The 288358-nt window shown below is 40.3% G+C and overlaps 2 protein-coding genes across 16 annotated transcripts in view; one reads left to right on the plus strand and one right to left on the minus strand.

The window, feature by feature from the left end:
- Positions 1 to 1103, plus strand: part of ARHGAP26 (Rho GTPase activating protein 26) — a 424049-nt gene extending 422946 nt beyond the window's left edge. For all 5 annotated transcript variants that reach the window (XM_042986221.1, XM_042986218.1, XM_042986234.1 and 2 more), the window contains one exon: positions 1 to 1103. This exon is cut by the window's left edge and continues 4804 nt beyond it. The gene's annotated coding sequence lies outside the window, so the exon portion shown is untranslated.
- A 50150-nt stretch (positions 1104 to 51253) lies between these two features.
- On the minus strand, positions 51254 to 169558 carry NR3C1 (nuclear receptor subfamily 3 group C member 1). 11 transcript variants are annotated; one of them, XM_042986268.1, is made up of 10 exons: positions 167404 to 167483; positions 165911 to 166251; positions 163702 to 164916; positions 78975 to 79141; positions 74686 to 74802; positions 70055 to 70333; positions 68925 to 69069; positions 64918 to 65048; positions 55996 to 56153; positions 51254 to 55443 (listed from the first exon to the last, which is right to left on the minus strand). In XM_042986268.1, the coding sequence occupies exons 3-10, from the start codon at positions 164898 to 164900 to the stop codon at positions 55291 to 55293; spliced, it is 2349 nt and encodes a 782-aa protein (XP_042842202.1). In that variant the 5' UTR covers positions 164901 to 164916; positions 165911 to 166251; positions 167404 to 167483; the 3' UTR covers positions 51254 to 55290. The 11 variants fall into 11 exon arrangements, with proteins under 11 accessions (XP_042842202.1, XP_042842205.1, XP_042842228.1 ...); XM_042986271.1 differs by lacking the exon at positions 167404 to 167483 and adding an exon at positions 166646 to 166794; XM_042986294.1 differs by lacking the exons at positions 165911 to 166251; positions 167404 to 167483 and adding an exon at positions 169385 to 169558.
- Positions 169559 to 288358: the final 118800 nt, after the last annotated feature.

Raw genomic sequence — 288358 nt, forward strand, 5'->3', positions numbered from 1 at the left:
GCAAAAGTTTTCCAGGACACTACAAGACGGAAACATCTTTCAAGAAGGTGGAATACTGTAGGGAGCAAAGGCTTGGCACAGTCCCAATCCCATATAAGAAGAGCAGTTAGTAGTATATGAAAATTCTCTTGAGTGTAGTCAGAACCAGAGTATTGATAATCAAAATGTCAAATTTACCTGGAGCGGTCCCGGAGAGGTCAAGACATTGTACATCCCTTTCTACAAAGTTGTCCTGACAGACACCTACAGATAGCTACCGTGGGTATCCGAATGCCAGGGTCAACCTTATACCTGTGAAAAGAGGTTCCTCTGTTGATTCTAAAGCATCTGCATATTAGTATGTGTTTGTGTATGTAAAGCACACATCTACATAGGCAAAGATCCAGACTCTTCCATAAGCTGGCATTTGCTGAGCCTTTGGAGCCTTTAAGAGTTAGAAGTTGGGAGTTAGAGAAACGGCAGGCTGTTGACTATAAAAATGACAAAAGATGTAAATTAAGTGCCATTTTAAAACTTCGTATTTATCAAATGGTTACTATCCACAGCTATATCCCTTATTCACTTATTAAAAGTCGTGTTGAAAAACAGATCAAACTCGTAAACCTGTAGTCGCTAATACTAGGCTAGCGCTCACAAGCACTCTCAAAGACATTTTGTCCATATTTTGGAGAAGAAACTGTTTGCATGTTTAACTCATAATTTAGGCTACCTTTGAGTATACTGCAAAGTGCTGTGTGATACAATATCAATAAAGTACTTAAAAGTGGCACTTTAAAATTTTTTAAACCGTAAATAATGCACTGTTTTAAACTTCAGTTCAGTATTGAATATTGACTGCTGTGTAAAATCCAATTCTGTCATTAAAAAGTAATTTGTGACTAGACTAGAACTTGTTCCCTGTCATTAGTAATAATAGTCTTGCCATGTTGAGGCTTTTTGAAAAATGTGCTTTTGCATCACTAAGGCTATCTATAAAGACAATACGGTTCCTGTCGAGTGGCCTCTGAAACTTGGCTTTCTTTCATTTGCTTGGTTTATGTGACAATCCTTATGAAACGAGTGGAAGTATGATTTTTGAATTAAATGACTTTTCCATTTGGTGGCACGTTTGTTTCTGGAGTTTCTCATCAAATTTTGGCATGATACGTATTTTCGTGTTTCTTCAAGTAAGAGTGTGAAGACCTGCTCACAGGTCCCAGATCTGAGCTCCTGCGGTTTACTGGTAATAACTACAGTGCTGATTTTTGACCTGCTTTGGGGAGCTCTATTTCCTTTAGGAAAGGTCTAATGCTAGTGAACTTGAGGAGGAACTGTTAAGCATGTTAAACAAATTAAGCCCCAACAAGTCATCTTCCACTTAACATTTTTTAATTTTTATTAATTTATTTTGAGAGAGAGAGCCCAAGCAAGGGAGGGGCAGAGAGAGGAAGAGAAAGGGAGTCCCATGCCGGCTCTGCACTGCCTGTGCAGAGCCCGACGCGGGGCTCGAACTCACCAACCTGAGCCGAAACCAAGAGCCGGACGCTTAACAACTGAGCCACCCAGGTACCCCTCCACTTAATGTGTTCGACTGTGCCTCCTGTGGAAGACATAATTGTTTTTATTCTTCCTGAATTTGATTTTCTAATCACCTCTTTTGTGGAAGTTCATTAACACAATGTGGGCTAATCCAAGAGCCACCACACAGACAGTCCTACCACACAGCTGGGTGTGTCCCACAGGCTTGTAGAGCATTTGTTTAGAACTTGTAACATGTCCCAGGCCAGCTCCTATTACTGAGCCTTCTCATTCATCATGTCCCTACCAGACACATTCAGAGCTGCAGCCTGGGACCCAGCTTTACAACTGGCTCCCAGCTTCTGTGGGGAGAGCAGAGGGCTCACAAGGAGAGGGCAGGGGGAAGCTCTCCTAGTGCCTGGTTTTGAGGGGGTGTCCTCTTGGATGTGTGGGTCACACATGAGACGCCTTACACTGTGCTCATTTGTTACTTAAGAAGGCACTGACTTACCCCTGGGGACAGCACAGCTTTGCAGCACTGCCATCTCTGGGCTTACACCCGCCCTGGAAAATTCTCCAAGCATCTGAAGCCTCCTACATGCGTGAGGTCACACGACACCCAGGTGAGACCTTCTGAGTGGCACACGTGTGTCTGATGGCCATCATCGGGAACATGAGATGTATGTATCTGTGTTACCTGTGTCCTTGGCCTCTCCAACAGACTTTGCAATCACTTCACCCTTCGCGTCTTTCCCACAAAAGGTTTTTATTTTCACTTTGATTCTCAGAGCACAAACTGCATCACACCTTGTGGCTGGTTTGGTGTTTTTTTCACTTGTTAGCTCTGGCTGCATGGTTGGTTGTAAGAGCACCTTGGTCACAAAAGGGCTTGATGGACACTTGAAATGAGGTAAATGAAAGATTTGCTTAGACCCCAAACATGTCTGCTTTGTCAGGAATAAAATCCCGGCTTTAATTCCTTCTTTTCTCAATTCATTCAGTCTTCACACATCTCTCCTACCCAAATGTGTCAGTGTCACTGGCTTGCCCTGCTTTTAATAACACCAAGCTAAGCTGCAACTAATGATGCTGGGGTATGCAGGATCACCAGTTGGGCCTGTGTGGCAGCCGAGGGAGCCTCTCTCTAGCCAGTGGAGTAAGTGCTTAGTAAGTGAGTGAGGCTCCTGCATTGGGAGGGCTCAAATATCCGTGTGCTGGGAGGGGCTACATCCTTCACAGTGACCCCCCCCATCCCCACCCTGCACCCCCAGGCAGCAGCAGGCAGTGGAGGCCAAAGCAGGAAGTCTCTAATTAGAAATGATCAAAACCACGTCCCTCTCTATCCCACCGCGCTTAGCAAACCTGTCACACTATGCATCCCATCTCCCGTAATTGACCCCGTGAGGCTGGCCCCAGTCTCTGTTTGCTAAAACCCAGGTAGGTAATAAGCCTTCACAAGGCCAATCGGCAAATTAGTCAAGACTTGAATTCATTTGGGGCTTTAGGTACAAAATCATATTTTACCTTCCAAGTCTTGTGCCGACCCTAATACTAAAAATTTGTTTTTCTGACGCTGTGCCTCTATCTCCTCTTTGAAACTGTTTTCCTAAGTTAGCAGAAAGATGTTTTTTAAATGAACTTTTTCTGCCTTCTCTGAACCTTTCTCAGTGAAGAAGCTTGCCTCACCTTTATTAGATGCAATGCAGTCATGACAATAAAGGGTAGCCTGTCGGTTCCTACCTTTTCTCCTCTCACACCATTTTGCTCCTTCGTAGTACTTTCTGCCTATAAGCAACTCACTTTTCATCGTAAGATGTTTGGTGTCATCCTCCTCTTAGTAAACAGCTCAGCAGGGACAGAGACCAGGTCTTGCTCACCCATGTCTACCCAGGACCCAGCCCGGGGCCTGGCAGCTGGGCTGGTGACCAAGTGACAGCCTAAAAGCACTGCTTTCTACTCTAGTTCCTCCTCCCTATAGTGCTTGACAGTTCTTATTGAAAGAAAGAAGTTGGGTGTCATTAGACTTGGTTACTTGGACACAAGATGACTTGGTGACCTTTGGCAAGCTACTCTGTTTGCTCCTGTCCTGGGATTTAGGCTTGGTGGAGGGGGACTTCCCACCCTCCATTCAGGCGCACACAGCCACATTCTTTCCCAGCCCGCTCGCTGGTGCTCGGTACAAGAAGCCATCTGGATAACCAGCTGACCGAGAGCCAACGACCCTTCACTGTCATCTGAGTTGCTGCTGGGTGGTTTTATGAACTTCATACCAGGCTCAAGGCCTGCCTTCAAGCAAAGCCACATCAGAATCACCCCCACCCAAAAAGTATTCTAATCTGAAGACACTTCCAGGAAATTCCACACTGTCCCCTGGGAATTTGGTCTGACATTTAACACTCTCACTAAGGGAATTCTCTGTGTCTAACTGAAGTTTCCCATGATGCAGCTTATGTCCATTTCCTTTCCGTTTTTACTTAGAGTGGAGAACCACTGGCCTCATTTTTTCAGAGAAGTCACCCTCCATTTCTGTGCTTCCATTCAGCAAACACTTCTTGACCATCTCTTAGGTACCAGGAGCTACTAAGTCCAGGATATGTAAGACCTAACCTCTGTCCTCAAGGGACTCACAGTTGGTCTCAGTGACAGGCAAGTATAAGAGAAGTCACATTTGCCATGTGGTATTGCCACACCATGTGTGGAATGTAGTCCCGGGCTCCAAGGCAGAGTGGTCCTTTCTGTTTGGGAGAGAGGTACCAGAGAAAGCTTCACAGAGGAAGTCACGTTGGGGAGGGATCTGAAAAGGTGGAGAGGAGTTTGGCATCTAGTCCATTGGAGAAGTGTCCCATGCTCAAGGACAGCAAAGACCAAAGCATGAAGGGGAGAGAGAGAGAGAGCCAGAGGTGAGTTCAATGTGATTGAAGCCCGAGGAGATGGGAGACTACTGGAAAACTAGGCTTCACTGTCCACCCTCACCCACCCCCTGCGTTAGCCTCTGTTTTCTCCTGATGACCAACAGCATCACCTAATATGTGTTATTGTCTTACTAGGTACCGGACGCTATTCTACGTGCATTACCTCCCTGAATCCTCAAAATCTGTGAGTGAAGTACCATAATTACCCCCATCTCATAGATGAGGAAACTGAGGATGAGGGAGGTCACACAAGCCAGGGAGTGGTGGAGCTTTCAGCATATGTGTGCATTTAGAGTCCATATGCTCTTGATTTTTTAAAATTTCTTTATAGGTATACACACATGATTTTACATAAATGTGTCAGCATTTTTTTAATTGCATGGAAGCTTTTCCTTCTTTTTTTGTTTTTTTGTTTTTGTTTTTTTGCCTTGGTTCTCCCATCCCCTACCTAAGCATCTTCCCTTGTAACAACCAACATCAACAGCCTCATTAAGGCCTCTTCAGCAGCGAGCCCTTCAGAAAGGGCTCTGGCAACACATTCTCCTTCAAACACTCAGCTTTGGTTCTGCATTGGCCAGAATAAGAGCAGGATATGTTTTCATTAAAAACTTTCTTTTCTCCTAGGAACCCTTTTTCACTCATCTTGAGTGAATAGTTTCCCCATTTCTGGAGCTCTGTGCAGACACCCCTGGGTAGCCCCACGGACTCCAGCTGCAATCTTTGGCTGATCGCATCCTCCTTGAGGACACTGCAAGGAGGCAGCCCCTGCAGAAGACCCAGCCATGTTTTGTTGGCTGGAAATACATAGTGTGCACATTTTTTTAAAATTTAACAATTTGAAAGCAGTCCCTCTCCCCACCCTGATCCAGCTGCCGATGATAGACCTTTGGGCTCTTACAGGATTGCCAGGGAAATCCCATGAGCATGTGTCTTCTTGTGAGAGAGTCAGCGTTTCTAGCCTGATCTGCTAATGCTCAAAAATAGAGAATCTTCTTGACATTTTTACCCCCTCTTGAGCTTAATGCAATTTGAAAAAGAGACGAGACAGCAAGAGAAATCGAAGCAGACAACAGGTGAGTTCTCATGGGACACAGGCAGCACCTGACTTCCACTAAGGTCTACTCATAGAGGGGGGCATAGTGAGGGGCATGGTGCTGTTGTATGTCGAGATGATAGTGACTAAGTAAGTGTCATTTACGGAGCACTTCCATTGTACTCCTGGCTTTATAGGCATCATCTTATTAATCCTCGCATCAGCTCTGTGAAATAGGTGCTGTTGCTACCCTCTTCTGCAGATGAAGCAGTCAAGCATTAGACTGGGTAACTTGTTCAGAGTCACTGAGCTAATGAGTAACAGAGCAGAGACAACTGCAGCAGGCTGACCCCACAGCTTACATTCTTAACTCCCACGCTATTCCCAGTCAAGAAGGTGTCAGCAGCTCCTGCCCTCAGATGTCCTTAACTTCTCTCACCCCAGGGAGTGTTTTCTGTTTTTGCCCCTTTGGCATCCAATACCCCTTCTTTCCTGTGGGGACCATGGAGTTGGGTTCCATGAGTTTGGGTGGCCTGGCATCAACCCTTAATCCAGTGGTGAACTGGTGGCCCTGTTCTGGTCCATGAGATCATCAAATCCACCCAGCCAAAGTGATTGGTTGGTTAAGGAACGGGCACGGGGCCTGGTTAAGTCCACACCGCCAGGACTTTGTCCTGGGGCAAGGTATACAGGTCACAGCTGGGTCACACAGATATTTATAGTATCAGGGAAGCATGATAAGTACCATTCCCTGGCCCTCGGATGACATTTTAACATGAACTCTGTCTGCCACTCGTCTTTATGTGAGAGTCCTCATACTTATATGTTAAATATATGTTGAGATTTTAATAGTGTACCTCCTAGGAAAGTTGCTTTGGAGAACAAGCAGAAGATCTGAAATATTAATTGCAATATAAAATTGGCAAACACTGTTCTAATTTGACCAGTTCTGGAATGAGTTCACCAAGAGAAATCTTGATGCCAGAACTCAGCAAGAACAGCTTTTTTTTTCCCCCAGAGAGAGCGGTCACGTGAGTTAGGGAGGGGCAGAGAGAGAGAGAGAATCTTAAGCAGGCTCCATGCCCAGCACAGACCCCAAAACGGGGCTAGATTTTATGATCATGAGATCATGACCTGAGCCAAAATCAAGAGTCAGACACTTAACCAACTGAACCACCCAGGCGCCCCAAGCACAGCTTATTTTTTAAATTCTGACATCTGCTCTCTGTTCTGGACCAGAAGAAGCCGTGACTGGATCTCATGAGAACAAGAAGAGACCTCTGAACACTCTTCCAACCCTAGCTGATTCAAGTTGTTACTTGGCCCATCCCAATGGTGCATTAGTGTTTAGACATTTTACCCTAGGATTCTCATGAACGACCCCCCAGTCAGTTGTAATAATTAAAAAATGGCAATAAATCGTGCTTAACCATGAAGTAGAATTGGATGGTATAAAGTACTCCTCAGTTCAGAAAGATGTTCACTCGCCCCGGGGGGCCGCACCCAGACCTGTTCAACCATCCCACGAATGTGAGTCTGAGAAACTCCAGAGTCACGGAGTTCAGACCTCAGACCTTCACCTCCATTTGGGGTGGGGCTACATAGTTGGAGGCCCTGAAAGGGGGTGGGTGTATCTAATCAGAGTCAGACACCTTGCTGCTTCTCTTTCTCCAGGATGTGCACACAGGTTTCTTGTCTCAGGGACTTCCAGATAAAGTGATTCCAGATCTTACAGGACAACCTTCATAGGCAAAGAGAGCACTCTTGGTCCACAAAAGATGATGCATTCATTTACGTATAACATTCAAAAATGTTCAAGGTTTTTTTCTCCTCCAAATTTTGACCATGGCACACCCCCGATCAAAAAACTTCAGAAGCTCTCGTGGCCTAATACAAAAAAGCACCCTGGCATTCGCGGTGTTTCCCAGTATGGCCCCAGGATCTTTTCTCCAATGTTCCTTTATGCATCTGTTGCCCCAGAGGCCCCAGCTCTTGATCATCTACTGTTATGTCCACATCCAGGTGCTAGGGGGCTCTCTGCTTGTGCTTCTGAGGTTAACTCAGGTTCAAGTGCCCTTTGCTTTTCCCACCCCAAGATGAATAGCTGTTGAGTTTGCCTTTGGCTATCACTCCTTATTCTCCTTATTAGGATAACAGCACCTTATTTTTTCTCTGGGAAGCCACTCCTCCCCTGCCCTCATGTTCCACGGGTTTGAATGGTTTGGCATCAAGCCTACATCCAGTGGAGGAACTGTGACCCTGGCCAGACTAGATTATCATCAAATGCACCCAGCCTAAACAACTGGTTGATTCAGGAGTAAGCCAGGACCTAATTAAGTCCAAGGACAACCAATTTCTGCATTTCGTAGGCTGTTGTGATGAGATTCTTCTTTCTCCATCTGAAGCCATGGGGACTGTGGCCATCTCATCTCCTTAGAGGGGGAGTCTGACTTGGAACTGGGCAGCCCAAGTGTGCATCAAGAAAGACCAAGAAAAGCAACGTCCCATGTTGTAGGGCTAGATGCACTTGAGGTTTTCTGTTACATAAGCCAGTACATTCTCACTGTGCTCAAAACAGTTTGAGTTGAATTCTTTCACTCACAACTGAAGTTCTGAGTTCTAGATAAAGCTTCAGAGTGATTTCTTTGCATTCCTGTCTCCCACTTGATTATCTGATCCTTTCTCAGGAAGAAAGTGCCCTGGACTTGGAGTCAGAAGATCTGACATTAAATCTGGTTCTGCTGTTTCCCACCTTTGGGACCTTAAGGTAATCCTTATCTTCTCTGAGTATTAGTTTCTTCATCTTTAAAATGGATCTGAGAATGCATACCTTCTAAGGTTGTTTCCCTTCAATGAAATGACATTTTTTAATGTACTTGATAAAATTTATTGTCCTCAGAAATCATCTAGACACTTGTTAAATTGTTCCATAGCCATTACTGCATTAGGCTGACTAGTCCTGGGACAGCATCTTCTGGCCCTGGGCTTCTGTCCATCACCCCTGTGAAGGACATCTTTACATATCATGTATTTCTCCCCTCTTGCTTCTTCAGTCATGGCCATAAGAACTCCATGTGGGCAGACACCTAAGCCAAAGTTGTCATAATGCAGTGTCCTATGACTCAGCTTGTCTTAAACACATGATGTAGGCCAATCGGAATTTCGCCCCTGTGAATTTGACCTCCAAGGCTAGTTGCCCTTAGAGATGTGTACAGGAGAGGAGACATCCTGATGTCAAGCTGTGACCCGTGGCTGTGTTGTCCTGGGTACAGATTTAAAGACACCAGGACACCTGTCTTCAGAGGGAGAGGATCAGTGCAGGGAGAAAAGCTGCCTCAATCCTGAACAGGTTTTTATCTTCCTGCAGCACCTGGATGTACCTTATGCCATTATAGAATCCCACATGATCCCTACATCCTTGCAATGAACACATTGTGGTATTTGGATCAGTTTGCCTCTTTTCTCTTCCTGGCTACCAGTAAACCACCCCCCACCCCACCCCCCGCTTCGAACCATGATGGGTCCCAGCTGGCACTGGGCATGACCAGAGGTTCTGGCAGTTAAATGAGTAGGCCCCATGTCTCATGGTGATACAGAGTTTACAGCCACTGGGCTTTTACTCAGTCTGCAGCTCTTGGACCAGGAAACCCACTCAGATTTCTTCACAGCAGGAGAGAGGGTGGTGTGTGTACCCATTTCCCATTCCAGCAAGGGTTAGAAAGGATGGTTGAGAGCCTGGCATGAGCTGCTAATTCCACAGGCAAACTTAATGTCTTGTTATTGTTCGCATTTCCTATCACTTGTAAAACGCACACATAAAGCACTTGTATTTCGAGGAGAGCCCAAAAGAAACTGCGACTTTCTACCTCCTGTGCCCACTTGTTCCCTCCACCAGTGTTCCCTCCGTTGGCTTTCTCCTCGGGGCAAACCTGAGGCCCCCGGAAGGTCTGTGAAGAATCTCAAGCCCTCTGCCATATTGACTTTCTCAGACACTAAGGCTGCAGCGGACAAATCTTGAGCAGCAGAGGAGACAGGAATTTCCTCAGAGGTTTGGGCTGACCATCCAGCACCACCTTGTCCTTTCTCTTTGTCATCCTCGTCGTGCCCACCCCTCCCTGCACAAGCACCCACTAAAGCTCATGAAATCTTATGCTCAGGATTGTTGCTTGCTGCAGCCGGCTCTTCCCAGCTCACAGGAGCAATCATTAGACATACTGGAATCCTGTGAGCTGGCTGTTCAACTGCTGGTAGCTGGAAATGGGCCGTGATGGGAGCATTCACACCATGGAAATCTCCAAAGCTCCCAATCAGCCGGTCCCCTGAAGAGCTGGTAGTGAAACCTTGACTAGCACACCACTGCTTGGTCTCCTAAAAGGTGACATAGGTGATAGGTGACATCTGTATGTGGCTTCGCCTGCAGCCTAGACCGTCTTTCAGCCTGAGGAGGGATGACAAGCATAGAGCTAGGGAGAAGCGACCAATACCCCATGTGGAGTTAAGTCAGTAACTTCGCAGTGATTTTGGTTTGGGGATACAGTAACGGTTCCTAAGTGCAGGCATTGCTTTGTGAGTCAACAGCTGTTTTTGTTTATTTGCACTGGTTTTAGCCAGAGCCTGGAAAAGGGGTTGGTTCCCTACCCCCCTCAAAGATGCTTCTCAGAAGTTGGCTCATGGCTGCCAAGAACTATGTACAGATTGTGTACATCAGAATATCTGGTTCATTCCTTCTGCTGCCGGCTTCTTGCCAGAGGGAGGAGACAGGAGCCCACCCCAGGCTCATTCCTGAGGGCAGTGCAACTGGTGAATCCCACTTCCTGTGGTGACTGCTGAGGGCAAGAGGCAAGGCAAGGGTCAAGTGGCCCTGAGGCTGACATTGTTGCTTTGAAGCCAATATTGTCATGAGCGCAGGAACAAAGCTTGGCCAGAGGCCTTGGCTCATCCATTCCTACTTCAGAGAGCCTCAGGGACATCTGGGAAGTTTGTTAAATCCAAAGGATTCGGATTTGGTGAGTCTAGGGCCAGACTCTGTGTTTCTAATGGCCACCTGTACCATGGTCAACCCAAGCACAGTGATGGAAAAAACTTATATTATGCAGACGATCAACTAGAGGGTGACTGTATGATGAAAGATCTCACCACAGTTTTCCTTTAAATGCTGGAATGAATGCATTCAGTTTAAGAGATTCAATTTTCAGTCACTCAATTGCCATAAACCAAGAACAGCAGGGATTCTGATAAGATGTAAACCTCTAGGACTTCCCTGCTTTGGTGCTGGTTAGAATCAGGGTAGCTTTCGGCCACAACAAAAATTGTTATGAATATAGGGTGTTAGCAAAAAAAAAAAAAAAAAGAGAGAGAGAATGCCAGTGTCTCCTTTGACTACCTCTGTCCTAAATAGATTTGAACAAATGGCAAAAAGACTAGATGCTTAAGTATCCCTCTTGCAGAAGGAAAAACAGCATAAAGAGGCAATGTGGTCAATGAAAACCAAGATGGGATTACAAACAGGCCTTCGAATGCTCATGACAGCTTCTGTGACAGGGCACCTAACCTCTCTGAGCCTGTTTTCTCATCTTCAAATAGGAAGGGAGGAGATAACTCCTAACTCCTACATGGCAAAAACATCAGGATGAGTAGGAGGGAAATATATATACATGTATATGTACATGTATACCAGGCATGTGACACAGAAAGTTTGGAGACCCCACCGATTAAATGCTGGAATTCATTTCTCAGAGCTTCAACTGCTTTGTCTGCAAAATAGTGGTCATGATAATCCCCACTGCATAGAGTTGTTTTAAGAATTCAGTGAGTACCTGGAAAACATCTAGGACAGTTTGAGTATTGAAATACATACTGATAGTAAAGAATTCTAAAAACTGAATGAAGGAAGAATTCATGAGTCCATGCTGATATAAACAAATAAGGCATATAAGAAAGTTCTTTTTTGTAGTTGAAAGCCAAGTAAGAATTGTAGAAGGAATGGCAGAATTAGAATGTAACCATTTGGCAACCATAACAATAATATTTGAGTCAGCCGAGAATCATCAATGGATGATTCATCATAGAGCTTTTGTATAATCTCATTGTATCTTAGCACAAAATAGTGACTTTACATTGGAGGAACCCGGCAGACACTCCCTTTTACTGGGACTATTTGATAGCCTCTCCTTTCTATGAGGCATTAAGAAGAACTCATCATGTCTTCTGTGGAACTCCGAAAAAAGTGTGTAATCTGGATCTTGCCGTGAGAAAGACAAACCAAACTGAGGGGTGTTCTACAGAATAAGCTAGGCTGTTCCTTTCAACAATATCAATGTCATGAAATAGAAAGAAAGATTCAGGAACTACTCCAGATGTCCAGAGACATGTCGAGTGAATGCAACACCTAGCTGTGGATTTTCTTTAGCTGGAAAGGACAATCTTGGAACAATTGGCAAAATCTGAGTAAGGGCTATCGATTAAGTAACTATATCGCATCAATGTTAATATGATTTACATAATTGCAGTATGGTTGTGAGAAACAGAATTTTTAGGCAGGCTTTTAGGAAGTATACACAAATATTTAGGGATAAAGGGCATCAGATCTATGGCATCTTAAATGATACAGAAAAAACGATTGATAGATCATTGATAGATCAGGTTTAGAAAGCAAATACAGTAAATTGCTAACATTTGAGGTAACAGGGTGAATGGTGTCCAGAAATTGACTATTTTAGCAACCTTTCTGTAAGTCTGAATTATGTTTTTTAAAAAGGTGCCCAGCATGTAATAAATGATGAGTAGCTCTTACAGTTGTTATATCAGTTAACAATATTAATGGAACCCTGAATCTGTTTTGATGAGTTTAGAAGCCAAAAAGAAAATGTATACAACAGCAACATGAGGATTTGCTAGAAAGCACTTTCTGGTCTTACAGTACAAAATGTAACTGCCCACCCGCCTTCTGTGATTCACTTCGTTTCAGTTCCTCTTGGCAGTGGTGGTCTAAGGATCGGGGTCCATGTGCGGTCTTAGAGGAAATGTAGGCTTCACAAAGTGCATCCTGCATGAGGTAGAGGCCAGTGGAGTATTCTCTGAGACCATGTCTTAGGCTCATAACCCCGGAAGGGACTGCAGTGTCCCAGATGTTGGGTCTACCTTCCAGCCCCAGAGAACTCTGTAGAAAGCCATTTCAGGTTAAAGGTTTAGTCTTGGCCCCGTTTCTGTCCATTTGGAGACATAAATGTAAGATAGTGCTTTTAGCAGTACAAAGGGCCATAAAATACATCAATTTTACACATGTGCTGGGGAGCCTGTGGCTTTATGGTTAAGAGGGCAGCCTCTGGAGTCAGACAGACGGGTTCCAAATTCCAGATAAACCACTCACCAGATAGGCAATTTGGGGGCAGGTCAGTTAACCACTCTGCCCCCAATTTTCCTCATCCATAAAATGGGGATAATAACTGTAATACAGAACCAGACTCATAGGGATGGCATTCAGTAAATAAGAGAGTGCAAATGACAGAGGTTTTATGTCCAAGCAAATGAAAGCATCTTCAGGTGTAAAATAATGAAGTTATTATGAAATTATCTAGGGGCGCCTGGGTGGCTTAGTCGTTTAAGCATCCAACTCTTGATTTCAGCTCAGGTCATGATCTCACGGTTCATGAGACTGAGCCCCCATTTGGGCTCTGCTGACACCACAGAGCCTACTTGGGATTCTCTGTCTCCCTCTTTCTCTTTCTGCCCCTCCCCGGTTCTCTGTCTCTCCAAAGAAATGAATAATTTTTTTAAAAGAAATTATCTAGGGGTGCCTGGGTGGCTCAGTCAGTTGAGCGTCTGACTTCGGCTCAGGTCATGATCTCGTGAGTTCGAGCCCCGAGTGGGGCTCTGTGCTGACAGCTCAGAGCCTGGAGCCTGCTTCAGATTCTGTGTCTCCCTCTCACTCTCTGCCCCACCCCCACTCATGCTCTGTCTCTCTCTGTCTCAAAAACAAAAATAAATATTAAAAAACAAGAAATGATCCAGAATCGGAACAGTTCTGATAAGGTTTGCTGGAGCCTCTCTCCTCCTCCGTTAGCTCTCCTGGCCAGCCTATCTTATGATGATACCAGTCACCAGTAGTTTTCAGTGGTGATTTTCATGACGCCAGTAGGCCTTGGGGGCAGGGAGCTGCCTCCTCCCTTTCCTCTCCCACCTCACGCTTCCAGTTTGCTAGCTCAACCCGGGGCCCTTAAGACTTGTGTGATGGTGCAGGAATTCATCCCGCGTGAGCAGCTCACCTGGAAAACATGGTTGCAGAGGGAAGTGCTGTGGGAAGGCCCCGGAGGTGTGAAACGTGTTTTCCCTTCACCTTCTGCCAGGGGCACCGGCCTCTGCAAATCCTGACCCCCACTCAGAGTGAGGGGAAGAGAGCCGCCCCGCTGTGCGGACCATGAGACCACACCCAGGGTGTCAGAACGGCACTTCTCCACAGGACTGTGTCATCAGAAAGATATTCCAGCAGCTCTCTGTCCCAAGCTCCACACCCGTGTTTCTGACTGCCCTTTGGACCTCTCTAGTCAGATGACCCACAGGCATCTCAGACTCAGCCTTTCCTAAACAGTACCTCACCCCTACTGTCTCCCCTGTCTTTGGCGGGGGGGGGGGGGGATGGCATGAGCCAAGTCAGATACCTCACCGTCATTCTCCTCCAAACCCTACCAAATAGGAGGTCCTATCCATTCCACATGCCACGTCGCTCCCTCTGATCTTCCTCCTCATGCCCTCCCTGCTGACGCTCGGGCTTTGTGAGCTCGCAGGGGCGCTATGTCAGCAGCACCCTGGTTAGTCTCCCTTCACCACCTCCCCCATCCACTTCACTCTGCTTCACTCTTTAAGGGCAAGGTTACCTCTGAGGCAGGAAACAGGATTAATCTCCCACATGGTGAGAGCTTGGGTCAGCCTCCCAATGCCTCAGGAGTGGCACCTGCACCTGTTACCACACAATCCCTGCCCACCCCTCCAGATTCATCTTGCCCTGAACACCGTGCCCTTGAGCATCTCAAAGTGCTCACCGGTGCCCTGCCTGGTCCTAACTCCTTCCCTGGAGGGCCTTTGAGCAAGGTCTTGTCCTGGCAGGCACTGTCCTTTCTCCTCCTTTTCACACTGTAAGATTCCTACCTACCCTTCACATTCAGCTCAGACATCTCCCTGTCTGCTCCCTCTTCCAGACTCCCAGAGCATGTCTTCTGTGCCTTCATTATTATAACTTATGAGTCTGTCTTGTAGTTGTTTCTGTATTTACATGGTATGCTTTTCAAGATCCAGGGTTCTGTCCTGGTGATCTGTGCTGCCAGCACTGAACTTGGCCGTGGTGGAAAGGAATGGATATGATGTACCTGTAGTACCACAGAGTACCATTGTGCCTGGGAAGCATTGCCCTTTGCTAGAGCTTTATAATTTTGCCTAAGTACTTGAATGTTGATTCTATGAAAGGGGGAGTTCAAGGTTCCAAATTCACCTTTGTCTCAAATGTCTTTCAGTTGAACTTGTATTGTTTCTTCACCTGTTTTCCTGGTCCCCTGCCTTCTCAGCAGATCTCTGAAGGGAGTCTCTCTCTCTGTCTCTCTCTGTCTCTCTCTGTCTCTCTCTGTCTCTCTGTCTCTCTCTGTCTCTCTCTGTCTCTCTCTCTCTCTCTGTCTCTCACACACACACACACACACACACACACACACACACACACACACATTGTATTTTGGATTCACTGACTGGGGAAATATACTTCCCAATGGGATCAAAGAACTGATCTTGTTTAAAAGGCTTTACCTATTATCCTTCAGAGAGAAGATCCACTCAATAGAACAGTACGGTAAACAGTATAAAATACTGACATCTCAGGTGTGGATTTCCACACGTGGTCATGTTTTCTTATGATATTTAGAAGCAGGGTTAGGCTGACCCTGGCACTTACCAGCCTACGTTCTAATTTCTTCCACGTTGCGTATTGTTCCAAGTTTCTGATCATTTCTACTTTGGAAGGTGACCAAGATCCTGGCAGTGCCCACGGTCACACCAACTCTCTGTGCCTCCTCTGCCACGGGGGCTTAGACTGCCTCCTGGTAGCTGTGTTTTCTGGCAGGTGCGGCACATGCAGGGGTCAGACCCCACCGTTTGAGGAGATGGGAGCCTCCTGCACGGGATCTCATTTTTCTCCATCTGCACAGCCATTTGGGGCCTCAGGCTTCGTGACTCACACAGTGACTATCCATCTGCCCATTTACTTCAGAAAGGAAAAAGGATTTCTTTGCACACAGTTGGCCCAGATTCAGGCATGAGCTGAGTCATCATCACACATGATGGTGGGAGCCACCTGTCTGACCCTAGATTGTAGCAAAGCTCCATCATAATGGGGCTCCCTATTACATGAAGGTGAATATTACTTGCAAACTAACCCCTGCACCCCCAAACCAACCTGAAATCCCAACCATGGGTCAGAGATGGCAGACGCTTGTAATTCCTGCCCCTAGATTTCCTCCCTGCTCCTTGTGGACATTCTCATTGACTGATGAACTCTTCTGCACTGAGCCCAGTGGCATCATCATCCAAGACAGCACTCCCAGTGACGGACAGCCCCTCACAATCCATCAGACTTGGCACCAGACAGCGAAGCATACTGATACCTTAAGTTAGATCAGGAAGATGTGAATGTTTTCTGGATGAAGAGCAGAGTCTCTAGAAGGCTACTTTTATTTACCTGTATATATAGTTATTTTTTAAATGTTTATTTTTGAAAGAAGGAGAAAGAGCATGCATGTGAATGGGGGAGAGGCAGAGAGAGAGGGGGACAGAAGATCTGAAGCTGGCTCTGTGCTGACAGCAGAGAGCCTGATGCAGGGCTTGAACACACAGAATGTGAGATCATGACCTGAGCTGAAGTCGGATGCTCAACTGACTGAGCCACCCAGGCGCCCCTATATATATAGGGGCCCTTATATATATAAGTATATATTTTGGGAGTGTGGGGGAAGTGGGAAGAAGAAAGTATACACACACACACACACACACACACACACACCATTAGTTAATAGGGCTGTCAAAGTCTAGGAGTCTGGGATCAAAGGGTCAGCAGGGTGGTTTCTTTTGAAGGCTGTGAGGGACAGTATGTTCCATGCCTCTCTCCTGGCTTCTGGTGGCTTGCTGGCAATCTTTGGCATTCTGTCACTTTTAGAGGCATCACTCCAATGTCTGCCTTCTTGTCCACAAGGCGTTCTCCCTCTGTGCACATCTGTGTCCACAATTTCCCCTTGTTATATAAGGACACATCATATTTAATTAGGGCTCAACCTAATGACCTTATATTATCTTGATTAGCTCCATAAAGACCTTATTTCCAAGTAAGGTACCGGGGATTTAGGACTTCATATGAATTTGGGGATGACACACTTCACCTCTCATGTCACACAGGCATTCAAGTGTATTATCATTTTTCAGCAACTTTTTAAGCACAGTCTAAACATTCATCGGGATCTTTCTTAAAATTTTTTTAATGTTTTATTTATTTTTGAGACAGAGAGAGACAGAGCGTGAGCAGGGGAGGGGCAGAGAGAGAGCGAGACACAGAACCCAAAGCAGGCTCCAGGTTCTGAGCTGTCAGCACAGAGCCCAACGCAGGGCTGGAACTCACAAACCGCGAGATCATGAGCTGAGCTGAAGTTGGACGCTTAACCGACTGAGCCATCCAGGCGCCCCTGGATATTGATTTCTTAACTTGAATATTCTTGGGAATTTTTCTATATCAGTAAATACAGACATGCCTGTCTCAGTCGTCTTAATGGCTACTTAGAACGGCATCATATGGGTTATTTATTTAACTTGTCTCCTGGTGATGGACATTTAAGCTCCTTTCAATCTTTTGCTATTACAACAAATTTTCACTGGATGTCCTTGAACATGTGATTTCACACCTCAACTGCAAGTGTAGTTGCAACGGAGATCCTTAAACATGGACTTGCTTGTTCATAGGGTAAGTGCATTTTGATTTCATTATCTATGTAAACTGCTCTTAATTGCTGGAAGAAAGGGCAGAGGATTTAGTCTTTCAGTTTAGCTAATTGCCACCATGGATCCCTTTCAGGTTAAAATAAAGGACTTAAAAGAGCCTACAGAAGGAAGGAGGAGGATCTTTCTAAAATCGGTACTTGTGAAACACAATTTGAAATGACGCCCTTAGTCTGTGCCACCCAAAGTCACTTCTCTGCCTCTGCTGTAAGACTGTCTCCTCCCTCTGAGCACAAAGACTGGGGCTGGGTCCAGGGACTCCTGACCTGCCTGAGCCTCGAGCTCAGGATCCAGAGGAACACAGGCCGGGGCAATGAGGGGGCACTGGAGGGTGGTGGGCAGAGCCCCTTCACGTCCCCTGAAGACCAGGCCCAGTGTGGATGCAATGGACATTATTGTTCCTCCCTGATACCCTTCCTAGGGAATATCTGTTCAGCTGCTGTGAAATGCTCAACCTCCAGTTGGATTTTGGCCAGTAACCCTCCCCATTCCGGGTGGAGGGCTGTAACCCTCCTGGGGGTGTGAGGGCATCTGAAGTCAGTCACATAGATAACAGCATGGCACAATCTTGTAACATAACTGCCAGCTGGATACTTGGAAGCCTTCCCCTTTTGCTTACATGTGAAAGCCTGTCTTGTGGAGGTTAACTTGCCGTGGCCCATTCCTCATGGAGTCACAGGGCGTTAGCACTGTAAGGGAACACAGAAGCCTGGTCTTTAACCCTGGGGAAACTGACGCGCAAAGAAGTGAAGTGACTGACCCAAGTTTCTCTAAGCAGAAGCAGCAGAAAGTGGGTTATATATCCACCCACCCACCCAGACTTTCATGCACACAACCCATCCACACCTACCCGGCGTTACTGCTGTCATTAAGCAGACCCTACCCCTGCTATCTTAAGAGAGCATAGCCCTGGAGACAAGGCAGCCATGAACAAATGATTTGCATTCGTAAAGTGTACACAAATACAGAAGTTAAATGAACAGAAATGAAAGCTTTGAGGGCTGGGAAGGAGACCTTCATGGTGCCAGGAGGGTGTGGGCGTTGGAGACTGCTCCAAGGAGCTTTGGCCCAGAGAGGCTTCACGTATGAAGAACAGAGCTGCTGAGGGGCCTTGTCTCCCTCATTCTGTCAGAACCAGCAAAGCACAACAGAAGCATTTCTTCTCAGGCCACTCCAGACTTAAAACACGAAGGAGAAAATTGCCCCAGAAGTCAGCCTCCAACTGCAGAAGCCTGTGCTGGCCCAGGAATACAGAGTCTTCCAGGTTGTGTAAAGGATGATTTGCTGCAGAGGGCAGCTCTCCTGCCTCCCATCTGGGAAGGGAGTCAGAATACTTTGCTTCTATTGTTAAAAAAAAAAAAAAAAAAAAGAAAGAAAGAAAGCAGGTTTGTGTGGAGTTGGGGATACCAACCTGCAGAAAGCTGCTAAGCACTCAGGCCTAACCAGTGCTTCCCACCTGCAGAGGGGAGGCCTGCTGGCCTCCTCCCCAGCCGGGGCAAGGGCAGTGCTGGGGGAATTGTTCTCTGCGTTCTTCAGCCTGATCTTCCGCGGGCCCTGTTTTGTGCCAGGCATAATAATTTATGTCTTTCCGGTAAATTTAAATGTAGCTCAGAGCCATGAAAAGACGTTAGTACAGGTCCAAGACTTGGGATGTCTGAAGTTGAGGCCAAGCATTACTGCTGACCAGGTCAGTGATCCAGCGAGTACCCCTTAGGCCTTGGTTGCTGGTTAGGGTAATTGTGAAGATGTAGGACAGGAACTTTGCCAAGAGTAATCTGGCTTTCTGATAACTGCAGTCCATGGACACTAACAAGAGAACCAGCCTCCATTTCACTTGGACTCCACATGAGGCTATGAGCTCCATTTTACAGATGAAAAAAGTAAGGCACAGAGTTACTTGACCAAGCTTACAAAGCCTGTAACTCTGTTAAGAGCAGGGATGTGAACCCATATCTTTCAGATGCTGGACCTTGCTAGGTCCAAATGGCTCAACAGAAAAGAGATCTTAATAACAGTACTTTGCTCCATTCCTACCCACTCCTTATCATGCAAGGTAACTCATTTCAGTAGTTCATTGCCCAGCAAGACACAAGGAAGGGCATTGGAAGAAATAGAAAGAGTAGCCTTTCTGTTTGGTTTGCAACTAACCAAGGGTAAGAGTGACTAAGGGGAAAGATGTTTTGGGGGGATGGGAAATGCAGTGGGGATTTTATTGTTTTAAAAACAGTCATCTAATTTTGTGATCCAGGAGGGGTGAGTCTAGGGTCTAAGTCTTACCCTCATCAGCTTATGTGAAACGATAGCTGCTGGTGGTCCCCTAATTCAGAGACATCTGTGCACTGTCTTAGGAACAGTCCATGTAGCTTTTCAACCAAAAAAGCCCTTCTGGAAACACCCGATCTGAAGCTGGTACGTGCCAGTGTGAAGAGGCACCAGGCATTCTGCGAGGTTTCTCCTTCTCCAACCCAGCTGTTCGGTTGTGTTTGAGACAAGGACCTGGTCCAAGTGCCACTATCTGTCTGGATAAAAATAGATGAGTCCTTTCAGCTGATTGATGTGGCTGAATCCTTAAAACATGAAAGCAGTAGACGGAAAAAAAATTCCCCACCTATATCCACAGCCAGCAGATAGCGGAGGACGTGGCAACAGAAATGCACAGGCCCACTGAGGGTTTTTCTTTCATGTTGGTCATCCATTTCACAGTTCACCCAGGCACTCTGCTTCTTATTCTTCTTGCCTCTCTGGACCATTGCAAAGCAGCTCGTGGTCAAATTTATTCTCTTCTCCAAGTCTCAGTTCCTTATGGATACATGGATTGACTGGGATTGAGTCTCTCTGGGATCATATGGAGTCCAAAATCTATGGATGCTCTTCATCTCCTGTGTTTGCAGACTAAACCAAGGGGTGGAGAGTGGGGGGAGGGGGAGGGGGCAGTGGGAGCATTGTGCCCCGGGGCCCTGATATGGACATTGACGTGCACTGTCTCTAGGAAATTTAAAGGATAATAAAACCAACTAAAAACTGGTGTGCTTTTTTGTTATGATCTGGCACTTATACACAAAGTCCTGATAAAAAGCTCCTATCTGCAGGGTGGTTTGTGGTACTATCCTCTTCTTCCTATGCACCTGAGTGAGACTCTTGGCTGGTAGCGCTAGCAGCTCAATTCAGAAAAGGTTAAAAGAAGACTTTGTTGGCCTGCGTAAGTGAAAACACCAGGAGATACAATCACACCTTATAAATAAATAAACTTAAAAAAATTTTTTTAAGTATAATATATCCTTTATGTAACATATACACACACACAAGTCAACGCAAAGAGTTTTTAGAAACTGAACACACCCATGTTACCAGCACCCAGAATTGAGAAGTAGAACATTACCAACATCCCAGAAACCACCCCACCACCTTGCTCCTTCCAATCGCTACTGCTCCCCAAGAGTAACAGCATAGATTAGTTTTGCCTGTTTTCAAACTTTATGTAAATCATACACCGTTTTAAAAAACGTATGATCGCTTGTTATTTCAAGTGATGGCAAAAGCCTTGCTATTTTTTAAGCATTTTGTAAATATCCTTTTGATGGCTGCAGACTCCCAAATCAGGGAGGTACTGTAGTTTACTTAACCATTCCCCTCTTGCTGCAAATTAATATTTGCTAGACCCAGGGTTTTCCTGCTGGCTAGGCAGATCTGGAATCTACAGAGCAGGCTTAACATGTAGCTTTTGATGTCCCCAAAAGTTAACTACTAATGGCCTACCATTGACCGGAAGTCTTAATGACAGATAACAAAAAGAGTTGATTAACACATATATCGTAGGCTATCTATGTTATGTACCGTATTCTTGCAGTGAAGTTATCTAGAGAAAAGAAAATGTTATTAGGAAAATCAAAGGAAGAGAAAATACATTTACATACTGAACTGCATTTATGAGAAAAATCCATGTACAGAGCAGGCCACCAGGAAAGCAGGCTGGAAATCTCAGGCAGGAACTGTCGGTCCACGGGTGGAATTTGTTCAGAGAAGCTTCTGTTCTGGTCTGCAGGCTTTTCAAACAATTCAGTCAGGTACACACACCCCCACCTTCCCCAGCCATCTAGGATAGTTTCCTTAAAGCTAACTGGTTGTAGATCTTAATCGCATCTACAAAATGCCTTCACAGCAACACCTAGATTACTATTTGATTGAATAATAATGAGACTACAGCCTCCCCACGATGACACGTAAAACTGACCATCACAAGGACACACAATCGATCCGACAGGTTGTTTAATTAATTCAAAGGTCCATCCTTGTCTCCTCCTCTGCAGTTGTCACCTTTAGCGTTAATGAAATACATTTTCTTACTGTCGTCATCTGTTTCTGGAATCTCATTTGCCTGTTCATCCATCCTTCTGCCAGTACCACACTATCAATATATTTTTTGGTTTTGAGAGACAGAGCATGACAGCATAAGCCACACACAAGCTAGGAAGGAGCAGAGGGAGAGAGAGAGAGAGGGAGGGAGAGAATCTTAAGCAGGCTCCACGTCCAGCATGAGCCCGATATCGGGCTTGATCTCACAACCAGGAGATCATGATCTGAGCCAAAATCAAAAGTCAGACACTTAATCGACTGAGCCAGCCAGGTACCCCAAGTATAGCTTTTATAATAAGTCTACACATCTGAGAGAGCAAGTCCTTCCATATTATTTTCGAGTACAGTTGACCTTTGAACAAAATAGGTTTTAACTGCATGGGTCCACTTTTACATGGATTTTTTTTTCATAAATACAGTTCAGTATGTAAATGTATTTTCTCTTGCTTTGATTTTCCTAATAACATTTTCTTTTCTCTAGATAACTTCACTGCAAAAATACGGTACATAACATAGATAGCCTACGATATATGTGTTAATCAACTCTTTGTGTTATCTGTCGTTAAGGCTTCCGGTAAATGGTAGGCTATTAGTAGTAAAGTTTTGGGGAAGTCAAAAGTTATATGTTAAGTTTTAATTGCAGGGTAGGAGGAACCACTGCCACCTATGCCCCCACGTTGTTTAAGGGTCAACTGTGTCATATACAAATTATTTTTGAAGAACGATGTGCATCTTTTCAAGTATTCCATATTGAATTTTGAGACAAAATAAAACACCTCTGTGGTAATTTAGGCATCAGGCTAACTGATTTGCATGTGCTTCTTGGATTAAAACTTCTATTGTTATTATACATGTACTAGAAATTTTTTCCTTGGTCTTTTAAAAAACTGAGGTGTGCGCATCTTTGCAAATGTAAAATTACACAAGCAAGTATATACTTGTATATATACAAGCAAGTATACTACCATGGCTCATATGTACCTTAATTAAAGATTGGTTAAATTTGAGACAGGGTTAATCCCACTGCTCGGTGCATGCTGTCTGGACATTATATCTTGGAATGATATTCAGTGAAGTGATTAAAACTAGTCAGTTTTTCACAGTGGCAGTAATGTTATTATTGTAGTGTCAGTTTACATTTGAAATGCGTTGTCTCTGCTTTTTATATTAGTTACAAGAAATGGAAACCATAGGGTGGATATTCATTCCAATTCACTAAATTAGGGGTATTTTTAGGATTCAGTCTTTATTTTTTAAATTAAGATCCAGCTTCACATTATTTTGTTCTCTCTTAAGTTTCTGGGCCAGTGTAATAGAAGAGTAGCTTGAGATTGGTCAGCAAGCTGTTGAAGAAAAACTATTATCACTTCACACATATCTTTGTGTGTGTTGATTATTTTTGTTGAATTGGAACCTGAAGTTGATATGGAATAGAAGGTATCATCCCAAACTTACAAATGAAGATTTTTAAAATATGTTCATCCATTTTTGAGAAAGGGAGGGGGGGGCACCAGTGGGGAAGGGGCAGAGAGAGAGAGGGAGAGGGAAAGAATCCCAAGCAGGCTCCCTGCTGTCAGCGTAGAGCCCCATGTGAGGTTTAATCTCACCAACCTCGAGGTCATGACCTGAGCCAAAACCAGAGTCCCATGCTTAACCAACTGAGCCACCCAGGCGTCCCATGTGAAACAAATGTAAACTTGAACTGATTGTATGCTAATAAAATACTATGCAAGTAGTGTTAATTTTGTATTATATATGTGTGTGTGTGTGTGTGTGTGTGTGTGTGTGTGTGTGTGTGTATTTAAGACTTTACATGACTTCGAAAAAAAAGGGTCTGCTTGGGGCATCTGGGTGGCTCAGTCAGTTAGATGTCTGACTGTTGATCTCAGCTGAGGTCTTTATCTCAGGGTTGTGAGTTCAAGCCCCACATTGGGCTGCATGCTGGGTGTGAAGCCTACTTAAAAAAACTGGGTGGCTCAGTCGGTTGGGCGGCCGACTTCAGCTCAGGTCATGATCTCGCGGTCCGTGAGTTCGAGCCCCATGTCGGGTTCTGTGCTGACAGCTCAGAGCCTGGAGCCTGTTTTGGATTCTTTGTCTCCCTCTCTCTGACCCTCCCCCGTTCATGCTCTGTCTCTCTCTGTCTCAAAAATAAATAAACGTTAAAAAAATTTTTTTTTAAAATACAAATAAAAAAGGGATCTGCTCCTAAAAAACCTAGGTATCTTTTACACTAGTAAAACTATTACTTAAATGGATAAGATACCATATGAATTATTTCATTACTGTTTTTATTTTTTTATTTACTTAAAAACATTTTGAGTATAGTTGATACACAATATTATATTAGTTTCAGGTGTACAATTATATTTCCATTTTTAAACTGTAGAAGTAATGGCCAATCATTGTGGGAAAATTAGGAAATTGTAAGAAATTAAAACCTCCAGACATTCTGCCACTTAATAAAGAAATGCTATTAGCACCGTGGGGTATGTTTCCATATACACGTTTTGCACGTACTTGTGTGTGTCACATGGAAACAATACAACACAGTGTTAAAATCATGGGATCTAGAGACAGACTGTCTCAGCACTGCCACCTAACAGTTTTGTGATCTTGGGAGTGTTCGTTTTTCAATGCCTCATTATTCTAATCCATAAAATGGCAATAATAAAGGTACTTATTTCAGAGATTGTTGTAAGAATCAAATGCAAAGCACTCAGAATAATCCCCAGAGTGTAATAAATGCTAAATAAAACTTTGTGATTTTGTAGTATTTCAGTATATATATGCATAGACCTACTGTTTAAAAAATCTGTTCAAACAGACAGCCCAGAAATAAATCCATGCATTTATAGTCAATTGATCTTCCAGAAAAGTGCCAGAAACACACAATGAGGAAAGGATTGTGTCTCTAATAAGTGATGTTGGGGAAACTGGAGATCTACATGCAAAAGAAGGAAATTGGACCCTTATCTTATACCTTATACAAAAAGACAAAAACCAACTCAAAATGGATTAAAGAGTTCAATGTTAAGCCCTGAAGCTGAAGAAAACATAGGGAGAAAGCTCCTTGACATTACTCTTGGCAATGATTTTGTTTTTTTGGATATGGACCCAAAAGTACAAGCAGCAAAAGCAAAAATAGACAAATGGGACTGCATCAAACTACAAAGCTTCTGTACAGCAAAGGAAATAATCAACAGAAAGATAATCTACAGAATGGGAGAAAATCTTTGCAAACTTTGTATCTGATAAGGGGTTAATTTCTAAAATAGATAAGGAAGTCCCAGAACTCAATAGCAAAAAAAACTAATAGCCTGATTTGAAAATGAGCACGGACCTGAATAGACATTTCTCAAAAGAAGACACACAAACGGCTAACAAGTATATAAGAAGGTGCTGAACGTTGTTAAGGGCACATCGTTATCAGGGAAATGCAAGTCAAAACCACAATGAGATATTACCTTACATCCATTAGAACCGCTATTATAAAAAGTCAGAAGATAGCTGGCGTCGGTAGGAATGTGGAGAAAAGGGAACCCTCCCTCACGCACTGTTTGTGGAATGCACATTTGTACAGTTACTATGGAAAACAGCATGGAGGTTCCTCAAAACCTTAAAAATAGAACTACCATATGATCCAGCAATCCCACTTCTGGGTGTATATTCAAAGGAAATGAAATTACTATCAAGACATAATTTGCAGTCCTATGTTTATTGCAGGATTATTCACAACAGTTAAGATATGGAAACGAGCTAAGTGTTAACAATGGATGAATGCATAAAGAAAACGTAATATACATATACAATGGAATGTTATTCAGTCTTTTAAAAAGAAGGAAATTTTGTCATTTGTGACAACATGGATAAACATGGAGTACATTATGCTAAGTGAGATAAGCCAGACACAGAAAGACAAATACTGCATGATCTCATTTAAACGTGGAAACTAAAAAAGTCTGTTAGAGGCAGAAAGTAGAGGAAATGAGGAAATGTTGGTCAAAGGGTATAAGGTTTCAGAGATGCAGGATGAATAAATTCTGGAGATCTAAACAGTAAGGTGATTATTGGCAACATTGTATTATAGTTTGAAATTTACTAAGGTTACTTGAAGTTTACCAAGAGAATAAGTTTTATTCTCACACACACACAAAAAACAAACAAAAAACAAAAAAACCCACTGTGAGGTGATGGATGTGATAATTAGTTTGATTGTAGTAATCATTTCACAAAATATATGCATAATAAAACATATTGTATATCTTAAATATATATAGTTTTTACTGGTCAATTATACTTCAGTTAAGTAGGAAATATATATATATATAAAATTATATAAGTATATATACACACCAGGGTCATCTATAGGTTAGATTTTTCTCATTGGTTTTTTTAAAAATCAACTTTATTGAGGTATAACTTACATGCAATAGAATGTACCCATTTTAGGGACCCAGCTTGATGAGTTTTGAAAAAAATATATATATTCTTGTAACCACTACCACCACCACCACCCCAGTCAAGATATAGAGCATTTCCATCATCCCTGAAAATTCCCTCTTGCCTCACCCCACTTTCCACCACCCCGAATTCCTGGCCCCAGGAAACCACTCATCTGCTTTTTGTTAGTATAAATTAGTTTCCCTTTTATAAGATTTCAAATAAATGGAATTATATAGTATGTGTTTTTTGTGCCTGGATTCTTTCACTCAACAGGTTTTTGGGATTTGTCCCTGTTGTTGCATGTATCAGAGTTGATTCTTTTTATCACTAAGTAGTATTTCATTTTCTGAGTGTATTGCAGTTTGCTTATCCATTCAGTGTTATTTCGTTTCCAATTTTCGACTATGATGAATAAAAGCTACTATGAATATGTATGTGCCGCCTTTACGAGGGCATATCTTTTCATTTCTTTTGGGTAAATAGGTAGGTTTTGAACCCAGAACCCAGTAATAACTTGCTTCGTTGGGGGCTTCCAGGGAGGTACTGTCACAGAAGGGACCTGGTTCCAAAGTGGGCAGCCTCTACCTTAGACGGGAGCAGCCTGCCCACCTATGTCCTATTGGCTAATAAGAGGACTATTTGAACAGTTGTCTTTCCATTTGTTGAGCTGTACATTAATCAGAGAGCAGGTGCCCTTCCTCTTCTAATTTCATGGACAGTCCACACGAAGCTAAAGGTGATTCAGGATGGATTTATTATGAAGGATTATAAGGGCTAACATTCATTAAACATTCTGTTTGCTCATCATCTCAGGTATGTTTTATTATTGAGCCCTCAAAACAACACCGTGAGATGGGAGCTGCCATTTCTCCATTAGGCAGATGAGAAAACGGAGGCCTGGAGAGGTTAAGCAACTTATCCCAGGTTACCTACCCAGTAACTAGTAGAGACAGAATTTGAACACGGGTCAGTCTCAGTCCACATCCTATGCTCTTAACCCAAGTTACGCTCCATATAGTGTCTGACTCATATTACTAGCTTAGTCATATTATTGGTGGTCAATGCCTAATTGCCGATAGGTTTCCCATAAAGTCATTTTAGGTACATTGAGATGACTCTCTCTATTTGATTATGTGGAACCTAAATCAAAGGCAGCCTCACACCCCAAAGAAGAAAAAGCCCTCTAAAAAAGTGCACATATTCCATTATATTGTGGATTCAGCCATGCATTCGTTACTCCAGCCATCCCTTCACCGACTATTTATTTACCTAGCTCTTAGTGATAGACACTGTGATTGACTCTCCTGCCTTTCTTCCACCTGTAGAGTGGGCTTCTCCTCAGTCATGATTAGTGTGCTCTTCCTCCCCGCTTTCTGGTGGAGGGGTGGACCCTTTCACCCCAGTTTTTGAGTTCCTGCCCCAATGCGTCGGGCACCTGCCCCACCCTGGCAAAGCGCATGTTGAGCCACAGCTGGGTCTGCCCACTTTCAGCCCTTCTGGGAGCTCCCAGCACCCATCCCCCTGCTGGACTGTAGGCTCCCTGAATACAGGGACACACTCTCATGCATCTTCCCTTCCTTTGGACTCACCCAGCAGGATGCATGTGCTGAAAAATTGCTGGGGATGAAGGGCACCCTTCGGCAGTGTTCCGTGTGTGTACTTCCAAGGAGGAGGTTTACATTTTTGACTGGCTGCTCTCTGGGCTGGGTGTTTTATATGCGTAAACTATTTGCATCCTCGCAACAATCCTAAGAGCCAGCAGTGTGAGTCCATCTGTTAGTCACAAAGAGGGAAGCCTAGATGAGTTGCAGGAGCTCGCACAGCCTGTAAGTGGTGGAGGGGGGCAGGGGGAGGCCCTCCCTGTGAACACTGTGCGATTATAACAGGGTGTGGTAGTGCTCCTTACACAGCACCTTCGTTATCAGAAAGTGGGTGCCACAAGCCACAGGAATCCCACTCCGCTAGACGCACGGTCTGCGACTAAACAGCATTTGTCCTCTGCAGTCCTGCCTTGTGTTACTACTGTGTTTTTTGTTCTCGTGACAGTTAAGGTTGTAAACATATTTGCCCAGCTTGTCCATTGAGCCTGAGGACACCTGACTTCATCTCAGCCCTTTATCCTCGGGTGAAGAGTATAATCAGCCCCTTCCTGCAGGCGGCAGCTAATAAAGCATTTCATTTATCCCAGCTCATCCTTTGCCCAAGATGTTAGGGTGTCTATCATGTTGCTTTGTAGTTATTTAATTTGCTCTTGGAAGAGTGACTGTCGGCGGGAAATGCTTGAGAATGGAGCTTGTGAAATGTGTGTAAAAGTTCTCTCTCTATGCAACTCTTGAAGGTAGTCAGGCAAGATAGATAGGCAACACTGTCTTGAATTCCTGGTTTATGGTGGTGGAGGGTCAGTATTGCACATGGTGATTTTTTCAACATTAATTTAAGACATATTACTGGTAAAATGCTAATCATGGTGCTAAGCCCTGGGGATGGGTGACCAACCCACACATAGGCCTTCACTCAGAAGTGCATGCTACAAGTGTCATCCATAAAGAGCCCCTGCTGTCATCCTAGATTTTGAATTTTGGGTGTAAGTAGTAAAGAAACCATCTTTTTTCTTTAAAGATGGAATGCTGGAGGGGCTCCTGGCTGGCTCAGCCAGTTAAGCATCTGACTTTCGGCTCAGGTCACGATCTCATGGTTCACAGGTTCGAGCCCCGCGTCGGGCTCTGTGCTGACGGCTCCGAGCCTGGAGCCTGCTTCAGATTCTGTGTCTTCCTCTCTGTCTTCCCCTCCCCCGCCCACACGCTGTCTCTCTTTCTCTCAAAAATAAATAAACATTTTTAAAAAAAAAGATGGAATGCTGAAAACATTCTGAGTGAATTTTAGGGTTCTGGCTACTTGGCCCTTTGTTGGCTGTCATTGTAGTTAGAGTTTTACCTCTCCCCTGAAGTCAGCAGTTCTTTTCCAGACAATCGAGCATTCTTGGTAATATTAATTACTATTCTTGAAACAGATTTCTTCCCAACTACCCATAACTGACAGAGGAAATCAAGAGCCCTTTTAGGATCATATTTATTGCAGTGCCTTTTCCCATGTTGCAGACACAGAACAAAATCTCTTACACAATACCTCACTGTGTCAGGAAATCTACTATATTCTGGAAACATTTAATTCAAGGTAAAAATAATGTTGAGATTTTCTTCCTGTGGTGCTGAAGGCCCAAAGGGAGATCTGTCTCCAGCAAAGAGTACTTGAGAAAAATGTTTTCTCAGCTCTTTACTTAAATATATATTTTTTGATGAATTCTTGGGACACATCGATCCTAAAGGAGATTTCAACAGATCCAATCTTTCAACTGAATCCCTGGCAGCTTTGTTTTGTTGTTGTTGTTTTTCTTTAGAGAGAGAGAGAGAGAGCATGAGCAAGGGAGAGGGGCAGAGAGAGGGAGACATAGAATCCAAAGCAGGCTCCATGGTCAGCACAGAGACTGATGTGAGGCTCGATCCCATGACCCTGAGATCATGACCTGAGCTGAAGTTAAGAGTCAGACACTTAACTGACTGAGCCACCCAGGCACCCTGTGGCCACTTTGTTTTTGATAGGCAATGTCATATCACCTTTCTCATTCAGTTTGTGATGTCTCAGTCAGTGTATCTTTGACTCGTGGCCACAAGAAGGTGTGTAATTTGTGGTCTAACGTATTTAAGTAGGATACAGCTAAACTGTTCATGGCCCTCAGGTCACAAAGCTTGTGCCTTGGTTAATCACATGGATTGCTCTGTTCTGACATTCTGTATTTTTAAAAATTGAGATATAATTCAACCTTTCAAAGTGTGTAATTCAGTGGTTTGTAGTATAGTCACAAAATTGTGCAGCCATTACCACTGTCTAATTCCAGAACATATTCATCACCTGAAAAAAAGAGACTTTGTACCCATTAACACTCACTTCCCCATTCCCCCCTTCCCTCAGCCCCTGGCAACCACCAATCTACTTTCTGTCTCTATAGATTTATCTATTTCAGACATCTCTTCTAAATACAGTCATGTAATATGTCATCTGTTGTGACTGGCTTCCTTCACTTAGCATAATATTTTCAAGATTCATTCATGTTGTAGCATGTCATAGTACCTCCTTCCTTTTTGTAGGTGAATAATATTCCATTGTATGGATATACCACATTTTATCATCCAGCCATCAGTTGATGGACATTTGGGTTTTGTCTACCTTTTGGCTATTGTGAATACTGCAGCTATGAACATTCATGGACAAGTTTTTGTGTAACCATATTTTTTCTCTTCTCTTGGATATATGCCCAGGAGTGGTATTGCAGGGACATATGGTAATTCTGTGTTTAACTTGTTTTAACACTGTGTAAAACTCAACTGTTTTACACAGTGACTGCACCATTTCACATCCCCACCAGCAATGTATGGGGATACCAGTTACTCCAACATCCTTGCCAACGCTCTTTATTGTCTTTTTTATTTTAACAATCCTACTGGATGCTGATATACTGTATTTGGCTGGTGGAAAAGGACAGCCCCCATATTTTTGCTCTTTCAGGATTAGAGGCCCATTCAACACAAATTGAGTGTTTCAATCTAAATCTTTGTTTTATCTTTGACCTCCTGAAGGCTGCAATTAGAATAATTCTACTGTTGTATTTATTTATAGGTTAATCTTTGAGAATTCTTAATTATGGCTTGAGCTTTTGCCAGCTCTCAGTGGATTTTATTGAAAGTTCCAGCTATAGCTGTACAAGCTCATTATTTATGTAGAATTTAAAAATTATCTTTAATTCCTTGATTATATTCCCCTGCCCCAGATTGTGTTTAATGCCCCAGACTCCTGAATAATATTACTGAAAAACCTGCTAACCACAGATTTTCAAAGGCTTTCCTAAACTCATGCTGTGGTGGAGGTCTCTGTTCTACTTTGTGAGCCAGAAAAACAGGAATATTTTTCTACGTTCTTGACAAAATTTGAAGTGTACATGTAGCCTTGTTAACTAGGGACAATGCTGTTCAGCAGATGTCTAGAAAATACTCATCTTGCATAGTTGAAAATGTATGGCTGTCGATTAGCAAGTCCCATTTCCCCTTCCCCCTAACCCACAGCAGCCACTATTCCTCTCTCTGACTCTATAACTATTTGAGATATGTAAGTGGAATCATGCAATATTGGTGCTTCAATGATTGGCTTATTTCCTTTAGTCTAATATTCTCCAGGTTCACCTATATTATTACATATTGCAGAATTTCCTTTTTAAAGACTGAATAATATGCTGTTTTATGTATGTACCACAGTTTCTTTACCCATTCATGTCCTCATGGACACACTGGTTGTTTCCACACAGGCTATTGTGAGTTGTGCTGCTCTGAACATAGGAGTGAAGATACCTCTTCAAGATTCTTATTCCAATTCTTTTGAAAATATATCCAGTAGTGGGGTTGCTGGTTCATAGGGTATTTCTATTTTTAATTTTTTGAGGAACCTCCATAATGTTTTTTTACAGCAACTGTCCCATTTTGCATTCCTTCCAACACCATTCAAGGATTCTAATTTCTCAACATCCTCCCCAACATCTGTGGTCTTTTGACTTTTGGATGATAGCCACGCTGACAGGTATAATAGAATATCTAATTATGGGTTTTATTGTCATTTCCCTCATTACTGAAGCTAAGCATCTTTTCATATTCTTGTTGGCCATTTATCTATCTTCTTTGGAGAAATTCAAGTTGTTAGCCTTTTTTAAAAAAACTATTTAGGGGGCGCCTGGGTGGCTCAGTCGGTTAAGCGGCCAACTTCGGCTCAGGTCATGATCTCGCGGTCTGTGAGTTCGAGCCCCACATCGGGCTCTGTGCTGACAGCTCAGAGCCTGGAGCCTGTTTCAGATTCTGTGTCTCCCTCTCTCTCTGACCCTCCCCCGTTCATGCTCTGTCTCTCTCTGTCTCAAAAATAAATAAACGTTAAAAAAAAAAAACAATAAAAAACTATTTAGTTATAGGGGTTTTTTGTGTATTTCAGAAATTAACCCCTTCTGAGATAAATGGCTTACAAATATTTTCTCCCATTCTGTAGGTTGCCTTTTCACTCTGTTGATTGTTTCTTTTGCTGTGCAGAAGCTTTTTACTTAGACATAGTCACGCTTGAATATTTTTTGCTTTTATTGTGTGTGCTTTTGGTGTCATATCCATCAAAGAGTTGCCAAGACAATTATCATGAAGATTTCCCCTAAGTTTTCTTCTAGGAGTTTTACAGTTTTGGGCCTGTTGAAACATCTAATCCATTTTGAGTTGATTTTTGTGTAAGGTATGAGATAAAAATACAATTGCATTCTTTTGCATGTGGATATCGAATTTTCTTGTTGAAGAAAAGCCATCCTTTACCTGATGTATTTTCTTGGCACTCTTGTTTAAGATCAGTTGACCATGCACGTATGCATAATTTTATTTCTGGGCTCCTTATTCTGTATGTCTGTCTTTATGTCATTGCTATATTATATTAATGACTGTATCTTTGTAATTCAAGAATACCTCGTTTTGTTGCGCTTTGAAGTTAGGGTGTTTTGTTTGTGTTTTACAGATTGAAGGTTTGGTGAAACTGTGTTGAGCAAGTCTATCAATGCCGTTTTTCTAAAGGCATTTTGCTCAGTTCATGTCTTTCTGTCACATTTTGTAATTGTTACAGTATTTCAAACTTCCCATTATATTTCTTTTTTTATAATTAAAAAAAATTTTTTAATGTTTATTTTTGAGACACAGAGAGACAGAGCATGAGTGAGTGAGAGAGAGAGAGAGAGAGAGAGAGAGAGAGAGAGAGACAGAATCTGAAGCAGACTCCAGGCTCTGAGCTGTCCGCACAGAGCCCGACGTGGGGCTTGAACCCAGAAACGGTGAGATCATGACCTGAGCCGAAGTCAGACGCTCAACCGACTGAGCCACACAGGCGCTCCATACTTTTTCATTATTTTTCTTATGATCTGTGATCTTTAATATTATTATTGTAATTGCTTTGGGGCACCATCAACCATACAAGATGCTTGTATAAGATTGGCAAACTTAATTGATTAATGGCTTGCATGTCCTAATGGTTCTCCTTCCAACCATTACCCATCTCTCTCCCTCTTCTCCGGTCTCCCTCTTCTTGACACACAACAATATTGAAATTAGGCCAATGAATAATACTCTGGCGGCCTCTAAGTATTCAAGTGAAAGGAAAAGTTACACATCTCTCACTTTAGATCAAAAGCTAGAAATGATTAAGCTTAGAAAGACATGTGAAAAGCTGAGATAGCCTGAAAGCCAGGCCTGTTGTGCCAAACAGCCAAGGAATGCAAAGGAAAAGTTCTCGAAGGAAATGAAAGTGCTCCTGCAGTGAACACAAGAATGATAAGGAATTGAAACAGCTTTTTGTTGATATGGAGAAAAATAAAGTGGTCTGGAGAGATCAAATCAGTCATAACATTCCCTTAAGCCAAAGCCTAATCCAGAGCAAGGCCCTAACTCTCCTCAATTCTATGAAGGCTGAGAGATGTAAGGAGGCTGCAGAAGAAAAGTCTGAAGCTAGCAGATGTTGGTTCATCAGGTTTAAGGAACGAAACCAGCTCCGTAACAGGAAAGTGCAAGGTTGAAGCAGCAGGTGCTGATGGAGAACCTGTAGCAAGTTTCTGGAAGACCCAGCTGAGGAAATTAATGAAGGTGGCTACACCAAACAGCAGATTTTCAGTGTAGATGAAACAGCCTTCTAGTGAAAGAAGATGCCATCTATGACTTTTATAACTAGAGAGGACAGGTGTGCCTTCAAAGCATCAAGCTGACTTTCTTGGTAGGAGCTAATGCAGCTGGTGACTTTAGGTTGAAGCCAATGTTCCTTCACCAGTCTGAAAATCCCAGTAATGTTAAGAATGATAGGAAAGCTACTCTGCCTGTGGTCTGTATACCAATGACATCATATCTGGTTACAATATGGTTTACTGAATATCTTAAGCCCACTGTTGAAACCTGCTCAGAAAAAAACATTGCTTTCAAAATATTACCGTTCATTGACAGTGCACCCGGTCACCCAAGAGCTCTGATGAAGATATACAATGAGATTAATGTTGTTTTCAACATTAACACAATACCCATTCTATAGCCCATGAACTAAGGAGTCATTTTGACTTTGAAGTCCTGTTGTTGAAGAAAGACATTCCATAAGCCTGTATAGCTGCCATCAATAGTGATATTTTGGGTGGATCTAGGCAAAGTAAATGGAAAACCTTCTGGAAAGGATTCAGTATTCTATAAGCCATTGAGAACTTTCATGATTCACGGGAAGAGATCAAAATATCAACATTCACAGGAGTTTGGAATAAGTTGATTCCAACCCTCATAGATGACTTGGAGAGGTTCCAGACTTCATTGGAGGAAGTAACTGCAGATTTGGTCGAAATAGCAGGAGAACTAGAATGATGTGACTGATGAGCTGCTCTCTCATGGTAGAACTTTAACAGATAAGAACTTGCTTCTTATGGATGAGCAGAGAAAGTGGCTTCTTGAGGTGGAATATACTCCTGGTGAAGATGCTGTGAAATGTTGAAATGGCACCAAAGTATTTGGAATATTCTGTGAACTTAGTTGGTAAAGCAGTGGCAGGCTTTGAGAGGATTGCCTGCAATTTTGGAAGTGGGTAGAATGCTATCAAATGATATTGCATGCTACAGAGAAATCATTTGTGAAAAGAAGAGTCCATTGATGTAGCAGACCTATTGTTTTATTTTAAGGTGTTGCCACAGCCACTCCAGTCTTCAGCAGCTGCCACGATGGTTAGTCAGCAACCATCGTTGTAGAGATAAGACCCCCACCAGCAAAAAGATATGACTCGCTGATAGCTCTGATAATGGTTGGCATTTTTTGGCAATAATGTATTTTTATAGTGTGTACACTATATTTTTAGCTATAATGCCATTGCACATTTAGTAGACTACAGTATAAACATAAGTTTATATACACTGGGAAACCAAAAAACTAATTTGACTTGCTTTATTGCAGCGGTCTGGAATTGAATCCATATTTTTTTTTTTTGAATCAACAATATCTTTAAGGTATGCCTATATATTTTAAAATCAGGAAGTATGATGCCTCAGCTTTGTTCTTTGTTTAGATTGTTTGGGCTTTTTGGGGTCATTTATGTTTCCCTGTGAATTTTAGAATTGTTTTCTCTTCCTCCCTCCCTCCCTCCCTTCCTTCCTTGGCTCAATATCCTCAGTGAACATATTAAAAAAAACTTTTTTAACATTTATTCATTTTTGAGAGACAGAGACAGAGCACCAGCCATGGAGGGGCAGAGAGAGAGAGAGAGGGAGGCACAGAATCTGAAGCAGGCTCCAGGCCCTGAGCTGTCAGCACAGAACCCCATGTGGGGCTTGAACTCATAAACTGCAAGATCATGACCTGAGCTGAAGTCAGACACTCAACTGACTGAACTACCCAGGTGCCCGTATTTCTCCCTCTCCTTTTTTTTTTTAAGTTTATTTTTGAGAGAGAGACAGGGCATGAGAGCAGGGAGGGGCAGAGAGAGAGAGGGAGGCAGAGGATCTGAAGTGGGCTCTGTGTTGAAAGCAGAGAGCCCAACATGGGGTTCAAACTCATGAACTGTTAAGATAATGACCTGAGCTGAAGTCAGATGCTTAACTGAGCGAGCCACACCAGTGCTCCTGTTTTTTCTCTATTTCTATAAAGAAAAATTGCCATTGGCATTTTGATAGGGATTCCTTTGATCCATAGAGCATTTTGGGTTGGTATAGGCATTTTAACAGTATTTAGTCTTCTAATCCAGCAGTCTGCTTTTCTTTTTTTTTTTTTTCCAATTTCTTTGTAGTTTCCAGTGTACAAATTTTTCACCTCCATAGTTAAGTTGATTCCTAAGTATTTTATTATTTTTGCTACAATTTTAAATGGGATTATTAACCTAATTTCCTTTTCAGATTGTATATTATTAGGGAGTAGAAATGCAGTTGATTTTTGTATATTGATTTTGTGTCCTGCAACCTTACTGAATTTGCTTAGTCTGACAGGTTTTTTTTTGGTGGTGGAATCTTTAGGGTTTTCTATATACAAGATCATATCATCTGCAAATAATGGTAGTTTCACTTCCTTTTCAATTTGGACGGCTTTTATTTATTTTTCTTGCCTACTTGCTCTGGCTAGAACTTGTAATACTATAGTCCAATAGTAGGACTAGAAGTGACTAAAGTGAGTGTCCTTGACTTGTTCCTGATTTTAAAGGAAAAACTTTCAGTTTTTTCATCATTGAGTATGATGTTAGTTGTGGGATTTTTATATATGGACTTTATTATGTTAGAGTAACTTCCTTCTATTCCTAGCTTGTTGAGTGTTTTATCATGAAAGAGTGTTGAATTTTTGTCAAATGCACTTGTGGATAAGACTGTGTGATTTTTTTTTTTTATTCTGTTAATGTGGTATATTGCATTGGTTTTCATGTGGTTGAACCATCCTTGCATTCCAGGGATAAATCTACTTGGTCATAATGTATGATCCTTTTAGTGACCTATTCATTTTTTTAATATTTATTTATTTTTGAGAGAGAGACAGAGTGAGTGGGTAGGGCCAGAGAGAGCAGGAGACATAGAATCAAAAGCAGGCTCCGGGCTCTGAGCTGTCAGCATAGAGCCCAACGTGGATCTCAAACTCACAGACCTCGAGATCATGACCTGACCTGAAGTCGGACGCTTAACTGACTGAGACACCACAGTGCCCCTTAGTGATGTTTTGGATTTGATTTGCTAGTATTTTGTTGAGGATTTTTGCATTTGTATGCATCAAGGATATTGGCCTGTAGTTTTTGTGTTGTTCTGTTTCCCTTTCCTTGTGGTGTCTTTGGCTTTGATATCAGCATCCTGATGGCCTTATAGAATGAGTTTGGAATTATTTCCTATCCTTTATTTATTTATTTTTTAAAGTTTGAGAAGGATGGACTTCAATTGTTCTTAATGCTTTTAATTCTTCTTAAATTCTTCTTAAACGATTGATAGACTTTACATTCGAAGCCATCTGGTCCTGGGCTTTTCTTTGTCAGGAGGTTTTTGTTTGCTGATTTAGTCTCCAAACTAATTATAGTTCTGTTCAGATTTTCTATATCTTTATGATTTGGTTTTGGTAAGCTTCCAGGAATGTATCCATTTTTTTAGGTTGTCCAGTTTGATGGTTTATAATTGTTCAAAGTAATCTCAGATATTTTTAATATCTGTGACATGATTTGTCACGTCTTTTATTTCCGATTTTGAGTTTTCTCTTTTTTCTTAGCCTAGCTGAAGATTTATCATTTTTGTTTATGTTAAAAAAAATGGATTTTTTTTTATGTAAGAAATCTATGGATTTCTTACAAGGGATTTTTTCCATGAATTATTAGTGTTTGTGGAGGTATAGAGGAGGGTCCAGAGCTTTCTCTTCTGTCATCTTGCTGACTTCTTAAAAATAGTAATTTTTCTTTATTACTACAAAAATTTATATAGCCCTTTAACAGTTCACAAAAACTCTTTCATAAGGTGTTATCACATTATGGTGTTTACATTACCCCTGTGAAAACAGATTTAATTTTTTATATCTGGAAAGTATATGCCAAAAGATTAACAATTACCCAAGGTAATACAGCTAATGAGTAGCTCATATAGGCTTTATGATTTCACTTATTGATTTTTTTTCCTTTCACAATACTCTGTTTTAAATATAGCACGATGTTTTAACAAAAACAAATGATACTTATGATGTTCTTAACAGTTGTTTTTCCTACTGCTTTAGCGATAAGAAAAAAAAAGTATTTTATTGAATAAGAAGTTCTCGACAACGACTGCATTTACAAGTCTCTGACCCACCAAAGCATGCATCCACTTAGAGTGGAGTTAAGACCCTGGAGAATCAGAGCCAAATCAAGACATGGTACCTGTCCTTGAGGATATCTCAATTTAGGGAGTGTGAACAAGTGAACAGATTGTAACAACATGTGCTGAATGCTGTAAAGGAGGTGTGTGCTGAGGGAACAGGCTGCAAAGTCTTCCTAAGATGATATTTTATAGAAGAATCTGAGGAGAGAGGGCAGTTCAGGCAGAGGGAATTCTATGAGGCAGTTAGTACAGAGGCTTAGAGGAGATAGCAAGTAGAAATTTCAAGTGGTCTAGGTGATCTGATTTTTTTTAATGTTTATTTATTTATTTTGAGAGAGAGAGGGGGGTGGGGAGGAGTAGGGGGAGAGGGAGAGAGAGAATCCCAAGCAGGCTCCATGCTCAACATTCAGTCCAATGTGGGGCTTGATCCCATGATCCTATGATCATGACCTGATCTGAAATCAAGAGGCAGACGCTTAGCTGACTGAGCCACCCAGGGGCCTGTGGATGATGTGATGTTTCCGTGTGTTTCTATATATTGGGTTAAAAGTTTGTGTTGGAGAGAAAGAACAGAAAGTGGGCCTAAAGCAGAAGTTATGACTAATCTGAGAAGGGCCTTGCTTGACTTTGGGGTATTTTTTGCTTTTGTTACTCTTTAAGTTTTAATTTAAATTCCAATTAGTTAACATACAGTGTAATATTAGTTTCAGGAGTAGAATTCAGAGTGATTCATCACTTACATACAACAGCCGGTGCTCATTACAACAAGTTTAAAATTTATTCTATGGGGAAGCATCAGAAGCTTTTCAATGGGAGGCCTACGTGGCCAGATTTGGTTTAGGAAGATTATGTGGAAAGCAATGTGGAAGCTGGTTTGCAGTGCAGTGAGACAGGGAGATCCATTAGAAGATTTTTGCTGTAATTCATATGAGGCATAATTAGGGCCTGGATAGCAGTGTCACTGGGATTTAAAAAAAGGGTTTTTTTTTAATGTCTTTTTATTTTTGAGAGAGAATGAGACAGAACACAAGCATGGGAGGGGCAGAGTGAGGGAGACACAGAATCCGAAGCAGGCTCCAGGCTTCGAGCTGTCAGCACAGAGCCCTGCCGGGGGCTTGAACTCATGGACCGCAAGGTCATGACCTGGGCTGAAATTGGAGGCTTAACTGACTGAGCCACCTCAGCACCGCTAAAACAGGACTTTTGAAAAGGATTTCAAACCAGGTGTTTTAGTTAAAGAGAATATACGTATATTAGTGATGGTCATAGTTTCTAATCTGAGAACCTTTGTATGAACTCTTTTCCAGTTCCTAATGTTGTTTAAGAAATAATTTAAGTCTGTGTTTTATTTCCAGGGGCAGTTACATCTGATTCTATAAGTTGAAGGGTTTTTTTCTTGTTTTTAAACTTTATGTTTATTGAGGCCTCGTTTACGTACAGTAAAATTCACCCTAGTTAGCGTACAGGTGAGAGTTTTGACAGACTCACACCGTGATGTAAGTGTATGTCAGTGCCACAGCCATCAAGGTATCACTCCATAAAGTTCTCCCCTTTGTTGTGTGGTCATTTCCCTCTTCTTCCCAGCGCCTGGCGACCACTAATCTGATTTCTGTTGCTGTGGATTTGCCTTTACAGAATGCCCTATAAATGCAGTCATACTGTATGAAGTCTTTTGTGTTTGGTTTCTTTCCGTGCTTTTGAGATTCATCCAAGCTAGTGTATTTACTAATCGTTCATTCATTTTTATTGCTGAGTAGTAAGCCATTGTGTGACTTAACATGATTTATTTTTTCATTTATTGATGGACTTTTTTTATTGTGTCTAGTTTTTGACTTAACAGGTAAAGCTGCTATGAATGTTAATGTACAGATGAACGAATCTTTGGACATATACTTCTTTTCTTTGGGGTAAGTAGCTAGAAGTTGAATGTGTAGATCATATGGTAGGTATATATTTAACTTTTTAAGAAACTACTATTTTCCTTACTGTTTGTACTATTGTACATTCTCATCAGCAATGTACAAGAGTTCTAGTTCCTCCACATCCTCACCAACATTTGGTACAGTAAGTCTTTTTAATTTTCATATTCTACTAGGTGTGTAATATTATATTATTGTGGTTTATTTTATATTTCCGTAATACATATTGATGATCATCTTTTTATATGCCTATTTTCCATCTTTTTTTGGTGAAGCATTCATTCAAATATGTGGCATTTAAAAAATGCCTATTGTTGGGGCGCCTGGGTGGCGCAGTCGGTTAAGCATCCGACTTCAGCCAGGTCACGATCTCACGGTTCGTGAGTTCGAGCCCCGCGTCAGGCTCTGGGCTGATGGCTCGGAGCCTGGAGCCTGTTTCCGATTCTGTGTCTCCCTCTCTCTCTGCCCCTCCCCCGTTCATGCTCTGTCTCTCTCTGTCTCAAAAAAAAAAAAAAAAAAAAAAAAAAACGTTGAAAAATAAAAAATGCCTATTGTTGAGGTTTGAAGAGCTCTTTACATATATAAAAAATCGGTCTCTGTGTAAATGTGGGTTTATTTGACTGTCTAGTCTGTTCCAGTGGACTGTTTGTTTCTTTTTATGCCAGTGCCATGCTGTTGTGATGACTATAGTTTTATAATAATTTTTGGTATCAGGTGCATTTAGTCCTCTTTGTTTTTTTTTTTTATTTCATAGATTTTTTAAAATTATTTTAGGTCCTTTTCATTTATACATGATCTTAGAATGTGCTTGTAAATATCTGCAGAAACCTCCTGGGATTTTTATTGTGGTCACACTGAATCAGTGGGTCAATGAGAATTGATATCTTAAGGATATTAAGTCTTTTATCACACAGATATATCTCTATATGTTTTTAAGTATTCTTTAACTTTTATCAGCAATATTTTGTAGATTTCAGTGTATAGGTTTTTCGCATACTTTGGTTTGTCTCTTAAGTATTTAATTAATTGTTTGGATCTATTGGAAATGGTATCTTAAAGAACTATCAGTTTCTAATTGTTTGTTGCTGGTACCTAGAAATAAAATTAATTTTTGTATAGGGGTCTGGTATCCCAGGCATCAGAAAACTTTTTCTGTGAAGGACTAGGTAGCAAATATTTTAGGCTTTGCAGGCCATATGTCTCTGTCACAAGTACTCACCTCTGCCATTGCAGTACGACAGCAACATAGTTCGCCTATAAAATGAGTAAGTGTATGTATTTCAAAACATTTTATTTACAAAAACACGCAGTGGACTGAGTTTGGCCGTAAGTCGTGATTTGCTGACCCCTGTTGTATTCTGCAAACTTGCTAAGTTTGCTTATTAGTTCTTGTAGCTTTTTTTTACTTATTTTTACTTTTATTTTTATTTTTTTTAAATTGAAGTAGAGTTGACACACAATGTGACATTAGTTTGAGGTGTACAACATAATGATTCCCCAGTTTTATGTTCTGCTATATAGTTACTGCAAGTGTAGCTAACATCTGTCACCATAGGGCACTATTCCAGTCCCATAGACTATATTCTCTGTGCTTTTCATCCCAGTGACATATACGTTCTATAACTGAAAGCCTGTACCTCCCACTCCCTGTCACTCATTTTGCCCACCCCCCTCCCACTCTCCTACCCTCCGGTAACCACTAGTTAGCTCTCTGTATTTATGGGACTCTTTCTGATTTTTTGGTTTTGTTTTCATTTTTAAATTCCACAAAAAGTAAAATCATATACTGTTTGTCTGGTTTGTTTCACTTAGCATTATGCCCTCTAGATTCATCCGTGTTGTTGCAAATGGCAATTTTTCATTCTTTTTTTATGGCTGTGTAGTATTCCTCTGTGTGTGAACCACATCTTCTTTATCCATTCACTCTTAGTGGACGCTGGGGCTGCTTCCAAATCTCCATATGGCTTTCCACTTTTTTCTTTTTACTACAAGTGGCTGCACCAGTTTTGATTCTCACCAAAAGTGAAGGATTCTTTTTTCTCCGCATCCATGCCAGCAGTTATTTCTTGTCTTTTTGATAATAGCCATTCTGACAGGTGTGAAGTGACATCTCATTGTGGTTAACATTTGCATTTTTCTTCCGTTTTGTGATGTTGAGCATCTTTTCATGTGTACGGTCATCTGTATGTCTTCTTTGGGGACGTAGTGTTTTTTTTAATCCCCTGGTCATTTTTAATTGGATTATTATTATATTTTTTGGTGTTGAGTTGTCTAAGTTTTTTACATACTTTGGATATAAACCCCTTATTAGATTTATTATTTGTAAATATTTCCCCCCATTTAGTGGGCTGGATTTTTGTTTTGTTAATGGTTTCCCTTTGTTGTGAAAAAACTTTTTATTTTGATATATTCCCAATAGTTTATTTTGTTTGTTGCCCTTGCCTGCAGAAGCATCCATAGCAAATGTTGCTAGGACCAATATCAAAGACATTAGTACCTGTGTTTTCTTCTAAGACTTTTATGGTTTCAGGTCTCACATTTAGGTCTTTAATCCATTTTGAGTTTGTTTCATGCATGGTGCGAGAAAGTGTTCTAGTTTCATTCTCTTGCCTGTAGCTGTCCAGTTTTCCCATTTTCCCAGTACCATTTATTGAAGAGACTGTCTTTTCCCCATTGTATATTCTTGCCTCCTTTGTTGTAAATTAATTGATCATATAAACATGGTATTATTTCTGGGCTCTCTGTTTTGTTCCATTTATATTTGTGTCTATTTTTTGTGCCAGTACCATACTGTTTTGAACACGACAGCTTTGGAGTACATCCTGAAATCTGGAATTGTGACACTTGGAGCTTTGTGTCTCTCAAGAGTGCTTTCAAGAGTGCTATTCAGGGTCTTGTGTGGTCCACACAAATTTTAGGATTAGTTGTTCTAGTTCTGTGAAAAATACTGTTGACATTTTGATAAAGATTGAATTGAATCTGTAGATTGCTTTGGGTAGTATGGACATTTTAATAATAATCTTCCAGGCCACGTGTAGAGACTATCTGTCCATTTGTTTGCATCATCTTCAATTTCTTTCATCAGTGTTGGATAGTTTTCAGAGTCTTAAGTTTGTTTGTTCCTAGGTTTGTGGTGGTTGTTGTTGTTTTTGGTTCAGTTGTAAATAGAACTGTTTTCTTTGTTTCTGCTATGTGTCATTAGTGCCTAGAAATGCAACAGATTTATGTGTATTGATTACTTGTACTGCAACTTTAACTAAATTCATTGATTACTTTAATAGTACTTTGGTAGCATCTTTAGGATTTGTTATGCATAATAGGATGTCATCAGCAAATAGTGATAGTTGTTCTTTGTCCTTACTGATACGGATGCTTGTATTTCTGTTTCTTGTCTGATTGCTGTGGCTGGAGCTTTCAGTACTGTGTCAAATAAAAGCAGCAGGACTGGACATCCTTGTCTTGTTCCTGATCTTAGAGGGAAATCTCTCAGTTTTTCACCACTCTGTATGATGCTGTCATCTGTGGCCTTTATTGTGTTGAGGTACACTCTGTCTAACCCCACTTTGTTGAGTTTTTTTTTTTTTAATCATGAATGGGTGTTGAATTTTGTCAAATGCTTTTTCTGCATCTGATGAAATGATCATATATTTATCCCTCATTTTGTTAATGTGGTATATATCATTTTGAATGATTATTGACCCACTATAGGAATACTTTGAGGAGAATAGGAAGTAATTCTTCTATAAGTGTTTGATAGAATTCCCCTGTGGATCCATCTGGTCTTGGACTTTTGTTTTCTGGGAGTTGTTGGAGTATTGATTCAATTTTGTTCTAGTAATAAGTCTGTCCACATTTCCTATTCTTCCTTATTCTGCTTTGGAAGATTATATATTTCTAAGAATTTATGGATTGCTTCTAGGTTGCCCAATTTGTTGGAATATAATTTTTCATAGTAGTCTCTTGTAATTCTTTGTATTTCTGTGGTGTAGGTTGTTAATTCTCCTCTTTTATTTCTCATTTTATTTTGGCCCTTTCTTTTTTTATTGATGAATCTAGCTAATGGTTTATAAATTTTGTTTATCTTTTCAAAGAACCAGTTCTCTTTGTTTTAATGATCTTTTTTATTTAATTTTTTTGTAGCCTCTATTTCATTTATTTCCACTCTCGTCTTTATTATTTCTTGCTGTCTACCAACTATGGGTTTTGTTCTCATTTTTTCAGTTCCCTTAGGCGTAAGGTTATGTTGTTTGAGATTTTTGTTGGTTTCTTGAAGGAGGCCTGTTTGCCATAAATTTCCCTCGTAGAACTGATTTTGCTGCACCCCAAACATTTTGGACCATCTTGATTTTATTTTGATTTGTCTCCATGTATTTTTTTAATTTCCTCTTTGATATCCTCACTGGCCCATTCGTTGCTTAGTAGCCTGGTGTTTAGCCTCCATGTGTTTGTGATTTTTATTTTTTTCTTGTTATTTTTAGTTTCATACCATTGTGGTTGGAAAAGATAACTTGCTATAATTTCATTCTTCTTAAATTTATTGGGATTTATTTTGTGGCCCAACATGTCATCTGTCCTGGAGAATGTCCCATGTGTACTTTAGAAGAATGTATATTTTGTAGTTTGTGTATAGAATGTTCTGTATAGATCTGTTAAGTCTATTTGGTATAATATGCCACTTAAGGCAGTGTTTCCTTACAGACTTTCTGTCTGGATGTTCTATTCATTGACATGCTTTTTTAAAAAATGAAGACAATTACTTTCCGTACGTTGAAGCAATGGTCTTGTGTATGGTTATCCACTGTGTAGACTATGTGCCTGGTGACTTTGACTCTGCTGGGTGGCTGGAGCTTGGTTGGCATGGGCTGGGATTTCCAGGGTACTCTGTTATGGGGATGCGCTGTTGGGATGGCTGGAGCTGAAGTGGGTGTGGGCTGGCATGATTCCAGGGTTCTCCATGCAAGAGGCCTCCTGGCCAGACAGCTGAAGCTGAAGTGGGTACAAACAGGGACCCCAGAATTCTTTATGTAAGGGGCCCCTTAGTGGCTGGAGCCCAGGTGGGTTCAGGCTGGAGTGTTCTGTGCAAGGGATGCTCCGTGCAGGAGTGCTTCTGGTGAGTCATCCAGAGCTGAGGCAGGCATGTGCTGGGAGGTTCTGGGCACTCTGTGCTGGGGTGCCCTAGTAAGTCATCTGGGGGTGAAGTGGTATGGGCCTGGAATGATCCGGGGTGTGCTCTGTGCCTTATCATCTTGGTGACATGGCTGAAGCTATAATGAATGCTGACCAGGAGTGTCCTTGTGTACACCATGCTGGGGCTGCCTTGAGATAGCACGGGCTGGTATAGGCTAGTGGCCTCAGTCTCACTGAGGTGGCTGGCCAGCCGTGGTACCAGGCCTGTCCTCTGGTTTACACTATTAAGGTGGAGAGGGGGTGTAAACCATGGTGTTTGCCAGCGCCTCCCACTAGGAGAGAGTTCGAGCAGCATCCCTGACCTTTTGCAGGGTTCTGAGGCTGAATCTTTTATATTCTAGTTGCTCTTTTAGGCCGTGACTTTTTTTTTTCCTGTGCCCCAGAGTGTGCACATCTGCTCATGGTCCCTCTGTACTCTTTCTTTCCACTCTTTCTTTCCACTATGTCTCCATCACTCTGTCTCTCTTGCCAGTCTCTGTGTGGTTTATCTTTTATTGTACAGAAGCTGTTCAGTCAGCCCTCAATTATTCTTTAGGAAGAATTATTCTATAAATAGATGTCGATTTGGTGTGTCTGTGGAGGAGGTGAATTCAGGGTCTTCTTATGTCGCCATCTTGGACCCTCTTCTCTAGTAGCTTTTTAAAAATTAACTTATTGAGATGAAGTTAATATTACATAAAATTAACCATTCAAAAATAAATAATATGGTGGCATCCAGTATAGTCATGATGTTGTGCAACCACCAGTTCCCAAACATTTCCATAACCCCAAAGTAACACTCTTATCCACAAAGTAATTTCTCATTATCCCCTTTCCTCAGCCCCTGGAAACAGTCAATATATTTCCTGTATTTCTAGATTTATCTATAATAAGTATTTCATATAAATGGAGTCATACAGTTTGTGACATTTTGTGACTCCTTTTTTTCATTTAGCGTAATGTTTTGGAAGTTCATCCATGTCGTAGCATAAATTAGTACTTCATTCCTTTTTGTGGCTGAGTAATATCTCATCGCTTATATGTACTACAGCTTACTTATCCATTCATCCATTGATGGTCATATGGGTTGTTTCTACTATTATGGACGGTTCTGCTGTGATGAACATGTGTGTATTGCCTGAGGACCTGTTTTCATTTCTTTTGTGTAGATACCTAGGAAAGGTCTTAAGGTAATTCTGTACTGAACTTTTTTGAAGCCTAGTTGCATTTTTGTACATTCCACAAATTTTTTTGTGCATAGATGTCTATGAATAAAAATAGTTTTCTTTCTTTCTAATTTAAATGCTTTTTATTTCTTTCTTGTCTGATTGCATTGGGTAGAGCCTCCAGTGCAATGTTAAATGGAAATGGTAAGAGTGGGCATCCTTGTTTAGTTAGTAAAATTAGAAGGGAAATATTCAGTCTTTTCCCATTAAGTATGGTGCTAACAGAAAGTGTTTTCTAGATGCCCTTTATTATGTTGAGGAAGTTCCATTTTATTCTTATTTTGATGAGAGTTTGTTGGTTTTATTTTTCTTATTTATTTTGAGAGGGAGCACAAGTGGGGGTGGGGGGGGAGAGCAGAGAGAGGATGACAGAGGATCCCTAGCAGGCTCTGCACTGTCAGCACAGAGCCAAACACGTGGCTTAAGCTCACAAAATTGTGAGATCATGACCCAAGGGGAAATCAAGAGTCGAAAGCTCAACCGTCTGAGTCACCCGGGCACCCCAAGAGTCTGTTAGTTTTTAATTAGGAGTGTCTGTTGGGTGTTACGCTTTGTCTGCATCTGTTTGGATAATCATTTGGATTTTTAGCTTTCTACTATCATCAGTTATACTGGTTGATCTTGAAATGTGAATCCAACTGGTCGTGGTGTCATCCTTTTAATATATTGGTAGATTTTATTTGGTAAAGTTTTAGGTAGAAAATTGTATCTATGCTCATGAGGGATAGTCTGTAGTTTTCTTAAATGTGGGGTAGAAGAGTAACAGGCTGGTTGCCTTTTTCTGTCAGCCTCCTTACTGACCAGGAAACACTCTGGATAGAAGACCTCAATCTACACCTTCACCCTTCTCCTCTGGTCTTGACCGCCTTGGCAGCACTCTCCTGTTGGAAGTGGAAGACCCTTTCTGAAAGAATGGTCGCGTCTTCTGGGTCACAGCTGTCAGGGGCTGATAATTGGGAGCGTGTGGCATAATGAAAATGCAGGCCGGTATCCTAACAGTCTCTCCTTGCCCTGTGTGTGACCCTTCTTTATTAGCGATATGCGAGGTTATGTGCATTTCTGGTGTTCCCATCATTCATCATTCACTTTGACTTTTTCTGTACATTTTTGAGGAGAGCGTTAATAAATTCCCCTTTTAGATTTCCTTGAGGATTTAAAAACCAGCTACCATGTCTTGAGTGCTGATCGGACTGTAGGAATTGAGCTAAACACATTTAAGATTGTATCTCTGGGCGCCTGGGGGGCTTAGTTGGTTAAGTGTCTGACTCTTGATATTAGCTCAGGTCATGATCTCATGGTTTGTGGGTTCGAGCCCTGCAACGGGCTCTGTGCTGACAGTGCTGAGCCTGCTTGGGATTCTCTCTCTCTGCCCCTCCCCTTGCTCATGCTTTCTTTCTCAGATAAACATTACAACAAATGAATATGGTACCTCATTTACTTCTCTCTTCCTTCAAGATGTTATTCCATTTTTCACATGGACCTAGAGTGGCTCTACAACTTCCCCAAGGTCTCAGATTTAGTAAATTACAGAAGCAAAACTTGATCCCAGATTTGTCTTATTATAAAGTTGTAGCTACATACAGCATTTATGCCACACTTTCATTTGTATTTGAAATGAGCATGTGCGCGCTTTGAGTTCTATTTTTACTTGCTGTGTTCGCGATGTCTTTGCACATGGTGGCTATCTCAGGGTAAGTACAATGTATAATAAATTAAGTATTAGGGGGAAATCTATCATTATTAAATGAGTAACCCCTTGTTTGCACTGTTAACTTCAACTGATCCTTTAACACCCAGCACGGTGAAAACCTCTTCCGCTGGAAGATGAAAAAACTGCTGCATCTTGTCTTTATCCAAAGGACTTTGTATTGGCTTCTGATGGCAGTTGATGCATTTGCTTCTCTGCATCTTACATATTTAAACATATTTAACATATGCAGAGAGAGAATTTACATATCACAAAGTTTACTCACTTTTAGTGTGTAATCGATAATTTTTATTAAATTTACTGAGTTGTACAACCACCAGTATAATCCAGTGTTAGGACATTTCCATCTCCCCGTAAAGGGCCCCCGTGTCTATTGCCACTTAAGCCGTGTTGCCAACCCCAACCATAGGCAACCACTGATGTGCTTCTTGATCTGTGGATGTGCCTTTTCTGGATATCTCATAAATGACCTGTGGTCTTTTGTGTCTGACTTTTTACTCAGCATAATGGTCTTGAGGTTCACCCATGTTCTAGCATGCATGATGTCACTTTTTTATTGCTGTCTGGTACCCTATTGTATGGATATGCCGCAATTTGGTTATGTATTCGTCAGTTGATCAACATTGGGGTCTTTGGGCTTGGTTATTATGAATACTGCTATGAACATTTGCATGAAAGTCATCATGTGTTCCTTTTGAGCAGACACACGAATGGAATTGATGAGCCAGGTGGCTTTCACCTTTGACTCCCTGAGGGCAGAAACCTGCTCTTGAAGTTTTAGTATTTCCTTTGTGGTCTGTCTTCACATTGGCTCATCTAGCATGGCTGCCACATAGCAGGAAAGAAACTCATCAGAAGATAATTATGACACAGCCTTATCTTGTATGAACCTTTCTTTGCAATGCTAGTAAATGATCCTAATGGTTTTCGCTGGCCTAGATTCTTATTTGCAGCATAGCTGCACATGTACTGAGATGGTACTTTATAAGACACTGATGCATTGGGGCACCTGGGTGGCTCAGTGGGTTAAAATCTCCAACCTCAGCTCAGGTCATATTTCACGGTTCATGAGTTCCAGTCCCGCATCGGGCTCTCTGCTGACAGCACAGAGCCCACTTCAGATCTTCTGTCCCCCTCTTTCTGTTCCCCTGCCACACACACGCGTGTGCACACACACACTCTCTCTCAAAAATATTTAAAAGAATGAAAAAAAAAGACACATTATCGTAGGAAAGCTTATGGCTAATTTACACTGTGTACACGTTACTGATCTGCATCAGTCTTCATTTGTAAACAACTTTTTTCTTTGGTTTGAATGTAGTCTATATGTTCCACATCCCTTGAAGAAATGTTTGTTGATTTTCCTGTGGTTGTTGATGAGACAGATTCTTTGTTGTGTATTTGACAAACTAAGGGACAGTGTCATCTCTGGGCAGCCAGTGTTTTTTTTTTTTTTTTTTTTTACCATCAACATCCCCGGGGGATAGGACACATGTTTTTAAGAGAAGGAAATGTCATTGTTAAATGTTTAAGTCAAAATTGATATGGTAGCAAGAGGGATTAGATTAAAATGAGATCATGTCACAAGGCCTGACACATAATGCTCGGTATGGGTTCTTTTAATCTAGTTAGGAGCTTCATATTAATCATTTCTCCGTAGTGCTTAAGAGCATGAACCCTAGAGCCAGATGCCCAGTGTTTTTTTTCTTTTTCTTTTTTTTTTAAGGTTCTCCTTAACCACTTCAAAGCTTTGTGACCCTAGGCAGGTTACTCAATTCCGTAAGCCCCAGTTTCTTCCTATAAATGCAACGAAGTTAATAGTAATGCTTTGTAGTGTTTGAAAGCAATATTTCATAGCACGGCTATGAGCAGTCCTGTAAGGTTTGCTAAGCTTAAATGAGATAATATATTGAAACATGGCTGGCATTCGGTTAAGTGCTCAGTAAATGTAAAACATTAATTTAAAAACATAACCGGTTCCCTGGGAGGCTTTTGGACAAGAGACTTGTTCTCTGATATGTGATAAATGGCCTTGCAGAGACTTTCCATTCAGAGCTCAGTAAAAGGGGCGTTAGTAGCTATGAACCAGCTGCTTAAACTCTGAGCCTGTCTGTTTTATAAATGGAGTTACTATTTTCCTCTGCATTTGTTCTCATTTCATGCATTCATTGGGTAAGGATAACCGGTATCATGTCAGCAAAGGTGTTCTGCAACTTTAATAGCTCAAGCGGATGGTAAAGCAGTAATGTGTTTGCCTCCTAGTGCTGTACTTGGTGTCTTTTGCGTTGTAAAGCACGGGGAAAGTCTGGTAGACACACTTTTCCAATCACGTATTTCCAATGACCGAGGTGATGGTATTTTTCTTCTCTTGTATCTGTGGTATTTATCACCTAGTAAAGTAGGTAGCAAATGCTTGGTATACTGAGGACGGCGAAGGCAAACTTGGTTTTTAAGGACAACAAATAATAAACCTTTTTTCTTAGTGAAGGAAGTCAGTGGTAAAGAAAAGAGTATTTCTAGGAAAACTGTGACATCACCCAGTTGATGGCTGGATCTGACCTCAACACAAGACATTTTTGGAAAATACCGAACAGGTTGTTGAGAAGAGCTGGTTTACCGCTTTAGCCCCTTCTGTCTTTATTGTCAAGACTGTGCCACGTTGCTGTGAAATTTACCAAGTATTTATGCCCTTTTCTGGGAGAAAGAATTGGTTTTAAAATAAGTAAGGCAAGAATTTTGACTAGATAACTTGGTTTCCACAAAACATTGCTCTTCCTGAGGAAGACTGTTCTAGTGCACGAAACCTCAGGCGTGGGTTCTTCCTTGCCTTAGCACCCTTTGCAGTAATGGGCGTAGGACCATTTGAGGCACGAGTGGGATAGTCTTTGGGTCTCTGGCGCCAGGGTTAAGCTCCCTTTGGATTTATGCCATGATTGCATGCAGACATGGCCACACTGACCTGTAAATGCCCACTTCAGCGTCCTAGGTTTCCTGACGTGATGACTCTACCTTCTGTAGAGGAAGGAGAAAAAAAAAAAAATAGGAAAACTGGAAGTGCATGAGTTCTACAAATGCATATTGGAGTCACATAATGAAAAAGCAGATTTTTTTATTATGATGTTTCTCCATATTTGGCATTGCTGTAAATGGCTAACTAACATTTACCGCCAATTCCATACAAATGTGTGGTTTGGTAATACCAGAACAGCAAATTTAAATGAAAAATAAAAGTTAAACATTTCCACACGAGATTTTACAGTCTGACATTTCACTGTGTAGGTAAAAAGACATTTTTTTTTCTTTTACTACAGATTATTCAGCATGAATAAAAAACTACAACTTTTATTTTTAAACAGGAGTCACTGGTTTTAATTTTTACACATTTTTAAAATTACTGTGATAAAAAATAATGAAAAAGCTTCTTAATAATGCCATACACAGTATAATATAGATTTGTCCCCATTATATAGCATTTGTTTAATATACAAAATAGAATATTGACACACTTGAATCTATATGTAGTTAAGCAAGTTATTGGAGGAGGGTATTTTCATACAGCCTTTCATCAGAAAATAGAATCCTTCTTTCAGGCATTTTCTAGAGAGAAGCTAATCCTTTCCTGAAAACCTGGTCACTAATCCCTGGGGGACCAGGCTGACTGATCATAGTCTGGAAAATGATGAAACTTGCATTCAAAGTGGTTAAAGCATCCTGGTTACACTCCTATTCTCCCATCCAACTCTCAAACCAGGCACATGAAAACACATTCATTTACTGCTACAGCCTTTAGGGCAACGAGCCAAGACTGTAATCTCACTGAGGGCTGCCATGGTTCTTGAATTTCGACAGATCAGAGTATAGTAATCTTGTTCATTCCACAGTGATGTGGTTTTAGGGTGTTTGACACGAAACGAAGATAAGGCTTATCAATAATAGTAAAATTATACAGAAGTAAAATCAGAATTGCCCCTCCCCTCCCACCCACCAGTTCTGAAATGAGGCTGGCTTTCTTTTGCATGCACATCCCGAGCTCTCTGATGCTAATTATCAAGCTCTTCAACAGACCCTGGTCATGTCGGTCTTCCCACTGGTGTGTCAATTTCTTTTTCTCTCCAGGAGAAGGTAGATGATCTTTTAGGTTCCCTTCTCCTAGTTTTAGACAGTTGGCTATATGTACCCCACAGGCTACTTGTAAGGTCTCCCACGGCAAGGCCTTAAAACACTGAGAAGGTCCTATTTTTCTACTGCTAATGAAAAATAGTTTTCAGGATCTGCTGTGGCCAGTTCTCACTGAAGTTAGTACAAACTTAGTCTGAGATGGCAAGATACCACATACACAGAAAATGAAGTTGCTTTCAAATAGCACCATATCTTTTCTCCCTTAAATTGTTAATTGTACTCAAAGGTAGTTAAGATAACCTTCTTCTTTCCCACTTACTCTAAAAGGGCACAACTTCTTTTTCCATTTAAGGTACAGCCTCCTACTTCCACGAATGTCAGTTGATTTTCTTTTCACAAAGTGTACATACTTTTTTTTCACTGCGTTCCATTTTTTGAGAACCGAGATTGGGACTGAAATAAGATTAATGTGTGATGTGCTTTCTGGTTTTAACCATATAATATTCTATATTATATGAATAATTTACCTTTCATAAGCTCTTTTTGAAACTTAACACTGTCATTGATAATAATATCCAAGCGGTATTTCTTAGGCACCAAAAATTTCACATCCATCTGGGTTACAAACCATCTTAAAATACTCTGAGCTCAATTTAAACCATTACAAAAGGAACATTCCCTTTTAGAGAGCATTCAAAAAGCAAATGATTACACTTGTTTATTAAATAATTTCTCCAAATACTGAAAAATAACAAGTAACATTCAAAAAAGCATTCAAAGAAAACACAGACGTGTACTCATTCTGTTTGGAAATGAACTCTTGTAGGATAGAAAGGAATTAGTGTATTATTTGGCAACCTAGGAGATTCTGCACTATTTACATATTGCTGGTACCTCTACGCATATTATTGCCAAACTTCTGAGGCCTCTGTGCTGATGACACCGCTGGAGAGGCTGTCTGGGAAAAGAACCGTGCGATCACGTGGTGCTCGGACTCGCGCGGGCACCACCTTTCCCGTTCGCTCGCACGCCTGCCCGCCAGGGGCCAGGGGAGACTCGGCAAACTGAACCGGCACTGACCGACAGGCTCCCTGCTGGAATGAGAAGGGCAGTGGTTGCGGGAGGCAGAGGATCCGAATGGGACGGAGCCTCAGCCGCCTCCCCCGCACACAGGGCCGGTTTCCATCCCCCTCTTCCCCTAGAGCAAACCCGTTTGGTTTCTGAGACCACTGCTGCCTGTATGAATGCTCACCCACACTAGAAATCATATAGGTTATCCGTCGACATTTCTTTGACCCCTACAAAAAATATATAGCATGTCGTGATAAAACAATCTCATCTAAAAATCGTTCTTATTTTACACTATACAAGCTATTTTACAATCATTTTAATAAATTGCATGTAAAGCTGCAGTAGCCCTTCCCTTCCCAGATTAGTGAATACCAATATGATATATATCTGAAACTATAACTAAATATAAAAATATATTAGAAGTTTCGTATGTTTAATATTAGATTTTCAGTTTTCTATTACACAAATAATTTGGCCACTTTGAATAGAAATCAGCTTTCTTGTGGCTTAGTAAATAGAAGTTGGGTTTACAGAAAGTTGGTAAGGTGCACACAGAAAGGGCTACTACAGCTCCTACTTTGTTTAAAATGATCTTTCTCAACAGCGAGGAGGAGAAGTTCACAAGACTTGTGTTAAACTCTATGGCACACGGAGGGATGTGAGGCATGTGGAGTTGCAAGAACATGGAAGTCTGACAGACAGTTCTAAATCACAAAAGTCATTAGCTGAACTTTCCTGTACCACCAGGAAAGGTAGACCAATTGGTGATGGATGGGAATGTGAAAATGGGTGTCTGGCTACTTTTTCCACGTTGGAGATTTATTTTGGGGGTGAAGTTTAGTGACAGGAAATACTTGGTCTGATTCCAATCTCTCAGTTGTGTCTCAGCTGGTTATTTGGAATCATCACTTTTAAGAAGGTATACAAACCACAACGAAAGGTCCTGAAAGACAGTTTACCGACTTTCTTGCCATCTAACCATTGCAGACACAGGCCATTAAGTACAAACAGGGCCTCTTGGTAGTTTTCGTGTTTGTTTTTAATTTGTCTTTTGCAACCATCATCCACGGTTTATGGAGCAGGTCACTGGACTAGGTGCTCTACGCCAGTTAGGACGGTTAATTTGCACAACCTACATATAATTCTCCACTGAAGCAGATATATACAAAATATGAGCTTTTTTTTGACGAGAATACTGGAGATAGGAGTCAATTTTTGTGGTCTTCTGATAGCTAAGTGCCATCAGGTTAGAAGCACCAACCCATTTTCACACAGATGATTAATGTTTAGAGTTTATTTTGGAAAGCTATGAACTAGCTGCCCATCTTAAACAGCTGTACAATAACTTGAATACAAAAATTACGTAAGAAAAAATGAGCAAGCGTAGTTCACTGGATAGAAAGGAAATTGTTAAAACCAGACAGTAATAGCTATAAAAGGCACAGCTTCCCTTTTCTGATAGACACTTGTAAACTTTTTTTCAGGTTTCCATGCATAAATCAAAAAATGCTATCCTAACTATACAGGGGAAAATACACCAACAAAAAGTCTAGGAAATTTTGTCCAGCCAACTGTGAAAAGTATGAGCAGAAAGTTTGTCACGCAGACTTCGGGCACTGGCGGTTTAGGCGCTGTCTTCTCTGGCAGGTGGGGGCTCCCCCACTGCGACCACTGCTGATTCCCGGGACCCACCAACCATCACTCTCTACTTGGCCCACCACTGAACAGTGATGGCCAAGGGCCTCTGTTGCCAAGTCTTGGCCCCTCTATAAACCACATGTAGTGCGTATTTAAAACAAAACAGAACAAAACCAAGGACCAGACGAAAACAAAAGAGAAAAAATAAAACAGCAAAACTGCTACAGGACAAATTGATGGTTTGTACAACAAAAGCTATAAATTCAACTTTCTTTAAGGCAACCTTTCTTATTAAGGCAGTCACTTTTGATGAAACAGAAGTTTTTTGATATTTCCACTTGAATATTTTGGTATCTGATTGGTGATGATTTCAGCTAACATCTCTGGGAATTCAATACTCATGGTCTTATTCAAAAATGTTTGGAAGCAAAAGTTAAGGAGATTTTCAACCACCTGCAAGAGAAAATAGATTAACAGTTATTCTTCAACACTACTAGCAAGATCTCCTGCTTGTTGGCCTCTACTTTTAAAAAACATATCTGACCTAGAGTATACCTGTCTTTGCTGGAATCCACCAGATAAAGAAGTTCAGCTGGATAAAGTGAGCCTTCAGGTTACCAAAGACATTTTGGGGTCTTTAAAACTGTGTCTAGAATCATACGGCCTTTAGCGCATCACCGTGACCCACACAGCACCGTGACATGTGAAGGACACATGCTGGTTTAATTGGTTAGTCATATAAAAGAGAATTTGACTTAAAAGAATAGTGCCATTCTGTACTGGCATCATGCTATTCTATGCACGTGACTAGATGAAATATTTCATAACTGGCATGAGCAGAGATGTGTGCCAAAGTGAAGCTGTCACAACGTGAACTCAAACCATCACCCAAATCCACCAACAGAAAGAACAAAAACAAAAACAAACAACTGGCGTATAATTACATACACTAATCAGATGTCCCAGAAAATGTTTTGGATATCTGGATTTCAGTTTGACACTTACATCATGCATGGAGTCCAAGAGTTTTGTCAGTTGATAAAACCGCTGCCAGTTCTGACTGGAGTTTCCTTCCCTCTTGACAATGGCTTTTCCTAGCTCTTTGATGTAGGTCATTCTAATTTCATCAAATAGCTCTTGGCTCTTCAAACCTTCCTTAGGAACTAAAAGGTAAAGATGTTGTCACATAAAGAATTTTCTTATGTTAACTCTGCCATAGGTGCCAGCAGGGCCTTTTATGATTAATAGCACGCTTCTTGACCTGACATACATTGTATATACACTCTGAATGTATTCCATGTAATTACAAGCATTTCACAGGATCATGAGAGTGCGGCCAAGAGAGGTTAGGGGATAATAGAAAATTGGAGGATTTAACCTGGAGTTATAAGCCTTACTGGGGAGCAGGTATCTGCCTTCCCTTATGCACTTAGAAAATATGTCACGGATGCTATAAAATCAGTTTTATATTACTCTTCAAAATATTACTAGTAGGAAGGACTGTGAACAGAAGGTTAATCATGCTTTCCATTAATCTTGTAGAGACAGACTTTTGTACACTGCTCAATTTCTCAAAGTGTGCAGCTAGGAACTCTGGTTCTGTGTGAATGGTTAGGGAAAAAAGGATTTGGTCAACATTGAAGCAAACCTAAAGGTTAATACAAAGTTAGGGAGATTTCTGGATTTCAGGATGTTTCAGAGCCAAAATTAAGCACTTTCTAGGGAGGGGGGGGGTGTGGTGTTTCCCAAACTTAACTTCATTGTTGCCGGTATCTTAGAAAATGCTGGAATTCAGGAAGAGCAGTGGCTTTAGGAGCAAGAAGTTTTAATTTTTACTTGCCCTGTGGATTTGAGTATAACCTGCCTGAGCTGTGTTTCCTACTCGTTCTCACTGAACTGTTTAAAATTGGTTTACAAATTTAGATATAATTGACATATTAGTTTCAGGTAGTACAACATAATGATGAAATATTTGTTTATATTGCAAAATGATCACAATAAATCTATAGTTAACATCCATCACCATATGTTACCATTGTTTTGGCTTGTGATGAAAACTTTTAAAATTTACTCTCTGCAACTTTCAGGTACATAATATAGTATGAATAACTATAACCACCATGCTGTACATGAGATCCACATGACTTACTCATTTTATACCTGGCAGTTTGTACTTTTTAACCTCCTTTACCCATTTCTCCCACTCCCCACCCTCCCATCCTCCCACCTCTGGAGACCACTAGTCTGTTCTCTGTGTACGTGAGCTTGTCTTTGTTGGGTTTCCACATTCCACAGAGAAGTGAGATTACACATTTATTTGTACTTGTCTTTCTCGGTCTGACTAATACCCTCTAGGTTGATCCATGTTGTTGCAAGTGGCAAGATTTCACTATCTTTAATGGTGGAATAATATCCCATTGAATATGTACACACCACGACTTCTTTATTCATCCATCCATAAATGGACACTTAGGTTGCTTCCACATCTTGGCTATTGTAAATAATTATGCAATGACTATGGGGCTACATATATTTTTTTATGTCGTGTTTTCATTTTCTGTGGACAAAAACCCAGAAGTGGAATTGCAGGGTAATGTACTAGTTCTATTTTTAATTTTCTGAGGAATCTCCATGCTTTTTTCCACAGTGGCTGCTCCAGTTTGCACTCCTACCAGCCGTGCACAGGGTTGCCTCTTTTGCACATCCTTGTCAACACTTGTCTTTTTTTTATTATTACAGGTTTTTTAATGTTTATTTTTGAGAGAGAGAGAGAAAGAGAAAGCACGAGCAAGGGAGGGGCAGAGAGAGGGAACCACAGAATCCGAAGCAGGTTCCAGTCTCTGAGCTGTCAGCACAGAGCTGGACGTGGGACTCGAACCCACGAACTGTGAGATCATGACGGGAGCTGAAGTTAGACGCTTTACCACCTGAGCCAACCAGGCGCCCTTTATTTCCTGTCTTTTTGACAACAGACATTCTAACAAAGATGAGGTGATCTCTCATGTGGTTTTGATGTGCATTTCCCTGTTGATTCGTGATGACAAGCACCTTTTGATGTGCCTGTTGGCCAGACAATTTGCAAGTATTTTCTGTCATTCTGTAGGTTGCTTTTTAATTTGATCGTTTCCTTCTGTGCATAGTTTTATAGTTAGACATGCTGCCATTTTTTTTACTTTTCTTGCTTTTGCTTTTTGTGCCAGATGAAGAAAATCCCCGCCAAGACTGATGTCAGGCTGCTAACTGCTTATGTTTTCTTCTAGGATTTCTATGGTTTCAGGTCTTACGTTCAAGTCTTTGATTCATTTTGGGGTTAATTCCTTTGTATGGTGTAAGATAATGGTCCAGTTTTTTGCATAGGTCTGTCCATTTTTCTCAGGGTTGTTTACTGAAGAGACTGTTCTTTCTCCATTATATGTTTTTTGGCTCCGTCATAAATTAATGCTCTCCTATCTCTCTATGTGTCTCTTTTCTTGCCCATTCCATGTTGTTTACAGGACTACAGCTTTGTAATAGAGTTTTAAGCCGGGGAGTTTGATGCCTCCAGGTTTGTTCACCATTCTCTAGATTTCTTTGGTTATTCTGGGTCTTTTATAGTTCTGTACAGAATTTAGGATTATTCTGTGAAAAATGCCATTGAAATTTTAACAGGGATTACAGTGAATCTGTAGATTGCTTTTGGTAATATGGAAATTCTAACAATATTCTTCCAATCCATGAGTATGGAGTATCTTTTATTTATGTCTTCTTTAATTTCTTTCACCAGTGTCTCACAGTTTTCAATGTACAGGTCTTTTGCCTCCTTGGATACATTTATTAATTTTTCTGTTAGCTCGTTACTGGTATCTAGAACTGCAACAGATTTTAAATAGTGATTTTGTATCTTGCAACTTTACTAAATTTGTTTATTAATTCTAACAGTCCTTTTGTGGAATCTTTAAGATTTTCTATATATAAAATCATGTCATCTGCAGTGAGTGTTTTATTTAGTCCTTTTAGATTTGGAAGCCTTTTATTTCTTATCTAATTGCTCTGGCTAGAACCTCAATAGTGTGTTGAATAAAAGTGATGGTAGTGGATATCCTTGTGTTACTCCTGATCATGAAGGACAAGTTTGTAGCTTTTTTACTACTGACTTTGACGTTAGCTGTGGATGTGTCATATATAGCCTTTATTTTGAGACATATTCCCTCTGTCGTAATTTTGTTTAAAAGTTTTTTTTTCACAAATAGACATTGAATTTTGTCAGTGCTTTTTCTGCATCTGTTGAGATTATTATATGATTTTTTTACCTTTCTTTTGTTAATGTGCTATATCACTCTCCCTGGATTTTGATTAGGGTTAGGCCAAAGAACACATGCGAAAATGTTCTGATTCTATAAAGCACTACTTGGTACTTCTAAGATGTCAGTATTACTGTGAAAACAAAGACTACTTAAACAGGAGTGGTAAGAGCCTACCATGTTAAAAATGGGCCTACGTCAATATAGTACACATAACCTAGTTATTGCTAATTTTTTAAATATTAAAATTTAATATTTTCATTGATTGCTTATCTTTAACTTTTTCCTGCATGTTACCCAAATTCTAAAAGTAATTGTGGGTGGAGCCCTATTCACTGCTTATGTTTAAAAGCATCTCATCCATCTCAAATTACCCCTAATTGTCTCTGTTGCTCCATCCTTTTGCTTTATGTGGTTGGGCCATATATTTAGAATTACTTTCCTGATAAAGAGTATCTTTACATAAAGAACTGTTTTTCTTTCTGCTTTAAAGTCTGTGCTGACAGCAATGTAGCTGCTACCAATTCCTTTTAGCTTAAGCAGTGGTCAGCAAACCATGACCAGCAGCCTGTGTTTGTAAATAAAGTTTTATTGGCACACAGCCCTGCCTTCTCTCCTTACATTGTTGATGACCCTGTTCATGCTGCAGGGAGCAGGGCTGATTAGCTATGACAGGGAGTGTAGGCAAAGCTGAAAACATTTACCATCTGACCCTGTCCTGCACAACTTTGCCATCACCGGGTTACTCTATGCATAGGCTAGATGGCCTTATATTTCAGCCACTCAGTATCTTTATTCAGATACTCTCATGTAAACAGCATAACATTGGATTATTATTTTTTTTAATCCAGCCTTGCATTTTTTTGTGTGTCTTTTCACCTTGGAGCCTTGTAGCTTTTATCCCCTCTTGATGTAACGAAATTGCTAATACATTTATTTGTACGATTTGTTACTTTCCCTTACCATGCTTTAGTTTATGCTCCCCCCCCCACCCTTTCTCATTCCATTTTTTTGTATTGCTTTTCCTTCCCATGTTTTCCTCAGCTGCTGCCACCCTGCGACTTAGGGCTTTGGTCCTTTGTGTAGTTTTTCCGTCCTTAGCCATCATTACTGAAATGTAAACACTCATCCTTATCAAACTCCCCTTCTTGTTGATATGTAATTATTGTGTCCTTTGGTTCTGTTTTTTAAACCCTCCAAATTGCTGTTATTTTATACAGTAAATGTTAGCTTAAATGTATCTACATGTTTTCCACTTACTTTGTTCTTTTTTCCTTCTTAGAGATGGGATTACTTTTACTTATCCTAAGTATATCCTTTAATTACTTCATTCAGGATCTATGATGGCAAACTTTCCTTTAAAAAATAGATTATTGGTATATTTAGACTATTAGACTATTGAAATGTAAGGTGATGTTTGGATTAATAGCTACCCTGTTTGTAACTGTTTTCTACTCAGTGCACTTGTTCTTTTTTTCTTTCGTAATCTTCCCTTTTTTTTTCTACTTTCTCCGGTTTTCACTGAGTATTTCATATGATTCTATATTCTTTCTTATCAATACTCATTTTTAAAAGCTGTTTTCAGGGGCACCTGGGTGGCTCAGTCGGTGAAGCCTCTGACTCTGGATTTCGGCTCAGGTCATGGTTCCTAAGTTTGAGCCCCGTGCCAGGCTCTGCGCTGACAGCACAGAGCCTGCTTGGGATTCTTTCTCTCCTTCTCTCTCTGCCTTTCCCTCACTCGTGCTGTCTGAAAATAATTAAAAAAAAACAACAACCAAAAAACTTCTTTTCAGTGGTTGCCCTACCCTTCCCCCTATACATAGACGACCAATCTACATCTCCTTTACATCACACTATTGTACTCGATAGGGAGGGTAGGTAACTGCCCGCAGTATTCCTAGGCCCTCCCTCCCACTGGTTTGAACCCTGCTGCCATTCATTTCACCAGTACACCTTACACCCATCCCCTGCACGGCTGCTGTAATGACTCCACAATTGTGTTAAGTTACATCGGCAAAGAAGAAAAATGAAATCTTATCTTCGTTGCTTCCTTCTCTGATGCTCTTCTTTCCTTTATGGAGATCCATGTTTCTGGACTGTGTCATTTTCAATTCCTCTGAAGAACTGCCTTAAATGTTTTATGCAAGGCAGGTGTTCTAGTGACTCATTGTTGGTTTTCATTTGAGACTCGCTCTTTCACTCTCAATTTGGAAGGATAATTTCACTGGATACATAATTCTAGATTTTTATTTTTTTAAGCACTAAATATTTCACTTGACTCCCTTCCTGCTTGCATGGCTCCTCCGTGGGTAAGCTGCTTTTTTTCCTCCTCGGGCTTCTTTCAGGATTTCTTCTTGATTTGGTTTTCTGCATTTTGAGTAAAACATGCCTAGATGTTGTGGTATTTATCTTTCTTGGAGTTTTGGAGTTTCCTGGGTCCATGTTTTGGTGTTTGTCATTAATTTTGGAAATTTCTCAGTCGTTATCACTTCATATATTTCTTCAATTCCTTTCTTTTACTTTGGATCTCCCCATTACTTGTATGTTACACATGTTGTTATGGTCCCCCACAGTTCTTGAATACTCTGTTGCATGTTTTTTTTCACTCTTCTCTTTGCATTTGAGTTTGGGGGTTTGCCACTTCCGGTTTACTGATGAGCTAAATATTCCATTTCCATTACAGTAATTCTAATCTTTATAATATCTCCATAATATAATACTTTTGTTTCTTTCCTAGAGTTTCCACTTCTCTGCTTACAATACCCAGGTGTTCTCACATGTTGCTAACTTTTTCCATTAGAGCCCTTACCATATATTAATCATGGTTACCTTCAATTCTCTGATAATGACAACATCTGTGTCATGGCTGAGCTGGATCCAAAGCTTGACTCTTCAGACTATTTTTTCTTGCCTTTTAGCTTGCATATTTTTTTTTTTTTTCTGTTGTCAGAACTGAGGTAATTATGCTTTTAGCATGAGGTTTGATGTTCATCTGGCTAGGAGCTGGGCTGTGTTTCATGCTAGCCATAGGTATTTAATGGAAACTAAACCTGTTCCCTTGCTTTTCCCCTCTTGTCTTTGGGTTTCCCTAAGAACTCCTTCTCAGATGGCTGTGTTCTGCAGTTCTAATCCAGTGGAGCCCTACTGATATGGTGGTAAGGTATTGGTGATGTGGGGTGTCTGATCCTTTTTGATTAAATCTGTTTTGTCCTGACCTTTAGAAGTGTTTCCGAACCACAACCTCCACCTTATACTCCTGTTTCCCTTGCCAGAGATACAGGAAGTGAAAGGGGGCTGCCCTGACCTATTTGCCCTTTCCCTCAGGTCAGGTAAAGTTCTTTTACAGAGGCTTTCCTCAGAGGGCAACAAACAGAGAGGATCTTTTCTCTGATCTTCACTGTGAAAACCTGGTGCAGCTTATGCAGGTAAACCCCCCAAAAGTGTGGGGAGGCAACCCCCTTAGTTTTTAATGCGCAAGCTCTTCCTAGGTCTCCAGCAATTCATCAAAATTACAAGTATTCCTAACCAGGTATTGGCTCTAGAAGTTTCTTTTCCCAGTAAGCTGATCATGGCTGTGCTTCTCTGTATCTGTCTGTCTCTACAGATTTTGACATGGTCATTTGCCTTGTGACCTCAATTCATTGATGGCTCCAAGAAAAGTTAACTGATTTTTAGTTCAGCTTCTTACTGTTGACGATGGGAATGGCAGTGTCCAAGCTGTTTACTTGTCAGAGATGAATGGAAGTCCACCTTCGTTTTTCAATATTTTTTCCTTAGCATTATGAAAAAAATCTGTCCATTCTCTTCACTCCTGCTACATGGTTATTAAGTTGCTTCTCCTTTGAGGGTTTTTTTTTTTTCATTAAAGCACTCTTTCAGCCCTCCTCCCTCAGTCATGCCTCTTGTTACTTATTTATGTACGTGATACCCACATATACATATCTATGCATTTAAAAACTTGTATTCTGGCTAATTTCTTCTCTCTCCAAATGGGTCTGATCTGCTTTTAGAGGCATCCCTTATTTAAAAAATTTCACTTAGGTTTCCAACCCCTGTCTTTAAACTTATTAAATATGCCCTCTTAGTACAGCTGACTTCTTTGGGTTCCTGCCTGCACTTAGTTTTTCCTGCTTTTAGTCTAGCGTTTTCAGTGGGAGGTTAGGGTACCTCTTCTGGTATTCTGATAGGCTAGAAGTCTGACTGTATCTTATGGTATCTATTTTATTCCTTGTAATTCTATTCCTTTTTTAAAAAAGAACCAGTGTAAGGCGCCTGGGTGGTTCAGTCGGTTTAGTGTCATTATCTCAAGGTTCATGGGATCAAACCCTGTGTCAGGCTCTGGACTGACAGCGTGGAACGTGCTTTGGATTCCTTCCCTCTGTTCGCACACTCTGTCAAAATAAACATTTTTTTTAAAATTAAAAGAAAAAAAAGGACCAGTGATATGTACTAGTTCAGTTTACTTTTTTGTATCCTCTGCAATGAAGAATCTGGTATGTATAAAACTTAAATCACCAGTGTTGACAAATAGGATTGCTTAGTGTTTGGTGCTGATCTGTACCTGGAATTATGATCAGAACTTCAACAGTTTATTGAAATAACGTCAAGCTCATTTCTTTAACACATGTGCTGCATTAGGTAACGTCAAAAAGTCTCTAGCAAATGAGTTGTGGAAAATTCCTGTCTTGACTAAAATGTCAATGGATTTAAATATTAATAATATAAAAGAACTTTCTGTAGAACAAGGTAGTATGAAAGCATTAATGACAGAGGTGTCTTGGAAAAGCTGAAACAGATACAGTCACATGCAACATCCATCACTTCGAGTTACTTGGCAGCTTTGAAACCAGTATTACGGAAAGACTTTTTGAAACCCTGCAACTTTATTTGTATATGAAAGAAGGGTTCAGTCATCAACTTAGTATTTTATAAACACTACCTTCATATGGGATTTTTATTGGTATTATACAATTTTAGCCTATTCCAACTATTCACACACCTTCTACTGGTTGTTGAAAATTCCACCATTTTACGAATCAGATACGCTGTATTTTTCACAAGCTTTCTAGGTTTACCAAGTAGTGCCTTTGCCAGTCAAAAGTAGTCTCACTCAAGTTGACATACCAATAATTCATCTAAACTTTGAAGATGGTTTCATAAACTCTTGCTGCTGTTATCCAGATAGAACACCTCTGTCCAACAGTCTGGCAACCGTGCTGCATCATGGGATCTTCTAACGGTAAGTGCAATGTACTTTTGTCTCAATTTCTTAGACACAGTAGCATTCCTTGAGTAACTAAGTTGACCAGGTTACAATAGAGCACAGAAACTAAAATCACTCTAGCTGGCTTTGTTTCTCCATGTTTCCCCCGGGGAAGGAGGTGTGTACACATTCCAGACCCACAGAGGCTCCTGCATAGCTCATGTACTTCTCTGTTTCCCAATGGTACTCAGCTGTCTTCCTAATCTTAGCATCACTGGCTGGGCCTTTATAAAATTTTACATTTATGAACAGGCTCAACTATTTGACCAGCAGGAAATAACCGTGGACTTGGTGCTATGTACACAAACAAACCTTTGTTTCCATATTTCCTATTTTTGACATACTTAGAAGTGAATTTTAGACGCAAATACGTGTTCTACCAACCTGAAGAGAGAAGCAGTAAGGTTTTCATACAGAGATACTCTTCATAAGATACCTGAAGCCTGTGTAACTCAGAGGAAACAAACAGCATATGTTTACATTGTTCATACATGCAGGGTAGAGTCATTCTATGCCTGTGAAAGACAAATATCAGTGTTTGAGTTAGGAAAGAAATAGTGCTTGTTCCCCTGCCCAAAGGTAGACTTCTTTGTTTTATTTTGTAAAACTATGAACTTAAAAAGGAAAAGCTAACTGTTGCTATTAATGCTAATTCCCTAGAGTTAAGAACCACTACAGCACCTAAAGAGACCGTGGAACAATCTATGTTTACACTGGACAAATTATTCTTCTGTTGTGCATGCCACTTACTAAGTGTTTAGAATTGATTCATGCAGAACTTTACCAGTTGCTCCTTTAATTCAATGTTTCTTTTAATCCAAAGTTTTATGGCAGCATTTGCATTCAGGCCAGTTACACAAGACAGTTTTAGGTCTTACCATTCAAAATCAAAAAGTATTTTTTTTCACAGCATCACATCCTGAACACAGTTATGTGTGATTCTGTTTATAGTTTTGCAGAGGATCAGAAGTACACTAGAACTCAACTCTGGGATTTTTGAAGTTTCTTAACTTTTTTTGTTTTTTTTTTTTTAAAACTTATTTATTTTGAGAGAGACAATCTCAAGCAGGCTCTGCAGTATAGCTCCAACCCACAACCCTGAGATCATGACCTGAGCCGAAATCAAGAGTCAGACACCTGACTGACTGAGCCACCCAGGCGTCCCTGAAGTTTCTTAACTACTTTAATGACACTAAGAGCCTGAAACTGTGCTTGGTTCATGGTTTTTACAATACCTCAAGATTTTTGTTTGTCTCTGACAGAGAGTGATCTTGGATTTAGATTAAAAAAAGGTCACTATTTTTTTCTACTGAAGATACAGTTTGTTTCTTTATAGGATAAAATAACTCTGACAGGAACGGTATGCTGTGACAGTGATGACACAGGAGCTCACAGGACTCTTCAAATTTAAAATCTTCTCTTCCCAAAGAGGTACCTTCCCAATCTCCCAACAGGAATTAAGCATAAAATCCTTCCGGTAGGCTGTTAAAAACAACAGTGAGACTACCTGATAGCTACACAGGCAGATTTGGGGTGACAGTGTACCTTCAAATTGTGCCTGTCAGACGATGCACCAGGATGGAAACCAGTGGGCAGAGGGAACAGAGCAGCACAGACCCCAGAATGGGGAATAATAAGAACGCCCTCTACAAAACCACTCTTCCCGTCTGCTGTCTGTCCTCCAGCATGGCGGAACCCTGAGAAAAAGTCTGCAATTCCCACCTCGTGTAACAAATGCATGCAGCACTCTCAGGTTATGCTGTGACTGCTTACCTGTAACTTTGAGTGCCCCCCAAATAAAAACCCTGAATTAATTTCCTAAAATAGAAGGATAAGTTGGTGTTTCATATAAGTCTCAGTTCACAGTTTTAAGCCCAATACTATGAGTTCAAATTACTTTTTTTGGGAAGGGACGGTAAATAGCAAATGTTGCCAACATGATGTTTTTAAATAACTGTGGTTGGATTCCGAAATGTGCAACCAGTACTCAGGGAGTTTTGGTGTCTGAGTTAACTCACACGATTTCATGTATTCATTTGCTAATTAAATTTCTGATCAAACAACCAAAACCCTGTTCAACTGGGATATAGGAGTTTGAACAGCCCTCTTGCTGGTAATTGAAGGTGACGTCCTTCTCTGACACAGATTCCTAGGAGTGTGGGTCTGTCCAGGTCTGATAGAGCCAGGGGAGGGGACATCTGGCCCCTTCTGGGAATACAAAGAGGCGGGTCACTGCATGTACATTCCCCATACCTCCTGTCCTGTTGCTTCTCAGTGTGAAGCCTTGTCCTTCCCCTTTAGGTTTAACTCACCTCTAATTACACTTCCTCCCAGAAGCCATTAGTCACTTTATCTGAAATAGACCCCTCCAGTATAAACTATCCCAATCTGAAATTATTTTATTTGGTAGTTACCTGTATGGAGGATATAAGCAATACAGGTCGGGAAAGCTTGTCTGTCTTGTTCTCAGCTACTCTGTCCCAGGCTTATTAGGAATGAGGAGTCAGTGGTGTTCCCTCTCATCCATCCTCCACCATGTTATCCTGTTTGAAAGCCTCCACTGGCCACGGCTTCTCCTAGAATAACATCTAAACTCTGTTTCATGGCCTACAAGCCTCTGTTCTAGACTCATGGTATTTCCAGCCTTTGCCCTCACTTCTTCTGTCTGCAGGGCCCCACCTTTCACACAGCTTGTGCTTCTGTACTGTGTCATGCCCACTCCCTGGACCGGTCTTCTATGGTCCCTAAATCTAAAGTAGCAGGTGCCTGTCACTGCTCCCTTTGCCCAGGCACACTTTTATACCATGGTTCTCTAAAGTAATTTTGGTTATCTATTTCATTTTCCCCATTGGAATGTTAGCAGGTGCCACATCTGTTGTGCTCTCTATTACAGCTCAAGCTCCTAAAAGAGAGTCTGGCACTTGGTAAGGACTCCTATCACTGAGAGAATACTGTGCTGGAAAATAAGTATCACTAATAGAGAAAGAACACCAACTTTAACTCAGGATTCATTTCAGCCAGGATTTCTAGACTCTAGGTTTTCAATCACCTAGCTAGCCTGACGGCAGAAACGTGAAATCTCTGCTTTAGAGATTTCTGTCACAACGCCCAAGAATATCTTCAAAACTACCTGGAGCTGGTGTCATCCTGTCTCCTCTAAAACACTTAAAATAAAATAATGTGAGCTTACCACATTGTAAGGCAGGCTCTCCCACTGAGTACTGCTCACATAGATGTTTTTCTTGAGCTCCTACCCATTATTTCTGTGCCTGGCACACCCATAAGGCAAAACAGTATGTCTGTAGGCTGCCCTCCTCCATACCCTCCCTGTTCACTGACCAATGTCAATTTCCATTCTCCTTGCCCTCCTGGACATATTTAAAGTTGTCACTCCTAATTTTAATATGGCATCCAGTTCTTAACACAAACTGCTCACGATGGGTTGACTCATAGAGGGTGCAATGGGATTATTCTAATAACAGGGTTTAAGATTTACATTGATTCGTCTGACCCCTGGTCAAAAGCACCCAGAGCTCACAATTAAAGAAATCTTCATTTCTTACTCTGCTCTGACCATAGGTATGTGTGGGAGAACTCCCTGTTTTCATTCTCATAAAAGAGAGAAGCTGTAGGCAAAAAATTATACTACAAGGTGGACAGTGATAAGAGCTAGGGATATACAGCACAGAGGTCTTATAAGGTGCTAAGAACATCATGAGTTAAGGGTATGCTTGAGGAATAGGTCATCTGAGTGGGGATGCCATGTCTATGAAAGAGAACAGTGAGAGAAAAGAAGCCAGGTTCTGGAAAGCCAGTAACCATGCTGAACATGCATGGCGTGGGCAGGGAGGACATCTGGGTGTTGCGGAAGTATGTGATGTGATCAAACTGTACTGTAGGAAGAAAAAAGTCAGAACATGATGGAGGGCACATCAGAGGCAGAAAACTAGTCAGGAAAAACTGCAATGAGGTCCACAGAACAGACACCCGAAATATTTCACAGATAGAAGCATAGGCCTAGAAAAGCATAGGTGGCTGATTTATCAAATCCTACAAGTCATAAACATGGAGTAGGCCTTGCCCTGGGAAGGGTCTGTACCTCCCACCTCCTCGGCCAAGATGTCCTCATCTATAGTCGTCCCTATTGAATGTGAGATCAACTGACCCCAGAGATGCTCACTGTATTAAAAAGTACCCTTACATGTGTCCTGCCCCATGTACATCTGGTCTGCCAAAATGTACTGATAAACCACTCTCTTTCAAGTTTGCCCTGTTCTAAGAAACCTGATAGAATGGATTCAGTTCTCAATGATCATGATAGCAATCCATCAGGAAAACATCAGCGGGATAAAACAAAAAACAAAAAACAGACAGACTCCCAAATAACTTACTCATTAATAACCAGATCAGGAGCAAAACACAGCATGTTCGCACTTGATTGTCTATATGATCTCCACCCCAGGGCAAATGCCATGAGGAACATCCATGAATATTGCAGTAGGGTCATTTGGTCATCCAGGTGTAAGTTCCTGAATCCTGAATTAAGAGAAGTAAAGGTTATGAGGAAACACTCGGTGCTGAAGATCATCTCTTTGGGAACTGCCACAGACCAGAACCCCTAAGAGACAGAGGAAATGAAGTAACACCAAGGGGGCACAGTTCTCCTTTGTCATCCCCAAAGCCTTTGGTGCTTTTTAACAGCATCCGGTACAATGTAACTTACTGTCACTTTTTCCCTATTTAAACAATATGAACTAAATAGTAAAACCCAGAGTCCTGACTTGGTACATTACACAGTCAATGAATTTAATTTTAAAAATTCCCCCTGACAGTAACACCTCTTTCCCTCTTGACAGAGTAGAGATGACAGAGGTCAGGTGACTTCATTCTTGTCCTGTCTCTTTTCTGCGTGAACATAAGCTTATTGATTCTCCTTTAGCTGTAAAGTCTGGGCTGACACTAATGTTGACCTCTTATGTCCCATCTACATCAAGTTCCCATAGGGGGACTTTTATCTCATATGATCCTAAAAATGAGACTAATGAAGATTTACATTCAACATATATCATGTTACATAGTTAAGAGTTAAAAATCATTCTACTTTACCTTGAGAAAGGGTCACGACACCGTGTTTTTACAGATTTTACAAATAACCTGATTTTTTAAAGTGACACACTGAAGGAAAACCAACTGAGTTCTTACAAGTACGCATTTTCCCCCCCACTAGACTTGGGTGTAAAAGGAATTTCTGAGTAAATCCTGTGCCCCTAGTTCTGATATTACACCATCCTGCTTGAAAATGCTCTGAGCAACAGTGTGAAGAAGCTGGGAGGAGCATACAGGTTTTATTATAAACTCTCCACTCCCAGCTTTTCCAGCCTCTCCCCTTGTTAGGCCCCAGAACTGAGGAAGAGAAAGCAGGACACACAGTGGGAGCTGGCTGACAAACAGCCAGAGCGCTGCGTCTGTTTAAGACGATGCAAAGCTTTATACCTTAGCTGTGTCCTCCCCTGCATCTTACCTGGTATCGCCTTGGCCCATTTCACTGCTGCAATCACTTGCCTCCCGCCTAACATGTTGAGTGTGGTCATGATCCGCCAAGTCGAATCTGGCATTGAGCTATCATACCCTGCGTATAACACCTCGGGTTCGATGACCTCCAGCAGGGACACCAGGGTAGGGGTGAGCTGTGGTAATGTTGCAGGAACTACCGTTTTGTTAGCAGGGTTTTCAGAAGTTTCTTGGGACACTCCTGGGGTGGCCTGCTGAATTCCTTTTATCTTTTTCTTTGTTTTTCGAGCTGTCGGTGTTTAAAAAATATATACACAGAGTGAGTTTTACTGGGAAGGTCTGGGTGACAGAGTTTATTCAAGAAGTATTTTAATTTCTGAAACTATTCAGCAATTATAAAGTGAAATAGAAGAGGAAAAAGCAGAGTCAAGAGGAACCCATTTGTATATGAAGCCACGTCATACCGGATACAAAATTAAGTGTCTTTTGGGGTGCCTGGGTGGCTCAGTCAGTTGAGCATCTGACTTCAGCTCAGGTCATGATCTCGCAGTTTGTGAGTTTGAGCCCCACGTCTGGCTCTGTGCTGACAGCTCAGAGCCTGAAACGGATTCTGTGCCTCCCTCTCTCTCTGCCCCTCCCCCACTCACACTCTGTGTCTCCCCCTCTCTCTCAAAAATAAACATTAAAAAAATTAAAAATTGGGGCGTGTGGGTGGTTCAGTTGGTTGAGTGTCCGACTTTGGTTCAGGTCATGATCTCCCAGCTTGTGAGTTCGAGCCCTGCACCGGGCTCTGTGCTGACAGCTCAGAGCCTGGAGCTTGCTTTGGATTCTGTGTCTCCCTCTCTCTGCACCTAACCCACTCGCATTCTGTCTCTCTCTCAAAAATAAATAAACATCATAATTAAGTGTCTTTCAATGTTATGTGAAAACAATCTAAACAAATCACTTATACAGATTCTTACATGAATTAATTTCTCACTCTCACTCCTAAGTGGAAATTCTCATCAGTTTAATAAGGCAATACTTTTACTAGCAGTTGAAAGAAAGATCCTAAATTCCTAACAGCAGACTAGAAGCTGTGGCTAAGGGTTCATCTACATGATGGCATATATAATGAAGCGAGGCATACTAAAACCTAGCATAAATTCCCCTTCTTCGCAAGATAGTATTAAGATGACACTGCAGATCATATGCTAGAAGCACTATTAATTTCAATAGCAGAAAAGTCCAGTTTTTACATTTATATGATGGATACTGCTTAGGTCTAAAAACATCTGGGAGATGAAGACAAGAACTTTATATTTCTTTACATACATTATCGGGGGGGATTTACCTTTTGTAGGAGATTTATATTGATGACCTGATAAACCTAAAGCATCTACTTTCATATCATATACAAAGTATATACAAAGTAAAGCTATCTTTCCATTTTTGACTTAGTCTGGAATAGTGTAATCAAATTACAACATGGATTCCATAGATTATTTAGTAAACATATACACACTCTTAAACTTACATGTTGTATGAAATTACGTGTTTTAGTAACAAATAAGAATTTCTTTTTTGGTGCACCTGCTGCTGAAGGGAACACAGTACTGTTCAAAAGGAAGGTCTCAGAGATCCAAGGAAGGGCAATGAATATAATTCATATGAAAGAAGAAATGTACCTGCCTCACTTATCAGGGATACAAAACATTTTTGCTCAGAGAAAAGTAAATACTAATCACCTTTTGAAATAATTAGTAGATTCTTTGCCCTTAAAATGATAGAATGGTCTCATTGTGCATGGTGTTGAATATGCTAGTGAGAAATTAGAAATTTTTATGTCACATCTCAAAACAGAGAAGGGATTGGGACAGGTCCATTCTCATTTTACCACGCTCTGTTGAAACACACTATGGTGTAGTAGTAAACAGCATAAATCTGAAACAATCATGGCTGAGTTTAAACCCTGGCTCTGCCATCTCACAGTTACTCCGTGGGCCTTAGCTTTCCTCTTCTACAAAATGAGGGTAATATTGGTACCTTGCTCTGAGGGTGGTTGAGAATTAAATCAGTTAAGACACGTACAATGCTTAGAACAGGTGGTGGCACACACCAAGTGCTACGGAAGGACTATCATTACCTCAACTGGTGGCAGAATATGGCTTTAGAGTATTTTCAATGTAGACAGTAAAAGTACACAGAGGAGCAGTACAGTTTAAAAAAGCGAGTGCTACAATACATAAGGAAACACGTGAAACAACCAAAGGTTTAGGAAACCCACATTTCAAAATCCTGGCAAGTACTCCATTGAGAAGATAATGACAGAGAACATCCTTTCCCAAATCAACACACTGAAACAATAAGCTGAAGACCTCAATCAACCATGGCTCAGAACCTACACTCCAGAGAACAGGAGAAAGGACAGTGACAAACTGGTGGATTTTTAAAAATCTTCTGTGCTCAGTTGATAATTTCTTACTGTTTAGCTATTGCCTGAAATGAGAGAACTAAGGCTTTTGAATAAAGCTCAAAATACTGACTAGAGCAAGAATGCGTGCTGATATGTTTTCATAGAACTTTAGCAAGAAGTGGTTAATTGAATTAGTTAAGCAATCACTATTTTCAAGCACTTTGCTAAGATTTCTACTCTATATAAAGTTTGACTCCTTGGAATATATAGATTATCAGTCAATTTCTGATCTCTACAGAAGTGTTCAGAAGTCTGTGACAGTTGAAAACTTAGCTTAAGTTTTAAGTTTGGGAACATGTGGGTGGCTCAGCTGGTGAAGCATCCAAACTCTTGATTTTTGCTCACATCATGAATTAAGCCCCACGCTAAGTGTAGAGCCTGCTTACGATTTTCTCACATGCGCTCTCTCAAAAAAAAAAAAAAAAAAAAAAAAAAAAGTATGAAATCTGATAATGTCACAAACCTCCTTGCCTGTTAAGTTCCACCTGACTCTTCATACCAAAAATAAAACTAGGGGCGCCTGGGTGGCTCAGTTGAGCGTCTGACTCTTGGTTTTGGCTCAGGTCATGATCTCAGGGTTAGTGGGATCGAGCCTCATGTGGGGCTCTGCACAGGCTCTGTGGAGCCTGCTTGGGATTCCCTGTCCCTCTCTGTCTACCCCTTTCCCTGGTCACACTATCTTTCAAAATGGATAAACTTAAAAAAAAAAAAAAAGACAACTATAATTTGGAATGATTATGATATACTTTAAAATGAAGTTAAGAAAACATTAAGGATTACCCTTAAAAAACTTATCTGTACTCAAATGCCAGGCACTTTAAGCACTGAAGAAGGCTGCTTTATAGCAAATCTTGAGAATTACTTGGTATAGGAGCAAGAGTACCAAAATACACCACTTCTGGTATTAAGTTACATTTACGAATTTCATCTTTTTTGCTATTGAAGTACTATGAAAAAGTGAAGATGATGCTGTGTATGTGAGTTGAGGAATTAAGACTCTTCATAGCCATACCCATTAATCTACTTCATATTTAAAAACAGGTGCACACATGGCTTGTGCAGATCGTGCCAACGGTCAGTCCCTCTTTTACCAAAAGAGTCACACACTTACTGTTCTCCCTCCAACATCACAGTGTGTTATTTGGATTACTTCTACAGTCATTCAATTGGTCTCTCTGAGATCAGTCTTTCTAAAAGGTGAATCTGATTGTGTCCCACTTTGGTTTTTACATAACTCCTTCTAACTCAGCTTTTCTAGATTGAATCTTGCTTCTTCCAAGGAACCGTTCTCAGCTTTCCAGGACAGGAGGAGGTGACCCTCCTCTTGCTCCTGCTCCAGTTCCTTCTGTAGTGTGCCACACCATTTTGTGATGGGCTCTGCAACCTAAGTCGACAGTGACTCCTTAAAACAGGCACCACTTTATTTGACTGATGTGCACCGCCTGCCTCCTTGGCAGGTTTGAGCAGGAAAGTGCTACTGTCACAGCAAATACGAAGCACATGTGTGATTCCGGCACCACCACTACCTTCATGGAGTTTGCCGTGTCAACTAAAGGAGAATTCCAAATGTTTTTCAAAGGGAAGTTTTCAAATGGGGAGACCAATGTTAATCATACAACTTTATATAAACAGGGCTATGAAACTCAAACTTAGAACTAGCTTCAGGTTTCTTCTTTACCTGAAAAGCAAAACAAACAAAACCCATCCAATACCTCCTTGAGGAGTTTCCCCCAGCCCAGGAAGATTTATCATCTACCTGCATCTGTCTAGCTATAGAGCCGAGTAAAAGGTAAATGATACAAAACGCACATGTAAGTACATCTGACAGAGAAACATTTTCAACTCTAGGGAACAGTTTTGAGGCCGAAGGAAGGGAGGAGAGAAAGCTGTAAGTAATGTTGCTTCACGTGTTTAAGTTCCATTTTTTTACCTAATTTACTTGCTCAGTGGACAGTCTGGCTATAATGAATTCCGTGTGTGTAGTACGAGCTGGTGAAAAAACTCAAGTGGAATATGAAATATTCACAAAAATCCTACTCAATAAAGCAGTAATATAAAATGATGTTAGCCAAGCACATATATATTGCAACGACTAAATTATTACTTTTGCTCACTTATATCGTGAAAAGGAAAATGACGAATTTTTATATGATGCAGAGACATTTCCTTTCAGGTGTTTACATTACCTTCCAGGTTCATTCCAGCCTGGAGACATTTTCGATAGCGGCATGCTGGACAGTTTTTTCTTCGAATCTTATCAATGATACAATCATTTCTTCCAGCACAAAGATAATTGTGCTGTCCTAGACAGAAAACAAAGGCACTGTTAAAATTTCCCAGGTTATAAGGGATCTTTTTATGACGAGACTCATTGCCCTTTTGTTTTGGGCTGACCACGGGCAGGGACCACAGGCAGTGATGAAGAAAGATGTACTTGCTTCCACTCCCATTACAGAGTTGTGAGGTCACCTTAAAAATGTCTCTTTCTTATTCCGCTCAACAAATAAACATAGTTCATGAAAAATACTGCAGTACCCATACAGAAAAGTGCACAGATTGTTAACTGTAGCATCTCCTATGTTTTCACAAACTGAACACTGCCATGTAATCGGCTCTCTGGTCAAGAAGAACAGTACTCCACCAGTAGTCTTCTAGGCCCTTTCCAGTCACTACCCTCCTCCAAGGTAACCCTGTTCTGCATTACAGGAGAAACTGTTTAAAGTACAGTTTGACAGAGAGGATGTCTGAAGTCACTATTTCATTATGACTTCTGACTTAATGCTAAGGAAGGTTAAACAAAGAGGAAACTGCTTTCAAAATACTCAAAGAACCCCACACGGAAAATGACTTTCCCTCAACATTATGCCACCATATGCAAATGGAGCGTGCTCCCCCCTTCAAGTCTAAGTGACAGGGAACAAACTTAATCTTGAATGTTAAGATTGGCAACAACTAGTGAGGGAAATCACACACCTGGCAGACTACCGTATATAGATCTTACAGATATTTGTTCATATGTCACATGCACTGTAGAATGTAAGTGTTTAAATCCACCACCGACTCCAAATATTAGACTGTCACTGTCTATACAATCTTCTGGCACCTAGTATTTAATAATGTGTGGTAAGAGGTACAAAGTGCAGTTTTCACCTAGCAAAAAAAATTAAAATGGAAAGACTGATACCCTTACCCACCCCAAAAAGTGCTTTCTTGTAGTTTTCTTTTAATCTGGCTATTGAGTGTCAAAGAAAATATCTCAGGATCTGCTGGCCTGGCAAAAACTGAAAAGATCCTCCTGCACAACACCACTGTGGCTATGCACAGGACCACAACGGGGCATTTCTCTTCTCAAAAAGAAATCGCATTCAGAGACAAGAGAAAAATCATCATCAGCTCACTAGGTTGAATATATCTTGTTCTGATTTCTGGGAAAAGATCCCTTCTGCACAGGACTGCCTACTACTTGGATGGAAACAAACCGTATTCCCTTCTTCATAAGAAGATAAATCACAGTGCTATGAGGCGTGCATTTTGAGTAGATGGTTAACTATATCAGGTTCAGTTCTTTGTGAGGAGTAGGCCACCGGGCTGACCGATGGCCTACAGTTGAGCTTTGTTCCAGAGCTGCTCCTTTCTCCAATGCCCAATGTCTTATACCAGCTGTTACCGCCCCCGGAATCCCAGCTCTACCACTTAAACTCTCAGCCTCAGTTTCCTTGATCAAATAGGACCAGAACAGCATTTAAGAGCTCACAGAGCCCTTAATACAATGGTATGATGTACATAAAACATAATGCTTGGTCTATGGGACATTAAAGGTAATGGATGTCTATCATCATTATGACCCACCAACAAAGATTACATGTACTTTTGTGTACAGGAGATATAAGTAAAAGGGACTTGGTGGAAGGGGGGACATCACGGAACTAGTATACATGAAAAGACATGAAGCTACCCAAAGTTTTCTTCTGTATGTAGAGAAGTGACTCCCAGAATACAGACTTAAAAAAACTCAAGATATCTACCCTTGATCTGGGTTGTATGGATAAAACTTCTTAAAAATTGTTGAAATGTTCAGGTATTTATCCTATGCCAATTTGGGGGGGGGGTAACCTAGTATTTCCAGCAGGTGCCAAAAATGGACTGCTAAGTATGATACAGACCTTAGAAACTACATCTCTGTAATGAAAACATCTCCATCCTGTGTAGAGAGGAAAAGTAGAACTGCTCCGAGTTAGGTTGTCAAAGGATTACAGCATTTTAGAGCTGGAAGGGATGTTGGAGAAAATGAAAGTCCAAATATAGGATTTACTTAACATAGTCCACAGTTAAACCTTCCCCTACTAATTATGTAATTGAGCCACCATACTTAACTGAAATACTTAAACGCTAAATAAACATTTTGAAACGGGACAGCTCATATTCTATGAAATTTCTACGTAAAAACAAGCATAAGAATTTAATTCTAAAGCAGGGGGTAAGCCCTGAGGGCATATGGCTAGGTTTAGCTTTTTTTCTTTCTTTTTTTTTACTTTTCTTTTTTACTTTTTAAAGGGTATTGAAAGCTTTCAAAGTAAGCTTGCACTCTCTAACCTTCCTTGACCCAAATGTCTTCTATTTGCCAGAAGGACACATACTTGGTCCGTATAGGCATTTACATTTATAGTCCTGTTTTAAAGAATTTTTCATTCTACTCCATTTTAATTAAAATATTTTTTTAAATACCCTTTTTTTTTCTTCTAAGGTTCCACAGTCTCTTTCTGAATTTCACTTGCAGAAATTAATTTGCCAGTATTATTGTATATTGGATTACCTCTATCACTGCATTTATACCATGGAGATAACTCAGGACTTAAAGTGCTGAGACAGGGGCACCTGGGTGGCTCAGTCATTTAAGCATGTGACTTCGGCTCAGGTCATGATCTTGCAGTTCACAGGATTGAGCCCCACGTCTGGCTCTGTGCTGATAGCTCGGAACCTGGAGTCTGCTTCAGCTTCTGGGTCTCCCCCTCTCTCTACCCCTCCCCTGCTCCCATTCTGTCTCTCTCTCTCTCTCTCTCCTCCTCTCAGAAATAAACAAAAACATTTAAAATAAAGTGCTGAAGTAAAGTGCAGACAAGAAAAAGCTTCATTCTCTTGGGTCCGTGGTGAATAAGGTCTACTTTGTTAGAGGCAGTAGAATACGCAGGGGTGGGCTTTCTTTAGCACTACTCAATAGTTGGGGGCTCCTACCTGGTCAAAGCCTGCCTCCCTGTGCTCCATGTGGGGTAACAGGAGGAGTTTTATAGTTTGCTCATGGATTAAAAAGTAATCCAAACAAAAGAAAATGACTCATCTAACTCTTAAGGATATGCAAACAGAACTTGAGGCAAATAATAATAATCTTTCTCATACTGTGGATGGATAATTACACTTCTTTAAAAATTAACATACTCAGAGCTTTAGGTAATCCATTCATGCGACACCACCTTCAAACAGCTTTATAAATAACTAAAGTACATGATTTTTTCCCAAGAGGATTTTAGAGTAATTTCCAATACTAATTTGCTATGGAATGAATTTCTCTTTAAGGAGTTGATGTGACTGCCCTTGTCAGCAGACTGAATCTATAACCAGGGTACAGTTTTTATTAGTATTCATATGATGAAATCAGCTTCTCTACATTACCTTCTTTCTCTATCTCCTCAGGCTGTTTATCACTTGCTTCTTACTACCACCTCTTTCCTGGAAACTTTGAACTCCTCTCTCACTTCAAGCAGACCGTGACCACCCAGAGGGTGGGGGCCAGGTCTTATGTGGACTTGATACCACTTAGCACAGTGCCTGACTCAACAGGAAGGGAAACCCACCCAGACTTTCCCCTCATAGTTCTTACTGTCCCTCATTTTTTGTCAGACTGGAATAGTCGGTGGTTTTAAAACCAACTACTTCATGGGAGTTAAAGCCCATGATTCTCATACAATGAACATTAGGTTTGGGCAGTAATGTAACACCACCATTTCCCATGACAGCACTTTCTTACCGTTACCTTCTGTTATCTGACCAAACTCCCTCTCCTTAATTTATACTTTTCTATTTTATTCTAGTTCTGTTTGTGTTGTTGTTTTATTCAAGTTAGTTAACATACAGTGTAGTCCTGGATTCAGGAGTAGAACCCAGTGATTCATCACTTACGTGTAACACCCGGTACTCATCTCAGCAAGTGTCCTCCTTAATGCCCATCACCCATTTAGCCCATCCCCCCACCCACCTTCCCTCCGGCAACCCTCAGTTGGTTCTCTGTATTTAAGAGTCTCTTATGCTTTTTGTGTGGCTTTTTAAAATCTCTCCATTTAGAAGGCCTACGAGCCAACCCCCCGCACCTGACTTTACTGACTTCCAGGTTAATGGGGTTCGCATATACCAGAAACTTCACAATCCACCTTGAGAGATAAGAACCAAGTAGAGGAAAAACAAAACTCTTCAAAACACACACTACCTTCCACTGCTCTTTTGAAGAATACTTTACAGCTTCCACATGTCAAGACCCCATAGTGACACCCCGAAGCTTCATCAGAGCACACAAGGCAGAGTTTGGGAGGTGGTCCCGTTGCCGCTGCAGAGCTGGATGGAGGAGAGCTTACATCTGGTCTCATTCCAGGGCTGAAGGAGGAGAGAAAGCAGTGTCAGGATCCACTGTCATGACCTTCAAAGAAACATCGAACTACAGCTCTCTTACCTCCTCACTCCCTAGGGAGCATGTTCACACTGAACTCTGGCTTCAAGTACTAGCAAGCATTACAACAGTCTATTCAAATATTTTCAAATCATGTTTTAATCTTCTTTTAGACAAAATTAAGAGTGAGGTAACTTTTAAAAAAATTTTTAAATATTTATTTTTGCGGGGGGGGGAGAGAGAGACAGATACAAGCAGAGTGCGAGTGGGGGAGGGGCAGAGAGAGAGGGAGACACAGAATCCAAAGCAGGCTCTGAGCTGTCAGCACAGAGCCCGATGCGGGGCTTGAACCCACGAACCGTGACATCATGACCTGAGTAGAAGTCAGACGCTTAACTGACTGAGCCACCCAGGCACCCCAAGAGTGAGGGAATTTCCTTTTAAGCATTCCCTAAAAAGAATGATGAATACATGCTTCACTTTGAAACTGTCATCTGTAGTTGCGTAGCATTTGTTTACATTCATGATCACCTTTATAAAGGGGTCGCTTCCATATCATTCACCATTTGTAAGTGAACCATTGATGAGTTTGGCTAAACGGATAGTAGTGCAACTACCACCATGATCCAGAGATAGTATATACATCTGTCACCTCAAGAAGATGCGTCCTGCCCCTTTAATTGTTTGGGACATCAAGTTAATTTTTGTCATTTTAAGACCTTGTACAGGCCTCTCTCTAAACTCAGCGTCTAAATTCAGTCAATCCACGTCCTCCGCTAGAGTCAAAACTTCATACAGTATTCGAGTTTGGGCCTACATCTCTCAATCCCAATGCTATCAGGTTTCTCATTATGGCCTACAAAGACTGATGCGAAACATCACTGTCTGTCACCTTCCTGTGTGGCTCACAGCAAGAACGGAAAGGGCAGTGGGCTTTCAACAGGAAGGAGCATTCTGTCCTCTGCACTGAGGCCGGGTGTGGCCTCAAGAAAAGGACAGGAATCTGCTTCTTCTACCCCATCTCGTGGTTCATTTTGCAGACTTCTCACCACAGTGAGTGCTGTTGTTGTGTCTCTAAAGATACTCTAGGCCCTAATTTGTTTTGAAACCTTTCAGCAAGCCCAAAAGCTCCCCTAAATCCTGTCCTCGGATGAAGCTACTGCACCTTGCCAGTCTTCCGTTCGAGAGGCTTTGTCAGGTGGACGGTGTTGCCATCACCCCAGTTCTGGGAATGGGCCTCAGGGTTTTACATGTTTTCTGAGCATGGCCACAAAGTTCTGGATGTTTCCGTATCACAAGGTGTTGGTTCCCTGCTAGGTGGGGGACAGCGGACGATGGGAGAGGACAGACTGAAATGACCGTGCTGTAGGTCTGGCGTGAGCCACCCGTGATGAATGGAAGCTTGTGACTAACGCGGAGGAGCTGCTCTAGGCCGTATTTTTACAGAAAGGTAGGAAGGACTTGGCGTGAGTGAACAGAGCGATGTGTCAGGGAAGCAAAAACTTCCTTGGCTTGTGGCCTGAAGATGCGCCTATTCCTGCTCAGCCCATCTCTGTCATCTGACATCTATTTTTAGGGACCAACCAGTTGTTTATGGAAAATGAGTATAATATTTAAAGATCTGAAAGGTTACTTCTGAAATGCTTCCTCAACCAATTAAATATATATATATATATATATATATATATATATATATATATATATATTTATATACAATACACACAAAAACATAGACATATGTAAGTGTTTAAAAATTTTTTTAAATGGTACTTTGTAGTAAAGGCATACCTCACTGATACTACAGGTTTGGTTCCAGACCACAGACAGCAATAAAGTGAATATCGCAATAAAGCAAGTCAAATGACTTTTTTGGTTTCCCAGTGCACATAAAAGTTATATTCACACTGCTTTGCAGTCTGTTAAAGTCTGTAAGAGCTTTATATTTAAAAAAGAATGTGTATACCTTAATCTAAAAATACTCCATCTGTGTTTTCAGCGAGTCAAAAATCACAGATCACGCGAACAATAATGAAAAAATTTGAAATACCAAGAGAATTACCAAAATGTGACACAGACACACACATAATATGCAGATGCTGTTAGAAAAATGGTGCTGACAGGCTTGCTTGAATTAGGGTTGGCACGAACCTTCAGTTGGTAAAAAACGCAAAGTGCAATAAAGGAAAGCACCATAAAACTAGGTGTGCCTGGACTTTGTAGCTGTGAAAACACTTTCGTGAGTAAAATCTCGTCTAGCCGCTCACCAGCCCCGTGACAGGATGGTATCACCTCCAGATGAGGCCAACGCAGTAAGAGGAGGGTGATCGGGGGGCGGGGGGGGGGGGGTCTATTTGCAGTCAAACTGACGTGCTTCAGATCCCTGCTCTCCCCATGGAAAGTCTGTGTGACCCTGGGTTGCTATCTACCACTTTGAGCCTCAGTTTCCTCATGAGTGGGAAGGACATCATCTGTGTGTGTGCTGTGGTTCCTCCTTTCCTGTTTCAGAAAAACTAGAGATTTTATGAGACAGCATTATGTAAGTAGAAAGTTAGTATTCAGTCTGAAGCCCAGGATGGTAATCACAAATTCTAGCTTATAAATGAGAGCATTGGCAAAACGCATTCAGGCCGCTCAACCATGAGCTACAGATGGCAACAGGGAAAGCTAGGAACCAATGGACGGATACAAGTGTAGCTAAGCATCTGTAATTTAAGTCACCCTTTTGAAATCCCTTCAGTCATTCCAGGCTCCATCAGATAAGAATGGAGTACGTGGAAAACTGCCAAGCATACCACAGACATCGGTGGGAAAAAAATCCATTTCTGTCACACAAACACGAGGACTAGGATAGCCTAGGACGAACACCATTGGGGAACACGGATGAGTACGGCACAGTTTACAACCGCAAATGTGACCCTGTGCTACTGCTGAAGGGCTACAGGCCAACCAAACTGCTAGAACTACAAGGAAAACCATATGGAATCACCATCTTTTAATAAGGATACATGGCAACTACATGACAGAAAGAAAGAGAAAGCACACAGGAATGAGAGTGTATATGACATCTCCTTGAATGGAAAAGCTGAAAAGTCTGGGGTCTTTGATCAGTGTGTGCGGACGGCTGTGCCAAACTTGGAAGACAGTAAGAGGTTCCATTATGAACTGACCATATCCACGGTGAGTGGAGACTCATAGGAACAAAATGCCTTGTTCCAAGTGAACACTCAAATGCTGTTCCCCACTTACAGTGGACAGCGTGCTAAACACCAGCTTATTCCTGAGGCGACGGAGTTTACGTGAGAGTTGAGAAAGAAAAAACAAAAAACCACGCATTCAAAGCTGGGTTTTTCTGTCGAGTTCTACAAGAAAAGCAAGTGCTGAGAGGGGGCTCCCGGACGGATAGTCATGGATGGACTGTGAGAATTCATCCCACTCCTTGAGGAGCTTATAAAATGTACAGGTAAATGACATCCTTTCATTTAGCACGTGCTCATGAATCCGGATTGTCAGGTGTTGTGACGACACAGAAGTCATTTCATGTATGTAAGTCTTATTATGCGTGGAATACATCACTGAAATAACGAACCTTGAAACTCTTGTCAATATTTTTTACCTGCCTCCTGTGACATGGGACCACCTGGAGGATCTCAGATGAAGGCAAGTGCCATAAATACCCTTCCCTCTGAGCCAGCTGAGGGTTAATGATCCTCCAAGAGCTTGAGTTCAGGTAAATGTAGATATTCTTTGTGATTCTACCCCAAAATAAAACATTCTGGTTTTTTAAAGGTCAGTACTGCAGTGTAGAGTCTGAAACCCTATCAGTGAACTTTTTGAAACACTGTTACATTAAAATCCATCAGTCTGTCTTGCGCTTCGAATGGTCCTTTTACCCATGCATGATTTTGTACTATCCTGCATTAGTCATTTGGAAAATATTGGTTCACTGAGTTGGGCAGATTTTCTAAATGTTGACCAGTTCATTATACAATATAACAGTCACATCTATCAAGCTCATAGTGGCAGACATAAGTCTTTCAAAGTTCTAAACTGTCTTCCTTGAAGTGATAAGCTCACTTCAATCATTTTTGAGATTAACATCTGGCAAACACCAAAGGCTAAAAACCATAGTTTATCCATGGTATGTCATGAAAAAGGTGGCTTGTTCAATGTGCAACATAAACAGTCTTACACCTACTCCTCTTTGATACAAACCTAAGTGCTATGTGCAGTGTAAGTACGTAATAAGCTTCAAGCATCTTCCCATTTTGCCACACAGATAGTAAAAGGACATTGTCAAAGGTGGAGATTTAAAAGAATATTTTGCTTCCTCAAGGATATCCTTTTAAAAAAAAAAAAACAAAAAACTTTTTTTAAAGTTGGGTGGGGGGGAGAATATATATCTCCAAGCAGGATCCTTGCTGTCAGCACAGAGCCTGACACAGGGCTCAAATCCACGAACCATGAGACCTTGACCTGAACAGAAACCAAGAGTCAGATGCTCAACTGACTAAGCCACACAGGAATCCCTCAAAGATATTCTTAAGTGGAATTGGCTTTCTTTAACTTGGGAGGGCAAGGCAGTGAGTACACTTACTACTGTACCCTATGAGGCCAGCAGTTTTACTCATCATTACTTTTGTACCATCTCTGCAAATGCCAACACAGTGAGAAAGGCAAATGAAGACTGTATATTTTTATTAATGTACTTCTGAAAGGGTCCTGGGGACACCCAAGTGTCCATGGAGTACATTCTGAGAATTGCTGTTACATAGAATAGTAAGGACTCTAAGTCAGGCAGGCTAGAATTCATAACCTAACTGCAGTGTAGTAGCTTGGTGACCTTTTAATCTCTCTAAATCTCAATTGCCCTATTTCTAAATGGGGACTGTAATGTACCTGGCAAGATGATACAGTATTGCTTAGTAGAGGCTTTCTCCCAAAGACAAAGAAGCAGAGATGATAAACATTACAAATCCAAATGGTGCTGTTGGTTTAGCCTCCAAGTTAAGTGAATTAAATCAATGAAATGCAAGGAACCCATTTGGGGGAAAACAAAACAAAACAAAACAAAACAAAACAAAACAAAGCAAAAAGGGTATCACCTCAGAAAACAAGTATAACTAACATGGGGAAAAATCCTGAAAATAAAACTGGATTAATTTCTACCAAGTACACATGGAACAGGTGTTTTCTCATTGGCCAAATATTGTAAACCAGTGGTTCTTTGCTCCCGGGGAAGAGGGGTGTGTGTAGGTGGGTGGGGGGAACACTTGGTAATGGGTGGAGTCATCTGTGATTGTCAAAGCTGAGGAAATGCTGCTGACATCTAATGACAAAAGACTGGAGTGCTGGTCCACCCACATGCCATGGGTACACAGGACAATCCCCCACAACAAAGAGTTACCCAGAGTTGACTGTCAATAATGCTGAGGTTAAGAACCCTTGCTATACATAAAGCTTTAGGCAACACAGAGAAGAAAACAATCCAACAAGGTCCAGAAACAGATTTTAAAACCTTTGAACTATCTTTAAAGGGAGCAAGTGTCCTACTGAAACAGGCTTAAATATTCTTTGATTCAAGATGAGTCCAAAAAGAGATTCAAAACAGAGCTGACACCAGGGACTACAGAGGTCTAGTGCTTACTTGGAGTCAGTAATGTATTTGTCCCTCTAGGGCTAGCCTGAAAACATGGTTTTTACACATTAAAATCACCTGCATTTTTCTTATCTTTTTTCATTAGGCAAAATGTAAATACTCAGCTGCACACACCAGGTGATTATGTTTTCTGACTGTCCATTTATCCCTGCATTAGCTAAAGGATTACTGATTTGTTTAATAATAAGCTATGGAATAGTTTTTAAATCAAACAGAAAAATACTCTGAGGCAAGGCTTTCGTGATATTTCTGTTAAACGGTTCTACCAGAACACATGTTCTTGAAGAAGTCGAAGAAACACTGATTATTCTCTTTGCTTTGCATTTGTTCAGAGAGGTTTCTAACTTGTTTTAGCTTTAGGTGCATATTAAGACAGTTCCCCCAAACCATGCATCATTTATCCTCACTCATCTTAGGGAGAAGGTTAAACAACACAAACTCTAATACATTTTCAGTAAAGGGTAAATGAAGGAGGAAATGCCTTTTTCACATCTCTGAGACACCAAGGGCCTGTCACCTAATGTCTCTGGGCTTAGTTTCTGTCTGTAAAATGAAGGTCTTCCATCAATAGACTCCAAGAACTTGTCCACATTTGCCAAGGTGGCACAGAGGGTATAGGCAGGGAAGAATATATCTGAGCCTCTAAAAGGCTTCTTTGGTCCTGTGTATTTATTTCTATGAAGAGAGAACATGGTCACCTTATCTGAACTTGTTTTGTAAAGTCTGATCTAACATGTTTCACAGAAGAAACGTATTTCTTTCTCTTTGGAAGCATCAGTCCTCAGTCTGGTCACTGTATTAGCTAACTTGAGACCTTAGGCTGCAAGTCCTCAGCTCTGTTTGCTCAGGCCTACATTAGGGGACATGAATTTTAACAAGTACTGATGCTGTGGAGTGAGGATGTGTGTTCCTCACTTCTTGAGAGCACACAAGGATAATTATGGTTTGATACACATGGAGTTAGGAATACCACATCTTTCAGGAATACAAGATCATGTCTGAGGCAATGGTACGCTCACTACCTTCTTCTAATGTATGTCCCACTATATATCTAGGGGTGAAACTGATGGCTGTGGAGCTGTGGTTCTGAGCTCAAATCTCACCTGTAATGTTTTTCCATCTTTTCAAGACTTGATTTTTCATAGACGTTGACCCAGTAGGTATCCTCCGTGGCAAGTCCATAGCTGAATACCATTGTTATTATAATTATGTGTGACCCCACGAAGCTTGAGTTTAAGCTGGTACCAGCATCTTTGGGAATTGTCTTGGGTTTCAGTAATGTACGTCTAGCTTGCAAGATTAAGTAGACTTTATCAGCTACGGTCTACCTGGGGTTTGTAGTTTAATTTAGAATTGTGGTAAACTGATGATTTGTATTTGTCTTCATTTTACATTAGTTTTAAGTATTTTTGATTTTGGAATTTTTGATTATGGAATCTGGGGTTGCAATGATATACAACGAAAGGGAGCAAATTCCCTGTGCGTGCTTCCAATCAGGATCTGCAAATCCAGATTTTTGTCCAAGTAAGGGTTGCCAAATAGAGGGAAATAGGGAAAAACAGCTGCCTTAAAATTGTGCAACAGTGTATTGTTGGACTAAATTTTCAAATGATCCACAAATTCATACTTATCTCATTCTGTACAATGAACACAATTCCTAAATCCTTACAAAGATGTTTTGTAAAATCACACAAATTGAGAGCAGCTGGGTCCTTATTCAACTTTATATTAGTATAAAGGAAGGAACAAAACACTCAGAACCAACCTCAATTTGATCTATGGCCACACACTTCCTCCCTGACCTCAGCCAAAAGTCAAGGATTGATTCTTCAATTCTCAGGTTCTTTTATTACTGTGAAAACTTCTTGGTTTCTCTGTCATGCCCGTCTACCTGATGAGAGGTTTTTTGGTTTTTTTTTTTTTTTTTTGGCTATATGCATTTCCCTTGGGTTTTGGTGACGATGCTCTCACTTCACACCCTGGTTTCGAAACATCCACTGAAATAGCTTAGAGGAATAATTCTAAGTATTGAATTAATAGCAAAAAGAATGGGAAACTTATCTCCTGAAGAGGATGGAAGACAGAAGTCTTATCAGGCAGGCAGATGGAAACTTTAAGACGAGAGGTTCTTAGGAGGGGACACAAAACACTCCCATCATAGTAATGACTACAGGGTACACTAGTTAAGTGATATTTTAATTCTACATGCCAAACTCCATGGCTAGGAACTTTAATAAATACATGACCTCTAATAATCCTTCCTCCTAGTCCATTTTACGGATGACAGTTAAACCATTTGTCTGCCCATAGTCACATGAGCAAAACCTGGATGTGAATTCAGCATTGCCTAATTCCAAAACCTGTGTTCCTTACCTTCCTAACTGTGCTGCCTGGCAGGGACCTGCAGGGTAATACCCATTCAAGCTTGACAGAATTTTTTAAAACCTGTGTGAGTCACCAAGTAGATCGTCTTGAGGTAGGGTTAAACTTTAAAAATAATTTCTGATTTTCTCTCTTCTATCATTAGTATCAAAGTAGAATAGAAATTGCCTATAATTAAGACACTCGAGGGGCAGGAGGAGTAGGGGATCCTGGGCTCATGTCCTCCCTTGGACACACCAAAGTGTGCACCTACAAGTGGAACAAGTATCTCAGAGTGAACTAAAGACAAGCAGAAAAGATCATACGCAACTAAGGATGGGAGCCAAAGTGAGATATATAGGAGGTGCAGACACAGTTTAGTCAGGACCTGCATGCTTAGTGGGGAGGCCCACAAGTGGGAGGGATATCACAACCACAGAGGCCTCACTGATGAAGGAGGGGTCTGAGCCCCACACCAGTCTCCACTGCTCAGGTGAATGGCACCAATAATAACAAGCTTTGAAAAGCAATGGGGTTTATAGCCAAGGGAGCCAGAGGACAGTAGGAAATAGAGACTCCACTCTTTTTTTTTTTTTTATAAAGTGTTTATCTATTTATTTATTTATTTATTTTGAAACAGAGAGCATGTGTATAGGGGAGGGGACAGAGAGAAAAGGAGAGAGAGAATCCCAAGAAAGCTCTGCAGCACGTAGCCCAATGCAGGGCTCCAACACATAAACTGTTGAGATCATGACCTGAGCTAAAATCAAGAGTTGGACCCTTAACTGACTGAGCCACCCAGGCGCCCCTAGGGACTCCACTCTTAAAGAGCATGTGCGCATTCTCTTACATGTGAAGGGTTACATGTGAAGGAAGTACTTTCACTAATGGCTGGGGTGTGTGCCAGAGAGACAGGGATCACTTGGGGCATTCCCCAGGGACAGTGGCCCTGGTGGGCACCATTTTGTTCTTGTCAATTCTACCCAGCTGGACCAGCATTGGTGGGCACCATTTCTAATACTTTCTATCTATTGTGCTAGCACCATAACTAGCACCTATGTTATACTACAGTGTTTCTGGGGAAACATAGCCCAGTGTTTCTCTGTGAACTCACTCCATCCAACCAACTTGGAGCCCTTCCCAGGAGGCTTACCACCCCACGTCTCCAGCAGGTACTACAGCTCCTCCCAAGCACCCTGCCCTGGGGTGCCAGCCCAGCAAACTAAAATACTTACAACAGGTGTAGCCAGCTGTGCAGGAGGCCTGCCCTGCCTACCAGCCTGGCCGGACTGCTGCAATCGGGCATTGCAGTCAGCTCCTGCAGCCAGCCCCACACACATCAGCAAGTCCATATGGATTGGGACCGACCACAACAGGAGGTGTACACAGCCCACCCAGGCATCAGTCCTTGGGCACCTGGGTCAGGTGACCAGAGCATGTTAGGCTCCTGTGCCCCACAGGACACCTTCTGCGTAAAGCCACTCCTTCAAGACTAATAGATGTAACTGATCTAGTACCACACAGAGAGCTAGGCAAAATGAGGACACAGAGGAGTATGTTGCAAATGAAAGAACAAGATAGAAACTCAGAAAAAAAACTTACATGAAACAGAGATAAGCAACCTACCAAATAAGGAATTCCAAGTAATGCTTATGAAGATATTAACTAAAGAGATGAATGGATAAACACAGAACTTCAACAAAGAAACAGAAAACATAAAAAAGAACCATTCAGAGCCGAAGAATAACTGAAATGAAAAATATACTAGAAGGAATCAGCAGCGTATAGGATAATGCACAAGAAGGGATCATTGATCCTAGAAAGATTAGTGGAAATCACCCAATAGAAACAGCACAGAAAGAAATTTAAAAAGCAGGAAAGTTTAAGACTATCCTCTAGGATGACATCAAACATACTAACATTTGCATTGTAGGGGCCTAGGAGAAGAGAGAAAGAGACAAAACCTATCTGAGGAAATAATGGCTGAAAACCTCCCTAACCTGGTGAAAGAAACCTATATCTAAGTCCGGAAACTGACAATCCCAAATGAGGTGGACCCAAGAGACCCATATCATGACACTTTACAGAGAATCTTCAAAGTGGTGAGAGAAAACTTGTTATATACAAGGGAACCCATGTAAGACTATCTGCAGATTTTTCAGCATAAATTTTACAGGCCAGAAGGGAGTGGTATTAAAATATTCAAAATACTAAAAGGAAAAAAATATACAACCGAGAATATTGTACCTGGCAAGATTATCATTCCAAATTGAAGATGAAATAAGGAGTTTTCCAGAAAAGCAAAAGCTAAAGACGTTCATCAACACCAAACTGGCCTTCCAATAAATGTTAAAGGGACTTCCTTAAGTGGAAAAGAAAAGGCGGTAACTAGGAATAAGGAAATTATGGGAAAAAAAAACCCCTCTCACTGGTAAAGGTAAACATATAGTAAGGGTAGCGGATCAACCACTTCCATAGCTAGTATGAAGGTTAAAAGACAAGAAGAGTAAAATCATCTAGACCTACAGTACTTAGTCTGACAGTGAAAACATAAAAGGGAGATAAAAAAGGTAGTGTTTTAGACCATGCTTGAACTTAAGTGACCATCAACCTAAAAGAGACTGCTGTATACAGAAGATATTATATATGAACTTCCTGATAACCAGAGACCAAATACCTACCATAGGTACACAAAAAATAAAGAGACAGGAAATCAAACCTAACACTAGGGGAAGTCACCAAATCACAAGGAAAAGAACAAGAGAAGAAGAAAAGAGCAGGGAACTATCAAAACAACTGGAAACAATGAACAAAGTGGCAATACATACTTACTTATCAATAACTATCTTTTTTAATGTTTATTTCTGACAGAGAGAGAGAGAGAGAGAGAGAGCAAGCGTGCGTGAGTGCCCCATGTGGGGCTCCAACTCACAAACTGTGAGATATGACCTGAACTCAAGTCGGATGCTCAATTGACTGAGCCACCCAGGTACCCCTATCAATAACTATGTTAAATAGACTTAATGCTCCGATCAAAAGACACACAGTAGCTGAATGGATTAAAACAAAAAACAAAAAACAAAAAGACCCATCTGTGTGAGTCCATGGAAATGGAAAGAAAGTCAGGGACCAATACTTACATCAGACAAAATAGACTTTAAAACAAAGAGTGTAAAAAAAGGACATTACATAATGATAAAGGGATCTATCCAACAAACAGGTATAACACTTGTAAGTATCTGTGCACCCAACCGAAGGTCAGTCACCTAAAGAAACAAAGCAATTACTAACAGACATAAAGGGAGAAGTTGACAATAATCCATTAATAGTAAGGGAGTTTAACACCTTACTTACATCAATAAATAGATCACTCAGACAGAAAATCAATAAGGAAACACTGGCCTTAAATGACACATGAGACCAGATGGACTTAACAGATAGATACAGAACGCTCCATCCAACACCAGAAGAATATATTTTCTTTTCAATTTCACATGGAATATTCTCTAGGATAGATCACCTGTTAGACTACAAAACAAGACGCAATAAATTTAAAAAGACTGAATCCTAACAAGCATCTTTTCACAATGGTAGGAAACTAGAAATCAATTATAAGAAGAAAAGTGCAAAAAACCCCACAAACCCATGGAGGCTGAACAACATGGTACTGAACAACCAATGAATCAAAGAAGAAATCAAAGAAGAAATAAAAAACATCTTGAGACAAATGAAAATGGAAATACAGCAGTCCAAAATCTATGGTAACAACAAAAGCAGATCTAAAACGTATATAGCAATACAGGACTACTTCAAGAAGAAAAATTTCAAATAAACAATCTCACTTTACGCATGAAGGAAATAAAACCAAAAGAACCAATGAAGCCCTAAGTTAGTAGAAGAAAGAAAATATATTAAAGATCAGAGTGGGTATAAATGAAATAGGGACAAAAAAGCAATAGAAAGAACAATGTGGGGTGCCTGGGTGGCTCAGGTGGTTAAGTCTCCAACTGTTGATCTTAGCTCAGGTCTTGATCTCAGGTCATGAGTTCAAGCCCCACATTGGGCTCTACACTGGACATGCAGCCTATTTGATGACTTTTAGCCAGCATTATCAACATAAAAAAAAAAAAAAGAGTGGAGGGCCCAAATAAAATCAGAAATTAAAAACAGTATGTTTCAACCAATACCATAAAAATACAAAGGATCATATAATAAGAGTTCTACAAACAATCGTATGCTAACAAACGGGATAGCCTAGAAATGTTAAGTCCTTAGAAACAATCTTCTAAGACTCAATTAAGAAGAAATAGAAAACTTGGACAGATCAATCACTGGTAACAAAATTGTTGGGAGGTTTTGATTATTGGTTCAAACAGAAGTCCAGAACAAGACAGCTACACAGGTGAATTCTACCAAATATTTACAGAAGAGGTAATACCTATTCTCAAACTCCTACAGAATATTGAAGAGGAAGAAATGCTTCCAAACTCATTCTATGAGGCAAGCATTATGCTGATCCCAAAACCAGACAGAGATACTACAAAAAAGGAAAATTGGAGGCCAGTATTCCAGATGAACACTGATTCAAAATCACCAACAAAATATTAGCAAACCAAACTCAACAATACAATAAAAGGATCGTACACCATGACCAAGTAGGAATTACTCCAGGGATGCAAGGATGGTTTCAGTGTCTGCAAATCAATGTGATACACCACATTAACAACAACAAAAGGATAAAAATCATATGATCATCTCAGTTGATGCAGAATAACTGATAAAATTCAACATCCACTTATAATAAAAATTCTCAAAAAAGTAAGTATAGAATAAAGATGCCTCAACATAAAAGGCCATACATGATAAACCCACACCTAGCATCATACTCAACAGTGAAAAGCTTAAAGCTTTCCTCTAAGATCAGGAACAAGATAAGGATACCCAGTGTTACTACTTTTATTCAACGCAGTAATGGAAATCCTAGAGACAGCAATTAGACGAGAAAAGAGAAGTAAAGGCAAGCAAATTGGAAAAGAAGTAAAACTGTAAAACTATCTGCAGACAACATGAAACTACATATAGAAAACCCTAAAGGCTCCAGCAAAAAGCTAATCAGAGCTTATAATAAGTGAATTCAATAAAGTTGCAGGATACAGAATTAATATACATAAATCTGTTGCATTTCTATATACTTCTTAGAGAAAATAAGAAAATAATCCCATTGACAATTGTATCAAAATGAATAAATTACCTAGGAATAAATTTAATCAAGGAGGGGAAAGGCCTATATGTTGAAAACTGTAAGACGCTGATCACGGAAATTGAATATGTCATGACATAAATTGGAAGATATATGGCGCTTATAGCCTGGAAGAATTAATATTTAGTTAAAATGCCCATACTACCCAAAACAATGCAATGCAATCCCTATCAAAATATCAATAGCATTTTTCATAGAACTAGTACCACCTAATCCTAAAATTTGTATGGAACCACAAAAGACCCCAAATAACTAAAGCAACTTTGAGAAAGACCAAAGCTGGAGGTATCTTGCTGCCTGATTTCAAAGTATACTACAAAGCTGTTGTGATCAAAACAGTATGGTTCTGGCACAAAAACAGACACACAGATTAATGGAATACAATAGAGAGCTCAGAAATAAACCCCATGCTTATACTGTCAATTAATTTATGACAAGGGAGGCAAGGGACAAAAGATAATCTGTTCAGTAAATAGTATTAGGAAAACTGAACGACAGGCGAAACCATGAAAGCAGACCACTTTCTTACATTATACCCAAAAATAAACTCAAAATGGATTAAAGACTTAAACGTAAAAACAGAAACCATGAAATTCATAGAAGACAACATAAGCAGTAAGCTCTTGGGCATCAGTCTGAGCAACATTTCTTTGGATTTGTCTCCTCAGGCACATGGAACTGAAGCAAATAGAAACAAATGGTACCATGTGAAACAAATCCTTAGGCACAGTGAAGGCAACACAAAGACAAAAGTAAACAAAACAAAGACAGCCTACTGTATGAGAGAAGGTATTTGTAAATGATACACCTGATAATGGGTTAATATCCAAAATATATAAAGAACTGACACAACTCTGTATGAAAAACCAAACAATCCAATTTAAAATGGATTCAGAGGACCTGAATAGGCATTCTTCCAAAGAAAACATACACATAGCCAACAGACACATAAAAAGATGCTCAACATCACTCATAGTTAGGGAAACAAGTCAAAACCACAATCAGATATTGCCTTACACCTATCAGTTTGGCTATTATTAAAAAAGACAAGAAATAAGTGTTGGCAAGGATGTAGAGAAAGGACAACCCTGGGACTCAGCTGTCGGGAATGCAAGACGGTGCAGCTACTGTGGAAAACAGTATGGAGGTTCCTCAGAAAGTTAAAAACAGAGTGACCATATGATCCAGCAATTTCACTTCTGAGTATTTATCTAGAAAAAAAAAATGAAAATGCTATTTCAAAAAGATATAGACACCCATGTTCACTGCAACATTATTCACCATAGCCAAGATACGGGAGCAAACTAAGTGTGCAATGATAGATGAATGAATAAAGAGGCTGTGGTGTATGTATATATGATGGAGTATTACTCAGCTATAAAAAGAATGGAATCTTGCAATTTCCAACAACATGGATGAACCTGCCGATTACTATGCTAAGTGAAACAAGTCAAAGAAAAGACAAACACTATATGGTCTCATTTATATGCAGAATCTAAAAACCAGAATGAACAAACAAGACAGAAACAGACTCATACAGAGAATAATCTGATAGTTGCCAGAGGGGCGGAAGGTAGGCACGTGGGCAAAATAGGGGAAGGAGATTAGGAGACACAAGATTCAAGTTATAAATAAGATAGGGGGATGCAATGTACGGCATAGAGAATATACTTAATAATATTGTAACAACTCTGTGTGGTGACAGATGGCAGTTAGATATATCTTGGTGATCAGTTCAAAATGTATATAAACATTAAATCACTATGTTGTATATTTGAAACTGACATAATATTGTGTTCTAACTATAATTCAATTTTTAAACTATGTTTATTCATTTATTTTTGAGAGAGAGAGCCACAGCACAAGCAGGGAGGGGCAGGAGACACAGAATCTGAAGCAGGCTCCAGACTCTGTGCTGACAGCTCAGAATTCATGAACTGTGAGATCATGACTTGAGCTGAAGACGGACACTTAACCGACTAAGCCACCCAGGTGCCCCTATAATTCAATTAAAAAAATTTTTTTAATGTTTATTTCTGAGAGAGAGAGAGAGAGAGAGAGAGAGAGAGAGAGAGAGAGAGAGAGAGAGAGAGAGAGGGGCAGCCTGAGTGTGGGAGGCGCAGAGAGAAAGGGAGACACAGAATCCAAAGAGGCTCCAGGCTGTGAGCTGTCAGCACTGAGCCCGACGCAGGGCTTGATTCGAACTCACAAAGTGTGAGATCATGACCTGAGCCAGATTAGGAGGCTCAACCGACTGAGCCACCCAGACGCCCCTATAATTCAATTTTTAAATTTTTAAATAATTCCACATCACCTCCACTTTTTTAGATTCTAGTTGCATTAATTTAAACCTCAAATTAGCATATTCACATTCTAAATTGTTAAGATACTGTAACAGTAACCATTAAAGACTAAATTACCTGGCAAAATATTAAAAACTATGAAAACAGAAACAGAAGTGTTTTATATATTTGCAACCATGTATGAAAAATATGAAAATGATATGGGGCACCTGGGTGGCTCAGTCGGTTGAGCCTCCCAACTCGACTCAGATCATGATCTCACAGTTTCTGAGTTTGAGCCCCACGTCGGGCTCTGTGCTAACAGCTCAGAGCCTGGAGCCTGGTTCGGATTCTGTGTCTCCCTCTCTGTGTGCCCTACCCCCGCTCACACTCTCTCTCTCTCTCTCTCCCCTTCAAAAATAAACATTAAAAAAATTTTAGAAAAAGGAATGTTTTGCATATTTATAATACCATTCTTGCCCTCAGAGGAGTTTTGAAGACATTATGTTTTAACTTAAATATAGGAGACCTTAGACTGAGATGTATTTCGTTTTGTCCCAGGACACTGCTCCATCAAAGTATCTTGTTGGAGATACATGATGTTATAAATAGTAATTATCGTAGTTTTTCGCAAATGAGTAAGAGTTGCTTTTAGTAAAATGAACTTGTTATTACACTGCCTTAACCAGAAAGGTGCTATCTAGTCACGCTACCACTTTTATAGATGGAAGGTTTATATGTATTGGCTAGAATAAATTATGGGTGTAAATTAAATTGTCAACCAATGTTTAAAAGACAGATAAAACCAAAAAAATTGTAGTTATTCAATTTAAGAGCACTAAAATACTGTAATGATATATTTAATTCAAGTTATATAATAACAGCTACCACTTATTTAGTACTTTTTAGATGCTAGGCACTTTTGATATACATGGTTTATAATCTTCATCACTATCCTGAAAGATCTCGCTAATCCCATTTTATAGATGCAGAAATTAAGATTCACAAATGTAGAGAATTAGTCCCAGGGCCCTATAAAATACTAATGAAAGGCAAAGTCTAAGTCTGAATTCAGGATTCCAAGTCTACTATTTTTTTAGCGCATACCAGTAATAACTTTTGGGCTAACTATACGGTAGATTAAATAAGAGCATTAAAATGTTGGAGCCCCTGTTTCATAGAAACTAATGTCCAGTGAGGCCCAAAATAACAGTTATCCTAGATCCAGGATTAGTACTTTGCACCAATAGCCATTTATTATCTATGTATCTTGCATTCTCCACATGCAGATAACAAGACTGACTACATTTTTTAAAATACATGTGAATTGTTTAAATTCTGTACTTTCCTTACATTGAAAAAACGCCTTTGTATATTATACAATTATATCAGTCAAAACAAACTAAACGAAAAACATACTGGGGTAGTGCACATTGTGTATAGGTACACCAATTTAAACATACTTGTACACATATATTTTCTCAACAAAATTTTATAAAAACAGTGATGAGCAACATAAGCTATCACGTAGTTCCACTTTTGCTAACGTTAGCAATAAAAAAACCAGCAAGCTTTGGTTTTCCACAGTCCAACTAAGTGTAGATTACTGTAGTTTATTCTAGAGTATTCATTAGAAAAATAAGTTCTGTTTCTTTTAAAATGGTATCTTCTAACATTTTAGAAACTATATAGGAATGGAGAAGAAACTTTGAAAGCAAGTGATGACATGATGTTTGTTGTAAAGTCTTGGGGATATTTAGAATGTAAAAATTTCAAGGGCACAAGCAGCACTTTTTGGAGAATGGATAAATGGTAACTACTGCAGTGGGAAATTTGCAATCTGGAAGCTTTGAAACTGATAAGCATTTATGATCAAATAATACTAGTTCTATTTATAAAATAATTTGCAGATTGAAAAACAAAACCAATACTGTATTCTCTCAAATTTGTCTTAAATGCTCTGTCAAAGTTTGTATTTTCACAGAAGTGTTAAAAAAAATCGTTATTTTAACGAAACCAAATCCCTTACTTCAAAGAACTCGAATGTGAATAGTCAGCCATTAAGAAAGCATTTTAAAGTTGAGTTCTTATGTAAACAGTCAGTTGTGTATGCAGGAAACAGAACCCGCTGAATACCACTGCAGATTTGACATTCCCGTCAAAGGACAGCTCCAAAGTCTAAGAGAAACGCAACTTCTGAAACTAAAGTCCTCAGTTTAAAATATCTAAGTAGTTTTCAGACTTGTTAATTTCAATGAAATCATCACTTCAAACAGCTTCACAATTCAACCAACAGGGAAATGGCCAGGTTTTGAGGAAGGCAGGGGAGAAAGCAAACCCATACAAACAATGACTTTGACAAAATTTTCACACACAGTTTAAAACAAAACACACAAAAAATCTATCTGCCGAAAACATCAATCACAAAGTTGATAAAGTCATTAATTTATAGCATAAATATCTGACAATTCTGAACTAAGGGTTCCATTGTTGATAAAGGATTCTCGAATCCTGAAAGCTGACAGCAGTAAACAACACGTCACAATGTGGACCGTTGACTGTTGGTTAAGTAGATAATCAATGTGTGAGCTGAGCTGTATCAGGCTTATTTTAAGACTGTTTGGACACCCTGAGTGTTCATTTTGGTTTTTGTACTTTCTCTAAAAACCACAGAGTGAACTTTAACACCCGAGCCATAAGAAGTAAAAGTACTGAGAGCAAGATGTTATAGCCAATCTCTTGAAATTAAATGGAGGTGGTTGGCAAAAGTATGCCTAGTTAGCTGGAATAAGAAATCGGCACCTCTCCCCAAAAAAGGGGACAAACGGGCATACACGAATAGTAGTTGAGAACATCTCTGTTTGAAATTTTAATTTTTCTCACAGTACTCCAAAAGAGTGAAACAAAATAAAGTATAACTTTTTGTGATTTCTAAAATGTAGTATAAACCCTACACCTGTAAAGAATGAGAACCAGCCACTAAGGGAAACTTACAAGACAGAAAACGAGGGTTCACACTTTGTTGCCACTGTAGTGGGTAGCTGACATGACTCAACGACTGTTTATGGGCCTGAGGCTCTCATTTGGGATAGGAAGCCATTCCCTTCTCTCCCTGCTAGAATGTTACGTACTAAGACAGCTCTAGATGTGGGCTGCCCCATTTTTCAGTCATGGGGAAAAGAATGTAATTATTGTTACCATACTGGGGAAAGCTCATTACCATGTCGATAAAGACCCAACTATTTTTGTCCTGGTTCATTTCTTTATCTCTAATCCAGCACCTACTCCAAGATCATTGTTTTATAGTTCCTTAGAAATATACAAGTAGATATAATAGAAAAGTAATCTGGCAAATAAAATTGAAACACAAGATATTTTTTAAATCATAAAAGTAATAAATATTAGAAAATTTAGAAAACACTAGCAAGTTTAAATTAGAAAATAAAACCATCATACTTTTATCAGAAAAAAATAGGAAATACTTTTATATATATCTTTAATCTTTTAAAAAATTATATATATTTATTCTGGGGATAGTATTCTACATGACTCTTTTGTATCCAGCTTTTTGTGAGTGAGGCACTGTGCATTTGTTATGCATTACTTAACATTTTGAGAAGATTTCCTGTGTCAATAGTTTATGTCTTATTACATGATTCTTTGATGGTTACAAAATACTCAGCAGTAACTTCAGCATTCCCTCATTATTGGCTATTCTTTGTTCCTGTTTTTTTTTTTCACTATAATAAATTTGCATAAACCTTTGCAAACATTTTTGATTATTACTTAAGTTAAAATCTTAAAAGGACAAGGAAAGCCAATAGACAGTTTTAGGACTTTCCATACATACTGTTAAACTGCTCACCCCACCTTGGTTCAGAAAAGGAGATACATGCATTTCCCCACATTTGTTCCTCACAGAAAACACATCTGGTCAACTATCACTTGATGAACACTATTTCCCTACTGGGGTGTTGGTCCTCTTTGGATTTATAAGAACATTTTGGACATTAAGTATTTCAACACTTAGTCCAATGAGGACATATCTACAAAGCCCTGAATTTTAAATCAAATTTTAAAATATTTCAAGTCTGATGAAATAGCCCGTGTTGTTCAGAGCCCTTAATTATATTGCTCGCGTGATACTTCTTTTAGCCACATTACTGCTTCAAGTGTTATGTGAGTTTGAAAATAAAATGACCAGCCACATGTAGTTCTGCTTAAAGATGGTGCCTGTAACACATGCTTTAATTTCAGCTTCCTCTGGGAAGTAAAACGAGAGTAATGACATTTGTTTTCCAAGGCATGAACCTCTAAGACTTCAGACAACAAGAGAAGTGGTGTTTTGTCAATTAAAGCACAATAACACAGGAGGAAAAAAGAGAGATGATAACTAGCAAAATTTTACACTGGAATGAGCATTCTGGGGTCTATTAAGTTACCAGTGGGGAAAGCTAAGAAGCAACCTAATATGACAATTTTCAAAAGACTAAGAAATTGGGGATAAAGGTAGGGGTCAAAATCAGGGGGAATGGTTCAAAGTCTGCTTAAGAACATTTACAGGTTTCTTTTTATAGAAATGACAGGCCAGGTTATGGGGGGCAACGTGCCTGTCAAAATTGAAATGTTAGCTAAAAAATGTATTTGAAAAATCCTTAAAAGCACCAATGTGCTGACAAAATGACAGGGTTTTAGGCTAAAATCGAAGGGAAAGGACCCTAGCCACCTGTGCTCTGATAATATTCACAAATTTAGACAAATGTAGCTTTCAAATAAAAGGAAAGAAAACCCATTGGAAACACGGACAAAAATTATACAGCTATTTTAGGAACTAGAACTCCAAATGGCCAATAAACATACAAAAAGTTATTCAGCTTCATTAGTGATCAGGGAAATGCAAACTGAAACCACCACGCAATATCATTACACACCCACCAGACTGGCAAAAATTAAACATTTGACACTAAAACGTGTCTGAGTTTAAAGAGCACATCGCCCTGGAAGACCGTGCGGCATTATCCAGTAAAAAGCAAGACGAGAATATCCTGCGATCCAGCAGCAACACTTGACATACACTTAAAGAAACGTATACTCTTTAGGAAAGTGATGTGTAGATACAGTAAAATGTGTTAGAATGACAGTTTTTGTAGTAAACCAAAACTAGAGACTAAGTCAAGTGTTCAAAACAATGGGAAGGATGTATCAACAGTGGTACAACTGTATAGAGCAGTGAACTACAGTTATATATAATAACAGGGATGAACTGTACGGGTTAGAGGGAAAGCAACAAGATACAAAATAATACATACAGTTTTTTTCATTTCTATTCTATTAAAGTTCAAAGCATGAGAAGTAAGCTATGGTGTTTAAGGATGTATATACACGTGGTAAGGAAAGCAAGAAAATGATTATTCAGTCAGGATAGTGGTTACCTCTGAGAAGGGGGAGCAAAATGGGACCGCAATATTGCAAGGTCACACTGGAGGCCTCCATGGTGCTACCACGTTATATGAATAGTTACAAGAGTGCTAGCTTTGTAATTATTCATTAAATTGTGTGTGTAGGTTATTCTTATGTATTGCTTTGTGTCACAAGTAAAGAGTTTTCTTAACTCTCAAAAAACCAATAGGAAAAGAAGCAGATAGCTCATCCCTACATTACCTTTCCTTTTCCAGTCACTTATGATTTCCTATACTGGTCCTCTAACTTTATTTTCTCTCCTATATTCCAGCTGTGTGTCTTTCTGCTCTTATTTCTGGGTTATTTTCTTACTTTTACTTCCCAACCCTTCTACTGAGCTTTTCATTCATGCTATAACCTTTTTAATTTCTAATAGTTTGGTTTTACTCCCTGAAAATTCCCTTTATATTTTTATTTTTTCTTGTCCTCCCCCACCTTTCCCTGAAATTCCCTTTTTTAAACACCTTACTCTTATTTGATGGATACACTATTTTTCTTATCTCTAAGCATAGCAGCAGTAGGTTTGGGAGAAATTCCTTCTCTCTGCATATTTTCTATTGCCTCCAAGGTGGGTTCTTCTATTTTTTATTTTGATCTTTCATTAGAAGCTATCCTTCCTTTCACCCTATCCATCCCCTTCTTCTAGGCAGAAGGCTGGAGACCTCTCTCTGGGAAGAGCAAAACAGAAGGACCCTGGACAAGAATGCCAGACACAGTGGAGGGTAGAGGGATCTTTTAAAAAACAGGAGGATTAGGTGAGCTGTTCTATATCCAGTATCAATGTAATTCATGTGGCCTGAGGAACAGAGAGGAAGAAAAGACTGAAGGAAAATTAATAGTACTTCAAAGACCTGAGAGACAATATCAAACGGCCCCACATATGTGCAAATGAAGTTCCAGCCGAAGACTGTGAGAAAGGAGCAGGCAGATACTAAAAACAAAAAACAAAACAAAAAACTAAAAGGAAATTAGAATCCATGAATTCAGCATGGTCACTGGGCACAATCTCAAAAAAAAAAAAAAAAATCAACCTTCCTTCTAGATACCGCAAACAATTCAAAAATGATATTTCCTGTCATTCATGATAGCAGCAAAACACAAACACATATACACGTAAAACAGGAATAAATGGGGGGAGGGAAGGGATGCAAGAGCTCTGAGGGAAAACATAAAACACTGGTGAAATTAGGTAACGAAGATCTAACCAAATGGAGAGACAGCCAACATTAGTTTTGTCCATTCTTCCCTGACCTGCAAATTCTATTACTGGTTATGATCCCAACAGGCTTTTTTGTGTACAGAAACTGACAGGCTGATTCTAAAATTTACGGGAAATTGCCAAGACAGAGAAGATCTTAAAGTTTGGCTCTGTCTTCTGGGGGAGGTCTAAATGTCTTGAAAGATGGTATCATTCCTTTACCAAATATGTTAGAGTACCAGGCATTAAATATATACAATGAATGCAGCTCATCCATGAAAACAGCAACAATTCTGGGGCACCCTAGTGGCCTCAGTCAGTTAAGGGGCTGACTTCGGCTCAGGTCACGATCTCACGGCTCATGAGTTCCAGCCGCATGTCAGTCTCTGTGCTGACAGCTCAGAACCTGGAGCCTGCTTCGGATTCTGAGTCTCCCTCTCTCTCTGCCCCTCCCCTGGTCGCATGCTCATTTTCTCTCTCTCTCAAAAATAAATAAAAACATTAAAAAAATTAAGAAAAACTGAAACAATTCTTCAACCTGTGGGCATACGCAAACTCTTCTTTCAGATGTTTTTATATACGCTCTTAGAGTTTCAAAATAATAACCTATATTGCTTGGTTTGTTCAAAAGCCTGAAATATATTAAACAAGTCACTGCTCCAAAGAACCAGCAAGTGAATAAAGGAATGTTAAAGGAAAACCAACCAGCTTAAGAAAAAAAAACTTTTTTCTTTGCCAAAGGCTTAGTTGGATGTGTTAACTCAGAATTACAGGTATTCTTTGATTTATGAGGTTCTCATTTGAGTACTTTTAAAAATTAAAGGTAAATATTCTGATGCCTTACAGCAAAACGAGAGGCTTTATTTAAGCAGTCATTAGAACAATAACGAGTTGGAGAAGAAGAAGTGAAAACAGAAGTCAATACTCGGCAATCACAATGCGGGGTGGGGGGGGGGGAGGGAACGAAAGTAGAAAGAACTATATCCACCATTGGTCTTTCTGGGGTCATCTATATACACCGCTCACAACTGCCCTGAGGACCAGGACTTCCCTATGTGAGAAGTCAAGTCTTCTAGTTGCCAGAACTCTTTTGACAAAACACATGCATCACATCCTTTAGTTTTTGCCTCTAGTTATTTTGTTTTACAATTAGAATGTTAATAGTAAAAGGACATTAAATATTTAGTATAAGCCTGTTCTTAAATATTCTTAGATAATTTATTCTTTCATTATTAAAGTAGAAAGAGAAGATCTATTTCAAACAAATTGTGACAATACAGAATTATTCAGTGTGCGTGACAGATAACATATGCAAATGACATATGCAAATGCCCTCAATTTTTATTATGAATTGAACTGAAACGTTACTTCTGTGGGCTTGACGTGAATCAAGTTTGTGGCAAAGAAAACACAGAGAAGGAAGAGGGGAAAAATGAATGCCTTTCATCACATCATGTCCTGGCTCACATCCATTTGATGCCTGTCCAGGATGACGTGATTGTTGAGTCATACGCTATTCCACTGACGCTGTGTTCAAAATGACAAACTGGTCTCTCAGACCTTCAACAGGAATCCAGAACAGCCACAGTCAAAACAGTATGAATAACAAAAAGGTGCCATGCAGGTGTTCCACGGGGGGGAAAAAAAAGCCTGAAACATACTATGTTTCAAGAATAATAGAACTTCTTTCCTTTTCATTACCTCACTTAATTTGTTTATTAATTTACAATTAATTGTTGCTGACTTCCATTTAATATGTGTCAGACACTGAATCAAATGCTGTATCACAATTATTTTGGTTACTTTCATCCTGGAGACATCTCTGAGAATGGGTTCTGTTACTATCCCCACTCTCAGGATAAGGAAAGAAGTGCAGGGTGGCAGCTCACAGAGAATGAGAATCCAGATTCTCAGACCTCTGGCAGAGGAGTTTCTTGACGGGATTCTGTTGCTGCTCTTTACTTTCATGACATATGGGTAACATTTCCTGTGGATACACTTTGAGGAGGTGGAAAAGCCATCAAAAGGCTCACGGCAGTAAGAGAAAATGTTAGCAGAAACCACGAGAAGGAGATGCTCCAAAATGTTTGCAGAAGGAACATGAATGTCCTGAGCGAGGAAGGAAGGATGGTGAACTAAGTTCTCAACCAAGACCTAGGAAATGTGCTGTGTACTTAGGATTGTAATTTTAAGATGGACAGACACAAATTAGGTTTTCATAAGGCTTCTACAGTCCATTGTAGGAGAGACATACAAGGGTATGGGCAGTTATAATACACTGATCACACTGCCATGGGAGAATACGGAAGGGTCTTTAGGTAGAGACAGCAATCAGGCAAGTCTACCTGGAGGAGATGGCATCAAATGCCAAACACTGGAAAGCCAAGCAAGAGAGGGAAGTTGAGGGAGACAGGATAACACGTACAGAGGTGTTTTGGTACACAGAGTAAGCTCTTCTGGGAAAGTGAAAGGCACCAGAATAGGACCAACAAAAATATTAAAGAACATCAGAAAATTTTGTCCAACCAAGGTTCCAAAGTGACCTTTAAGTCATAGGTTAAACTTTATGAGGTGCAAATTTAAGACAGCATCTAGGGAAGGGAAGGTAATAAAATAGAAATTTTAGTAACACAGTGGTCCTAGCGCTATTTAGAACAGCACAGCATTCTAGTGCCCAGCAGACCCCCACCTCCACCCCACACTGACTAGAAATGGGCAACCAGAGAGATTTCAGATGTCCTACCACCAGCTCACTGGGGGACCACCAAGAGCTCACTCAGCATCCCTAGACTTCAAGATCCCTCCGTTAATCCTAAGATAAAGACACTTACATTGCAGGGGACAGGATGCTGGACCTGGTAATTTTCTCAGGATTCTTTTAGTTCTAACATCCATGATTCTCTAACTCAGTTACATGATGGCACATAACCAGGGACAACGACAACAACATGAGAACCAGTAACAGTAGCGAACACAACATGAACAACATGGGCATGAACTGCACGGGACCACTCAAGCATATTTTTTTCAATAAGTTCGTGTGAAAGTTTTTGGAGATTCACAACAATTTGAAGAAACATGGAGATGAACTGTAGGGTTTACAAATATCAAAACCATTCAGAAAAAGGGATGTCATGAATGCATAAAACATATGTAAATACCAGCCTATTTTATCATTTACTACCATAAAATATATACAAATCATAACAAGTTCAAATTTCTCAAATTTGAGAAATACGCACACGCGGACTTACAGCTCACACATGGTACCACTGACAGTCGAGAGAAATGCAAACAAATGCAAAGATACCGTATTCAATCATAACTGCATGAAATTAACTGTAATTCATACTGTACTACCGTAATAATTTCACAGCCGCCTCATTTTGCTATTATCTTCCTAAAACACCATGTGCCACCCATCATCTCTATGTGAGAAGCTCATCTCTCCAATAAACCGTGTGTCACAGTAGAAAGTGAGGTCTTGTGGTTCCCGTGTATTTTTCATCGTGGTTTGTACAATACTGTAAACCTTGAATAACATCACAGAACCCATAGAGTACCACTAGCAATGCTGGAGGTGCTCCCAGGAAGCAGAAAAAGTCAGACATTGTAAGAAAAGTTGGGGACGCCTGGGTGGCTCAGTCAGTTAAGCTTCCAACTCTTGATTTCAACTCAGGTCATGATCTCACGGTTTGTGAGATCGAGCCCCACGTTGGGCTCTGCACTGACAGCAAGAAGCTTGCTTGGGATTCTCTCTCCCCCCGCCTCTGCCACTTCCCCACTTGCACTCTCTCTCAAAATAAATAAATTAAAAAAAAAAAAAAAGAAAAAGTGGAAATGCTGAACTATAGATTGAGGTCTACGGCTGTGGTTGCCTACCATTTCAATATGTGTGAGTTCGGCATTAAGGACCACTGAAAAAAAAAAAAAGAAAAAAGACAAGGCAAGGAAATTCATGAAGCTATCACTGCAGCTACTTCAGCGGGCACAAAAACCTTGTACTTTTTATGAAATGCCTTTTTATCTCATGTTGAAATGCAGCTTTTATGTAGGTTCAGGATTGCTACAATAAAGACATACCTATAGACCCCATTATGGTTCTGGAAAAAGTAAAGTCATTATACGACAACTTAGAGCCAAAGGAAGGTGAAGGATTTAAAACTAGAGAATTTATATATATCCAATGGAATACTACCTGGCAATGAGAAAGAACGAATTCCTGCCATTTGCAGCAATGCGGATGGTACTGTAAGGTATTATGCTAAATGAAGTAAGTCAGTCAGAGAAGGACAGATATCATATGTTTTCACTCATATGTGGATCTTGAAAAACTTAACAGAAGACCATGGGGGAAGGGAAGGGGAAAAAAAGTTACAAACAGAGAGGGAGGGAGGCAAACCATAAGAGACTTAAATACAGGGAACAAACTGAGGGTGGATGGGGGGTGGGGGAGAGGGGAAAGTGGGTGATGGGCATTGAGGAGGGCACCTGTGGGGGTGAGCACTGGGTGTTGTATGGAAACCAATTTGAAAATAAATTATATTAAAAAACAAAAAATAGTTAAAAAAAAAAAAAACTAGATAATTTAATGCCAGCAAAGGATGGTTTGATAATTTGAGAAAGAGGTTTGGCTTAAAAAATGTCCGGATAACAGGAGAAGCAACTTCTGCTGACCAAAAGTCAACAATCAAGTTCCCAGACACCATTAAGAAAATCAATAAGGAGAGAGGGTGTCTGCCTGAACAGGTTTTTATTGCAGACAAAAGTGTCCTATTCTGGAAGAAAATGCCAAAAAGGAAATGTATTAGTAAGGAAGAGAAGCGAGCATAGAGGATGCGAGGCAGGAAGGGGCAGGCTAATTCTACTTTTTGGTACAAGTGCAGGGGGGTTTATGAGCAGAGCTGCCCTTATCTATGCCAAGCCCCAAGCCTTGAAGCAAGAAGATAAACACCAGCAGCCAGTCTTTTGGCTGTGTAATAAGGAGGCCTGGACAATGAAAACCCTTTTTCCTGGATTTGTTCCACTGATGCTTTGTCCCTGTGGTCAGGAAGTACACCTTGACAGTAGGAACAGCCTCTTAAAGTTCTCTGTATACTGGACAATGCCCCTGGTCTCCCACAATCTCATCAGTTCAACATCAAAGATGCCTAAGTGGTGTACCTGCTCCAAACACAGTAACTCTAATCCAGCCTCCATATCAGGGAGTCATAAGGACCTCTGAAGCTGATTACACAAGATACTTTATGGAAAGAATTGTCAACACTATGGGAGAGAACCCTGACAGAGAGATCACGACTCTTGTCAGTCTGGAGGACACCACGGAGGATGGCATCGTTGTTACAGAAAAAGCCGTGAGAGCCATCAAGCCCCAAACGATAATTCTGGCTGAAGAAAACTGTGGTCCAGATGTTGGTATGCCTGACTTCACAGGATTTACGACAGAGCCAGTCAAGGAAAAAAATCATGAAAGAAATGGTGGATATGGGGGGGGGGGGGGAAGGAGGGGATGAAGGGTTTCAAGATATGGATGTTGCAGAAGTTCAAGAGCTAACAGACAGCAGAGGAATTAACAGAAGACAACTGGCTGGAGATGAGTGTTTCCAAACCAGTGCCAGACACAGAGGCAGAAGAGACAGAAGCAGCAGTGCCAGAAAGTAGACGGACGTTAGACAATCTGGCCAGAGCATCCTGATGATTCAAGACTGCTTTGAACTTTTACGACAAGGACCCTTCTGTGATATAAGCACTGACACTAAAGCAAGTGGTGGAAGATGGGCTGGTATTACAAAGAAACACTTACTGATAAATGAAAAGGCAGAAGAGTCAGACAGAAATTATGAGGTATTTCCGGAAAGCTACACCAACTGTGCCACGTCTCCTGCCTCCCCTTCGGCCTCCACTGCCCGAGACAGCAAGACCAACCCCTCTTCCTCCACCCACCCCAACCTCAGCATACTGAACATAAAAACAACAAGGATCAACAATGTTATGGTGATCCACTTCTGCTTAATAAATAGGAAATAGTCATCAGGCCGAACAGTTAATAAACTTATCTGTTGTGCCTGTGAGTGTCCTGGTGTGGAAAAATCTAGTAACTGTACTACAAGAACTGGAGGACAGGTTTCTGCATCATCATCACCATCTAAGTATTCAGTGTGGAGAACATCATAGGTAAGACCTGTATGGAATTGGTTAGCCTATCCTTACGTATAGGCATTAGGCGAGGGATACTTTTTTAAGATGTATTTGAAAGAGAGAGAGAAAGCACAAGTGGGGGAGGGCCACAGAGAGAGAGAGGAGCGAAAGAATCCCAAACAGACTCCCCACTGTCCATGCACTGTCCAACACGTGACTCGATCTCACAAACCTTGAGATCATGACCCGAGCGGAGATCAGGTCAGAAGCTTAACCAAGTGAGCCACCCAGGCGCCCTGGCAAGTGATGTTTAATATACAATTAACAATGTGTTAGTTTTGTTACCATTTTATAGCTTTGCTTTCAAAGAACAGTATTAACATACAGTATGTGTCTGTCTCTTTCTCTCTTGCCATCAGAGAAATAGAATATGAGCCTATCATCACAAATTTGTTTTAATGTAACGTTTCCAATACTGTGTTATGAATATGACTGTGATACTGAATGCCACTAAAATTTTATAACCAGTCATTCATTAGTGTGTAGGCTAGCCTACCATGAAGCAATCTTATCAATTACGCTGGCCTACTATAAAGACATCACATTGTTGCTTCTTCATTACCAATGCACTAATTATGATACATGCAAAGAAGCATGAATTTCTTTTTTTTCGCATTAACTTTTCATTTTTATCGTGTAGTGTTAGTAACATATAAAACACCTACCTTGTTCTGTATCATATAAGACAGTACTGATGTAGGTAGTGACAAATGATTCATCTTGTAAACAGATGATGTACACTTATGATACTGATAAATACAGGACAATATTGTAAATATGTTTTCTTAATTGTTAAAGATTTTATTTTTAAGTAATCTCTACATCCAATGTGGGGCTTGAACCTACAACCCCAAGATCAAGTCACACCCTTTTGATTTTTAAAAGGTGGCTTATGTTTTATTTACCTTTATGAATCAGTAATTTTAGACTAGCATTTTTCTAAATTATAGTTTGATGATGCTCTTGAAGATAAACATGAGCAATCTTTAAATTACTTTCCTGTGATATAGTACTTAGCATTTAAATATTATATTTTGCTACTTCTCATTTGGGGAATCCAGGCTTTAAGCAGACTAAGATAAATTAGACATGAAAAAGAGAAAAGCAGACTCCTGACACAGTCTTCTATATCTGTAATTGTGTAAAACTCTGGTTTTCTCTAACATGAACTCATTTCTTTTTTTTTTCCTTTTTTTTTTTTTTAGAGAGAGAGCACATAAGTGAGGGGAGGAGAGAGGCAAAGGGGTAGAGAGAGAAACAGAGAATCTTAAGCAGGCTCCACAGTCAGCGTAGAGCCAGGGCTTGACCTCATGACCCTGGGGTCATGACTTGAGCTGAAATTAAGAGTTAGATGTTCAACCAACTGAGCTACCTAGGCACCCCCCCAACATGAAGCCAGTTCTTGAACTTCATTTCAGTTTGTCCTGGTAGTGCACAGGCGAACCAAACAAGAACTACATCAAAATAATACAATCAGTAATCAATACTAAGTATTTACTATGTGTTATACACCAGTCTAAAATACATTATAAGTATTAGCGCATGCTAATCCATAAAAATTCTCATTTTATTCAATCCTCACTACAACCACTTGAAGCAGATATTATTATTATCCCCCAATAATCAAGCAAACTGCAAACTCAGAGAAATTACCCATCCAAGGTCAAAAAACTAATAGGTTTTGTAAGTAAGTTATAAATCTAGGAAATTAAAACTAATAGTTAGCTTTTTAATTCCTCATATGCTTTAGCCCCATTTTTTGGATGAAGAAATTTAGGCTCAAAAAGGTAAGAAAATTTTATGAAATAATGCCACACGACCAGGAAACAGCTGTATCTGGATCCCAGATGAGGCAGACCACTGTGGATGCCAAGCTGTTAACAGCTATGCTAAACATACGAGGTTAGGCCTTTAATAAAAGGCAGATTATTGCAAGGCACGCACTGCAGGCTTCAGAATCCCGAGTCTGGATTATCAAAGTTACTGTAAAAGCTAGAGATAATTGGCAAGTAAGTGACTGAGCTATATCCACTAGGTTAAATGACCTACAAGCTATGCTCAATCAAGGCACTGGGTCAGGGTCACTGCTTCACAGTTTCCTTTCCCTCTCCCTTACAATTCCATGGCATCTGCCATTTCAAACATGACACAGCCTCCTAAAGTGTTCCTGCCTAGGTCCCACAGACCTCAGACCCTCCATCTGTACACAGCAATCTCCAGAAGAAAAGATGAGACAGGACAGAAGAGGAAAATAGGCCCCTACCCAGCTACTTAATGAAAGTCAGTATTTTTGCCTTATTGTAGTTCATGATTTTCCCATCTGTCATGCCATCAATACTTGAAAATAATTTGACAAGAGGCCTAGGGCCTTGAAGAACACATAGGAAAAACGTTTTCTGTGGTTTTTTTAGGAAGTTATAAATCTAGGAAATTAAAATTTCCCAAATTCGAACAATTTCTGGATTACTAGGAAAAGATCACCACCAAAATACTTTTCAGATCCAAGGAGAAACTAAAATGAAACATTCTTATAAGACGTTAATAAAGTACAACAGCAGGGTGCCTGGGTGGTTCAGTGGGTTAAGTGTCTGACTCTTGATTTCGGCTCAGGTCATGATTTTGGCTCAGGTCATGATCTCACGATTCTTGTGACTGAGTCCCATGTTGGGCTCTATGCTGACAGTGTGGAACCTGCTTAAAATTCTCTCTCTTCCTCTCTCTCTCCTCCTTATGCTCTTTTGCAATCTTTCTCTCTCTCAAAATAAATAAACTTAAAAAAAAAACAAATAAACAAACAAACAGAACATATGGTACTAAAATGTAGCTTTTATGCAATACCTGAAAAACCAAGAGCTTTATTTTGTAGAGGACAAAGTCTCAATTTCCTCACTTAGCAAACACAGCTCCCCCCAGTCTGTGCACAGTGTGCCTCTCCAGGTTGAGCTCTTTCTCCTTTAAGTACACACTGCCGTGTCAGCTTTCCACCTCTGTCCTCCAGCCAGGTTATCTGAATCCCTGTGTATCTTCTGCCTTGTGGGTCTGAGGCCTGGACCCTCAGAATACAGGTTGCCTGATAGCATTACCCTGCACACAATTCTTCAGTATTCAACTCTAATATCAGGGCCTCCGTGAATGTTTAAAATTCACTTGTAACTCCAACATTAATACTCACGTTGCTTTTTTTGCCATGTGTGGGAAAGCACAGAGTAAGAAAAAAAACTTGACTTGCCTGATGTGCATGCTCCCAGCTGTGGTCAAACAAAGTGACATTATGCCTTCTTGCTTCAGTTCTTATACTGTAAACAAGTGTCCTTTCAGTGGTACATTTAGGGCCATGTTGTTTGCATTTTTGTGCTTTTTGTTGATTTCCCTCTTTACAACGCCCCCCAAGCATAGTGATGAAGTGCTTAGTATTCCTCAGCAGAAAGAGGGTTTCATGTACCTTAGGGAGGACGTGTATCACACAAGGTTGGATCAGGCATGATTTAGGGTACTGTTGGCTATACGTTCAATGTTAATGAATCAAGGATATTTATTAAATAAAGAATCTTTCAACAGAAACACATGAAACAAGATTGTATAATGATGGGCTGGCAAACCTACTATGACCAGAGGCTCTCAGGAACCTAACTTCATATTTCCCCTAGGAACAATAGCTCAGTATTTACTAATTCAACATTCACTGAGGTTACTGTAGAACATAACAGAGTGAAAAATGGGAACAGCCTATATATCCGTCTGATGAATACTGTACAGTACCTATTAAAAAGGATGATGTGGGTTAGGGGTCAGCAAATTTTTTTTTTGTAAAGGGCTAGGTAGCACATATTTTAGGCTTTGAGAACCATGTGTCACATATTTTTGTTTCTTTGTTTTTACAACCCTTTAAAAATATAAAAGCCATTCTTGGCTCATGGCTTCTGAAGGGCTGGGTTTAGCTTGTGGGCATTAAGATGCCAGCCCCTGATGTGGTACCTAGATGCATTATCCCTATCCATCCATTATCTATATCCATTATGTTTATCAGTGCATCTATTCATAAATAATATATATTTTTTTGCAGAATAGTAATTGCTTTTCCTTTTAAAAAAATTCCAAGAGCTCAATTTAAACATTTTATATAAGTATAGAAAGAGAATGGGTCTTACTATATTTGTACATATTTTTATATAAATGCATCTTGGAAAGTATCCAAATAATTACTTTTCTCTCCATACATGCCATCCTAGTGAAATTTTATACAAATTCCTTATTATTGCTGAGTAAGTGGGGGTTGGGTGGGGGAAGAAGCCTCGTAAGTTTTTATCTTCTTAGCTCTCCAAATCCTTGAGAAAGGATGGGGAGAGTCAAAAATGATCATACTGTCTTTTTGTGGTGTTGGTTACAAAATGATAGTACAGTTTTTTTTAATTTTTTTTTTAACATTTATTATTGAGAGACAGAGCGTGAGTGGGGGAGGGGCAGAGAGAGAGGGAGACACAGAATCCTAAGCAGGCTCCACGCTCTGAGCTGTGAGCACAGAGCCTGACATGGGGCTTAAACACACAAACCACGAGATCATGACCTGAGCCGAAGTCAGATGCTTAACTGACTGAGCCACCCAGGTGCCCCGATAGGAAAGTTTTCTTTGGTTGCACTGCTCTACAGAAGACCCGCTTCCCCACTGGCACCATTTCCCCCACAACCCTAAGGATGGCTGCTCCTCTAACTACTTCAGTCTGAGAGACTCAAAACCAAGAAGAGGGATCAGAAATCTCCTCCCTCACACAACCACTGCTGTTACTCTCTTCCCATGGTGCATCACCCCACAGGTGTGAGGTCTACACATGCAGTAGGTTCATCTTTCCATCCCCTAATTCTTCCAGCTGCCATTTCTCACTTTAGAGAAGTCTGGAACCTGACTCTCTTCCTCTCCATCCTGGTACTCATGACTATCCATTCTTTGGTGATTCCACTCACACCCAGACCTCAGTTTTTTGCTTCACATATAGTGGTCTAAAATACAGTGTTTCCTAAAACAAAGTCAAGTATTTTTTCACCTCCTAACCCAGGCCTTTCCTATATAGTCTTGTTTCCTTGCCTTCAAACTTCATCCCTCACCATTCCTTTTATTCATACATTTAACAAATATTTATGGAGTACCTATCCTATGCCAGGTTCTGGGTTTAACTCTGTGAAAAAGATAGCCATGGTCCTCTACTCTCAGAGAACGTCTAGAATGGAGGGACACAGAGACAAGTCAACAGGTGGTTGCACTACAATGAGATAAATGCTAGAATAAGGAAAATGTGTGGTGCTGAGGAGAGGCCTGTAACCCAGATGCTGTGGCGGGGGGAGGGTTTCAAGGATGGGCTTGCTTGGGGATATGATGTTTTAGTTGGGCTTTGGCTACTCAGGAAGAAGAGCTGGCTCTATAGGTGGAAAGGTCAGAAGTGGGCTGAAATATAGGCAACAGCATTATGCAAAGGCACAGAGACAACAAAGAGGGAAGGAAAAGCAGTTTGGAAAGGTTACACAATGAAAAGCTTACCAGGTCATCAAAGTCCTTATAAGCCACAGTAAACTGTTAGACTGTCCAGAGGCAGTGAGGATGCTGAAGTGTTATAAACAGGGGAATGATCTGATCATTATCTGTATGTCTGACAGCTTTAGCTGCACTACAGAGTGCAGACTGAAGATGACAACAAGAGAGTCAGTCAAGATGATGTTGCACTTAGCCAACTACAAGGTTACAGCAGCCGGAACTTAAGGTAAGAAAAGGGAAGATACTAAGTAGATGGGTTTGTGAGGTATCTGTCAGTCACATCTACAAGCCTTGACAACTAAAATATGGGGTTAGAGGGGAAAAAGGGGTAAGTGGGGATTATGTCCAGATTTCTCCACTGGGGAACAGGACTGACCAAGTACTGTAACTCAGGAAGCATGGCATGGAATAAGCTGATGCATCACTTTGAACATGGAAGACTTTGGAAGATACTCAGTAGCTGATTGCAACTAAGGGCCAGGATGTCAAGAGCACATGTCTGACCTAGAGATACAGAAAATACGGGTGTCTGGTGCATACAGACACACTGTAATGGATGTGTCAAAAGAGGGTAAGATTATTCAGGGAGAGGGAGAAAGTAAGAAGAGAGCCCATGACAGAGCTTGGAGAAACTCTAAAAGGAAGAGGAACTTAAAGAGGCCAGAAAGGTAGATGGAAGAAATCTCAAGAGTACTATGTTAACAAAACCACAGGAAGAAGCCATTACCAACAGGATCCTGGTGTGGGCTGCTGCACAGTGGGTCACTGGACGGGTCCACTGAACTAAACAAGAAGGTATCTGGTAACCTTGGAAAGAGGTCAGTGGAGTGCAGACAGAAACCAGTGATTTTCCAAGCTCAAACAGGTGCCTCATATCTTCCAAATGGCTCTCACATCTAACCCCAGATTTCCTTCTCCACTGCTACCATTCCGGTTCATGCTTTTATTCCTATTTGCCTTGACCTTTGTCAATGGCTTATATACCTACCTTACTATGTAGTCTTTTTCTGCAACGTCCTCTTCCTTAAATAAAACACAGCAATATTTAACATGTTCTACACATGACTGCCAGAGTGATATTTTTTTTAAGATGCAGCTTCAAACAAACCAATCCTTAGCTCAGAAAAGCAATGGTTCTCCTTAGCAAGGGTACTCCAAGGGTACTCCTTAGCATGACAAAGACTTCCATTATCTTGTTCAAATCTGTGTGTCCAGCCATCTTGCCTACACTTCTAACAGCCCATGCTCCACACACATGACTTTAAAAAATGCTAATCCTAAAAACATTTTTTTTAACATTTAAAAAGTCAACATTTAATTATGGGCATGTAGGTGAGAATAATTTCTTCTTTATTTAAAAAAAAAAAAAAGAAAAGAAAGGTCCACAGTTGTCCTTTATTTTTCCTCCACGAGTAACATCTGACAAAGAACTGTCATATAACACAGATACTTCCTGTTGTGTTATGGCATGAAATACATAGCTTAAAGAGAGAAAAATGCATTTTATAAATACTAATCTTTTATAGAAAACATACCATCCTATTATCAGCTTAGTCATTCAATTAGGTTCTTAGCTAAGTAAAATGACAAGGAAAGAAGACAAGAGATAATGGCTTTGCTTCTTGTTTTGTTTTGTTTAAGGATTCCTCTTACCAGCCTTGCAGAAGCTATCCAGGGGTTTCTAACTGGAAAAGGGAGCTTGTACACACAATGTCCCCCTTATCCACTGTTTTGGTTACCTATGGCCAACTGCAGTCTGTAAGCAGATGATCCTCATGCTGATGTATCATCAGTAGGTCAACAGCAGCCTAACCCTACTGCATGATGCCTGTGTCATTCACCTCACTTCTTCTCACGGAGGCATTTTATCCCCTCACATGATTGTAAGAAGGGTGAGTATAGTAAAGTAAGGTATTTGGGGAGAGAGAAAAACCACACTCACATAACTTTTATTATAGTTTAGTGTTATAACTGTTCTTATTAATTGCGGTTGTTCATTTCTTACTGTGCGTTATAAATTAGACTATCATAGGGATGTCCCTTACAGGAAAACATTCTTTTAGGGTACCATTTGCAGTTGCAGGCATCCCCTGGGCATCTCAGAACACATACACTGGGGCTAAGGGGGGACTGCTGTACTGCACTAAGCCAGCAAGTGTCCTAGCTTTCCAGTTATACACATGCTTATTGCAAGTAAGTATATGGGTCAAAAGCCATTTAAGATTTTCAGATTAGTTTTAATCTAAACAGATCACAGAGGGCTGTGACACATCTGAATGATGTGTTGAAGATGACCCAACACATCGAGCAGGTTATGTTCTTTTAGGCAGAGCTGCATCCATCACAACATTCCTATTCCTTTTTGTTGTTGTTGTAGTTTTCTAAAATTTTGCACAATCACATACATGGACAAATAATGCAATGCAGTGATGACAAAATATGCTTACCAAAGATGTTGCCCTTTTATAATTTACCTGCTAGCTTTTGGTACATTATAATACATGAATAACTATATGTAAATATATGTGTGTATTATATGAGGATATGTAAGTGATATATAAATGCAATGATCCCAGGATCAATCATCAAAAGATTACTGCTCACTTTATAAATCCTACACCCAAAATAAATGGTATTATGAAGAATTTTACTAAGATTGATAAAGAAAAATTTACCAGTGTCAACTTAAAATTTCAATTACAGTTAATACTTAGATAACTTCTGACCCCTGCCCCCAAAACTAGTAATAGCCTGTTGACCAGAAGTCTTACTGAGAACATAAAGTCAATTAACACATACTTTCTGTATGTATTATATATTATATTCTTACAATAAAACTGGAGAAAAAGATACTGTTAAGAAAATCATAAGGACAGGGGCGCCTGGGTGGCGCAGTCGGTTAAGCGTCCGACTTCAGCCAGGTCACGATCTCGCGGTCCGTGAGTTCGAGCCCCGCGTCAGGCTCTGGGCTGATGGCTCGGAGCCTGGAGCCTGTTTCCGATTCTGTGTCTCCCTCTCTCTCTGCCCCTCCCCTGTTCATGCTCTGTCTCTCTCTGTCCCAAAAATAAAAAAATAAAAAAAATAAAAAAAAAAGAAAATCATAAGGACAAGAAAATTTATTTGTAGTATTCCACTGCATTTATCAAAAAACACCCAAAAAAAACAAAACAAAAAAAAAAACCCCAAAACAACAACAACAAAAAAAACCCTGCTTATAAGCAACCTGCCCAGTTCAAAACAAGTTATTCAAGGGTCAAGTGTAGTAGCATGAGGTAATGAGTTGATTATCCCAGACAGATCTTTCATGTTTGTGGAGGAATGCCATGAAGTCTGTTCCCCTTCTGTAGTTGTAATTTACCATCGATCCTAGGCAAATGGAAGTTAAAGAAGTTTAGGGCGCCTGGGTGGCTCAGTCGGCTAAGCATCCGACTTCGGCTGAGGTCATGATCTCATGGTTCATAAGTTCAAGCCCTGCATCAGGCTCTGTGTTGACAGCTCAGAGCCTATGGCCTGCTTCAGATTCTGTCTCTGTCTCTCTCTCTGCCCCTCCCCTGCGCGCACGCACTCTCTCTCTCTCTCTCTCTCTCTCTCTCTCTCTCACACACACACACACACACACACACACACACACACACACAGTCTCTCTCTCTCTCAAAAGTAAATAAACTTTAAAAAAAAAGAAAAAAGAAATTAAAGAAGTTTATCACCACTAAAACAGCCTTAAACAAAGGGAAATTCTTTAAATGGAAAACAAAAGGCCATAATTTGAAGAAAATTATGGAAGGAAAAACTTTCATGAGTAAAAGTGAACATACTGTAAAGGCAGTTGTGTTTTAGTAAAGACAGACGTACAAGAAAGGACTAACAAAGCTAGTATGAAGGTTCAAAGACAAAAGTAGTAAAGTCAACTATACCTAAAAAAAAAATTAGTCCAGGGGGCTCATAAAATAAAAAGATGTAAAATAGAACATATACATAAAATGTGGAGGGGGAAGTAAAAACGAAGTTCTTTTAGAATGTCTTCAAACCTAAATGACCATTATCTTAATACAGACTGCTGTGTATTTACGATGTTACATAGGAGCTTCGTGGTAACCAGAAAACAAAAACCTGTAATAGATACACAAAAAATAAAGAGAAAGGAAGCCAAATGTAACACGAAAGTCATCAATCATAAGAGAATAGGAAAGAGTAAAGGACAGAGAATGACGAAAACAACCAGAAAACTATTAACCAAAAGGCAGTAAGTATATGGCCATCAATAAGTACTTTAAATGTAAATGGTCTAAAAATGCTCCCCAATCAAAAGACAAAAATAGAGAGTGTTTGAGGAAAATGGCAGGAGTAGATGATCCTGAGCTCACCTTCTCCCACAGACAACTAGGTAATAGCTCCGTATGAGCAACGGACAATGTCCTGAAGCTGCCAGAACAGACTCTCCACAGTAAACTGAAGACAAGAGACAGCACGGAAAAGGGTACAAGGACTGGAGACATAGTTAGGAACCAAAGCCCCAGCTGGCTCGGTTGGTTAAGTGTCTGACGTTGGCTCAGGTCATGATCTCAGGGTTCAGGAGTCTGAGCCCTGCACTGGGCTCTGCCGTCAGTGCTGAGCCTGCTTCAGATCCTCTGTCCTCCTCTCTCTGCCTCTCCCCTGCTCACTTGCACACGCTCGCTCTCAAACATAAATAAACTTTATACATATAAAAAAAAAAAAGACTACCCACAATCAGGAGGAGCACCATAAACACAGAGAAGCAGGAGGTTCAGAACCCACACCAGGCACCCCAGGTACTGGAGACCTGTGGTGGAAGAAGAGTCTGCATAGCATCTGGCTTTGAAAACCAACGGGTTTAACTCCAGGAGCTTTTAAAATCATCAGGACTTAACTGCGTGTACTTTAAAAATCAGGAGGCTCGATGAAACAGAATACTGAGCCCAGAAATAAACCCACATGTACATGGTTCATCTATGACAAATGAGGCAAGAATATACAATGGGGAAAGACAGTCTCTTCAATAAATGGTGCTGGGGAAACTGGATGGCTACATGCAAAAGAATGAAGCTGGATCACTTTCTCAAACCATACATAAAACTCAACATGGATTACAGATCTAAATGTGAGACCTGAAACCATAAAACTTCTAGAAGAAAACATAGGCAGTAGTGTCTGACACTGGCCTTAGCAACATTTTTCTAGGTATGTCGCCATGGGCAAGGGAAACAAAAGCAAAAATAAGCAATTGGGACTACGCCAAAATAAAATGCTTTTGCACAGAGGAAGAAAACCATCAACAAAACAAAAAGGAAATGTACTGAATGGGATAAAATATTCACAAATGACATATCTGATAAGGGGTTTATATCCAGTATATATAAATAATTTCTACAACACCCTCCCCCGCCAAACCAAACAGCTGGCTCAGTTGGTAGAGCATGCAAGTCTTGATCTCAGGTTCATGAGTTCAAGTCCCACACTAGGTGTGAAACCTACTTAAAAAAAAAAATAAAAATGGGGCACCTGGGTGACTCAGTCGGTTGAGTGTCTGACTTCAGCTCAGGTCATCATCTTGCAGTTCGTGAGTTCGAGCCCCACATCAGGCTCTGTGCTGACAGTGAACCTGGAGCTTGCTTCAGATTCTGTGTTTCCCTCTTTCTGTGTCCCTCCCCCACTCACACGCTGTCTCTCAAGAATAAACATTAAAAAATAAATAAAATAAAAATTTAAAAAAAATTTTAAAAATGGGCATAGGACTTGAACATTCTTCAAAAGAAGACACACAGATGGCCAACAGGCACATAATAAGTGCTCAACACCACTATTGGGGAAATATAAATCCAGACCATAATGAGGTGGTATCTTACACCTGTCAGAATGGCTAGTATCAAAAAGAAAAGAAACAAGCACTGGTGAGGATGGAGAGAAAGGGAAGCCTTGTGCACCACTGCTGGAAATGTAAGTTGGTGCAGCCACTTTGCTCAAAAAATTAAAAAAAGAATTACCATATGGGTCCAGTAATTCCACTACCTGTTATTTAACCAAAGAAAACAAAAACACTAATTTTTTAGTGTGTAAACACCTCTGTTTACAACAGCATTATATACAATAGCCAAATATGGAAGCAACCCACATGTCCATCAGTAAATAAAGAAGATGTGTATATACATACAATGCACACATGCATGCACACCCATGTGCACACGCGCGCACACACACACACACACAGGAATATTACTCAGCCATGAAACAGAATGAGGTGTTGCCATCTGCAACAACATGCACAGACCTAGAGAATATTATGCTAAGTGAAATACATCAGACAAGGAAGGACAAATATCATATGATTTCACTTACATGTGGCATCTAAAAAACAAAACCAACACACCAAAAGCAGAAACAGACCCATGATTACAGAGAACAAACTGACAGTTCCCAGAGGGGGTAGGCTGGGGGTTGGGCAAAATGAGTGAAGGGGAATAGGAGGTATATGTTTCCAATTACATGGGTATGAAAAGTACAGCATAGGGAATATAGTCAACGGTACTGTTAAAGCATGCTGTGGGAACAGGTGGTAGCGACACTTGTGGTGGGCATAGCCCAAATATGTTGTATATATGAAATTAATGTAAGATTGTGTCAGTTATATTTCAATTTAAAAAAAAGCATGCTCTCAACTAGAGAAAAAACATGTCATTCAGATTGCTGAAATCTCAACATCTTCTATAATATACATTTATCTCTTTTATGTGCTGCTATGTTTATTTTTCAGCTATGATAGATTAATATCAAACTACGATAGTGTACTCTTCTATTGTCTGCAGCTATCATGTTACCAATGGTTATCAGAAGCATTTGGAGGGCTTTATCAAAATATAAACAAACAATTCCAACCCCCAAATTCGGATTCAGTAAGTCTGGGACGAAGCCTGAGAGATGATTCTGATTTGCTGATTAGTACCCATTTTGTACTCATCACAGTCTTTGTGGCAGTCCAAGGGGACAGAACATGTAATTTATGTGTTACATACTTGGGGGACACAACATAATTTCTATTTGGAGCCTTTGTCATTGCTAATTATTTAGTTTAATTCAAAGATGAATGTGTTGGCTTAAATTTTTTTTTTTGGTAAACTGCCATGGATACTTTTTAGAGATAACAGCCAATTTCTTAGTATTGTTTACATAATGAACTGTCCTAATTTTTAGTCTGGTGCTATAATTTAAATTAAATAAAGCATCACTGTATGAAATGGCAAATGTTAATCCCAGTTTTGACTTCCTTTTTTAGTTTTCATGAAGAAAGGAAATTCACATTGAGTTGCTTAAACACTGGTAAAAATAGAGATATTCAAACCTAAACTTTATAGGTTTTATTCTGTCTGCAACATAGAAAGCACCGCTACTTACTAAGTTCAACTAGGCCCAAAGAGTTTTCCTCAATCATAACATGAAAATATTACAAGTATGTGTGTTTCATGCATTTTTTTTCCCCTTGGGGAAAAAGCTACTTTCATGGTCCAAAAAGCTTAAAAATACCGATTCAGGAACCAGAATTGAACACACAAAAAATTATTTTCCTATTATAACAAAGAAAGAAGGGCAGGCTATCGAAAATCAAATGTCCTTCTGTTTTTGGCTTGCTATCAGTTTTATACTTGCTGAAGGAACAGACAGGGAAACACATGTCAACTCAGTAAATGTCTTTTGCACCTACAGAAAACTTACTTTGTCTTAATCATAATCAGGTTTTACATCATGCAGGTAAACCCTCCCCTGAAAGACTTTCAGATATGGAAAAGTATTTAAAGACATAAACCATTATATCACTGTATTCTCGAGTGACAGTATATAAAGTTTTACTGTTAAGAAACAAAAACATTTTTCTTACAATTTTTAAAATGAATTTTAATTTAGATAAAATTCCCTTCTTCATATAATTTACAAGTAAATAAAAATCTTCAAGTATCGTTTAGAAACCTTCTCCAACCAGTAATCTGACCCCACAAGACTGTTCTAATCTTAATAAAGAAAAAAAAAAAAACCCTAAACACAGGCATTTGAGTTGTGAATACAAAAGAATACTTAAGAAGACCCTTAGGTCTCGACCAGTTTTTCAATAAAAAATTGTACAGAATTCGGCAGCCTCCAGTCCTCATGCAGGGGTGACAGTTGGCTCAGGTGGTTCAGTGATTCACCAGCTCCAAACAAATGCTTGGGGCAGAACACACACTGAGAGATAATATATTTTCTAAGTTTTTTTTGTTTATCTTATATAAATAAAAAAATAGAATAAAAAGAATTCAATTTTAATATCATACAACATTTTTCCTGCAAACAGTGTTGGACAGTAAATACTTTGAAAGTAGGTCAGAGGAATTCCCAAATATAATCTCAAATAAATCAGACAAGGTAAGGGCAAGCCAGTTTGAAAAATTCCTTTTAATTTAATTAAAACTGTCTTTTAAAAACTTGTCATTATTATAGGAAAGTCCGGGATATCAATACTAATGAAATAGCACTAGTAACTTCTGGGGATTGCTAAAAGATTTGTAAGCCCTAAAAGATCTTATGCAGTCCTTAATAAGTGAGTATAGCTGAGCTTTTTTTCCAAGCTTAAAAGAAACGGAAATGAACAAGTTAAAAGGCATTTTCCTAACCCTGACTGCGAATCACAAGCCTGATGTTACTTGAAGCCAGCTGGCATGGTGCCCATTTACAGTAAGTTGTTTACTCCCTGTCCACCAATCACAATCACATCACAGAGAAAAAGTGCCTCCAGCCACAGTCAGGGTGTCTTTTCAAGACAAAGCGACAGAGAAAGAAAAGTTTATAAGCTTTATTAAATTCTTAGAGGTATTATTTTTAACGCTGTTCCCAAATATTCCAATCCAATTTCCATAACCTCAGCATTTTCAACTCACATAATTGTCTCTCCACAGCCAATCTGAAAATCACAGTTCATCAGTGGAATGGGCAGTGTCTTCTTATCATTTTTAAGTGCCTTACTAACTTTTAAAGGCCACAATATCTCCCTTAAAGTGGATTTTAATTTAACTAGACTGAAACTTTTAAATGAGCAATATTTAGCATAAAAACTGAGAACAGTAAAAGAAACAATATCCAGGGGAACAGAAAACAGAAAGAGTGAACTCTGATCATCAAAAGAGAAATGAAGAAAACACAATGATCCAAGTAAGCGATGCCTGGACTGCCCCCAGAAATCATGTTTGGTGCTTAGCCCTTGGAGAGCCTCTTGTCATCCATGCTGGCCAGCTCAGGGGAAAACTAGGTAGTAAAATACCTATTTTCATGGACCAAACTTGTCTACTATAGCTGTTCCCTAAATGACTTCCTAAGTGACATGCCGTCACTGGTATCAGCTGCTTTGAAAAGTTCAGAACCTACCTTCCACTCAGTGTGTTCAATGAGTGTTCAAATGAGCAAAAGATACAAAAAGGGAATGTCTCAGGCTTTCTCATCAACATCTACTTGATCCTAGAATCAAGTTGAGATCCTTTTTTTTTTAAACCAATAGCAATACGATTTTATTGGAATATGAAATGTAAACAAATATTTTCAAACAATCTAACCTCATAAAAATGTATGCCATTACTAAATAGTTAATAAAGAAATCCTAAAGTATGATGTGGGCAGACACCTTCAGCTCTAGCCTAGCTGTGCAAAGTCCCCAAGGCTGTGGCAGGGCTCTGCAGCTGGGGGGAGGGGGCTGCTTGCAAACCACCTGGTGACAAGTCCCCAAAATGAAATCAGCCCTATTTTTCACTTTTTAAAACAGAATCTAGCTTCCTTTGCTAACATGAATTTTGAACAAAGCTCAGCTCAAAGGGCACTAGGAACCAAAACTTCTCTTTAAGCCACACATCTGGGTTGTGTTTCCCCCCACACCTTGTGTTAAGTCCGTTATGCCCAATAATCTTGGACTTTTAGTTGCTGCAATGTTTGCTTGTATAATTAGTATTTCTTCCGTTATATCTTTTGTGTATTTCTCATAATTCCTATTTCTTCAAAAAAAGAGATGACGTGCATATTCTATCAAATAAACTAATAAAGTATCCTATACTACTTTTCAAATCTATTTTTGGGGGTGGAGGGGCAAGTTCAATGTTAATGATCATCACACTTAGTTTAATTTTCTTTTTTTGAAGTCCAAACAACAAAGAATATACACAGAAAGTACTGGGAGTTGTTACAGGTCAAAGGGCATGTTATTTCTAAGGGTGTAAGGTTTTAATTAGACTTCATTCGGAAAGTAAAGACGAAAAATAAAATTCTATCTTTGTTATAGCAGTTAAAAGCTGGAAAGGTGCCAGACTCATGGCCTTGGAGATTATTATATAGTTTATAAGCAGGATTTCAAAATAATGCTAAAGCAGTAGTGCCTTTTCTCTTCCTCAGTCACTTCTGGGTCCAAAGGGGGAAAAATCATCAACTATTCATTAAGTTGTAAGTTTTATTCTGTAAGTGTAATGTACTCCTAGAGCTTTTGCTACGGGAAAGCAAGTTGATTTGTCAACACAATGTCAAATATCTTGAAAGTAAGATTATACACAGTACTGACAAAGGAAATTCAAATTTAACAGGTTGATAAAGGTCATAAATTATAATTAATAACTATTAATTAATAAATTTTACAGTAACAGTTCCATTTCTCAAATTTCCAACCTCCACTTTTCCTTTCAATTTTAACCAGTAAAAAATACAAAAACAAAAAGCACTATTTTGTTAGTTTAAGAAAACTATTCTATACAAAATTGAGCATCAAAGCATGAGGAAGGTGAACTCCAAGAAAACCAAAAGATGCTCATTCTACCTATTAAATGAAAATTCTTGAGTTAAAAAATTCAAATGCTTGGGGCGCCTGGATGGCTCAGTCAGTTAAGCATCCCACTTCAGCTCAGGTCATGATCACACGGTTCATGGGTTTGAGCTCTGCGTTGGGCTCTGTGCTGACAGCTGACAACTTTGGATTCTGTGTCTCCCTCTCTCTCTGTCCTTCCCCCGCTCATGCTCTCTCTCTCTCTCTCAACAATAAACAATAAAAAAAATTTTTTAATGCTCAACACAATATTCCAAACCAAATTCAACAATATAGTAAAAGGATCATATACCACAATAAAGTGGGATTTATTCCAGGGATGCAGGTTGAACATTTGCAAGTTAATCTATGTGATTCATCACATTAATAAAACTTAGGATAAAAATCATATGATCTAGGGATGCTGGGGTGGCTCAGTCAGTTAAGTGTCCAACTCTTGATTTTGGTTCAGGTCATGGTTCATGTGATCAAGCCCCACCTCGAGCTCTGTGCTGATAGCGTGGAGGCTGCTTGGAATTCTCTCTTTCCTCTTCTCTCTTCTCCTCTGCTCACGTGCATGCGTCTGTGCACTCTCTCTCTCTCTCTCTCACACACAACAAACATTTTTTTAAAACAGTATGATCATCTCAATAGATGGAGAAAAGCAGTTGACAAAATTCAGCATCCATTCATGATAAAAACTCAACAAACTGGGTAGAGAGGGAACATACAATATAATAAGGATCATATTTGACAAAGAGCTAACACCACACTCAACCATGAAAAGCTGAAAGTTTTCCCTCTAAGATCAGGAACAAGACAAGGAGGCCCACTCTCCCCACTTATATATCAACTGAACTCCTAGGTAGAGCAATTAGGCAAGAAAAAGAAAGAAATGGCATCCAAATGGAAAAGAAGTAAAACTATCAATATTTGCAGTTGACATGATACCATATATAGACAACTCTAAAGACTCCACCAAAAACCTACCAGAATGTATTCAGCAAAGTCCCAGGATACAAAATTAACATACAGAAATTGGTTGCATTTCTAAACACTAATAAGAAGCTTTCATAAAAAGAAATTATGAAAACAACCCCATTTATAATTACATTAAAAAGAATAAAATACCTAGAAATAAATTTAACCGAAAAGGTGAAGTACATGTACCCTGAAAACTTTAAGACACTGATGAAAAAGTTGGAGATGACACAAATAAATAAGATGATATTATCATACTCCTGGATTGAAGAATTAATATTGTCCATACTACCCAAAGCAATCTACACATCAATGCAATCACCATCAAAATGTCAAGGTCATCTTTCACAGAACTAAAACAAAGAATCCTAAAATTTGTATGGAACCACAAAACATCCTGAATAGCATAAGCAACTTTAAGAAGAATAGGTGGAGGTATAACAGTCCCAGATTCCAAAGTATACCACACAAGTGTAGTAATCAAAACAGTGCTGGCACAAAAACAGACACATAGATCAATGGAACAGAACAGAGAGCCCAGAAATAAACTCACACAAATGCGGCCAATCAATTTATGGCAAAGGAAGCAAAAATATACAGTGGAGAAAAGATAGTTTCCTCAATAAATGCTGCTGGGAAAACAAGACAGCTACATGAAATAAATAAAACTAGCCCACTATCTTACACCATATGCAAAAATGAATTCCCAATGGATTAGACCTGAATGCAAGACCTGAAACCATAAAAACCCTACAAGAAAACGCAGGCAATAAGCTCTCTGACAGTGGTCTTGGCAGTATTTTTTGGACCAGTCTCTACAGACAAGAGCCACAACAGCTAAAATAAACAAATGGGATTACATCAAACTCAAAAGCTTTTGCATGATGAAGGAAACTATCAACAAAACAAAAAGGCAACCTACTGAATGGGAAAAGATACATTCAAATCACACATCTGACTATGGGTTAATATCTAAAATACATAAAGAGCACACACACAATATTTTTTAAAAAACCTTATAATAAAATTGGCAGAGGACTTAAACAGACATTTTTGTAAAGAAGATCTATAGATGGCCAATAGGCACATGAAAAGATGTTCAACATCACTTGTCATCAGGGAAATACAAATTGAATCACAATGGAATACCACCTCACACCTGCCAGACTGGCTATCCTCAAAAACCCAAAAAAATAACAAGGATGTAGAGAAGAGGGAACCATTGTACACTGGTGGTGGGAATGTAAATTGATAGAGCCACTGTGGAAGCCACTATAGAGATTTCTTAAAAAACTGAACACAGAACTTGCATATGATCCAGCAATTCTACTCCTGGGGATATATCGGAAGAAAACAAAGTCACCAGTTCAAAGAGATATATGCAGTGTAGCATTATTTATAATAGTTAAGATGTGGAAACAATTAAAGTGTGCATTGACAGATGAATGAAGACAAGGTGATATATTTACACAATGGAATACTATTCAGCCATAAAAACTAATGAAATCTTGCCATTTGTGACAACAGTGATGGACCTAGAGGCTATTATACTAGGTGAAGTAAGTCAGACAGAAAAAGACAAGTACCACATGATTTCATTAATATGTGGAATCCAAAAAACAAAACAAACAAAAAGCAGAAAAAGATCCATAAATATAGAGAACTGATGGTTGCCAGAAGGGATGGGGTAGGGGATAGGCAGAATGGGGTAGGGGATAGGCAGAATGGGGTAGGGGATAGGCAGAATGGGGAAGGGGAGTGGGAAATACAGGTTTCCAGTTATGGGATGAATAAATCACAGGGATGCAAGGGACAGCAAAGGGAATAAAATCAATAACATTATAATTTTTTATGGTGACAGTAACTAGACTTATTATGGGGGATTACTTCACAATGCCTAAAAATACTAAATCAGTATGATGTACATGTGCAACTAATAGGATACTGTATGTCAACTATACCTCAAAAAAATACAAAAAAATTTTTATTTACTTTTTAATTTTTTTAAATGTTTGTTTATTTTTTAGAGGGGGCAAGCAGAGACAGAGGGAGACACAGAATCCAAAGCAGGCTCTAGGCTCTGAGCTGTCAACACAGAGCCCAACACGGAGCTCAAACTCATGAACAGCAAGATCATGACCTGAGTTGAAGTCAGATGCTTAACCAACTAAGCCACCCAGGTGCCCCCAGAAAAAAATTTTAAAAGCATTCTGTAATCTTCACCTTGTAGATGAACTGAGGAAAGGTAATGTAGGTAGACACCATGAACTACAAATAAAGGAATGCCATGCTTCCTTTTTCCTCCCTTTTTCTTTACCTCTTCCATTATTTTTTTTTTAAGTTTTCCAGAATAGTAACTTAAGAATGCCATTTTTAACATTCAGTAAAAAAGAAAATTCTATGGCAATATATTAGTTGCCCTCGCTAATATATAACCTTATGATTTCACTGTCCTAAGTTGGTACTTCTACTCATCTTTTTTTTTTTTAATTATTTATTTTGAGAGAGAGTGTGAGAGGGCTTGTGAGCATAGGCAGGGGAGGGGCAGAGAGAGAGACAGAGAGAGAAAATCCTAAGCAGGCTCTACACTGCCAGCACAGGGCCCAACATGGGGCTTGAACCCCCAAATCATGAGATCATGACTCGAGCTGAAACCAAGAGTAAGACGCTTAAGCGAATGAGCCACTGAGGCGTCTCTGGTACTTCTCTTCCTCAAGAATCCTCTCATCTTTCCCCCATTCCTCATCATCCCATACACAGTTGTTAGACTTCCCAAACTAAAACTAGCTCTGAAATTTTGGTTAATAGTTAACCGAAAAACCTGAGGTAAACAAGAAAAAAAACTTAAGCAGATATTTTCTTGAACAAATATCTGTTCAAGCCAAATGAACAGTTCTTTCATCCAAAAACATTTAAGTTAAGATGTCTCCATCTTTAGGTTATTACATGCTACTGAACAGGACATTTATTTTCACTGAAGTATGTTAGGACTTGACTAAACGGGGCTCCAAGAAAATGAAGGTAGGTATCTCTTCTCTTCACATCCTTTTTGACCATTCCCCATACCAGCTCTTCCCATTCCCTGCCCCAGTAAACAAAACATGTACATAACTGTTGTTTTGCTCTTTCCTCTTTATTCATCCTTTGAAATGTCTTGCTGCCATTCTCCAAAAGCCATTATTATTTAACATTTACTATACAGAGAACTCTCCACCACAGATGTTTTTCTTAATCACATTCAGTAAGACCCATGTTAGCTCAGCAGTGTACAGGGCCCAAGAGGATACTAGAAAGAAACAAAGGTCTGGGGACATCAACATTAGCAGCAAGTATGCCAAACAAGTTAATGATTTAGTTCTGAAGGGGAAGAGCCTTAATGTCACTTTGATCACGAGTCATGAATATGATACCTTGGCCATTATAACCATCTAATATCAGATACCAGGAATTTTACCATGTAAATAAATGTTGGCAAAGAATTCCAAACACAAGAGCCTCCTAACAGTTTTCTTTGCCTGAAGTTTTAATCTGCTCTAATGAATGTCTTCTAGCAGTTTTCAAGCCCTTAGCAGCAAAATCCTTTCCTTTATGAGATTAAAGCTTACGCAGAACCCTCCAATACATTAAAAAGATAAAGGGTTGTTATACTGGGAAAGCATACCTTTTAAACACATACTTACAATATTAATTTTGTATGGGAAGCAATCAGTGAGATCCGTAAAGTTTTGATGAAATCAGTGAAACTTAAATTGGAAATGTCAAGCATAACATCAAACTTTGTATTTTACACAGAGTTTGGAAACCACTGCCCTAAACCCTCACTTTATCCCCATTATCAGCCCCAAGCCCCGTTTGCAAACTTTAATCAAATCTGATAAAAACCAAGCCCAAAGGTTAACAAGGCCCACCTAAAACTCAACTACAACATTATCCCTCACCAATTTCTTGCAGGAACTGTTTTCCTGTCAGTATGTTTTCTCAGTGTCCCTCAATACACCCACTTCATTAATTCATTCATTAACAAATATGTTCTGTGTACCTTTAATGGGCCTCTACAATTTTGCTCATTCTGCCCTTCACTGCCTTAGAATCTTCCTCAACCATCCTCAACAAAAGCTTTCTCCTCTTCTTTCTAAAATACTCAATGATTCTTGCCACTCAGAAATCCTGAAGTCACTGTCTTTAATGAGGAATAGGCCACAAGGTATACCGTCACGACCACTAAGGGAGAAATGTAGTAAAATACACAATTGTTTCCTCGGTTTGGATTTTTAAAAACCAAGCTATTATTTCTACTGAAGAAAGTAAAACTCATTTCTGGCCTTCAAAACTGAAGACTTTAGTCCTATGTATTTTATAGAAAAAGAATAAATGAGCACACACAATTTAAGTTGTATTTATGGTTTCAGTTTTTCCTGTTTAATAATTAAAAATTTAATTTTTTTAATGTTCATTTTATTATTGAGAAACGGAGAGAGAGCATAAGCTGGGCAGAGAGAAGAAGAGACACAGAATCCAAAGCAGGCTCCAGGCTCTGAGCTGTCAGCACAGTGCCCGACACGGGGCTCGAACTCACAAACCATGAAATCATGACCTGAGCAGAAGTTGGACGCTTAACCAACTGAGCCACCCAGGTGCCCCCAAAATTAAAAATTTAAAGGCACAGTTTGGCATACAGAAAAGTTCCCAGGTTGCCGTTGGGCGGTGGGGGGGGGGGGGGGGGGGGGAGGCACATTTTTCACATACATGATTAAAGAATAATCATCTCAAGTGTTTTTCACAGCATAATATTTGACCAGAATTTTGAAACATACTAAATGCATGAATTCTGATCTCTACCACTATCTATAAACTTAGTAAAACTACTTCTATTGGCTTGTATATGATTCAGTTTTGAGAGATGTTTAAGTTCTTTCTTGGCAACATTATGTACCTTCAAGCTTTTAAAAAAAAAAAAACTCACAAGTGAGCCTGTGGTATGTTTCAGAAAGGACTTGAGTCAGCTTTAAGAGATATACAAAATTCAAGATGGTAATTTAAAAGAGGAAGAAATTTTCAAACTTCTCAATTACACTACTATAGGAATACATTACTAGATCACTGTGATTTGCAAGCACAAAATATTTGAGATATCCTCAGACTTTCACCTTTCTTTACTGATTAACTTAAGCCAAGTCTACAGTTTTCAACTGCTACATAAAAGGAACAACGTCAATATAAGAATAAAGTAATATGGATGTTTCATCACAATGATGCCAAAATTGGTACTAGGCTTTGTCTTACCTATAACATTTAATGAAACATTAATGACACTGCTCCACCTACTGACGTTTCTATGGTTTCTGTTATCTTATTAAAGGACTCCTGTAAAGCAACTGATAAATAGTAAGCAGAGTGACTTCCAAGTTAGATACGTGTAAGTGCACAGCCTAGCTCCATTCTAAATTGTCTCCACTCTAAGCTGACAGCTACTGCTGTAGGGAATCCTTTAACGTTTTGTCAGAATCTATCCACTGAGAAAAAGAAGCCAACAAAGCACACCAAAGTTACAACATACTGAACACAATTTAAACTGAAAGAAAATATTCCACGGGAGGAGGAATGGCAATGAGGAAAAATAATCATGTTGCACACTTGTGCACTGAGCAGACTTACAGCAACTGGAGAGTGTACTGGGTATTAGTTTGAAAAGAATTCAAGGTCATTTTTCTAAACTTAGGCAATTTCCTTTTTGACTGTTAGATTAAGCTAGTTTTAATTACTGTAAGTAGGAAGCACTGCTGAACGACAGAGGACAAAATAGAGAGCAGCAAGACAGGAATTAACTTCAGTGGATTAAAACCTTGCTCTGGATTACAGCATAACTAAAAAGTGTTACATTTTAATAGCTTTATAGAAGGAAAGGAAGTGAAAGATAGGTTAATTAGCAAAACTTTTCTATGAATTATTTCCTAGACAATGGAGAGTCTTGATTCAATGATAAATGTAGGCATTCCCTACCGCTATAAATGACACATTCTTAAAATCACTTGTGACAAGCTTACAAGGAGAGTGGGGGAATGTTCTATTCCAAGAAGAGTTAAAATACATTACAGAATCCTTCTGTGTATTTCATGCTGAAGACACAATATTCGGTGATGCACTTCTATACTTCACAGATGTTCTATGATCTTTTCCCCCTTTGTTACTGGACAAACATTCCACCTGATTAAGTGTATGGGAGCACAAAGGTGAAACCAAAGATTGACTGTTTGGTGCATACTCATAATTTGTATTGCTGTCTTAATTGTATTAAATATAGGAACCCAACATTAATTTTTCTATTTCCAGTGAATTTCTCTAAAAACCATATAATTGCAATAAAATATAACAAGTAGCATTTGAATTAATTTTTTCAACCCCAGAATGCTTTCTTCATAGAAAAGCATCGCCGGAAATGTGGTATATAGTTAAGAGCTGGATAGAGTTCTCTGTGCTTAACTCTACCTCTCCAGGTTACACTAAAGTTCCCAATAGCTCTTCAGAGTCATCTGAAAACCACTGTAGTAAAATCATCACTTGCTCAAATGCCACCGTCCAGATAAAGATGCATACGGGGCGCCTGGGTGGCACAGTCGGTTAAGCGTCCGACTTCAGCCAGGTCACGATCTCGCGGTCCGTGAGTTCGAGCCCCGCGTCAGGCTCTGGGGCTGATGGCTCGGAGCCTGGAGCCTGTTTCCGATTCTGTGTCTCCCTCTCTCTCTGCCCCTCCCCCATTCATGCTCTGTCTCTCTCTGTCCCAAAAATAAATAAAAAACGTTGAAAAAAAATTTTAAAAAAAAGATGCATACTACCAAAGCTGTTGGCTGGCAAGTGGTACCACCATACAGTGACTTGAAATGTTTGTCAGCTGCTGTAAGAAATTTCTAGATTTACCATGAAAAGTGTTTTTGTGGATAGCACATCAATATATGCTTTTCGAACAATCACAACTTCATTACCAAGAAACTCATTTGTTCCAAAGTTGAACTTCTGACAGTTCAAGACCACCTGTACGTTAGAAGTTAAACAAACAGTCTGCCAAAGCTCTAGTACTGGGTTTTAGCCAATATGAATTCATTTTCCAAACCAAAGGGCCATAATAGTATTTTTCATTATTCAGAAGTGGAGAGACTTTGGAAAGAAAACATTTGGGTTTTATAAAAAGTGCTTTTAATATAAGAGAGTAAAGTCAGCAAAAATGGTGGAGTAAGGAACTCCAGATTCCACCCTTCCATAAGAGCAAAGCAAAAGGCAAAAACTGTCAGAATCAACTTTTTTGGAACTCTGCAAATCAACCAAAGGCTTGCAGCAACCCAGAGAGTGCTTATTCCATCTAAGACCCCCCTCAATTGGCCCCCAATACATACACTGATTCTTGGTAAGAACAGTGAACTTTGTGGTGTTTTAAGTAACTCAGTCGTAACCCCTACTCCCCAGGCTCAGCAGTAGCTATTAAACTAAGAGCCTACATTCCTGGTACCAGAGGTAGCAGAATGAAACTCACCTGCAAGGAATTATAATTAACTATTTGTCTCTAGAAGACCACCTCAAGAAGAGCGTCTTGATTTTGCCTAACTCAGAACTGGCCTAGTGTCAAAGTGCTATACTTTTGAGGTGGGGTGGGGGGTAATTTTGTTAAAAGCATTCATGATAATGTCTTAGTTTGCTGCTGCCTGAGGTGATGGACAGAGGTACAGTTGGGGGCAAACAAGAGACTAACCAAAAAGCTTAGGAGGAAAGACTGGAGCTTTGAAAAGGTTTCACATGCTCCTGGGAATCTAGAAGGCCGTAAGCTGAGTAGCACTGAGTATGTGCTCTGGAAAGATCTAAGAAGTCACTAGGCTTTCAACTCCTGTTGACCTTGAGGTTCTATTTGAGCTGAAGGTAAAGGCTTAGGCAGAGTTGCAAACTGCAGGGATGAGAATTAAAGACCTGTCCTAACACACAATGAGCCCCTGAGCAAAGACTGTGAAGATATTTTGGCTTCTAGATATTTAATAAAATCTCTTTGTAACCATCAGCTGACCACTAAGCCAATGGAACAGAGCCTTCGGGATCCACATGGACAATGAATACAAACTTTACAGAATTACTTCAGAAAAGTCACACAACAAAACAAACAACATTCTATAACACACGACAACAAACACTTCAGAGAGGGGAGAAAATCTGATTTCCAGAGTTGTTACATTATAATATTCAAAATGCCCAGTTTTCAACAAAATATTTGTAAGACACGCAAAGAAGTAAAAAAGCATGGCACACGCACTTGGAAAAAAAAGCTGCTGGAGGAAGCCCAGATATTGTACTTTCTGGATAGACTTAAAATCAGGTATTTTAATGTGCTCAGTGATGTAGACAATGTCTTAAGAATTATAGGAAAGTTAAAAATAAAGTGTCATTTATTTGAGATTAATAGAAATATATTCTAAAACTAAACTAAAAAATTTTGGTGGAAAAGTACAATAACTTAAATGAAAAATTCACTTGAGAGAATTAACAGCAGAGGTGAGCAGGCAAAAAAATCAGCAAATGTGAACACAGATTAATTGAGATGATCCAGGCCACAGAATTCAAAGAAAAAAAAAAAGAGAGAAAAACCCAGAGTATCAGAAACCTATGGAACACCATCAAATATACCAACATATGCATAATGGGAGTCACATAAGATGGAGAGAGAGAGAAGGGGGCAGCAAGAATATGTCAACAAATAATGGTCAAGAATATGCCCAATTTCATGCAAAACATCCAAGAAACCCAAAACATCCCAATGGGAGAGATTAAAAAATTCCAGACCTAGATACCATAATCAATCTAGTGAAAGATGGAGAGAGACAATCTTGAAAGCAGCAAAAGAGAAGCAACTCCTTATGTACAGGTGATTCTTAATAAGACTAATACATTCCTCATCAGAAATTATGAGGGGCAGGCCAGAACACAGTAGAATGACACATTCAAAGTGCCTAAAAAATTAAATGTCAACCAAGAATTCTCTCTCTGGCAACACAATCCTTTAAAAATGAAGCGAAAATTAATGCATTCCCAGAAAACAAAAACTGAGGTAGTTCATCATTAGGAGACTTACCCTTCAACAAAAGCTAAGAGGAGTCCTCCAGGCTGAAATAAGACGACACTCGACAGTAACTCAACTTCACATGAAGAAATAAAGAACACCAGGAAAGGCCACTCACTACTTAAGTAAATGCAGGAGACAGTATAAATATATCTTTTGTTTTCAACTCCTTTTTCCCCCTATGTGGTTCAAAAGACAATTGCATAAGTAATAATTATAAATCTAGGTGGATAGGCACACAGTGTATAAAGAGGCAATCTATAACAATAAGAGCATAAAAGGGAGGGAGCAGAGATGTATAGGAACATTTCTGCATACTACTGAAATTATACTGGTATTAACCCAAACTAAAGTATCCTTATTAAGAGGTTAATGTAATCTCCAGGGCAAACAGTAAGAAGTAATTCAAAAAATACAGTAAAAAAAAAAAAAATAACAAGGGAATTGTAATTGTCACATAAACACTATATAATACAAAAGAAAGGAGTAATGGAGTAATTTAGGAACAAAAAAGACACAACATCAAGAAAACATACAGCAAAATGTCACAAGTCCTCCTTATCAATAATTACAGATCAATGGATTAAACTCTCCAGTTAATAGGCAGAGACTGGGAGAACAGATTTTAAAAAAGAAGAAGAAGAAAACATCGTCAAACTATATGTTCTTCAGAGATATTTACCCTGGATTTAGACACAAATAGACTGAAAGTAAAATGATGGAAAAAGATATTCCATGCAAACAGTACACAAAAGAAAGCTAGAGGAGCTAAACTAATAACAGATAAAACAGACAACACAAGGATCACGTGGGTAGCTGAGTTGGTTAAGTGTCCAACTCTTGATTTTGGTTCAGGTCATGATCTCATGTTCGTCAGATCCAGTCCTGCACTGGGGTCCACACTGGGCATGGAGCCTGCTTAAGATTCTCTATCTCCCTCTCCCTCCACCCCTCCCCTGCTCACGTACATTCTCTTTCTCTAAGGAAAAGAAAAAGACCACACAAAAATCATCCCGAGACACAAAAATGACACTATAATATAATGATAAATGTGTGACTCTGAGATATAAACATATATTGAATAGCAAAGCCCCAAACTATATGAGGTAAAAACTAAGAGAATTAAAAGAAAAAAATAAACAATCAAATAACATTAGTTGGAGACTTTAATACTCCATTTTCAGTAAGAGAGCTAGATAGAAAATCAGCAAGGAAATAGAAAACTTGAACGCCACCATATACCAATTGGATCTAAGACATATCTATCAAACACTTTGCCTAACAAAATAAGAATACTCATTCCTCTCAATTGCATGTGGAAACTGTCTACAATAGACACTATATTAGGCCACAAAACAAATCAAATAAAATTTAAAAGGCTAAACTCACATAAAGTGTGTTCTCTTGACAAAATGGAATGAAGTTAGAAATAATAACAGAAAAAGATTTGGAAAATTTACAAACACACAGAAATTAACACACTCTCAAATAACGAATAGATTAAAGGAAAAAAAAATCATAGGGAAATTAGTAAATACCTTAAGACAAATGAAAAGAAAATTACCATACACCAAAAGTTATGGGATGCAGTGAAAGCAGGGGTAAGAGGGAAATTTGTAACTATAGATGTCTACTTACCTTCTAAGGAACAAAAAAAAAACTCAAATCAGTAACTTTATTTTTCACCTTAAAAAACTAGATGAAGAGCAAGCCAAATCCAAAGCAAGTAAGAAAATACAGATTAGAGGGAAATAAATGAAATAAAATAGATAAAAGAGAAACAATAGAGAAGATTGACAAAATCCAAAGTGACTTTATTAAAAATTAACATAACTTTAGGTAGATTGACAAAGGGAAAAAACAAAAGATAGAGGACTTAAATTACCAGAATCAGAAATGAAACAGGGAACATTACTACTGATCTTGTGGTAGTAAAAAGGATTATAAAGTAATACAATGAATAAATGTGTGCCAAGCAATTACATAACATAGATGCAATGGACACATTACTAGAAATACATAAACTACCAAAGCTGTCTCCAAGAAAACTGAAAAAATTAAGAGACCTATAACAAGTAAAGACAATGAATTTAGTAATCAAAATCATTCCAACAAAGCTCAGATGGCTTAGCTTGTGAATTCTACCAAATATTTAAAGATGAATTAATAATAATCCTTTACAAACTCTTCCAAAAAATAGGAGAGGAGGGAACACTTAACACTTTCTAGCTCAGTCGGAGGCACTATTATTCTGATATCAAAGCCAGACAAAGGTATCACAGTGAAACTAATGACCAAAATATCTTATGAGGATAAATGCAAAAATCCTCAACAGAATACTGGCAAACTGAATCTTAAAAGTACACAAAAATGATTATAAACCATGAGAAAGTGAGATTAACCCCAGGAATACAAGGTTGGTTCAATGTATGAAAATCATTTAATTTACCAATAGATTCAAAGACAAAAACCACATGATCATCTCAACAAATGCAGAAAAAGCATTTGGCAAAATCCAACACGATTTCATGATAAGAACACTCAACCAATAAGGAAAAGGATATTTCAATCCGATAAAGGACATCTGTGAAAAAACCAAAGCTAACAACATACTTAAACTGAAAGTATATCCCCCCAAGATCAGGGTCAATACAAGTAGGCTTCATTACTCTCACCACTGTATTCAGCATTATAGCGGGGGTTCTAGCTGAGGCAATTAGACAGGTAAGAGAAGTTAAAAAAAAAAAAACAACAACAGCCCAGATTGAAAAGAAGAAAGTAAAACTACCTCCATTTGCAGAAGACAAGATCTTATATATGGAAAATCCTATAGCATCTACCAAAAAAAACCTATTAGAGCTAATAAATGAATTTAGCAGTTTAAGGATACAAAGTAAACACACAAAACTCAGGTGCAAAAAAAATCAGTTGCATTACTGTGGAGGAGCAATGAACCATCTGAAAACGAAATTAAGAAAACAATTTTTTAATAGCTTCAAAAAGAATAAAACTTCTTAAAATAAATTTTTGTTTAGGAATAAATTTAGCCAGAGAAGTATAAAACTTGTACTCTGAAAATAATAAAACTACACTGCCGAATAAAATTAAAGATGTACACAGATGGAAAGAAATCCTGTGTTCACAGACTGAAATACTTAATATAGTTAAAGACTGCAATACTCCCCAAACTGATCTATAGATTGAATGCAATCTCTATCAGAATTCCAAGTGCCATTTCCCCCAGAAAAAGAAAAGCTGAACCTAACACTTATATGGATTTGCCAGAAACACAGAATAGCCAAAATGATTCTGAAAAAAGAACACAGCTGGAGGACTGACATTTCCCAATTTCAAAATGTAGAATGAAAATACAGGAATCAAAGGAGTGTGGAACTGGCTTAAGTTAAACATATACACCAGTGGAACAGAATTGAGAGTCCAGAAATAAACTCATACGTTATGGTCAACTAATTTCAGAGAAGGTACTGAAATCATTCAATGAAAACAGAAGTCTTTTCCACAAATGGTGCTGAGACAACCAGCTCTACACAAGCAAAATAATAAAGTTTGACCCTTGCCTCTCACCACATACAAAAATGAACTCAAAATGGATCAAAAAACAAGTGTAAGAGCTAAAACTTAAAAAATTTTAGATGGAAAGTAAGTGAAAACTGGTGACACCGGATGAGACCTTTTTTTCCCTTAAAGATACAATACCAAAAGTACAAGCAATCAGAAAAGAAAAAGATAAATTGGACTTCATTAAAAATAAAAACCTTGGAGTCAAATAACACTCTCAAGAAAGTGAAAAGACAACCCTTAGAATGGAAGAAAACATCTGTAAATCTTATCTGGTAAGGTTAGAAAAACCCAGCCCAATTAAAAAACGAGCAAAGGATTTGAAAAGACATTTCTCCAAAGATAAGCCAACGACCAAGAAGCACATGAAAAGATGCTCATTATTATTAGTCACTTGGAAAATGCAAATCATATCCACACGGAGATATCCACACTCATTCAGATGGCTATTACAAAAAGAAAGATAACAGCAAGTATTGGCAAGGACACGGAGACAATGAAATTCTCACACATTGCTGGTGGGACTGAAAAATGGTACAACCACTATGTCAAACAGTTTGGCAGTTACTCAAAAGGTTAAATGTATGGTTACCATTTGACCCAGCAGTTTCCCTTCTAGGTATATCCACAGAAACACCCATATATGCATGTTCATAACAGCATCATTCATAATAGCCAGGGAGTGGCAACAAGCTAAATACCCAACAGCTGATACGTGGATTAAAAAAATGTGGTGTATTTATACAATGGGATATCTATCCTTCAGTCATAAAAAGGAATGAGATACGGTTAAATGAGACAACACAGATGAACCTTTAAAACATGTTTACTGAAAGAAAATTCCAGAATAAACGAATCCATAGAGACAGAAAGATGAATGATTGCCAAGGATGCTACCTCCTACAATGGAGCCGAACCTCCCAGGATTACTGAGTTCAAAATGTCAATGGTGCTGAGGTTGAAAATCTCTGTTCTAAGGTGAAGTTCAACCTATTAAATGGGAAAAAATAACCAATCTGGTAAAATTATATTCATATAATTTTCGAACGCAGTACTCCAAACTTATTAGAGCTGTAGATCCTTGCTCATTTTGACAATATGAAATAGGTTGGTGAATGAGTGTTCTCTTCTGTGGGCAGTCTCAAGTTTAGCGTGTACCTTAAAAGTTGCCTATTTTTTTTTTTAATTTTTTTTCAACGTTTTTTATTTATTTTTGGGACAGAGAGAGACAGAGCATGAACGGGGGAGGGGCAGAGAGAGAGGGAGACACAGAATCGGAAACAGGCTCCAGGCTCCGAGCCATCAGCCCAGAGCCTGACGCGGGGCTCGAACTCACAGACCGCGAGATCGTGACCTGGCTGAAGTCGGACGCTTAACCGACTGCGCCACCCAGGCGCCCCAAAAGTTGCCTATTTTAAGACATCTTTAAGATCTTGCAATTCAAATAAATTTCTTTTCTGAAAAGAATTCAATCAGATTAGGTAAGAGGATTTTGGGAAATCCAAATGTCATCACAGTGTTATGAGAACCTGTTTTAAGGATGTTTCTTTTGTAGGTATCTCCTTGCTGGAGTACTTTTACATCCAGTCATTGGAGAAGATGAGATGACGGCTTTTGAGACTGGGATCCAGGTCTTCAAAACCGGGTTGGACATATAAGGTCAGGTGTGTTGCTGTAGATGCTCTACACAATAACGTGTGTAACTGTTAAGAAAGCCGTGAGCATGCCGGTACTTGTGCATCTTTTCTGATCTTTTCCCCAGTACTGGAACCTGACCAATCACTAGTACTTTTATTCTTCTTTGAAAGATGAGATAAAAGGTTTCATTCACAAAAGCTTTTAAAGGGGGCTCCTCGCAAATGAAGGTGTTTAAAAACCAGGAACATGGGCAGAAGTGCATTAATTTACAAACAGATGTGCTTGCGAAAAACAGGAGAAGTCAACATTCACAGGTCTGATTCCGGGAAGCAGAAAGCACTGAAGTACAGTGGGAAAAGGTACAGAATCGGAAATCATGACCTAGTTTCAAATCCTGTCTCTGCTGAATTAACATCCAAGTCACTTAAGCTCTCTGGACTTGTTTTCTTATTCCAAAAAATTGGGATAATTTTATATTTGCCCTAAGTATTTCACCAGATTAGACAATCAAACAATAATAACATTTGTAACACAATTTGTATTTACCTAATAAAAAACGCATTTCAATGTAGGTTTTTTTTTTTTTAATGAACAAAAATAAAAATTCATGGAAGAGAAAACTGAGATGGAATCTGGGACTTCAGTTTATTATAATACTGAAGGAGCTCAATGGATCTTCCTAAGAGTAGTCCCTCTGATCCTTTTCTCCCAATCCCTAAAACAATCGTTTCTGGTATCTCTTAAAAATTAAGAGCTCCAAATAAGAGCTCCAAATAGCTCTGATCATCTTGAGGATGCTATCAACTTATCAAGCTTACTCTTTTGAGTGGACTTTATGTCATCTTGGGCTGGCAGCCAGGGGTCAAAAAAAAGATGGTTCCCCTTGCATAGCCACCAAACAGAGGGTGCCTACTGAACTTTTGTTTTTTAAAGACCTGAAAATGTTAAGTCTGAGGAATAATGTGCATTATCATATTTCTTCTCGAAAGCCACTGACTGTAAATATATCATTATTATTTAGCCAGCTTTACTTAAAGTGAGGGGATAAATTAATTTTGAAAATCTCTCTTCTGGGGCAGAATGGTAACTTGATAAGCTGTAAATTTAGGGAAAGGAGTCTTGAGACATGACACCAATATGTTGAGAACACTGGCTACAGATCTGTATATTACAACACCTTGGTCCTCCCAGGCTTTAGCAGTGACTGGCATTTAGCTGAGGGTGTACCGGTCTGACTTCAGGTTATTAGTGGGTCTACCCCTACTCAAACACCTACCTCGTTAAAAGAGTAACTGAAAAAGAAAACCTAAAGTGTAAAGAAAGTGAAATGAGGTCTGCACAAAAGGAACTTATCAGGAACCAATAAATGCTTGGAAGCTTAGTATCTGATAGTGAAAGCAAAGTGACACTAGAGGTGAACAACTTAGAATAAAGCTATTAAGTGTGTGCACGGATTCTTTAGACCACAGTCAAATGAAAAGTGAAGTGCAAGGCATGGAGGGCTATTAATAAAAATAAACAAATATAAGAAACTAAAGTTTTCTAAGAGTCCCACTCTGATAATTAAATGAGATTCTAAATGACCAAAGGCCAGAAAGGGGAAAACTTAAGATATCGTAGTAGTCTCTAAAAATATAATGTTTGGCAGCGGGGCGGGGGGGGGGGCTGGGTGGCTCAGTAGATTGAGCATCTGACTCTTGACTCAGGTCATGATCCCAGGATCGTGGGTTCGAGCCCTGCAACCTGCGTTGGGCTCTGTGCTGAGTGTGGAGCCTGCTTAAGATTCTCTCTCCTCTGCTCCTCTCCCCTGCTCACTTGCTCTAAAAATAAAATAAAAGATAAACAAAATGTTTGGTTTTCTTCCATTATGTGGATAGCCTCAATTACTTTAGGTGGCCACCTGACGTTATCAAATTAGTCATACCTTAAACACCAGAATGAAAGAATGAAAAGGGGAGTTTCTTTTTTTAAAGAAAACCCAATTCGAATTTTGAACATTACATGTCATTTCAACTCTCACGTTTTTATTGTTATGAAAAGCGCCCTTGCTTTTGACTGACGACAAAGGTAGATTCTTAGTACACAGTCTAGCATTCCACAAGAAACCATTTTGATTGCGTCTTATTTCATATCATTCTCTCTCGCTGTTCCCTAAGACTGTGAGCTCCTGGGCAGGAATCTGGCTTCCTCATTTTAGTCTTTAGCAGGCCATGAGAGTGTTCAGAAGGCTTGCTGGACAGACGTTACTCTGATAGCAGACACTGCAGCTGTGATTATCATAAGGCAGCAAAGTATGAAGCAAGTTCTGGGGGCGTGGCCAGAAGAAACCTGAGGACACACTCCATCTGTGTCACTTGCAAGATGGGTGTCTTTGGTCAACCTGCTTCACCTCTCTTACCTTTGCCTCTTTATCATTAAAGCAGTAGGTAGATGATACTTTTCCTCAAGCATTATCATTAAACAAGATCACAAACGGGAATGTTCTGTAAATGTTAAGAGTTCTGTGTGACTGTAACTTACTATCTCTGCTTGCTGTTGCTAAGGTAAAACACAAACCCCGTTTTTTGTGTGCTTTCCCAATAACTGGTTGCTTACCCTTAAACTGCGGAAGTGACCCTCTCCAATGCTTTTTCCACCTCTCTTACTCAGCCTTCTTTCAGCAAGCACTTAACAGTAAATCTCAAAATTTCCTACACAAGTTCCTGATGTTCTGTCACAGCTGGTCAGCATCACACTCATCTAACATGAGTCTTTTAACTCGGGGGCAACCACTGGCATACAAAAGTTGGGGAGACAGAAACTGACCCACAATTATCTCTAGTACAATCATTCAGAAAAAGCTTACTGTCACTCTATTCAACAAGCAAGCACAAAAACTGCTCTGACTTTCAAACCACACATGCATAATTTAGCACACTAGTTTTATTCACTGAGGCAGAGTAGCTCCAGAAAACTGAAAAAATTTTCCTTTTAGGCACTTTTGTAACCAATGTTTATTCCAAGTCCTACTCTCAATTTCTACATTAAAACAAAAAACCCTACTTTGATTTTTAAATATATATATATATATTTTAAATCAACTTAAAACAGTACTGTGAAAAACCGAAATGTAATTACTTGACACCCACCACATTGGCACAAAAGGAAGAGCAGGACACTACCACACTCTGGTGAGGATGTGGGGCAAAAGGAACACTTCTAACACTGCTTGGTAACAATTTCACATTCTCTGGAAATTGTAGGTACATGCATATGCCTTATGACCTGGTTATTCCACTTCTAGATTTAATTCCCTAAGAAAACGCTCTTACAGTATACACCAAGAGAAATTTTCAGAGCAGCACTGTTCAAAATAGCAAAACAACAACAACAACAACACCTGGAAACAACCCAAATGTCCATTAACAGAAGACCAAATAAATGTGTGTACTACTATATTCATTCAGAGGCATAACACAGATCTGTATTAATAAACTTCAGCCTACATGCATCAATCTTACAATGCTGAGTAAAGAAAGAGAAAAAAATAGGCACTCAACATGAACAATTATGTGAAGTTACAAAACATCTGGAACTAAGCAGGGTGATATATATTCAGTGATATAATAAAAGGTAGTCAAGTCACAAAACTAGGCAAAAGAAAGATCAACACAAAAGTCAGTATTGCAGCTCCCACAGGTTGGGAAGCAGGGGACGTGCTGGGAAGGGACAGACAGTGAGCTGCGGAGGTAATGTAACAACTTCTTCCTCACGTTTGGTGGTGGGTACAAGGAAGTGCCTATTTCATTATTAGGTAAATCATGTATGCAAGTTATAGATATTTTCTATGCGTATGAAATAATTCATTAAAAAACACGGTGCCTATGGTAGAACAAGAAAATGTGTTTTCAAAATAGTTCATCAATTCACTTTCTCTTTACTGTCTTTCGGCTTCTACAACTATCTCATTCGGCCACTCTATTAACATATAAAACATGCTACTGCCTTTATAGGATGTTCCCTATTCGGTATTTATATTGTTTACCTTCCCATACTCTAAACTGTTAATAATCAGCCTCAGCCTCATATCAGCCTGGGGACTATTTTTCAGAGCAGTAAATGAAAACCAAAAGATGAAACACTGAGGGGCTGAGGGAGAATCACAGAGAAGAATGGAGCTGAACTGGGGGCCTGAGAGTTGAATTCTCCAGTCGTGATTTATTTAGTATGCAGATTATGCTAGCTTCTTCTCTCAAGCTCCTTGGCTCCATACCCTATCTTCACAGGTGCCATCTTGCAACCTGGGATGGTTACCGTTACATGAGGAAAACCACAAATCTCAGCAATGGGACGTGGGCACGCAGGCAGTCGCTAGACTCAACACCCCGCCTCGCCAGACTGCAGGGTTACATCACGTCAGCAGCTATATTTGCACACCCGCCTCCAAAATTCTTCACAGGCCCTCACTCTTTCAGTAAGGAAGCCTAGTCATCCCACCTAGGCTTAAATTGAAGATTTCGGGAATCTTACGCAAAAGTACTGAAAGCCAGTCACATGGATAACACATAATTTTAAGTTTATTTATTTATTTATTTAGAGACAGAGGGAGTATGAGCAGGCTGACGCACTGCCAGTGCAGAGCCTGACATGGGGCTCAAACTCACGAGACCATGAGATCAGGACCCGAACCAAAATCAGGAGTAGGGCGCCTCGCTAAGTGAACCACCCAGGTGCCCCAGTGTAACGCCAGTCTTGATGGATTCACACTCTGGGACTTCAGGCTTTCAGGGTTTGGAAGCAGTGGTGGTATGGGAGACTGGAGATGAAGAATGGCCAGGGGAAGAGGAAAGCAACAAGCAGGCTTAGTCGGCTCCATGACAAAGACAGGGAGGACTGGCTTCACGTTTATGTGAAGCAGGTGCCGTGACTGACGGACACGGGGAAGGCTCTTTCGCCTCAAGTTATCTCACTAGCTTTTTTGCTAAAAGAAAGGAAAATGTCTTAAATCCCACCACTAGGATTTCACTCCTTCGTTAAAGTTGTGTCATTTGGTAAAATACAAATAGCCCTCAGTATTAAATTTTCGCTGATGGAGCGAAAATTCATTTGCTTCTTTTTTAATAGGTCACTAAAACAAAGCAGGTTTGAGGGCAGCACCATATCCCTTGTTCTGGAGTGGGGGAAGGAAGGGGGCGCCCCCACCCCCCTAAAGGCCATGACTCAGTGTGGTGGATTTTGCCACGTGCCTCAGGCCAGCTTTAGGGCTGTATCTAGAAGCAGCTGTGTGCCTGGGACAAGACTTGACCCGCAAGGAAGGAAGGATCTGCGTAAGCAAGAACCAGTGATGATGTACTAGGATGACCCTTCTCCCACACTTGCCTGACCAGTCTGTGACCTCCTAAAGATGCTTCAGCACCTGTCACAGCTAACTGTTTCTTAATTACTTCATGGATCTGGCACCATGTCTCCCCAGCCAGATGCAAGCTCCTCTGAGATCCGGAAGAACGTATGATTTCTCTTTCCTAGCCCGAGCACAGACTGCCACACTCAACAGGTGGAAAGTCCTCAGTAATACCTTTGTTGACCCGCCATATGAGCAGGTGATACTGGGGAGAAACACTCTTCTACTGCCATCTTTTGACGACACCTCCTTCTGAGCACTGAACTTTACTTGTCAAATTTTTCTCCTTTCCAATTAACTATCCTTCTAAACTAAAGTTCCTTTCTCAGCACGATCTATTTTTATTGGTTTTTGCAAACATGTAGGAACATGAAATTAGCACTGCACATTCTGGGAAAATATCCCTGCATTTCAAATATGTTTGGAGAAGACGAAGTTCACCTTTTTTTACAGTTGAAAATGGTCTTTGTAAGGAATGGAACGGGAAATGTTGATCAAAACAAAAACAAAAACAAAAAAATGCCACAAAAAACGCAAACAACAACAAAGATTGAAATCCATAAAAACCAATATAATCTTTAAAAAAAACCAAAACCACTAACGGCTTCTAAGCCACAGACTTTTACTGTCCATACTAAAATATCTTATAATTTATCAAAAAAGTGTACCCAACCTTTCTGAGAATAGAGTATAATTATCAACATGAAAGGGAACTACGGGGCTAATAGCAACTGACTTGCTTGGGTTCACACAATTAGCTAACATCAGAGATGGTTCAGTCAGTTCTCAGTTCTTTGAGAACACTTACCTAGGACCTCTCCTGAGAGAGGCAAGAAGAACTCCAGTTAACATTTCTGATTACCTGCATTCTGGAATATGAGGCTCTTTGTGTGAGTATTGTATGTGACCTTTTCCATTTCCTACTAGGAAGATGGAGAAAATTAAGTGATTTCTAGGTGTGACAAACCCCCAATCTAGTGTTAAGGCACTTAGTATGTCTAGGAGGGGCTAGAATTCTTAAAAAAAAAACAAAAACAAAAACAAAAACAAAAACAAAAACAAAAAAAAGGACAAAATCTAGATTTGGATTATATCTTATCTTTCAACTCTCATCCCATGAAACATAGTGAATCCTACCCAAGGAGACCCAGGCCTTTTTATTTCTTAATAAAATGGGTCTCAGCCATTCTTTTCTTACAGGAAAATACCCAGCGAGGAGTCAGTTCATTTTGAGGCCACTATTAGTCAATTTCTCCTCTTTCCTAACACACTTTTCCTTTCTTTTAATTCCAAGGAAGGGACTGAGTCTTGCACCTTGACTAGAGGGGGGGAAATAGGAATAAAAGCAATTTCTTCTATTTTGCATGAATAAAAGCAATTATTTACATACTTAGCAGAGGCCTAGCCCTTTCTTTTTAATAAATTACACATGAAGAATCTGAGGTTCAGGCTCAACAACCATTACGAAGTGCTTACCAGGGAGGTTAAATAACTTGTACAGAAATAAGTGATGGAGCTGGAATTTGAACCCCAGTTAGTCTCTAAATTCCAAGCTTTTATCCTTTTGGTCATACTGACTCTGCTTTTCCACCCTAGGCAAGTTTCATAAGCAATCAGAATATCAACAACTAAAAGGTTCAGAATTTCAAATGCACCCAATTCCTATAACTACGGTGACAGATGGCCAAAAAAAAAAAAAAAAAAAGACCCCCCCCCCCCAAGCCCTCCCAATAGTCATGCCTTTGCCACTCCCTCCATCTCCTGAAAGCAGACTGGTTATGTGACCTGCTTTGACCAATGGAACCTGGTGGAAGTAAGACTTGTTCCAAGCCTACATCTTGAGAAGCTTTGCATGCTTCTGCTGGTTCTTTTGGATTCTTGTTGCTGTACTGTGAACAAGCTCTGGAGAGCCTGCTGAAAAATGACACGTGGCTGTCAGCCTTCACCTCCACGGTCAACCAGCCAGCTGCCACAGACACACTGGGCCTAGCTGACATCAGGTGAGCCTCGCCAGTTCAGGAGAACCGCCCAGCTGACCTGTAGACTCAAGACACATACTAAACGGTTATTATTTAAATCTCCTAAATTTGGGGGTGGTTTGTTATAAAGCAAATACTACCTGACACAACCACCAAACAAACACTTTGAACAAATGGAGAAAGTTGAACAAAAAAAATTATTTCTAAAAGATGGGCCTCAACATGGAAACTCCTGTTGATATTAAAATACGAGAGATGTAACTGAGAACTGAGGGTTGATGGGGGGTGGGAGGGAGGGGAGGATGGGTGATGGGTATTGAGGAGGGCACCTTTTGGGATGAGCACTGGGTGTTGTATGGAAACCAATTTGACAATAAATTTCATATATTGAGAAAAAAAAATTTTTTTAATAAAAAGTAAAAAAAATAAATAAAATAAAAAAAGTAAAATACGAGAGATGTTCAACGAATCCTTAATTACATGACTTAAATTTGCAAAATAAGGTTGAAATATGTGACTTGATCAATTCAAGAACTTGCAAGGCGCTTCAGTCACATGTAGCAACTTCAGATATGGACACGAACAATTGTGTATTTGAAAATCTACATCCAGAAAGTCCTTTACATGGTGGGATTTAGTTCAGACTAAATCATAAAAAAAAAAAAAACAACAAAAAAAAACAACTAATTTTGAGGTGCTTCTGTGAAGAGGTAGAAACTGTGTATTGTAATAGGACTCTCAGAAAGCTAATGTTCTCTTTAAGAAGAAGCCAACGATAAACAAAGAGATCAAATAGGAGCAATGAACTCATAATACCCCCAGAGTTTGTCAAAAAATAAGATTGCTCCTCTTCAGACATTGACTGCAATTTACCTTAATCAAGGTCCTAAGGGGTTCAAGTAGTAGAACAGGAACACTGGTAAGGATGCGGGGGCAGGCAGGAGTGGGAGAAAGCCAGACAGGAAGCACTCAGGAGGCTTCTTAACAAAACATCAATCATGTACGCATTTTTCAGTTCCTCCTCAAACTTATGGTCAAAAAAAAAAAAAAAATCTGATAATGGTTCCAGAGGTTAAAGTCTCCATTACATAAGCATAATTACTTAGCATGAAAGACATGGATGAAGCCAGTTAAAGAACTATCAGTTAATGAAAAAAAAAAAAAAAAAGCTTAAGAATAGGTTGGTATGGGGGCACTTGGGTGGCTCAGTCAGTTGAGCATCCAACTTGGCTCAAGCCGTGATCTCACGGCTCGTGAGTTCAAGCCCCATGTCAGGCTCTGTGCTGACAGCTCAGAGCCTGGAGCCTGCTTTAGATTCTGTGTACCCCTCTCTCTCTCTGCCCTCCTCCGCTCATACTCTTTCTCTCCTTCAAAAAATAAATAAACATTAAAAAAAAAAAAAAGAATAGGCTGGTATGGCACAATGGACAGAGTTCTTGAGCATCAACTTTGACAACAAGGAGTTATCTCATCCTATCACCAAAAGTAACAGTAACGTTTCATGCAGGCTTTATAACTGCCAGACACCGTGCTAAAGCAGTTTATATACATTATTTCACTGTGTTCATTTCAAAGGTAAGGGAAACAAGGATTTATAGGATTATGAACTTGCTCAAGGTCACAGAATTGTTAAACAGATTCATACCCACACACACTGACTGCCATTCCTAATTTTGACCCACAGCCAAGTCAGAGGAGAGAAAAGCCTCCAGAAGCCCCGCACCCCTGCACTTCCCCATCCGCACATGCACACCTGTCATCTGCCCGCAGGGCCCCTCAGGGCGCACCCCCCAGCCTCTCACCCAGGCACTGCATGCAGATACCATGCTAGCTGCCCCTTCCTGACCTGAGCACCCCTGGCCCTCCCCCTTCTCTCACCTCCTCTGCCCGTTCGGAGCACCCCCCGCCCCCCCGAGAGAGGGTGGGGAGAGTGAGCTTAGCCAGGAGCAGGGGGGAGGGTGGTCCCAGAATTCCCTTTCTCCCCTTCCCGAATAAAGATGAGGGTGCTCAAGTTGTCTTGGTTTTTATTTTTTTTTTTTCCTTTTTCCAGTATACTAGCTTGTCGTTTAAGAATTGTACCAGGCCTTAGTTTCCACAGGTGAAAAATAAGGATGGGATATCAAGACTGGCTCCAGTTAGAATTCTAGGATTCTGTGACAGGGACAGGAACACACTCCTTAGTGGTTTGTATGTGGGATAGCGAGTAGGATCGCCACCTTTTCCTAAGAAGGAATATGCTAACGTTAACCACTCTATTCCCCTTTGCTTCTATACACAGGTACAGAAACGGTTTGGGAAACAAGTCTGCTATGCACAAGCAGTTACCCTGGTCCATTCGCCACCTTGCAACAAAGGTCTGGCTGCCCCTGGGCTTTCTGTCAAGTGCCCGGCCGAGCAGGCATTGAACATATGGATAAATACTCCATAGCCTCTGTTGGAAAGAAGCTGAAATCCCTTACCACTGTTCCAATGTAACCTACAAATCTTTAAATGTAACATCCACAGACCAGAAGGTCTGCAAGGACAGAGACAACACAGCCTTGCGTACTGCTCCATCCTTTGCAACTTGAATTGAGCCTCACATCTTCTAACAGCTCAACACAAGGGCTGTTCTTATTGCTGCTACAGGATTCTTACAGTTCCAATTTGCCCTTAAATGGCTAAAATATATGATTAAAGGCAAGGCCATGCTATTTGCTTCCTCTTCTGTAGGAGTTCTTTGTTCAAAGAGCCAACCTAAATTGAGTATCTTAAGTGCCAGTGGTGTGGTAAAAACAGTCCCTGTCCTTATGAACAGATCTAGTACAAGAGTTCAAGAAAAAATATACAAGGAGAGGTGCCTAGGTGGCTCAGTCAGTTAAGCAGCCAACAACTCTTGATTTCAGCTCAGGTCATGATCTCATGGTTTGTGACATAAAGCCCAGCATGGGGCTCTGTGCTGACAGCACACAGCCTGCCTGAGATTCTCTCTCTCCCCCTCTCTGCCCCTCCCCAACTCATGCACATGTGTGCTCTCTCTAAACATTTTTTTAAAAAAATATACAAAAAACCAGTATTAACAAATATTTATTGTGCATCTACTATGTGCTAATCACAGAGTTAGGTATAAAGAACTGTATGGTGAGCAGTATATAGCACACAGCAAAGTGTAGAAAGTGGGGGTTAAACTGGTCTAGGAGGCTACACAGTGTTAAAAGCAGAGAGAAGGACTCTGAATTTCAGACCACAACAATCCTCAGTTCCACCATACAGCACACTGGTATGCTGTGATCAATTTTAGGATTTGTGGCAAAAATGTTAGTAGTAATCACTTTTGTATTTTCATTGTAAAAAAATATATATATATAAATGCTGCCAGTTTAGACTGTGCTTTGCGGTAATCCCTGTGAAAAGCAATTTAGAGATAAATATATACGGGGGGCACCTGGGTGGCTCAGTCGGTTCAGCATCCGACTTCGGCTCAGGTCATGATCTCATGGTCCGTGAGTTCGAGCCCCGCGTCGGGCTCTGTGCTGACAGCTCAGAGCCTGGAGCCTGCTTCGGATTCTTTGTCTCCCTCTCTCTAACCCTCCCCATTCATGCTCTGTCTCCCCGTGGCTCAAAAATAAATAAATGTTAAAAAAAAAAAAAAAGAAAGAAAGAAATATATACACCACTGACTCTGCAACCGGACCTTGGTAGGAATCCATGCTTCGAAACAAAGTTGCTACACGTTAAGTATTCACAGAAAAGGATGTTTATTGGAGTCCTGTTTGTAGTGGCAAAAAATCTTTAAACCTGCATGGAATACTGTACAACGATTAAATAGAACAGGATCCATATCTGATCTGGAAGGAAGTTCAGGGTGTACTGCTGGGTGAGCACAGGAACCTGCAGACACTGGTGTGTGAGGATTCCGTACTTATTTACCAGCAAACAACCCAGAATACCTTGCATGTGTGTGTTTACGCTTCTAAGATTACACAGACATGTGCCATATAAGGGGACACAGGCAGGATGGGAGGAAGAAAGACAAAAAAAGAGGTGATAAAAGAAGTTTATTTATCCATCAGTGTTTTCTTGGTAAAATTTTACTCAAGTTAATGAACACATTTTCACAAATTTTGGAAGGGCTTTTGGAGAAACAATAATGACTTTTTAAAGTTTACTTTGAAAGAGAGCAAGAGCAGGTGAGCGAGTGGGAGAGGGGCAGAGAGGAGAGACAGACTCCCAAGCAGGCTCTGTGCTGATGGTGCAGAGCCCGATGGGGGGCCCAAACTTAAACTGTGAGACCATGACCTGAACAGAGATCAAGAGTCAGAAGCTTAACTGTACCACCAAGGCACCCCACAAATGGTAATAAATAAAAACTATTTAAAAAGAAGCAGCCACAGACTCTCCCTGTGAATTCACTTACTTACGCTCAGATATGCTTTCCTGGAGAAGACAGAACAGCAGAGTTGTATGAAGCTGTGCATAACCCAAATCCTCCAAGGGTTCTGGAGTATTCTTGTGGATCCTTGCCATGCACCACAATTGGCATAAGGGTTGCAGTGGAAAGAACATGGAGAACCACTAGGCCATGAGCAACAGAACCACAGACATTTTTGGCTTAGGGGAATAATACTGAAAGCAGTGTTGTAGGAATAATCTGGCAGTACTGATGCAGAACGATTGAGAAGGGAGAAGAAAGAACAAGAAAGCAACTAAGAGACTATTGAGGTGATAACAGTTCAAACTAAGGGATGGCCAGATTTGTGTTCTGTTGTGTTGGCTTTTCAAAGTTTATTTATTTGGGCGGGGAAGGGGGGGCAAAGAGAGAGGGAAAGAGAGAATCCCAAGCCAGACTCCATCCCACAAATTAACCGACTGAGCCACCCACCCAGGTGCCCCTGTTGTGCTGACTTCTTGGGGAAAACAAACTTAAATTTCTTCCTCGTTTCCCGCCTTCGTGTCTTACCCCAACCCAGTCTTAGGGTCTCTGTGGTCTCAGAATTATATTTATTATCCACTTCAATATGTTAATCTAAATTCCAGAAACTGATTGGGCTCTCCAATATAGGGTTTATTCTTTAAAACAAGAAAATTACAAACTAATCACCAGCTCTGTTGTTCCATTTAGGGTTTCACAGATTCTCTTTGACTTCTCATAATGTTTACATAATTGCAAGATGGGCTTCAACAACAGTTTCTCCCGTTTAGGATACTCTGTTCTCTCTCCTGTACCACAGCTGACTTGACAGCGAGAACTACTCAGTCCCCACCCAGATTTAAACCTGCTGCCTCTTAATTCTCAAGCTATTCATTCACTATCTTTTGTGGCTGCTCTCTTTGGATGCCTTCCAGAGCCCTGTCCTTGGTCCTCCTCTCTTTTTTTCCTAAACCCTGAAGCTGTTCATTCTTAAATGACCTCATCTGATTTTCCAGCTTTAGCTAATAGTACTTACCTTGCATTTTCTCTTTCCTGTGACTGTCTTGACCATATTAGGCTGAACTCTCCTACAACTCTTAGAAGGGATAACTAACTCATCTTACTAACCTTTTGAATGGCTGAAATATATACTACAGGTAGAAGTCAAAACTATACACACAGTAAGTCAAATCTAAAACATAAATACGCTGGAGAAATGGAATTTAGAATTCAAGCAAAAATAAAGTACCTTTCAGAGTAGTCAGTAATTACACACACTTACATGAAAAGTGGGCAAATCAGTTTCTTGCCTGACTTTCTGGATGATCAACACAAACGTGTATGCTAGATATCTGCTGGAATAATCCCAATTCTTATACAACTGAAAAACATAAAGAGGACAGCTTCTGCTATAAATGGTTACTATCTTGGGGGTACCTGGGTGGCTCAGTCGGTTAAGGTTCCGACTTCAGCTCAGGTCATGATCTCAGGGCTCATGAGTTCGAGCCCCAAGTCGGGCTCTGTGCTGACAGCTCAGAGCCTGGAGCCTGCTTTGGATTCTGTCTGTCTGTCTCTCTCTCTCCCCAAAGTAAATAAAATAAACATTAAAAAAAATTTAAAGGTTACAATCTTGAACAAGATAAATAAAACAAAATTAAGCCTCAAACTTTATTGCCAAGCTTTGGCTACCCTAAATTGTTCAATTGTAAATGTACCAGAGTTTTAAGAAACTATGAAAAGCAGTGCATTTCAAAGTCATAAAACAAATTTATAGGATGTCAACAATTAAAAACACATTTGCTTAATGTACTCTGACTCTGTGTATACAAAAACACATGTCCATCTTAAAACCAATTTCCTCTTTGGAGGGGATAACCTGTACAATTCCTTTTAGTGATACTCACTGTCTGCTGATACTTCCTTTTCTCTGCAAAGACAGAGGTGCATTCCATCACCACACATCATCTTGGTATATGTGTCAATTTTGTTTATTTATATATTCAACACGTATTTGCTGAGGACTTACTATGTGCTAGACACTCTTCTATTTGCTGGGATACAGGAGTAAGCAAGACAGACATTATCACTGCTCTCCTGGAGCTTACATTCTAGCAGGTGAGTGGACAAGACACGATCCGTCTCATATGGAAGGGAAGGAAACTGTGTGTGAAAGATGCTACTATTTCAGATAGAGCAGTCAGGTGGTGTCCTATGGAGTTGACATTTAAGTGGAGACCTAAATAAAGCAAGGGTATGAATGTGATAAATGACCGAAATAAATGTCCACATGCACAGATGTTCGCTGCTGCTTGTCAGCTGGAAGGATCTTAGAGGTAAGTAAACCTCCCACTCCGCTCATCTTCAAGACCTCCTCTGCCAGAACATGCCTTTGCAGTTCCTCCTTTTAACACCACGTGGCTAGGCTGCTTATTTAGGATTTCCCAGTGCTCATACAGAGACACCCGGGCCCAGAAATTTAACCGGATGCTGGAAGTGGGATGGAGAACTTTCATTTTCTTTTTCCATGGGTTTCTGAATTCTAACTTTTCCTCCACCTTCATTTACTGTTTTCTCATTTAACTATGTCTGTGGTAGCTCCAAAGCACTGTGTATACAGTTCTGTTAAATGACACCACCAATTAAAGGGTCACTCATGCCTCATGTATGAAATTAGAGATTGTTTCACCTACTTTTCTTACCTTCCCTTTAAGAGTACTTATTATATTTAAAATCTAGTACCCATAAACTTCATGGACACCAAACCTTAGTAACTGCTTAGTGGTAAGAAATATTTTTTTTAAATATATAAATTATTTAAAATCTAGTACCCATAAACTTCATGGACACCAAACCTTAGTAACTGCTTAGTGGTAAGAAATATTTTTTTTAAATATATAAATTATTTAAAATCTAGTACCCATAAACTTCATGGACACCAAACCTTAGTAACTGCTTAGTGTAAGAAATATTTTTTTTAAATATATAAATTATTTAAAATCTAGTACCCATAAACTTCATGGACACCAAACCTTAGTAACTGCTTAGTGTAAGAAATATTTTTTTTAAATATATAAATTATTTAAAATCTAGTACCCGTAAACTTCATGGACACCAAACCTTAGTAACTGCTTAGTGTAAGAAATATTTTTTTACCTAATAGGAAAACAGAATGTAACAGGATGGTTATAAAAGGTATACCCTGTTATGAATTCCACTGCATAGATCTTTACAAATTCAAAGGCCGGGATCTATTCCAATCTTAGCATTTTGTAAATAACAAACACCGTTAAATTTAGAAAATAGTGACAACCAAAATTCACTTAATTTTTTAAAGTACTTTCACTTCAGGGGGCACCTGGGTGGCTCAACTGGTTAAGCGTCTGCCTTCTGCTCAGGTCATGATCTCATGGTTCCTGAGTGGCTCTGTGCTGACAGCTCAGAGCCTGAAACCTGCTTTGGATCCTGTGCCTCCCTCTCTCTCTTTCCCACCCCTGCTTGCACTCTGTCTCTCTTGGTCTCTCAAAAATGAATAAAAGTTAAAAAAAAAATTTTTTTTTAAAGTACTTTTACTCCAAGCAGGACATTTCTTTTTAGATTATAAGGAATAAGAGATAATATGCAAATTAGTATGTGAATCTTACATTGGAGCTTTAACTCTCTGTTGAACTCTTTTATGGGTATAAATAACTGTAGTGTACTTGGAGTTGTTCTTGCCATAATGATCGTCAAGTACTTAATTCCTTGATACACTGAGGACTAGAATGAGAAATTAAACCTTTGGGGAGATGAGCAATTACATGTAGGAACTTACATTTATTTTATATTTCCTGTCATCAACTCCAAGGGAAAGAAAGGTACCTTATTTGAACATAAATATGAAAAAATCAGGCTTACAGGTGAGTAATATCTTTTTTTTTTTGTACTATGTCAAGAAAAGAGAACATAGAAGCTGTTAGAATAGAACAGAAGAGAATATAGAAGGCTCTTGAATAGCTTAAAGAAAACAAATCTTAACTGTAAAGAAAACAAAACACCTTAACCACAGAGCACCATCCACTTCAGACTGGTCATTTGGGAAGCTAGGCATTTATTCCAGGGATATTTGAGACACATTTAAACATCTATAGAAATACCTACATGGGTTCTTTTAAATAACCTCAGTGAAAACAAATGTTATAATGTGAGAAAAGATTAAATTTCTAAATTTCTGGAAATACTGAAATCGTTTGGAATCACGTAAATAAGGTAAAAGGTAAATGATCAAGTTAACGAATAAATACCACTTCTGATTAAGAAAGAACATTCAGGCATTACCATAGTGTAATGAGTCCAGTTTTCCTTTATGGCTTACAAGGTGGGTCTGAAGGCAATTTCAAAAGGGGAATAATACATACGCTCTTCAAAGACAGAAGCTTACAAATACAACATTCATTTTGGTTTTCTGTTAACAAAAAAAATCAATCTATTTTATAGTCACACTTTGTCCTTAACACAACTCAGCTGGATTCCAAATGACAAATTCCACATAAAGTTCTAATTAAATTTTTTAATGTTCCCCTTAAAAAAAGCTGCCTATGAACTTAAGTTATATTTTACACTGGTATGTTTACCATTTCAAACTGCCATTTAACTTGTCTCTGTACTTGGTTCTTTGTGATATAAAAAAAGTTAATTATAACTTTGGTTTAATCCATCAAATTTGTTTGTTTGTTTTACCACTTGATCAATAAAGAGTTATTAACTGTAGTCAAGTGAGTTACATAATCCAAATTTATGCACTTAGGATAAATTCTGGTATTCAATATAGTCAGAAACTGTTTTCACACAGCTTTTGCTAAATAAATGTGAAAAAAATTAATGCTAATAACTTCATTCTCATTTTCAGGAAAATTAAAGTTTCTTAATGAAATTTTAATGAGTTTTCACATGCTTGATTTTACAAGAATACCAGACAATAAAATATCAAGGGGGCATTCTACCTGTTATTAATAAAAACCTAACAATGTCGCTGAGGTTATCAATATGCTATTCAATTTAAATGACCTATCTAATTAACAAAATGCACTGACAAGCTAACAAAAAAAAACAAAATTAAAACTAAAAATAATAATTATGTAAGTACAATTATCTTGGCCCTTGAAAGCTTTAAATACAGTAGTCCTTATGAAATTGGGATCCATGACCCTTTAAGGATCTCACACAGTAGACACTGTAAAAGTCTTAGAGCCTGATGAATAGGAAATACCAACACAGGCACAGATGTCCTCATGTACTTAGCCAATGAGGGTCATGCTGGTTTGAGCTCAGGAGACTTGGCAGAGCTTTAAAAATTCTCCCTTGAATTTTTATAGTACTTTTTAATTTTCAAAGTAAACATCCACGCACAAATCCTGTCAGGCAAAAATGCTGGGTGTTCTTACTGTTTTACAGAAGCTGAAACTGTGACAGAAAGCTGTAAATGACTACACAAATACGTACAGGAGAGCAGAGGCTTGATCCCATTTCTCCTATATATATATTGTTTAAAGAGTCACAGATGACAAATAAAAACTCTTAAAGACCCATGGGAAGTTTCTTACACAGTATTAAACATTCCCCTTCAGATGAGTATTAAGTTTTTCTGACTATTCTTTTCTCTCTCAATGTCTCATTTTCCCACTTGTAAAATTAAGTTAATAACACCGGTCTTCCACGCTACATAGATAATGGCACAATCAATAATTTAATACAGAAACTACAATTACAAACTTCCACGGGTTGCTCAGAGGTTTAAATGAGATGAACGTATATGAAGCCCTTAGCATGGTGCTGCCACATCATCCATGCTCATCACCGATGGCTGAGAAGAGAGTTAAAAAATAGTTAAGAATATGGATAGTGTACATTTTTTCAAAGCCGAGCTAGGTGATTCACAGCAACTCTTATAAAACACCTGGCTAATCTGTATTAAGTGTCACATCTCTCGAACTAGAGACCGGATGTTAAGAGAAGCCTGTGAGGGAACTCAGACAACTGAGAATTAGGATAGTCCTCCCAGCAACACAACTATTTCTGCGATGTGTCTTTAGATATTTCCTATGGGTCTCATTTCCTCATCTGGAGAAAAAAGAGTGTGGGAGCAGATGAGCTCTCAAGAGCCTTTAAGCTCTAATCTAAAATCACTGTACCCAACACATAAAACAAGCTCGGAGAACTCAAGAGCCCCACCTCTCTACCACTACCGACAACAGTACTGACACAGTATTTTCTCTCCACCACCACCGACATTATTTCTTACAAAAATACCAAATCCAGGTCCATTTTTCATCTTGTACATGACAGTGAACACAAAGTCAAATGACCAAATTTAGTGCACTATTCCCTACCCACGGTGATCGGTTAAGAGGAATGTAGAATTTTAGAAACAGAAACACACACACGCATGTTATGAAAATAATTCATATATAATTATAGGGAAAGTACTTTGACTCCACAATATCTAATCACTAGAGGTCAAAGACTGGCTCTGCTCAGCCTCAGAATTCAAGTCTTCTCATTCTGAGTCTAGTTCTTTTCCATGATTTCTATCACTAAACAATGCAATCAAATTGAAAGGAATTTGAGTGTTTTTTTTTTAAGCCACAAAATTGCAATTTAAGTCATCTTAAAATTAAAGAAGCCCTAATCCCCAATAATTACAAAACAAAACAACAGAACATGAAAACAACAATAACAAAGTCTGTCCATAACAAACTGGTAGAGCTTTAATGTTCGACATGTGATGACCACAAGGTCACAAGTCACTGCATTGCCCCAATAGCATGAAATAATAAATCATGAACTAGATGCCATTTCACAACAGCTTTAAAAAGTTGGCTATCGAATATGTTTTCAGAATAGCCAGTTAAATACTATGGATAATTATGAAAACAACTAGAATAGAGGCTCTATTTATTATAAAAAGGGACAAAAGGTAACATTTATTGCAACAAACTGTATGTTATAAATATGGCATACTCAAGTTGAATGCCAAAACATTAATTATAAAAATAAAATTTCCTGGGGCACCTGGGTTGCTCAGTCTGGTAAGCATCTGATTCTTGATTTCGGCTCTGGTCATCATCTCACAGTTCATTAGTTTGAACCCCTAATAGCGCAGAGCCTGCTTGAGATTTTTCCTCTCCCTCTCTCTCTCTGCCCCGCCTCTACTCTCTTGCTCTCTTTCAAAATAAATAAACTTAAAAAATAAAACTTCATGTAAGACAATAGTGCTAAATAAACATCTGCAACTAATCATCATTAAACCTTTCTCTTACCATGTATACATACATGTGTGTGTATATATTTGGTGCCTTATACCATGAACTTTTAAAAGAACTCTAAAATAAAGAGGTACTTTGCCTAAGTTTACTGCATTATTAAACACTATCAATCTTATAATATTTTGAAACTGGCTCAAAAAGTATTTGAAAGCACTAAAAATTAATATTTGAGTTACTCTGGAAAAGTATGTTTAAAACATGCAGCTCTACCAAGATAACATATTAATATTTAAATTAGCCAAGAAATAAAATTAGGGGATGACACACTTCCATTCAAAATAATTAGCTTTAAGGACTATATTTGCAATATAAATAGTTAAAATGACTATCTAGCAATTGCAAAACCCCATAATTTATTCTATCTATGTACTGTTGAATAAGAATTTAATTTCCTCAATATTCCAGCAGAAAAACACACAGCCCCTGAAAGTACATTACTAAAACAAAGGGTTGCATCCCTTATCAGATGACAGTGAATGTAAAAGTGTACTAGTAAATACAAAGTGGTTTCATCAACCTAAGATCATCATTATTTCAACTCTATTGTAGTAACTAGATTTTCATTGATTAAAGAGATTAAATAAAAACGGGACAAATATGGACTTGATCTTAGCTGGAATAATGTAAATGGAACTAAAATGTCTACTCCATACTTTTTTTTTTTTTTTTTTTTTTTGGTAATAAAGCACAGCAAAAGACAACAAAGTAACCCTTAAAGAGTTAGGGCTATATTGCTATACTTGGCTCCAGAGTTCTACCTCAAATAAAAGAAGCTAAATTGTAATTCTGATTAGTGCCCTCCCTTGTACATAAACACAACCCCAGATTTCTCTTTTTTAGTCCTCTGAATTTCATGACAATTGATCCAAACTTCTGGTTTTCAAAATCGTTCCTGATACTTCTAAACTTAGCCTCCACATTCCACACTTCTTCTGATCCTCCCTCTCCTGCCCTCCCCACCCCACCCCCAACCCCATTAATTCACAAACTCCATGGGCAATCCTGCATTCAAGGGACATTTGTGAGAGTTAGGAATAAAGTCAACAGCGTATATTTTCTAAAATATACACCTTAATGTGTGAAATGAAGGTAAAAATCACCATTAAAAGTCACATTCTAATCCAGTTCAGCATAGAAATGATCACACACAATTCAAAGGGAAAATGGACCTTTTCTTTCTTTAAATGAATAAACCAGAAGAAAAGAGCAGTTGGATCTCTGAAACTACAGAGACAAGGAAAGCAGGGGCTTTTAAACTCTTCTGTAAGATTCAATAATCAGGAATTTGTATGTTTTCATTTACAGTTTAGTTCAACAAAATACTTCTTGAAAACTCTTATGCAACACACTTCACCAATATATGTTTTACAGGACTCAGAAATATGGAAGCAGGCGTCCATTAATTTGCCAAATACCTGTAAATACTACGTTATACAATTACCAGGGTGCTAATTAAAATAAATTAGGTGTAATCTTTTAAAGTGAGAAAAAATATGTTTTAAGAAATATGCCCCAGACTTACGGTAAATCTAATGTAAATTACGATTTCCTAACAACTAGGCTACTTCAATCACCTGCAGGCCAGAGTGGATTAAGACTTATATAACCAACCAATTAATGCAGATGCTCTTTCACATTAGGTACTCATACTAAAATAAACCCTTTTGATCCAATCTCTCCACTAAAATCTCAAAAGGCCCCTACAGTAATCTCCACCCACATACGAATTTCATTTTTAATACAATTTGCACTTAACCTACATTTATGCAAGGTATGTTTTAGAGGAAGTTTTTCATAAAATGTATAAACATTCAATGATATATTTCAAGGTGTTTGACTCAAATATCTGTTACAGCCATAGACAAAACCAAAACAGCATCACAATACAAATTATGTCAGCAACTGTACAAATATAATGGAATGGCTGAAGAAACATCCTAAGAAGTTATTTCAATAAAACCTCACCACATGCTAATCACACATTTCGGTATCTGAGGCCTTCCACATTAAACTGACACACCTGAATACACAGTGTGTTTTATCTTTTTCTTTTACTAAGACAGCCATAACAAAGTACAGCGTTAAAAAAAAAAAAAAGAAAAAGATATTTATCATAAAGCTAAAAATAAATATGTTAACACCTAAAGCAAATCTCCTTTAACGTACAGGAATCAAATTCTATGAGTAAATATTGGAAATATTAAACCCAAAAAAGACCATGAAATGCTCACTGCCAGAACTTTCATAAGGAGAGGAAAAACAGAAGATAGGAAGTAAACCAAGTATCCATTAAAAAAGGAGTAAATTGTAACCAAAACAAAATCTCTTCCTTACGTCCCTTCTCTGAGAAAACATGCAGCACGGCGTTCATAGGAAAAAAAGAGAAAGGGGCAGAATTTGCTTCACTCAACCTGTGCACAGATCTTCAATATTATTATGTAAATACAACTGGACGCAGATGCAGTTAAAAGAGATGTTACAATCTACATACATTTTCAGAGCTTTGTAAATTAGAGCCCTAAATTGTCCCTAAGCCTGAGTTTACAAATTAATCCTCCATCATTCTCTCTCTTCAATCATCTTAACCCTCAAAAAAACGGTCAACTTTTTAGCACTCAAGTTTCAACATAATCCCAATAAAAACTCTAATTCCACCTATAACCATTCACTCCCCTGCCTCTCTTCAGAAGTTTCACCATTAATGTGTAAGTGAAACAATGCTGAAATCAAATTATGCAGAAATGTGTTTTCATCAGCATTACAAGTGTATGCTGTTTGTCTAATTTCAGTATGTAAGAAGCGATTTCAGTTAGTATGGCTAGTTTGTTTTACTTAAAGAGTATCTTTGAATGTCACTAGGTTTTCTCCTGTTCCACTATCATTGAAGGAACGTAATTCTTAAAAAGAAAATACTTGATTGACTACGCTCAGTCAGGATAGTCATAATTTTACAAACAAATGTGAACTGTATATTAAACTATGTTGACACATTAGGAGTGACCGCCCCTGGCAAAACAGAGTATAAAACATTTTTTAAAGCATTTTGAGAAAAAGCAATTTTAAGTGACATCTTAAAAAGTCAATTTATGCTTTCTTTTTTTTTTTTTTAATTAAAAAAGGAATGCAAGTCAAGTTATCAGTGGCATACAGCATTTTTATACCTAAAGTCAGAAAGTCAGGATTTACTACAGTTGTGATCTCAACCTGTTCATCACTTGGGTCACTGCTCACAGTTTGGCCAGAACCATGTAACATATAGAGGAGAGAAAGCAACCAATTTTAGTTATATCAGGGCTGTTGTTTGCAAACAATAGACTAATTCAGTGATGGTGAGAAAAGAAACATTGTTTGAATTTACTTGGAAGAAGCTTTGTTCTGGGTAATCACAGTTCCCCGTGTTAAGTTAATGCCGTAAGGTATAAAGTTTTCCAATGTTAGCCAATTATCCTGTATATTACACCTTTTCATTAGGACACAAACTACTGATTATAATTACAAATCACACACCAGCATAAAAATAATCATTTCAATGGTTATTGTTATTAAAGAATCTCAAAAGAACCACATCATCACTCCTTTGCTAATCGCCATAAGGTTGTCATGAGGCTCAAATTAAAAATAAGTGAAGGCACTTTACATGTCATAAATTCCTATAAAAGGCATTAAAATGATATTTAATGATTTAAAGTCACCTATGTTCATCTAAGACGTATGCTTCCAGACACCAGAGTTTACAAGGCTTAATGAAAATTCACTATCAATGAAAAAATCGGTAAGTCTTGTTCTATGTTTTTTTTACAGTAAGAAAAATGAAAACAGTACTGTGGTAATTGCTAGAACAAAATGCATTAATAATCCCCATGAGTTTCCTAAGATATATTATGCTTCTTTGTACAATTACATTTTATAATTCAGTCTAATAGTTTCCTACAGATAACTTAGTCAAATCAACAGCACGCTTTGAGACAACCAAGCACCCCAAATCATTAATTACATTGCCAAAATTTTGATACTGAAAAATTTAAAACACAGCATGTCTTTTAACATTTAGACACAACTAACGCATTAAGAAATATCTCAAATTTCCTTACTGAAAACCTGTTAAGCCTTCCATTCAGAATGACAACAAAAAGTTGAAGTGGTATTCTAAAGGAAAGATTATTTACATAATAGATTAGTAGGCAGTTTACATGAAGGCATACAAGAACCAAGTGAGCCTCTTAAAGGAATAGAACATAGCCTAAATCTAGGTCTGAATTTTTTCCCCAACAAGAAAACCTTCCTGCATCAGGAGGATAGAAAAGAGACAAACACCATTGTTAAGATAGATCTTTAACAGAAAAAGTGTTTTAAAGAGAGTTTTAAATAAAATCTTCAATGACTAATTAGGAACAAAGAAAACCACCAACATTAAAAAAACAAAAAACAAAACAAATAACCTTGAAAGGCTCATGTCCAAGTAAATCACTGTCTACTCTGCCTTTCAAACAAAACAAAACAAAACACACCACTGATTAATCAATCCCGTGTCTCTACAATCACATTCTTCTATTTCCTTCACACCTAAAATGTGACATACAATCTGAATTGGGGACAGGGATACAGGATAGAGACCTTAACCCCTATCAATAGATCCATCTCAGTTTAGAACGTCTTCCTGATAATTTCATTTTAAGAGACCTTTTTGAGGTCAAAAGGAAATGTCAGTATACTTATAAATGTCTGAGGAAAAAAGGGGAACAAATCAAATGACAGCTGAGAATTGAAGCCATCAGGTGTCTCTTTGAGAACTTGGAGGAACTCTCTGGAAAGGGAGGTTTTGTTTTGCACCATTTTGGCACCAATTCCTTTCTTAAAAAGGCTGAACAGCAGTCCCACCCCTAGGGCTATGGTCAGGTACACTGCTCACTGCTTTAGCAATCTCCAAACTCAAATTCTTCCACAGAAGCTTCAGTCTGGAGAAAAGGCTCATTGTTAAATCTTCTAATTTTAACCCTTCGATCTCCTCAAGCTACTATTTTACAAGTGTACAAACCCAGAGCACAACTTCTGATTTTGTGAAATATCAAGGGTACATTTTACTCTAACATAACAGCGTACTTCAAAGCACACACAAATATTACATATGAAAGCCCTCTTAAGTTTATGTAATTTTTACTTAAGATACCTGTTAATGAGCAAAATTATTTAGAATTTTTTAAATAAAATCTTCCACTACCGGCCAGTGGGATACTGAATGCCATTACTTCAAAGAAAAGGTGAAATGCTTACATACAGATACATCACTTAGGCATGATTGAAAGACCACCTACTTTCAAAGGACCACTTAAAATTTAGTCACACGAAAAAAGCACAGGAGTCGTTGGAAGACAAACACAAACTGTTGAATACTGAAGTCTATCCATCCATCTTACGTCCATTCCGAAGAGACAGAAAACCATCTGGCTTACCTTGAATAGCCATTAGAAAACACCGATCGGCCAGGGAAGTTCAAAGTCCCCAAGGAAGCCAAGTTGTCATCTCCAGATGCTTGACACCTATTCCAATTTTCTGAACCAACAGTAATTGGTGGAATGACATTGAAAATAGGCTTCTGATCCTGTTGTTGCGAAAGGGATGCTGTATTCATGTCATAGTGGTACATCTGGCCCCCAGAGGTACTCACGCCATGAACAGAAATGGCAGACATTTTATTACCAATTATATTTGCCCCAGAAAAGCTTGCCTGACAATAAACTGGGCCCAGTTTCTCCTGCTTAATTACCCCAGGGGTGCAGAGTTCAATGAAATCTTCTTTTTCTGTTTTCACTTGGGGCAGTGACACACTGTTGGGGCTTGATACGATCAGATCTCCATTATCCTTAATTTTAGGTTTAGTGTCCGGTAAAACAAGAGGCTTACAGTCCTCATTCGAGTTTCCTTCCAAAAGGAATGGATCATCCTCTCCTGCCAAAGGAGAAAGCAAACAGTTTTCATCTATCAAGAGGTCTGATCTCCAAGGACTCTCACTTGTCTCTTTATCTGGGGACCCAGAAGAAAATTCCAAATCCTGGAGTTTTTTCCTCCAAATGTCAAAGGTGCTTTGGTCTGTGGTATACAACTTCACATTGCCCCCGTTGGTGCCAGTCTGGCCCTTCAAATTTTGCTGTTCTGAAGAGACATCAGAGAGTGTTTTTGGAAACTCCTTCTCTGTGGGGGCAGCAGCAACAGCAACGGTTGCTGAGCTCTTGGGGTTCTCGGGAACACTGGTCGACCTATTGAGGTTTGCGATGCTTTCTTCCAGAAGCTGAAAGTCTGTTTCCCCAGAGGAAAGGCTGATTTGGCCCTGCTGTGGGAATCCCAGCTCATTTCCCATTACTTTTGTTTCTGTCTCTCCCATATACAGTCCCATTGAGAGCGAAACTGCCTTGGACAGATCCGGCTGCTGTGCATTGCTTCCTGAGCCTTTTGGAAAATCCACCAAAAGTCTTTGCTGCTTGGAGTCTGACTGAGCAACAACAGCCAGTGACGGTGAAGATGCAGAAACCTTCACAGAAGCTCCTCCCCTTAGGGTTTTATAGAAGTCCATCACATTTCCCCTCTCCCGACCAAGCACACTGCTAGAGATTTCTTCTTTACTGGGGGGGCTTAATGATTCCTTGGAGTCCATCAGAGAATATTACCAGCTACCAGGGGGAAAAAAGAAAAAAAAAAAGAAAGGTGGGGGAGACATAATAAGCTATAAAGTCACATTATCTCAGTGATCTGATTAGTAAGAGCCAGTTAAATGAACCTTTTAGTTAACTCTGACTCTTAATTCCTTGTTTAAAGTAGCTTCTGTCTTCCAGAATAAAAAAATCCGCATCCCCTGCCCCCATTCAGTGTGGCACATTTAAAAGCACAATGCAATTCAATTGCACAGCGGAGGGCAAAATTGTATCAAACTAAGCTTGGCTATTCATCCTGCCACTCACAGAACTGTAACTTTGTTAATCACAGACATTATAACTCATTACATCTGATTATCCTAAAGGTTCAAACTGATGTCAAAGTATTTAATTTAAAAAGAGTACGATCATTAAAATTCCTACTTCCTTTCAATCAGTCAAGGCTGTTTGCTTTTCTGAGAACCCATACACATAACATTTGCTAATTACTATTTTAGAATTCTCTCTCAAATCGCTCCCAAACTGGCCTCCTACCTGCTAGTCACACATCCAAACCTTTCAGTACAATCTATGATGAACCACGCACATTTTTTAAAAAAAATAAACAATGATGATCTGCTCATCTTCCAATACCATAAAAAGGACACGTATATTTAACCCATATTTCTTACTAAATGTGTCTGTTTCAAAGTGCCTGCCTTCTTCAAATTTTGGACACAGGAAATGAAATATGTTCTATACAGCCCAACTAAAATTTGGATTTTAAAAAGCAAAAGAAAGTGCAGCAGCTTCTCGCTACAAGTTTAGCTTACTTAAAAACAAATATAACTCTCTCAACCTTTACAAAACAATAGACTCCTAATGAAGCTTTTTTTCAAAATTGCTTAAGACCTTCAGTAGGAAACACTATTTTATCCCTAAATTAAGATTTTTCCCTTTCCATATAAAGAGGTACTGAAACAGAAAAAGCAACTGTGAAATCACGTTCATATAAACGCAAATAAAATAATACCCAATGAAATGCTCAGAATAATTTTCTCGTGTTCTAAACCTTCACCAATCCCAATTCGGAGGCTGTTCTCCAGAGTCTTGGGTTGCTAGTATATTGTTTCTTATCACGATGTTATTAAGAGGCAGCCCAAGACTTTGATAAGCAGATCTGGGACATGACAGATCCTATGCAATGGAAGGAAACTTCTGCTGTGCGGAGAGACCTTAAGCATAAACTTCAATGGCCCTCACGGGAAGTGCAGTGTGATGAAGGTGGAGACGGGGCTGGGGACCTGCCCCTACACATCTTGAGGGTAAACTGCTCATCTCCCCGCCCCTCCGCGGTGTTTCTCGGATAAGGATCTGTAAACACAAGGTATCAAATGGAGCCTAATGAATTTCCACGCGGCTTTGACAGCTGCCTTCCAACTCGAAACCAAAACAATACTTCAAAAAAAACGAAACAATCCCTCAAACCACTTTATCCCCCAGTTTAAATTGCAAGTAACTGTCACATTCACCGGCCTTAATGAACCGTGGCAAGGGGTCTTAAGTGGTATTACAAGGAGGCAGTTACCAAGCCTGCAGCCCCAAACGTCAAACTAGCGCTTGACCACAGAAGGATTCCGGCTAGGGAAGGTCTTTTTTAAAAGGGGCCACTTAGAAGCGTCAGGCGCGCAATGATGCCAAGCACTGAAGAACAAACCCTCTCCTGGGGGAGAAAAAAAGTGCAAGGGTAAAAGAAATGTGTCCAGACCTGTTGAGTTCTTTCTCCGACACGCCCACTTCTACCAGATAACGCCAGCCCTGGCCGAAGTCTCCAAGTTGCAGGCTGTCAGCCCCCTGCGTGTGTACACTCACACACACACGCTCTCTCTCTCTCTCTCTGAGCGCGCGCGCACACGCGCGCGCGCACACACACACACACACACACACACACACACACACACACACACACACACACACCACACATCCCTGCGCGCCCTCCAGAAAGGAGACGCACTGGAGCCTCGACAGAAACCCTGATCGCGCTCGGGCGCACTAGGGTGGAGTGGAAGTATTCGGTCGAGGAGCATTCAGACCCGGCTCGGTGTTCACCGTAAAAAAGAAAAAAGAAAAAGAAGAAAAAAAAAGGGAAAATGACGGGTGTTTGGGCGGCCCCCTGGGAGAGCACGGAGGGGGGACTTGGGGCGCCGGGAGTGGAGAAGCCAGAATTCCGCGCCCGGAAAGCGGAGCACTGCAAGCCGGGGCAGCTCGGAGAGGCTCCGCTCGCACCGAGCTCAGGTTCCTCCCCCTTCAGCCCGACCCGGGCACGGCGGCCGAGGGAGAGGAAGAGGCCAGCGCTGTCACCCGCGCGCTGCCCTTTCGTCACCGCCACCCGGCCCTCGCCAGCCCCCACCCCCACTCCCCGAGGCTAATAAAAGTTTGCAGGCTCCCGCCGCGGCCCCCGAGCCGGCCTCGCGTCCCCGGCCCGCACCTCGGGGGAGCGAGCCCCGGCCCTTCCCCACCTCTTACCTCTGGTAGAGGCGCTGCTCACCCGCCACCGTCCGCAGCTCCCACCGCAGCCGAGATAAACAACTTAGCGTGTGAAAGCAGGAGGAGCAGGAGGGAGAGATTTTTTTTTTTTTTCTAAAAAAAGGAAGTAAACAGCCGCCCCCTTCTCCATGGGGGGGAGGGGAGAGCCCCTATTTGAGAAAGTCTCCCATTTCCCGGCTGACAAGCCAGCCCCCCGCCCCGTGCCCGTCCCCGCGAGCCGGGCTCCCAGGCGCGCGTCCTCAGTCCCGGCGCCCCGCCGCTTCGGCCGCTCCGGCTGTGGCGTCTCCTTCCACCCACTAGAATCCGTCCCCGACGGGCGGGCAGTGACTCGGGCTCCAGTCACGGACTCGAGCTCGCAAAATGGAGGAGGAGGCGGAGGAGGAGGGGAGGGAGCGCGGACACGCGAAAGGGCCGCCCGGCCGCGGCGAGCGAGCGGGACCGATCGGGGGGCGGGCGGAGGCGGCGCCACGGCGCGCACACACTCGCACACACACGCGCTCCCACTCCACCCCCGGCCGCTCCCCGCCCGAGGGGCCGCGCGGCGGCGGGGAACGGTGCAACCTGTTGGCGAAGCTCGGCAACTGCAGGGGCGGCCGCAGCCCCCGCCCCCACGCCCTCCGCGCTGGCCCCCGCCACCCCGGCCCCGACTGCGCCTGAACGCCCCCGACCCCCGGCATTGCCCCGACCCTAGCGGCCGGCCGCCGCCCCCCCCTCCCAGAGCGCGCGGGACTTCTCGCGCCCCCACCCCCAGAGAAAAGGGAGAGGCGGCGGCAGCGGCCAACCTGGTCTCTCTGGGGCGCGCTTGGGAGGGAAGCCGAGTTTCTCTAGTTTCTCTTCTCGATGCCTCCTTCCCGCCCCCGCCCAGCTCCGCGACTCCCGACCCACTCCGGAACGGGCCCAGTCCCCCGGCGGCAAGCGCCGTCAGCGCCCCTGCGGGTGACAGCGGGCTGTCTGGGGCGGGGGGGGGGGGGCCGGGGCGCGGCCCGCAGCAGGGCCACGGGAGTGGTCCGCGCCGCCGCCTCGGAGCCGAGTTGCGCGAAGTGTGTCACTTAGCACGGGGCTTACGAGGGTTGCAAGGAAACGGTGCCGCAGCGTCTCGGCCGCGCTCGGGGCCGGACAGCCAGACACGCCCTCTGGGGAGGCTTAAGGAAGGGAGGGCAGAGGAGGGGGTCGGTGCGTACATACTCTCGACTCGGAGGTAGTCGCGTGCCGGCAGGTCCCCCACCGCTGCATCGTCTGGGCGGCCCCGTCTGCAGCCGCCGCCGCCGTCGCGCTCTCCCACAGGGAGAGAAGTTGCAAAGCAGAACCCACCCTCCCCCGCGCTCCGACCGTCCCCCACCCTCTTCCCCGAGTCTGCGAGGCGGCGGCGGCGGCGGCAGAAGGAGGCGCCGCCTGCCAAGTTCAACCCCCACCCCTCCCTCCCTGCTAGCGCGCTCACACTTGAAGGAAGTTGCACGCCAAATGCAAAACCTCCGGCGTGCTGAATTTCTTTGCACTTTTTATTATTATTTTTAAGGAAAGCAGGGGGTGGCAGGCCTAAAAGCAAGTTGCAAGCGAAACAGTAAGTTGCTTGCAAAGTACTCCCTCCCTCCCCCGCAAACTCCTGACCTCTCCTTCTACCCCCTCCAGGACCAGTGTCCAAGTTTCCCGTGAAGGCCCCTCACCCGAATCTTGACATTTGCTGCACTCCACTCAGTGCGTCACCCACCCTTTCGTGTGCACAGGACCCCTACCCCTCCAAACAAAACAAAACACACGCAGCTTTAAAATGTCAGCATTTAACTCCCTCCAGCTGTTCCCGTTACGCGCCTCCCCCTCAGTCCGAGGGAAACACGTGGCCTGTCCCCAAGGAGAGGGGCGTGGGGCTAGGGGAGTCCGCGCGGGAGACGCCCGCCCCAGCCCCCTCCCCCAGCTCGCCGCGTCCGAAGGGCTTGGGCTTTGCCCGGACCGAACTTCCTACCTTGTGCGACACATATTATGATTTTTGTGACTCGGGGAAAGGTTGTGCTGTGTTGCTTTAGGGTTTGGGGCGGTAACTTTTGCGCCCCCACAGGTGACAGCTCTTGCCAGCTCCTGACGGGGGCGGAGGCTGCCGCAGCTCCACCTAATCCCTGCCCCGGCGCTCGGCAGCAGCCACTCACTCCTCAGGCAGCGCTCAGACGCTATCCGTGGCCACCTCTGCTCTGACTTCTTGAAGAGTATTGGGGAAACGCGGGCCGGAAGCCGCTCCCCGCCATCTTGGTAAAGGACGGTGACGCTTGCCCGGCCTCGCGTCCACCATCTTGGCAAAGGTTCTAGATCGCGGGCTCTGGAAGAAGTCCTCTGGCTTCTGAAGGGTAGAAGCTGCCCCATGTGTTGTCCGTCGTGAAAGAAGAGAACTAAACATTTTAGTTACTCGCTTGTTTGGAGACGACCTACTCGGGCCGCCTCCAGACCATGCTCAGGCCGCCATCTTGGAAAAGAAAGAGCTGCCCTCTGCCTCAGAAAAGGGGACCAAAACCTTTGCCAGCACAGAACCCTGAGCAACCCAGTTGTTAACAGAACCCCCTTATGTATCTAGAAGAGATGACTCCTCTTTTCTTTTCCCTTGGCGCAAGTCAGCTGGAGGGAGGCCCTTGCCTTGGGTGCTCAAAGGGGACACAGAATTTACTTCAAGAACGCTACTTTGCCTACTTGGCGAGTTTTTCCACCTTAGAAGCCCCAGTTACTAAAATCAAGGTTCTTGCATGGATTGGGTCCCCAAATCAACAGTTTCATGGGGAAAAAAAAACAATACCCAAATTTAATATCGTATGCGTATTTTAAAAGTGGGTTCAACAACTCATACCAATATGATTATCCTAATATGTCTACTTAAAAGTTATGCTAGGAATTGTATATATGCATACCTTATAAAAATATAACAACTTGCATATATATGTAAAGAGACAGTAACAGATACCTAAAAGAAAACTTCTCCCCGCTACATAAACCTATCTCAATTGAATCTCTGCTCTAAGATAACAATCCACTTCATCTCTTACCTCTTTAAATTCGGGTTGGGTATTATGTTTTTAAACAATACTTGACCGTACAGGAGTCCCCTTTAAGTTTCTCCCCACTCATTTTGTCTGCAGGTCCAGCAGATCATCTTGAAATGGAAAAGGACATTGTTTTAGGTTAAAAATTGTTACTGAAAACCCTTTCAATTGGGCAAAAGGGTGAAATTTTCAGTGGTTTAAATATGTCTGTTAATTTTGTAATTTCCTGGAAAAAATTCCACATCCTTTAGCCTTTCACATTCATCTGAAAGCCTGCATAAACTGTAGATTAACCTAGTGTCTGTCATGGTTAGAATTGTTAAGCTTTGTGGCTAATGTTTATTGACCATTCTGTGCATCTTTTTTTTTTTTTAAATCATTCCCATTGAAATAATCCAAACCTGACTCCCAGATTACTCTTCCAGAACATAATTACATCATGCCATGTTCCTGCTCAAGTATCTACAATAATTCCCTTCCATTGTATAGAGATCCCAACTCCCATTTTGAGATTTAAGACCATTAGTTTTCACCTGCCCATTTCTTGAAGGCAAAGCCTCTTAGCTGATGCAACTGGACTCATATTTAATTAAACTAAAAATTCAGTTAAAGCAGAGGAATTATTTTTTAAAATCATACTTGGAAATGTTAAGTTTTAAAACCTAAAACTGAACATTTATGTCGTACTTCTGTGAAAGCTTTTGTGAGCCCACTGACTGGAGTTCCCTGTCTTCATTTGTGTATAAAATATTCCCACATTGCATCAGTACAGCACAGCAGTTACAAGCAGACTGGCTGGCTGACCTCCACCACTAGGAGGAATATAACCTTAGGCAAGCTAATTCTTTGTGCCCCAGTTTCCATCATCGGTAAAATGGGGATGATAATAATACTAACCCAAGTTACTAGAAAGATCAAATGAGTTTCAAGTATGTGAAGTGCTTAGACAAATTCCTGGGACATATTAAGTGTTTAATCAGCAGCAGTCATTATTATTAATATATATATATATATATATATATATATATATATATATATATAAAACTATTTTCTCCAGTTTCCAAATTGAGCAAGAAATTAAAAGTACTTACAAATATATGTGAGTGTAGATTTCTAAATTTGTATGATTTAGCCCCCCTGACCTCACCCCAATCTGTTAAAATTAGCTTGCATACACCTGATTTGACAGTGATTGTTTATATAGCATCTTTCCATTTAGATTTTCTAGAACAACTACTTCTTTAATCCTAGTTCATCATTTAATGAATTATTTAAATTAACTAATTATAATAACAAGTGTAAATGGAATATGTTTTGGGGGAAAAAAACAGAAGGAGCCGGTGTAAACATATAGGTTAACTGGAGGGAGCAGAAGTGTGGGGAGTACAAGAAGTAACCTTGGCTCCAGTGTTCAGCATTCCCTAGGCATCAGTCAGTATGTTTTCCAGGGAGAATGGAGGACTTGAATTAGTTGAGATGAATGCATTGAGTAGTGTCAAGAGGAATCCATCCTGTTGAGGAAAGGGCATGGCATATACAACATCCATTCCCACCTCTATCATTGTTTATCACATATATTTCCTTTTACATAAGGATACCTCCTACAGCCCATGAGTCTTTGTCATGGCTCTATTTTCCACCTATTCTGTCTCTTCTCCCCCACCCAACACACACACGCACACACACACACATACACACACACTTTAACTCTATAATAGTAAATGTAAATTGGCATCAAATAAATACTTATCACATTTATGTGTATTAATAATTTTTAATATGATTATTGCATATGTTAATTTTATGTTAAGGCAACACAAGCGACTTTTGTGGGTTGTCAAAACTTACTTTAAAAAATTGTTTCGGCAGCTATCATAGCTATTAGATGCTTCTTTACAATAATATCTTGACTTTTCTTACAATAATAGTTCTATTCTTGTTTAACTTTGTGAGGTAAAAGGTACAAGAGAAAACTCAGCTAAGCTTTAAATGTCCCATCTCTTTCTGCCTCAGTATTTGCCTTTTACACCAGACATGTCTGTTATAAACAATTCACACTTAGTACAGCAAGTTCTTAATCATAATGAATTCCACTTTGGTACTTCTCTTTGTAATTGGAATTAACATTCCCACATGAACTGGGAAATGCTAAATTGTTACCAGCATCCCTGGTGTTTTGCTGCTTCTCATAATGCTTTCAATGATTTCATCATAAGCAACCTAAAATATCACAATTTGTGCTCATAGGCATGACATGCTCTGTGGATGTCCTGTTAAATCTATATTCTTTATGCTGACAGAGCTTAGTTTGAGTAGTACCTGATTCAAGAATGAGGTAAATATTGGCAGATAAATGAGGGAGATGTTGAAATAAGCAAGAACCTCATGTTTTTTGAGTTTAGAGACATTAGATCAAGCACACTGGATGATTGTAACAAATATTATGTACTTTGTTTTGCATTTGTGGCATTTGTGGCTGGCCATTATGTCATTAGCTTTCTTCCTCTTCTGATTTAATCTCCTTTTCTGTCCCATGTTCCTTTGGTAGAGATTGTTTCAATCTGCTCCATTTCTAGGTGGAATCCATCAGTGAATTTTTGAGAACCTACATTTCCATTTTGGTGCTTACACGTTATTTATTTATTAGGTCATGCTGGGTTATGTTTTGTTTTTAAGCTAATTCAGAAATAGTGGAGTTTAAAAGATCAAAACACCCTTGGTATAAGAATCCCTTAACAAGATATGAATGTATTTGATATCAGACTCTGGAGTGTTACAAAAGACATTTGTTACATTTTTAGAAAACTTTATCTTGGTATTATTCAATTAAATTTTCTCTAGCCCCCTGTTTAATTTTCAATATAAGACCTGGGTTTGAACTCCAGTTTTGCCACTTAACTGAATGAGCTGGGGCCAGTCATTTGCTCCTTTGTTTTTCTATCTGTACAGGAAGGATAATAATATCTACCCTACCTATCATCTCACAGGAAATCTGTAAGGCTCAAATGGAACGATGCATACAAAAAGGGGTTTTTAAACATCAAGTTTGGTTCAGAAAACAGGCAGAGACTTGCAGAATTTTTGCATCATCAGTTCATCACAACAAAAATGATTACTAATTTTATTGAGAAATTGTCATTGCCTCTCACATTCCCCAGACAATCTGTGCAATGGGCAGCTTAAAAGTTTAAGCAGAGGAGTGACAATTCAGTAGAGAGCTGGCGCCAGCTGCATGAGCTTGCAAGAGGTGACTTAAATTTTCAGGAATTTTTCAGTCACTTGTTCTAGCCAACATGAAAAACTAAACTATTTATAAACTTACAGTTAAATAAAATATTCGAAAAATGAAGGTAATAAATGCTTAAAACTTCATTTTGTAATTATTTGACTACATTTTGCTACTATGATTTAAAGTTATCTCCCTCTGTTCTTTAAAATGAATGTACTATATAGTGATAGGATACAGCATATCTCATCCAACTCTGCATTTGGAAATGTTCTTTTGATAGTTTGCAATCCACCATGGTGGAGTATTTACACTACAGAAATGGGAAAACTACAAATCAGAGCTCGATTTATTTTGTTGATTGTCTAAACTTAAGAAACTGATAGGAAAAATTTTAATAATACAGGTTAAATTTTAAAACTGTGTTTGTGAAAAATGCAAAAAATTAAAGAAACATTTTTCTAGCAGTTGAAAACTGTTACCTGATCAACAAAGTAGTCTCTCCCATCGTGGACAAACGAGTATTGTCCCCATATACAACTTTGTTGTTTCTCTTTCATCTTGCTTGTTAATGTAAAAAACATCAACCGGCATTCATGTTTGAGCTTCAGTGTCTTGAATGACTTCTTTGTTAAACTGGATTTTAATAAAATATTTATTTACGGTCTGCTTTTGCCAAACATGGTTGAATTCCAACTGTGGGTTGACAATGGCTGCGAGAGTTTGGCAAAAGTCACTGAAGTCATTCTGTGAAAATCAGTGGGCAATATAGAATTTATGATAAAGAGTGTTACCTCTTTTTTTTTTTTTGGTAAATTGTGTGTTACACATCTTTTATATCAGCAAAATGTGTAATGTATAGACACATAGATATGCCCATACTCCCTCCCGCCCCTTGCCTGGATAGCAGTTGTTAAACATTTATCCGTGTGCTAATGGACATAGTTTACTATTTGTAAAGATCACTCTGCAGTGTGGAGCCTGGGTGGTAGGAGCTCAGAGAGGAGGCAGGGAGAACAGTGAGGAGGCAGGTGCATAGGTCCAGAGAAAGAGGGAGATTCGTACTGGGTGGTGACAGTGGAGGTGAGAAGCTAGGATCCATTGGATAGCGGGAGCATTTTGGAGGCCAAAGGCAGGCAAACCAGTCATTCAGTAGCTCTATGGAAGGCCTGCCCCCTGCCCTGCTAAAGGAAGGCCATGTGGTGAAGACTAGGAAGCCTCAAGGGTTGAAGGAAGGGAGTACATAGAAAGCCGTACCTGAGAAAAGGAGCTGGGTGCTGGATGTAGAAGGAGGAAAGGAAAGAGAGGCAGTTCCAGCGTTTAAGTAAATATCTTTGAAGCACATAGAGAAAGTTAGGCTTGATTGCCTTACAGCGGGAGTGGGGAGGGGAAACCCCAAAAGACAGTAACATGTCATAACTGGAACTCACAGACTCAGAAGTTTTCTTACTTATCTAGACATTGTATTAAGATTTTTGCCTACATAGCGGGATTATTTGTTCATCCCAATGCCTTGATCCTATCCCAGTGTTCGGTAGACTTTTGTTTTTTTCTTAGCATATGTCCATTTTAATTACAAAACTCTCACCCAGTCACCCTGTGCTGCACAGATAGTGCTGCCTCTTTTATGCTTCTGATGACCTTGTTCTCAGTTTTTCTTTGTTATATCATAAATAAGGACATGATCATAAGGCACCCTGCTGTATTGCCTGAGAGGTAACAGTAAGCTTCTGGCTACCACTGCTCTCCCTGCTGCTTCCTTTGCAACAGACAACCTATACTCCACATTATAGGTTGTATGTTTTGGTTATAACATTTTACAAGAGAGGTTATTAAATTTTATGGAATTTCTAAAATGGTAAATGTTTTTGCAAAAGAACGGACTCCCTCTTCCCATTCACCAACCCTATGGACCAGAGAAAGGAAAAATTCTCAACTAAACAGCTACCGATGACTGACACTTTGAGGCTTCAATTTGGATATAGCGATTTGGTTTCCTTTGGGTCTTCCCTATCTACCTGTGTTATTGATGGTTTCAATTCATGGAATCATTATTAATAGAAGGGACTTTCTGAACTCATTTTCTTTCCCATTCATTCATTTATTCAGCAAAATACAATTCCTTCAACAAAATAGCAACTACTACATATTAGGCCCCAGTATAAGGCAAGAGGGATATAAAAACCATTAAGTACAATATTTACTTCGGAGGAAATGGAGACAGATACAGTAATAAGTCATCCTCAAACAATGCAGACTTGTGTGAGCAATGTAGAAATGTGCGATACATGCATAAAGTACTACATATGTACCAAGAAGTCATCTGGGTGTTTAAGAATAGGGAGGTAGGTGTGGATGTAGAGATGGTAATCGGAGTGCTTTGGAGTAAGCATGACTGATTTGAATTATGAAGGGTCTCTTCCAGGTAATTTGGTTATTTCTGACAGAAGCAATACTTATAAAGAAAGCTTGTCATTAGTGTTCTAGCATGGGGTTTTGGTGCATTTAAAAGAAACCCAAATGTGAAAGCAAAAAGGAAGTTCATTGATTTACTTAAAAATCTAGAGGTTGTCAGGTTCAGGCATGGCTGGATCCAGGGGCTCAAATGATGTCAAAGGGTTTGGACTCTCTCTTAGCTTTACTTTCCTGTTTGGGCTTTATTCCTGAGAAGACTATCTCCACCAGGTAGCCTACAGAGCCTTGATTTAAAACTTCCTACCAGCTTAGTAACTTCAATAGAAAGAGAATCCTTCTTTTCTACGAATTTTTGTGCATGCTTCTGGGAGGGCCTTCATTAGTGTAGTTTGGTCACATGCTCATCCCTGCACCAATAACTATGACCAAGTGATGTAACGGATGTATATAGTCTGATCAGCAAAACCTAGGTGGCGTTCTCACTACTGACATTTAAGAGTGGGGTAAAATGAGAGAGAAAGAGAGAGAAGAGATGCTCACTACAGTAGCTATTTATCAAAATATTACCAGTGATATACACATCATATTTTATACTTTAAGGGAGTTAGTAGTGACTAAAATGTTTGCCAGCAATGGAAATAACTCTGAAAGTTAGGCATAGCTGTTACGGGTCTTACTGATTTCCCTTCCTGACTTTAACAGAAAAAGAGAATGCAGATTTGTACTTTAAAATTTTTAAGTAGTACACACATGGATTGACTATTGCTTTACAGAAATAGTACTTCTACTTAATTGGGCCCTTTTCAGGTGATATAGTGATGTTTACAACTTTGAAGCTCGTTTCATAATCTTTTGCAGAAGGAGTTTGTCCTGCCTGACGATGATTCTAACAAACACGATAGCATAGAGAAGGCTGCTGTGAGCTTCTGCCTACTTATTTTGCTACTTCTATCTTGACAATCTGAATGTCACGCAAATGTCTCCAGCCTGGGCACTGGGCAGGCAGGAAGCCAGAACCAGTAATAGAAGCAGGAGGCACTCTGTGAATACTTGCTGATTAATTTTAGCTCCATAGGCCTGATGGGTTTTCCATCCCTATAATTACCATCAGCAAATAGTTGTTGAATGATGTCCAGCATATTTTTATTCCTCTTTCCTTGGTCCTGATTTTCATTTTCTATTTTACCTCTCTGTGATTTCATCCCATGTGGTTCTGTTCATCACACCAACAGAGCCTCTTTGATCAGTTTCTAATTGCTTAATTGTATTCCATCTATGAGATATCTCTACCTATCTAAATTTATTTTTTTATGAAATAATAATAAGTTCTCTCTGGCACTAGTGAGGGGATAAACTGTGAAAAAAAAATAGGTTACTAAATGAATATTCTGGTAGTATATTTCATACATGCTTTATAAGTCAGGTTTTTTTCATTATATTATTAGAAATAATGCCTAATACGGCTATATGGCCTGACTAGGACACTCTATAGAGCAAATGGAGAACAGTGAGGAGTGAGGGTATAAGCTTTGAATATGACAAGGGGGAAAGATTTTACAGAAGGAAGATCAGGGGCTTCCAAGAAAACTGGTTATCACTGTGTAGATAGCATTAGAAGATTGAAACATATCTTTAGATAGATATTACTTCTGCCTTAAAAAAAAACTTTAAAATAATCCATGCTAAAATATACATGCTTATTTTAAAAATCCAACCATTAAATGAGAGAAATGCATAAAGTCAAAAGCGAAAACCCCCTCCCCCACACAATCCCATTTTGCAGCTATAACTATTTTTAAGTCGGTGTGCATCCTTTTAGAACCTTTTTGTCTATGCATGTATACACACACTATTTTTTAAGTGGGATTTTACTATGCATATTCCTCAATTTTATTCATCAAATGTTTTTGGACATGTTTCCATGTCAATATTTTCGGGTAATAGCAGCATAGGTATCTATTGTTGGCTATATTATAATTTATTTAAACTTTTCCTTGTTGATGAATAAATATTTGTTTCCAGTTTCTCACTATTGGAAGCCATGCTGCAATGAACACCCTTGTGGCTATATCTTTGCACCATTGTGAACGTATTTCTGTAGTATAGAATTAAAATTACTCAGGCAAATGTAATTGATAACAAATCATCAAGCGCCCAAATGTGCCACATTAGTGGGCTTATTGAAAATATGCTTGTCCATTACCAGCTCATTTTCTACTTTCATATTCCTTTAGGCATTCTAGAAAAATTCAATTAGAGGAAGAGTCATGGACAGCTGTGCCAAGCAGGCTTCTGCCTGAAGACCCTCACGTGTTGCTTAGGGACCCAGTTTTGCTAATCCATCCTTATGCTAACTGTATTATAATTTCAAGACGATTGGTTTATATATGAACTGGGAAGAGTCACCTGAAAGGGATCATTTAGGGATACCACAATGATTGTGATGACCAACATCCATCCTCTGTGAGTGTCTTCTATGTCCTCTATGAGGACCAGATGGTGCGTAGATATTGTTTTGCCCGCCGTGCATCTACTCTCCACATATGGTACTAGAATTTCAATTTTCCTTTGGAAAACTATCCTTTCCCCAACTTCAGTCCATATATTTGTGGTGGGATTAGCCCCATCCCAAACTCTATGGATGGGTCAGGCCTGTCCTATCAGAGACTAAGTTTAGAGATGGGTATTTAACAGGCAAAAATGAGTCTTCCTTTTAGGTCCTCTGGGACTATTCAGAAACATGCCCTTTTCAAACTGATAAAATGCAAGCTTGGAGAACTGTATTGTACCACTTAGAACTTCCAATGCAGTGAGGGTGGTAAAAAAAAAAAGGGGGGGTGGGATGGGGGAACCAAAGAGATCTGGAAATAGATCCCCAATAATAAAATTTGGATGTCCAGATCCTGAGACTAGGGCTACCCCTAGACTTCAACATTACAGATTCTGATAAATTCCTCCTCTCCCTTCTCACCCTCCCCATTCTTCTGTTTCCTTTTTTCTTCTCTTCCCCTCCCCTCACCACTACTACTTCTCCTCTCTCTGCCTCCTCCTCCTCCTCCTCCTCTTCCTCCTCCACCTCTTCCTCCTTCTTCTTTTTCCTTCTCCTTCTTCTTCCTCTTCTTCCTCTTCCACCTCTTCCCCTTCCTCTGCTTCTCCTTCTCTTTCTCCTTCTCCTTCTTTTCCTCCTTCTTCACCTCAGCCGGTTGGAATGACCTCTTTAACACCTGCATCTGAAATGATCCTGACATAAAAATTCAAGGTCTAAAACATGGGTGCTGCTCCTTCTGAAACAAAGACACAGGCTAAGGTTACAGGGCATCTAGGGTGACCCTAAAAGAGAAGGGGAGGCCAGAGAGAGAAGCCAGTTGGATGTCTAAAAATAAACTTTACTTTCTTCAAGAGTTTGGCTACAGCTTCCTGTTAATGATTAACTAGGTGAGATGGCCAAACTGTTTCTTTAAAACGTATGTACATAAGTGAGACTATCAACCTCAGTTCATTCTGCCTCAAATTTTCATTTTCAATTAATATAGAAATTGCTTCTCTATTTTAGGCTATGCTTTAAAAGAAAAAAAAAACCTCAGTTAATACTCCAAAAGAAATGTTTTACTTAGTTCCTCTTTAGGACAGCCTAAATTATTACTCTGCTTTCCATATCAACGCAGTCTTATATTTTATTGCTTTATTTAGAGTAGACTTGATAATATATTAACTTAAATACAGTTTCTGTAACTACGGTCTAGTGAAGTATGTACTAAAATATTTTAATGTCTTCTTATTTGTTTTTGATACTCAAAGCAGATAGCTGAAGAAAAAACTCTGCTAATATAAAAATATCAATCCCTTAGTTGAATTACATCCACAACGCTTAACACAAATGTTGCTAATGTTTTACATATATAAGCTTTACACTTCTCTTTCATCCATTTCAGGGAAAAAAGGCATGAATAGGAATATCATTAATTTGATTCAGTAAACATTTATTTAGTTATTAATAGCTCCAGCTCAGTCTGAAATAGACTTGAGACCCTACCTCTTAGTAGACATGTGTCTTCAGGCAAGTTACTTAACCTCTCTGAATCTCAATTTCTTTATCTGAAAAATAAAGGTAATAATAGTATTTGCTTTGTACAGATTAAATAAACTACTCTAAAAACCCATAAACTCTGACATTTCATAAGCACTGTTATATTACATGATTATTGTCACTAAACCCTGTGCTAGGAACTGGCAATGTAAGGAAACCAACAAATCACAATCTCTGCAGAAAGTGAAAAGGACAGATAGGCATACCCCAATTAGAGAACACACACACACACACACACACACACACACACACACACACCAGTAGGTTCCTTTAAACTAAACTACTTTCCTCTTTATATGATGAATTGCAAAGTGAGACTCACTGAGCACCTGCTGGGGTTTTTGTAAAAGAAATTCAGCCACTACCTGGACATTTTCACTATATGATTTATCAGGATCCCCACAGCTCTGGGGTCCTATAATTCTATAAACCACACAAGTTACATATCCCTGTGGGATCTGATCGTTATGAAACCCAAGAGAACCATAGATTTTCCATATCCAACTGAGCATGCTCAAATAAAGAAAGACATTTAAAAGCGAGGAGGTTGATCTCATGCTCTTTAACCAGCAAAATTCTATAGCCAAAAGAATGAAAAGCACAAAGAAATGGAATGATTTGTCTGTAGTGTGACTGACTTGCCAAGGAACCAAAATGAACATGCAAGCTTTCCTAACTCCTAGCTGAGTTCTCTACACACTAAACACAGTGATATATTAATCTTCACATGTCAATATTGACTTTTTATGAATTTATTGCTGGTGATGTGTCAACCCACAAATTCATTTGTTTACTTATATCCATGCCATCAAAAACCCTTTCACTTTGCCATCAAAGTTTGTATAACATAGTAAGACAAAGCACAGAGCGAGGCAGCAGAAGACTGGGTTTTGATTTTGGCTTTGGGACTCTTTCCTGCTCCACACCCCCACTACCAGGGTTACAAGTGACTAGCCACCTGATGTTGGCTTCTGCAGCCTCTGAAGGGAGAGAGCCAAGTGCTCTCAAAGTCCTCATAGTATTCCTAACGCTCTTACTGGGGCTGGGCCAACAACAGGGGTTCAGAAGGGTGTGTGTGTTCATTTTGTTCAACTGAGAATGTGCTTCCAGTAGCTTTTCTGAATTACAACATTAATGGGCCTCATCCTTCATTATCTTCCATCTAGAAGCAGCATAGTGGTTAAGGGTACCAGCTCTGGGGCCAAACTGCCTGGGTTTGAATCTGGTTCTCCACTTGTTACCTATGTGACCTTGATAAACTTCCTAACCTCTGTGTGCCTCAGAGTCCTTACCTGTAACCTGAGGGAAGACAATAGTACCAGCCTCAGGAGTGTTGTGAAGACTGAGTTCTTATATATAAAGCGCTGAGAACATAGCCTGGCGATGATAAGCAATAAATACATGCTAGTTGTTTGTCTTGTTTTTGTGGATCATTCATTTGCTCATAGGATAATCTTTGTGTTTTTTTTTTCCATTTTTTTAAATGTTTATTTATTTTTGAGAGACAGAGAGAGTGAGCATGAGCAGGGGAGGGCAGAGAAAGAGGGATACACAGAACGTGAAGCAGGCTCCAGGTTCTGAGCTGTCAGCACAGAGTCCGACGCAGGACTCGAGCTCACAAACTGCGGGATGATGACCCAAGCCGAAGTCGGATGCTCAACGGAGTGATTCACCCAGGTGCCCCACTCATAGGATATTCTGAAGTAGACTTTAGGTATGATATGGACTTAGTAAAAGGTACATGCGTTGTATGCAACACAGTCACAGACAGGACCAACTGGGAGCCAGTGGTTGAAGTGGTATTCGTTGCTTGGTCCATTCTCCTCCTTGGTTAGACTACAAATAGCTTGTTTTTCCTACCCGCCACCCCCCCACTTATCTTTACTAGTATCCAGGTGTCCCTTACTTTTCCTAGCTCTTCCTTCCAAGTATGACATCTCACCCAGTCTTCCCTGCTTTGACCCTCCCTGGTGTTTTATTTGGGCATCCTTTATAATGTTGTTTCCAATGGAGTTGTCCATGAAATCATTTGGTAATTCATTTAAAGTACAGATAACTGGGCACCACCTCAAACCTACTGAACCAATCTCTAAATGGAGAGCCCAGGGATCTATCTTTATTTTAGTCTTTAGTTGACAGGTAGCATGGTGTGTTTTTCAAGAAAACAACCAGGGAGCCGGGCTGCCTAGGCTACTTGCTAATTGTATGACTTTGGGCAAATTATTTAATTATTTGTCTTACTATCTTTAACTGTAAAATGGGGATTATAAGAATACTTGTAAGGTTGCTATGAGAATGCATGAGATAATGCCTCTTAAAACAATGTACGGAACTTTATAAACATTTAGTAAATGTTAGCTGTTTCTTTTCTCTTTCTCTTTTACTTTCTCTTCTCTCTTACCTTCCCACCCATCTTCCCTTCTTTGATTATTGCCTTCTTTCCTTCCAACAAACACACATTGGTCATCTACTCAGGGCATGACTTTGGGGACCTAGAGATGAATTAGATGTGATTCTAGTCCTTGATGGGGTTATAGTCTAATGGGGGAAATAGACACATAAACAAATAAATATAATTAAGTGTTCCAGGTGCTCCAACAGATATATTTACAGAATATAAAATATTTACAGTTATTTTCTTAGAAAGGAGAAGAGGTTGAGGAGAGGCTCCAAACAAGTGACTTTGGCATTCAGAGTTGGAACAGAGATAAAATTAATCTATTCCGTGCAACAAGCATTTTCAAAAGTACCTACTAGGGGCACCTGGGTGGCTCAGTCAGTTAAGCGTCCGACTTCGGCTCAGGTCATGTTCTCGCAGTCCATGAGTTCAAGCCCCGCGTTGGACTCTGTGCTGACAGCTCAGAGCCTGGAGCCTGCTTCGGATACTGTGTCTCCCTCTGTCTCTGCCCCTCCTCCGGGGCTCTCAAAAATAAACGTTAAAAAAAAAGTACCTACTACATACCAAGCAGAGGTCACAATGCCTTTTTGAAAGTGTCTTCCCTTAGAGAGTTAACTTGATGTTTTAAAGTTATTAACTCAGCACAGCAAAATAATCTTTAAAAAGAAGAGTAAATTCGGAGAGCTCACAATTCCTGATTTCGAAACTTACCACAAAGCTATGGTAATCAAGATAGTGTGGTACTGGTATAAATCTAGACATATAGGTCAATGGAAAAGAACTGAAAGTCCAGAAACCCACATGTCTGTTGTCAATGCATTTCTGCCAAGAATGTCAAGACTATTCAATGAAGAAAGAATAATCTTTCCAACAAATGGTGCTGGGGCAACTGGATGGTCATATGCAGAAAAATAAAGTGGGACTCTTAACTCACACCACATACAAAAATTAACTCAAAATGGATCAAAGACTTAAATGTAACATCTAAAACGGTAACACCCTAAGAAGAAAACATAGGTGTACATCTCTGTAACCTTGGACTAGGTAATGGTTTCTTAGGTATGACACCAAAAGCACAACCAAACAAGGAAAAAATTGACAACCTGAACTACATCAAAATCAACATCTTTTCTGCTTCAAAGGACATTATGAAGAAAATGAAAAGACAACTCACAGAATGGGAGAAATAGTTGCAAATCATAAAGTAGATCCAGAATATATAATGAACTTTTGCTGCTCAATAATAAAAGGACAACCATATGCTTTAAAAATGGGCAAATGAAAAAAAAAAGGGCAAATGACTTGAATAGATAGTTTTCTAAAGAAGACATGCAAATGGCCAATAAATACATGAAAAGATGCTCAACATCATTAGTCACTAGGGAAATGCAAGCAAAAAACCCATGAGATATCACTTCATACTCACTAAGATAGCTATAACTTAAAAAATGGGAAAAAAATAAGTGTGGGTAAGAATGTAGAGAAACTGGAATTCTCATATATTGCTGATGAGGTTGTAAAATGTTGCAGCTACCAGAGTTCCTCAAAGAGTTAAACACAGAGCTGGCAATTCTACTCCTAAGTGACTATTGAGGAGAAACAAAGAAATTTACTTATCCATAGAAAAAACTTATACACGCATGTCCTTAATAGTATTATTCTTAATAGCCTAAAAATAGAAATGACCTAAATGTTCATCAGCTAATGAATGCATGAACAAAAGCATATCCATACAAAAGAATACTATCCAGCCATAAAAAAGAATGAAGTACTAATTGATACATGCTACAACACGTATCAATCACATTATTTCAGTAAAAGAAGACAGACACACGGGGAGCCTGGGTGGCTCAGTCAGTTGAGCGTCTAACTTCAGCTCAGGTCATGATCTCTCAGTCTGTGAGTTCGAGCCCCACTTCCAGCTCTGTGCTGACGGCTCAGAACCTGGATCCTGCTTCTGATTCTGTCTCCCTCTCTCTCTGCCCCTCCCATGCTCATGCTCTGTCTCTCTCTCTCTCTCTGTCAAAAATAAATAAACATTAAAAAAAATTAAAAGAAGACACAAAAGGTCACATGTTATATAATTCCATTTGTATTAAATGTCCAGAATAGTCAAATCCATGAAAATAGAAAGTTGATTAGTGGTTGCCTGGGAATTTTGGAAAGAGGGAGTGGGGAGTGACTGCTAACAGGTATAGAGTTTATTGCTGGAGTGATGGAAAAGATCTGGAATTAGGTAGTGGGATGTACAAAAGTAAGAATACACTAAAACCCGGTGAATTGTATTTTTCTTTAATGGTGAAGTGTATATCATATGAATTTGATATCAATAGCAACAATAAAAACAGAAAAAAGCTATTAAGGCCAGCATACGCTTTCTGTTTTGTTTGGAATATTGATACATTGTTACAATTCAGCTGACATAAGCAAGCACAACAGTTAGGCCATTGCTATTTGTTTTGTAAAGATATATATGTTCCACTGGAGGTGGGAAGTTAAAGTTCATCCAGATTATGATCAAGAGTAGGCAGGGGCCAAGGGAAGGCTGAGTTTAAAGGATCTGCTTGTCGAGACTTCTTTGACTAACTTCTAAACTCCCGTATGATAACTCGTGTTCAAAGCAGCACTTTGAAAAAACAACTTTGATTAAAACTTTATGGTACACTAATTATTGGGTCAAGCCTTGTCTCAGAGGTACAAGTGAGACATGCCTGGATATGTGCAAGCTCTGTGGCTCACTATACAGCTGTTTATCTGGGGCTAACCTGGGGGCTCTGGTACCCTCATTCATCCTCTCAACCTGTCTCTCTGCAAGACCGCACCAACTGTATCCGCTCTCTGTTCCTCACATGTGCTTTCACTTTTCTCATTCTTTGGGCAGAGCATCCATGTAAGTAGATGTAAGATTTGATTTGCTCTTGGGAATATAAATCACAGCTCGTATGGACTTAGTCTTGTCTATTCAAGCAGATCCTTCATTCATTTCTGTCTGCTTTTTTATTTATTTATTTATTTATTTTAATTTTTTTTTTTAACGTTTATTTATTTTTGGGACAGAGAGAGACAGAGCATGAATGGGGGAGGGGCAGAGAGAGAGGGAGACACAGAATCGGAAGCAGGCTCCAGGCTCTGAGCCATCAGCCCAGAGCCCGACGCGGGGCTCGAACTCACGAACCGCGAGATCGTGACCTGAGCCGAAGTCGGACGCTCAACTGACTGAGCCACCCAGGCGCCCCTCTGTCTGCTTTTTTAAAGGAGTTCAAATGCGAATTCCCTCTCCTCAGTGAACTCCCGAGCATACCTAGGCAACTGTAATATTTCCAGTCCTTGAGGTGGAGCCCTGGTGTACACATGTAGGAGGAGGGTAGGATTTTCATTACTTAATGTGACAAAATGTTTTTACTGATGATTGCATCCCAGATATGGCTTTTCCCCCCCCTCTCTCTGATGGAGATACAAATAAGGATTCTGAAGCAGTTTGCAGTCTCACTAGGCAGGGTTAATCTATCATGTTGGGGACTCCCTGGTGGTGGGGTGGGACCAAGGGAATTACCCTTGGAGTTTAATTATGAAATTCACATAAAATGGATGCAAAGTCATCTAAAGACACAGAAAGGCAGGTAAGATGAGACACAGAGGCAAAAGGGAGTTGCTAAAGCAAACCTCAGCAGTATTTCCTCCAGCCCCATCCATAGATAACAGGATTTGGGAATTCCTGTCCCAGCAGATAGGCCACCTCCTGGGGTGGAGGTGGATAGAGTGTTGTAAACCCAGGACTGTGAGCTGAGGACTTGCTGGCAATGCCTTTCTTAAGGGAGATGAATTTCTCGGGCCATGTGAGCCTGATGACCGTAAAATTGGATTTCCCTTCCTTCCTCTCCCCCACGGATTCGATATTCACTGGCAACTTTCCGAACATGTCTGCCTTCCACGGGACACCATGCTGTAGTGGTTAAGTGCCCAGGCTCTGGTTCACACCACGTGGGTTCAGCTCCCGTCTCTCACACTTACTCACTTTGTCATTTTACAAGTTGCAGAATCTCTGACTTTCTCTGTGAAGGGGGCTTAACCACAGTTTCTACCAAACAGGCCTCTTGTGAGGATGAAACTAGGTAATCATATAAAGGGCTTTGCACCATGCCTGGCACATTGTTAATAAATGCTAACTAACCACTGTGATTGCTGTTATGTTACTCAAATGTAGTCAGGTCTATGGGGAGTGAATAGGCTGCTTTGTTTTTCATTGATGGTTACTTAGCTGGGCTTCTGACTTAGTATGTTAATCACATGGATTTAGTGTTAGTGATTCAGACGGGAAGAGAGGGGTGAGGGACTGAGATTCAGGGTTCTGATCCTGCCTGAGGATTGGAGCTAAAGCTGTGACAACATGATGCCACCTTGTGAAACCCCTTGGGGCCAGCCTGCCAGTCTTGCCTTGAAGTTACCAACTTGATCAGGAACTTGCTTAGGAAATTCACAGAAGAATATTTAAATGGGGTCAGTGGTTCACATGGTGATTGAAAGCTGAAACACTCATCCGCTGGGCACTGGGTTTATATATATCAGGCTAAACATCTTTCTAAAACCTTCTGAAGCCTTCCCTCCTGCTCTGAGGATAAAAGCTATGCTTCACACTAGGGTCCACAAGTTCCTTCCCGTCTGGCAAGTTCTGTTGTCCAAACACTTGGTATAACCCTCCCTTGCTCCCCATGCTCTAGTCCAGGGGTGGGCAAACTACAGCAAAGTTTTGTGAAGTTTCATTGGAAAACAGCACACACATTTGTTTACATATTGTCTAAGGCTTCCTTCACGCTGCAATGGCAGAGTTGGGGGTAGTTGAGACAGACACCATATGGCCCACAATGTCCGATGGTAACGCCTAATTGCACTGCACTTGGAAAATGAGGTCTACTTGTGCTTCCAAGATGAAGAAATGATTTTGTTTGTCAGCTAACAATTCTTGCCATAAGAACAAATGTATGGCGGCACCTGGGTGGCTCAGTCAGTTAAATGTCTGACTTCAGCTCAGGTCATGATCTCGTGGTTCGTGAGTTTGAGCTCTGCGTTGGGCTCTGTGCTGACAGCTTAGAGGCTGCAGCCTGCGTTGGATTCTGTGTCTCCCTCTCTTGCTGCCCCTCTCCCTCTCACGTACTCTCTCTTTCTCAAAAATAAATAAACATTAAAAAAAATTAAAAACAAAACAAACAAACAAACCCCCACAAATCTATGTGCTGGGGGTCCTGAAGACCTAACTGCCCTTACATTCTGATTACCACCCCATTCCCCATCAGAGGTCCCTAGGGCACCCTCTACAGAACTTATTACTTCAGGGCAAAAATTTTGAAAGACACTGACCTTGCTAATTTGATTTGACACTTTGAATAAGGCTACTTTGTAACTTTGTAACTACAAATACCACCCATGCTTTAAAAACATTTAACAGGAAGCCAGAGACAGTTTCGCATTGAGTCTAAATTCTATGCTTAATAATAAGTAACAACAACAATAATAGTCACTAACACATGATGCACACTTTAAGGATCTTACCTAATCCGTACCTATGAGGTAGTGCTATTCTCATCCATTTTAAAGATGAGGAAGTTGAGGAAAAGAGAAGTTAAGTCACTTGGGCGAGTTACATAATAATACAAAATGAATGACAGATATAAGATTCAAAACCTGCAGTCTGACACCAGGGCACTGAGTAATTCGTGTTCGCTCTATAACCACATTATATGGTTACACTCATACCTCATCCTTGCGTAGTTTGCCGTTTACAAAATCAATGAGCTTATCCTCATTTTCCAGGTAAACAGAGGCAGGACGAAGTTAAGTGATTTGATCAGGTTATGTCTCTACTCTCAGGCAGAGGAATATTGGAAACTACTGTCAAGATTTCTCCCATCAGGAACAAAAAGCTGAAGGGGCACTGAATGGCATTGCCTCCTCTTTGGCACAGTCACACAGCTGGAACCTTCTGGGCACGCAGTCAGAACAAAGTATCTTGGATGCATTTCAGCCGTATATATTAGTAGATGCCAAATACATACATCCCTTGAGAAAGAAATTCTGCTCCTAAGAATATGTTCTTCTTCACTGATAGGGGAGGCCGTGTAACGATAGTAAGAAAATGGAAACCACCCTAATACCAGCCAAAGGGAGAACGTTTAAATTAACTATGCTGCTTCCGGAAGACAGAATACTGCCCTCAAAAATCGTGTTTTTCTATCTGGGAAAATGCTCACAAAAAATATCTGTATATTCTTATTTATACTTATTGATATCTACTTATACTTATTTTATACATACATATACATGTGTGTATCAATTGCGTGTGTATAAGACGGGCTTTGCTTTTGACATATCTTTATGTATTTTATTCATTGATATTAGCTGTTTCCTAAAATACATTAATTTATCTTAAATGCTTTCACAGGAATGCGTTAAAATATTAACCGTGGCTGTCTGTGGGAAGTAGATGATAGTTGATTATTATTTTCTTCAATATATTTTTCTGTACTTTTCTACTTTATCCCATGAAGATATTTTACGTCTATGAGAGGAAAAGCTTCACAACGCATGTTATTTTCAGGAACGGTGCTGGCACTCTGTACTTCACAGCCTGCCTCCTCAGTGAGGTCCTGCCCTATTTGGGAGCCTTGAGCATTTAAATGCAACCACTCAAAAAACAGATCCCTGCTTTGAATCAGTTCTGAATTGCACTCAGAAACTCCCAGTTAAGCATCAGTACCAGCTAAGCGTGTTGTGAATTTAATCATCTGTTTCTTGCTGGTGCAGAGATACGAGAAGGGAAGGGGAGGTTTCGATCTTTGTGGTTTCATGGGATGTACTGTTTGGGGTCCCTTCAGAGCAGAAGAGGGAAAAGGTGCAGATATGATGTAGGACTGCAGAGTGCCAGGACTAGGTATGGCCCAGGGCTCTGGAGCTCCTGGAAGTGGGGGTGGGCCATGCCTGTCTACATTCATTTCTTCTTCTTTTTTTTTTTTAACTGTTTATTCCTTTATTTTGAGAGAGAGAGTGCATGGGGGAGGGGCAGCGGGAGGGAGAGAGAGAACCTGAAGCAGGCTCCACGCTGTCAGTGCAGAGCTCCATGCAGGGCTCAAGCCCATGAACCTGAGCTGAGATCAAGATCATGACTTGAGCTGAGATCAAGAGTTTGGACACTTAACCGACTGAGCCACCCAGGCATCCCCCACCTCCGCCCCGACCCAATGCATCCATTTCTATCTACTGAATTTCAACAGGGCTTACAAGCCTCCTGAGAAAAATCAAAATCTTGCCCACCGATGTGCAGAAACGAGGTTACTCCCACACGGAGCACAGATTGCTCAGTGGAACAGGTACCTCCAGGGAAGAATGAAACATGATCAAAGTTATCGTTAGTGCAGAGTGGGGTTACAGATAGTATCTTAGCTGACACCAGAACTTTTCCTCACCCAGTCACCTCAGGGGCTTGTCAGCAGCCTTGGCGAACAAAAGGCACAGTGGCTGTGATACGGAAGAATGTTAACTCTGTAACCGGAGTAACACATTGGGGCTCAAATAACTTTGCCGTGGTGGCTCCCGCCGAGTGTGGCATGACACTGGCTTGGCAGTCACAGTTATAGTGGCTTGGGCATGGACGTGACCATCCCTGAGGTGTGGCTGCTAGCTGCAAAGATGACAGGAGCATTGTTTACACCTTGGAGGAACAGTACTTCCGGAGCAGTGTCAGGGTATGGGGTGATGACTTCTCTGCGTGGCCACCATACCTCCAGGGAGAAAGTCCTGCCACGAACCGCCATCACATCCGAGGTTGAACACATCTGCCGTGGGACCCCCTCAGCAAGTGTTTAGCTCTCGCTTTGCTGCCTGGGAAGGTGACAAGAGTTCCCAGCTTCCCTGGCAGGTGTTCCAAATTTACCAACATCGGCCCGCAGCATTTCCAGGTGGTGGTCACGGTGACAGCAGCAGGCACTGGGGACAGACCTCTAGTCCTGAGGGACATCTTTGTGGGAGCATTGGAGCCCATGTCCTGTCACGGTGGGGACCCTCGACGGAATTATTTTCAATCACATGTTAGCACCCCTGGGCATTTCCAGAAATATTTAGGGGACAGGGACTCTTTAAAGGCTGAGGCAAAGAAGGGACACCCATAATTAAACAAGTGTGCAACGGGGACCAGTTTATTCATGATTCTCCATGAGTTCTATATTTTTCTAGAGCAATTTGGCTTCTGTACCTACTTGTTATAATTATTTCAAGGAGATATGCTTCTGGGACTTCATTTTTATTACATGAGAGAAACACCATGATGTCAGGCAAATCTGGACAACATTTTACTGTAGGTACAGTTTATTTTTGGAGGCCACTCTCCCAAGGAATCTTCTTCATCTGTCCACAGTATACTCAGCAACCCCACAACAATTGCCTTCTCTGCCCCATTTATTCCGCCTTAAGTTAGCTATGATGGCAGAAAAGCAATCTGATAGGTTTAATTCACGTAAAATGACAAATGACTGACAGTAGGTCAAATTAAAGTTTCTATTTTAAAGGAGGATGTCTGAGGTCCACCATGCCTTAACAGAAAGGAATCAGGTTCATTGTGAAATTCTTTCATCATGACAAACCGTTGGAGGGAGAATTTGGGGCAGGGGAACTTCCTAGAATCTATTAATGATACACCAGAGGCAACTCAACTGGCTCATAAAGCTAACTCTGATGGTGCTGATGATGGAGCTTATAATCCCTAAGCTTGTACTGCCTCAACTTTACAGAGTTTTGTTCAGCATCCTTTTGAAGTAGGAAGAGTGGACATGATCATCCCTGATTCACAGCTAAGCCACTAGGGAGTAGTGGGAGATACTCAGCTTGCCCTAGCCTCTCGGATGGTAGCACGTGGAACCAGGACCGAAGGTACAATGTCATCTTGTTTAGGCCAAAAGTGCCCAAGACAACAGTGTTTTCCAGGGCTCTGATGGGGATCCTGCAATGTTAAGCTGGGAGGAACTTATGGATCGGCAAGATTATCTGATCTGTAAAACTCTCTCTCACATTTATCATTTCTAACCCTTCAGCAAATCCCGTTGGCTTTGCATTCAGAACGCTTGCTACGAATGACCACTTTCCATTGCTTCCCACCACCACATGCCTCCCCAAGTCCTCACCGTGTCTCCCATTAGAGGATCGCAAGCTTCCAGACTTCTCTCCCTGCTTTCCCCCTACAGTCTGTTCTCCTCACGCCAGCCAGAGGGATCCTGTGAAAACTGAGCCAGGTGCCTGGCAGTCCTTGGCTCTAACCCTCCATAGCTCCGCATCCCGCTAAGAGTCGAAGCCAACATCTCCACCCCGGCCCGTGGCTGCCTTGCTGGCCAAGTCTCCGGGCCTCTGCCCCGGGTTCTCTCTGGCCACGCTGGTCTTTTTGCTGTTCCTTAAACTTGCCAAGTGTTTTCCTCTGTGAAAGCCTTCTTCCTTGCTCTTCCCCTGCCTGGAGTCCCTTAGAGGTCCACATGACCACATAACGTGCTCGGTCATTTCATTCAGAGCCCTGTTCAAACCTCACCTCCCCAGAGAAGCCCCTGCCCCACACCATCCAAAACAGCACCATCAGTCACTCTACTCTCTTGCTACGTTTTTATTTTCTTCATAGCACTTTCATCTAGCACATTAGACATTTCGGAAGTGCATTGTCTGGCTCCCCTATCTAAATGTAAGCCCCATGTGAGGTTTGTTTTGTTCATTGCTCTATCCTCACTGCCTAGAATAGTGTCTGGCTCTTACTTGCTGAATACATGAAACTGAGACACAGAGCAACACATTTCTTTTTAGATAAACCCACACACAAAAAGTGTTTTCTTCCTTTTCAGTTTAAACTACCCAGAGTATGACATAGTCCTGTGATCGTTTCTTTTTTCTTTCTTTTCTTTTTCTTTTTTTTCTTTTTCTGATGCTCTGACCTCCGGGTGACCTTTAGCAAGTAACTTGACTTCAGTAGAACTTACTTTACCCAGCTGGAGAATGGGAATAAAAATAGTACCTACCTTCCTCAAATGAAGCAGCCTCTGAAAAGCCATCTTTGCTTTTTAGAGAGGGAGCCATAGAGATGAAAATTCTCACTCTGAAGTTACAATTAAAGCCCCAGGAGAGTAGGAGCTATGCTTTGCTGCTCTCCATTCCTGCCCAGAGGAGGCATTCAGTAAGTACTTATCAAAGTTAGTATCTGTGGGACGCAAACTGCACCTACTTCGGTCTCAGTCATCACGGAAACCGGCCCCCTTTCTGGGCCAACGCTCTGAGAGCAGCGGACGAAATCTAGCTTAGAAGTGACGCAGATTCCTTTTTTCCAGAAGAAGCATGACACTTGGTGGACAAAAGCTACTGCTTGTGTGTTCTGTGCTTTGAACATGAAGCAGGGAATTTCACAAGAAGAGAAAGAATTCAGATCAGAGGATTCTTTCTCTCAGATATAACTTGTTTCAGAGTGACCCTGATTAATACAGCAACTCTCCTAATTTTGGTGCATTTCCTGGTTCAGCTAAGAGCTACTGAGTCAGCAGATACTCCCCGCGGTCAGACCTTTGTGAAAACTAACTTGTAAGGTCTGGTGCTGGGAACTTTCTGATGTTTAACAAAGGATTTGTTCAATAGATGAGTGCGTGAATATTCACACTAAACAATGTGTTTCCATCTTCCCCTCTTTCTTTCTTCCCCGATTCCCTTTCTAACTCCTTTCCGTTCCTTTCCCATTCTGCCCCTGTGCCTCTCTCGGACACGCAGGCATTTTATGGTTCTGCTGGGCTTCAAAGTTCACTGATCCTCTAAAGCCCAATAATTTGGCGTCTGAAGATCTGAGTTTTCTCCTGGTCTCTACTTAAAGAACTGTGTTGTAATTTCCCCAGCAGAAGTGAAAGTGATCTGCATCTCCTTGAAGATCTGCATAGGCGCAAGAATGAAAGGGGGAGGCAGCCAGAGAAAAGGAAGAGGGGACTTTTGAAGGGGCTGAGAGCAAACCCTCACAGGCGTTCTGACCACCCTGTGGGAGGAAATGAAAACTTGTCTTCAAGGGCAGTTTTGCCATTGATTATAATTCTCTGTCATCAAACAGGTGCCAGGAAAAAAAATTTCATTTTGATTTTTATACGTTAATTTTAACAACTCATTTGCCTGAGGAGGGGCTATACAAGGACACATACTTGAGAGTTAGTTTGAAGATGAATAAAATATTAACATACCTTTTGTTTCCCCTAGAACTAAACACCTAAACCAGCACAGTGCCCTGATCACTATCCCACATGTGCATTTAACTTGTAAATTAGCTCCGTTTTAAGCACATTTATTACAGTTGAGCAAGTTGAGAAATGCATTACGTGGCCATATTGATACTAACGATGGTGACCTTCAGAATTCTGCTAACCCCACGAACACCCACAGCACAGCCAATAATCCTGGCTTCTTTGGCCCCAATCAGAAGGTTTCCGTCTAGTGCATTTGGCTCTGATCGCAGCAGAATCGTTCAAATAGATACGTTTCCAGAAATCTTGCTTGACACGGGTCAAATGGCAGAAGTTACAAAGGATGTCATTGTTTTACATAAAGTATCTGTGGAAATTACACCTAGAAACTGTTGCCTTTTTATCCTACTAGCTGGCATAAAGAAAGTGACAGCTAGGTCAAACTGTTACCACAGTGGCAAGGATCATTTTATGGTACATTTGTAATAGTTCTAAAACATATTAACTTGAAATGAAACTTACCGGAATTAACTGGTGATGTTTTGCTTAAGAAGTGTAAAAGATGAGGGATGCCTGGGTGTCTCAGTCAGTTAAGCATCTGACTCAATTTTCGCTCAGGTCATGATCTCACAGTTGCGAGTTCTGGCCCCGCATTGGGCTCTGTGCTGACAGTGGGGAGCCTGCTTGGGATTCTCTCTCTTTCTCTCTCTGTCTCTCTCTCTCCTTCTGCCTATCTCCCTCTCTCTCTCTCTCTCTCAAAAATAAATAATGAACATTTTAAAAAGAGGAAAAGATGAAAAATTTATTAAGGACATTAGAAGACCTAAGTGTGAGACCTGAAACCATAAATCTTCTAAAAGAAAACTACAGGCAGTAATTTCTTGGACATGGGCCTTAGCAACACATTTATGGGCGTGTCTCCTCAGGCAAAAGAAACAAAAGCAAATATAAACCATTGGGACTACACCAAAATGAAAAGCTTCTGCAAAGGAAAGGAAACCGTTAACAAAACAAAAATACAACCTATTGAATGGGAGAAGATATTTGCAAATGACATATCCAATAAGGGATCGATATCCAAAATATAAAAAACATATACAACTCCACAACAAAAAACCAAAACAATCCAATTTTAAAAATGGGCAGAGGACTGAATAGACATTTTCCCAAAGACATACAGATGGCCCACAGACACATGAAAGGATGCTCAACATCTCTAATCATCAGGGAAAAGCAAATCCAAAATGGCTAGCATCAAAAAGACAAAAAAACAAAAAAACAAAAAAACAAAAAACCACCAAAAACCAAAAAGCAAAAAACAAAACAAAAAACAAGTTTTGATGAGGATGTGGAGAAAAGGAAACTCATGCACTGTTATTGTATTTGTTGAAAGAATATTGTCAGGGTCTTTATCTGATGTGCGTCTCTGTAGAACATAGTTTCTTTAGATTTTAGTCTTAGCTCCCACAATGCTGCTGGTTTGTTTTACTCTTACAGAAACTGTAGGTTTTTATTCATGACCATATTTTCCTCTTTGCTTTGGTTGGTAAGAAGCTCAAAACCAAATTTACAGACTATCTCTAGTGACTCCACAGAACTTTATTTTTGCACACCTTTTTCTTTCTTTTCTGGAGGATGAGTGGGATTGCACTAACTTTATCCTTGGCTTCATTTTTATTACCAATATTTTCTCTTCACTCTTATTTTTGCGACTGTTTTCCTTCCTCCTTTTCTAAGGTATACATTCTTAAAAGCTGTCATGCAAGGAGATGGAGCAGGAGCATGTAATTCGATCTGGTCTCAAGGCAACAAATGAAACTCATCCAAAAATCATCATCTTGGTGCTACTCTTTGTCCCATCTCACTATCTTTTTAGGCTACACATTTAGAATATTGTCCTCCTCGAAGTTTTAAAAACAGTTGAATTCTTGTTTTGTGTTAGCATATACTGAACTCGGGTTTTCTTCCTAGTCTTCTAAGTTTTGTTCTCTCTTTTTTTATCCTTTGCCTCAGTAAATTGGTATGAACTACGACCTTAGGTTCTATAGTCATTGATTTGGGGAAGACACTACTGGTATGCTTTCCAGTGAGCATCTCATCTTTTTCTGATAGTTGTGGGGGGGGGGGGGTTGGTGACGGATCTACTGTAACCTCTCACGTTCTTTTGCTCTGTCTGCCCAGTGATGGTTCTCGCATTTATTTCTTCACTTTCCAACTCAACTAATCAACTTATTATCTGGCCATTTTGTAGTCTCTGTCTCTGTTGATACCTTCTTTCTTTGTCTCTCTCTTTCCCTTTATGTCTTTCTCCTGTCCCCCCATCCATTCTCCCCACCCTGGATATGCTTCCCCAGAAGTTTAAAAGTAACAACAAAGGCTCATATCGTATCAGGCCATTAAAACAGAAAGAAAATTCTAGAAACCATAGAAAAGGAAGAAAAAACAAGTACAGCAGAAATCCAGTTATGAGTATAGTCTTTTTAAAAAATTTAAATCCAAGTTAGTTAATATATAGTGTAATAATGAATTCAGGAGCAGACTTTAGTGATCTATCACTTACATACAACACCCAGTGCTCATCCTAAGTGCCCTCCCTAATGCCCATCAACCATTTAGCTCACCCCCCTACCCAATATCCCTCCAGCAACCCCCAGTTTAGTTACAGTCTTAAACTCAGTGTGAACTTGGCTAATTCCTGCAAAGGGGAAAGGCAGAATAGGTCTTGTAAGTTCCAGTGGCACACAACCTGTATTAACATATTGACTGCCAGTACAACTGGACCTGGGCGGGTAGAGGTAGAGAAGAAGAGGATTGTGGTGAACAGTGGAGATTTATTTGAATATATAATGGCATGGAGATAATTGGATCCATTTTGGAATCATCCCGAGTCCTCTCTTTATTTCATATCACATCTTATCCGTTAACAAATTCTATTATTCCTAGTCTCCAGATGCATGTGCATTTGACTTCAGATACCAGGGTGCATCTGACATATACTTCTTCTTCCACTACTGCTGTCCCGTGCTGGTCATCATCATCTCTTGCCTGGGCTGGCATAGCCTCTTTTACTGCTCGCTCTGCCCTGCCCTTGCCCTTGAATATACTCTTCTCCACCCAGCCGCCAATGTGACCGTGTGAAAACATGGATCACGTCCCTCTGCTCAGGCATCTCCTATGGTTTTTCTTTTTCATCTCATTCAGACTTAGAATGAAAATCCTTCCCATAGCTACTTGATTCTACAAGATCTGGACCTCTGACCTCTCTGAGCTCTCTCCCTGCCTCCTGGTGCTTTGGCCATGCATCCTGAGTGGCTGTCCTCAGGCATGTTCCCCTTGCCCACCAAGATCCTTCAGTTATACCTACATCTCACTCCTTACCTCTTTCAGGTCCTTGTTCAGGTGTTTTCTCATCAGAGAGACCATCTTACCTGAATTCCTTTTTATCCCATCTAAAATTAAGCTCCTCTTCTACCCCTGCCCTCTCTATGCCCTTGTTTAATTTTTTTTTCCATAGCACTTATTACTACCTAACATACCGCATATGACTGTGTCAACTTATTTATTGTCTATCCACAGGCACCCATTAGAGTAAAAACTCTTGTCAGGCAGGTTGTTGCTGTTGTTGTTATTGTTGTCTTTATGTGTATTGTTTATGCTGTATGCCCAACACCCAAAACAGTGCCATGTGGGTGAGTGTAGCATAATAAATATTTGTTGAATGAATAAATGAATGAAAGTAAATACTCTGGCCTCATTGGCACAAATTCTAAACAGCTAAGCTAATACAGCAGAATGCCGTCCAAAATAAATGAACAGAATGAAGCAAGTTCCCCATTGCCAAAGTAAAATAGAAAATTAAAGCAATAACCCGTTGGTTAATTAGGGCACAGGGATTTTGTACTGTTATAGGATCTTATAGAATCTTCCTTCAGGAGACTGAAAGGAAATGTGAGTTCTCTCTCAGCCCTGCCTCCCGACTGTAAGCAAGAAGGAAAGGGCACATTTCGCATTTCCGTCACGCAAAAGGGGATATTCTTGGTGTTCAAGTGCATCTGGAGAAACACTCTCATGTTCCAGTCACTCACCATTTTTCCTTTTGATGTTCCACAACTCACTATCCACCTCCCTTAGCGAAGTCAACCTCCACCTCAAATCCCACTCATTAAATGAAAAGACGACTGTGACGATGTCAACCTCCTACTTCTCCTTATCTGGCCTCAAACAGCAATAAGAAAAAAAATACAATGTTCCTCAGGTATCAACGGGAAATAAATCAAAATTCTGCTAAACAATATTGAAGACTGTAGCCTTTTCCTTCAGTAATTTCCTTTGAAATACATTTTTCTATAACAAGTTATAAACAACTTCTCTCTCTCTCTCTCTTTTTTTAAATAGGAAGAAACCACTAGTTCAATTGTCTTTTTAAACTTTACACATTGTAGGTCAAATTCAGTTATAGTAATGGGCTGCAGTTAAAAAAATTCACAGGGGGTAAGATTTTCTGATCTAGGAGAAGGCCCATTTTTGGAGCCCATCTGACTTACGTTAGATACTACTTTAAGTCAGTTTAAGTCAATCGCAAGTTTCTGGTGAAATAAAAAGTGTGAGAGAAGGTAAGTTAGACTGAAAATTGGAAGCCTGGGCTGGAATTTGGTTCTCATTCTGTTGTGAATGTGCTGTGTGAGGCAAGTTACTCAACCTCTCTGGGCTTGAATTTTTTTTTTTTTCTTGTAAAAGAAGAGCTTTGGATTTAAAGAAACTGTATTCTCTTTCATCCCTAGGATTTATGATTCTTTATATGGTTAAAATGGATTTGGCCTTACATTTTTTTTCATTTTCTCCTTCATTCTTCCCTCCCTCCCTCTTTTCTTCCTTCCTGCCTTCCTCTCTCCTCCCTCCCTCCCATCCATCCATCCACCCATCCATCCATCTTTACTTATATTTTGATTCTCTACTTTCTTTCCACCTGTTCTTTCTCCTTTTTAAAAAAATTTCCTTTTCCTTTCAACCACTTTCTTTCCTACCTCTTTCTTTACCTTTTTACTTGTCCTGTTTCCTCCCTTTTCTTTTATTCTTTCCTTTTCTCTTAGTTTTTGCCCTCCCTCCTTTCTAGTGTTATTTCATCCTCTTTCTTTCATCCTTTCTGTCAGCAGCAAATCACCTGACATTTCAACAAATCCATAAAGTAGCAGTAGTTTTACGGGCTGGTGTTAACACCTATTATGACCAGCCAGGCATGGCAAACTGATGTGAGTGCTGATAGAGTAGCTCTAAGGCATTGCGTGGAAAGTAGCCAAATCAGCACATGGCTATTATTTAATGATGCCCGGAGACTAACAGGGAACTTTTGGCAAATTGCCTCACAAATTATACAGTGGCTCCCTGCCTTCTCGTTACTGGCATGAAATTGATTTGTGAAACTGGGTTTGACATCCAAATTCTTTCCTTGTCATTGGAAGCCTCAAAGCTACCTTTTTAAACCTGAATATGAAAAGGAACTGTAAACAGAAAACGCCATAAACAAACAAAGTATAAACAACAAACTTGGGAAATATTTACGACATAATGACAATCAAAAGGCCTAATTTCCATAATACATAAAACATTCTTGCAAATCATTTGTATATACACGAAGAGATTTCCACAGAAAAAGGCTAATTTTATGAATAGCTAATTTGCAGGGGAGATAAAAATGGCCAACAGACAGAGGCTGCTCAACCTCAACAATTAAAGAAGTTCAGGTTTTTTTTTTTAGATTAAAGATATTCAGTTTTAAGAGGTAATTTTTTTGAGGGGCACTCGGCTGGCTCAGTCAGAAGAGCCTGTGACTCTTGATATCAGGTCGTGAGTTCAAGCCCCATGTTGGGTGTAAAGATTACTAAAAGAAAATAATAATAAACTTAAAAAGTTAAATAAAAGGTAATTTTTTGAAAGAGAATTTATTTTAAGCATGAAGTATAATGCTTTAAACTTGCCTGAAGAGTAGTAATATTTGTATATCTTTTCTCTTCCTTAACCTCTAATCTCATCATGCGTACCTTTAGAAGCGACTCTAACAAAATCTCCCAATAATTTGGAGAAATAACATCCTTTTACTGTTCTCTTAAAAGTCTAGCTTATAGGGGTGCCTGGGTGGCTCAGTCGGTTAAGCGTCCGACTTCGGCTCGGGTCATGACCTCGCGGTCTGTGGGTTCGAGCCCCGCGCCGGGCTCTGTGCTGACAGCTCAGAGCATGGAGCCTGGTTCAGAATCTGTGTCTTCCTCTTTCTCTGACCCTCCCCTGTTCATGCTCTCTCTCTGTCTCAAAAAAAAATTTTTTTTAAAAAACCGTCTAGCTTATAAAGACACTGGGGGCTATTGCTCTGAGGGCTGTTTTATTTCAGGCCCCATCCCTCACTCTGATCACTTCCGCTGATCTCCTCTCTGCTTCCCATCCCTAACTGAAATACTCAGAATATTAGTTATCATCACCATTTTTCAAATACATGTTGGAAAGAAGCTGGGCCATCTTTGAGAACCCCTTCACTTTTACATCTTCCTTAGGACGGGAGAAAGCTAACATCATAGGACTCGGGATCAAACCAAACCTGGGTTTCATCTTAGCTCTGATCTTGAGGACCACGTGCCCTTGGATAACTCACTGTCTTGAGCCTCAATGTTCTCATCTGTAAAATCGGACCACTACTAGCACCTCTTTCATAAGGTGTGGTAAGACTTCAGGGATGGGGTGCACATGAAGTCCTTAGCGGAGTCCCCGACCCAGGACCAAATAAACAAACTCCTGGGATGTGATGCGGATAGTGGTGGTGCTCATGAGTAGTGGAGGAAAGCTCAAGAAAGTGAGAGAGTTGATTGCACTCATGAGGGCAACTCCACATGGTATCCCCACAGTGAGGAAGAGGAGGCCAGGCTCACCTAAGTGCTAAGAAAAGAACTTTGCAACTTATTCATGGCTTGGGGCTAAGTCCCTCGAAATCTCACTGAGTCAGCATGAGACACAATGATACCTCATTCTGGTGAATAGCCGAGCTGTAAAATCTCTTGCACATTTAAACGCAGTAGAATGAGGGAAACAGATCAGGAAAGAGAGTGAGTAGAGTCGAAACAGGAGGAAAGGCAAACACACATCCAGGTCTCTGTATAATTCTGACACAATATGGGTCAACATCTAATAATATTCCAAAGATGATGAGAGGTAACCTTGACAACCCAGCTGGTGCAGGCACTGAAAGAATAAGAGGTTCACAGAGAGATGCAGGGGAAAATCTGGGCCATTTTCTTGATTCACTGATGGCTCATAGCTTTTACTTTGTAAAACAGTTTGCTGTAACTCATAAACCAAAGTCTTCTCTTAATTAATCAATGAGCATCAATTAAATATTTGTAATATGCAAAGACATTGAGTTAGACGTTGGGGATATAGAGACATTGCCTGCCCACAGGAAGCATCCCAGGGAGGACATTCCCATTTATAGCCAAATAGGATGCAACTTACCCCACACAATAACCCTACAGGCCTTGGCTTTTTATTGGTGCCATTTTACTGGCTGAGGAAATGGAGGCTCAGAGAAAATACAACTAGAAAGTGTCATGGCTGATATTTAAATCTTCCTCTGCCTGGGTTCATTACTCATGCCAACAGAGACAAAAATGGAGTGATTTATTTTGACTAGGATAACTCAAATGAGAGTAAGAACAGGCTAGGTTTTGCTGCAGTGACAAACTATCTCCAAATTTCAGTGGCTCATCACAACAAAATTTTATTTCTTTTTTTTTTAAGTGTTTATTTATTTTTGAGAGAGAGAGAGACAGAGCGTGACTCGGGGAGGGGCATAGGGAGAAAGAGAGAGACACAGTATCCGAAGCAGACTCCAGGCCCCGAACTGCCAGCACAGAGCCCGATGCAGGGCTCAAAGTCAGGAACCGTGAGATCATGACCTGAGCCAAAGTCAGACGCTTAACCGACTGAGCCACCCAGGCACCCCCCCAAATTTTATTTCTTGATCATGCTACATGTTCATGTACGTTGGCAGGGGACCCTGCTTCACGTAGATACTGAGCTTCACCACCTACCTCAAGCAACTTCCTCAGCTGCAGAGGAAGATGGCATAGAGAATCCCTGGGTGCTGTGGCTCTCAAGTGTCCCTTCAAGTGCCAACTCACTGGCCGGAACTTGACACATGGCCTCAGCCTGGCTGGGCGAAGGTAAGAGGATGAAAACACCTGGTGAGAAGTCTAGGAAGGCACTGGCTCTCGGGGTTGTGCAAGTGCAGCATTGACACTTGTGTGACCTTCAGAGCCAGTGGCTCCTTAGATTTTTTCACCGTAGATATGTTTCTGGTCTCACCTAAGTTGGGGCCCTGGCCCTACCTAACTGAAAGGGGGCCAGGAAATGTAGTGTTTTCAGTGTTTAGGAGAGAGAGGTGGGGAGGACATTGGAAAATACTAGGAATGTCTAGTTACCTGGGCTTGAAACCTCAGCCTCGCTGGTGACACTGTGTCTGTTCCTTTTCCCCACACCTTCTGATCTAGGCAGTCACCAATCCTTGGGCTTTTAACTAGATACAGCAAAGGGCTAGTGTGTCGGCATCATGCATTGTCCTGCGCATGCTTCCGCTCATCAATTTATTGATGATATGAATCACTTATTCATAACTCACAGCAGCTCTATGAAGACGTTCCTATTACTAATCCAGTTTTCAAGTGAGTACACTGCGGCTTAGAGAAATTGAAAAACATGCCCCTGGTCATGGTTGATAAGAGTTGCGTAAAATTGTGATTTGGACTCTTATCTAACTACAAAGGCTTTCCTCCTCTGAAGTCTTAACTATATGCCACTCTTCCTCATGGGAACTCACTCATTTTGCGTTCCATATTTTTGAAATGAGATCAGCCCAACCCATGGGATAGCTGGAGTGAAAAATACTGACTTGGAACTGTGAGGTGGGTATATACAGATGGTGTACCATCATCAGTGATTTCAAGCTTATGTCATTAATAAAAAGTGATGGCATTTTGTCATTTCGTTTTGGGTTTCCACATGAAAACTCAGGGCCATCTGTTAGTAGCGAGAAGTAAGGGATAGATTAAGGCCTCAGAAGTCTTTACTAATCAGACAGATGAGTAGGACAATTACCTTCCTCTGGGTTTTGCCGCCTATCAAATAGGGGGCTGAATCAGACCCCCAGAGGTCACCTCCAGGAATGACTTTCCAAAATTCCATGGGGATGGTAGAGATAGGTAAGAGCATAAGGAAGGAAACATATTTTTAAAGAACATAAAAAAAATTCTCTATCGAAGTTGAAAACACTGCTCTCTCCAACAAAATGGAGAGACAGTGCCTGACTGCTAATACTGATGCAAATTGATCCTAATATTTCCACACAGAATCACTCCTTCATCAGATGAAAATGTGAGGTAAATTGGACAGATGTCAGCTGCTTTACATGTTCATTTGCAGGGACTGTGTTTTCTTTTGTTGGACGTTCAAGTACTTATTTTGGGTTTGTTGCGCAGAACACGCAGAATGAGTGACGCTGCGGCCGAGCGTCTGACCCCTCCCGAGGGCATGTGCGACCATCACACATGGCGGGAACACTGAGAGACCGGGCAGACAGAGACAATAGGTGTTCTTTACAAAGGAACTAGGGGAGAACTAATTCTCTTCATTAAGAAGGAGGAGCATTTGGAAGCAGTCATTAAAGATGACGTCATAGGCCCCAGTGCACACAAAAAAACTTTGCCTTTACATTTCTTTTGTGGAAACATCTGGCAAGAACATGTTGAGGAAAGAAAACTTCTCTGTTTTGTGCAGCAGGATCCTGATGAAAGATGAAAACTTGAGCTAATTACAGGATGTCTGCAAAAAGAAAGGACTAGCTTTATAGTTTAGACCCATTTCTCTCCCTACAGGGTAGATTTTCTAATGTAAAAGCAGTGGTATGCTGTGGAAAATAAATATGGGGTAGGAAACAATGAACTGTATCTAATATATAATACTGTACCATAAGGGTTATTTAAATAGCATTCAATTTTACTTGCTTTCATAAGCGTGCCATGAGAAAAACAGACAATTCTGAAACCCATATGATAAACGCCACAGCGTTGTACCTTTTCTTGTGTGTAAAATGTTGCAGGCCTTTTCTTAAAAATGTCCCAGATTGTCCTATATAGAAGTAAATAAAGCACATGCCCAAACTCTTTTCTAAGACTACAACATGCCCAAACTCTTTTCTCCTTTCTCAGTGTCCTTTACCTCTTTCTGCTCTTCCCTATAAGCCTACTACTTTATTTTGTTCCTTTTCCAGAGTTTTATAGACTATTCAGTCTAAAAAGACAAAATAATTAAAAAGACAAGACAAGACAAGACAAGTTGGGGGCAGCCTGGTTCTAATCTCTCTTGAAGCATCCTATGTGACCCTGTCAAGATTCTAAACACAGGCACCCAGGAGGTTAAGACCATTCCCAGCCATGTAACAAATCCTGTAGACAATTAGCCATTCTAAAAGGATTAGGATCTGATCTAGGCAGAGTGATATTTAATCCCACTGGCTTCTTCCTATAGGAACGAGATACTTGAAATCTCCCAGAGGGGCATTTTCTGAACGTCTTATCAAATTGATTGAATAAAAAAGTTTATTTTTTCCCCCATCTGGAGAATTTGGGTGGATATTTTAAAAAAGTCTTGGGGTACCTGGGTGGCTCCTTCGGTTAAGCGTCCACAATTGATTTTGGCTCAGGCATGATCTCACGAACCGTGAGATTGAGCCCTGGGTCAGGCTACGTGCTGACAGTGTGGAGGCTGCTTGGGATTCCCATACTCCCTCGCTCTCTACCTCTCCCCCACTCGCGCTCTATGTCTCAAAATAAATAAATAAACTTGAAAAAATAAAAATAAAATAAATCTTTATAAAGAGCTAGGCTAGTCACTATCTACCTCCAAGATGTGTGACATCACCTACACTGAGAAGTCCTGGCTGAGTCTTGGGGCTTGGGCACTGAGGGAATTTGACTCCTGTAGCCCGGGCTCCCTTGTAACTGCACACCACCCTCTGTCCATTATAAACACCCCACCGTCAAAAATCCGCTCTCAGAGCCAGAAAGTTCAAAATCATATGGAGAATGTGCCACCTTTATCATTCAATAGTGACATCCTCCTTCGTAGCTTCCCATTCCGAACACTTCCCACTGTCTAAAGCCGAGACCATGGCTTCTTCCCTTTACTGTTGTTCTTGCAATGTTGGTTTTATTAAAGTTGAGGACTATTTCTCCATAACTGAGTGTCTATCATAAGCGAAAAAAAATTAAAGAGACCAAAAAGGTTGTGTGGCTGCTCGGACAGCTGCCTGTTCCCTGTCAGCTTTTGATGTGCAGGCTTTGTAATAGGCCTGTCATCTCTATAAAGGTCGTGACTGTGACTTTTTGCGCTCATCACTGTTCCTTCTCCTAGACCCTAGGACTGTTTCTGGAAACATGTAGATGCTCAGAAACTTACCTTGTCAAGCACAGTTATGAATGTACTCACTCTGGCCATGCACTGTGCTAGGGGCTTTGAATATAGATATGAATAAGGTAACACAGCCTGAAAGAGGACTAATCTTTTAAACACACCTATTAGTGCTGTGGGCTTTAAGCAAAGCAATTCAAATGGAAGTTCCCACAAAAGCTCTGGTTTAGAGATCCTAAAGGAAACTCTGCTCCCAAATGTTTCTCCGATGCATTAGCCAGACAGCACATGGTACTTACTGTATTTATTAATAATGACAACAGCAATGGCAAACATAACTTATGAGTGCTTATTCTATGTTGGACACTTGTACAAAATGTCTTGCCTATATTCCATAATATAATTCTCACAATCCCCCCGATACAGGTATGAGGATCACTTCATTGATGACAAAGAGACAAGTTCAGAGAGGTTATATGTCCTAGTTGGTAAACCACCCAGATGGCTGGAAAGTGTGCTTTCAGCTCTGGCTTGCCAGATTTCAAAGCCCAGACCCATAACCATGCTCTGTTCTGCCTCCCACTTCTTCGTTAAGGATACAATAATTTTATCAGGAAAGGGTAATATATGGAAAGGCATTAATTGGCCTGACTCTGTCACTTATGCAAAACAAAACTGGATAGGCTTTGATTTGATTCTTCCAACCATTCACTGATATGGAGGCCAAGTATTGTATTCCTACTGTACCCATGTGGAACTTGGAGCTCTCCGTTGGTCATATGGACCTACTGACTGCTGGTCAGACGAGATGACCATGTAGGATTCTCCCCACTGTGTGCGGAGAGAAGGCTCCAGGGATTCCAGAAAAACATCTTCTGTCCTACGTTTTCACCAAGGGATTGCGCTCCATGAGGTATTTTTGCATCTGAGCCAAAGTGGAGTAAGGAGACCAAGTTGATGATTGGCAAAATATATGACCAAAAATGCCAATGAGAGTCTTGCTTCATTTATGTCTGCCTTTTTTGAATGATAAGGAAATAGTCTCCACCTGCTAGTCTCTACCAGCCTCTAAATCAGTGGTTCTCAATCAGTGGGTTGCCCCTAGTGGTATTTGGAAATGCCTGGAAACTGTTTTGATTATAATAACGGGGATGGGTGGGTGGTACTGGCATCTAGTGGGCAGAGCTGGGGATCTGTCTCACACCCCACAATGCACAGCACAGCCCCCAGCAAAAAAAAAAAAAAAAAAAAAAAAAAAAGGCTTTTCTGGTCCAAAAACATCCTGCTTTGTAGTAATGTTCTGCCTGTCCCATTAAAAGAAATCCCCATTCTTCCAAAAAGTATAGAAGAACAAGGCAGTTCAACAGCAAGGATATCCAAATGAACCATATACAATGTGATGTGTAGGACCAGTGAAGAGAAGGGAGAGATTTAGCTTATTTATTTATTTATTTGAACATGATATTCTTTTTTTAAAACTTTTTTTAATGTTTATTTATTTAGAAAGAGAGAGAGAGAGAGGGAGAAAGTGGGAGAGGGGCAAAGAGAGAGGAGGGAGAGAGAATTCCCAGCATACTCTGCACTATCAGCATAGAGCCCAATGGGGGTGGGGCTCCAACCCACGAACTGTGACATCATGACCTGAGCCGAAATCAAGAGTTGGACGCTTAACCCACTGAACCACCCAGGTACCCCAGAACGTGATATTCTTAGAAAATATTCCTCCCACTCCCAAAAGACATGTACAGTATTCTAAAAAAAAAAAAAAAAAAAAAAGCTAGTGTTTTGAATACAAGTTATTATACAAAAAAGAATAAAATATCAATTGGGGTCCTTTATCTTTCTAAATAACTAGAATAGAAGAGAATAACAAAACTAAGCTTTAACATTGGCAGAGAAGTGATGTGTTGATATAAACCTTTAATCCACTGACTCCTTTCGGAGGCTTTGTGAAGCGTTCCATTTAGAAATGATTCCGCTTATGTGGCACATAATCTGTGCTTCTTTGCCTCTGCTGTCTGTTTTGGGGACATATGCGGGTAACCAAGGATTCGCTATTAAGTTCCTGCAACAGGAACCAGGACAGCAGAGAACTGTCATTGCCAGTGGCTTCGGGTGTAACTGGGCTGAGGGCTGTCAACTTACAGGCGGGTGTCTCCAAGCCCAGGGACACCGACCTGCCTTCCGAAGCTGGACTCTTCATTTCAGTCTCCTCAAGGCTGTGTCCTCGGCAGAGTAAAGCCTTCTTCTCCTTAAATCTTTTAAAGAACACTGATTTATTTATTTATTTATTTATTTATTTATTTATTTATTAAAATTTTTTTTTTAATTTATTTTTGAGACAAAGAGAGAGAGAGAAAGAGAGCAGGGGATGGGCAGAGAGAGGGAGACACAGAATCCGAAGCAGGCTCCAGGCTCTGAGCTGTCAGCTGTCTGAGCCTGACATGGGGCTTAAACTCACAAACTATGAGACACCTGAGCTGAAGTCAGATACTTAACCGACTGAGCCACCCTGGCTCCCCAGGAACATGGATTTATTTTTTGATGCAAACCAGGCACTGTGTGAACACTGAGAGTGTGCACAGTGACAGAAAGATGGACATGGTCCTGTTTTCATAGAGCTTATAGACCAGCAGGGGAGACAGAGAGGCAACTGATAATCTCATGAATAACTGTTTAGTTACAACTATGGTAAATACTGTATGTTAATTATACTTGAATTTAAAAAAACTAAAAAAATAATAATTACAACTGTGGTAAGCGTGACAAGGAAAATCACATAGGATATGATGAGAGAGCACATAGGGACCCTGACCAAGTCTCTGAATCTCAGGGTAAGGATGGGGCAGAGGGTGAGGATAGGGTTGTTTAGGTGGGTTTCTTTTCTTTCTTTCTTTTTTGTAGTGTTTATTTAGAGAGAGAGAGAGTGCACATGCAGGCAGAGGAGGGGCAAGGGAGGGGCAGGGAAAGAGGGAGACAGAGAATCCAAAGCAGGCTCTAAGCTGTCAGCACAGAGCCTGATGTGGAGCTCGAACTCACAAACTGTGAGATCGTGACTTCAGCCCAAGTTGGATGCTTAACCGACTGAGCCACTCAGGTGCCCGAGGGTTAAATAGTTTCTCGAAGGAGGTGATGTTAAAACTGAGATCCACAGGATTAATGAGTGGATTGGGGAAAATGGGTTCCAGGCACAACAAGCTGCCTCACAGCCTCTGCTTGCTTATACTTTTGACTCAACAGTAAATTTCCCTTGCATGTGCGTCTTCGTGCCTTTTTAGCTCCTGCTACTTCTGCCTGTGGTAAGATTCTCTGATAGTTTCACCTTCACATCCGTAAGGGAGGGGAGGTGATTAGGTCAGATCATCTTTTTACCCCTGGCTTGAATGACTTTTGAGTTATTCCTGTTTCTGCAACCAGAGTCACATTTCTTCTTGGCAGAAGCCAGGGTCCCCAGACAGACAACCTTGCTTTGCATGCTCTGGAATTCTTCTGGCGGTTGCCACCATGATGGTCCTTTCTTCATATGAACAAAGATGGAGTTTTGGACCACGTGGTAATGCAATGCTTAGCCTATTCCACTGCCTAATTACTGTTAGGGGGCAGGAAGGAAAGCATAAGATATTCTATGACATCTTTATATCTTTCTTTCTAAAACATTTTGGGTATGGGGTACCTGACTGGCCCAGTCAGTAGAGTCTGTGACTCTTTGATTTTGGGGTTGTGGGTTTGAGCCCCATGTTGGGTGTTGAGATTACTTAAAAATAAAATCTTAAAAAAACATTTTGGGTACAGAAGAGAGAGACATGCTACCTTGTCCCCTACCCTTATCCCTCCCAGCTACTGTCTCTCCTGCACTGAGCATGGCTGGTAATGGACCTCTCTGTCTGTGCTTCCTAAAATACTGTATGATCTTGTTTGGATTTCTTACACAATTTAAGGAAGAAACCTTATAAGCAGAAGGGTGAGAAATAATATGGATAATATCTTATTATTACTTAATATTATCTTGAATAGCAAATGAAAGGGACTTTATTGAAAAATACTTTTGGATAATTCCTGTCTTTAAGAGTTAAGAATTTTTCCCCATGTCTTTTAAAAGAATTACTCCAAATTACTTTAAATTAATTAATAATTACTTAACTTATGATAACCAAGGAGAAGAGAATCTCTTTTTTTTTTTTTTTTTAATTTTTTTTTTTTCAACATTTATTTATTTTTGGGACAGAGAGAGACAGAGCATGAACGGGGGAGGGGCAGAGAGAGAGGGAGACACAGAATCGGAAACAGGCTCCAGGCTCTGAGCCATCAGCCCAGAGCCTGACGCGGGGCTCGAACTCACGGACTGCGAGATCGTGACCTGGCTGAAGTCGGACGCCCAACCGACTGCGCCACCCAGGCGCCCCGAGAATCTCTTACTTTAAGCCATGAATTACCCTAGAGCAAGGAGGGATACCCCGACCCTTCTTTCGTATTCACAGTGTACAACAGAGGTGAACAGAAAGTGATGCTAAGAAGATAACTCCATAAAAGTTTGTTTAATCATTCAGTGAAGGAGGGAAAGCATGAAGTCTTAGCCCTGCCTAACTCTTGGGAATATCATCACCATCTTGCCTGGGACATTTTTTTTTTTTTTCATTCTTCTGTTGCAGCACTTATCATATTATATCATCAAATTATTATACTGTCATCATCATTGCCAACACTCATTTTGAGTTGCCTGCTAAGGATTGTTATCAAGGTGGCCTTGGCTAGCATTTAGAAGCTTGATTGTCATGATCCTTCATCTGTCCATATGTCTGTCCATCCATCCACCTAAACATCTATCTAAGTAAGCTTGATTGTCTCATTCATCTGTCTATCCACCCATCTGTTTGTCTTCCCATTCATCTATTTGTCCATCCATCCATTCATCCATCCATTACCTATCCATCCATCCATCCATTCATCCATCCATCCATCCATCCATCCATCCATCCAAATGTCTATCCATCTGTCCAAACATTCAGCCCTCTAAATAAGACAGTCATGCCTTGACAGTCTAGTAGTCTATGGTTTTGTGACCATAAACATCTACTTCTTAGAAGTCTGAGTTCTTAAGCTACACATGGGAGAAGAGAGTAGAGTGGGGGATAGGTGAGAGAGAATGTGTATGTTGTTTGGGCTTCATGAATGTGAGTAGACAGAGGAGTGAGGAGGTACAGGTTCATTCAGCAGCTACTTTTGAAATAAGAGACCAATACCTATGTTAAAACTATTTTGGAGATTGATATGGCTTCTCTTGGGAAAGGACCAAGGTCTTAAACAAAGACCTTTCATGAGAAGCCACAAATAATAAAAGCCACTCATTTAAAGAAAGCATGCAGAGAGAGAAGAGACTAACCTGAGGGAAATGCTGAGAAAAAGGGAAGCCCTGAGAAATAAGGAAGGACCTGAATCAAGAGAAAGGGCAGTGGGGGGTGGGGGTGGGGGAACAAGTAAAACCTATCATGCTTAAAGAAATTAGCATAACTGTCTTAGTTCTTTGCCAAGAGCAGTCTCAGGGATTGAGGCAGCTAGGTGGAGTCCAGAAGGATGAGGGACCATGATTTTGGCCCTAAAAAATTCCTTGCAGTTCCACTAGACTCTCCCCACTCCCACCCCATCACTCAACAGCACTAAATCTGATTTTGCTTCTCTATGAATCCCTCTTTATGTCTCAAGGCAGAATAAGGCACAGTCTCATTTTTACACCCCCCCCCCCCATAATTCCTACCCTCCTCACTCTTTTAATAAGGATTAATTATTTTATTCCATGTTGCTTGCTTGTCTAACCACAGCTAACCTGGATGTGGACTTATGGGTAAGAATTTTGTTTAGGTCCTCTTTTAATTTCTAGAGCCTGGTGCAGATATCTTGTTGATACTTAATAAATGTCTAAGAAATGGAGGAAGAATAAAGGAGGAGTTAAGTGACTATTCTAGTTGCTAGATAGAAAGAAACGTTTGGTGAGACTTCAGACATGCATTCATTCATTCATTCATTCATTTACTAATTCATTCATTCATTCACTCATTCATTTAACCAACCAACAAATACCAGCATTTACTAAATGCCAACCACTGGAATAAGAAATGATCCTAGCCCTTAAGGGTTGAATCCCCATCAACAGGCAAACAAAATGCAGTGTGACATAACGAGGTGCATAGTGGTGATGAACATACATTCTGAGTGTAATTAATGTCACTGAATTGTATACTTAGTAATTGTTAAAATGGCTGACTTTATCTTGTATGTATTGGATCAAAACAATATTTAAAACTGCGTATTACAGACTTAACTTAATGGCAGTCCAATGACTTGCAAACCAACCTATAGTCCTGGAAATCAGAGTGTAGGTGTGGGATTGTGGGATTTTTATTGGAAAGGAGTAACAGTAAAACTTTTGGGAAGAAGAAAAGTTTTTTTTTTTTTTCTGTTGTATACAATTATGTGTATACAATTATCGAAACTCATCAAACTCAACATTTAAGATCTGTGCTTTTGATTGTATGTTAGCTATTTCCCAATTATGAAGGAAGGTAAAACAGAAAACGAGGTAGAAGAAGAGTTTATATGAGCAACAGGGTGGCTGGGCACCAACTCCCAGGAGTGGATACGAGTCAGGGAAGGCTTCTTCTTTTTTTTTTTTTTTTTTTTTTGTCTTGTGGGGAAAAGAAAAAAAATTCTTCTGTTTAGAGTTCTATTAGTGATACTATAACATTGAATACTTACCCCTCCCCCCCACCCCACACATACATTGTTTTATCTGATTGAGGGCATAAGAAGGGAGTGTAGGTGCAAGGACATTCTCTCCCATCTCTCATAATAGGAATCATGCGTAACTAGCCATATGAATAAAGTTTAGGGAAGGCTTCTTAAAGGACACCGAGCCAAGCATGTGCAGCATCAAGGAGATGTTTACATATTTGAAGAAAGGGAAGAGACTCAGAGATGGGAAGTGACATGTCCAAGGTCACGTCGCTGACTGATGGCAGGGCTGGATATAAAACCCAGTTTTCTGATTCCCAACCCAGGGTTCAGTCCCTGAACCTGTTGTTTGGATTGTCATCTAATGTCTTTTGGTCTCATTGCGCCATGTTCTGCACTGTGATCCTGCATTTGCCAGACACTAGACCTTCAAACTGGGTTCTGTTAATGGGAGGCAGCAGTGGAAAACTGGAAGGCAGGAGGCAGGAAAAGGGGCAACATGCAGCTCCAGATCCACTGTTTCCTGGTAGTATTCCAAGTTATCAGTGACAGACATCCGTTACAACACCAGCTCTGCAGCGTCCCCTGAGAGCATCAAATATTGACTACCTAGCGAACCCACCGAGGGTTCCCGGGGCCAAGCCCCTAACTTCAGAGGTGTGGGTTCAGGCAATACAGTCCCCCTCAGAGGTCTGAACTGAAATGAAAACCTAAGTCATGATCTGTTCCCCCAAACTGTCCCTTCTCCCAGTGCTTTCAAGCTGAGTGAATGACAACAGGTTCCCCACATGGCTATCCTTGACACCTCACTCTCCCTCACTCCCTCACTCCCTCTACCCTAACCCCACACCAAGTCCTGGCCATTTTGCTTCCTAGAAATCTCTTAGATATAGTCACTTCTCCTCCCCACTCCCATCCTATGCTTCCCTACCATCATCTCTTGGCTTCTATAATAAACTCCTAACTGATCTAGCATTCACTCTGGCTTACATTACTGACTATCTATCTCCCTTTGTTTTAATGTGGTTTTCAGGCACCCAATCAGGAGACTTGGTGTCTACCCACAGCTCTGTGAGTATCCAGTACAGTGGTGAGCAGGTCAGTTAATTTCCCTAGTTTTTACTTTCCTCAATTATAAAAGAACAGGATCTATATATGCACCAGCATTTTCAGTGGTCAAGGAAAGCTTTACAGAAAGCACCACACCTGGACATTGAAGGAGGAGAAGCATTTTGACTTGTATTTCAGGTGAAAACTGTAGCCTGTAGAAAAGGTATTGTGCCCCTGTGTGTTTAGGAACAGCACAGAGAGCGCAAAGAGCCGACAAGTGAATTACAAAGCTGACACGATGAGATGCCCCAGAATGGCGCCTTTCCCCAGTCTCCCTCATCTTATTAGATGGCACCACCAACTATGAATTGCTGAGTCCAGAACCTAGGCATCATCTATGATTCCTCTCTTTCTCTCCACTGACCACATTCAATCCATCAGTAAATCCTGCTGACCCTATGGCCAAATGTAGCCACATTGCTTCCCACCTCCCACTGGTGTCCTCTGCTCCTGGATTCCATCCCACCACTGCAGTAGCCTCTTACATGCTTTCTCTTCTTCCACATTTGTCCACTCAAAATGTGTACACAAAGTGGGGCACCCGGGTCGCTCAGTCCCTTGAGTGTCCGACCCTTGATTTTGGCTCAGGTCATGACCTCGTGGTTTGTGAGCTGGAGCCCCACATCGGGCTCTGTGCTGACAGTGTAGATAGAGACTGCTTGGGATTCTCTCTCTCCCTCTCTCTCTGCCTGCCCCCCCCCCACACTTGTTCGTTCTCTCTGTCTCTCAAAATAAATAAATAAACTTAAAAAAAGAGGAAATCATATTAAAAAATATATACACAAAGCAGCCAGACTAGTCTTTTTATTTTTAAAAAAATAAAACAAATTTTTTTTAAATTTATTTTTGAGAGAGAGAGAGAGAGAGCGAGAGAGATCGAGCGAGCATGAGCAGGGGAGGGGCAGAGAAAGAGGGAGACACAGAATCTGAAGCAGGCTCCAAGCTCTGAGATGTCAGCACAGAGCCCAACGTGGGGCTTGAACTCACAAACTGAGATCATGACCTAAGTCAAAGTCGGCCACTTAACTGACTGAGCCACCCAGGTGCCACCCCCTCCCCTCCCCCCCACTAGTCTTTTTAAAAAGATCCATCAGCTCATTTGCTTGCTTAAAACTCTCCTTTGGCTTCCTCCTGCACTTGGAATAAAATTCCGATTTCTTCCCAGGACTTAAAAGGCCCAGAATGATGTGACTCTTACCATGGGTGCTGTGCTTTGTGTCTAGGTTCCCTTCCGGAGCAGAAGGACTTCTCTCAGCTGCTGGGAATGCAGCAGCCTGACAGCCCTCACTTCTCAGCCCTGGCTGTCAGGGAGTAGCCCATGTCCACTGACTGACTGCTCACATTTGGACATGGACTGTCTTCCTTGTCCCAACACTGAAGGGCCATCCAGTTCAGAGCTCCCTGCAGGGCTGACTGAAGCCTTCTTATGACTGCATCACAGCCCAGCTTCCCCCTCCGCCCAGCCTTCCTTCCTCCTCTTCTCCCGTGGTTGGTGATCCCAAGAGCCAGAGAACCCAACCGACAGCAGTCCCTGTGTAACTTGCAAGCCACTGTCCTCCTCCAACAATCACTTCACAGTTCTTCCATCTCCTATGCTGCACCTTGCTCCTTCTGGCTTCAGCTCCATTGTTGTTATTTGTTCCTTTGGTCTGGAAATTTCTTCCTGTTCTTTGCCCGATAAGTTCCTACTCAACCCTTCCTAGTTGAGTTCACAAGAGACTTCCTCAGGGAATTCATCCCTGATCTGTCAGACCAGGGCAGGGGTCCCAGTTATAAATTCCAGCCACACCCTCTACTTTTTCTTGGCACTTAGCACTTGTCACATGTTTGAGATCTATCTTTGCTGCTGGAATATAAACTTCAGGAGGACGGTGATTTTGTCTGCTTTTTCACCATGTCTGCTCAGTACTGAGCAGACTGTCTTACATTCAACAGATCCTTACTCTGTTGATTTGTTGGATAAGTGAATGAATGAACGATTTAATTCCATGGTCTTATCCCTCTGTGATGGGTAGATAAAGGCACTAATAAGGGCCTCTGAGTAACTGTGGCTGACAACAGCTTGTTTTTCCCACTCATCAGAAAAGGAAACAAAACAAAACAAAGCAACAGCAACAAAAGAAACAAAAGCAGCAAGTTAAACAGAAGTCTCTGGCCTACATCCAGAGTGAGAAGCACACGTTCCTGGTTAGAGCCGTAGTCAGTGACGGCTGACTGGTAAAAGCTTCAGCCAATGGGATAATGAAAACATAATAACCTCGGGAGAGATTAACAAAATCCCTTCCCTGTGTCCAGTGTGGAGCTAAGGGTGTCCCCCAACATGCACAATGTGCCAATTAAATTAGACTCAATTCAAGAAGCATTCTCGCGGTTTCCATTTTTACACTGTAATCATCGATCTTTTTGGAATGTGGTACAATGAAACAGCCAACTTAAAAACAAAAAACATATGAAGGCCCTTTAAACTGTGACTCAAAAGCTAGAAGCCATAAAATAAAAGATTAATAACTTAAACTGTATAAACATTAAAACAATTTTGGAAGGCACGAACTCCGTAAGCAGGGACCAATACAAATGACACAATGATAAAAAAAAAAAACTGTATTTCATATTAGAAAGTATTTATTTATCTTTCTGATATATAAGGAATGACTTGAAATGGATCAGCAAAAGACTAGCAACTGTGCAAAAGAATGGGCAGGGGATGGGTACAGATAATTCACAAAGAAGGCAAAATAAATGGTGTCTAAACATACAAGATTCTATTTCACTATGAGAGAAACCACATTGAGACACCGTTTTCTACTTATGACATGAGCAAAAGTCCAAGTGTTCAATCACTGATTCAATGGCAAGGCTGTTGAGAAGCAAGCACCTTCATTCATTGCTCATGGATGTGTAAATTGGTAAACTCGTAGGGAGGCTGATTTGACATCAATTAGCAATGCACATATCCTTCATCCCGGAAATTCCACTTTAAAGAATTTATCCAACAGTTGTACGTGAAGGGTCTATATAAAAAGTTATTCATTACAGCAGTTTGTAACAGCAAAAGATTAGAAATAACCTATAGTGCATCAATCGCGGGACATTTTATGACTGATTTCTAAGTAGTTATTTGCAAAGAGGTTCAAGACGTGTTGTTAGCTGAAAAAAAAAACCCCACAAAATGCACAAGTGTTATAGTAACTACCATTTATGTAACACAGAGGGAGAAATAAGAATATATATGATATTTTCTTAGAGAAATATGAGAATTTTTTCCCCTCTCTTATTTTGGTAGTGGTGAGGGCGGTGGGAACCAGGTAGAAGAAAGAAAGGTTGGGAGTTGGCTCATCACTGAATTTCTTTTATCATTTTTAGTTTTTTTATAATGTGAGACTAACCACTGAATATTCCCCGTTAAACATTGGTACTACCTATTCACAAATGACATAATAACACAGAGAAACACCTCACACTCTCCCAGGGCTGGAGATAGCAAAGATAGCTCTCATCTCAAAGAACTTGCAGTCTACTGTGATCATATTGAAGCCCAGGAAAAGGGGGAGAGGACCAAAAAGATGATGATTATCAAAATGCGAGGCGAAGAAACCAAGCGTGATGCGAGAGAAGAATTAACAACAAAGCAGGGAGGGCTGGTTTAAGAGGCTGAGTTCAAAGAAGAGAAAGGAACAAGGTCTTTAACACAGAGCATGCTTGAGAAAGTGTAGATCAAGCCAGGCACTGTGCTGAGTCCTTTCTAGGGGGCCACATTCTTTAATCTTCCCAACGACCGGGAGGAGATCAGTGTGGTTACCATCTCCACTGTTTGATGGGAAATGAGAGGTTGGCACACTTAGCTTGTAAGTGGTAGAGCAGAGATTCACATCCACATTTTCCTTCAGTGGCACACCCCCTTTTTAAAAAAGAGAGTATTTTTAGGGAGGAAAATTTTACATGCAGTGAAATGCAAAGATCCCGAATACGTGTTCATTTGGGTGAGTTCTGACATACGTGCATACTTTGGTCACCAATACTCCAGTCAAGAAAACTTTCATCACCCTAGAAAGTTCTGCCATGCTTCCTTCCAGTCAATCCTTGAACTGCCATAGAAAACCACTCCTCTGATTTCTATCGCGGTAGATTAGTATTAGTAGATTGTCTATGTTGTTGAATATATTGGTTCTGTGTTCATTTTTACTGCTCGGTATTCCATATATTCTACTTTATGACATTCTATAATCTATAATTCTATAATCTACTTCTGCTGATGGATATCTGAGTTGTGGTCCTGTTTTGGATATTAGCAAGAGAGCTGGTATGAATATTCTTGTACAGCTCTTTGTGTGGATGCATGCTTTTGTTTCTCTTGAGGGAGCACCCAGGAGTAGAACTGCTGGGTTACAGAAGAAATGTATCTTTAACCTTGTAAGGAATTGCAAGATTTAAAAAGTGGCTATTCCACATGGCAATCCCATCAGAAACATGTGAGAATTCCAGCTGCTCAATGAGCTCACCAAAATCTTGTATTGTCTTTTTGATTTTTAGTTGCTCTAGGGGATATAAAATGGTTTATCTCATGGTTTTAATGAAAGGCACTGAGCACTTTTTCATGTGCTGTTGGCCACTCAGACATCTTTTAAAGTATCCATTCAAGTATTTTGCACATTTCTATTGATTCTTTGTTGTTGTTGCCATTGATTTGTAAGAGTTTTTATATATTTGAATGCAAATCTTTTATTACACATATGCATTACAAATATTTTATCCCTATCTTTCAATGATCAGAAGTTTCACATCTTCACAAAGTCTAATTTATCATTTATGATTAATGCTTTTTGTGTCCTCTAAGAAGTCTTTGTTTATCCCAAGCTCATGCATGTATTATCCTTTTCTCCCCCTAGAAGTATTCATGTTTATGCCTATAGTTTAGGATTTTGTGTTTAGTTCTGGGATCCATTTAGTTCTAGGATCTGTATATGGTATAAGGTAAGTGTTAAGGTTCTTTCTTTCTTTCCTTGTTCCTATATGCTTATCCAGTTTTCTAGGACAAGTCATTGAAAAGATATTATTTGTCCGAACACATTGCCTTGGATTTATTATCATAAATCAATTAAAAATATCTATAGGTCCATTTCTGGTCTCTGCATTCTGATTCATTGATTCATGTGTTTACACTTATGCCACTGCCACTCTGTCTTCATTCCTGTAGCTTCTTGGTAAGCCTTGCAATCAGGTAGTGTGAATTTTCCAAATTCGCTCTTCTAGTTCAAAATTGTCTTGACTGTTCTAGGTTCTTTGCATTTCTATAAATATTTTAGAATCATCACATCACTTTCCTCAAAAAACCTACTTGCCTCTTACTAGCAAGGTTGTGAATGTCTCTCAAGGAAGGACAAATGACTTCCAAGGAATTTGTCCAATTAATCTAAGTTGTTAGGTTTTATTGGCATAAAGTTGTTTATAATATGTCCTTATTACCCTCTTAATGTCTGTGGGATCTGCACTGACATGCCCTCTTTTGTTTCTGATATTCATAATTTGTGTTCTCATTATTTCTTCATTAATCTGTCTTATTAGGGGTGTATCAGTTTTATTAATATTTTCAAAGAATAAGCTTTTTAATTTGTTAGATTCTTTTGATTGTTTTTCTTTTCATTTCATTTCCTTGAATTTTCCTTTGTTTATTATTTCTCTCTATTTACTTTGCAATCTGTTCTTCTCTTCCTAGTTTCTTTCTTTCTTTCTTTCTTTCTTTCTTTCTTTCTTTCTTTCATTTATTTGGGAGAGAGAGAAAGAGAGAGATAGTTAGCCAGGGAGAGGGGAAAAAGAGAGAATCGCAAGCAGCCTCCATGTTCAGTGTGGAGCCCGAAGTGGGGCTTGATCTCACGAGTCAGACACTCAACAGACTAAGCCACCAAGGTGCTCTCTTTCTAGTTTCTGAAGTAGAAACAGAGATTACTGATTTCTGTCCTTTTTTCTTTTCTTTAAAAAAATTTTTTTAACATTTATTTATCATTGAGAGACAGAGAGACACAGAGCGTGAGCAGGGGAGGGGCAGAGACAGGGAAGACACAGAATCTGAAGCAGGCTCCAGGCTCTGAGCCTTCAGCACAGAGCCTGACGCGGCTCACAAACTCACAAACTGGGAGATCATGACCTGAGCCGAAGTCGGTTGACCAACCAACTGAGCCACCCAGGCGCCCCCCTTTTTTCTTTTCTAATATGATCATGTAAATTTATAAATTTCCTTCTAAATGCTGCTTTAGCTGCATTACACACACTTTGCCAAGCTGTATTTTCTTTAGCACCATTTTGAAATATTTTCTGATTTCCCTTGTAATTCCTTCCGTGATGCACATGCTATTTGAAAATGTGTCGTTTAGTTCTAAAATATTGGGCATTTTTGAGATTTCTTATTGCTATTAAATTCTAACTTAATTTCATTGTGGGTAGAGAATATGCTTTTATTTCAATTTTTTAAAATTGATTGAGACTCATTTTAGAGCCCAAGATAAGGTGTATCCTGGTGAATATTCCATGTCCACTTAAAAATAATACATATTCTGCAGTGATTTCACATGGTTTATAAATGCCATTTAGGTCAAGGTGATTGGTGGTGTTTGGATATTCTATACACATCACTTGCTACTGTTTACTTGCATACTTGTCCTAACAATCACTGGAACAGGGAGGTTAAGATGAACTATAACTGTAAATCTATCTAATTCCGTCTTCAGTTTTGTCAGTTTTTGCTTTGTAGATCTGGAATCTCTGTTTCTAAGTTCATACACATTTATAACTGCTATGTCTTCCTGATGAAATGGCCCTTTTGTCATTATGAAAAGTTTGTTTTTATCTCTAATGTTATTCCTTATGAAATCATCGTTGATATAATATAGCCACACTGGCTTTCTTAGGCTCACAGTTTGCAGGGTCTCTTTTTTCCATCCTTTTGTTTTTAACCTAACTTTATATTTAAAGTTTATGACTTACAGACAACAAATAGTTTGGTCTTGCTTTTGTATCCAGTGTAAAAATCTCTGCCTCTTAGTTGGAGGCTTAGTCTATTTGCTCTTAATGTAATTGTTGATAATGGAATGGTTTTCAATTTTTAAAAATTTTAAAAATTTATTTAAATTCAAGTTAATTATTATTATAAGGTTGTTTTTTAAAAATGTTTATTTATTTTTGAGAGAGAGAGAAAGAGAGCACAAGCACGGGAGAGGCAGAAGAGAGGGAGACATAGAATCCGAAGCAGGCTCCAGGCTCTGAGCTGTCAGCACACAGCCCGATGAGGGGCTCGAACTCACAAACCATGAGATCATGACCTGAGCTGAAGTCGGATGCTAAACCAACGGAGTCACCCACCCAGGTGCCCCATGAGGTTGGTTGTAAGTCTACCATCTTGCTATTTGTTTTCTATGGGTCTACGTCCCTTCATTCCTCTCTGTGTTCTTTCCTGTTTCCTGTTAGGCTAATCAAATACTAAAAAGAAAATATTCCGCCTAATTGCTTTATTGACTTTTTAACAATAGGCATTACAATAGCATTACAATAGGCAGTCTATATGAATCGCTTTATATAAAATACTTAGAAAAGGGTTCCATTTTCTCTATGTCCTTTGTGCTGTTCTTGTCATATGTCTTCCATCGGATACATAGCAGAAACAAGATAGATACACACTGAATGCATGCATAGCAGGTCAGAATAAAATATCTAAGAGAAGGGAAGTGTTGCATTATAACTTTGACTGTGGTCAGTCCTGCTACATTCCCTATGTCCAAGATTGGTAGTATTTTTATGGATTCACTGAGATCATCATCCTCAGTTCACTGCTTACTGAGTATCTAGGGGGTGCAGTTGTGACAGAGTAGAAAGAACAGTAAACTTAGAGTCAGGACCTTTGTTTCAAGCTATAGAAACCCAAGTCAAAGTGCCGGAGTTAAAAGCAAAAAGGAACAGGTATTTATTAACTTTAAACATTGACGAGTTTAGGAAGGCAGCATCAGGGACTCAGAAAAATTTTGATTAAGCCTCCCTGTATCTGTCTCCCTCTACTCTCTCACCTCTGTCTCTGCTTCTCTTTTGTGCGCTGGATTCATTCTCTCCACTAGAGTTAGACTCTCCCCACTTTGCAGGACAGATAATTTCTGGAAACCCGCAGCCTATATTTTTTCAGCTTAGCAAAGTTACAGGATTCTTATTGGCTCAGCTTAAGCCACATGATCTGTACTGAACCAATCATTGTATACCAGGGAATGTGACTGACAAAGACTGAGCCCTGAGCTCTCTCAATAGTTGGTCAGGGAATCATTGATAGTCCCAACAGGGTCTCACGGAATGAGAGATGAGATATTCAAAGGAATCTGGACAAAACAAATGGGAAAGTCTGTTGGCCAGAACAAATCTTGTCAATAATGTCTTTTAAAGTCTTGTCTCCATGATTTTCTGTATGACTTTAGCCAAATCACCTCCCTTCTTTAGCTTCATTTCTCATCTGCATAACGATCTCTGATAGTTCTTCTGTCTCTAACATTAGAAGCAATAGGACTGTCCTTCAAAAGTGGAATGAATAAATTAAAGAATATTCAGATAATGAAATACAACACAGTAACAAAAATGAATTAACTAAAGTGAACTATTTCAACATGTGTAAATCTCAAAAACATAAGGTTGATCAGAAGTGTAACTTGAAAAAGGCTATGCTCAATATTCTATGCTTAAATAAAATTTTAGAAGACAAGATAAAAATATGAAAGCATAATTCACTCCCAATTTGGGACTGTAGCCATGGGTGTGAAGGGGAGGATGGGGATGGGGGTTGGGTGAGTACAGCGGGGGCTTTAACTCTTTAGTATCTGTAATGTGTCAATTCTTACAAAAGATGGGAAAAAAGTATGGCATCATATTATGGTTTGATAAAGTTGAGTGGCAGGGGCATGGGTATTTATTACTCTATACACTAAGACTCCCTGTATGGTTAAAATATTTCAAAACAATAACAATGATAGCTACTGATACAATACTATTTATCATGTTGTAGGTATTCATCTAATGACTTTACATAAATCAACTCGTTTTTTCTGTGTATTAGTTATCTGTTGGATGGTACACAGAATGGGTAATTCTGAATCACTGCACAGGGAACCAGTGGGAACCAACTCCAGAAATATGAGATGTGGTGGACTGATGGAGGCTAAGAACACTAGCCCAAGGCTGAAGATCTAGAAAGATTTCAGGGTGGAGAGAGGCATCTGAGAGCTAGGCTTTAGGAAGGGCAAGGGCAAACTGGGAGATAAGAGGGAGGAGCCCAAGAGTAGAGAAAGAGCCAGAGGCTCCCCACAGCAGAGAGGGCATTAGCCTGGTGGCTGAGAGGTGGGCGAGTGGAGATGGACCGTGTTTTGTTTATTCCTCACCATGGCCTTGATGGGTTAGTACTATAATGCCCATTTTGTGGATGAGAAAACTGAGTTCCTACTGTGTACTCTCTGAGACTTAGTTCCTGATAGTGAATCCCTCAGTTCTGAAAGGGAAAAAAAATTATGACCTTTACTTTCTTTTGCCTCTTCCCAACTTGCACAGTTTCTGAGAAGCTCCGGGCAATGACCTAAAAAAAAAAAATCTTCCTTGCTGCTAAACATAGATGAGTGAAATTACTCATTATTAGATAGTTCTTGCCTTAAAAATATGCAGATAGATTCCTGGAATGGTGGAGTAGGGAAGAAAATAGCCTTATTTAAAAAAAGAATAATTGGGACTATTAGAGGTGGCTAATGCATTCAAGTTTCACAACGAGAGTAAACTCCAGGTAAGACTGTGTCATCAGGAAGTTTGCTTTGGTGGCGCTCTCCCTCTCTGCCCAGGCACTCCTAGGAAGAGAGGTGGACTTTATAGGGGTTCTCCTGGCAGTGAGTATCACCTCATTTAGTGAGGACTGAGGATCAGCAGGAGGCCAGGCCCTGCATGTAGATGCGTGGGACGGGTCTGCCCCTCAAGCTGCTGACAGCTTAGTAGCAGTTAATAGCAGGGCACAGAAAGCCTTCACAACTTCTGCTCCTAAAATTAAGTTTCTGTCAGTTTGCCTGTCATCGCATCACAGGAAACAGCTGGATGAACTTTTACGAAATCTGGAGGGTATGTTTGGGATAGTCTGACATAAAAAGTAGCCTCTCAGTGCACAAAAATTAAATTTGAAGGAGTCCCAGGAGGGCGTTTCAAATGGATGACCAATTGCCCTCCAGTGCACCTGAAACTGAACAGGACTGCAACTGGGAGGACTGCACAGCACATGCTAACACTATTCAGAGCAGCTGATATTTGTTGAGTGCGTACTATATATTAAGATGAAGTGGACAGAGAACAAAACAGTGGTTTTATATACAAGCCTCAGTAGGAAAGTCACTGAGGGCAGATGCTCCCAATTGTCAACACTCATTAGCAATGATCTAGTTGCTTCTCACCGGGGTGAATAATATATGAACCGGTCCAGGATGAGTAGCAGCAAGGATTTATTTATTTCACTATTTTTAATAATTCTCCTGAGCATGGCAGGGAGGCCAGTTACTTCTTTTATTACTACCATTAATAATAGCTACCATTTGCCATGTGCTCGCTATGTGCCAGGCAAGGAGCCACATTGCTATTATAGGGGTTACCGCTCCATATTATGGAGAAGGAAGCTGAGGCTGAGTTAATTAACCACCAACATGTACTAGACTGCCATGATTACGATAAAATATTCTCATACCCAAATCAGACCTATGGGACGACAAAAAAATTTCTGGGTGAGTTGCACATTTAAAAGAGTTTTAGCAAAATATAAAAATTCGCATGTACTTTATTCATAGTAAGTCCCTTTTATTGAAAATATTAAAATGATATCAAATCAACACCGTCCTTGGAAAGTTCATTTTGGAGGAGTCTTGGTTTGGGGGACAGAGGAGGAAATTATTCCTATCACAGGGGTCAGATCTGGCACTTGACTCCTCTTGGCATCAGCTCTGTGCTGTTTAAGCCTTTCTGCCCGGATTTCTAGGGCTGCCACGAGTCCCGCTTCCTTCCGCTGCCAGTCCTGACACTCAGATCTAATCACACACCTCTTCTGCTAAGAAACCTTTAACAGTTCATGATCTCCACAATTAAATCCAGACTCCTTCACAGAGCTTCCGGGGCTCTCCACAGTCTGGTCACAGCCTGAATAATCAGTCTCTATCTAAATCTCTTACCAAGAATACTTCTACATGTTAAAAAGATAATTGAATAACTTCAATTAAAAAGAATCTTAAACGCAAAAATAATTTTGTTTAAATAAAACAATACTTAAACATTTATATTTGTAACGCACATCGGAGTTTAGAAAGTAAGCTCACATCCCTAGGGTCATTTGATATTCATGACAACCCTACCAGACAGGCAGGTGTGAGCATCCCTGGTTTTTAACATCAACTTTAGAGGCTAGAATCGGTTTACAAGTACAGAAATGTTCAGAGACGGTACAGAGAGTTCCCAGCATGCCACACCTGGTTTCTGCCATTACTTACATTTTGCATTAATATGGTGCATTTCACACCTTTATGAACCAGTGTCGATATATTTGTGTGAGCTGAAGTCCATACTTTCTCCAGAACCCCTTAGTTGTTACCCACTTTTGTCCTTTCTCTGCTCCAGGAACCCATCCAGGAAGCCACATTGTTTAGTTGCCAAGCCTTCTCAGGCTTCTGTTGGCTGTTGACAGTTTTTCAGCCTTTCCTTTTTTTTTTTTTTTTTAATGATTTTTACAGTTTTGATGAGTACTGGTGAGGTATTTTGTAGAATGTCCCTCAATTGGGATTTTTTTTTCTCTCAGGATTATACTGAAGTCCTCTTTCTTCTTTCTTTCCATACCGTGTTCTTTGGAAGGAAGTCACTACACACAGCCCACACTTAAGGGGCGGGGAACTATGCTCCTTTCCGAGAACATCTACTTAACTCTGGAATTCTTCCGCATGGGAGATTTGACTCTTTCCCCCCATTTATTTATTCACTCCATCACTAATTATATCACCGTGGACTTAAAGAATATTTGTTTTATACTTTGGGTTCTATTTCAACACCATTTTACTCATTTGATTCCCCAAATGGAGCCGGCTCTGGTGGCTGGGAGCTCTTTCAGTAGGCTCCTATGCCCCTTTGATGGGCTCCTCTGGCATATTTCCTGCCCCAGTTGTAGGATTTGTCAGTTCTCTAAGCAGCCCTGGTACCCGTTACTGGAGAAGGATATTAGAAACAAAGTTCTAGGCACTGAGATGTCATCGTTCCTAGGCCCTCTCAGCTGACATTACCAGTTACTCCTACTTTGTGTCAGAGAACAGGAGATTTTCCTCATTTCTTGAAGATACCCAAAGCTTCCTATAGTCTCGCTGCCTTTGAACACCTCCTCCTCACTATTCTGTGTAGTGAAGTAACTTCTGTGGTCCATCTAGTGAGTTTCCTGCTCTGAAATGCTCTCTCCTCCTCCCCACCGGAGTTACTCATTCTTCCCCCTGCCCCCCACTGTACTTGGTTCACACCATGAGGCGGCACTCATCACAGTGTATGTTAGAGTCAGTTAACACGTGCCTGTTCCACTGCCCTGTGTTGCTCATCTAGCACATCTAGTATGTGCTCAGTAAATACACACATGGATAGTGTTTGAACTGGAACATAAAGAATGAGCAGAGATAGGAAGAGGATGCCTCGTAGAATGCCTGAACTCACCTTACCTCTGCCCTCCCCACTTCCCATTTAGAGTGAGTTCCTCCTTTTGGTTAAGGTTTATGGCATCCTGTGCAGAAGACAGGATCATCGGGTCCTTGAAGGTCATCTAGGCAAGGTTTTCTTGGTCTTAGTCTCAGAGCAGTTGTTCCTAAACATGACTGCACATTACAATCACCTGGGAGACTGTTAGTAGGTGGACTCCCTTCCCCAACCTCCACTCCAGAAAACTGATAAGTCTGAAATGGGGACTGGAGCTCTGTATGCAACATCCTGTCTCTGAAAAAAGAAAGTCAGTAAAACCAAAGCACGCAGTCTGCAATCTAATCATTTTGGAGTTTTGGAGAAACATACCCTCTCCAATCCAATCTGTAATATTTGAATTATTAAAAAAAATTACACTGGAATCTGGGTCTCCTCCCATTGTGGACACACAGGGTAATGAAAATATATAAACGTGAGGAGAGAGAGATTGTCTCAGAGAAGCCTCTTGGAGACTGTTCAGTGTTATAATGTTAAAATTCTTGTTACAGGGTTAAACTGGGCCATACCAAGTTTAGAAGTGACAGTTTACAGTTTGGTAACTGGGCAGCCTCTCTTAATGCTCATGATTTATATGGAGCTCCCTCATCTCGTGCTGTGGTTCTGAGAAACACGCTACTGAGAACAAAGAACTGAGTTAACATTATAACTCTTCCAAAGTTGCTCAGTAATGAAGCCTGGCTCATTTTCTGCAAACAAAGATTGTTTTACAGTAAACCTGTTTTCTAGCAAATATCTACTTTTCAAGTAAATGTATGAAGGACTTTTCTTTATTTTCTCCTTTCTCCCTTTCCCTCCCCTCCCTTCCCTTCCTTTTGCTCCTTCTCCCCTTCTACAGTCACAAAACTAATTTGTTTAAACTAATTACATCGGTTGAATAGGGTAAAACCTGAATTTCATAATATAGTAAAAAGAATTATAGTTTACAGCTTTCAATGACTGTATATTTAGTAACATAGATGAAGCTGAAAACATATGGACAGAAATACTGATATGATCACGTTTTCCAAAGTTAAGGATTAGAGCGGGCACCTGACTGGCTCAGTTAGCGGAGCATGTGACTCCTGACCTCGGGGTGCTGTGTTCAAGCCCCACGTTGGGTGTGAGGTCTACTTTAAAAAAAATGGCAAAACAAAACAAAACAAAAGAAAAAAAAACCAATGGTAAGGCTCAAAGAACAGCAAACTTGTAAATAGTTTGAGTGTACGGTTAATTGTTTTTACAAAAATTAATGTTGCTGATGTCTTAAAAAATTGTTTATAGATGTATATGCCTCCAATCACAACCTTGTTAACTTTATTATGTCATGTAATAGGATGATTTTATTTTCATACTCAGGAAAGGTAAACATTTTAGTCCTGCCCTAAATGACCACACATCATACTAATTTTTGTGATGATGATGATGATGATGACGACAATAAAAGTAGTCACTGGCTTTGGCTGCATTCAATATGCCAGTCACATTGCATGCATTATCTTATCTAACCCTCATATGAACTCTCTGAGGGAGACAGATAGTATTATTATCATTGCCATTTCCAGAGAGGTTAAACAGACTGCCTAAAGTCAAACTAACAAATGGAATATTTAGCTTGACTGTATAGTACAACACATCATGCTTTGGACCACTACACTATAGCATCTCCAATGCCTCCTAGGTGCCAGAGTTATACACATTGATATGATGACAACAGTGCTGATGATAGAAACATATTCATATTCTGGGAGGTAGGAGAAGCATCCTATCTACAAAATGTCTAAAGTTTTCTCAAACTTTCACTGAAGAGTAACATCAACAAGATGGTGGAATAGGAGTTTTCAATTGTCATCCCCCCATAGAACACAGATTTGATGACCTCCAAGGATGAAATTGGGTGTCCAGGAGTCCAGTGGAAAAGTTCCAGCATACTTCTGCAGCAAAAAAAATCCAAGGGTAGACACATCCAAGAGTGTAAGAACAATAGTTTCATATTACCCACACAACTGCTCTCCTGAGGTGGCAGAGCTTGATGCCAGAAAGATCTCCCAGGTCCTGATTTCTTTCACAGGGGAAAGCAAGAGCATAGTGAGTAAGTACCCAGCTTCCCAAGATGCAACCCAAGACTCCCACTGCTTTCTCTCTCACCCAGAATACTGAAGGGATAAGTACGGCTGAGTCTGAGGAGCTGGGAGCAGGGAAGAGGGGTGGGGAATCCTAGCAACCAGGATTCAGAACTCAATACGGGGATGTGGGTGTTATTAACTGCTATACAGACATCAGGAGGCCAGCACTCAGGACGGCTTGCTTGTGGGCCCCCCAACTGGTCCATCCACAGCTCTAATTCTCTGGTGTTCCCTCTGCACAATGACTGTCTCCTTGCATGCTCCGCCACTGTCGGTGACACAGAAGCTCACACGTCTGCACACAGCTCATGAGCAAGTCCAGAAAAGCTGCTCAATGCTGTGGGACTGGGAGCAGGTACACCAATGTGAGCATTTCAGGACACTGTGCTCAGGAAAACAAATGGGAGCCCCCTTGACAATGGCCTTGGCAATGACTTTTTGAGTTTGACACCAAAAGCAAAGAGAGCAAAAGCAAAACAAAATAAAACACCAAAATACAAGAGAACAAGTGCAGTGAAAAGTGCACAGCAAAGGAAATAATCAACAATGAAAAGGCAATCCGTGGAAAGGGAGAAAATATTTGCAAATCTTACATCTGATCAGAAGATAATATCTAAAATATATAAGGAACTCATGCAACTCAGTAACGAAAAGAAAAAAAAAATAACCTAATTATAAAATGGGCAAAGGAACTGAATTGCCATTTTTCTAAAGAAGATATACAAATGGTCAATAGGTATATGAAAAGGCGCCCACCATCACTAATAAAAAGGGAAATGCAAATCAAAAGCACAATGAGATATCACCTCACACTTATTTGAGTGGCTGTTATTGAAAAGTCAAAAGATATTGACTATTGGCGAGGAAATGGACAAAGAGGAACCCTTGTACACTGTGATGAGAATGAAATTGGAATGGCCATTATAGAAAACACTATGGAGATTCCTTAAAAAAATAAAAATATAACTACCATATGATCCAGGAATCTCACATCTGGGTATATCCATGAGAAATAAAATCACTACCAGGGCACCTGGGTGGTTCAGTCGATTAAGCATCCGACTCTTGATTTTGGCTCAGGTCATGATCTCATGGTTGTGAGATTGGGCCCCAAGTCCAGTTCCGTGCTGGGTGTGGAGTCTGCTTAAGATCCTCTCTCTGTCTCTCTCTCTTCCCCTTTGTCCCTTCCCTGTGTGTGCTCTCTCTCACTCTCTCAAAAAAATCACTACCTTGAAGAGCTATCTGAACACCTACCTTCATTGCAGCATTATTCACAGTAGCTAAGATATGAAATAATTTGTGTCCATCAATGGATAAATGGATACAGAAAATATGATATATAGACATACACACACATATAAAATTTATTATTTTATTTATATATATCTTATGTATTATTTTATACATATTACATTTATATTTATGTATTTTATATTCCATAGTATAAAAATGGAATATTATATGCATCATGGAATAGTCTGTGTATGTGCACACACACACACACACACACACACACACAAACACACACATTGGAATATTATTCACTCAAATATGGTCAATCATGCCATTCACAACAACATGGATAAACCCGAAGGATGTTACTTCTGTTGTCACATATATATGGAACCTAAAAATGTCAAGCTCATAGAAATAGAGTGGATTGGTGGTTACCAGGGACTGGGAAGTGGGAGAATTTGGGAGATATTGATCAGAGGGTATAAACTTGCAGTTTTATATAAAATGGGTAAATTCTGGAGACCTAATGCACAGCATGGTGATATAGTTAATAATAATATGTTGTATATTTGACATTTGCCAAGAGAGTGAATCTAAAGCACACGCATGCACACATACACATAAATGGTAATTATGTGAGGTGATGGATATGTTAATTAGCTTTATATTGGTAATCATTTCACTATGTGTATCAAAATATCATGGTATACACCTCGAAAAAAAGCTTTAGGGAATTTAAAAAAACTTTAGTCTGGGGACTCATAATTAAGTAAAGTGTGTTTCTCTTATTATTTTTTTTTCTTCCATACTAGGCTAACTTCAGAGTAATACCAGTAAGGGGTTAGTTAATTTTGACAAAAACTACTGCCCTTTGCAAATCCACTATTTTTAACCAGTCATAACTCTGGCACCAAGTCCCCTTGAGATTGTAACTTTCCATTCTGTGAAACATCTCCCCTCTCCAAGTTCTGGTTTCAACATGCTTTTGAAAGGTTCAAATAACTCAGAGACTCAGAAACCTAGCACAATGTTTTCCCAGTCTGTGTTGACTCAATGGAAAGAGAGACGAAACCAGTCACACATATAGTGCCCATGGGCTACTGTCTCCCTTCTGGTACCAGCATCTCCTTTCTCATCTACTGGACTCTGAACACTCCATATAGTGGAGAAACGTGGTTTGCAGAAACGTGGTTTTCCATGTTTTCTTATTGCTTCTGGAATGAAAACAGTTTCCGTCATTCATTTGGCTTCCTCTTGACATAAAACATGTCTCTCTTAATTTTACATTCAAGAATGGTGTGGGGAGAAAGCTGTAGTCCAACAATATCATCTCATCAAACTTCTTTTTACAGAAGAGAGAACATGTTTACCAAAACCACACTGTTCTCAACATCAAGTGGTTAGGGGAGTAATTTGATAACATGCCTTTTTCTACCTCACATGCAATTGCCATTCTTTCGTCTATTTGGTCAACAATATTTGTGGAGTAACTCCTTATGGTAATAGTCACCGTTTGGTGACTTGATAGACTTGATCTTTGCTCACATCAAGATCACCATTTACCACAAAAGGCATGAAAAGAGAACAATAAAGTTACTCAGTTTTATTTACTGACAAATCATGATATGCCTGAAATTAAGTAAATAAGAGAATAAATGTTTTTGTTTTGGGCTTTTATATGGATGGAATGGCCTCCATTTCAATTTGGGCTAGCTGATTTTATTGTCTTTTCATGGTCATAGAAGTAGCTCTCTCATCTACCATATCTTTTGCAAAATACGTTTCCTTGACCACAAAGGGCCTGCATAATGGTATACAGATGGATGAATCTGCACTTATTCTGATTCCTAAGTCAAGAAGTGAAGGGGTGTGTTCCTTGATGATTGATAGCACAGCAGATGGCTTATCTATCATCAAATACCACTGGATTGCCTCTTTATCATGCCTCTTGCACACTTACTAATAACACAGAGTGAAGTATAAGTTAAGCATGGAGAAATAGATAACCTCTGGGTGTCTTCTGGAATTAAACAAGTCTCGTGCAGAGGCTTTGAAGTTCAAAAGGAAAGACACTTGGTTTTAGCATTGGACAGAAATATAACATTTTAATTTGTTTGTTAAAATAATTCCAGTCTTTCATTCTGAAACAACAAAAGTAAATATTCATTTGTTCACTCATTCATTCATTCATTCATTCATTCACTTTTTCTCTCCATAAGTACTTTTCACATTCCTATAACGGGCCAGAAACTATGCAGGCATGGCTGACAGAGACACAAAAAATATTTGGTCCACAACTTGAAGTATCTTGCAAACTGGAAAGGGAAGCAAAAATATAGGTGGGGTGTGCAATTCAGGCCTCCTGTGGATGGGACCTGAAGGCCAGTCAGGGCCCTGAGGTTTGGACAAGGCCTCAGAAAGAAAACCAGGCTGTGACTGAGTTTTGAAAGATATGCAGATTTTTTTTTCAGGTGGAGGGAGGGGATTGAGGACAAGCATTTTAGGCACAGAAAGAACAGCAGGTGTACTTGAGAAGCTGAGCAGTTTAGGAGGCTGTGGCATAGTATGGAGATTAGTAGGGAGGGTAGCCAGGGAGGGATTCACCCAGAGTAAGATACAGCTCCTGATGGGAGGAAGTAAAGCACATAAAACACGCCCTACAGCACTTATTTGATGAAAGAGTTTTGCAGTCTGTTGTCTAAAAGACCTCTTAGAGAGGAAGATGTTTGTGAAGGTAAGTTGAGTTTTTTCCTCTTGGCATCAGTTTCAAGCTGTTTGGGTTCTCTTTTGCTTCCACTTGCACAGCCTTTCTCCTACAGCGTCATGCGAGCTCACTGTTGTAGTTTTACGTTCTTGACGGTAATCTCTCCAAGCAGGTCAGAAGTACTACAGCAGGAAGGAACACTTAGAGCGTCCAGCAACTTTGTACCTCAGATCAGAGAGAAAATTCAGTATGGGACTGCCAAACTGGCAGCTTTCCTGGTGCTGAATTTGGTGTGAATGTGTTGAACTTTTTGCAAAGAAATTTAAAAACATCAGAAATTATGTAACTTGGCTTTGAGAAATATTTTTCTCCTTTGGGGGGGGGTATGGGGCCTCTCCTCTCTGCCTAAAGAAATGTGACCATCTGACTCTAGCCCAGAATGGGCCTCACACCTTACTCCTGGCCCCTCACCCAGGGTAGATTTTTCCTCTAGAGAAGCTGCTGGAATAATCTCGGTAGCCATTACCTATCAGTAGTAGCAAAAACCTCTGTGCAGCTTTGTGTTCAGATGTGAGTCCCACACACATAATTTAAAATTTTTTAGTGTGCACATTAAAATTTAAAAAATTTTTAATGTGTACATTAAAAAAGTAAAAAGGGACAGGGGAAATTAATAATATATTTTATGTAATCAAATATATCCAAAATAGTATCATTTCAAAAGGGAATCAGTATTAAAAAGTTTATAAGATATTTTACTTTCACATTTTGAGTCTTCAAAAGTGGTGTGCATTTTCACACTCATAACACATCTTGATTTGCACATTTCAAGTGTTCAAGAGCCACATGGGGACAGTAGCTACTATATTGGACAGGCTGGTTCTAGATTTTATGTCAGGTCCCACAACAGAAGCTGAGGGGATGGGCCCTGGGAATGCTTTTCTTCCTTTGGTGGCCAGACCCATTATGTACTGGAGAGGGGGCTGAATCAGGGAGAGAGACTAGAGAGAGCCCAGTTTCAGTGTGGCTCCTACAGAGCATGTCTTCGGGTAGCAGGAACTAACTGCCCTTTACAAAGTGGGAATGTCTGTAAATTGGCAATTGACAGAGCCTATAAATATTATCACACATTTCCTACGAACGTTATAGAGTAAAGTCTATGATCAAAGTGAAAAACATTCCGTCAATGCAGCTCTTGCTTTCTTTTAAGGATAAAGATGGAGATCACAAGAGTACTAGGAACAGATTACTGGCACTTAGAGAAGATTTTAGAAGAAATCAAAGACTCCAGAATATCAGAACTGGATGAAGCTTTGAGGCCATGCTTACGTGTTTGGAAACTAAGACCTATGGAATTTAAGGGGCATTACCAGCCAACAGCTGGGTAGAGACAATGCCAGGTATAAGGCCTGGTTCTCCCAAATCCTTACCCTAATAGTGACACCTTGGCCCCTCTATCACTCAGTGACACAACATTAGTAATGCTACAACATTAGAGGAATATACAGCTAATTTTAAGGCTGCATCTATATATAATAGAGTGGAGACCTAGATGTCACATGGCTAACCTCATCTGTGGGAACAAGCAAATAAATTCTTACCAATCATTTTTTTTTATAGGGTGGGGTGGAGGTAGGTATTGGTTTCCTTCCTCAAATGTGCTTATTTTTATCCTGGTCAATTTACTAAGCAACAGTTATTTTGCTCTATACTATGGAGGAAAAATAAAAGAGAGAGAGAGAGAGAGAGAGAGGGAGGGAGGGGGAGAGAGAGAGAGAGAGAGAGAGAGAGACATAGGGAAAGTAAAAGAAAGAATAAGTGCAAATATTTGGGTAAATGAGGCCAAATAAAACAGTCATGTGAAAACTGAGGCTGTATTACAGCCAGATGGCTGCCCCCACCCCCCCAATTTTGCTGGACTTCACGACCTTGAGGGTTTCCTTTAACCTCAAGAGTTGGGGGGTATAAGATCTGTTTGACACTGGCTCCCAGAACTAGGTGGGGAGGGAAGGTTTCTGGTTCCAGTAATTTTTAAAGGGGAAAACTATAAGTAGATGATTTAATTACCAGCCCTTGAACCAATTTATTTTCGGCAGCAACAGCAAAGTCTTACAAACCAGTGACACGAATCAAGTGATTACTCTTTAAATGTGAGAGATGAAGAAGAGAGAGAAATTAAAAAAAAAAAAAAGGCTCTGACTTCATATTATGGCTTTAGGCCAGACTGAAAAGAAGGAATCTGTGAAATTCAAGGTCCTCGAGTCTATTATTTCTCTTTGCTATTATTTCTGAAACAAGACCTGGGCGAAATCAATTCAGGTTCAGAAAGAATATTACTTTAATTTTCTACATAAAATTGTCAGGAAGTCTGAGTTAGAAGAGGGGAAAAGACAGATGACTATCACCCAAGCAGAAATTAAATGAATAAATTAAATGAAGTAAAGTACATTTATATTACCAAAACTCTGGTCATGAGACAAAATACATCTTTTGGCACAAACTCCTAGGGGTTTAAAAAAACAAACCAGCAACACCAATGATGAGGTAATGTCCCTGAAAATAAACTCTCTCTTGAGTGTTAGAAGATCAGTACTAGATAAAACAGAATTAATTTTATTTTGATGCAAATGTATCTTTGAAGATTTTAATTAGACTTCATCCTAGAATATGAGATTTTCATAAAAATTTAACTTCTACTCCCCCTTTTCAAGCTACTGACATACAATTTAAAAAAAATGGGAAAGCTCTTGGGAACATTCTGCCTAAGAATATGATGAAATACTAACTCTCTTGTCCTACTTTCAGAGTGGGTTTTCCTCTCACCATAAATTCAATCTGCCTCTAATTCAATCTCTACCAGATGTTGAAAGAATAGCAAGGAATCTGAGGAAGCTGGTGATAACACTTGCATGAGCCTTCCCAGCAGATACTCAAGTAGCTCACAGTCTAGCGGGACCATTTCACTGCTCTTAAGCTTTTGGCATTTTAAGGGACCTTAGTTTTTACTCTTTACATATCCCCCCTTCCCTCTTGGTTAGCAGAAAGCTTTCCAGAGGCTGTTCAGGCTGGATTGCTGGCATGGTGAGATCAGTCAGGATGGTCCATGGCTGTTTGTATGGTACAGACAGACATTTTTTTTTTGATTCTCCCCTTACTGGGTAAATACCAGTCCATTCTCTGGGTGGAGAAGCAGATGATGTTGGTTTTTGGCATTTGGTTCAACAAAAATGTTGAGCGCTTACTCTGTGACCAGCCATGCTAGGCACTGTGTCTATGACTAGCTATATGTTCTACATGGTGAGCTTACAGTCTGGAGATAAAATAGCTCTATTTCACATCACTCGGTTTTTTCTTTGACACACACATTAACCTTATTTCCTCTTAGGGGTACAAAATTCATGGGCTGCGGAATTTGGCCAGGCATATCTCCTCTTGGTTAGGATTTATTCTGAATTTCTGTCCCCCAAATAAAAACTGACCTTCCCTAGGTCTCATTCTCTCCTGATTTTGCTAGTGACAAAGGCTAGTTGATCCATGATCTTCCAGAGCTGGAAGGAATCTGATAACCCACACAATCCAATGTCCTCATTTTAGATATGGGAAAATGGAGTTCTGAAGGGTTTACTTCAATAAATATTTCATAAGTATGTCCTTGGGGCCAGTGAATGTGCCAGAAGCTGGGGCTGCACAGCATAGTAAGACAAGATTCCTACCATGATTATTTTGCTAGAATATATTTATATATAGTTAATTCGAATACTTTAGGTGCAAAGAGTATGGTATGTTTAGTGTATTATGGCGCTCATAGGGAGATCACAGGGAAAGCCTTCTTGGATATGGTGTCTAGGCCACTTTGTAAAGGATGAGGTAGGATTGGAAAGCTAAAAGCTGGGTGAGGAAAGTCAAAAGGACATTGCAGGGAAAGGCATGAGCCAAGTCATAAATAGACTCAACATGGTGCGTGTGAGTTTAGAACTCTGGTCTCTTTCTTGTAAGCCTAGCATTCCACCCACCACACCATAGACTCGGCTGGAAGTAAGTGCCTGGAGAAGGTCCTAAATGAGTGCCTTGATACTGTGGACATCTGCTATTTTTGCCAGGTGGGCATCCATCCTTGATGATAACAACACTTCATTTCTTTTTTTTTTGAGAATCTCTATCCCATACTCAGTTGGAGTTTTTGTGGGATGATGACCCCTGCCCCAAGACTCCAGGGATTGGTGCCTGACCCAGCTGTAGCTAGTCAACATATTCTATCCTCCTGGGAAAGTGACTGGTGCAGCAATGGACACATGAACCAGCCCAGGCCAACGAGACTCAGTTCTACCACAGAATTTTTTTCAGTTATGTGAATCCCTCTTTTGTCTTGAGACTCTTTCATCATCTATTGGGAGGTCCCTAACAAGCACATCAAGAAACATTTATGAAAGCTTTCTATGTCACAGACATTATTTTAGGGTAGAAGTTACATGGAGATTCCAAATGCCATGGCATGGGCATAGGCCAGAATATTTGGGGGCTTATATGTAATGGATGACTATTTTCTACTCTGGTCAATCCTGAAAACCAGCCCTGACCTCTAGATCCAAGTGACCATGGCACCTAAACTTATTAAAAGTTTAGTCTTGGGGCACCTTGGTGGATCAGTTGGTTAAACATCTGACTCTTGGTTTTAGCTCAGGTCATGATCTCATGGTTTGTGAGTTGGAGCCATGTCAGGCTGTGTGTTGACAGTGTGGAACCTTCTTGGGATTCTCTCTCCCTCTCTCTGTCCTTCCCCCACTCATGCTGTCTCTGTCTCTCTCAAAATAAATAAATAAACTTAAATGTCTCTCTCAAAAAAAAAAAAATAAAATATTAGTCTCGTGAAATTATTGGTTTCCTCGTCAGGGGGGATGAGTGGTAAAACATACAAGGGTGAGGCTTAGCCACCTCAGTGGCTCCTGTGAGTGTTGACCCATTTTTCTCTTCTTATCTAAATCACAGCCCTTGGTAAAGAGAATGCCACTCAATGCTTACTGGTTGAATGGAGGCTGAGTGAGCCCTGTCCTTGGTCCTTCTACATTGTCATTTGAGATCTTAAGGAGCAGAGTGATTGTCTTGAGAGAAAATGGGTCAATAGAGGCTGAATCTTCCCTCTCAGATTACCCTGGTCATCACTGATGCTGAGCAAGGGAGTTTGGGGATGTGAAAACTAGGAGGGATAGGATCCAGCACCAGCCAAGACATCTGGGAAGGCAGTGGAGGCTGTATTCTTGTCCACTCACTGACTGCCGCTAAAGAAACATTTGGAAACCCCGGGAAGGGGGAAGGCGTAAGAAAGAATAAAAATGTTGCCACAGTCCCACTCTGCAGAGCTAATTTGTGTTAACAGTTTTGTGTGTATTGACTTCCAGGCTTCTTTCCCATGCAAATACATTCATGTGCACCTCTAAGTATATGAGGACACAGGGGCACCCGGGGCACTGGTTCCTGCCTCTGCTGCTCTATCCCTGGCTTTTTCGAATGCACAGTGTATCCTGGGCATTTCCCTCATATGCAGAGTATTCTTAAGCAGGCTGGATTAACCTCCAAACAGTTCCAAGATGCCCTTATCTGACTCCCACGTTTCTAAGTATGTGCCAGCCGCCTGAAAGCAGTTTTCTCTTGGCCACTATTTCAGGGGAACATCTGCTGGCTGCCTCTTTCTCCTCCTTCTGCAGAAGCCAAGCAATTTATTGACCCCGGAAAAAACCACAGGGACAAGATTAGGGACAAGCTCTAGGGACGGCGGGGGGGGGGGGGTGGTGGATGGGGAAGTGCCTTGTTAATTCCAAACATGTATGGAGAGTTAGTTGCAGTATCATTCATACTGTTGTTGTTGACAATAATGATTCAAATACAGGTCTGACCTCATTATCCACCCCCCTGCTTAAAAATGCTCCGTGGCTGCCCATTGCTTTTAGGATAGCTACCTAAATCCTTACCACTGGGGGACCCTGAATGGTTTGGTCCCTGGGGACCTCCTGGCACCATCTCCTCTCCCTGTCCTTGTGTCCTGTCTGGACTTTCTTCATTCCTAGCACTGTTAGTCTCTTTCAGGCCTCAGGGCCTATGCTCTGCCTCTTCTGACTCTCTTCCTAATCCTGGTACTATTTAAAGTCCTCATTATCCTTCAGCTCTAGCTCCAGCAACATTTCTTCAGGGAAGGTGCCCTTAGGATGGGCGTCCTCGTTTTTTGGTTCCATGCATCTGTCCTTTGCTGCACTTACTGCACTTGTATTTGCAAAGGTGTATCAGCCCAGGTGACTGCTTGCTTGATTCTCTGTGTGTCCTGTTGGACTGCAAATTTCATGAGTGTAGGGATGGTGTCTACGCTGCTCCCTGGGGAATCCTCGGTGCTTGGGTCAGTACTGAGCATATAGGTTCCTTCTTTTTTTAATTTTTAAAATTAATTTGTTTATTTTGAGAAAGAGAGAGAGAGAGAGAGAGGCAGAGAGAGAGAGAGAGAGAGAGAGAGAGAGAGAGAAATCCCAAGCAGGCTCTGCACTGTCAGCAGAGAGCCCAGTGTAGGGCTTGAACTCACAAACTTTGAGACCATGACCTCAGCTGAAACCGAGAGTCAGACGCTTAACAGACTGATCCACCCGGGCATGCTGAAGATTTAGTAAGTTCTTAGGAAATCAACGAAGGAAGGCACACTGTAGTCATTATGGTCATTTGGGTGGAAGGGCAAGATGGGAGGCACACAGACAGGAGTCAACTTCGTGGCTGCCCCCTCTTTCTTCTCAACTCTCTTGGCCTGGCACCAACTCTGTTGATTTTTCCAGCACCCCCTCTCCCCCTGAAAAGTCCCAGAAAGGACTCCACCCCCTCTTGATCTCGCTTCCCTTCTCTATTTCCCTGCTAGAAACAGGAAGCAGGAGGCGAGAGGGGTCAGGACCGCAGGGTTTTGCATCTAAACACAAAGATGGCCCAAACTGTCCAGAGGGCCCTGAGTCTACTGGAGTAAGCAGAGACTTCATACTTGTCAAATTAACCAAGGTCGTGAGGCAGAATTGATGAAGCTTCTGTTGTGGGAACCAGGTCAACTCAACTCCTTGACCACAGCACAGCCCATCCTTACAGGACTCATCAAGTCAGAAACCACAGGAGGAAAATAGTTACTATTTTTCCATCTTTGGTCTGGAGCTCGGGTTTCCTACTCTTCTCTTTGGAAAGGTGATGGCCATTGCTGTGATAATAACACCTTTCCCATCCATGAGGACAGGGCAGTGCAACAAATCTGTCCACTTAAATGTATGCTTTTGTCCTTTGCGGCTGAATCTCAGCTTGAAATTTGCATTTCTGAAGTGTGTCCCGACCCAGTTACCAGAAGGGGAACATCTTCCATAACTACTGAGCCTCTGTTGTGACCATACACAGTTGCTTCTAGGCTCAGAAACCACCAATGACTCTTTTTTGTTAGAGAGAAAAATCCAAGTTCTCTGCCAAACATGCAAGCCCCACTTGATTCAAGTTTCCTCTGCAATGTCCCCTTCTGGAAGGTTGCTATGGAGGGGAGTTCTGCTCAGACACACATCGTTCTTTGACTACTACTTCAGTGTTTGGGTTTTAAGTACCACGGTGGCCCCTTGCCCAGAATGCCTGTCTTCCTTCTGCCCTTGTCTGACCACCATCTCCACTGGTTCATTCATCAGCACAAACCCTGCCGTCTCCTCCACAGCTCTTTTCCAGCTACCTCCCACCAAAGCCAACAGCCCCCTGTATCCTCATTCACTTGACTCTCAGTAGTATTCACCTCTTTGGTTGACCTCTCTTGTCCCCTTCATCTCTGTGATACCCATCTGTCCTTGTCTGCCTGAGCTGTGGATACATCTTCTTCTACCCAGACATTAAAGATGGCATTTCTCCAACCGTGGATCTAGACTGTCTCATTTCTCACCTACGTGCAACTGACTCACAAATTTGTATCTCCATCCTAGATATATGCTCTGGGTTCTAAACGCTTATATCCAACTCTTAGATTCTCTGCAGTATCTCACGCCCCACGGATGTGCAAGACAAATTCATGATCTGCTCCTCACTTCCTCTACCTTCAGTCTTGTCCCTCCTAGGTTTCCTTTTCATAGTGACTGGCATTAGCCTCCATCTAGGCATGCACGCCAGAGCTCTGGGAGTCATCCTGGGCCCTCTTCTTACAGACACACTTCTTCGTGCCTACTATGTGCCAGACTCTGGCTCTCGCTCATGTGTGTCAGACTCTCTTGGTTCTCTGTATACACGTGACCTCTCTGCTTGAAGACTGAAAGTTCCTGGAGAGTGGAGATTCTATCTCTTACGCATCATGCCAGGCCCTAACTTTAGCATACTGCCACATTCCTAGCAGGCACTCAGTAAATGCTTACCGACTGCTTCAGCAGACAGAGAACAATCTAGGATTCACAACCAATACAGATTGGCAGAGGCTAAAAGAGGACTATTCTGTGATTCTTTAGTGCTGCCTAATACCATATGCCTGATTTGAGAAAACGTAAGAGTTTTAAGTTCTCTTTGTGCTGTTAAACCTGTGATTCCAGAGAGGTGTGCCTTTTTACTTAAAAAAAAAAATTTTTAATGTTCATTTTTGAGAGAGAGACACAGAGCGTGAGCAGGGTAGGAGCAGAGAGGGAGAAGAAGACACAGAATCCAAAGCAGGCTCCAGGCTCTGAGCTGTCAGCATAGAGCCCGATGCGGGGCTCCAAGCCACAAACCGTGAGATAGTGACCTGAGCCAAGGTCAGACGCTCAACTGACTGAACCACCCAGGCATCCCAGTGTGTTTTTAAAGCAATGGAGAGCCTAATTTCAAGCATTAAGCTTCTAAGTTTTCAAATGCACAGATGGCAATGGAAGGGCTAGATTCAGAACAATACTTTTGTTCCGTATAGAATAGTCTTGGAATAGGAAGCAAGCATTTCTTCATTGTTTTTTCAAGTATTGTGGTGCAACACATCAGGTCATCTGCATAAACAAATGGTTGAGTCCATCCTGTCACAATGTGAAGGGTTATGTAAGGTAAAAGGCTAGAAGGGAAGTGATTTATGAAACTAACCACAGGAAACTAACCCATAGGAAAGGGCCAGATTTACGGCATTTGGTAAACAATTACAGGCATTTTAATATGAAAATCACTAGATGGATAGAAATTTTACACATAATTTTGAGGGATTTTTTTTTTTTTTTTTTTAGAAAGTAGGGTCTTGACTTAATTAAGTGATATGCTGCACTTTATAAAATGTCAAGGACTAGAGGAGGACCTGCCTAGTCCAACCCCTTATCTAATCTCTACTCCTTATACAACAGGTTTGCTGTGTAGTTAATCAGGCTGTACTTGAATACCTCCAGTGCTGGTGTAGGTTCACTACCCTATCTTTGAATATATCTGATTATTGGAAAGTTTCAGTTATGTTTGGGCCAAAGTATTTCCACGTAGCTTTTATGTGTTTACATTCAGTCTTCCCTTTAGAGCTATCCAGAGTAAATTTGAGGACTTGTTTACACAAAGACTGCAGAGAACAGCTCCCAGATTTCTTAGAATTGAGTTTATTTGTTGTTCATTCATTCAACAAATTTCTTTTTTTTTCCCTTTTTTGTTTTTAAATGTTTATTTTTCAGAAACAGAGCAAGACAGAGCATGAGCGGGGGAGGGGCAGAGAGAGAGGGAGACACAGAATCCAAAGCAGGCTCCAGGCTCTGAGCTGTCCGCACAGAGCCTGACTTGGGGCGCGAACTCACAAACCATGAAGTCATGACCTTAGCCGAAGTCAGACTCTTAACTGAGTGAACCACCTGGGCGTCCCTCATTCAACAAATTTCTTTATGTTCCACACATAGTTGAAGAATTGTAGAGACACAGTAATATCTCCAGGGCACCCACCTGTGTCTCCTGTGCTTCCAGTATCTGATACATACTAGGCATTCAGTGGATATTAACTAAATGAATGGTGGAGGCTGTGACTCCTTTTTTTTCTTTCCCCGTGGTTGTCACTCCTAACTAGAGATGCTTACAATCTAGTTTGAGAGGCTCACAGTCACAGACAGATGCTTTACAACCATGTTTGTATTCTAGCCATAGCTGATTAGATCCCATGGATACCTAACTAGGGTGGACCAATCAGATTCTCTTCTTTTACATATACCTGAAATATTTTTTTTTCTAAAAAGGAAAAAAGGGGTGCCTGGGTGGCTTAGTCGGTTAAGCATCCGACTTCAGCGCAGGTTATGATCTCGCAGTTCGTGAGTTTGAGCCCTGCGTTGGGCTCTGTGCTGACAGCTCAGAGCCTGGAGCTTGCTTCTGATTCTGTGTCTCTGTTTCTCTCTGCCCCTCCCCTAGTCATGCTCTCTCTCTTTCTCTCAAAAATAAACATTAAAAAAATTGTTTTAAAAAAGGAAAAGGAAACAATGGAAATTCTGACAGTCATGTTTGGCTGAACTATAGCTATTGATCAACTCCTTTCTTCCTTGCCAAATACCTTCCCAGTCTCTCTTGCATTAAATGTGGCCATGAGACAGTTTTAATGAATGAGATATAAGCAAAACTCTTCTTTGACTTTTCTCAGAAGGCTTTTGCTTTTCTGATATTATGGTCAAATCAAGCTAGTGGCACTTCTCCTCTCCTTTTCCCTTTTTTGAACATGGATGAGATGTCTGGAGCTCTGATGGCCAACTTGCAACCATGAGGAAAGGTCAAGAGAATCACAGAGATGCTAACTTTAACATCATTGAACCACTGACCCAATGCCAGAAGTTACCTGTCTCTAGATACCTTGCTATGTAAAAACAAACAAATAAGCAAATCTCTGACTGTTTAAGACCCTGTAGACCAGTGTATTTTAAATCCTTTTTGTTCTCATGGTATGCTGTAAGAAGTATTATTAAGTCCCACCATATCCTGTTCCACTTTGCTAATATCTCTTTCAGTGAGGCACCTCAAACTGAAGCCAATACTCCAGGGGAGTCATATTTATATCTAATAAAGGAAGGCTGTGACCTGCCTCATTTTAATTCGTATTTACTTATATCATTACTATCCAAGATCAAGCTTGCTTTTTTGGTAGGCTCATAACACTGGTGATTCAACTTAAACTTATAGTTAACTCGAGTCCTAGCACTTTTGACAAGTAGTTTAAGGTTTAAAGAGCAGTAGGAGGTATAATTCATTTTACTGATGAGCACAGTCTCAGAGAGGCTCAATTATTTTCCCCAAGGCCTCACAAGTCACAAGGTTTCCTTTATCCTTTCTTCTTCTGAGATTTTCTCTTCAGTCTGCTCCAGTAGGTCCCCATGTAGCCAAGCTTGCATTCTTGCTTCTAGCTGGCAGGCTCAGGGGTGGATACCTGGTTGAAGCTGGGCCAGTGAATTATCTCTTTCGGATGCTTTCAGGACTGAAAACTGGCTCTGATTTCTAAGAATTTAGTGCAGTCGATGTGGTGAGGAACTCAAAGCTCAAATATTATTTCAGGAACATGATAATCTGACAGAGCTGGTATTCCCAGGTTATCAGGGATCAGAGGAGAAAATGCCTCCTGCAGAGATTGGTCCACCCCCTGACACTGTGCCCACACCTGACCTGATCAAGCGCTGGCGTCCTGGCCCAACGCTACTCTGGCTTAGGCACTGTTCCCTCTTGTTGCCTCTCCACATGCAACCTAATATTCTTTTTCTTTCTTCCCTTGAAAGAATGACATGCTATAACATCTCTTGTCACGGGGTGAGAAATACACGTTTTCTTGTAAGTGCTATATATTCATTCTCTCTATGTGTTCATCTATAGTAAAATCTACAAAAAGAAAGCAACAGAAAGAAATCATTCTTCATCCCAAGGTAGGGAAAGATTTAACAGACTACAAGCTATTAGGAATTGATGATATTTTTCCTCCTATGGTTATTGAGGGTTTTGACAGTTTTCATGAAAAGCAGAATTCAAACATTAGAAGGAAAGTGATTTTAGTGCAAGGGCCTCTTCAGTAGGAAAGGGAGGGCACCTAGATCTTGGCCTTTTTCACATGCATGGGATTGGCCTTGAGCATTTTGGGTTTATGCAATAACTTGGGTGTATCTTGTACTTTCATTCCTGAAGAGTTTAGTGAATTTTTCTTCTGAGAAAGCCTAGAGTCAAGTGACATGTTTTAGATCACAAGAACCCTCAAATTTCATTTTTAATTAACTGAAACAATCTGATCTTTCTTTGTTCTAGAATCAACTGTTATTTTTCTCTTTCTCTCTTCCTCTTTCTTTTTCTTTCCTTCTTTCTTTCCTTCCTTCTCTCTCTCTCCTGTCCTCCCTTCCATCCATTCTTCTTTCTTTTTTCCTTCCTTCCTTCCTTCCTTCCCTCCTTCCTTCCTTCCTTCCTTCCTTTCTTCCTTACTTCCCTTGTTTCTTTTTTCTTTTGGAGTAGAAGGTTTGAAGAATAATGATTATTTCTGAAGAATAGTCTTCAGGAAAAACAAAATAGTGAAGGTAATTTCCATAAAGACCCCTGTTCACGGTAGCAACCCCCACTGGTAATTAAACCCATTGAGACAGATGGGTATGGAATTCAACTAACATCTTGTTTCTCTGCAGGAAATGTTTACATAGCTACCATATTGCTGACCATCACTTGCGACTAAGAAAATTTTCGAATGTGAGGGGAAGATAGAAGAGACTTCTTGGAAGCAAACAAAACAACCTATTAGGTCAAAATGATCATACAGGGAGTCCCTGTGCATTTTGCATGAAGCATAACTTTATGGAAAATACAGATTGAGGCAATTAGGCCTTTCCAACTTTATGCAAGCAGTAGCAATGGGAAGTATGCCAAGAGGGATGATTAAGGATTAAACAACAACATGGGAACTTGATCAGAAGCTCCAAAATCTTGTTGCCAGCATCTGATATTCTTATATCACCTCCTCCTTGATTGTGAAACGCAGAGGCCCTTCTCCTGGACCCCACCCCTTAGTCTACCTACTGCTCAAGGGAAAGTTGGGGAAGAGAAGGATTCTGTCTCAACCAACTTCTAAAAGGGAACCCAGCCAAGACAGGCAGGAAGAAGCATGCTCATTTCCAACCTTTTTGGCAAGCTCAAATGGGAGCAAAAGCCACTGCCAATTCTATTTTTTAATACAGATTTAAAAAGGGTTTTGTCCATACATGCAAAGGGAAGTGCACATTGCACCGTGTTAATTTAAGCAGCCCAACATTTTTTTTTTAATTAAAAAAAAAAAAAGTTTAAACCTTTTTCTGATTATCCAGGTACTTGTGTTTCATGTGGTAGATACAAATCGGGTAAAAGCCAGAAGTGCAGTGATTTCTTCTCTAAGTCATGAGGAAGCCACCCAGCCTGACATTTGATCTCCCCACCTTCCCAGGCTGGCCCAGAGACCACCCCTGAGACTTTCCAGTCTGAAACTAGGACTAAAAATCTCTTTCCTTGTGGCAACAGTGTTGAGTTCCTAGATCTGGTGGACCCTGACCAGAGTGGCACTTTGATGGTTTGAGTTGGAAAGATCTCCAGAGACAAGAAGAGAACAAGAGACAGTGAGCCCTAGAGAATCCACGAGACCCCGTTCTCCCTGCACAATCGGCAACTATTCCCACAGCCTGTATGTTCCCCAACAATATTTCAAAAGTTTATTTGATATTTGCCATGAAAAATCTGTGCTCAAAAGATCATACGTAGAGAAACATTCATTTATTTATTTTGTAACAAATGTAACAGCTTTTTAATATTCTAGTTCTTTTTCACTGCAAATAATGTTGCGATGACCATCCTTCTATGCATGCCTTATATACTTGTTTCTCTTTCACTCAAGTTCTTGGAAGTGAAGTCATTGGTAAAGGGTGTTTTTGTCTCTTTTGAGTATCCCACAATGCTCAACCATGCTCACTGAGTAAAGAACACATGGTATGTGCTAAACAGGAGACAGTATAGCATCATGATTGGAGCACCAACTCTGCAATCAGTCAGTCCCAGCTCTGTAACTCATGGCTCATGTGACCTTGGGTAGGTTATTTCACCTTTCAAAATCAGAATTTACCACCTATGAATTGGAACAATAAATAGTAACATCTCGAAGTACCTATGTACCAGGTACTGTTTTAAGCACTGGACTCATCGACTTCTCAAATAACCTTATAATGCAGATACTCTTAGTATCCTTTTTTATGGATGAGGAAACTAGGCACAGAAAAGTTACCAACTTTGCCCAAGGTCACACAGCTAGGAAGTAGTGGGGCCAGGAAGTCTGGCTCCAGTGCCCATCTTTTAAATATTTTTTCAGGGGTGCCTGGGTGGCTCATTCAGTTAAGCATCCAACTCTTGATCTAGGCTCAGGTCATGATCTCATGGTTTGTGAGTTTGAGCCCCGTGTTGGGCTTCTCACTGATGGTGCGGAACCTGCCTGGGATTCTGTCTCTCCCTCTCTTTCTGCTCCTCCCCTGCTCTCTCTCGTTCACTTGCTCTCAAAATAAATAAATAAACTTAAAAATTTTTTTTAATATTTTTATTTATTTTTGAGACAGAGAGACAGAGCATGAGCAGGGGAGGGGCAGAGAGAGAGAGGGAGACACAGACTCCGAAGCAGGCTCCAGGCTCTGAGCTCTCAGCACAGAGCCCGACGCGGGGTTTGAACTCACAGACTGTGAGATCATGACCTGAGCTGAAGTTGGATGCTTAACCGACTAAGCCACCCAGGCACCCCTATAAATAAACTTTAAAAACCCCACTTTTTCATAAGGGACTTCCATATAATGATGAGAACTGATAGTGAAAAGATAGGTAGATATGTAGGTAGGCAGGTAGGCAATGGAGAGAGAGAAAGAGAGACAGAGATAGAATTTAATATGATGGTGTGTGGCATTTATGAATTCACATGGCTTCGCTACAACAAAGGTACAATGTCAATCCGTCCTCCTGCAAGGCACAACCTCAAAGGATGGACAAGGATGGCCTGATCAATTTCTTTAAGATTTCATTTCTATGAAGAGGAAGGCTGGGAACTGAGAAGCCTATGACTCTGAAGAATTTCTGGAGTTGAATCTTTTAGCCCAGAAATCAACAGAATTGTGGAAATATGTATATTCCTTAGATTGGAATCAAGTGTACTGATTAGGAACATTGTAATAACTATAAGAAATTAACCTTCCAACTGCACAAGAGGAAACAGGGGGATGGAGCTAGCTAGGAACTTGACCCCGGTAAGGAACAATGGACTGTCAGTCCAAGCCATTTGGGGAAATTTCTTCTGACCGAGTAAAGTGTGATACTCCAGGGGGTTCAGCGGGGTTCCTAAAGGGCAAGGCAGGTTGTTCCTGGTTAAGTGCTTTTCATTCATCATCTCATTTAACCCTCATACTAGCTGTTTGAGGAAGCAGAATATTGTCCTTGTTTGACCAACGAAGAAGCTGAGGCACAGAGAGGTGATGTGACTTCCCCAGGAGTCTGCTCTTCTCCATCACAATTAGCTTGAAGAGGATGTGGAAATTTCTCCCATGGAGAGCACAGTCAGGATGACAGAGACCAGGGTTTGTGTCCTGTGTCTGCCACTAACTAGCTGAGTGACCTTGGGTAGCAAACGTGGTAACTCCACATCTCTGTGTTCTCATCCCTAAAACGAGGGTAGGATGTTGTGTCTAACTTACAGATGGTGGAGTAGATGAGGCAATTCATATAGAACACTAAACACAGTGACTGGCACATGGTTAGCATCCAAGAAATCTATCGAGGATGAGGAGATGAGTACCGAGTAATGAATAGAATTATTATTTTTTTTTTTTTCCGCCAGGGGAATTCGTACTTTGTTTTATTTTTTTATTCATTCTCAAGTTAGTTAACATACAGTGTTAACTTTGGCTTGGCTTTAGGAGTAGAATACAGTGATTCATCACTGACATATGACACCCAGTGGTCATCCCATCGAGTAATGTATAAAATTGTTGAATCACTATCTTGTACACCTAATTTAACACTATGTTAATTACCCTGGAATGAAAAAAATAAATACATTTTAAAAAAGAATCAGGAAATACAATTTTATTACTATTATTTTACTGGTGTCAAAAATCACAATGTTTACCGATTAGGCCCTTTACATCTAGACTGTAACTACTTCATAGAGTAATGAGTATTTAAGTGTCTCTTGCTTAGGAAGTAGAATAAATACGGTGTATACCATATGTCAAGAGTTCTAATGAAGTCGAGACTACTGTTGTGGATTATTTTTTACCAGCAACCTGCCAGACTCCATGTGGCTTCAGACTCGCCCTCTGTGGGACTGAACTGTGCTATCCGTGAGGGAATGATCCAGCTATAATCTGTAAATTATTAACAAAACTGAGAAATCTAAGGAAAATTCACAAAAATAATCACCCTAGCATAAAGAATAAACCTTTGCCTCATCTTACTAGAAGGAAGAATTTGTCTTTGTGGTAAAAAGCCAGGTACAGGATAGTTGTTTTTTTGTTTTTTTTTTTTTTTAAGAGAAATGGTATTTCATCGTAAAATAATGATAATACTCACTGTTTAGAAGCCCTAACTATGACTTAGCCTAGGCCATATTGCTAACACCCATCAGTTTATTCAGTCCTCACAAGAATCCTAAGAGGTTGACAGTGGCATTTATCTCCTTAAAAAAATTTTTTTTTAAATGTTTATTTATTTTTGAAGGAGAGACAGAGTGCGAGCAGGGGAGGGGCAGAGAGAAAGAGAGAGAGAGGGAGACACAGAATCCAAAGCAGGCTCCAGGCTCTGAGCTGTCAGTGCAGAGCCAGACGTGGGATTGAACCCACGAACCATGAGATCGTGACCTGAGCCAAAGTTGGATGCTCAACCAACTGAGCCACCCAGGCGCCCCAAGTATTTATCTCCTTTTGATTAAAAAAGAAGCTAAGAAGCTCAAGAGAAGTGACTTGTTGGATTTATCACCTTCTCTGTTATCCCCCTTTCCCCAAACCTTGTTAATAAGAGATATATTGTGAAGAGCTGGACTAAATAGCCGACAAACTTCTGTAATGGATTATTTAAAAATTGCTCTACATATAGTTACAGTTTTATTGTATGACATGATGACATGTGGTAAGTAGTTTCTTGGCTTAGTTCAAATCACAGACTTTCTCAATTATGGGCTATAATGAGCTTTAAAAATGAAGGGCCCTGCTTGTTTTGAAACCCTGAAGAAAAAGGATGGGGAAAGTCGATGTCCTGACTTTCTGTGCCCCTACCAAGAAGGTTCCCTCCTGTGCGGAGTTGACCCAAGGCCAGCTATCCCCTCCCACAACCTGAGGAAGACTCCTTCAGGAGGGCCCCTTCACCCTCACCTCCTGCTGTGGGGAGCAGGGGCGGGGGGGGGGGGGAGATGATGAAGAGAACTTCAGTATTGAAGTTGTTAAAAGAGAAAGCACATGGGGAAAGACTGGCCTGAAACTAAGAAGCTTGGTGTTATCGCTCAAGTCAGGGTCAGCAAATTTCTGAGCTGTGGGCCTGGATGGAGCCTCAAGCATGACTTTTCCATCAGGACAGCCCTAATGCAAATAGGAAACAGATGGGGTGAAGCCGAGGCTCTCTGAGGAAGTCTCCCTTGTGGACATCCCTTCAGCCTGAGAGGACCAGGCTGTGGCAGGGGATGTAAGCTGGCTCACCATGGTACCAGTTACTCTGGCCTTAAATGGGCTGCAATCATGTACAGCTTTGCACAGAATTTCCAGTTCCTCCCTCATATTTCCTTGCACACCCCTCACAAGCTTCCTGTGTCAGAAGTCATGACCTGTGATTTCCCCTGTATGGAAATTTCTTCCCTCAACTCCTACTCCAGGCCTCACCTCCTGAGAGCTTTTCCCTGGCCACCTTCCCTGAGGAAGGTCTTTCCTGGTATCTCGCCTTCCTTCTTGTTTGTTCCCTTAATGGCATGTGGTGTGAGTTTAATTCCAAGTCTTCCTCTTGGTTCATCTGTTGAGTGCCTGTTTCTGCCATCAATCTGTAAATCTCACAAGGGCATAGCGGACCGTTTAAGCGTTGATTCCAGTGCAGAGCATAGAGCTGAGATTAGAGTAGGTGTTCAATAAATGTTTGCCAAATAAATAAAGGAAGGAATGAAATGCCCAGCCACCCCCTAGGCAACAGATTTGGAAGAAAATTCCAATATACCCATGGAGCAAAGAATTATTAAAAGCCTTTGGAAAGAGGTTAGTTCAGTTTTTAAAACACTCTTGTAGAAGAATCCCAGGAGTAAAAGAAACATAAATAAGTTGGTTTGTGGAATTTCCTGGAAATGTCCTAATGAGATCGTCCATCTGACATCCAAAAGCTGTGGGGATACTGCCTATTTCATAGGCTGCGTCTTCCCAGTTGTATTTCCAACAGGATTATAATGACAAAAGTACTGAGAAAATACAGGAATAGTTTGGTTTTCAATTATCCTGAGAGTACATTTACAGCGTTTGAAGGACTGTCATGGCAAGGTTGACATCTTGGCCACGTCACTACTGCTCAGCATGAAAAAAAAAAAAGCATATAAAATCTGGATATTTATTAACAGTTCTAGTAAAGATGTGGGAGGAGATGTTGTAAAAGTTATTGGCCAGTGTTACGTACCAATTTTACCTCAATAAAAAGAAAGTTATTGGCCGGACTGAGGTTTATATTACAATAGTAAATTTCATTTATTTAAGATGTTCTTCTGCCTCACAACCATAGTCAAAACCTGGGGGTATCTGAAACAGAAAATGCAACTCCAGGTTGACACAGTGGTGCTACTCGCTATGATTGGCTGGGGTTAGGTCTGGATCCGGTAGAGTCAATTGCAAGTTGCTTCACTGACCTGCTGGTTGGGAGCTTACTCTAAGCTTCCAGGCCATTATTATTAGGGCTACCGAATTAACTTGAGCACAGAGAGCATATCTACTCCTTGGAATATAGGCATCCAGATGGGGGAGAAACTATGGCAAATCACACTGGCAAGGGAGGAAAAGAATATCCTCTTTCATCCCAGTGTTTGGTATCAGTGAAGCCCAATTAGAAATCGGTCACTCACTCACCCATTCATCCCAACTTAAAATTCTATCTGTGTGAGTATGTGTGCTAACTGACTGCGTGATAGCCCTTTTCCCTTCACACAGTATTGCAGGACCATGAAAATTGCCATGTAGGCTGACACCATGCAAAGTGATCATCGTTATCGAGGGGAAAAATTATGGTTGTTCTGTGACCTTTGAGAACTCTCTGTCAGTCATAAATGTACAGGGAAATAAAAAAGATAGTAAAACTGTTATTTATCTAGCACACTGTAATTTAAAGCATTAGAAACATTGATAATTAATGCAAAAAAACTTACCAAGAGTCATTTGAATAGGGCTTGCCCTCTCCATCATATAACAATACAGTGCAGACATCCTACCAATGTCTGGGCAAATTATCAAACTCCTTTCTTTTTTTAAAAAATTTTTAATGTTTTATTTTATATTTGAGAGAGAGAGAGAGCAGGAGAGGGGCAGAGAGAGAGAGGGAGACAGACACAGAATCCGAAGCAGGGTCCAGGCTCAGAGCTGTCAGCACAAAGCCTGGTGCGGGGCTCCAACCACAAGCAGTGAGATCATGACCTGAACCAGAGTCGGACGCTCAACTACTGAGCCACCTAGGCACCCCTATCAAACTCCCTTGTAAATGTGGATGAGCGTCCACCATTTTACCCTTTTCTTCTCTGTCTGTCAATGTGAGGTATCACCGAGAGTGCCTTTGATGTGAATTGGTCTGCCAGCACCTCTTCTGGAACGTCATCATCCTTTTGGTCACAACCACCGTGCTCATTGCTGTCGATACGTTTGCCTTTACTAAGTCCCTCTGGCCATATATCTGGATTATATCCCCCTGGCATGATGTATACATTCCCTGGTCAGCTATTTCTTCTGTAACTCCGCTTACATTCAGTTTGAATTTGACTTCCAGGGTAACCACATTTCATTTCTTTGCTGCACTTTCATCTTTTCTGGCTAATTTCCCCTTTTGACTATCCATATCTGTAAAATGTCACATGGGTTTATCACTGGGAGACAAAGAGGCAACACAATTACCGCCGTCACTGCCTGCACATGAACTAACAAATGTGCAGTGACCCATCGCCAACACACTTTGGAAGGAGTGACATAATTTGTCACTGATCGTGGTGCAAATCTGTTTTTCATGAAGTGATTTTGATAGACCGAAAAACAAGCAGTGAAATTTCTCCTTTATGCAATTAGAGTTTACCTACTGTGGTAATTAAGTTTGAACCCTGTCGTTGGAGGACTGATGTTATATGACCACATCGTCGTAAACAAAGTTTGTTTACCAGAACTCTGTAGAATGAGGACTGCCCACACAATAGAGACAGCTAGGGAACATCATAGAGGCTTCTGTGAAGCCTGTGGAGTGAGGTAACGTTTCTTGGAGAAGGTGATATGCGAGCTGGGACCTGAGAAATGAACGGGAATTAGTCTGATGAAGGAAGAGAGTAGGGAAGACTTCCAGGCAGCGGTTAGAGTAGGTAAAAGGCCTCTGATGTAGGACAGTGCACAGGGCGTGGGGTGGAAGCTGTGGCTGCTTCAGGCAGGATTGTGGGATGTAACCCTAGTCCATATCTGAGCTGCCTCCAGCTCTGCAGGCTCTTGCTCTTGGTTACCGGGCATCCCTGGCTGATGTGGGTGGGAATCTCAGATGCTCTGATTTGGGATAGTCACAGTAGGGCACCCTGCTGCCTTCTCCATACCAAGGGGCTCTCCTGTGGCAGCTGAAGAAGTCACCAGGAAAACAGAACCAAACTAAACAAATTGAATGTAGATACTGGTTTGTATACATGATAGAGCAAAAACCAATAATTCAGATACAAATGATCTAAGTACAGGATGGTATAAAGCAGAAAGAAAATCCCTTTCACAAATCACAATTCAGAAGGTTGGTTCAAACTTTTAAATGATAAACTGCTTTTCTAGTCAGGACAAATACAGAGTACAGTATCTTTCTTATTCCATTTGGCTAAAATCTATTTTTTATGTTTATTTTTGAGAGAGAGAGAGTGTGTGTGTGCAGGATGGGTAGGAAGAGACAGAGAGAGAGAGAGAGAGAGAGAGAGAGAGAGAGAGAGGATCCGAAGTAGGCTTTGCAATGACGGCAGAAAATCCCATGTGGGGCTTGAACCCGTGAACTGTGAGATCATGACGTGGGCTTGAACCTGGGAATCATGAGATCAAGCCCTGAGCCAAGGTTGGACGCTTAACTGACTGAGCCACCCAGGCGCTCCCTGTTTGACTTACATCTAAATGCTTACTATGAATAACTGGCCCAGGCAATGCACTGAAAATAATCTCATTTAATTTCCACAACACTTTTAGGATGCGACTATTATTACCCCCATTTTACAGATGAAGAAACTGAGGTGAAGCCACCATAAAGTCACAGAGCTGGGATCCAAACTCTGGATTTATTGCAAAGCCTGTGATTTTAGCAACTACCCCACCAGCATATTTAATCATAATTAATGAAAATAAACACAACCGTCAAATTTGTGATGAATGATTATTTTACGTAAGATAAACAGATCAAGATAAATGCGAGAGAACAGAGCAAGAATGTTCCATCCTTGTGGAAACGTTGAGACGGAGAGAATGCTTAAGATGAACAGTTTTAAGAAAAGTTTGGTGAAAATGAGTGGAATTCCAGGCATGAGTAATGAATTCAAGATTCTATTAGGAAAGCAAAACACCGAGATTATCTTGAATACTGAGTTAACAATGAGATTTCACCATCTGCATTCTAGCCATGAGTAAGACATTTATTTGAATTAGATAAGAAGATATAATGCCATTTGAAGGAGGCCCAGTAAATTTAATAACAGAGATAAATGAAACTGACAATGATCTCACACTTTATAAATCTAAACATGGGACCAAGGTTAGACACAGAGACCCTAGTGGTTGATGAATGAGGTTGGATGCTACTTTTTGCACTGTCTACTGCACACTGGACGTGATTTTTGTGTTTCTCTCTTCTAACCAAGGAGATTAGGAAAGAATTAATTCAATTCCCTTTAAACCAGACCACAGGAGCCAGAAGCAACCTTGAACCTCTCTTACTCAAATAGCAGCTCTGTTGGTAATTTAATCACTAACTGAGTTGTGTAACTTGCCTATGACAAATTGTAAAATACCTACAATGTGGAAACTTGCCACAGCAATTCATTCGTAGGAAGGGGAGGGAAGCCCCAGCCAGCTCACACATTCTGCCTCCATGTCTCTTGCTCCCTGCCCTCGCTTGCTGACATTGCTTCTATTTTAGGAAAGTATATGGGTACAGTTCTGGATCAAGCAAGAGAGTGCAGTCACTGAAACATGTCAGGATGCTCTGCTTCCCTGCCCTCTCCTCCCCACCCCCACTTTATACTTGCCAACGTGTAGCCCCACATCAGGCACATCACTGGCGCTCCATCAAGTTAACTTGTTTGCAAGGACAGACCTATAAATACAGAGAACTCATGGTTCCCAGAGAGGAGACGTGTGAGAGATGGGCAAAATGAGTAAAGGGGAGTGGGAGATAAAGGCTTCCACCTATATTACAGAAATAATAACCCACAGGAATAAAAGGCACAGCATGGGGAATACAGTCATTGGTCTTGTAATAGAGTTGTGTGGCGAGAGTCTGTACCTACACTGGAGGTGAGCAAGGCGTAACGTGTAGACTTGTTGAATCACTACGGGGTACACCTGGAAGTAATGTAACATTGTCAGCTATACTAAAAACAAGTCCTCTTGGGTAGCAGTGTAAAAGACTCCTGGATTCATAAGATACTCGGCATGTAACAAAATAATAATAAGAAAATGTTAGCAAGGAGTGAGGGTGAGGTCCCGTCTGATCTGGCTCCTACTCATTGTCCAGCCTTATCTCGGGCCACTTTCCACCTTGCTCACTCTGATGCTGAGCTTCAGACACAGATATTTTGAGTAGAATTAATGTGGGTTATTCTTCCATTTCCTAATAACCAAAACGTTTCATTCTTTAGTTTCAGTTTGAGCTTCATATTCCCTTGGAAGCTTTCCTAGGTCATTCGATCTATATTAGCCTCCTGGTCACGAGCTCCCGTAGCTCCTGTGTTTCCTAGCAGTAAACATGCTTCTGTCTCGTCTGCAGGACTGGAGGGTCTGAGGGCAGGTGCAACGCCCCTCCTGTCCCCCCTGTATTCCAACACCCAGCCAATGCCTGGCATGCCACCTGCCCTCAGTCAAGGCTCATAGAGTGAATGGTTGCTTTCTTCATTTTCATTCTGAAAAAGGTATTACAAGATATTTAAGACATGCATCAATGCATAAAGAAAAATATCACAAAGCCCCGGTATCGGTTACAGATGCAAGTGTTAAGTCCCTGCTTCCCACTCCCTGATCACACTCTGCTCTCTAGAGGCAATGAGTAGTCTGAATTTAGTTACTACTATTTCTATACATTTCTTAATACTTTCGTTAAACATATACGCAAATGTATAATATTGTATTTTCATACTTTAAGTGTCGTACTCTATGTATCCTTCCACAAATGGGATCTTTCGTTCAACTTTTAAAAAAAAGTTTATGTATTTATTTTGAGAGAGAGAGAGAGAGAGAGAGAGAGCGAGCAGGAGGGGCAGAAAGAAGGAGAGAGAGAGAATCCCAAGCAGACTCTGCACTGTCAGCGTGGATTCTGATGTGAAGCTCGAACTCGTGAACCGTGACATCATGCCCTGAGCTGAAACCAGCAGGTGGACACTTAACCGACTGAGCCACCCACGCGCTGCCTCCTTTCAACTTTTTGTTATTCATTCCTACCACTGCATTTGGCTAGAGGTTATTTATTTTCACTGATGTGTAGTATTCCATTGCATGACTACCCTACTATGAATCCGTTTACTTACTGATGGAGTATTTTCTAAATTCTTGCTGTTACAAAGTGCCACAAGTGTCCTTGTTCTTGTACTTTCTTCTCTTAGTATGCAGTATGCATACTTCTTCCCACCAGTATGCAGGATCTTTTCATTTTTCATTGTCAAACTGACCTGTACTTGGTCTGTGAAAGCCATGCAAGAGGCAGGGCACTGGATAACACAATTTATGTTTGTGTGAGATGCCTATGAAGGGACCTCTGAGGGGCAATGTGGAAGAGTGACAAGAACACTGATATGGGAGTCAAGCAGAGGTGGTGGATCCCAGGGCCCACTCAACTCCTTAGCAGCTGGGCTACACTGGGAAGACAAAGTCTCAGTTTTCATTCCGTAGAAATGGAATAATAGCCTCCCATCTACCTATCTTATAAGGTTGCTGCAATGATCCAATGAAATGACATTGCTGAAAGGGTTTTTCTTTTCTTTTCTTTTTAACTTTTTAATGTTCATTTATTTTTGAGAAGAGAGAGAGAGACAGACAGACAGAGACAGAGACAGAGCATGAGTGGGGGAGGGACAGAGAGAGAAGGAGAGAGAATCCCCAACAGGCTCCAGGCTCCGAGCTGTCAGCACACAGCTGGACATGGGACTTGAACTCACAAACCGTGAGACCATGACCTGAGCCGAAGTCAGATGCTTAACTGATGGAGCCACCCAGGTGCCCCAGGATTTTGGAAACTTGATGTATTATGCAGCATCAGAGCATCCATAGCTAGATTTCATTACTCGGGTGTAATATAGCAAAAGAGTTAAAATAAAACATTGCAGTAAGAATATAAAATAATTTATCACTTCCTATAAATTTGTTATCCTCTACACACATTAACTGGAGTGTTCTAGAAATAATACCTTACTCCCAAAGAACAGACTGTGGGAAAATCAGACTCTTGAGGGAAATCTGATTTGACCCATGGGTTTCCACTGCCTATAACGTTCTACTGAGGAGACAGCTGAGTTGGTTCCAGAGTTGAAACGAGTTGAGTTGGTTCCAGAAAGGTATTTGTTGCAAGGTTGTGTCTTCATGCTCAGATGCATGATGAAGTAAGAGAGGTGTGATGGTTCAAACGAGGGGTTTGGAATTCAAAAGACATGGGTTCAAATCTTGACTTCTCTTCCCTTTAATTAGGACAATACATAATCTTGTAGGACTGCAGGGAAGATGAAATGAACTCACGTATGTAAAGCAGCACACTTAGTGCTTTCAGCATGTGGCTCAAAACCAGGCTCAGTGGAAATTTCCCAAAAGGTGAGACAAGGTTGCTGGGCTTTTGTTCTGCTCACGTGATCTCAGCTCAGTTTAACTCCCCTTCATTTTTTTTTTTTTTTCAAGTGTTGGTGCAGGCTTTCTGTCAGGACCTTCAGCTCTCATACTGACACTTTCCCCAAAATGACCAAGGTATGCTAAGAGCAACAAAGAACGCAGCCACTACCACCAAGTTTTGACCTGAAACGATTGACTTCTGATTTGCAAAGTGACAAAGAGCCGCCTTGTTCATTTGTCTGATTAATTAGCAAGGCACCAAAGAGAGGGTTTCCAATTTAGTCATACAATCTTGGTCTCCTACAAATGCTAGTAACAGACAAAGTTAAAAATGCAGGGTCAGAACCCGGGATTCCTACAGAATTGTTGCTATCCCTATCTGCTTCACCAGAATCCTACTGTTTTATTTTTATGGACATAATGAGTCAAAGAATGGATTTATTTTGTGTATTACACACTGATGTCTGGGTTCCTGGGAACTGGCTTGCTTTGCAAGCACGCATTTGTCTCTACAAATACATCCCCTGTCAAGGTCTCCCCAGGACTAGGAAGGAGGTGAAAGAGCAGGGAGGAGGGACACAGAACAATGTCCTTTCTATTCTAGTAATCTGGGGAGGCTTCCTGGAGGGCAAATGCCTGGAAAAGATGGGTGGAGTGAGTGGATGGAATTTCGCTGTCATAGATTGCTTTTGTTGCCCTCTATCCTTCACTTGTTCACTCAAAGAGGTTTATTAAGCTCCTGCTACCAGGCATTGTGGCTTGGGAGCGGGTTTAAATCCCAGTTTTGCCACTGACCAGATGTGTGGTCTAGGACAAAGTTTTAATTTTTCTGTATCTCAATTTCCTCATCTGTAAAACAGGGATAATAATAATACTTGTCTTATCGGGTCACTGGTGGGGTTAAATAAATCAGTGTTCTCTACATCTACCTCGATATCTTGAAACAGTCCTCGGGCCATTGCAAGAATTCAAGAAATATTACCTCCTATTATTACTCTGCTAGAGACTGTACTGGTATTAAAAAAAATTGTCCTGTAAAACTTAAAGACAGAGCTTTTCTGATAAGCTCATCAGTTCTTCAGGGTTAAGAAGAGGCTTTTTTTTTTTTTTTTTTTTTTAAAGTAAAGCAAAAGCATTGAGGTTATAATCTTCTTGGCCACGGTAAACAGCTCAAACTTGGAAGGCTGAAGACTCGAAGTGGTCTGGGAGGCAAAGGCACCAAACTATGTTTAATGGCAACTAAAATAAACGCTATTATGTATTTGCTAAATAAGCCATCCTTTCCAAATGGAAAACATCAGTCATTTTAGTTTGCCACTGAGCTCGGCCAATGCTGTTGGAGAAGCACAAATGGGATGTAATATAAAAGTATACACATGATGTACTGTTCTAAATTCAAAAAGCGCATTTCTCTTACATGGCTATTCCCCGAAATTTTCAGAGATGATGCATAGAATGAGGTGGTTATTAAGCTAAAAATGAACAACAGTAAAACAGAGAATGGATACAGAGAGCTGAAAGAGTTGAAGGGAAACCATTAAATAGAGGTAATAGGGGAGGACAGGGAATGTAAGAAATTATGTTCACCCTCCTAACTCAAGGAAAGACTAACCCTACTGTAGCTTGGAGTTTGCAGACAAAAATCTTTAAACAAACAAACAAACAAACAAACAAACAAACAAACAAAGGATGTCCATAGAAGGACAACTTACATGTTTGCTCAATAGCCCACTGTTCAGAAATGCTTCTAAGAAAATGACTTTTGTGTAACCTAAATTCCTCACACTGCAGCCCAAGTCTGTCTAAAAGTTGCTGTTGCGACTATAGAAAAAAAAACAAAAACTCACATAACTAGAATTCTTCAGAATGGATTGCTTTTATTGTTGCTGTTTTTGCTGTTCTGCTTAGCTTGGCCTACGAAGAAAATTTATTTCAAGATTTCTGTTCAGACTTTTTAGGAGGTGCATAGAAGCCATGGAAATACAGTAGAGGGAAAATATCTTAACCTTCTTTGAATAATTCAGGACTCTCCAGGGCTTCAGGGCTCCTTAGGAGGAAGATGACTATGATTGGGCAGGCCTGAAGATGCAGAAAGTTGAGAAGACAGGACCTAACCATCATTCAAATACATCCATCTTGGAAGAAGTACCTTTTACGGGAGGGGGAGGGGCAGAAAGACACTTAGTAACAGAGTCTTTCCTTAGGAACTGAGAGTAAAAAGGGAAAAGAAAAAATGCTGTTCCAGTAAACTTGAGGGTTATGACACTACTTCTGGTACATATGAATTTTAAAATATATATATGAAATATAACTTACATACCATAAATTCACCTATTTAAAGTATACAATTTGGGGCACCTGGGTGGCTCAGTCGGTTAAGTCTTCGACTTTGACTCAGGTCATCATCTCCCAGGCCATGAGTTCGAGTTCCGCATCAAGCTCTGTGCTAACAGCACGGAGCCTGGAGCCTGCTTCAGATTCTGTGTCTCCCTCTCTCTCTGCTCCTCCCCCACTCACACTCTGTCTCTGTCTCTCAAAAAATAAATAAGCGTAAAAAAATTAAATTTTTCTTTTTTTGAGAGAGAGAGCGAGCATGTGTGATCAGGGGAGAGGCAGAAGGAGGGAGACAGAATCTCAAGCAGGCGCCACACTCAGCACAGAGCCTGATGTAGAGCTCCATCTCACAACCCTGGAACCATGACCTGAGCCAAAATAAAGAGTTGGAAGCTCAACCGATTGAGCCACCTGGGCGCCCCTATGTATAAGTTTTTATGTAGGCATGTGTTTTTATTCCCCTTAGGTAGATACCTTGGAATCTGTACCCAGTTGAATTGGTGGGTCGCATGGTAGTTCTTTGTCTACCATTTTGAGGCACTGCCAAGCCATCTTCCATTCCCACCAGCAATGTATGTTTCAATCTCTACATCTTTGCCCAACATTTGTTATTATGTCTTTTTCACTATGGCCACCCTAATGAGACTGAAGGGGTATCTCATGGGGGTTTTGATTTTCTTTTCCCTAATATCTAATTATGTTAACTGAGCATTTTTTCTTACGCTTACTGGCCATTTGTCTATCTTCTGTGGAGATATGTCTATTTAAATCCTCTTCCCATTTAAAAATTGGGCTCTTTGTCTATCGTTGAGTTGTAAGAGTTCTTGTTATATTCTGGATGCGTGTTCCTTGTCAGATAGATATGATTTACCAATCTATATTTTCTTCCATTTTAAGGGAATGGTTTTTCAATTTCTTAATAGTATCCTTTGAGATAACTCAAACTATTTGTAGTAAACCATTTTTAAAAATCATTCTTAAATTTGATTAAGTTCAATTTGTTTACTTTCTTGATTGCTTGAGCTTTGGTGCCATATGTAAGAAACTGTTGCCTATTCTAATGTCACAGAGATGTACACTTTTTTCTTCTAAGAGTTTTAAAGTTTTAGTTCTTAAATTTAAGTCTGTGATCCATTTTAAGTTAATTTTGTGTATAATGTAAAGGAGGAGTCCAGCTTTATTCTTTCACAGGTGGATATCCAGTTTTTCTAGCATCATTTGTTGGAAAGACTAGTCTTTCCTCATTAGTTCATATACTTTAAAAAATTATAGCTAAATATTGAAGAAATCAGCTACGAAACCTATCTGTACATATGATACCTGATAAGAAAAATTGATTTATAGATTCTTTCCTCCCTAGTACATTGTTTGACTTTGGATCAAACAGTTTTCATGCCCACTTGTCCACTTGTTTTATTCTTTATCAATGATGTGTAGAAACTCTATTGGGCAACACAGGGCACACAGTGAGGAATTTGATAGTGGGTGGATTTAACCTGAGGCTAGCTTCTCTCTTGGTAGAGAGAATAACACAAGGAGGTATGAGAGAAAGGATGAGGACAGTGGATGGTTGTTTCAATAGATTCTTGTATCTCCTGTTATAAGAGGAGACATCATACCTTTCTAATGCCAGTATTTATTCAACATGCCAATATTTCTTAATACATCAGGGTCTTCAAATATGCTGTTCTACTCAGTCTGAAATGCTTTTCCCTTTTCTCCTTTCCTGGTAAGCTGTTACTCACTTCAGCTCTAAAAGGAACGATCACTTTCTTTCGGGAAGATTTACTGATTCCCCAGGTCAGCTGCTCCTGTTCGACACATGCACAGGGGACTCTACTTCAACTAGGTAGTACTTTCCGTTTGGGTAATGAAAGAATTAATTGGGTAATTAGTGGTTTCATGTACATCTCCTCTGTTGTTGTGAGAGCTTATTCAGGGTGGGTACTGTGTCTATCTTTTCCTGCTCACTATTACATAGAGCTTGAGAGAGCAAGCTCCAGAGTCAACAGACAGGCCTGGTGAGAAACCCAGCTATAGTTAACCACTATGAATCTTTATTTCTCCATCTATAAAATCGGGATAATACTGGCACCCACCTCACAGGGCCTTTGGGAGAATTAATGAATAGCTCCTGGGGTACTCAGCATGTTGCTTGGTACATGGCAAGCACATTCAGGTGCTTGGAATCTATTGGATGAATGAAGGCATCAGCCCCGTGGGGCAATCTGCCATACCCAATGGACCCAGGTGGGAACTGTGCACTTCCCATAGAGGCTGGGGGGAGAAGGCTGAAAGAATGAGTGGCACAATGACTCCTTAATAATATTTTAGAATAACAAACATTCCCTCAGTGTCCTGGGTGATCAAACCACTCTGATTAGAAAGGTATGATATCTTTCAGAAGCATAGTCTGTACAATCATTAAAAACAATTAGACAAACTATATTTTTGTATTTCCACAGCATACCAAGCAACCAATCTGCCTAATTTAAAGAAAGATTTTTTTGTGCCAACATTATTGCAGCTTAGTGTTCAACACAGTGCTTAAGAAGGGATGCTCTGGAGTACAATTGGCTGGGTACCCACTCTAGCTCCTCCATTTAGCATTTAGGCAAGTTATGCAATCCCTGAGCCTCAGGTACCTGATCTGTGAAATGGAATTATGAATCATATCTTGATTATAGGGTTGTTGAGAGGATTCAGTAGGGCAGTGTACTTAGCTCAGTGCCTGGCACATCCCACAGGCTCAAAAGAACTTGAGTTATTTCCAGTTGTTAGTTTGGAAAGGCTCTGGTTTCTGGTTAAGAGAGATCTAAATCCCAAAGTATTAGTTTCATTAAACTCTTGACAATCTTCCAAGGAGAATGAGAAACAAACAGCATATAAAACACCCATTTAGTGCTATTTTATTGTGAGCTACAGTTAATCGGATTGCCAAATTTTCCATTCATTCCCAAGAAGTCATAATTAGGAAAACAAACAGCGTATGTATGTGGTGTGCATGTGTGTGTGTGTGTGTGTGTGTGTGTGTGTGTGTGTGTATTACTTGGGGGTGGTTAAATTCAGCCAACTTATTTTTGTCTGAGTTTACAGAACAAGAAACGAATCAATCTCTTGAGTATTTCAATTGTTCCAAATTAAGGTAAAAAGTCAGTTTCTCTTTACACTATTCCTGATCCTCAGAGAAATTTCTTTTGCCTTAGGCCTTCCATAGTTATTCTTCTTTCTACCCCAGAAGAAAGCTAAGAGCTCTGTCCTCCTTCCTTCTTTCCTTCTCTCTCCTTCCTTCCTTTTGGTCCTTTTCTCTCTCATTTCCTATAAAGTGACAGGATTACCTCTCTGTGTCAAATGGGGATAGTTAAAACAATACTGACTTCCCAAGGCTGTTGGGAGAATTCAGCGAGACATGTTGATTCCTTAGTGCAGCATGTAAAAGCACGTCTATGTGCTAGTTACGATTGTTAGTACTATTTGGAAAAAAGCAAGTTACGCCTCTTATTTCTTTCCTCTCCATTCTTCTGATTTTGTTTTTCAAACTCCAAGTCCTGGGAACAGTTTGCCTGCATTTCTTCCCCTAGTTCGTTCCATTGAGGCTGGTTAGCAGCTTTCAGTAATGGCAGAGAATTGCTAATAAGTGATCTGTGTACGAACTCTTTAGGAGCCAGGCATCGGGCCAGCACCTCAGATGGGAATTGGTTCCCAGCTGGGATGTGCTCGTGCTATTGGTTAGTGTCTGCCTAGGGCCTGGCTACCACTGTCATATTCGAACTGTCTGTCCCAAGAGTGCTGGGGGCAATGGCCTTCACTGTGTGGCAGACAGGCAAAGGCAGGCTCAGAGGCAAGAGGTGTTTCCATAGGGACCAGTCAATACCCCCAGGATCAATCGGGAGTGCCTGCAGCTTCAGGCGCCACATTAAGTAGCATCGCATGGATCCCTGAGGTTCAATGTTCTAAATTAATGCACACAGAGGGCACAAATTCAATTCCTCATCTGCCAGTTGTGCAGCCTGTTGGAGAGGTTTCTTGTAGTCTGCCTCTCTGACCCTACGGACTGGGGTGATAGGAAAAGGAGGAAAGATGCTGGTGTTCCCTTTTCTGATTCTGCCCCTGAGCCTTACCAGGGATAAGAGTGGCTCTCCAACTATAGAGAGCATACGAATTGCCTTGTTAGATACAGATTTCCAAGACCTGTCCCCTGAGATTGAGACTCAAAGTGCCGGTCTGGTGGTTCTGGTGGTCTGTTTGGCCTCCCTCCAACCCTGTGGACACTGTTGGAAGGCAGGATCAGGTCTACACTGCTTCCTGCTGTATCCCTGTGGCCTGCCTTTGAGGAAGGGAGTGAAATATAGTCCCGCATCTCTCAAGCTTCAGTATGCACACCAGTCACCCAAGCTTGTTAACATCTTGACTGTCATTCATTCATTCTGCAGTAGGGTCTAACAGGCTGCATTTCTAACTGTCTCCTGTTAGAGACAGTTAGAGACATCTAACTGTCTCAGATGCTTCAGGCTCTGACACTCTGAGGAGTCTGGGTGGAGTCTCTAAAGACTACAGTTGGGATCAGACCACCTGGATTTGAATCCTGGTTCCACCCCTTGCTAGTGGGGAGACCTAGGCTGCTCTCTTTTCCTATAAAACAGGACCAATGAGAGGACCTTCCTCAGAGGGTCCTTTTGGGGTACCTAGGAGGTAACAAATACATGGGAAGCATGTAGCCCGATTTATGGTGAGGGCTCAATTAAGATGAACTCTTCTTGTAACTGTTATGACTAATGCCAAGAAGTTAAGTCTCAAATCATGAGGTGCTTGGGTGGCTCGGTCAGTTAAACATCCAACTCTTGGTTTTGGCTCAGGTCATGATCTCACGATTCATGGGTTTGAGCCCCGTGTGGGGCTCCGGGCTGACAGTACAGAGTCTGCTTGGGATTCTCTCTTCCTCTCTTTCTGCCCGTCCTCTGCTCATGCTCTCTTTCTCTCTCTCAAAATAAACAAATTTTAAATCTCAGATCACAATTTAAGAAACTGGCATCTCACTTGGCATTATGGTCAATGGACAGAGTCCAGCATGAGCTGCATGTGTTTGTGTCCTGGCTCCACCACTCATTAGTTGTATGACCTTGGGAAAGCTTCTTGACCTCTCTGTGCCACAGTTTCCTCCTCTGTGAAATGGGCACAATAGGTGGCACCTGCCTCCTATCATTACTGGGAAGACTGGACAAGATGATGCATCTAAACTCCTCATTCTGGTGCCAGGCATCTGGGAGCCCCTTTTATGTTATTCTTATTATCGATCAGCTGTAGCTGGAGAGTTTTGGTGTGAGGTTGTGAATTACTGGGACCTCTGGCCCATCTAATCCAAACTGTTGGTCAGGTGCATCAAACATCTTGGTCTAGCTAGAATGTGTCAAAGCAGCTACCACCTGTCAGCTATTCATTTATGTCAGCTATGCATTTATCAGCTATGTGCTTTTGGAGACTTATTTAACATCTGTGGACCTCAGTTTCCTAATCTGTAAATAGGAGAAAATAATACCAGCTGTCTGATAGTATTATTATAAACATATGAGGCAAAGAATAATTAAAATAAAGTTTGGCACCTGGTTAGTGTTCAATAGATGTTAACTATAATCACAATTATTGCTATTGTTAGATTATCATTACATTACAATATGGTGTGCAAAGTAGGTGTCAGCTATGTGAATTACTATATTATAGTGTGCTTACATATTATATAAAACATGTTATTTAATACAATAATTAATATCATATGCCAATACTTAAAATTAGGCTTAATAGTTTAATTATTTTGTATCTGAAAACATCTCTATTTTGCCTTTAAAATCTAAAAACTGTGGTAAAATGCACATAACATAAAATTTAGCATCTTAACCATTTCTAAGTGTATAGTTGAGTGGTACTAAGTACATCCACATTGTTGGGTAACCACCACTACCACCCATCTCTAGAACTCTTTCTCATCTTGCAAAACTGAAACTCTATACCTTTAAACAATAACTCTGCATTCTCTCCCCCCCCCCCCGCGCCAATGCCTGATAACCACAATTCTAATTTCTGTCTCTGTGAATTTGTCTACTGTAGGTACCTCATAAAGGTGGAATTGTAGAGTATTTGTCTTTTGGTGACTGACTGACGCCACTTAGCATAATGTCCTCAAGCTTCATTCGTGTGGTAGCATGTGTGTGTCAGAATTTCCTTCCTTCTCAAGGCTGAGTAACATTCTATTGTATGTACTCACTACATTTTGTTTATCCCTTCATATATGGATGGACATTTGGGTTGCTTCTACCTTTGGGTCATTGTGAGTAATGCTTTTGTCAAATGGGTGTGCAAAGATCTCTTCAAGATGCTGTGACTTCTGTGGTCATACAGTTGTATCTGTTCTTACAACTTCTGGCCCCAGACAGACATATTTCTCCTTATGCTATCATACCCCATGTTAAGGAGAAAGCCAAGAAACAAATAAGCAACAGAAACTTCCTTCATTTATTTATTTATGCTCCTATCTACTCATTAATGACTGATATTTCTTAAAACATCTACTACGTGCAAGACATTAGGCTAGGTGCTGTCGGACTTTGACAGTGACCGATATTTGATTTGGCTATTGTGTGTAGAAAAGTTACAGTGACTTTTATTCTTTCTCGAATGGCTACCTGGGCGCTTCCCCTGGTATCTGGAGAGAATCCAGCCTCAGGCACACTTGGAAACTTTGCCTGAGTCCCAGATGGAACATCCCTCTCAGATGAGGCAGTTTTTCTACCTAAAGGATTCCAAAATAGTCTCAACTGAGACTTGGCAAGAATGGGAGCCTGTAGAGGTAAAACCTGTTAAAAATTTGTAGAAGTAAAAAACCTGTGGTCATACTTTCTATCACTGAGAAGCATATTTGGAGATTTTGGTGGTGGGGGCAGGTTTATTTTGATTTAGCTTTAGGTAAACCATAGATATGAGCTTCTCCACAAGAGTACTTTCCAATCCCCTGTGTCTTAAAACTTCTGTGGTGAGCTACCCTGCAGTGGCAGGACCCTGTGCCCCGGGAAGGAGCAGTGTGAATGCTCAAGCCAGGCTGCCTGGGTAGAAAACCCAGCTCACTTACAGGATGTGAGGGCTTTGACTCAGGACTTAATATCTGAGTCCCAACCTCTCTCATTTGCAATGTCCCCATTAGTAAAATGAGGTGAACCACAGTCCCTAGCTCATAGGATTGCTGTGCAGATTTAATGAGCTAATACTCATAATGGGTCTGCTTGTCACAGGGCCTGGCATAGAGTAAGTGCAAATTAATGTTGGATATCCATCACAAAAATGAATGTGCTCCATGCTCCCTGCCTGCAGCTGCACAGACCATTTTTTAATCCCTCAAATATGCCATGCTCTCACTCTTCCGCTGGACCTCCGCCCATGCTCGTCCCTCTTTCCTTATCTCCCCCTCTGGCCCCTGTTGCCTTTCTAACCCTATTCATTCTTCAGATCCCATCATTGATATTTTCTCTAAGCAGACACTTCACCCCCCAAGATTAGTTACGTGTTTCCTTCTTGAGCTCCACAAATACCCTGTATATATCTCTACCACAGCACTCATCACCTCGTACTGTCACACAGTCCAGTTGCCCACTTAACTAAGCTGTGAGCTCCATGAGGTCTGGGCCTCTCCACCTTGTCTCTGTAGGATCTCAAGTGAAAGACATTAATGAAACATAGATTTGCATGCGGCATAAGCTTCCACTGCAAGGACCTCTAATGCGGACACTCAACTTCAGGCACCATGGAGAGATCCCCTAGTGTAGCATACCTCCTGACCCTGCCTTATAGCATGTCCTGGAAGGGTTTTAGTTCCCATGTAAAACGTCTACCTCCCCACGCACCAGGTTGTTGCCTACCAAAGGGCAGGCACATGTAAGACAGGACTGATCTGGCTTCTCAGGACTCTGATTCAGCTTTTGGGTGGAATGGTGAAGACTTTCACAGTACGTTCTTGTCTGGGACCACCGGCCAGAGGGTTCTGTCCACAGCACACTAGACTGATCTGCCTTTTCCTCAAACCACTGTCTCAATCCTCATTAGCAATTTTCTATCCTGGTTCTTACAATGGTATGTTTGTCTCTGTTTCATTCCAAATGAATTGTAATTAGTGATTGGGCTTGCTGGGTAGCTTATTTCTCAAAAAGGCTATGTTCTCAGTGGTACAACACTTCTATGCTATTTCTATGCCATCCTTCAACCTTCCTGCCAAATCAATTCCTCTTGGATTAATGTAAGAATCATGGCTATAATAATAGGCATTTATTAAGTGTTTCTCTATGTCAGGCACTTTGTGAGTGCTTTACATGGATTACCTCATTTAATTTTTACAACAACCCCATGAAATAGAAACTGTTAGCATCCTCTTTGCAGCTGAGGAAATTGAGGCACAGAGAGATTAAATAATGTGTTAAAGGCACACAGAAAGAAAGTGACAAAACAGGAACTGAAACTCAGGTCTGCATAACTTCAAAGGCTGTGCTCTGAGCCACGAAGCTCCATCACTGCCCTATAATTTTCAGTTATTATAATGTCCTGATTTGAAAGCACCAGGTACACTCAAAAATATACACTTTGTACCCAAAGTGACTTAGCTACTGTGATCTTACTAAACCCATGCTTTTCATATTACACCCTAGCTTACATTTTGTCTTTTATTTGAAAGGTAAATGGGACAGAAATATTTCATTTTTTTTTCTTCTTCTTCCTTTTAGAATCAGGCACTGTTTTGTTTGTTTTGGATGAATGCAGAAGGTTATGAGATTGTCAATGGATGGTTAGCTGGACTGGTACCCGGCCAAGCAAGATTAATCTGATGATTGTGTTTTTATGGGAGCCACTTAGCTCCTCTTTGGTTCCAGAGCTGACTGGCAGGCCAAACTCACACCAGTCAGTTAGCAAAAAATATTCCTGGATACAAGAAAGATAGAAGGGGCAATGTGGATAGTTTTGTGTGCAAATCCACTTTAGTTGCTGAAGAAAGTATTATAATATGCTCTCGACACTGTCTCCATCATTCCTCTGTGTGTGTGTGTGTGTGTGTGTGTGTGCGTGTGTGTGTGTGTGTGCGTGTGTGTGTGTGTGTGCGTGTGTGTGTGTGTGTGCGTGCGTGTGTGTGTGTGTGTGTGTGCATGAGCACGTGCTGTGTTTTAAGATTAAGAGTGGGGAGAGATGTGAGTAAGATAGGAAATCAGTAACTCCTACTTTTGCTTTCAAAAGTTCTGATTTGCTAAATTCAGAAAATCAAGTTCAATAAATAGAGCAACTTGTTCATTCTTACTCAAATTGCTTTTAATCAGGGTACAAATCCTACTTTTGCTTTCAAAAGTTCTGATTTGCTAAATTCAGAAAATCAAGTTCAATAAATAGAGCAACTTGTTCATTCTTACTCAAATTGCTTTTTATGTAAAAACTTTGGTAGAAGAAGAACTTAATACTTTTCAGAAACAATAGGGAGTAATTGTTTAAATTTCATTTTCATTCATTCTTAAAATACTTACTGAGTATTTAATATACATTAGGTACCATGCCCAGCCCTGGGGTTGTGGAGGTGAATAAGTTAAAACCCCTGCCTTCACTAGATTTACGATCTGTATACAAATTCTTAGAGGTGATGAATGAAATCAATTTGACATTGGAACATAAGAAAGCAAGAAGAGGTATTATTGACACATAGTTGGTTGAGACCCTTAGCTGATGGGTCAAGCAGTGCTCTCTTGCCTTTGGCCTATATAATCTGTCATTAGGAAAGTATTTTCCACATTTTTCATGTGGTTTGGTATGAATAGCAACCACAGTTAATCTTCTATTGCTTTTTTCCCTATATACCTTGATAAATTATTGATTTATTTTTATTTTGTCAAAGTATGGGAAAAACCCCCAAGAGCTTACCATTGTTTTTCCTGTTACCAGCAGGCCACTGGTTGATGATGTGGAAAGGATGAGAACCTGGAGAAGGTGACCCTGCCATTAAGTGAGGAGATTCTAGGCACTCACATGTGTGTCTCAGGTTTTGGGAAGATGGCTTTCAAATGACTTGGGTAGGCTTGTCATAGGCAGAAATTCTAAAATAGATCTAGCTCAAGACACATGTAGATATTAAAGACTGTAATTCTGACTGCCCACTGTGAATAATTCTAATGAGGAGAAAAGGGAACATCTAAAGCAGGAGGCAGAGTGAATAGATGTAATCTCAAATGCCAACTAGATTGATTGGTAGCAGGAGTTGGAACACTATTTGAGAAGGATTCTGAGCCTTATCTAGAATACCAGTGATAGCTGACTAAACACTAAACACACTGACACTAGACTGAAATCCTCTTGTATAATGTAACTCCACTGGAGCATTTGACTGAATCAGGATTCAGAATAATCTTAAAATACTACACAATGAATCAAAATCAACAAGGTGAAGGCTCATAAAGATAACTGTATATCCCTGCACTTAACTTCAAAATTCAGTGATGGGATACATTCTGGGATTGGGGAAACTTGGCTTAATAGCAGTCCATGATGGGGCACCTGGGTGGCTCAGTCAGTTGAGTGTTGGACTCTTGGTTTTGGCTCAGGACATGATCTCATGGTTTGTGGGTTTGAGACCTGCATCCAGCTCCGTGCTGACAGCTCAGAGCCTGCTTGGGATTCTCTCTCTACCCCTCCTGCATGTGCTTTCTCTCTCTTTCTCTCAAAATAAGTGAATAAACTTAAAAAAAATAGCAATCCACGAAAGAAGGTTCAACCCTAAGCTCCATATGCATTGACAGGATGGTGTGGCTACAAAACATCCGATAGTGATGGTGGGCTGCTGGAGTTGAATAGAGAAGCCCACCATTAGCTACTCCACTGGAAGTGAATTTCAGTGTCTCTTTTTCTAGTGTGTTGCTTTGCTGTTAGACTTGAGGGTGTGGGTACAGTCTGGGCTTTTGGAGTTGGACATTTTCTCTCTCTGAGGATAGGAAGGAATGTGCTTATATAGAAAGAAAGAGGAAAGGTGCCTAGAAAGACCAGGAACTCTTTGTCTTTGAAATAGGCCAGATTTGGAATCAGTAAAAAAAAAAAAAAAAAGTACATCAAATGATTTTGCAAATAATGGGTTTTTGAAAAGCTTGAAATGTGTTTTGCCCCAAGCACTCTACCCTTAAACACACACACATGCATTTCAGGAAGAATTTCATCCATATGGTATATACATTGGTAGTTAACTCATCAAAATCACTGTGGTGTCAGAGCTATTTGATTTTCAACTTGCCATTTAAGTTGTTCCAAAAAAGCTCCTGAAAGCTTATTTTCTTGAGTTAGGATATGGAGTTTGGTCAAAGGAATAAGGAAAGTGTGCATTTTTCAGCTTCAATTTAGTACAGACAGAACTCTCAAGAATCTTAAGCTTATTGCAATCTGTTCTTTTAAAACCAGGCTGGCCTTTGGCACCCTGTTATAAAGATAATGATGATGATGGTGATGATGATGATGATGATGATGATGATGATGACGGCGATGACGACGACAATGACTGTGGTTATTTGGCTGATTGGGTTTGGGTTCTTTTCTGATTGTTTTTGAAACAAACTTTTTCCTAATAATTGTGTAAAAATAGAGAAGGCAAAGAACTGGAAGGGAAATTTAGAAAACAGGGATTGTTGGGTTAAAAGCATTGGAACACTTAAAGGACATTAACTTTGAAGGCAGAAAATCTAATTTGTGACTAGAATTTATAAGTAAATGACATCTAATTAGCTCCCATTTAGTCTCCTTGTAGGAAGGCAAGTTCCAGATTGGGAAGCCAACAGTTGGTTTGGTAACTCCTATCCAGAGACCATCTGTTTGACATCCAAGTCACAAGAGGACATGGAGACCTGGCTTAACCTAACTTAGGAAATGCAGGATGGAGCAGACGGTCCCAATGGCTGCATAGTAAGTATTGTTGCTTTTTGACTAATTTTAATATTCTCCTCATTTAATTGCCTTCCTATCAGGGCATGAAGAAAGGCTAGAAGGGAATTTTTAGGCATCCTGTATAGTTAAGTAAAATTAACTCATGGGTATATTTGTATCTACTATTTTGGTCTTATTAAGACATGCTCTAATGATTGGTCAAGTCCTGTTTTCAGGTCAGTTTCCCAGCTATCTTTTGACTCAACAGATGATGATTGAGAGGGGTAAGTAATTTTACTTTATAATCTTTGAATTCACTTCTTTCAACCGATGCTTAAGGAGAGGGCTGTGAAGAATCTTAGTGAAACTGAGATTCGTGATAAAAATTCCACAATTGGTGCCAAATAAGAAGGAAAGGTGAAGGCAGTTGTAAATGAGATCAACTTGGGTATTTTAAGTGGGTACATAATGAAGGTCCATGGAGTCATGTTTAAGTGTTGGATAGCAGGGAAGAGAAGAGGATTAAGCATCTTTCATTTTAATCCTGCATCCTCTGGAAGGCATTATTTGTTATGTATTATATATTATTATTCCAGAGGAATAGTTAGCTTCAAACAGGCCATGCCTCATCTCCTATGCCTTTTTTAGCCAAGGAACTTTGAACATTTTTTAGCGACAAGAAGTCATCACTGTAAGCTGTAAGATATAATAGGCACAAGCAAGTTGCGAGTTCATGGCTGTTAGGTGTTCATTTTCCCAAGGATGTCACAAAAATACCTATTACCCTAGCAACTCTGTATAATATTCTAGTTCTATGCTCCTTTCTGAGATTCCAATACTTTCTTTAAAGGCCAATGAAACCATTAATTGGCTCCAACATTTGTAAGATAGCAAGGGTGGTTTTGATTTCAAAAACAAAAGTGTAAATGTGCTGTTCAAGGGAGGAAACAAGACATTTTTAGATGCTCTAAGACTCACTGTCTCAGGAAGAAGTTTCCTAGGTAGCTGGCTAACCCAGACTTACTTCATGAACAATTGCTAAGAACCATTAGACTCAAGCTTTTCGAAGAGCCTGACTTCTATTCATACACGATGGGTTCTCTCATATTCCATCGGTTTGGTCACTGATTCCAACCACTTTTGGGCAAAGAGTGGTAAATGAGTAGGGGAATGGAGAAAAATTTTGGTTTAACATTCTATGTAACCATAAAAAAATCAGATTTCAAAGAGCTGGCTTTTCCCACATCATTTACTGAATTCTCTGACCAACATGCTGCTATTCTTTGAGTAAACAAGGAGGATTATACTGTTTTTAAGAAATTACAAACCATATCATAAGGGTAGAATTCAGTTGTGTATGTGGCTGATAAACATCACTTTCTTTGGCAAGATCTTTTTCTTCCTTTTTCTATTTTAATGTTTAAAGAGTTTGCCTTACTTTCCTTTATTTCTTCCCTCTCTGTCATTTGTAAGCCTGATTTTAAAAAGTCTCAGATATTTATCTCCTGGTTATTACTGATTTTTATTTGTATTTGTCTTAAACCACTCTTTGAAGTATACATACAGCCACAGAAAAGGAAACTACAACATATCCCCAAAGAAAAGAGTTCTCTTTCCTTGATCACCTAGTAGGTACCAGGCACTGTTGGAGGTGCTGAAGACTTTGGGGTAGACAAGAGAATTAGGATCTTTGTGCACTTGGACTTGACTTTCCAGTGGAGGCAGGCAGACAATAAGCAAACTGACCAAACAAATAAGGAAACCAGCAGAGAATGTTGTGTGGAGGACTACAATTAAGTAAGGTGATGCAGTAAGCAGATCACAGCTTTAGATTGGGAGGTCAGGGAAGCCCTCTTCTGTGCTCATTTAAGCTGAGGTCTTATTCTGGTTACTATGGCTGCATAATGAATTACCCATCAACTCAGTAGCTTAATACAACAATTTATTATGCTTTTGGAATTCTCTGGGTCAGGAATTCTGAGAGTGCATACTGGAGACAGCCTGTCTCTGGTCACCATGTCTGGAGCTTAGCTGGAAGATTCAAAAGGTTGGGCTTGGAAGAATTTCAGGGTTTGTTCAAGCACATGGCTGTTGGTTGATGCTCACCGCCAGCTGAGAACTTAACTGGGACTGCTCCTTGCACACCTCCATGGGATCTGTCCAGGTATCCTGGTCTCACAATGTGGTGGCTGGGTTCCCAGGGTGAGTGTCCCAAGCTAGAGTGGGCCAGGTGGAAACACTATTATTTTTTATGACCTAGCCCGAAAGTCACATAGTGTCACTTCTGTTGCATTCTGTTGGTTAAGGTAATTGCAAAAACTGACCTAGTTTCAACAGGGAGCAACATAGACCCCCGTTTCTTGATGGAAGAGTATCAACCTCACATTGTAGAATATATACTGATGCAGTCAACTGTGGAAAACCCAGTCTGCCGCAGGTCTGAACAACAAGAGAAGTCAGGAATGTGAAAATTGAGGGGAAGAATATTCCAGGCAAAGGCCCTAGGTAAAAGCAAACTTGACATGCATTTGAATCATAGATAGAAAGCCAGGGTGTAGGATATAGAGAAAAAGGGAAAGAGTGGTACAAGATAAATTTGGGAAGGCAGGTGGGGGCAAAAGCCTGAAACACTAGGAACTATCTTCACTCTAGGCAAAAGGTGGAAGGAGACTGGGTTAATCTTGAGACTCATTCATACCTTCTTTGGGAAATCTCTTACTTGTCCTTTAGGTCATTGTTTAAGTTAGGGCCTCTGTGTCTCTAGATTCACACGGTACTCTTCTTAGCAGTGTTCTAATTTGAAATCCCCCAAGTCTAACTTTCTCTTTTCTAGATACTGGACACTATGGGGTGGGGAATGAAAAAGAATCTTTCATTTCTCCAGGCTTTCAAGTTGCTTTTAATCTGGTTGTAAGGATTAACACACACACACACACACACACACACACACACACACACACACACTACACACACACACAGATGTTAGCTAAAATACAACTCAGTAAAAGTTACATGTCAAATACATGGTAAGAATCACATGGGTTCTAGGAGTCAGAAAAAGGGATCATCAAATGTCTAACTAGAACACATATATTCCAACGGTTATTAAACTGGGGTGACTGGGTGGGTCAGTTGGCTAAGAGTCAGACTCTTGATCTTGGCTCAGATCATGATCTCACAGTTCATGAGTTCAAGCCTTGCATCAGCACTGACAGTGTGGAACCTGCTTGGGATTCTCTGTCTCCCTCTCTCTCTGCCCCTCCCCTGATCACTCTCTTTCTCTCTCGCAAAATAAATAAACAAAAAAATCAATTTTTATCCATGTATATTTATCTGCATAAATGAGATACTTCTAAATTGTAAGAAATGCCATACACAAAGTAAAAAGATAAATAATAAGCTAGGAGAAAATATATGCTGCACATGTGACAAAGGCTATCTTTAGAGATTGTATCATTCAATGCACAAAAGAGAAAAAAGTAAAGACATGAGCAAAGATTACAAAGAGGAAGATCGCAGAAAAAAATACAAGTGACTAATAATCATGAAAAGAGGTTCTACCACGTCATAATAAAAGAAACACAAAGCAAAGCAATTATAAGCAACTAAACTGACAAAAATAATATAAAAATGAATGATTTTTAATGAAATTAATAAGATTAAAATGTTTGATAAGACTCAGTGTTGGTGAAGATGTGGGAGATTTATGGCTGCCATTATACTGAATGGCATTGAATGCTATTAAGTATGAATGGCATTCTACTGAAAAGCATAAACTGGTTTGGTATAAATTTGGCAATATTTTCAAATTCAAAATGTATGTTTTCTTTGTTTTAGCAATTCCACTATTTGAAAACAATCTTATGGATATACTTGTGGATATAGGCCCTCATATGCAATGAGATATGTTTGAGGATGTTGACTTCCATATTATTTACGAGAGCAACAAATTAAAATTATCCAGATACCCATAATTAAGGAACCATGTTTATAAATTATAGTACATTAAAAAAATTTTTTTTACATTTATTTATTATTGAGAGACAGAGTGAGACAGAGGATGAGCATGGGAAGGGCACAGAGAGGAGGAGACACAGAATTTGAACGAGGCTTCAGGCTCTGAGGTGTCAGCACAGAGCCTGACGCGGGGCTCGAACCCACCAACTGCGAGATCATGACCTGAGCTGAAGTCGGACGCCCAACTGACTGTGCCACCCAGGTGCCCCTAAATTATAGCACACTTAGAGGAGGAGGGACTTTGGAAGTACCATACAACTATTTAGAAGAATTTAGAAGATTAAAAAAAATGCTAATTTTGAAAGATGCCCAGAATGTATTAAGTAGAAAAGTAAGGTAAAGACAATGTGAATAAGGTGATATTATTTGTTTGAATAACTTTTATGCAGAATCATATATACATATATGTCTGTCTATCTATCTATCTATCTATCTATCCATCCATCCATCCATCCATCCATCCATCTAGTATACATTACCCAATTTCTGGAAGGACATACAACTTATGAAACATTAATAGTAATTTTGGAGTATGGAATCAAGGCTCAAGGGAGTGGAAAGAGTTTAGTTTTCATTGTATACTTTCTGTAATATTTTTTCTTTAAAATCTTGCGCATGTATTAATTTTAAAATTAAAGAGTAATACTAAAAACATCATGAGCATGTCTACTAGGCCTGTAGGTAGTGAAGTTAATGGTGGGAATTTTAGGAGCTGATATGTTGTCATATTTTAGGCCCTTTGGTGCCCCTCAAATTATACTGTTTGCCATCCTTGTTGGCTGGATGTGAGTCATAAACCATTGTTCCTGTCTCTTTGACTGCTATTACCAAATCTTAAAAGTTTCCACCCTCAAGGAAATTATACTCCAGGGTGCAATTGCAAAAGTCCCCTGTTCTATTTCAGCGGCAGACTTTTAGCTCACAATTTTATTCACTCATTTTAGTTTGGTATTGGAGATGTGGGGCTGGTATGGGGTGGACTGAAAGCAACATCTTATTCAAGAAAAGACAGTAATCTTTTGGGTCTACTTGGGTCTTCAACACTTGCAGATGTCTCTCCCTCGCCTTGCCATCCTTCCAAGTTCCACCATGTAACTAATATACTGGGCAGAATTAGAAAGAACTACCTCACCTCAGTGAAGGGATAGTTCACAAATGGCCCAATGAAAGGGATGCTTTACTAGACTCAACAGCTGGCTGTCACGCTGCTTCTAGCAGGAAAAGAGTGGAGACTGTGTGTAAGTTTGTTAATAAGAGCTTACAATTCCACTTGTATAAAAGCCTGCTGTCAAGTCAAGCAGAAACGCCATGCCACAGGTATGTGCTGTGGCCGCCAACTTGGCGGGCACACAGCAGGCACACATCACTATAGTAACGACCTCTGAGCTCGAGGTGAGGAGTCAGGTAACCAAGTGGGCAGCCCTGCTCCCTGTCAGGGGAGGTGATGCATGGGTGGGGATCTAAACTTCAGGTTCCTGGAATCTACGGGCCTTGGGCAGGGCTCAGCTCAGCTCTTTTTCGATTCCTTGGAGGACACCGTGTCATCTCAGCCCTGACCGACTTTTGTCTCAATTGTGCGCAAGACCATGAGCCCAAATTACTGAAGACTGAGGCAATGATCCCATTAATTTAGGTCAAGAATCTACCTATATGATATTGAAGTCCACAAAAATGGCCTTCTGCTAGCAATAGAGCCCATCTATTAATATTATGGCTGTATAAAAAAAAAACATGGTATAAAGCAGAAGGCAAATGGGTCTTGAAGTCTACATGTGCTTGCTGACAATGAACAGCTCAGATAAATTGTGACAGGTAATGATTAGCTTAAAGTGTCTAAATATGTCTGAGCCTTGCAGAATGAAATACATAAATCTGAGAATGGGCCATCAGTGCAGTGGAAACTCGTGGAATATTTCCAGGGTCTGTTTTCTTGTACCGGTGCCCTATGTCAGACAAAGCGCAGAGATGCGATTCGAAGGAAGGCTCTGGAGTCGGGGGGCTTGAGGCCAAATCTCGGGACTGCTGTGTCCTCTCTGGGTACGCTTGGGCTCTTGGGTTGGCTTGTGCCATACAACACAGCACACCTGGCTTATTGTCAGAATGGAAAGTGTCAGGGCAAGAATGCAACGCACTGAGCATACACAGTGCTTGGCACAGGTTGAGCGCTCCACAAATAAAAGACATCACCTCCACCAACACCCCCCTCACGTCATCATCACATTTACACCTAACTGCTTGGATATGAGTGTAAAACATAATTTGGCTTCTAATTTGATAGAACTTTTAAATAGGCTTGCTACACAAATCTATTTAATCCTAGTCAACTATGGGAAAATGGGTTTTTTCTCATGCAGTTTCAGAAATAGTTTTGTTTGTTGGTTTGTTTTAAAGGTTGGGCTTTGGTGGTTTAATTGTGTGTGTGTGGTGGGGAGGACACAGATTTTTAGTCATATGGATTTGGGCTTGAAGTTCAGGTCTACCGACCAGGTAAGTAACCTCAGGCAATTTGCTTTACCTCTCTGAGTCTCAGTGGCCTCATCTGTGTAATGGGGATATAAATCCCTGGGTTTCAGGGAGGATTAAGTGTCAGGTAACATTTGAACAATGCCAGACGTATACAGGTTCAATAGCTGTTAGTTTCCATGTCCAGGGGGAACTGGATGAGGTCATGGGTATTTTAAGGGAGCATTTTAAACTGCCTTACAACACAAAACACCTGGCTCACAGGTGGCTGCATCTAGTATTTCAACGAACATGGAGAGCCCAGCTAAATCACAGCCAAAGTGATCTGAGCCATGGGGGACACTTAACTCAGCAGAAAAACCCATTACGAGAGAACAGAGCAAAGAGAATCTTCTGAGAATGCATAAGTCACTCTGTCAATACAAGGTGTCATTATTAGTGGCTAATTCCTAAAACAGTCTAGATCTATGGCTGTCAGTGTTGTTCTTGAGGCTGTGGATTAAAACAGCTAGGTTATAGCCACAGACTAACTGCCTGGGTGTTTTTTGTTCCCACCTCACAGTCAAAATGGCCTTCTGGCATGATTCTGCGGGTCTTGCCTTCACTCCCACTGCAGGAATCGTGGCAGCCACATGACTTTGAGATGACAGTGTCTTGGGAGCTCTGGTTGCAGCATCTCTCTGCTAGCCAGTCTTCTTTGGGTTTCAAAGGGGCTTCTACTCTGGCTTGGCCGAACTGACAGAGGAAAGATTGAGAAAGAGAGCTGACAGTCCCAATTTGTGCTCTTACTAGTTATGTACAAAAGTGTCTGTTGCCCCACCTCTTGGTAACATTGGGTGCTATCAGTGTTTCATGTTGGCAATCTAATGGGTCAAATGTGTTTTTCCCTGTTTTTATCACCATTCTCTGATTACTTGTTAGGTATAAAGATTCTTGTATTTATTTACTGGCTATTGAAAATGGCATCTTCCATTGTTTTGACGATTTTTCTTTCTTTCACATAGTATCTTCCTGATGAGGCAGTCTCCCTCAATGCCCTCCCTTAAAATTAAGCCCCTAATAGCAGTTACTAATTAGTAACTACCTACTATCTACTACATAGGTAGTAGATGTGATAGTAATGGCTAGCACTATCCTAAATATGCTTAAAATATTAACGAATTTAATTCTCACAATAACCCTACGAAGTAGATACCATTATTATGACACCCATCTTACAGATGAGCAAAGTGAGATCCAGGTCGGAGTCCATACTTATGTTCCAGAAGCAAATACATGCAGCCTGCTTCCCAGAGCCTCGCTATGAACCACAGCACTTCACTCCCAGATTTCTGCCATCATCACCACCACCACCACCATTTCTACAGCCTATAATAGTTGTCATTGTAGTACTATTCATTAAACACCTACTGCCAGATATGTTCTAGTTACTAAAATAAATGCCTTTTCTTTTTATTCAGCATTCAATAAACAAATGTTGCTTTTGTTGAGGACCTGCTATAATTCTGGCACTATTTTAGCTGCTGGAGATATTATAGTAAACAAAGCCAACAAAACTTCTTGCCCTGATGAGGCAAGTGGGGAAACAAACAAAAGTTATAGACATAACCATATCAAGTATGGGGCTTTACTATATATTATCTCCATTAATCCTTAGGACAAGACATGAATTAAGTGCTGTTTTTGTATTAGGAAACCCAAACCGAGAGGTGAATACCTTGCCCAAGGTCACTCAGCTTAAGGTTAGCGGAGCCGGGGTCTATGCCTTCAGTCTCTTTCTCCCTTAGTCTTTTTGTACCTCCATCTAATGAGGAGGAGGGCACATCTGCCATGTGCCACATTCCCAAACCATGGTCTCCTCCTCTTTTTGAAGATGAGGGCGGAGAGTTCTGTGAATGAAAACAATTTTTTGTGTGTGCTTTCTAGTCCCTCCCAAATTAATTCACTCCAGAGTCCTGTGGTCTCCTTCACTGATGTCAAGAAAATGTACTAATGAGGGGCACCTGGGTGGTTCAGTTGGTTGAGTGTCCTACCTCGGCTCAGGTCATGATCTCTTGGTCCGTGAATTTGAGCCCCGCGTCGGGCTCTGTGCTGCCAGCTTAGAGCCTGGAGCCTGCTTCAGATTCTGTGTCTCCCTCTCTCTCTGCCCCTTCCCCACTGGTGCTCTGTCTCTCTCTCTCTCAAAAATAAATAAAAATTAAATTTTTTTTTTAAAAAGAGAAGAAAATGTACTAATGAGGCTAGGATTATTTCAGTATGACTGAAACACAAAGATGGGTGAAGAATCTATCATTCTGAATATATCATTCTACACACACACACACACACACACACACACACTGTAGACATTTTTCTAGAGAACTAAAGACATTTAATTGAAAGGGAGGATAGTGAAAAATCCCTCCTTACACATACTCTCCCTACCTCTTTTTCATTCGTCTTAAAATGCATGTGAACTAGCTGAACCTGTTCGGCTGTGTCTATTCAGTTACTGGATTTGATTTGTGTTTTCTGACAGCTTTTCAACAGAAAACAGCTTCATTGAATCGTCAGGACCCACACACAACACATGTTAAAGACCAAACAGAAATAAGTCACCACTCACCACAAAATTCCAAGAAAAGCTGTTTCCTCAAAAAGTACATTTCCGAGGCCTTAAATGAAATATACACTGCTTAATAAAACCCATACTTGAGTGGAGAGTGAAGGCAGTACAAGGGCAAACAGAACAAACAATGGATGTTCCAAGAGTTCAGTTACAAATAAGAAACAAAAAATGTACCCAGGGCTTGCTAGGTAAAAATGTCCTTTTATATAAACCAAATTGGTATAAATCCAAGAGGGCCAGATAGTGCCTATTAATTATTATTGCTTAGAAAACATTGGAAGTGCACAGGGAGATTCAGGGCCACGCACAGTTTATGTTTTCCCCTGGAAATCCTTTCCCCTTGTTTAGAGATGAAATCAGTTCCTGAGAAACAAAGTCTGCCCAAGGATTCACCAAATGCCTTCTTCTGATGAGGCATGAGTGTTTGAAAATAACTCGAGACTAGGTAAATTTTACGTATTAATTTCAACTCAAAAGGGAAAGAGCCAAAGTTATTTCTGATTATATAAAAGCAATATCTTAGTGTAAAACATTCAGACTATAACAAAAAGAACATAGAACATATGAAAACATAGAAATAATCCTTAATCCTACTCTTGGTGATAATTTCAAACATTCTGGTATATTTCTATCCATCATAATAGAGAATTTTAAGATCAATTATAGCCTAATAATTTTGAAGGCCTAGTTAAAATGGACAAATTCCTAGAAAAAAAGATTAAATGCCACACTGACACAGAAAAGAAATATAGAATTTGACTACACCTGTATGTATTAAGTAACCTAAAATGATAAAAGCTCTGTTTTTCTCAAAAAACTCCCGACCCAGGTGGTTTTTTGGAAAGTTCTACCAAATTTTTAAGGAATATTAATCTCTACCTCACACATGCTTTCAGAAAAAGAAAAAGGGCAAAATGTATGCACATCATTTTACAAGGCTAGCATAGCATTATTCAAAGTTAGGTGAGGACAACACATAAATGAAAACAATTGGCCATTTGTACTTATTAACATGGGTTCAAAAATTGTAAATGATATATTAGTTAACTTACTGCTAATTTAAAAATAATACATCAAGATTCAGACTTTTTCTCAGACATATAGGATGGTTCAACAGAGAAAATTTATTATAAATGCTAGTGTATTAAATTAATGGGGAAAATTGTGATGAAATTAATCAAGATAAAAACACATTTGATAAGATTCAACACAAATTTATGATCAAAACTCCTAGTACTAGAAATAGCAGGGAATTTCCTTAACTTGATAAAAAACTCTTTATATTAAGTATTACACTTGATGGAGAAAATTAAGATTCATTCTCTTCAAGATGAAGTTAAGACACGGATGCTCATTGTTACCACTAGAGGTCTTGGCTGAAGCTAAAGAAAAGACAAAGAAACAATAGGAATGAGAGTGAGAGGGGTGGTAGGTTATATTCTTGTTCACAATTATTCACTAACCCCTTCCCTGCAGGAAAAAGCACACTCACTGCCTGTTGCCATATAATTTGTAAGACCTTCCTCTGGGAGGAGGAAACTTTAACCCTATTGTCACCAGGCTTGACCAAGGGATTTGTTTTGTCTGGTGAATACGAATGTATTTGACAGGGTGCCAGTTCTGAGCAGAAGCTTTCCCAACTGTTGTGTGTATTAGCTGGCACCCTTGAGCTTTTCCTCTGCTCCAAGAACGGTATGGTCCTAATTAGAGCTGCCTCTTCATCTTGGATTTCGGAAAAAGAAAACATACAGAGCAGAGCTGAAGCCAACATATATTCAATGTGTTACATGAGTGAGGAAGAAAGTTTTGTTGTTATAAATCACTGAAATTTGGGGACTGTTTGTTATTGTAGCATAACTGAGTGAAAGCTGACTAACAGAGAAAGAAGGTAAGAGATAATGTTGTATTGATTTACATATGATATAATCTTTTACCTAGAAAAATCAACAGATTTCAAAGACAGACTATTAGAACGGGTGAGAAAACCAAGCTTACTGAATATGAGATTTTTTTTTTTTTAGCATTAGCAACAGCCAATGAGAAATGGAATAAATACTAATACATCATTCCCACTATCAAGAAATGTATTAAGTATCTAGGAGTTAATTATATTAATAGAATAATGTATAACGTATCTACAGAGAGAACAGAAAACTTTAAAATATTAGCAAGGGTGGGCGCCTGGGTGGCTCAGTAGGTTGAGCATCCAACTTCAGCTCAGGTCATGATCTCACAGTCTGTGAGTTTGAGTCCTGCATCGGTCTCTGTGCTGACAGCTCAGAGCCCGAAGCCTGCTTAAGATTCTGTCTCCCTCTCTTTCTGCCCCTCCCCTGCTCACACTCTGTCTCTCTCTCTCTCAAAAATAAATAAACATTAAAAAAAATAAAAATAAAAGAGTGAGGCGCTTAACTGGCTGGGCCATTTAGGCACCCCAGAAAAGTACTCTTTGGGGCACCTGGGTGGCTTAATCAGTTAAGTGTCCGACTTTGGCTCAGGTCATGATCTCGCAGTTCGTGGGTTCAAGCCCCGCATGAGGCTCTGTGCTGACAGGTCAGCGCCTGGAGCCTGCTTTGGATTCTGTGTCTCCTTCTCTCTCTGTTTCTCCCCTGCTCATGCTCTGTCTGTCTCTCTCTCTCAAAAATAAATAAAGATTAAATTTTTAAAAAAATATTAGTAAGGGATATAACAGGTGATCTGAATAAATGAAGAAAACCCTATGCTTTTTGATGACACAACTTAATGTTATTCTACAAAGGCATCAATTCTTTCACTTAATTGATAAATTCAATACAACCCTAAAAAAATTCTTCTTAGAGGTATTTGAGGAACATGGTAACAAGTTGCTTTAAAGTTTATTTGGATGAATCTGTTAGTGTATTAACAGATTGAGGGAAAAAAGTTCACAAAGTTTGTGAATGGCTAAGTCAAGCTTAAAAAGCATGAATAGAGAGGGAGCTTGGTCTCTCTATGAAAACACACAACAAAGCCATAGTAACAAAAAATAGTGGTGTACTGGTACAAAAAGCAGATGAATAGACTAATAAAATAGGACAGAGAGTTCAGACACTGACCCATATGTATATGTGGAAATTTGAATATGATGAAAAAGATATCACAAGTCAGTACCTAGCAGCCTACATTGGGAAAACTGACTCACTACAGAGACAGAAATAAAACTGGATCCTGGCCTCACATACCATACAAATGTGGACTCTACATGAAGTGAAGACTGAAGGAGTAAAGGTACCACTATAAAGATTAATGGAGCAGAATGTAGGAAAATATCTTGGTGACCTAAGGGCAAGGAAAAGCTTTTCAAACAGAATTTCAAAGCCACAAATCTCAGGCAAAGTGCTGATGACTTTGAGTCCATCAACATTAAGCCTTCTTGTTCAAAGAAGACACCATGCACACATTCGTTACACAGAAGGCATTATTGGGAAAAGTATTTACAATGTCTAGACCTCACTAAATGAATAACACAAGTAACTTCTATAAATCAACAAGAGAAAGGCAGCGACACCAATAGAAAAATACACAAATGATACAAACAGGACATTTATAGAAGAGTAAACTTCAATCGCTAACTAAACATATGAAGGGAAACAACGCCTCAAATCATTAGTAATCCAAGAAAAGTAAAACAACAAAAAGTTAATGCTTTATGTTTATCAGACTGGTAAAAGTTATAAAGATGGATAGAGCCGAGTGTTGGTGGGGAAGTGGGGATACAAGGAACTTCATCATTGCAAGACTACTACGGCATTTCTGGAGAGCATCTGGCTCTACTTAGGCAAATTAAGAATGTACATAGCCCAAACACAGCAATTCTACCCCTCGGTATGTATTTCAAAGAAAATCTCACATGGATCCTTGAGAGGATGTGCTTGAGGAGATTCATTACAATGTTATTCGTAGCAGTGGAGAGTCAGAAGCACCCTGAGTCCAATTGCTGAGAGAGCAGTTGGATAAAATGTTGAGGACACCCACTCTGGAGTACTAAAAGCATCGAGAAGGAATGAATTAAAGGTATGCATAGCAACATGGATGGGTCTTAAAGACATCATGCTTGGTGAAAAAATTAATGTCAATGAGACATATAATATGATAGTTCCACATAATTAAAATAGCTCATTATAAAATCTTATTTCATAATATGCATATACAAAAAGTACACGTCAACACATTAGAATGGTTGACTAAGGTAGGGATGGGGCCCAAAAAAGTACCTAAAGATCATTCTTAAGTCTATACCCAGAGATAATACTGGATGACATTTTTGTATCTTTTTACTCAGCATCATAATAATGGGTATCATTTATAGACTACTTACTGTGGGCCAGACACTATGCTAAATGTTTTATACACTTCATGCATTTAATTTTTCTAATAACTTCAGAAGGCAAATTCTTTTGATACCTCCTCTAAAGAAGAAAAAATATGAGACGGAAAAAGATTGAACAACCTGTCCACCATCATCCAGTCAAATAGAGAATGGGTCTGACACTAAAGTCTAGGCACTTAATCATTACCCTAGTTTGACTTCCATCCAGACCTTTAGCTATGTGATAAAACAAGTTCATATCTTCTATTACACGAATGAGATCATACCATAGTACTGCTTCATAACACACTATTTTTTTCATTTAATATTTAACCATATTATGAATCTCTTTAACTTAGTAAATGCAGATCTTAAATCTCATTTTAAAAAGCTTCATAGTATTTCACTGTCTGAATGCATGATGGAGGATTACAATAGTAGGAGATGACGATGACTTCTAGCTCCAAATGCTAGATATTTAATAGGAAATTAAAGAAAGATTCTAGCATGTCAGACAGGTGTTGGTTGAGGAGGGATTCTTGACAACATTTAGCAGATAGGGAACCTAGAGCTATTATGTAATCTTTCTGGAAATATGAAGAGGATGTATTCTGGTGGTTTGTTTTACTGGAAACAGTGCCACCAGATAATGGATATATTATTTATATATATCTAATTTATATATAAATTATAAATATATATAAGTATATATTTATACACACACATATTATATATATATATATATATATATATATATATATATGTAAAGCAATGGCTCTCTTTTAAAAAATAGACTTTGTTTCTTCTTTCCCAGGATTGCTTTCATTATTTGGGGATCCTTTGTGGTTCCAGTTTAGGGTTGTTTTTTTCTAATTCTTGGAAAATGTCATTGGAATTTATAGGGAATGTAATGAATCTATAAAACTTTGGGTAGTATAGGCATTTTAACAATATTATTCTTCTGATCCATGGATGTGAAAAAAATTTCCATTTATGGCATTTTAAATTTCTTTCATCAAAGTCTTGTAGTTTTCATTGTACACATCTTTCACTTCCTTGATTAAATTTGTCCCTAAGTTTTTTATTGAGTTTGATGCTATTTTGAATGGGATTATTTCCTTTATTTCTTTTTCAGATATTTCATTGTTAGCGTATAGCAATGCAACTGATTTCTGCATGTTGATTTTATGTGCCACAACATTACTGAATTTGTTTATAAACAGTTTTCCTTTTTGGTTGAGTCTTTAGGATTTTCTATATTTAAGATCATATCATCTGCAAATAAAGAGACTTACTTTTTCCTTTTGGATTTGGATGCCTTTTATTTATTTTTTCTTGACTGATGGCTCCAGTTGTATATGTTGAATAAAGGTGGTGACAGTGGGCACCCTTGTCTTATTTCTGATCTTCGCTGCTGAGTATAATGTTAGCTGTGAGTTTGTCACATAACTTTTATTATGTTGAGGATTGTTCCTCCTATACCAAATTTGGGGAAGAGAACAAAGCTGGAGGCATCACACTTCCCGATTTCAAACCATACTACAAATCTATAGTAATCAAAACAGTATGGTACTGGCATAAAAACAGATGCATGACCAAAAGAACAGAATAGAGAGCACAGAAATAAATCTTCATATATGTGGTCTGTTAATATTTGGCAAAGGAGCCAAGAACACTACTCAGTGAGGAAAGGATAGTCTCTTCAAAAATGGCATTGGGAAACTGGACAACCACAGGTAAAAAAATGATATATAACGCCTATCCTACATACTCATAAGAATTAACTTAAAATGGGTTAAAGTCTTAAACATAAGATCTGAAGCTATAAAAGTCCTCGAAGAACAAGTAGGGTAAACGCTGCTTGCCAGTGATTTTGCCAGTGATTTTTTTTGGAGATGATACCCAAAATACAGATGACAAAGCCAAAAATCAACAAGAGGGACGACACCAAACTAAAAATCTTCTGCACAGCAAAAGAAATGATCAACAAAATGAACAGGAGAATGGAATGGAATGGAGAAAATATTTGCAAGCCACATATCTGTTAAAGGACTAACAATGCAAAATATAGAAAGAACACACACAATTCAGTAACAGAAAAACAAAAACTTTGATCACCAAATGGGCAGATGAACTGAATAGACATTATTCTAAAGAAGACATACAGATGGCCAGCAGGTACATGAAATGGTGTTCAACATCACTAAACACCAGTGATGAAATGAAAATCAAAACCACAGTGAGATATCACCTCATACCTGTTAGAATGGCTATCATCAAAAAGACAAGAGATAACAAGTGTGGGTGAAGGGGTGGAGAAAAGGGAACACTTGTGCACTGTTGCAGGGAATGTAAACCGATGTAACCACTATGGAAAATAGTATGGAGATTCCCCAACAAATTTAAAAATAGAATTACCATATGATCTAGCGTTCCAATTTTGACTATATATCCAAATGAAATGAAAATAGGGTATAGAAAAGATATATGCACTCCCATGTCTATGGCACCATTATTCACAGCAGCCAAGATATGAAAACTACCTGAGTGTCCATCAGTGAAGGAATGAATAAAGATGTGGTATATACATAGACACACACACACACACACACACACACACACACACGATGGAATATTATTAAATCACAAGAAAAAAATTCTGCCATTTGTAACAACATGGAGGGAATTTGAGGCCATTATGCCAAGTGAGAGAAGTCAGAGAAAGACAAATACTGTATGATATCACTGATATGTGGAACCTAAAAAAGCCTAACTTACAGAAACGGAGAATAGAACAGTGGTACCAGATGCTTGGGGGTGGGGGAATTGTCAAAGGGTACAAACTTGCATTAGAAGATGAGTACGTTCTGGAGATACAATGTACAACATTGTGATTATAGTTAAAAATCCTGTATTATAAACTTTAAAGTTGCTAAATGTTCTATCACAAAAAAGAAATGATAATTATGTGAAGTGATGGAGGTATTAGCTAACGCTACTGTGTTAATCATGTTGCAATATAAATGTATCCAATCAATTATGTTATGTGCATTAAACTTACATGATGTTATATGTCAGTTATATCTCAATTAAAAAAAACGATAGACTTTGGGTGATCCTGAAAGGTGCTGAAGGAAGATGATAAATTTCACTCATGCATTCATCTTAGCAATCTAAAAATGGTGATGTCCTCAATGAACTTTCTGAGCATGCCTCAACAGAGCTGATTTTGCTGAAGTAGATAACACTAGCTTCAAAGGATTTAAGTTCATGATAAGGGAAATGATTACCAACTTGTGTTGGTTACTCTTCATAACAGTGATGGCACATGGGACTGGAAGGGAGCTCTACACTTCTCAAACTTCTAGCACAATCACCTGGCCTATTTGATCCTCATAGCAGCCAAATGAGATAGGTCATGGAGTGACATTATCACCTCCTTGAAGATGAGGAAACAGAAGCCCTAAAAAATTAGAGATTTAAAGATTTTAGACATTTCTCCCAAGTTCACAGCAGTGTTTTCCTGGAACTGCAAATCCAGTGCCCCTCCTACTACTCCATACTTCCATACCTCCTCTGAACCTAAAAAGGAACAGCATTATTTACAATGAAGT

This window comes from Panthera tigris, chromosome A1 (assembly GCF_018350195.1).
Source record: "Panthera tigris isolate Pti1 chromosome A1, P.tigris_Pti1_mat1.1, whole genome shotgun sequence".
Classification (NCBI taxonomy): domain Eukaryota; kingdom Metazoa; phylum Chordata; class Mammalia; order Carnivora; family Felidae; genus Panthera; species Panthera tigris.

What these genes read in the sequence shown, in the direction of transcription:
- NR3C1 (XM_042986294.1), bottom strand. Translation starts at nt 164,900, where the DNA reads ATGGACTCCAAGGAATCATTAAGCCCCCCCAGTAAAGAAGAAATCTCT. An exon ending in CCTGATCTGGTTATTAATGA is followed by an intron (nt 65,049 to 68,924) that starts GTAAGTTATTTG and finishes TGTCTTTCACAG; the next exon opens with GCATAGAATGACTCTACCCT. An exon ending in TCTTGGACTCCATGCATGAT is followed by an intron (nt 55,444 to 55,995) that starts GTAAGTGTCAAA and finishes TTTCTCTTGCAG; the next exon opens with GTGGTTGAAAATCTCCTTAA.